Source organism: Pezoporus wallicus, unplaced genomic scaffold, assembly GCF_028554395.1.
Source record: "Pezoporus wallicus isolate ANWC-B61680 ecotype Strahan unplaced genomic scaffold, APGP_CSIRO_Pwel_v1 contig_6566, whole genome shotgun sequence".
Taxonomy (NCBI): Eukaryota; Metazoa; Chordata; class Aves; order Psittaciformes; family Psittacidae; genus Pezoporus; species Pezoporus wallicus.
The window spans coordinates 2447538-2691453 of record NW_026638763.1 but is presented as its reverse complement, the minus strand read 5'-3'; the positions used below and the strand labels follow the sequence as shown (position 1 = coordinate 2691453).

Genomic DNA, 243916 nt, shown 5'->3' with positions numbered 1-243916 from the left:
TAAGCTTTTTGTTTTGTCTTTGTGCTGCTGTGACAGCTTAGCCAAAATCCCCCTTTGGTCCACTGAACACTTACTGTCTAGTAACTGCATTTACTACCTGAATTTAATGGCAGGGAATCCTGTGCTATTAATTATTAGAATCCTTCTCCACAGACATAAAAATCTCTACGAGTCTTTTCAGATCAAAGCCCAACACACACACACGCACACATACAAATTAAGAAGGAAAAAGAACAGATCAAAAGCTTCCAACACACAACGTTAACCTAATACATGTATTGAGTATAGCTCAACTGACAGTGCAAAGTTTAGTTGAGAAATTTTAAAAGGAAAAGATTAAACAATCTGCAAGAATGTAAACTGGTCATTCCATATGTCTACTGTACATATATTACCAGCAGGTGGTTATCTGCTGATGCAGAATACTACCATATTACCTTCAGTGTTCTCTTAGTGTCCATAAGATAGTGTTGGAGTTCCCACAGGTAACTCCGCTGGATCACTTGTTTATGTATCTCTGCCTTCCATCTTTTATGCACACTTTTCCTTATACGTTTTATAGTCATTATGATCCCTCTTTGCTCAGGTTTTAAGATGCCCTATTTACTGATGAACCACTATGGCAACCCAGTCTAGGGGGCTCACTTTATTTATCTACATACTACAACTTACAGGCATTTCTGTTATGTTTATCACTGTTATCTGAGTGCCTGAGTGTATAAGTCATCACTAAAAGAGTGGAAAAAAAAATATTAATACTTCTTTTCTGCGTTTCAACTTTAGCAAAAGAAAAAAATAAATAAATCTAACATTCACTGTTACTACAGGAGTTAAAAAAAAACAAAATAACAAAACAAGACCAACCAACCAAAATAGAAAATAAGAAAGGAAAAAAAACCAAACAACCAACCCAGAACCAAACTATTGTGGTTTTTTTTTTTTTTATAATTCAGAATCCAAACTCAGCCATCTTTAGAGACCCTTTTACAAACATCCGGACCCCACAAAAATCATACCTTTGTGAAGAAAGGGAGAGAAGGGAAGAAGGAAGGAATCCTTTTTCTAGCATCACAGAAGAGACTTGCATCTGGCACTAAAACAGGGTCACGGCTTTTAGTTGTTACAGAAAGCAACTTCATGCTAAAATTTTCATCTTTTTTTTAAATGTATTCTTACGAATAGGGAAAAAAAACCCTGCTAACATCTACTTTTACATACCTAAAATTGCAACACCAAAGGGTGCAAGAGACACAGATACTGTGAATAAAGAAGTAGAATATTCAAGTATATGAGGAGGGTGTATCACAAATGGCCACAGAGAAATATATATATATCTATAATACTGTATCAAACAGATGGAAAGGATGTGAAACCGGTGGTGCATACACAAATCTAGCCGCTTAACCAACTTTCTAATCAGACACAAGTCTGTTGGGGTGGAAGTGCTGCTTTCAACAGCTTTATTACGGCACTTCCCCAAGCATGGTTTGAATGTTTTCAACTACTACTTTTAGTTATTAGTTAAATAATTTATTGGCTTTTCAGCTATACACTGACATAATTAACCAGGCCCCCAAAAAATGTTAATAATTTAATTCAACTTTTGTTCTACTCATTTATACAAAATAACACCTTTTTTTTTTTAATTAAACTTGAATTTCTCTACATGCCCTTCCTTCTGCTAAGCAAACTGTTCATTTGACCTGTCATAACTTACAATGGGCAATTTCTTTCATTTCCCCAGCTATCAACAGAACAGTGAAATGAGCAACTTGGGATATTAACAAGGCTCTTCAGAAAGAGGTGGATGGCCTTCAGGCACATGAAAGGTAAAAATGCATTTTATCATAGTACGGTACTCCATGCAAGACAGAGCAGAGCAACAATAATTGTCCAATGTAACATACTGCAGTTGTATTACCCATATAAAGCCAGTGTCTTCCTGTTGTAAATGGAGATCAGGCCAATTTCTGCATCTATTTAATTATATTTTTTTCTGTTTTTTTAACTGTATGGTAACTACAAGTCTTGGGATGTGACTTTGTTTTAGACATGATAAAGGATGAATGTAACACCTGCTCTGAGCCCATTCCTGCCAAGAGCTCATGCCTAGATATTATTACTTCATACAATGCGAAATGAGCAGATTCATAAGCCCTGCTTAGCAAGGGCTGCCGTGACATCTTCAGCAAGGGTAGCAAGCTGGGGCGACTCAAGCAGGTTGATGCTTCCAGAGGATGAGACGTTGCTGAGTCTGCGTGGTGAAGCCACGCTGGACCTGCCTGGTGACTGTGTGATGATCTCAGCCCCGTGATCGACACGGGCTTTAGCGTGCTCTCTGAAGTTTAGCTTCTGGCTGTCAATCTGCTCCAGGAAAGCAAAGAATTTAACACATTATATATTCACCAAATTATTTTGTTATAGATCATCATTTGGGTCTTATTTTGTTTACTTTTAAGAACTCTTACAATGATTGAAGCTTCTTCACTCCTTAGAATAATTGAAACTGAAGATTTTGCACCTTGCTTAATATATACTAGTTTACTATGTTACATTCTCTTACTATTTCTGTCTCGGATGGATGGATGCTTTAATGAGCAGTACCATTGTCCCTAGTTCTATGAATTTAATATACATTTTATGGGCATTATGATTTGTTTCTGAAATATGTATTTTCAAATGTCTGTGGGAGTAATCTTACTTTCAAGATGTTTTCCTCCTGTTTCACAAAGCAGCCCTGATACATACTACAAACTTACTAGATCATACTGTACAACAGTCCCAAACAAGGTTCATCTTTATGGGGAAAGCCAGTGCACAAACTACAAGATGTTGCACTTTAAGATTCACTCTCAGCTTAGATGTGAATGTGAGACTGGTCATTCCAAATTCCAAAGGGAACAAACATCATGTGAGTGCGCTTGAAGGAGAACAAACAGATGTTTCCTACTCAATTCAGAGCCATCACTGAATTCACAGCTCTGATCATTTCACTGGGTGAGGGGCACAGTGGTGGCCTTTTCTCTGATGGCTGTCCTCTTACCTTGACGTTACCACCACCAGGTACGTGGTGGGCATTTTCCAGTGAACCAACTTTAGCCTGAGCTTTTTCTTTGAAATCCAGTTTCACGCTCTCGATTTTCACACGCCCGCCTCCTGTGCCAGGAAATGAAATATTGAGTAAGAGGCTGGAACGTCTCAGAAAGTCTGACTTGATGCACATGGATGCTCTCACATTACTTCCCTTTTAGTTGAGTTCTAATGGTTTTAGAGAAGCACAGAATACCATGCTGCATGTTCGGTAAAACATAAAATCTTCAACACATATTCAAACTATAAGGATGTGCTGTAGCCCTACTGATTTTCATGGGATTTAAGCAGATGCTTGAGTATTTTGCTGACTTCAGTCTGCATTTCAATATCTTATCAGACTAACATTATGCCACAGCAGCATCCTTCTGCATTAATTTTATCTCCTCTCTAAAGCAGGTGGCCCCATACCTTTATGGCTTTATATATCTAGTCAATGAGAGGTAAGACTATTATTTTTATTTGCAAAGTGTATTTACTTTCTCTTAGACTATAAAAGAGAATGGTATCATCCATGATTTCTCTTTCACATAACAGGATTAGGTCTTTGCTTTGTCCCACATCCCAGAAATTCCTACTATACCTGGCTTGTGGTGGATATTCTTGAGCGAGCCACACTTGGAAGTCACATGACTCAAGTCAATCTTCTTGGTTACAATTTGTACCTGTCAAACGCACACACACACTAATTACAGGTATGAAGAGAGTCAAATAAATTAAAATCCAAGCCCTGCAGAGGAAGAGCCCAAGCCTCTACAAACCACTGAGAAAAGAGAGATGGTTAGTAGAAAACAGACAATGCCACAAAGGGGGAAACACCTGGATTAATACAGCAAGCTTCCTTCCCACGTATGGAATGACAGAGCTGGGTTAAGCTTTACTATCAGCAGAACAAAGAGAAGGACAAAGCAGATCAGCTTGTGAGTTCTTTCTGACATGTTTCTGAGCCTCCTCTTGGGGTGGATGCTGCAAAGCCATGCATGCAGCAGGACCCATCCGTTTGTTTCTGCTCTTGAATGTGCATTGTGGCAACCTTTTTTCCTCTCTACTATCTGTTTCATACTTTTCTGCATTCATATACGGTATGTATTCATGTCAGTCCACTATGGAAGGTCATGTGTGACTCCTGCAGCTGTACCTGAGCTGGTTGGTGTTCATCCAGCTGCTGGCTTGGTGGTGCTTACCCAAGAGCGGCAGCACTGCTACACTTAGTCCAGCAGCAGCACAGGCACCCTCCTTCCCCCTGCTGCTCGCTGCCTTACTGTTGGCTGCATTGCCATGATTGTGCTGAGCCCAGCTCAGGAACAGCCACAGAGCCACACTGCTGCCTTGCTACATTCCCAAACACCTTCCAGATGCAGCCTACAATCACAGTGACTGCGGTAGCAGGTGGCAGCCCCTCCAGGCCAGACAGGAGCTCCAGGGTAACTACAATGCCATTGGTTTGCTCACATCACCAGCAATGAGTTAAGCTAGCACTGGTGGCTGTACTGAATCTGTTTGGATCAGACATGTCCACACCATCAGCTCTTCCATCTCAGAGGAGATCATTTCCATCAGGAGGGTCATAGCTTCCTTAAGCTCTTCCTTAAGCTGTTCCAGTGAACTGAGAGGTGTCTGGTCAAACCCTGAGCAACCTCAATTTGTCACACTGGAATAATGCTGTGGCATTAGCACTCAGCATGCTGGCCCATCGCACCCTCTCTAAGCTTTCTTTATTCTTATGTTCTGTTTTCCTTCTTTCTCTCTGATGGATGCATATAACTGAACGGTTAGCTGAGGAAGGACTGAGGCACTGGAAGATGCCCAGCTGTGAGGCTGCAGTCTCACTGTGAGCTGTAGTCTCTGTTTGGAAATTACTTTCTTGGGCCACTCCCATAAAAGGCACTGAATCATTTCTGCTCACACTGGACTGTTACTGTCAGCACCCTTGGGCGTTCAGAGATCATTCTTCTATTCTCATTTCCATTGCTCATCCAAGTTCTGGGAATGTGTTGTGCTCTATGCAGAAAGATCAGGAGGCTGCCATTGCATACACAGGGCTCACAGGACTACCAGACCAGACTCACGTAAAACAGTAGCAAGAAGGAAAGTAGTGCTCAGAGGAAGGGAGACAGAGGGGTCTGGCTGTGCTAGGCAGGTCACCACAGTGGAGATGCCTGTTCACAGGGTGTCCATACTACTTACATTTCCTCCCCCTGCAGAATGTTTGATGTTATCTCTGGAACCACAGCGGGATTGAATATCACTAAAATCGATCTTCTTGTTTAAAATCCTAACCTAAAAGGAATTGGAGGTAACTTACTATATACCATACGTACACTCCATCAGGGTGCAGGACAAGGGAGCCAGGGTAATTTTGCCTCCTGCTGTGACTCCTTCCCACTTGTATTGAAGTGTAAGAAAGCAAACCATGCCAATCTCTATGCTTAGTACGCTAACACAGCATATGTAAATACACTATGCTGCTCTCTTTCTACTTTACAAAGTGGTGGTGAAATACAAAGGGGGAAGTTTTTATACTGGGAGATAAGAGAGGTGGCTTTTGCCTGAAAACCTCAAAGAACTCCTTGCTTGCCAGGACTGGATAGTCCTTGGACAGCCTGTCCTAGGCTGTTTTGAGTGATGTCCATATTTCTGCTGGACCAGCCACAAGGAAAAGATGGAAACCCTCCTTCCCACAGCTCAGTACTCTTAAGATTTCATGCAGAAATCCCAGATCCAGCCAGCTCAGGCACAGGTCAAAATCCTAAGGTATTTTGCCCCTCCTGCCATACAGTCATAACAGCAGCTCATAGAACAGATCATAGTGTGTCCTGTGAAAGGGGACTGACAAAATTAATTAAACTGAAGTTAGAGCTCTCTACTGCTCTCTGTCTTTAATGTCATCTACTAATGGGCAATGCAGAAAACAACATCTGGAAACTTACAGCTGCAATCACCACTTTCTGATTTCTGGTGCTTCTCCCCTGTGTTCCGTGTTTCTGGCAGAACAAGTACCCCACTGTCCCTTGATGGTGCGAGCCTCCTTTACAGACACTAGGAGCCTGCATTTTTTTTTGTCACCTTAGCTGCACCACAGGCATATGACCGTGCCTGGAGGTGAACTCCGCAAAGGCCTGGCCATGCTGTCCTCAGTGTTACCCCCATCTCGAACTTCATCTTGACCCCCACGTCAAAGCAGTTCCTCCACCTGGCAGAACTCAGGTTCCAGCACCAACTGCCCCCCCCCCAGGAATGATATGCTGCTGGCCAGCAGTTATGAGTAGGCAGGGACAGCTGGGTGCAAGGTGCACACATAAGTGACACCACTTCCAGACTTCTTCCTGCGCAGGAGCACAGGATTGTGCTCACCAGTATTAAGCTTTTCAGGTGCGTGAGAAGGTGTTTTTGGCCAAGGCTGCACCTGCTTTCATTGTACCAGGAGGTTTTAATTACTCAAAGAGTGCCACCCATGCAGCTTATTCTTTCTCTGGGTTAAATAAGTGTTAGGTTGGGTTTTATTTATCTCTATGTTATTAATATACAATATGAATTTACACTCTTTACAGAAAGCCACAGAATTCTGGGGGTTGTCTCTTCATTTTGCTAAATGGCACTTGTAGAGCCTTCACTGGCATACTGCTTAGCACAGTCCTGTTGGCTGCTATTGTAGGTAAACTTAAAGTGACTGATACTGAGATAAGAGAAAGGGAAGGATACATGGGGGTACCTTAGTGTGGCTTCTTCCACTCCAGAAACACAAAGCAGCTGCAAAGGAGCTAAAGTGGCCAGTCGGAGAACCCTGTGCAGTTTCTGCTGCCTGGCTTCAGGTTCCCAAACTGCTCCATGCTCCCTGATAAATCTGAGACGTATCACTCCCTCTGTGCCTCACCTCTCCATACTAGGACAAGACTATTTACCCCCTTAGAGGGATATCAGATTTTGCAGCTCCCAGCTCTTGCAGTGGGGACATCATGTTTTGATAATGAGTCAAATCCCTCTGGCACTAAGCACTTAAGCCCAGTAAGAAAGAAGAAATCTTCAGAGGGTCCAACTTTGCAGCTAATGTGAAGAATTTCTTCACAGCAAGCTGTTTTCATGGGTCCCCCTCATTACATATAAACACTAAATCAGTCAAACTATTAGGATGTTAAGTGTTCTCTGGCTTTAACTGGCAAAGATCTATGGTGATGGCATGCTTAGCAATAAGGGTGATGACAACACCAGAAAACACAACTGGTAGGTCACCTTCAGACGGGTGTCTTCAGTAGGCAAACAGATTTCTGTTTTCCTCCCTCCTATCTACTTAATCCATCCAAGTAAACCAATATATACTGAAACATGAAAGCAAATGCCTTTCGAGTTTTATTCTTGTGCTTTCTCTCAATAGCCTATTTGTTTAAAAATGTACCTCAGTACTATACAAGACAGGTGTCACATCATTTACAGAAACACACGTCTGATGTGGTGTCAGATCTGGCTCCCAGGGAGCTTCAGGCCAGACACAACTGGGCAAAACAGAAAGCCTTCCTAGCACTTTATGAGCACATACCTCAGCAATGGATCAGCACCACCTCTTTGCAATGGCCACAGGGGTGCCTTTGCTCTGAAAATGCTGATGTAGGGGACATGACAAGACCTTAGTGCTGCCTCAGCTCAGAGGCCTGTAGCTTAAAATGGACCCAAAGCAAGGTGGTAAGTTGAGATGGTGCCTTTGATCAAGTGCCTAAAGGCTGATTTGCACCCACAAGTCTGGAAGTTTATGAGTTTCCTGGCCCATGGACCTGGCTAGCAGATCTGTAAAGGACCAATCATCTCAATTATCCTGTGTCTCACTGGGTGAAATGTGCCCTTGTGTAGAAGGGCCAGCAGGAGACCTATGTGTCATTTATATCCTGTTCTTAGGGCTGAAGTGAGCTGCGTGATGTGTATGTGCTGTGCTGGTCCTCTGGCACAGGGAAGAACTGCACTGATCCAAGGTTTTCTCTGATGATCTGTTTCTTCCTTTCCTGGATTATATCAATATCCCTGCACATATTTAAATCATGACTACCTTCTATAACTAAAGAATTCCACAACTACTGGAACCTTGTTTACTGTAGATAGGCTTTAAACTGCTTAATCCCTCCATCCTATATTCTTCAGCAAGCCCTATTCTCTCTTGCCAACAGTATCTCCCAGATTTTTTCTCAGGTTTGATAGACAGGGCAAACAGACACCAGTACACAACCAGCTAGCTTTTTGTTGTCTCTGATTAAGGAGAAGGGCTGAGTTATCACTGCCTTTAACCCAACGACTGCATTATGCTGAATCTCTGTTTTGTACCCAGTCAACAACTATCACCCAACTTGGAGGGACTCCCTGTGTTTCTAACCACTGCTCCCTTGCCAGCACTGGTTGAAACTGGCTAACAGCTTACAAATGATTTGAGGATGGCTAAGATTGCCAGCCAGACAGCATGACTGCACAAACTTTGTTTCCTTTGAGAAATCAGACTGTAAACATAAGAGGGAAAGTACCAGAGAGGGACAGGAACTATTTAGGTTAAAGAGAAACTTTGTCTTGCAAACAAAGAATATAAAGTGACTGAATTATTTGAAGCTGGAATCTAGAGGGAAATTTGTAACTGTCAGAGAAGGGAAGCTCTGGAACTGCCTCCTAAAGGAACAGAGGTATGACAATAAAATGATAAACTTTTATGATGGCACTTGATGAAAGGAATTAGATTATGCAGCTCTCTGTGACAGAGGCAGCATGAACACCATGACTCACCAGGGAGGTCTCTGTGCTCCTGAATGTGTATGTACGTCTTCTGTGGGGGTGGAAGTGTGGTAGGGATGTACATACATGCACCTCAATTGTGCTGCACATTAAAAGAAAGATGAAGCCCGCTCATGCTCTCATTCAGGAAAGGGAACATCGTAGTCTGTGGCAGAAACAGGGATGTTTTCTATTCATGCTCACTAAACATTCCAACAAGATAATGTCCTGACAGGGTCCCTCACAGCTCTTGTACTAACCTGCCAGTCTGAAATGGGTACATTCTCTCCTGATCTGATGCTGGTTTGCCCAGATATGCCAGACAGGGCCTGGAAGTCAGGATTTTGATCTGGACCAAGATGAGGTTCCTCAGCATTTGTCATATCCATGTAAAGTTAAACCACAGTGGAAAAATTAAGCCTTACAGACAATGTGGGATTTATACCACAAAACCAGACTGACCAAGGAAAAATCAGCTTCTGTCTGAAGCTCTGAAAGTCTGACAGACTTTCTCGCCAACTCTGTCCTCTGATGACTCCTAAGCAATGGTCCAGTACTGAAGCCTAGGGCAGACTGTGTGCTGATGTTGCACATAGCATAGCCTCAGTGACTCACTACTTCTAGGAGTCCCTAGCAGGAATCAGATACCGTGCTTCAGCACCTTCTGTGCTGTTTGAATGCTATCTATACTGGGAGATGCAGGGCATGGGTAGGAAACCGAACATATACCAGTGCACATAGTATGGGAAATGGACAGGAAGAATTAGAAATCCATGTGCAGTCACTGGGCTTTGATCTGGCTGCAATTCCAGAGACATGGTGGCATAGCTGGCGTGACTGGAATGTTGTCATGAATGGCTACATGTGTTTTAGGAAAGACAGGCCAGGAAGGCGAGGTGGTGGAGTTGTCCTTTATGTGAGAGAACACCTGGAATGTTTGGAACTTTGTCTCAGGGTGGATGATGAGTGAGTCAAGGAGCAGCCTCACAATCACAGGCTCTGGTTCTCATGGGAGACTTCAATCACCCTGACATCTGCTGGAGGCAGACATCTGCTGGAGGAACAATCAATGTGGGAGATTCCTAGAAAGCACTGATAACTTTCTGATACAGGTGATGCAGGAACCAGCAAGGAAAGGTGTGCTGCTGGACCTTGTACTAATAAACAAGGAAGGACCGGCTGGTGATGTGAAAATTGGGGGAACCTGGGCTACAGCAACCATGAAATCTTGGAGTTCAGTATCATGCAAGGACGAAGCTGGGCAATAAGATCATAACCCTGGACTTCAGGAGAGCTAACTTTGGACTCTTCAGAGGCCTTCTTGGAGAATCCCATGGGAATGGGCCCTAAAAGGAAGAAGGGTCCTTGAGAGCTGGTTAATATTCAAGGATCACTTCCTCCAGGCTCAAGAACAGTACAACCCCACAAGCAAGAAACTGAGCAAAGGGGACAGGAGACCTGTATGGATAATGTGGAACTTCTGTGAAAACTCAAGAGACAAGCAGGAGACAGGAGATGGAAGCAGGGACAGGCAGCTTTGGAATATAGGGGCATTGTCAGAGTAGACACAAATGCAACTAGGATAGCCAAGGCCCATTTGGAATTATATCTGGCTAAGGATATCAAAGACAACAAGAAGGGCTTCTTCAAATACATTAATAATAGAAAAACTAGGGAAAATGTGGGCCCACTACTGAATGGAGCAGGGACCGTGGTGACAGAGGATGCAGAGAAGGCAGAGAAACTGAATGCCTTCTTAACTTGAGTCTTCAATGCCAATGCCAGCCCTCAGGAACCCGTGATCCAGGAGACCAGGGAGAAGGCCTGGAGAAAGGAAGTCTTTCCCTTGGTTTAGGAGGATTGGGTTAGAAATCATTTAGACAAACTTGACATCCACAAGTCCATGGGCCCTCAAGAGATGCATTTATGTTTTTCCTGCCTTGCAGTTATGGCCTCTGAGAAGCTCTATCACAAACACTGTGCCTAAAGCATTTACAAAAGCTCCAGTTGCTGTATGAACACGGTGTCAGGCTGTGATACTGGGAAAAGCTCCCAGACTCCTAAAAACTTATCAGAAAGGGCCAGGTTCCTCCTACTTACCACAGCATCACAGTAATTTGACATAACTAGACATTATTCAGTGTTTGGTCTCCTGGTTAATACAGGGATTGAGTGAGATAAGAATTGGTCTTGCATAGGAACCAAGGTTAAGGTTAAAATCTGATAAGCATCAAGAGGCAGTTCTCAGTGCTTCCAAATCTACATATTGCCGAGGACAGATGATACTACAGTTTTCATGCTTCTGGCAGAGGCTACAGGTAAAGGGAGAGGAAAGGCTGTTTATTTGGCCTAGCAAAGTTCTTGAAGAGAAAGACTGTGCCTCAGACTTTCCACATCTACAAACAGAGCTTGTGATCATGTTCAACCCTTGCACTCCTGAAATTACTGTATATATACAGTAGGGAAGCTGCCAGCCTACAAGCTAGTGAGATTCAAAAGAAAAGGCTGTACTGGACATAGCATAGGCAAAATAATATTCTATCCTCACTTTGCTTTTCCTAAAGGGTGAACAAGACAGGTTCATTTCTGACATTTCTCTAAGTACAGAGCAGACACTTAGCATGTAATATCTCAGCCTGAACAGTTAGACTGTGAAAAAAACAACTGAAAATAGATACTTCCAAAGGGAAGTATCAGTAAAATAAACAGATGTCTTGCAATCAGCCACATACATCTTCAATACTTGCATAGGACATCAGTAGCTGATTTACAAGCTGCTTTCTACCTATTTACAAATCACTGTAATTAATAAGGTGACCACACTGAACTAGGTACATTCCGTACATTCCCACCAATAAAGGGAGAAAAGGCCTATAGAGAAATGGTGACAGGTTTCGTATAATTGTGCAGGGAAATACAAAGAGTTTGCAGTCAAGAGACACCAGCTGAATTTAACAGACAACTCAAGGAAGTGCAGGATCCATGTTAGATGAAGCGTAACGTGTTCTGGAATCATACTCCTCGCTAAATCTGGGGAGCTGATGCAAAGAATGGCAAAAGAAATTGAAGGAGATTCACTCATGCCAAATAAAAAAGACCCTATAAGCTCCGTTAATTCAGCTAAACCATAGAATCCTTGCTTCAGTCCTCCCTTAAACAAAATAGATTTTACTAAACTACAGAGTTTGATACTTAAATTTTAGAGGCAACAGTCCCTACGTGTGGCAAGAGTACTAACAGCTTCAAATATCAAGTGTTGAGCATCAAGTATCAGTTTTCCAGTCATGTTCCTTATCTTTAAGAAGGAGTGACTTTGAGTTGTGTCTGGATTCTTTACTGCACCATAGTGGAGAAAATTCAGTTGCTCAGTTCAAGTTCAAAAAACTCTCTTGTGTTTCACTCTTCGTGCAAGCTGGCTTTCCCAGAGCTCAGCAGACACGTCCCTTAGCATCTCTTTTTATTCAAATCCATATTTCCAAGATAAAACCTAAGCCTTTTATCCTATTCTTTCCTGCCCTTTCCCATCGAGCAAAATAAACTCTTTTCCTCATCTTCCTGTGCAAGACAGAACACTATTATATGACCAAACAGCTCTGATGCAGATTATGTATTGCCTGAACATTTTTTCCCAAAAGAACAACCTTCCCTATTTTATTTCTCAAAATCTAGACTACTTCTTTCTTAGCTGAAAATACTTCCGCTGCTGAACCTGCTGCTGGCATGACTCAGACTTGCACAGAATTTATGTCCTGGGAATTTCAGTCTCCTCTAGAAAAAGAAATAAATTACAGCTTCTCCCCTCACTGTTACCAAGAGACCAGTAGCGTATGGTTCCTCATGGCCAGAATTTGTCTCCTCTGTCATTAGCTACCTAAAAGTTGTCACTGGTCACTTAAGCTGCCACTGTAGACACTGGAAAGATCCTCCAGAAAGTGATGCCTTCAACCCTAACTAGACAGACTGAATATACCAGATCTGACTGGCAGAAATCAGTGCACTCCTGCTAATGGCCTTCAAAAGAAGGAGAAACATCAGGTTATGGCTACTGTAGTCAGTGGAGGTTTTGTTAGAGGCTAGAGCCCCATCAGACAGCTTGTGACTGTATGACTGGCAACCAAGTACCATACTGCTGCCAGTGCACTGCCCCCCTACCCCAGTGGGATGGGGGAGAGAACTGAAAGAAAGGTAAAACAACTCATGGGTGTTAATAATAATAATAACTAATAATAATAACAATAATAACAATATGAGGACATAAAGAGAGAGCAAAAGAGGAATATAATGAACAAAAAAACCCATAGAAGTGACGCTCACCACCCACTGACTGATACCCAGCCCGATCTGAGCAGTGATTAGCCCCTCCGTCTAACTCCCCTCAGTTTCTATATTGAGCATGATGTGATATGGTATGGAATACCACTTTGACTAGTATCATAAACATAAAAGAGAATGTCAGATTGGGACAGGAAGTTCCAATTCCTTGCTCATTTCTACCAACCAAACACCTTTTCTCAAAGAAACTTTCTAAAACTTGCTAAAGCTTGGCACTGATTGCTTCATTTTTCTAAAATATGAGTCAGGAAGATCTTCCTTTTTATCCAGAATAATTCAGAGCTTAACTGTACAGACTGTTCTTGGGCAAGCCTTCCATTAAATGAGTGCAGTCTGAACACAGGAGCTGCAAGATGTTATTTCTGTATAATCTGTAATGATCAGCCAAAATTCTGACTTTCAAAACCTTAAAAATTATGGGTTTGAGCGGTGAGAACTTTGAAGGTGTGCCTGAAACTCCCCATGGCTCTTTGCATTCCATCTTCAATTAACAAGGGACGAATTCATTTCTGATTTTCAGTCCAGAACAAACTCCTTCAAATGTCTCGCAAATCCACAAATCTGGGAATCTATAAAGAAAACCAAACCAGACTGACACAGATTAATTTATCTCACAGTTGCGAACTGGTGACTTGGTAAATGCACAAACTTGTTCCAATGAATGCAGCTGCCCGTGTGGAAACAATTGCCTCCCAGCCTCTCATTAGCTAAGTACTTTCGCTGCTGCCGTGTCACATTGTCAGTCCACATCTCCCTATACAGCTGCCTCCTCTGGCTCTAGTTGGGGAAGCATCAAACCTTATAAGATGATTTATGTTCTTCACTGTCCTGAGCAGGCACATTCTCTTAACTCGGGCCAAAGTGACAGGACAAGGGGGAAAAGCTTTAACCTGCCAGAGGAGAGACTGAGATGAGCTCTTAGGCAGAAGTTCTTCCCTGTGAGGGTGCTGAGGCGCTGGCACAGGATGCCCAGAGAAGCTGTGGCTGCCCCATCCCTGGCAGTGTTCAAGGCCAGGTTGGAAGGGGCTTGAAGGAACCTGCTCCAGTGGAAGGTGTCCCTGCCCATGGCAGGGGGTTGGAGCTGGATAAGCTTTAAGGTCCCTTCCAACCCAAACCAGTCTGGGATTCTATGATTCTATAAAAGTGCTTTTAGATCACAGTGTATTGGAGAAACAGTGCATGATGTGCCAGAAGGAGATGAGAGACAGAATGGGACCCAGCAACAGCTCAGTCTGCACTTTAATTAGGCCTTTATTTTTCACTACCTTTTAGGACACTTTCCATCAACCAGTGCACCAATAGCATATAATCTAGATCTTCAGATTAATTTTGGGGCAGTCATCAGTGGTCATAACATGGTATAAAGACATGTGAAACCGAGGAAGAGAGTTAAAGATGCCATCCCAAGGGGAACTTACTGAATGCCCTTTTGACCTGCAGTTCTCCCAGGAGGTGCTCAGCTCTGGTGTGCACTGGATCTGTCTGTCTCTGTCTCTGCATCCTGGCAGCCTATACCTGACACAGGGAACACTTCAGGAGACTACTGCTCTCTGCAGGTGGGGTTGTAAATTGTGATGATGGAAGGGTGTGAGATGTGTTGTCATCTCGCCTGACAACCAAACTGATTCTGAAGCTAACAAAAAGATGACAGATATTCACACAAACCTCCTCCTCTGTGTAGCTCTGAGATGTCTTATACTTCCCTGTGCTGGTCTATTTTATCCTCTAATGCAGATGCCTATTCTCCTTGCCAGCATTCTTGTGGTTTCTGGACAGGTTCTGCTGAATAGTGTTGTCATCAATTTATTCAGACGTTCTGACCCATGAATAACTGCACTTTGTTTTCTACTGTTTAGTGAAGATGGTGAAGTTCTTCCTTAATCTTCCTAAAAACCTTTAAGGAACACTTGGTTCTTCAACATTTGTTCTTCAACAAAAACTCAGGGATTGAGTTTCTCTACATGTCACCTTACTTCTTACAAGATGCCTGGCTCTTACTGTAGTGATATTTAAACCTTGTGTATGGCATTCTAGTCTATACAGCTCCATTCACTTTGATGAAGCTCTGCTGATTCACATCCACTTAAATTCTTGCCCATGGCTCAGGGTTTAGGTATACATTTTAAGATTAAATTAAAACAAATCTAGGTTGGCTTTACCCTTGGTTGCTGGCCTATGCTGCTTTATGAATAGTCTGCGTGGTCAGTAATGGCAAGACTCAGTTAGTGCACTTTTGCACTCTGATATGGTACAAACTCCATTCATAGACAGAATTTCAAGAAGATCAAAAATCTGAAAAGAAAAACCCCAGTCTTGGCATCTGAAACAGAGTTCCAACCCCTTCCCTCAGTTCCTCCATGCTTCCCTTGGGCTGTCTGAGAAATAACAGATGCAAATGGGTTACATTTGAAAGCACAGCATTTCCTCCACAGCTGATACAGTGTGAAAACCCATCTGAAGCCCAGCAGACATACCCATGAGCTAGTCGCCTCTGAGCTTTGCCAAGAATGATACATTTCACCGTACTCTGCTATAAAGAGAAAACCAGACAACCACCTACTGGCTGCAGCACAGAGCTGAGAACCCCTTATTTCTCCAGCCTGCAGAATACCAGTTAAACACATCTCAAGCCATCTATTCCTAGTAGGACCTTAATGAAGGGCAAAGTTAACTTGCTTCTGCCCCTAGAAGCATGCTCCTTTTTTTTTCTCCTTCCTATCAGGTGAAGCTATTTCTCTTCTTTGTTTCTGAGGCTGCAAGCCAGAGCTGAAGTAAAATCAGTCTGCTGTCTGATGAGCTTTTGATGAAATTCAAGGCTCAAGTACTGTATTTCTTGATTTATTTAGCATTCAAACATCCCCTGCTTCTTCAGTTCTGCGCCTCAGCCTCTGGCAGTTTCAGAGTGGGGCTGCTTTCTCTAGAACAGCTGTAAGCTAAAAGACGACCTTCTGCTAGGTTCGGATATGCCTCTGGTAAAAGGATAGCCTGTCTCCAAATGACACTTCTGAGCTGCGTATCTGTATTCCTTTAGTGATTTACATGTCACGTGTATGTACTTAACATGCCCAGATATATGCTGGCTTTTTGTCTGCTTATTTTTCCTGTGGTTATTGCTATCAGCACTTCCAGCTCAGGTTATAAAACTCAAGCAGCTTTCGGTTTGTTTCATGTATCATCACTAAAAGCAGATAGCAGATAACAGCTTATTTCAGCCAGCACAGTATTTGCCACCAGACATTAAAGAAGTGAGCAGACACAAGGAAAAGAAATTAGCTTTCATGTGTTCCTCTCACAGCCCCTATGAAATTAAACTGCAGAAACTGGAAAAGAATTAATCCTAAAACCTCTTGTCTAGACTAAGCAACTATGGCATAAAGGAAAACTTCAGTGAGTCTCTCTCTGCTCAACCCAGCTCAGTGGCCACATATCACTGGGAACTGAAAAATGCTTTAGCCTCAGTGACATTATGTCCACCCAGCAGATTTCCCCTGTGATCCCTGGAAGAATGAAATGCCAATTGCTGTGCCATCCTTCACTACCCTGTAAAGACTGCAACTCTATGAAGTGTAGCTGTCTAGGCATGCCATTCACAAAGAAATACAATTGCTGTGCTCTCCCCTGGGCCTTGTATGGCTGTTAACAGTCCACAGAGAATACCAGAGAGGAGGAGGGCTGGCTAACATGGTGCTGGTTTTGAGCCGCAGGTCCAGCAGCTGGGCTTGTTATGAGGAATGCTAATCCAGATGCACAGGCTGAATTTGTGTTCCAAGCCTCCTGAAGCCCCTGCGCACTGCTACCATCTGCCATGCAATATGTCAAATGAGTGTTGAACTCCCCCACAAAATAGTTACACAGATACTTGTCAAAAGAAAGGCAGAAGAACCTTTGCTGAGGCATTATCTTGACTTTATCTGAGTAACTGGCTACTGTCCAAAGCCTGGAAAGCAATGGATGTGTTAATTTACCATGAAAACAGGATCAGCTTCTAAGAGATACCTTATTGTTTACAACATGAGCCTGGGTTTTTCCCCTGCAACACCTGCAGGAGGTTGCAATGTTAAGATTTGATCCAATTTAATATTTTTTTCTGAGACACCATTAGGCAAACCTCACTGCTGTGTATATTCCACTATGAATTCAAAATCTCACGTATATATAGAAGTATCTAATCTGCAAGCACTGTACAACCCAGCTTTCTGGAATGTGTGCTGCACCCCCAGAGCGTGAGGAGCAGGTCGAGGGAAGAGATTCTCCCTCTGCTGCACTCTGGGGAGACCAACCCTACAGTCCTGATCCAGCTCTGGGGAAACAGCACAACAGGGACGTGGAGCTGCTGGAGTGAATCCAGAGGAGGCCACGGAGATGCTGTGAGGGCTGCAGCAGCTCTGCTATGGAGCCAGGCTGAGAGAGTTGGGCTGCTTCAGCCTGGAGAAGAGAAGGCCCCTTAAGGGGAGGCCTTACAACAGCTTTAGTGCCTAAAGGGGCTACAGGAAAGCTGGAGAGGGGCTTTGGAAAAGGGCCTGTAGGGACAAGACAAGGGGAATGGCTTTAACCTGCCAGAGGGGAGAGCTCTTAGGCAGAAGTTCTTCCCTGTGAGGGTGCTGAGGTGCTGGCACAGGGTGCCCAGAGAAGCTGTGGCTGCCCCATCCCTGGCAGTGTTCAAGGCCAGGTTGGAATGGGGCTTGGAGCACCCTGCTCTAGTGGAAGGTGTCCCTGCCTGTGGCAGGGGGTTGGAACTGGATGAGCTTTAAGGTCCCTTCCAAGCCAAACCATTCTGTGATTTTACGACTTTGCTTAACACATGTTAAGTCTTCAGCCAAAAGTGATACTCATGACAATGTGCTTCACTGCATAACTCTGCAAGGTATGAAACTATGTCTTTTTAATTGCATCGTGTCCCTGAATTCTTGTTCTTTCAGACAGTAAGAAAAACATTATCTGCCTTATTACACATTCATCTTTTCTTATATTACATTCATTCTCCAGTTTATACAATTTAAGCCCTGTTCCTGCTTATTCAAACCCTGCAGCAAGAAAAACAGTTAAGTCTAATATCTGTCTCCTCCCTTCATCTTTAACTTGGGGTGGATTTGCCAGGTTGGAGTCTGCAACCCCCATTAACATCACCCAACACAATGCACATGCAATGCGGAATGACCCAAGAAAAGGTTAGTAGGATTGCACACGACATGACATCTATTTAGGTTGAATTTGAACTTGCTTGAATTAAAACAAACCTCTTCCATTTGTTGGTACTGATAAAGACTAGATAAGCAGCAACTGATGAGACTTCAGGCTGAAAGTTATCTATGGCATGGAGTGCAAACTCTTACTTTGAAGTTTTCCAACTGCTCTCAGTGAGGCACCATTAGTTTTCAGGGGACAAAATACTTTCTCAAGACTGTCCTGGCCCCTGCCTTTTATCATCACTGAAACAGTGCATATGGACAACAGAAGCAGCATTTGCAAGGCAACTCAAATGGATCCCATCCCACACCCATCCCAACATGAAAAGTGGAATCCTTACCTGCCCCCCTTTAGGCTGGTATTTGATATTATCTGTTGATCCAATTTTGGACCTGACGTTCTTGAGGTCAGGTAGAGGCTGATTAATAACCCGTAGCTGCTTTGGAGTGGCTGGAGATTTAGGAGGAGTGCGAATTATGGCAACCTTTTTCTCAGTAGGTACCAGTATGGCAGATTTGGGGGTGCCAGGAGTGTGTGGGGTCCTGGAGTAGCTGGGTGTCCCTGGAGTGCCTGGGGTACGGGAGGCATAGCTTGGTGGTGTCCCTGGAGTGATGGCAGTGGAGCCCGGAGTAGTGGGAGTCGAAGTTCCACTTTTTCCTGTTCTGCTACGAATTGGCTCTGATCCTACATCCAGGACAAAAACTAGCATTAGACCCACAGAAATACAGCTCTTCTTCCCTATGCTCCTCCCAGTGCTGCATCCCTGTGTGCCAGGAGAGATACAGTTCTAAGATGGTAGAATGGCACACTGGATGTCTATCTCTGTGTCTTACTTTGCCCATCAACCTGTCAGGAGTTACCTTGTCATGTATGGTTGAGCTGGTTAACTCCCCATATGGTGACTGAGTTCCCTGTTTTGTAACACAGCCATGCTTCCCACAAAGCTCACTAAATGAGGCACAATACCACACTGATTTCCATTTTGGGTAAAGGACGAGAAGCACCCTTGGAATCTAACCTGACATTGAGGGACTCAATCTGACAACCTGACTAGCCAGTAAGAATGCTGTCACCAATTTCAATGGATTTGAGCATTGAACTAGAGAGTGGGAAAAATTCTGATCGTAATACTGAAACTAAAGGCTCTAAGTGCCTGGCAGCTGCTAGTCACATACCACTGCTGGTTATCCAGTGTCTGCAGCTGTTCCCTGGGTCAGCATTCAGCTAATGAACAAGTCATAGCTCTGTTGTGTGGATAGGCAGATGTCCCTCACATTCAATTGCTATTTTTCACTAGTGCAGTGAAAGAAAGCAATTAGAGAAGTCAACCTAGCTGAAAAGTCACATTCTAGTTACATCTGCATGTGAGTTAGAAATAAATAAACATTGTAATGTTTTATAGCAGCTCCACTCAGTGCTTGTGGCATTGCCAGTCATCCTCACTGAGCACAAGAACAGTTTAGTATTGGCACTGTGTTTTCTGCAGCCAGCTCTGCTCGTAACTCTCAAACACAAATAAACAAGCTGAGGTACTTCCATATGCTGCTTTAAGTAAAGCTCCACTGAGAATACTCAGAGAGAGAAAGACCAAACCAACCCTCAAAGCCTGGAAACCCCAGTGCTGGATAGGTGCATGTACATTTTCACCTTTGAAATGTTCAGGAGTTATAAATCCAATGGGCCTCTCTAGAGCATCCAGTGGGGCTAATAAAAAAACTTATCTGAAGTATTTGTCAATCATTCTGTTTAAGTAACAGTGAGGGACCAAACCCAAGGCACTGCTGCCCCTGGGGTCCAGGAGAAACTCTTTGGTTTACATGACTCATCAGACAGATAGAGCATACTCCTCTCACTTCCAGTTTCCCTGAAGGGTTTATTTCCAAACCAACCCTAAACCTAAACCCAACCTTCTCACCATACCAGCTGAGACAGAAAGGGAGTATTATTTTGTTCCCCAGCTCCCTGCAGCTTTGGTATATTTATTTTTCATTCCTCAGCCCTTCACCACATTGGCAAATGCTCAATGGCCTCTCACTCCTCATCAGCAGAATGGGCTGCTATGCCAGCTGGGGGTCACTCTGCTTACAAAGGGTCTCTGTTTTACCCTTGGAGAATCATGCAAGAATTTCAAAGCACATTTTCTGTAGAATTTAATCATCTATTTCCCTGTAGCTCTCTTATAAAAGATTGGTTTCTAAAGAGAGAAACCAGAGGAATTCCTATTGGAAAGCAGGGAGCTATATCCAGGTTCTGAGGCCTGTGTTGAATGCACATCTAACTAAAAGTTCTGGGGTATTTGATAAAATTCTCTTTGTTCTGTGATTTCTTCTGGTTTGTGATTTGATAAGATTAGTCCTCCTAAAAGGACCTTGCTGTTTTACTATCCTAACCTACTCCCATGAGTCACTCCACTTGCCAACATCTCAATTCCCAGCAGAGAGTTTACCCTAGTATTATGGCACAGGGAGATCATCACTGTGAAACAGCAAATTAAAGACTATAACTACCAGTTTCCCTTTCCCAAGATCCATCAGAATATTTTATGTTGCTTACTTCAAGTTTGTCTCATTTTTTTACTTGTAATTTACTTTGTAAATGCCCTGTGTTAAATATCTTGCTGTTGTGGTTTAAGCCACCTGCCCAGCTCTGAACTCCCTGCAAAGTCACTTTCAGGTATCAGCAATCAGTCTGAACAGCAGTCCTAGGTCTGGGCATTGCAGAGGACAGAAAGGGTGCATCCTGTCCCTGTTTTCAAGCCCATGCTGCTCAGCACTTGGTATCTGGACAAAATGAGTTTGTGGGGCTTGATTTCCAAGAGCATACCCCAGACCTGCCCCCTGTGTAAAAGGCAAGGACACATGACGCTATGGCAATATGACACATCTAACACGGATGGGAGACACCCACAGCAGTAGGAGAAGGTTAATATGCAAAAAACATACGGGTGGTCCGTCGTACTGAAGAGAGAGAAGCTGTGAGGGAGAGAGAATTCTCCTCTCTGTCTCGGTCTCCTGATACACCTCTTCGAGCAGGAAGGATAGAGGAAGGTCGTGGTAGAGAGGAACGCTTTTCAGGACTCTTGCTTACTCCATCCTAGTAGTAGCAACATAAAAAAGGAAGGTTTAGTTTTCAAAACTCAAAGATCAATAGGCTGTGATTTCTCTTAACCTGTATAGAAGGGGAAACCTCATCCTATAGGCCCAACTTACCACTCACACAGGAACCTGTTGGGATCCAGCTAGCTCCCATGCTCTGCATAGCTCCCTAGTGCTTGTTTACTGCATCAAAACACCAGTAATCTGATGTACTTAACACAGATACTCTTAGATCTAAATGAATGGATTCCACATTTGTTTCTTAGTAAGAAACAAGGGGTTATTTTACTGCAAGTTGAAGTTAAAGAATTTACTCTCTGGAGCTCAGGTGTGGAATTCTTACATGAATTTACCTGCAAAGTAACTGCAGTACTGGTGCCCAGAATATACCCCACAGAGGTGTGATTTTTTGCATTCTTCAACTGTACCTTGCACTTTCTTTTGGAGAACAAATTTTAGCTACAGCTTATTTTTTCAATTCAGGATTATTAATCCTGGTGTCTTATTTCCTTCCATACTTCTTTTACTATGGTTAGAGCAGTGGACATGTATGTTAGAATATTTCTGAATCTATGGGACACATGGCCAAAGACAGTCTTGCATAAGCAGATAAACAAATATGATGATGGTGCCAAACAGTAAAAGACAGACCAAGCATACTGTTAGCACAGAAAAATGGAAATAAAGAGTGAAAACAGTTTTTCAATGGGGATAGTCATCAACTCAGCATCAAGCAGATGTGAAACACAAGTGAAATGTAAACATGAAGACGCTAGGATGGACTGCTGAACATCTCTTTCAACTGCAACTTCTTCAGCATGGTCCCATACATAGACCAGACTTGGATCCTAGAGCACTTGGCTTCTGCCCTTACTGCTGGTGATTAGAACTGTACCCTCCTACACTGGGGACTGAATTTGTTTTCAGGGAATATTAACTGATTGAAAGTTAAATTGTTTTAAACTGGGAGGGCACTTTAATACTGCTGTTCTTTGCCACTTACCCACATGCAAATGGGTGCCACTTCTCAGCAGAAGCAGATCCATATAATCAATAGAAAGAAGATATGTTCTTCTAGTTGTAATTTATTTCACTTATGTTTCCTCTGGAGAATCTCCTTCGGTTTTATCCATTTTGTAGCACAACTCTTGTAGCCTAATAATCAATTCTCGTGCCACTGGATGTAAGCTTTGCAGAGAATTACTCAAGATTCAGTAGGTAGAGAATGTGATCCATGGGGTTCATCTATACATCTCCAAGCTAACTCTCTCTACCAACTCTGCTACCTTACCTTAGTATCTGATTTTGAGTAGGGCAAGCAGTCTCTTGGGCCTGCTGAGGAAGGCCGTACATAACAACTGTCTGTATCAAGAAAAGTGGCCCTTTTAGTAGTTAAGGAGCAAGCTGAGCTGGGTCTTGGTGGGAGCAATGACTTTGCTCTAGACTTTGAGGCAGGAATCTTTGACAAAGAGGCAGTCTAGTCATGAGAAAACAAACAAAAGAAAACACAACATGAAGCTGGACAAAAAGAACATACATGCAACATGGAGCAAAAAAAAGAAAAACAAACCACCACCATAACCCAAGCTATGAATGCTTTCCTTGTGTCTGGTAATGGTGTCTATGCAGTTCTGACATGCATGCAACTTTCAGTTCTGTGTTGTTGGACTGAAATCCTCGGGGACTGTACAGTTACTGATTCTAGGAAGTACTTTTTTTCTTCAGATGCTGTATTTGTCTTGTCTTCCTAGGACAAAACTGGTGCCATATATGGCATTTCATTGGTACAGCTGCTGGTTGTCTGCATTAGAAACAAGTGCACAACTACAGGAGCACCAAGAGATCCTAGTCCTTTAAAACCCAGTTGCACTTTTGAAATATATCCCTCCAGGCTACAGTCAAGAATAAAATCGTGGGAATCTTAAAAGCAAAGTTACAGCAGTATTCCCACACTGGCAAAAGGACATGACAGCATTGCTTCTTATGTGTACACACAAAATCCCTAATGCACCCCTTGGCAATGTAGTCCTGATTCAATCTGTATTCACACTAGCATGAAGATACAAACAGGAGTGATCCCAACAGGTCTGTAATTACAGGATTTGGTACAGAACTTTAACCATGAAAAATCTGGCATTTGAGCAAAGTCAGTCACCTAGACCTTCTCAATGCTCAGAAAAGGTGTATGAGTTACTTCTCAAGTTGTCTGTATTAGAAAATGAGAAAAGAATGGGTTATCCAGCCCTCACAGGCATCTGGCTTAGGCTGCATACCCAGCCCACAGAAATCTGAAGCTGGTGTGCTCAATGTCATCTATGATATCATCAATATAATTAAAAGCTGCAGAACTGTGTAATAAACCATTCCTGTCCTTCAACAGCTGAGATGACTTCTGTTGGTTATCATCATCCATACCAAGTAGCAAGGCAAGAAATTACTTCAAAGGATGGAAGTGCTTCACTAGCAAGAATATATTCCTAGAATGACTTCTGCAACATATTTATGCCTCTTTCTGTTAATACTCGTTTCACTACCTGGGAATAAACAGAATAAAGTCATTAAAAATTATTTTACACAGAAACTGCACAATGTGTGTTTCTGTCACATCAAAGTCTTCTCCAGACTTTGATTTGTCACAGCTCAATTTATGGGTCCCATCCACTTGTGAAACTTGGGGCCATATTTACAAACCTACTAGGGTGGTTACTAATGCTGAATTTCTGGAAGCAGAGTTGGGTGGCCTCAGGAAGCAGACATTCTGCAAACACCTTTCTCCTGTTTTTCTGAACTTTAGCTATAATGAAGCACACACAGTTTTAGGCCCAAATGTTCACTCTGTGGTTTTTGCCTTGTGGGTCATGCAAATGTTTCCCCTAACAAGACTGGAAAGCTTTTACAGATTAATATCCTACGCATGATGTACAGACCTTGTCCTCTTCACTTAAACTGCACACAGTGACCTCCATGAATATGTGCATCTAATGTGGATGCTAAAGATGGACGAGACTGAGATCTTTCAATGGAACAGCTGGGGAAAAGGCATGATCTTGGGCTAACACACTGCTCGAAGGTTATCACAGTCTAGATGCCCTCAGTGTTATTTAGGAAGCAAGTCACTTCTTAGCATCAGCAACAGAAGCAGAATCTTGCCCAAACGGATTTCAGTGACATGCTGAAGGCTGGTAGAGCAAGTAAAGAAACCAAATGTCTCAATCCCTTCCTGTCCTTTACCCAGAAAACTGTTCTTACTCTCTTAGCAATGCATTACCTTTGATCTTTGTTACAATTCATGTTGCTGGAAGTGCTAGCTGTCCACAGGACACATCTATATAACTCTAAGACTCGGGAATTGCTCAAGTTGGGATGCAGAAACCTCACTTTATTTCAGAGGTGTTCCTAACATGACTGATGTTCTCAACATCTCGCTACCACAGGTACACAGCTCCTTCCAGCAGATGGAACTGCTCAGCCTTTCTGAACTTGTTCTGCAAAGCAATATGTAAACTTGTAGTTTGAAGATAGGTAACACAACTGACTGGGTTGGATGACCTAGCCTTAAGCAGTGGAGAGGACAAAGCTGCATTTGAAGGCCATAAAAGCTGAAAATCAGGAAGAAATACAACAAAAAGGAGAGGTCTTTATAAAAGCAGAGGTGAAGCCAAGGCACAGAATAGAAAATGTCTAAGGGTTGTGTAACTGTAGCAATCAGAGAAGCAAAGCAAGAGGAAGAGAAAGTAAGCAGGGAACATCGCTATAGCTGATCTTTTCTGTAAGTTAAGGGGACAGCAGATAATCTGTAGCAAGCAGATAATTTCAGAGAACGATCTTGCAACTTATACTTGGGGTACTCCATGAACACAGATGACTCTGAAAATGGGCTGGTATTGACTTCTTTTGTGAATTGATCATCCCTTAAGAAAAGACAGTAATAAACCATACTGTTGACTCAGACCAGAAACCTGTCTAGGTATTTCTTACTGTACTAGTAAAGAACCTCTAGCAATTTTCCCAGTTACGAGCTGAAATGAGTCAGACCTGAAAACCCACATGAAATCCCAGAATCCATGGCTGAATCCAGGTCTAAATTTCACAGCCTCCTCCAAAGCCTCCAATCAGTTATGCTGCTATCATCATTAAAAACTTTTTATGAGTCATAAACTATGTGTAGCACTTTATGAGGCTGATCTTTTTGTTCCTCAGAGAATTGACTATCTGGTTGAAATAAATCATCCATGGAATACATGAGGAAATTTAGAGGGATCCTAAGGAACTATTTAATTGTTAATGCTGGCTAACAATAGCACAGTGCTGTCAGTGCTATGGATGTGTATTAGCATGTGTCAGTGCCATGTAAAAACCAGTTGCATAGGGCACAGGGAAAGGAGGTTGGTTTCTTGGGGATTTTGGAGTGATGGGACAGGAGGAGGAGTGTAGGTTCAGCGTGGGAACAGAGTTTGAACACTGCAGTATTTACTGAAGGAAACAACAGAAGAAAGCCAGACAGAGGGAGCAGAACAGGCTGAAGAGCAGCTTAAGGCAGGACACGTAACTGTTAGGTTGAATCACCAGCAGAAATCAGCAGTCCAGGAGACGGCCATTCAAAAAGCATTTAATTGCATATAAAATGCTACCGGCCAGTACAGGCAAGAGCTCTGCAGAATGTATGGCTATGAAGCGGTGCATCATACACCCAGTGAGTCCTGGGGGAGGATTTCTGCCTATGTAGCAACTGAGCAAGGTGGCTGTATGAATCGGATGCTGCAGAAAGGGCCAAGGTACACAGTTCATCCCAGGATGACAACTGTGTGCAGCCTGTGTGCCCCTATGAATCTGCAAACTGTCATCACCTACCACTTGGAACTGTAATTCAGGTTATTCAGGAAAGGTGGTTTTAATTACTCTTTTAAATGAATAATGAATATGGCAAACAAATTCTAACTGGAACACAAGTTTTAAATGGAACACACGTTTTAAATGGAACACACAATTACTGAATTAACACAAAAAGATCTGAAATAAGGACAAAGGAGATTATAAAGATGAATGATGATTTTACTCACTGAGAGTTTTTCCTTTGCTTGTTTAAATACACCAGGAGCCTGGTTTGTTTCACCACCTGCTGCTGAGAGACCCAAAGAAAGACTTGAGAGTTAAAAACAATAATAATAAGCTTAATACACTTGTTAGAACAATTAAATGCCTTGGAACTACTGTGCAAATCAAGTACTTTGTGAATTACTTTCAGTGAACTGTATACAGAAATGTACCTGCCTTAAACATGTCCTATACTCGAGATAAAATGGTAGTCTGCACATTTCAAAGTTTTGTATCCATGTTTCTTGAAGTCTAGAAAATACAGTAAAATGTTCAAGAAATAACTGACAAGTACAAGAAGCTTTGGTTATGAAGGCACAGATGCCTTTGCAACCTGATTTTCAGGACTATCCTCTAAAAATCAGGCTCCTTTTAAGTAATCCACAAATGAAAATGTTGAGAGACCCTAAAATCACCAGTTTTCAAAATGTTAGGTAAAACTCCTCATGGGAAGAGAGAGCTGCACTGTTGAATTATCATCCTAGTTGCGTCAAAAAGGTCCGTTTGCCATGGGTCAATTAAGGCCCCAGACTTCAGCAATTCAAATTCTATCTGTGATTTCAAGTATGTTAATTTAGTGTTTTGTTTATTTGATAGAACATAGTTTGAGGTAAGACTGTGCTCTCTGACTTGGATTCCCTCCTTATGAAAAGTTTTGGAACAAAGCAGCTTTTTGGAAAGCAGGTTATTAGTTTCACCCCAACACTGCTGCTCAGGAAGTGATCTGCCACACAAAAACAGAAGTGAAATCTTTCGGCATCTGTGCCAGGATGTCCTTAGTAAATGTAGAGGCAGGACAGTCATCACAGGTGACAACCTTCTGACAGTAAACCCAACTGTCTTCCAACTGTAACCCAACCACAATGCATCATACAGGACAGAGCCAATTCATTTTCTCCTTTCCCTGTGCAGTTCCCAGGCATGGTGAGGAGACCATTGGTTTTCTGCAACACTTCCCACTCTAGTTCTGCCATCTTAATAAAATACTTATTTAATAAATTGAAGAAGTAGGGGAGAAAGCTTTTGAGGAGGAAAAGAATGTAACTGTGTACTTCAGTTCTGGATTCATAAGAGGGATGAGTACAGCACAGTCCTCCTGCATCACATTTTACCGCATCTGTTACTGCTGGGTTTGTTCTGGTTTGCATCTCTTCTAAATAATCACAAATAGCATCCTTCCTCCTTCTCTTGGCATGGAGCCCTAACCAGCCACCACCATGAAGTGGAAAGACTAGCTGTGCTGCTTGTGTGGACTTACCTTGAGAGCACCACAACTTCTCCATCTGAACAAAACATCTCTAAAGGCACTGCTGCCAGTTTAAATACACAACAAACGTGTTCTACCTCAGGGGGTAACCCCAGAATTGAAGACAAGGAACAGAAGTGTATCACTTAGTAACTCCTACTCATAGCCAGGTAATGGTCTGAGTCTTGCCACTGTAAACACCCCTCTGATGGCACAACTACAGTGGCATCTTACAGCCACTAACAAAACACCAGTCAAAACTGGGGTTTCATTCATGAACCTACACCAGCCAAGGCAAAGACTTTTACAAGCCTTTCCTCAGAGGTGCCCATGAAGTTTCTTTTTCAAATGGCCCAGGTGAGTCTCTTAAAAAGAATAGTGAAACACGAGATATTTTTCACATTGTTCACATTGTGGTGCAGTTCAAGCTCTCCTGCTTTAGAGCCCAAGCCTCAAAGTTCAGCCCTCATTACTGAAGATTTTATGATCAATCTGGCTCCATCATTTGTTGGTTGCTTTCTATCTCAGTATTTAAATGTACCAGGAATTCATTTTTCTATTACATTCTTCATTTTGACTAAAATATCTGCTGCACTATGTACTGGAGTGAGAGAAAAGCAGCTCTGACAGTTGCCAGGCAGCACACGTTTAAGGCACCAGGCAGATTCCTTATGCAAGTCTACTGGTGTGACTCAGGCCTCTGCAGGACACTATGGGCCAGAAGAGTTCAGAGGAGTTATTCGTAAAGTGAAGGCAAGACAGCACCAACCACATGGCTGCAGAAGGGTAGGCAAAGGTGGGAACACTACAGAGCCAACGCTTCCCCCCTCCTCCCATTTCCACAGCTTACTGAACTCCTTGGGTCTTTTGAAAGAATATGTGAATTATAGGTCATAACTTCTGAGCTGATCAAGCTGTCCTTCAGCAAACTGTAAAAGGGAGTTACAGGAGTTGTTCTAATGCTTTTTAAAGATTCCTCTCTCCTTGGTACTCTGGTCCAGGTGCAAGTTAGGACAGCCTAGAGACTGCAAACTGAGGAGGAGTCATCACAGCAGCACAGAAGGGTCTGGATCAGCCTTTCATTCCCAGGCTTCATTTCTCATGGGGGAAGCAAGAGGAAGTAAAAGGACCAGATTCCCCCAGAGGAGCAAGGCGATGGGACTGAATATTTAGTTCTGTTTTCCTAATGGAATACAATCAGCAGACAGTACAAACTTCATACAGTTGAGGCATGACATTAAAGGTACCCTTGTATAAGTATCTTGAGACTGATCTGAATTTGGAACAGGAGAGACTCACTGGTACAAAACTGAATAGGAGTGACTTCTTAGGAAGGACACTTTTGGTACTGCACTGTGTAACTATAGGATGGGTAATCCTGTTCTTCATTTCTAAGCTATGAGAAGAGGCTCATGTAGTTCTACATTGCTGTGCATGGTTCTTCTCTTAGTAGCCCTGGTTACACTCTTGAATAACTGCACTGCAGCATGCGGCTGTGTTACATGACAGAAAACCTCACCTCTTTTAACAATTTCTTTGTTTTAAGATCACCAACAAAGTAAAGATGTTCATCTTTCCACCCTGAACTCACAGTAAAAATGAATAATATGATGAAAGTGCTGAAAATATTCTTTTTGGTTTGCTAAATAATGATACACCTATCAAGCTGGAACAGGAATCATTTGTTTCATCCTTTCATCTTCCTCTACCAAATATTAAGATTTGTGCTTGGAATGCATTCGTAGTGTGAGCCCAGATTTCTTCTCTCTCAGCTTCACGCTGCGTGTGGCTGGATTCTCCCTGTGGATTTTGACTGTACAGCAGAAACATCAGTGACAGATTGGGAAGTGTCAATATAGATATCATCAATTAACAAAATATAACTCTGAAACACTTCTTATTATGCATGAGAGTAAAAAAGCAAAGTAATGGAAATGCATCCCATGGTTGAAGCTGTCAACATTTTCCCACCAGAAAAAAAAAAAGGCATAATTAAAAAAAAAGAACAAAAAAACCAAAATGATGAGTAGGGATTCCTACAACACCACACTATAAGCACGATGCCAAGTTACAACCACAGCACTTGGAGGTCCAAGCAATGACAAGCATACATGATCATGGCCTCCAGTAAAGAAATAAACCAAAACCAGGAAAGAAAGAAGAAAAATGATACAAGCCACAAAAAAAAAAAAAAAAAAGAAGCAATACTATTTGTGAAGACTGATATTCTTGGAGGAAGAAATAAAAAACAGAGAAGCTGCTATAGCCATGAGAGTTACAAAAAGAAAAATGTCTATGTTTGCCAGCCACATTGCATAACTGAACAGAACGCAGTCACCTGTCTGCTTCCGTTTAACACAGGAGAGATGAGTTGGTCTAGTATATTTGATAGCAGGTTTTAAAATGATTTTCCTGGAAGGAGAGTGGGTCTGAACCTCAGTTTTTTTAGCAAGTTCAGCTTTCTTATACACTGCTATGGACAAAAAACACAAAAACATAGAATCAGGAAAAGAACCCAGCAAACAATTTCATGACAATACATCAAGCAGCAGGCCCACTGCTCCACCACTTCAACCCAACGCATCGCTTCTACCAGGGTGAACAAAGCCTAAGTAGGAAAAGGGGGGACCACTGGTGCATTAATGTCAGGTGTGCCACCCAGTGGTCAGTGGGGATGCCTACAGTGAAATGGGGCCGGTGGAGCAGTGAGCCTTGCACATTGGCTTTTCATAAGAGTTGTACACTATCTCATGAGAAAGCACCACCGCTAATACGGTTACGGTGCACATCATCTACAACAGACTAACCAGATAGTACTGTACAACAGTAAAAAAGTAAATAAATAAAAATATATATATTGTAATAGGGAGTGTTAAATGAACCTTTTTTCCTTCTCACTTCATCTCTGGAGAGTGTGCTAGGTTCCTTTTTAGCTATTTTCCTTTCAGGAGTAGAAATCCTGCCTCTCCCAGTTTTAAAAGGTTTCTCTTTTTTATGCTTATCGAGAGATGATCTTCGCAATTCTCTCTCTGCCTTCTCCTCTTTAGGAACAGTCTCTAACTGTTCAGTCATGATGCTCCTATCATCATCTGTAGGATCAGAGGAAATTATAACAACAAACAAAAGATTAGTAAAAAATGTTAACAATACTGAGGTGGAGCAGGGAAAAATAGTTGAAGACAGAGTAGGCATTAATAGAAAAAGGCAGACTGTTTTACCATTTTTCTGAAACATGCTGAGATTACTGTTATAACTATAATAATCTTGCTCTTTGATCATTATGATTTGAAAGCAAAAGTATTTAACAGACAAAACAGAAAGGATAATGCACACCTTGAGTATCTGCCCAGAGACTGTCTGTGTCCATGACGGATTCATCGATTGTTGTTTCATCTTTGTAATCATCACACGTCTCTGTCTTGTAGTCAGTGAGTAGGATTTCTTCTCTCTGGGGTGAAGCAGGAGCTTCTGGGGAGCCCTCCTTGGGCTCAACTTGAATGTCTGCCATTTCCTCAACCTCCAGCTCCTCTTCAGCCTGGGAGTCCCCTGTTTCAATGTCTTCCTGCTGAGTAGCAGCAAAGCGCACACTGTGAGAAGCAGATTCACCCTCATCAACTGTTGTCTGGACCACTGTGATAAAGTCATCCTCTACTGTCACCACTGATTCAATAATGCCCTTCAGTTCAGGCAGTGCTTCTGGGCTGCCCTTGGCTAGCATTTCTTCAGTAGTAGGTTTCCCAAAGTCTGTTTCTGAGGGCATTTCTGATATGAGATGCTGTTTATCTTCTTTGATTTCTTCTAGCCCTACCTCTTCTTCCTCATGTTCTTCCTCTTTTGAGGCCCCAGCTGTCACTTCACATGGCAGCAGATTTTGGACTTCCATAGGTTTCACAGCTGTATCAGGAGTCTTTTCAGTTCCTTCTGCAGGCTGTGGTATACTCTCCATCTGAATCTCAGCAGGCTCTTCCTGGAGAGGCTCAGCTTTTGGAAGGAGGAGCTCCATAGAAGGCTCCTTTGCTGGTAACTGTGCAGGCAGCTCTTCATCAGACACAGGACGCTTTGCAGGTTCTGCTTTGATATCCTCTGGTTTCAAGGATTCTCCATTCAAACTTTCTTGGCCTTGGTCATGCTCTCCACTAGATTCATAAGACTCTTCTTTATCAACTGCCTCTTGATGTACCAGATCGGGCTTAGTTACTTTTTCTTTAATTTCTGTTTCTGACAGTTTGCTGCTGTCCTTCACGTAACTAGGCTCGATCTTGGAAAGTACATCTGCATCCTTTGCTTCTCTGGACAAGATGGTCTGATCTTTCTGTTGAGTATCTTTGGGTTCAGGCTCTGCTCTTTTAACAGAGGCTTTGTCCTTCCCTGACAGGAGAGAAGTAACCTCGCTAATCTTAGCTTCTAACTGACTCTGATATTCTTGGTCAGCTCTCATTGCAGCCACTTCCATATCATGCTTTATAGCATTGTAATCCGGTTTAATTGGAGCTTCTACCTCAGCTAACTCAGGAACAACACAAAGAGTCTTCTCCTCCTTCTCTATTGATGAAAAAACAGCACCTTTTTCTACTGCTGTCTCGGAAGCTGATATTCTGTCATACATGGTATCGCCAGTTACATGAACTTTATCAGCCACACTTTCCTCTTTCATTTCTAAGATTGCCTCAGGTCTTGTCTTCTCCGGCTCTGCACCTTTAATGAGACAGACCTCTCTAGAGTCAAGATGATCTTCATTTTTTTCTAGCACAGTATCCAGCTTATCTCTTTTTTCCTGCTCAAAGTCCCTTGCCAGAACAGACTCACCAGTGGCATGCTGACCTAAGTCTTTTTCACTGAGGAATTCTTTGGATTTTTCAGCTGCTGCCAGCTTCACTTCTATCAAAGACAGGTCAGGAGCTACGCCGCGTCTCAGTTTCTCATCTGTGCCTTCATAAAACGGACAGGTTTCACTCGTCAAATTCTCACTGTCCTGAACTGGAGAAGGGAGTGGGACTGTGTACTTATTAAAAACACAGTAGCCCAAGTCTTCTAGCTGACTTTCAGCTTTGAGAGTCACATGGTTTTCATCTGTCACAGGGGGCAGGGCTGTGCTGCTGTCTTCTACAATAGTGTCAGAAGAAACTGATTTCTTCTGTGCCACCTCAGCATCTGCACTCACAGAGGCTAACCTAGATCTTGTCCCTGCTAAGTCTAACATTTCAGGCAGGTCAGGAGCTAGGACAGCCCCATTTTTGTAATAATCTTTGGCCAGGAAAGGTGATTCGGCCACAGTCTCAGGCTGGACTTTTTCTTCTGCCATTGCTTTTTCTTCTTCAATATGTTCATCTTCCTCTCTACTATCAATAGGGAAACAGGGAGCCTTCTCCAGTGCTGGTGTGGTTGCTGGCAAGTAGTCATCACCTTCATCCATACTGCCACTAGTGTTAGTTAGAATATCTGAAGCAAGGGGAGAAAGATCATGTGCACGACCAAAGCTAAATCCTAAAGCTATGGAATCCAGGCAGGACATGGGCAAGTTAATAGACATACTTCTCTGTTCAATTGCGGATCTGCCCCCAAGTCCCAGGCTCCTACTCAGAGTTAGGTCATCTTTATTTTTACTGTGGAGTTCTCTCTTATCCCCATAGACTTTGGGGTCAATTGTGAACATTCGTTCTGTTGGGGAATTCGGCTCTTCTGACTTGTCTGGTGTAAAGCTCTGAGCCAGGGTACTGTACCCTATTTCATGAGCAGGTGCACTCTGCTGCTGATCCAATTCTGTCTGCAGTTCTTCCTCCTCTTCTTCTTTGTCTTCAGGTATTAGACGATCTGTCTGATAAGGCTCATAGACACTCTCTTTGGTGTCACTTAGCTCATAGTAATCACTGCCTTGTTTCAGAGCATCTGCTTTGAAGGCTTCCTCTTTCAAAGCAGAGGTTTCAAAGTACTTTGACATTCCTGATCGATCCTCCTCTTCTTTGGTTTGAGGAGCTGAAACACTTGTCTTATCTTTTTTAACATCTTTCTCTTGAGAAGCTTCCATAGTAAGAGTCTTGTCAGTGGTTAAACTTGGTGCCTCAGGGGCTCTCTCTGTTACTCTGGATAGCTGAGTGCTATCAGGGTGCTCTACTGTTTTCTCAAGGGTCAGTTCATGGCCTAACTTGGCTGGAAGTACCTGTGTGCTTGGCTGCGCTTCCTTTTTCATGTCTACTGTTGCTGGGAGTCCACTTTGGTCCATTTCTTTTTCTGCTGTGAAAATATCAGGTGACTTTTTAGCTTCACCAGCCTTTTGAAAGTCTGCTTTGTCTAGGAAAAGTGCCTTAATTTCAGGTTCTGTGGTCAGTTTACCACCATCTAATGCTTGAGCATCCCCTTTATCATAGAAGTCATACCTTTCTTCTTCATCACTCTCATCCTTGGTCATGTCCTTTTCCTCCCCCCATGCAGGGATTTTCTGGGTGCTTGGCGTTTTCAGGCCATCTACAGTTACTGCTGAGACTTCCTGCAGAGCTAGCGTCCTGTCTTTAGTGAGATCTTTGGCAAACAGTTGGTCTGTGGGTTCTTGTTTTGTTTTGGAATTGTCTTCAAGTGGAAGCTCCTGGGGGACAGCAGGAGACAGACCTGAAGGAAGTTCACTTTTGACTCCTTCTGCCTTGAATTCTGATAGCAATAGAGAACTTTCACCATGGCTGATGGGACGATCTCGGACATCTTTAAGATCATCTTTAAATGTCATAGACATAGCTTGGCTGGATGGTGGAGGCATATCTGCAGTCCTTTCTTCTGTTTTGCTCCCTTTAGGCAGTTCAAATGACAAGTCCTTTTGTTCTTGAGAAGCAGGAGGCTTGGCACCAGGTTCTGCAAAACTGGCTTCCCCTTTCTTTTGTGAATCGGTTTCCAAGATCTGTTCTGATAGAGGTGAAGGCATTTTTTCGGTGTCTTTGCTCTGTGAATCCTTTTTCTCTATAGCCTCTGTTTTTGATGGCTGTGGAACTAAGGCATCGTATTTAGGTTTCTCACCAGTCTTACTGTCTTTCCCAGATTCATGTTGCTTTGTGTCTAATGGTTCTGCTGCGAAAGGGCGTGCGCCCTCCTGGACACGGAATTCCATCTTCGTGGCTGCAAGTAAATCTGAAGTAGTTTGTTTGGGTTTTATAACAAGATTATTTAAAGCACTTACAGGCAGGCAGTCATGTGGCTTACAACAAACAACATCTTGGTATGAATGATGGAAAGCAAAGGGAGAAAGATGCAAACATGCAGCAAGGCCATCCACTTAGAAATCTGTTTTAAAGTGTAAAATCCTAGTTTCCTTTCAATATATGAGGTTTTATAGTGAAAATGTGAGTTGAACACATATAAATATGTGACCACTGAAATGAGATGATTTCATGTGATTTCTTCATTTCATGGTTTGTACACAACAGCAAAACCACAAGTAATCCTCACTTCCCTGGTATGCTTTGTTGGACTCTTGTAGCTTATGTTAGATTTGCAGTAGTCAAGTCTGCAAGATTAATTAAGTCCAATCAATGGTATCTTTGTATGGTGCTGACATTTAAAACATACACAGTTATACATTTTTATATCCTTTTTACATTTTTCTTCTACATGTAGCCTAAGACAAATAAATATTGCACACAAAAGGGTTTACAAGTGTCAGAAGAGGCTGGGGATTTAATCCTACCGATTTTTGACATTCAGTCTTTGGCAAATGACAAAAATCTCACTGCTGTCATGAAACCTGTATGTGCAAATCAGCAACTGAGCTTTTAATAGTCCCAGATCTTGGAGGTCTAGTCTTCAAAATGGACAGCTATTTTCAGCTCTAGCTGAAGTCAACGAATACATGGCTTGTTTCAATGACTGTACGTCAGGCCCTAATTAAATTAATTTGAAACAAAAAATGCTGCTCTTATTGTCTGCCACTATATTTTTAGGGAATAACATCTAGTTGTTGGGGTTTATTTTATCTGCATTCTGTTATCATTAATAGCTTGGGGTTTTTTTAATGTCTTATGGAAAATAATGATTTCCGTCCTACAGAAATCTTCCTATCATGGAAAATATGAAGCCAGACACTGCAAAATGTGGCAGAACTTTCTGCAGTGTGATCTGTAAAAAAAGTTTTATGAGTGGTTTTCCAAAGCTTGTTACAGCAAGCATTGGGCTGACTCTGAATCTCTTTGTCTCTGATTTCAAGTCTGCAGAGCCACCTTTTTACTTTGATGAATCAAAATTTTTTAGACCAATTAATACCAAAGCATTGGACATTCTTTAAATATTTCCATACATTAACATTTAATCAAAATGGCAACTGCCATTCAAAACTCTACAGGTAGAAAAAACAGAGGTCTGCTACAGTAATTTTGCTCCTTTATATTTTTACATTTGGTACATTTGACAGTCCCATGAAGTATAAAAATATGGCCAGTGAGCCCATGTTAGTCTTGTTTCACAGGAATTAAATAGCTAGATACTGGCTTTCTTTATGTATCCTACTGTGCCTCTTACTGTAGTGCAAATGAACAATACCAATGACATCAAAACATAGTCTCACTGCCAAGAGAATTTAATATTCTTTAGCTGGGCCAGCCAGAACACCAGCCTCCCAAATGCAGCATTTCTTAGCCAGGTAGTGAATGGGTACATTACTACTCCACACAGTGTGTCTTTACACTCTGTTGCGCTGGCTGCAGAGAAATACCATTAAAAAATAGCCTAGTTCTTACATACTGAAATATGACTTCAGTAAATATTTTGCTGAGTGAGCAGATCAGAACTTCACCCTACGACCCCAAGCTACTGAATTGCTTCACTATGAAGGCAAACATCCCAGTGGAAGTGATGGAGGTTTTGCCAAAGAAGGTCATTCCAGCAGGGTTAAAAATTTGTGATAAGGTAAGACACAAAAAATCAGAGTTCTGTCAATGACTGAGGAGAGGAAGGGTAGGCTTCGATGAATGGCAAGGATATGACATAAAAAGCAATAGCTTTAGGGAAGCTAAACCAGAATGCACTGAAGCACACACACAAAAACCCAAAACCAAACAAAAAACCTGCAGACTGCAAATGAAAACATTTCTAGAGTTTAAGCCTCTTTATGTCATAATCAAAGTCAATAAATCTACTTTTTGAAAGAAAAGCAGATGAATCTCTGCACCAAAAAGAAAAAAATGTACATAGATTAGCAATGTGACTGGCAAACACATCTGAGATGGGGGAAAAAGGCTTAGGCAGAGGAATCAGCTTAGCTGCAAAGCACATTTTGTCATGGCAAAGTAAAAAATCAGGAATCAGCCGCAGTGGTGGGAAACCATGTTGTCATACGACACCTATGCAATCATATTATCTGCTACACACTCTTCAAGCATAATAACAAGAGCAGTCATAAATGGGAAGAACAGGAAATGAAGCAGCCTTGGAAAGCACTGGAGAAAGCTGAAGGATTCACTGGCAGCAAACACATGCAAACCTAAGGAGGACACACCTTCCTCAGCTGAGGAAGGGGATGTGTCTTTTAGGAGTATTTCCGCCACAACAGTTACACTCTCCCTGCTGGATGCCACACTTGGCACTTTGTCTTCATGACACACTTTGGCCTCCAAACCAGAATCCGACTGACCCTTACAGAGGCCTTTTGTCTGGTCCGAAGGCTCAGTGGGCCCATGCTCTTTCCCCAATTGCTTCCCTGGAAGAGCAGCAGGTTTCGCTTCCACAGCCATCAGACTCTTTACTGGTTCTTCTTCTTGGGGATGGAAAAAGGAGGTGACATCAACACCAACAGTAAACACCAAGCACACAGCTTAACAGGACTGCTTTTACATAACACTTTCAGCTCTGAATATTTTGGATGTAATTGTGTCAAAGGACAGCTAGTATCCAGCCATTTTAGTCATTGTGGAACTGAATTTTCCTTAAGGTAAAAGCCAAACCAGAAACCCATCTCCCCCACAGAAACATGATTATGCTGTAAGATGAGAACTGAAAGTGTTTTACAGGTATACCTCTCCCAGAGATGACTGGGGGTCAAACAGTCATTGCAAATGGAGATGGTATTGAACGATGGATGGCTCTGAGAACACCAACGCATCAATGATCTCAAAGTACACTGGTATTTTTCTGCTAAATGCTCTGTTCAGTCCAGTACAAGACATTCAACTGAGGTGGAGGAAGGTATGAGGCATTAATTTCTTTCAACTGACCTTGGCAACACAGATTGCTAAATGCCAGCTAGTCAATCTACCATATGAATCCTGGATTTGGTAAAACATGAAGCCCCTTCCATAGGCTTAATAAGCCCTGTGCATAGCTGATAGCTAATGGTTTCACAAGAATTCAGCCCAGAGTCCTACACTGAGCAGGTTTATAAACAATTACACCCCTAGGCTGCCTGACATCTGAGCTCTATGTGTGAAAAATCAGTTTTAACACCAGGACTCTTCATTTCCCTTCCCGTTTCCCCACCAGCCCCTAGGCTCCTTGTCACCAATTAAATCAAAGAAACCCACGAATGCAATATAGCTACTTGTTCATCTGTATTTATGGTAGCATCAACTTTACTCATGCCATGTCAGAAGAATGATTAGAAAAGTCTCCATTCTGGACCGTACTCCTGCCATTGCTTCTCAGACAGAATACTACTGTGCTCTATAAGTGTCCCTTCCAATAAGAATTCAGGATTCAGTGTGAAAACTTTGATTCAGCAACATACTTAAGCAGCTGATCAGCAGCCATGCTGCAGTCAACCTGATGACCTCTTTGGGTTTAATGCAAGTCTTACGATTAAGGGCTTTACTGAATCAGACTTAAAACAAAGTGGCTTCAAAGCTGGCAGTGGCTGTATCCAGCCTCTTGGCATTGAAGTAAAACCTCTTTACTAGGGCTTGATTTTTCTCCTGAGTCTGGGCTGACAAAGAACACACCATTAACAATCCACTTCAGTTATGGCCTTTAAAAACTGATTTAGGGAACATAAACACTGAGGCTGAGAAAATATTACTATGTAAAGTACAACACATTATTAACAACATATAAAAATGTAATTAAGGTTAGATGCTATATCTTAAATGAACAGAAGACAGAAGATTCAGAATCAGAACTAGACTGTTACAAGGATATTGATGCATGGGCAGATTACAGAGGCAGCCTGGCAGAACAGGAGATGTCCAACTACAAGAGGCCCTGACTTGAATAACTTGCTTTACTTTTCTTTTTCTGATTTTATCAAGTTTTGTATGTGCATCTCTTTCAGTTAAACAGTCCTAAGGAAAGCCTCTCATTTTACTCTGAGCAATTTAATCTGTACACCTCCATTTCCTGAGACACTTCACACAATGTGCCATGATTAAAACTAATTACTCACCACAGCAGAAAGTTATCCCTGTCTTAACAAAGGAATCCTAGAGACTGACTTTGTACAGCAGACTCTTTAATGCCAAACAGGCTGCTAGCTTACAGGCAGCAAGTGAGGAGGGTTGTTTCATAATGTCCATCTTTTCACTGATGATCCACCTTATTTCCCAGTTTTTTCTCTCTATTCCTCATAGGTGTTCTGAGACTTTCCACTTTCACCAGAGATAGATGCATATGACTGAAAAGGAAGCTGACCAAGAGCTAACCAATCCAAGAGTGCTCCAAGTACAGCTACAGGCACCCAGACACCTTTTGCTGCCTCCCCTAGCTTCAGGCAGACGTGCTGACTTTAACAATCTTCAGTCATTAGCATTGATCTCTTTCTGGCTCTGTTGCATTATGAAGCTATATTAACCTGGTCTTGTGAGGGAATGGTGCACAATGGGCAGGGCTGCACTCGGTGCTCCGTGGTGGAGGTCCTCCTGCAGCAGGTGGCTGAGCTGCGGGATGCTGTTAATAGACTGCGAGATGTCAGGGAAGCTGAGAGTAAGCAGGAATGCTTGCTCCTGGCCCAAACTGTGCAGGGGCCTCGAGCTTCACCTCTAGCTCATGAAGGAAAGAAGGAGGCCGTTAACGTGGGAAGCTGGGAATTAGTGACAAAAAAAAAAAACAACAACAAAAAAAAAGAAGGAAAAGGACAACCAAAAGCAAGGCTAAATCCCCTGTCCCCACGCAGAACCCCTTTGCTGTCCTGCAGGGGGCTAATGAGTAAACGCACTCGAGCCAGAAACAGCCGGCTGATTCCCTGTAAAGATCTCTACTGGTGCTGCTAGAAAAAAGCGGTGGGTCATAGTAGTAGGGGACTCTACACTGAAAGGGACAGAAGCACTCGTCTGCCGGCCAGACCCCGTCTCAAGGGAAGTGTGTTGCCTACTGGGGGCACAGATCAGGGATGTGGCAGAGAGGCTGCCTGCTCTAGTAAGTCCCACGGACTATTACCCACTCCTGGTGATACATGTGGGTGCTAGGGATATAGATAGTAGTAGCCTGGGGAACATAAAGAAGGACTACAGAGCCCTGGGGGAGGTGGTTAGGGGCTCTGGAGCTCAGACAGTCTTTTCATAAATTCTCCAAGATACAGGGGAGGACCTAAAAAAAGCTAGAAGGATTAGCCAGGTTAATAAATGGTTAAAAGGGTGGTGTCCTAGTCAGGGGTTTGGGTGTCTTGAACACGGGACCCAAGTTTGGAGGCCAGGTCTAGTGGGGGCTGGTGGAGCAGGTCTGATAAAGAAGGGAAAGAGCAGTTTTGGTAGGAGGCTTGCCAGACTGGTCAAGGAAGCTTTAAACTAGATGTGTTTGGGGAGGGGGGCATCATTCCATTCCAACACAACCAGTCAGTTGCCAGAACCTATAATAAATGCTTGGAGCAATGTAGAGATATCCCAGCTGCTCCAGCCAATGAGCCAGCTTCATTTGGAGCTCAGCTCAGATGCCTCTATACAAATGCCCGTAGCATGGGGAACAAACAAGAAGAATTAGAGATGTGTGCACGTCTATGGGGGTATGATATAATAGGCATCACAGAAACATGGTAGGATAGCTCCTATGACTGGAGTGTTGGAATGGAAGGTTACAAGCTCTTTACAAAAGACAGGCCTGGCAGGTGAGGAGGGGGAGTTGCCCTTTATGTTAGGGATAGGCTGGAGAGTATGGAACTCTGTGCGGGGACAGGTGAGCGGTTAACAGAGAGTTTGTGGGTCAGGGTTAAAGGGAATATAGCTATGGGAGACATTACTGTGGGGATCTGTTACAGGCTGCCTGATCAAGGAGAACCTGCAGACGAAGCACTCCATAGACAGATAGGAAAAGCCTCACGCTCCGCAGGCCCTTGTTCTCATGAGTGACTTCAACCACGCTGACATCTGTTGGAAGGACGGTACGGCCCGGCACAAGCAATCCAGGAGGTTCCTCCATTGTGTGGAAGGCAACTTCCTTCTGCAAGTAACAGAGGATCTGACAAGGAGATGCATGACAAGGTGCCATGCTTGACCTCGTGCTCACCAACAGGGAAGGGCTCGTTGGACATGTGATGCTCCAGGGCAGCCTTGGTTGCAATGATCATGAGATGGTTGAATTTGAGATCCTCAGGACAGTGAGAAGAGCGTGCAGCAAGCTCACTGCCCTGGACTTCAAAAGAGTAGACTTTGGCCTCTTCAGGAACCTGCTTAGTAAGGTTCCATGGGATACAGCCCTAGAGGGCAGGGGAGCCCAGGACTGTTGGTTGATATTCAAGGATCACCTGCTACAAGCTCAGGAGTGTTGCATCCCAACCAGAAGGAAGTGCAGCAGGAGGGCCAGGAGACCTCCTTGGATGGGTAAGGGGCTCCTGAGGAAAATTCAATTGAAAAAAGAGGCTTATAATAAGTGGAAGCAAGGACAGGTGGCATGGGAAGAGTACAGGGATGTTGTCCGAGAAGCTAGGGACCAGGTTAGGAAAGCTAAGGCCCAGTTAGAATTAAACTTGGCTAGGGATGTTAAGGATAACAGGAAGGGATTCTACAGGTACATAGCAAATAAAAAACAGACTAGGGAGAACATAGGCCCCCTCAGGAAGCTCTCAGGAGAACTGGCTACACAGGATTTGGAGAAGGCTGAGGTTCTGAATGACTTCTTTGCCTCGGTCTTCACTGGCAAAGGCTCTGACAAAACCACCCAAGTCTTGGAAGGCAGATGCAGGGACTGTGAGAATGAAGACCTTGCGCCCACTGTAGGAGGGGAACTGGTTCGAGACCATCTTAGAAACCTGAATGTGCACAAGTCCATGGGTCCTGATGAGATCCATCCACAGGTCCTGAAGGAGCTGGGGAATGAAGTTGCTAAGCCACTGGCCATCATATTTGAGAAATCATGGCTGTCAGGTGAAGTTCCCGATGACTGGAAAAAGGGAAATATAACCCCCATTTTCAAGAAGGGGAAATTGGATCACCCATGGAACTACAGACCAGTCAGTCTCACCTCTGTGCCTGGCAAAATCTTGGAGCAGATTCTCCTGGAAGGCATGCTAAGCACATGAAAATCAACAAGGTGCTTGGTGACAGCCAGCATGGCTTCACTAAGGGGAAATCCTGCCTGACCAATTTGGTGGCCTTCTACGATGGGGCTACAGAAGTGATGGGCAGGGGTAGAGCAGTTGATGTCATCTACCTGGACTTGTGCAAAGCATTCGACACTGTCCCCCACAACATCCTTGTCTCTAAATGGGAGCGACATCAATTTGATAGGTGGATGGACCACTCGGTGGATAAAGAACTGGCTGGACGGCCGCACACAAAGAGCTGTGGTCAATGGCTCAATGTCCGGCTGGAGACCAGTAACGAGTGGTGTCCCTCAGGGATCGGTGTTGGGACTGGTCTTGTTCAACATCTTTGTCGCTGACATGGACAGTGGGATTGAGTGCGCCCTCAGCAAGTTTGCCGATGACACCAAGCTGTGTGGTTCAGTTGATACGCTGGAGGGAAGGAATGCCATCCGGAGGGACCTTGACACGCTTGTGAGGTGGGCTGATGCCAACCTCATGAAGTTTAACCATGCCAAGTGCAAGGTCCTACACCTGGGTCGGAGCAATCCCAGGCACAGCTACAGGCTGGGCAGGGAAGAGATTCAGAGCAGCCCTGCGGAGAAGGACTTGGGGGTGTTGGTCAAAGAGAAAATGAACATGAGCTGGCTTCAGTGTGCGCTCACAGCCCAGAAAGCCAACCGTATCCTGGGCTGCATCAAAAGGAGCGTGACCAGCAGGTCGAAGGAGGTGATCCTGCCCCTCTACTCTGCTCTTGTGAGACCTCACCTGGAGTATTGTGTGCAGTTCTGGTGTCCTCAACATAGAAAGGACATAGAACTGTTGGAACAAGTCCAGAGAAGGGCCACGAGGATGATCAAGGGACTGGAGCACCTCCCGTATGAAGACAGGCTGAGAAAGTTGGGGCTGTTCAGCCTGGAGAAGAGAAGGCTGCGTGGAGACCTCATAGCAGCCTTCCAGTATCTGAAGGGTGCCTATAGGGGTGCTAGAGAGGGACTCTTCATTAGAGACTGCAGTGAGAAGACAAGGGGTAATGGGTTAAAACTTAAACAGGGGAAGTTCAGATTGGATGTAAGAAGGAAATTCTTTCCTGTTAGGGTGGTGAGGCACTGGAATAGATTGCCCAGAGAGATTGTGAATGCTTCATACCTGGCAGTGTTCAAGACCAGGTTGGACGTGGCCTTGGGTGATATGATTTAGCGTAAGGTGTCCCTTCCCACAGCAGTGGGGTTGGAACTAGATTATCTTAAGGTCCTTTCCAACCCTAATTATTCTATGATTCTATGATCCTGTTAACTCTGAACAAATCTGGTTTTGATGCAATGACCCAGTGAGCAACTTCAGGTATACATCTCCACTTTCCTAAGACACAAACCTCTTAAGGATTCAGTATTGGTTTTAACTTCAAAATTGAGTTCGTCAAATGCTGCAAGATGAAATGTGATCTATTTTGCCTTGAAGGTATCAGCATTCCTGTAAGTCACCAAAATACATTCTCCCTTGATTCCTCAAAAGCCATTTCACTTTTATGTAACCCCCACTGATAAAATAAGACTTACAGATGTGCTCAGGCCATAGAAAAAGGGGGTACAGAAACAGTGATTTTTTTTTCCCCCCTCCTTGTTTCCAGCCAGCTGACACAGTGTTAACTGGATGTATCCACAAAAACAACTGGAGATCAAATATGACCCAATACTGCCTGAAGTCACCTGTGTATACTGGGATAAAATTGGCTTCCTTTGCCTACTGGAGAAGTAAAGACATTCCACTGCTATCTTTGGTGTAGATATGGGGCTTTTCCCCCAGTGTTAACAACCAACTCACCTCCAGTAACAATCTTTTGCCTATTTTGCAGTAATTCTTTGGCACAAAGAACACATTAGCTTACACTTCTTTTATTTAGCTGCTCCTTTCATTGCTCACACTTCAGCTTCACTTTGACATGGAGAGACTCTGGAGGGGCATCATTTCCATGTGAGGAGAAGGCACTACCAGGTTTCCCTCCCCAGAAGGCAGCAATCACAGGCTGTAATGTGATACATGGGATGGATGGCAGGCGGGTAGAGGGGGAGAGAACAAAATGGGACCATGCTCAGTTCACCTTCATCATGGCCCAACAAGACCGCTGTGCTCTTCACTGTGGCACTGGGACATGTACTAAAGCCAGTCCACTCTGAGCTGAACAAAGAGTGTTCATAGTACTCCTCATCTGAATTGCAGGGCTCATCATCGGGTAGAGACACTGAAATGGAGGGGGCCAGGTGTTTACCCCACTACCTGCTGGCAGCAGGCCCACAGCCTGGGCAGTGGTGCAGCAGTCCCACCTTATCCTCTGCCCCTTCATCTATAAACAGACATACAGACAAACACTGCAGGACAGACAAAGAAAAGACAAGACAGGATGGACACATGCACTAGCAACACCAGCCACTGGTTCATCCTGTCAGGTGGATGAAATCAGCCAGGCTACAGGTTAAGGCAGGATTGAGGAATGAGGTTGCTGTGCATTTTAATGCAGGGGTCATGTATACACAGGAGCCTTTCCTATAGTGCTTGTGGATGTGGGAAACCAACCCTCGGAACAAGTGAATTTCAAAATTATATACTCATTGTTTAGAGGAACACATACTGTATGCAAACCACATCTTACAACTTGCATTGCCACTCACAGGTACTATACACTTAACTGACTATTAAAAAGCTCTGAAGTATACAAGGGACTGTAGGGACAGCACAAGGGGGAAATGGATTTAAACTGACAGAGGGGAGATTGAGATGAACTCTTAGAAGTTCTTCCCTGTGAGGCGCTGGCACAGGGTGCCCAAAGAAGCTGTGGCTGCCCCATCCCTGGCAGTGTTCAAGGCCAGGTTGGACACAGGGGCTTGGAGCAACCTGCTCTAGTGGAAGATGCACCTGCCCATGGCAGGGGGTTGGAACTGGATGAGCTATAAGGTCCCTTCCAACCCAAACCAGTCTGGGATTCTATGATTCTATCCCAACACAGTTGTACCCTTCATAGTCATAAGGTAAAAGTACTTGAAAGTGTAAATGTTAAAAAGTCCCTTAATGAAAACACAAACTACCTTCCACTTTGCTTAATGGTGGTTTTTTTTCTCATTGCATCTATTTCAAAATTCATCACTTTCTTCTTTTCCCTATAAATTGGTAACATTTAAACAACTAAAAACCCCCTTCCCCATATAGCTAGCTACCTTTTTTCCCAATGAAGACCACATAAAGCTGCTCACAACAATCTCTGTTAGTCCTACATTTTATGCTGTCATGTTCTGTTTCTGTGGGTGAACTAGCTCCCACCTCAGTGCTTGCCAATGCTTTGGAATAACAGCTTTATTCACCCATCGTGGCAGCACTGCAGATAATCACATAAGCATCTCAGGCCCACACCATCTACTGACAGCTGCAGGGAGGGGAAGCTTGGACAGGTTTTTGCTAGACAAAGGAAAATAATAATGCCCAATAAACATGGCTGGCCTGTTACCTGATCCATCCAGACCTGAAGGTGAGACTTGAGAGCCCTCTCGCCATGTACAAAGCAATGAGAACCTAAACATCTAGTGTTAGAGAAAATACATTGAAGCCCATTCTGTGTGTATGACAACTAGCAGTTTGATGAACACTACTTTCATAGGGTGCCTTTAGCAGCTGCAGCTACCCCTTTGGATTTCCTACTAGCTTCAAGAACAGGTCTATGCCCAGTGTCTGTGGCTTTTCTCCAGGCAATAACAACTTATATTTTCCCCAGAGGCTCCAAAACTTTCCTCTCAGATCCAAAACACTGAGTCAGGAAGCAAGGCTTTAACACAGGCAGCTAAGAGATATTAACCAGATCTCTGTGTGTGAAAACAAGTTGGCTCATGAATGCTGCTGTAACCACCATTACCCAAGTCTTGGAAAACAACTTTTATCCAAACCAATTCAATTTATAAGAGCTCTAAGGTTCTTCCTGGCAAATAACAATAAGTTTTAAGTTTCTTTCTATAGCACATGCTTAAACCACAACACACACCATGACAAGACATTTGTGTCTTTAAAAAAAAGCACCTCTGCTTTCTACAGCAATATGGCAACAAATGTCCTGTAATGTAATGAAATGTATTTCTTCTGCCGGTGAAAAGAATGCCATGGTATCAACCCATCTAGGCTTGATCACCCACACGAAAAGGAAGGAAAATTACCAACTGATGGCAATACCAGTAGCTCAAATACGTATCACAGTGCTGCAAAAGAAAGATTATCCATGTTTAAGATTCCAGCTGGCCAGGACTGAAGGTATGCTATGTACAGCCATGAACAGACACAAATACCACCCATGCAACTTAGCTTAAGGGAATTGTCCTCACTATTTATTTCAGGGCACAAAAAATGCCTGAAGCACTGATAGTTTAGTTGCTTTGTGCTTGCAATGGAATCCAAACCCCTGATTGAGGGGTTTATGCATGCTTAAAAGAGGTGGGTGTGGAAAGAGAAGCCAGCAACCTGCAACTGCCAAGCAGGAAGCTCTGCAGAGCACTGCAGCAGGAAAGGCTGAACACAAGTCTGTACCTGACCTTCTCACCTTTCCCTGATGCTTAAGAGCCAGCAGCAAGGCTACAGGGAAGCATCTCGACCCACTTGCAATGCAGAACATGTGGATTTCTCCTCCACAGAAGCTTCTGCAAAATTCAGTGACAGATTTGAGAGGCTTGCAGTTTGCAAAAGGCTAGTCACAGGGAGTGAGGACACATCACACTGTGAGAGACCAGGGATCAACTCCCTCCTAAACCCAAGAAGACTGAAAGCAACAACTCCTTCTTTGCAGGGTGCTCTCACTGTAGTCCATGTGTTACTGTGGGCAAGAGTGGAAAGCACTTGCCACCCCTTCTGCTGGAACTGGCATATTGTGGAGAAAAGAACAGGAGATTGATAATGTCAGAAGCAGAACACAGAGAACCAGGATGTGCAAAAGAGGAGGTTCTCCTTCCAGCTGTGGGTCATATTTATCCAAGTGCCATTCAGAAGTAAAATGCAACAAGAGTGAAGATGAAACCCCATGACTTCTCTATACTGACACAAACAAGGCTGAAAATTCCTTTTTTATTGGCTCTGAATGGTTTATAGGCAAGAAAATACAGGCCCTGCCCCTGCTCCTGAAAATGACAGGAACTGACAACAGTAAAAATGCTTATACATATTATTGTGATGGTCCAAAAATCATTAGGCGTGCAAAGTCTAGTATTGCTTGGGGCTGTTATGTCTGTGGCTATTACAGATTTACGTTGGTCTTTTATCACTTTTAGTAAAGATATTTTTAAAATCACTGCAGATCATTTCATTAACAGGATAATGATGTCTTAAAATGAGGATATGCTTTTATTTCAGCAACAAGAAAAATCCTTTCTTTGTTATTTTAGTCCCTCCTAATAGTTCCTTTTCATCCTGAAGCATGGGGAAAATCCCCAATGTATTCTGAAGTTCAAGATTAAAATCACTTCTCACAAAGGCTAATTCTGCTTTAGCTTCCAGGTATCTTTTGAAAATGGCTTTCAAGAAACAATATCCACTGTAAATAGATCCATTTTTATAGGACACTTCATTCAGTTTGCAAAATATTCTTACTTGGTATATGAAGCCTAATCTGGAATGCCCATTTCAAAATGGAAGACAGTCCATCAAAGGCATCCTTCTAGCTTGCAACATTAAGAAACATTCCTATGTGAAGATGGTGTTGACCACTGTCGAAAGGCAGAAAGCACAAAAGAAATGCCAAGCTGGCTGGAGAATATCACATCAGCCCTTCATGACCAGATACAACTGTTACAAGGATTAGAAGGTGCCAGGGAAAATTGCATTTCCTGAGCACAATTATGGTACTGTCGTTGAAATAAATGGAATCATTTCAATAAGACAAATATAAGACAAATTAGTTATCTTACCTTCTGCAGCAGGCAAAAGGGACAGGCTCATTTGAATGTTTTTCTGCAGCCAAAGGAAAGAAACCTACATCCACTGACTCCTTTCTCTCCTGAAATACACTTGACCCACAAACCTCCCTGTCTTTGCTACCCTTTTTTTTCCCTTTTAATTTGTGTTTGCTGCATGGCTGGCCACATCCACCTTTGTCATGTCTACAACAGTGATTTCCTTCCTACTCTGACTGAAGGAAGTCTCTTTCATATTCAAAGCAATGCAACACACACTGACAAGTGCATTAGGAAAACGTTCCAAGAGAAGGGGGGGAAAGGAACTCTGAGGTAAATACACACACCAAGTGCTCACCTTTTTTTGTTCAACAACTCTAGAATTGGGTTAAATTAATAAACTGTATTCTACCAAACAGAAAGACAGACAATGTAAAGGTGCATGAGGATGGAGAGCCAGATGGTATAGGGAACTGAAGGTTTAAACATATACAGTAAAAATGGGTCAAACCCTACCGAGGCAAACTCTTCTGACTGGGAGCTTTGCCTGAATAAAAATGACAGGTCTGGCTCACTCAAGTCAGCAAAAGATCAATTTGCCCACAGAAAATAAGGACTACATCTTCTAACACAGAGCAGAACACAAGATTTCTACTACCATTAACTACACTGAATTGACAACATTGATATTTTGGGAAAAAGCAACATAATGTACTTGTGGTGAAATTATTTCTATAAGTTCCTTCTGTTCATCAACCAACTCTACTGTGAGTTCCAGTTTCAGAGCTGGACATAAACAAAAAGCTTCCAGCAGAGTGCATTAATGACTCAGCACATCATTTCTAACCATACTCCCCTTACAAACCTACACTTTTAGGATTTATAAAGGCAATCCACTCCGCAAACTGAAGAGCTGAATCAAAATGCTGTCATGGAAAAGTCTCTTTTGACTAACATTAAACGAAATTATGTGAACATTTTTAAACACTGTGGTATTGTGTAAATCATCTCCCAAACACTGACCTTTCAGTTCTTGTACTGTGGGGTAGCTAACGAAGTGCTATTACGTTAACTCAATTCTGCATGCAAGGAAAGACGGAATCAATGATGCTAAGTAACTTGCTGAGTCATATGCACAGCTGGGAACAGCACAGTCCAGTAGTTCATAATAACCTCGAGCTGTATACTGCTTTGCCACCTTCTAGGGTTAATGCAACTAGCAAAATGACTTCCAGTTGCTTAGGGGGCGATCTACAACTTCCAGTCAATTAATCCATATGAGTACTTTATAAAATCCTGAAATATGTGCAAGTAACACTGCAAATAGAAAGAGTCTGCAAAGCTCATCCTCAGCTACAGGTAATGGAAGAACCTTGACACTGGCCTGAAGCAGAAGAACAAGTCCTATATTGTGATCTGAAAAATCAAACAGCACACGCTGACCTAGTCAAGTGAATTATATATTTAAAAATAGTGGTAAAACTCTGGTAACAATTTAAAAGCCTCTGCTAATGCCCCACTTGCTTCCTTTTCAGTTAGTAGTTTTGATTGCCAGTACCTTGGGGTGATGAGTCCAGGATGTCTTGTACTGTTTTTTTTAAACACACAATGGGCAGATAGGCTTTGTAAAAAAAACCCCAACCAACGAAACCACTCAATGCATAAAGTCTTTATATTGGTTACTAACCACATCCAGCAGGGATTTCCAGATTTCCAGTACAGTGGACTGACAAATGTTGTTAACACAGCCTGTAATTGCATTAGCTCACAAATGACTGCAGGATGGAACCTGCCTAATTGCAGTGTCCTGACAAACTGCGAGTCAAGACTCTGTTAGCACATGAAACAGCAACCATCCAATTGCAACACGTATAGAGGCTCTGTGTTAAAATACCAACAAAGTTTGTGCAAGCAGATGATAAATCATTTTCATGCATGTACATAATAAACAAGACAGAAAAAGAATGCTAAAAAAAAATCAGAGAAGGAAAATGGAAACATAAAACTGCTATTGACATGGCAGAGTTCATCTGATGGCCCCTTGGAGATTCTGAACCCAGATCCTTCCCTCTTACCCACACGATACAGCTCAGCTTTAACATATTGCTGTCTCCTTGCCCTAATGGCCTTGATGCAGCAATCTGCTCCTGAACAAACCACTCACACACATGTTGACCACTGTGACAAGTTCACTGGGAGTTAGGCCTCCGTTTAAGATTAAGCCAATGCTGGAGTTCTTCACTAGAGGGGATTTTAGCAGAAGATTCAGGGACCATGGGCTAATGAAACTGAACATTTGCTGTGCAGAGCTGAGTAGAAAAATGTTTTGTGAAACTAGAATTTGACTCCTGCACTCTGTGTACAGAACCCCCAATACACATAGGCATTGAAGCACTAATTACTGATTGAAGACCAAAACCATGATCCAACTCTGAATCTCCTTAATTTCCATGCATGAAGATTGCAAAAACAAAGCTAAAAAAAAAAAGCAACCAAACAAATCCTAAGAAAAGAAGGATGACCCACACTGAATCACCTTTCTGGTGACAGCACACATCTTGGCTCATATTGTATATAACAGATAAAAAGGTGAGCAGCATCACCTTTTTTTCGTTAATATGGATGTGCTTAACACATCCTGTCAGTTACCTCTGTGCCTATATGTCTACCTCAACCATGCATTGCAATTGGTTTGCAGATGGGGAGTTACTACTGGAGAATGCCTTATCTTTTCACATGAAGGTGCTGAAAATATCTCCATTTTTTGATTCCCCCATCCTTTAGATTCATGTCTCATCCCTCTGCTGACAGCTGTGCACTGCAACGTCTAGGAGACCCTTACCTTCGTCCAGAGCTCCAGTCTTTTCGGAAGCTGGTGATGGAGGTGGGGAAGGAGGCAGGTTGGCTGACTCTTCGACTGCTGGAAACCGAACAGTGAAAATGAGATACAGCAATTAATTCCAGGGAGACTGATGCTTGACACAAGCCAGCCTGTTCTGCCCAGCTGAGAGAATTACTCAATGGGGACTTGTGCCTAGTGGATTTTCAAATAGACCCTTTCAGAATACAGGGATTATTAAAGTTATAATGAAAGGATTATATTTTTTTTTCAAATGGTATGAATGCTTTTTAAAATGATGGCCACAGAGTACAATACAAAAATCAAGTACAAAATCCTTTAAATTAGTACTGCCATTTAGAAAACCTTCAGCAACCCAAGGCAACAACAATAAAGCATCTGAGCATAAGAGATTTTATAAACTCTGGCTGACTATCAGAACCTGGCATCCCATCTCTTCAGTTTACCTGCAGTACAGGAACAAAAACATTCTGCAAGCCTTTTTTTTCTCTTTGCCTTCTGCTGAGTTCAATGTTAATCACAGAATACATGCAAAGACTGCTTGTCTACAGACAAGAGACATCAGCACAGGGAACTTGTGTCAGGCATGACATAATAGTGATTCATCTGAGCAAGGCACAGGGAAATCTTAAACGTACTCAGACTGGGTTTTAGACTCATTCCCCAACGTGAGACTAGATGCTGAAAACAAATGATGTTTTTTCAATTGTTTCAATTCAAGTACAATTAAATCCTCAATAAATTGCTTCTCAAGTGAACTCAGCATAGCCTCTGCATCTGATTTCATACCAGCCACTTTGAGGATTTGTTTCTGTTTGAAACCAGATCCACTACTGGGGCTTAATCAATGCTTTTTAAACAAAGAAAACAAACCAAACAACCAAAAGTGATTATAAACAGCATCTCTCAACAAGCAGATCTCACTCAGTCTGAGATTTAAGACTTCTTCCCAGGTATAGAAAGACCAGTTTCAAAGCCTCAGCAGAATTTGCCAGGCCTCCTTCTATTGATTTCAGTGTGGTTTGGAAGTGACACTTATGTGACTTGTCCTTAAGACATGCTGTCTAGGGACAGAGCATTTGTATCTTCATCACAATGCAATCCTACCTGCACTTTTTTAAGAGTCACTGACCACAGGAACACCAATGGTTGCTAACTGAAGACATGCTTTTCACAGTATTTTTAAATCTAACCAGATGGAACTGAATATCCATTGTACCTCACCCAGGCCCCAGCCAAGCAATCTGTGCTTACATGTGTATGAAGTGCTTTGCAGAATTGGGGTTTTCAAGTAAAACTGTGTCTCTGTAAAGACTGGAATTACCAAGCAACACACCTCCCTGCTGCAGTTCAGAATTAGTTCAGTGAAGTAAGAGACCCCGGGAACCAAATGTCCAATGACTATTCTAGATTACTCATTGACTTTAACTCACTCCCAGGCAGGGTCCATCCACTGTACCAAACAGACTGCCTGTGGAGAAAATACCACAAGGCATTATTTTGATTCAATCACAACATACGTGCACTCAGCAGAACTTGTTCTGGGGCAGGCTTGCAAGACTTGCCAAGACCTGACCTACCTCAGGATGGAGCGTGGCCTTTCTCTGGCCTTTGTTTTGATCTACTGTGGAAGTTTTCTGGCAGGGAGGAATCACTGTAAGTACAAATGGCAGTATACTTACTTTTTCATTTCTATCTATCCATCCATCCTTGTATTTCAGAAAGACAATTCACAAAGGAGCCAGCAGAAGGATGGGGGCACACCATGGACCAATGCAGTGGAACCATTCCCAGCCCGAATCACTGGCATTTGCTTCTACCATGTATAACTCCCTCCCCCACAATCTCCCTTCACCTTGCCCAGCTCCAGGTGCTGCTGGGTCCCACCAAACCTGATGACCAAACCACTACCACCAGTTCCCATTCATGGCTCTGCCACTCAGGAGTCAGAAACCAGGTGGACAGCTGCTGTTAGAGCAAAGAGTGAATGAGACAGTCATAAGGGCATGAAGAATTGAGGCAAGAAGGATACCGCTATCATTATGTGGTTCCAGCAATTATCCAGCGGTGCTGCAGTTTACCCGTGACCATAACCTATGGGTAGGTTCTGTAACTCTTTGTTTAATATACATACGTAGAACATTTGCAGACAGGAGGATACTTGGAACATCCTTTGTCTCCTTTTACCTAAAGGTAGTGGTCCAGGCTGGTCTTTGTGCTGGGCTTCTTTTTCCTGTTCTCCTTTCAGGACTGCTACAGCTTCAGCTGTTACCACTTGTACTATCCTCGCAGACACTTCCTCTGTGGCAGCAGCAAAGTCAGAAAAAAAAACAAAGGAAAACATTGTCATGAGAACAATGTTTTACAATTATAAAGATTAGCTTAAACAAAACATGGAAACTGCCTTAAGCCATTTTTAAAAGGTAATTTTTTTTTCTGACATACAAGCAAATCATTAAAAATGAAATAGAAGGACCAGGTATTCCAAAGACCTCAGTGGAAAATGCTGAGTATTTGTAAAAAAAACAGGACTTCAGCCTTTACAGTAACATGCACAGGGCATCATTAAGTTCTTTCTGTTAGGGACAATGTGCAGCAACTGCAAAGTTTTAAGATGACCGTTTATTAAATGTCTAGAATTGTTTTTGCAGGTACTGTTTTGCAAAAAAGGGTGAAATGGCCAGCTGAGTAATGGGATTTCTTGATATTTAATACATGGAGTTAGCTGCATTCTTACATGTACTTCAGATGATATTTTCTCCCCATCAGTACACAGTATGAATTGAAGGCACTTCCCCAACAGGTATCTATGCAGATGAGGGGCTTGGGGAAAAAAAAGGGTCAAATAACATTTCTGTATGATTCAAATGTGTACTTTGTCCACCTCATCCCTTTTAAGACTGCAACACAAAGCTTTATTTAAATAGTAGGTCTCAATATCATGCAGAGGGATTGCAGAGGATAACAACAGTTTGGTGGGATGGGCTCTCAGGCCCTGGTCTCTGCATGCTTGACCCAGGTGCCACAGGACTTGTGCTTTGCTCTTCCCCACTGCCCTCAATGTGTGGCATGCCCCACAGGTGCTGAGTAACCAGATGCTCTGCTCTGGTGGGCAGATGATGGAGATGGGACCACTCTGGAGTTAATACTTCCAAACTGAGAAATGGTATCCCAACTCTAGACCTGCTCAAAGGTGCAGTGTAATACCATCAGGTACACTGCCATATCTGGAAGTCACTGGAGGTTTCAGTTCAGGCAACTTTGATCTAGCAAATCAGGGACTTAAGGGTTGGTCCAACAGAACCATCTACAAAAGAATTCAGAGAAAATGGGTTTTGTTTTATTATCTGTGCATTAGCCCACTCTCCCTTACTCATTAATCAACATATTCCTCCCTCTCATAGCCAAATTCAGTGGAAATAACCTGCTTCATACTCCAGCTATTTCTGGGTGCTAGCTGACAGTTGTTTCAAGGGCAGAGTGCTGGGACCTGGCACAGTGCTGAGCTCTGGGGAAGGCAACAGGCTGCCCGGCTGGGCACACACCTCAGAATAGAGCTAGGACTGGAGAGCTGCTGCACCCCTCATATGGAGACAGAGGGTACTAATGGCAGACAGCAACACTCCCTGCTCCTGCAGAGGAGACACTCACCAAGCCCCCATCAATCATCATCCCAAGGGCACAAATAAAAGCTCTCTGCTCACCCATTACTGCATCCTTCAGGCAAGGACCAGCTGGGAAGGGAAGTATATTTAAATCAGTGCCCTACATGTAACCTTACAGCAACCACCCTAATAGAGGATGCTGCCTATTAGATTTGTAACGATGATTTCGTCTCATAATTAGTACAGGATTCCTTTGTACTTTTAATGTAAAGTTACTTCTCTTCATTTGTCATTTAGAAAAGCTGACTTTTTTCCTCCCCAAAAGCACAGACATGCGTTATTTGGCTTTCAGAATCATAGAATCATAGAATCATTAGGGTTGGAAAGGACCTTAAGATCATCTAGTTCCAAACCCCACTGCCGTGGGCAGGGACACCTAACGGTAAATCATATCACCCAAGGCCTCGTCCAACCTGGCCTTGAACACTGCCAGGGATGGAGCATTCACAACATCCCTGGGCAACCCATTCCAGTGCCTCACCACCCTAACTGGAAAGAACTTCCTTCTTATATCCAATCTAAACTTCCCCTATGTAAGTTTTAACCCATTACCCCTTGTCCTGTCACTACAGTCCCTAATGAAGAGTCCCTCTCCAGCATCCCTGGCTGATCCCTGAAGGCCCTCTTCAGATACTGGAAGGCTGCTATGAGGTCTCCACGCAGCCTTCTCTTCTCCAGGCTGAACAGCTCCAACTTCCTCAGCCTGTCTTCATGCGGGAGGTGCTCCAGTCCCTTGATCATCCTCGTGGCCCTTCTCTGGACTTGTTCCAACAGTTCCATGTCCTTTCTATGTTGAGGACACCAGAACTGCACACAATACTCCAGGTGAGGTCTCACAAGAGCAGAGTAGAGGGGCAGGATCACCTCCTTCGACCTGCTGGTCACGCTCCTTTTGATGCAGCCCAGGATATGGTTGGCTTTCTGGGCTGCAAGTGCACACTGCCGGCTCATGTTCATTTTCACATCAACCAGCACCCCCAAGTCCTTCTCCGCGGGGCTGCTCTGAATCTCTTCTCTGCCCAACCTGTAGCTGTGCCTGGGATTGCTCCGACCCAGGTGTAGGACCTTGCACTTGGCATGGTTAAACCTCATGAGGTTGGTATCAGCCCACCTCACAAGCGTGTCAAGGTCCCTCTGGATGGCATTCCTTCCCTCCAGCGTATCAATCGAACCACACAGCTTGGTGTCATCAGCAAACTTGCTGAGGGCACACTCTATCCCACTGTCCACGTCAGTGACGAAGATGTTAAACAAGACCAGTCCCAACACCGATCCCTGAGGGACACCACTCGTTACTGGTCTCCAGCCGGACATTGAGCCATTGACCACATCTCTTTGTGTGTGGCCATCCAGCCAGTTCTTTATCCACCGAGTGGTCCATCCATCAAATTGATGTCGCTCCAATTTAGAGACAAGGATGTCATGTGGGACAGTGTTGAACGCTTTGCACAAGTCCAGGTAGATGGCATCAACTGCTCTACCCCTGCCCATCACTTCTGTAGCCCCATCATAGAAGGCCACCAAATTGGTCAGGCAGGATTTCCCCTTAGTGAAGCCATGCTGACTGTCACCAAGCACCTTGTTGATTTTCATGTGCCTTAGCATGCCTTCCAGGAGAATCTGCTCCAAGATTTTGCCAGGCACAAAGTTGAGACTGACTGGTCTGTAATTCCCCGGGTCATCCATTTTTCCTTCTTGAAAATGGGGGTTATATTTCCCTTTTTCCAGTCATTGGAAACTTCACCTGACTGCCATGATTTCTCAAATATGACGGCCAGTGGCTTAGCAACTTCATTCCCCAGCTCCTTCAGGACCTGTGGATGGATCTCATCAGGACCCATGGACTTGTGCACATTCAGGTTTTTAAGATGGTCTCGAACCAGTTCCCCTCCTACAGTGGGCGCAAGGTCTTCATTCTCACAGTCCCTGCATCTGCCTTCCAAGACTTGGGTGGTTTTGTCAGAGCCTTTGCCAGTGAAGACCGAGGCAAAGAAGTCATTCAGAACCTCAGCCTTCTCCAAATCCTGTGTAGCCAGTTCTCTTGAGAGCTTCCTGAGGGGGCCCACGTTCTCCCTAGTCTGTTTTTTATTTGCTATGTACCTGTAGAATCCCTTCCTGTTATCCTTAACATCTGTAGCCAAGTTTAATTCTAACTGGGCCTTAGCTTTCCTAACCTGGTCCCTAGCTTCCCGGACAACATCCCTGTACTCTTCCCATGCCACCTGTCCTTGCTTCCACTTATTATAAGCCTCTTTTTTCAACTGAATTTTCCTCAGGAGCTCCTTATCCATCCAAGGCGGTCTCCTGGCCCTCCTGCTGCACTTCCTTCTGGTTGGGATGCAACACTCCTGAGCTTGCAGCACGTGATCCTTGATCCTTGAGTATCAACCAAATCATGTTTGTCTAAAACCAAAATGATAGGTTAATCTTTCTTTTGCACAAACAGTGTAATGAGATATTTAAAAAACTCATCCACTGGCAAAGAACTGTCATAACTCTTGGTATTTATATCTTACAATTCACTTCCCTCCTGACTCGTCACCAGGAAGGCAGGGACTGCAATAGTGTTACAGGCTGTGGCCAATAGTAAGAGTAGATGGATGAATATGTCAGAATAACTACCAAGGAACAGCAACAACAAAAAGCTGATTTAAAAACCTGCTAGCCCAAGAATCCGTAAGTACAAACTTGCTCAGGATAAATGCAGACTAGAAAGCTGAAGACGCTGCTTTCCTGCTGTTAGGGGTGTGAAGTTCTGGCAGTCTTCCACATTGCAGGAAACAACTTAACTGGTTTTGAGATGGAGCTCGATATATTTACAAAAGGAGCTATATACAACATAGAAACCTGTATTAGCAGGAGACTGTGAGTGGCACCTGTAGTTCTCTGTCCCTCTATTCAACAACATGCCCCTAGTATGAGGTGAAACTCCACTTTGTGCTTAAGTAGATCGAATTGAGCACCATAACCCCATAAATTAAGTCATGCACGTAGCTAGTCCTACGGACCAAAGAACAGGGATATTGATTCAAAGCCCATCAATCTTCCCCGCTGCTGCTCACAGGCCTGCACCTTCTTTTGGGGCAGATGGTGGCTTGTCACACCAGCCCACACAGCTGGCATGCTGTGGCACCTTGAACAGGTAGGACATGGGGTAGGACACAAACTGCTCTTCCATAAACCATACTTTGATACTTGCTATATCCCTGTTCACATTCTGCTTTCAGAAGGAATTAATATTGCCCAGACAGCTTTGATGAGCACAGAGCTTCAGAGGACCATGGCTCCAGCAGACCCCTCACCAACTGCCACCAACACTCGATGCCTGGAGGATGTGACGTGGCTCTCAAACTTCCATTAATCTACTGATCACAGCACTACTGACAAAAGTAACATCATCCGGTCTGTACTGTTAGCTCAGATGAACAGATCAAGACTCAATTAGGAAGACAGGAGAATCAATTTGGTAAGCTTATTTTCACAGGAAAATTTTAAGAAAAGGCTTCAATTAATTTTTCAGATATAGAACATGCAAATCCATACCAGATTTAGTACCCTGGAGCATATCCAAAGGAAACCCACTCAGTCACCTGTTCCCCATCACCCCAGCTACTGCAAGCCACCCCCCTCCCCCAGCAAGGTGAAACAACTCCCTACTAAAACTGGCCTCCTTTGTTACAGAATTTATACTTGTGCACATCCAGCCTGGTGCCCTAGTGCAAATGGACTCTCCAAGGCTGGGAGACGGTTCAGACCCTCTCAGCTCCCTTCCTGATGTAATTTGCTTGGGACAAAGATTATGTTCCACAGGGAGGTATGGCTGGGGGTGAAAGGTTGCCTTATGAAAAATGGAAATTTCAGTTTCAGGCTATGCAAAACAAGTAAATAAAAATACAAATGGCCTCTGGGGCTTGGGTGTCTTTTTGGTTTGTTGGGTTTTCTCCCTGGATTTTTTTCTCTTTGTTTTAATCAAGAAAGGTTCACTTCTGAACACTCTTTTGATGGATATTTTGGGTGACATAGGAGGTACAGGCAGCTCGCCAGAAGAGGAGTGCTTTTGCTATACGTGACTGTTGTAAAAGGGCAGACATTTTTGTACTAATGGACACTATAAATAGCAGATCCAACGGGTAAGTCAAATCCTCACAGGGCAGCTATTGAGACTTTTCATAGTTTCCTTATGGTTCAGTTAAAGTTCAAGGAAGCCTAATGATAAAGAACAAAAAAAGAAAAAGCAGAGTTAGCCAGCCTGGATACTGCAAATTCTTCATGGCCTAAATGCTCTGGATTCAGTAGATAGTTTTGCTTGTAGAGATCTATTTTCTCTCTCTTTAAGCAGGTAGACATTCTCTGACTGTACTTTGTGCCACAAAAATGGCACTAACAAATGAGAAACAACATCAGATACACGTTTCTTAAAGGCAACAGGATCTTGGCTTCATGTAAGACAATGTGGAATGGTAATGTGGTTTTCCTTTGCATTTTGCAGTGAGTAAAATGCTGCTCCTTTTTTACCAAGATGTCAACTGCTCATGATACAGGACACACACTGAGTGTCCCAGTTTGATTTTAGGGAATGCAGTACCCAAAAGTACAGGTGGCCTTCAAACAGGATGTCCATAAGGAGAAGAGACGTTGTGAAAGATCTTCAAGATCTTCAGCAGGAGCTTTCAAAAGCCCCTGACCAGAAGCAGGCTGAGCCAAGAGGCCAGGAGATCACATGCAGGGACAGTGATTCTGCTGCTCCCTTAAAGGTTCTCTCTTCAAACCAAGCTCTGACGGGGCACTCAGGTCAAGTCTGCCCAGTTGCTATGGATGCCATGGCTGCTGTGTGGCAGAAACAGAGGACTGTGCCCTGCTGAGGGCAGGTCCCTGTCCTGGCCACTATGCTAATTTAAACCAAAGTTAAAACACCAATGAGGAAGCATTCTCTGCTTCTTGTTTTGGAAGTCGGCCCAATTCTCCTACAAACCCCAGCCTGCAGCATATCAAATCAGGGCATCAGGAATCTCCCTGCCCCACAGGTAACTCAGAGAGGTAAACCCTTTCAGAGCACTGGGATGCACAGGGGATGCTGAACTAGCTGCTGATTATATGGGGAGCTACAGCCTTTCCTGCCTGTTTGGTTTGGAAGGCCTGGTATCCCCAAAATTTGCTGCCTTCCTCATAAGCACACCCAAGGGCACAACAGCTGCCCAGTCCCCAGCCCAGCTCTGGCACTGGTCTGAACTGCAGCAGGCATGATCCAGACACCTGATCACCCACAGAGACTCAACTGGGGACTGTTCAACCAAAGCATGGCTACAGCAGAGGCAAGGATCTGGGATCAAATCCTAAGCAAGGCCCAGATGTCATTGCAAAGCCCTCCTTCATTTTTTATTGATGCTGCTGCAGTTTTCAATGGACTGCAGATGTCTCCACTGGCACCTGAGTGCATTACCTACAGTACTTTAATTTCCCACGAAGCCTTTCCAGTCCATTAAGTTTTCTAACAGACAGGTTTACCCACCCCAGAGACAGATGTACAGATGGTGGCAAAAGACATCTGAGCTTTCACCAAATATTTCTAGAAAATTGTTAGAAATAATTGGCAACTATAAAGGCAAGAGCAAAAATTAGATCTGTGACACATCTCTGCAGTCATGTGTGGTGTCTACTTCTTTTGTGCCCTTTCAAATGGTTTTCCTTCAGCCTCGGGCACTTTTTCTCTCCCAACCTACCATGGCCTCAGGCTCAATCCATGGAGGTGAACCTGCTCAGGCTCAGATATTTGCCTCTGACAACTTTTGTTCAGCAGCACCTTTTATCTTCTTCCCTCTCTCCCCACCCCTCTATGCAACACTTGTACTATTATTCTGAGGATTGTTTTTGACAGGAGAAGCGTCCTGTGAGCCTCACTCACAGCATCTCCCCGCCTGACAGGGACGTGACCCAGCACTGCCGCCAGAGGAACAGGCTGGCACAGCTCGCCCTGGGGAACAGACGGCTCATCAACTCGCATGACAGTGTCAGTCATGGCTCAGGCTGGAGTTGCCCCGGTCAGACAGAGTGTGTCCCCAGCTCTTCTCCTTCCCTGCCTGTAGCTGCCTGTGTTTCATTACTACCATTCAGCCAGTTCACTTGGGTCACCTATACTATTGCTTCTTCCCACTTGCAAACCCATTTCACAGCAACAGGGAAAGCTCCTCCTGAAAAGAAAAAGCATTTCACATCCCCACAATTTCACAAGGACACTCTTCCCATACCGGGGCAGCATCATCCCTCTCTCCTCCTAGCAACCACTCTATCTGGTACCACTACAATGGCAGCAGATCTTCCATTTGCTGTAGCCATGGAAGATGCCATCTGGTCTCTGCAGAGCAGAACTTGTTTTAAGGCATAAACAAAGTTTACAGTGCGCAGCATAGCAAATGCTCCAGGAGAAAACCAAAGGAAAAGGATGATAGGAAGAAGAGACAGAGAAGAAGAGACTAAAAACTCCATCAAAACATCACACACATTCACAGCGTCACCTCAGACATCTACCAAGAAAATGAACAGTGAGCTTGGTTAAAGCAGAAAGTACTTAATGCTCCTGAAGCACTGAGGCTAAAACAGGGATAAAGAAAGATACAAACACATGGAAAGGATAAAATAATATGTTTCATTAATTTTGCTGCATTTTAGGGAAGAAACACAAGCAGAGCACAGAAAAAAGCTTGCAGAACTGGGAAAACAAAGCAATTTCAGTCAAAATGCGCCTGTCAAAGTCCTCTGTGGGGTGCAGAGCAGTTTCCAAGGTAACCAGCACTAATTGTTGGCACAGTGGAATCCAGTCAACAACAAAAGCACACAGCAACCTGCACTGCTTAGTGAGGCAACACACCCAAATACAGTCCTGCACAAAGAAACAAAGCAGCTACTTGTGATCTTTGCCAATTTGAAAAGCAAACAGGACCTACAGATTTCCCCCCACCAAGCAACTGCAAGGGCAGGAGGGCTCCAAACCCAACAGCTATTCCATTTGTTCAGAGACATTAGCCAGACCCCTAAGGACAGGTCCTGAAGTCATACTCAGCTTTCCTGGAAGCGGGTGGACGACTCTTGCTGCAGTGAACACTGCTGAAATGCTGGGGAAAAAAGACCTGGGCTTCATCCAGTGACATTTCTAATGGAAATACCAAAGACACATCTTGGACTTTACTGCCGGGATCATGGCAACTGTAAATACTGCCTTTTGCACTTAGATTAAAAGAGAAATTCACAGCAGCAATCAAAGCAGTATGAAGAAGTTACATAAAACCCAAATAATGCCAACAGATTAGTGCTTACAACTGAAGAAAAGCAGTAGCACAGCTTTACAGAATTCAAATATTTGCTCTCAAATGGCTTTCGTGAGTGTAAATATTTTGTTGTAAGTAGGTCCTTGATCTGGATGCTGGCAACATCAACAGTAATTGGCAGGGGGTATGAAGGCAAATAATGGGAACATCAGCTTTTAAATTAAATGAAACCACAGCTGACAACTATCATTTCCCTAATAAACTCATTGACTTAAACTACTGTAGCATCAACGAGGATAGTGACAGATTAATTTAATCACCAGGATTTACCAGCTAACCTACTGAACAGGTCAGATTGCGTTTGGAAAAACAGCATTGGTTGTTTGATGCACTGAACCCCACAGGTATGACCATTCAGACTACCTATGGGGAAAGATGCACTGCAGTAACTGAGAAGAGCATGTACATGGGAGCTACAGCTGGATACCTGACAGCAGCCCCTGGTGAGCCCCCAGCAGACAGTTTACACCTGTGTTTTGGGGTACTTCAGGTATTCAACAGACCCTCCTACATTCTCCTTAAACTCTGGATCACCATTATCCAGCCCCTTAACATATCTGCTTTACAGCAGCATAAATCTGGCACACAACTGGTGTCCTGGCTGCAGCTGAGCTGTGTCTCACCAGCTGTGCTCTAGTACAAAGTAGAGGCTGGTAGGTGCCTTTCCTTGCTCCACTGCAGCACTCGGGGAAGCAGCAGCTCTGGCTGCCTGTCCTTGAACAGCCTGCACGTGTTCTGCTCTGCCTGTACTCCAGCTCTGCTGCCCTGCCTGCATTTTCCTGATCACCTTCTTCAGTGAGAGAACTGAACAAGTTAAGTCCAAATCTCCCAGGCATACAAAGTGGCAAAATCCAGGGGTACTCGTGCTAAGAGGCAGGTGCAATTCTGGAAGCTGGAGTGAGCCCCCTGCTCCAGCTCCCAGAGCACATTCATCAGGCAGAGGCCTCTGCCATGCTGTCTGGCAGCTGTAAAACAACCAACCAAGGGATCAGTCCCCACCCTTGAAATATGAAAGTCTGTTAAAAAGGAGTCATACAGATGTCAGTACAATAAAGCAATGCTTTAAAAATGAGTCCTCATTACTGCAAATACTTGCTCCCTGTGCAACCCCTGAGTCACATCTTCTTAAGTCTACTGCCTGGAACAAAATATTTACTACCGTCAGCATTTCCCAGGCAAGTCAGAGGTGGGAAAAGCTAGTAAGTTCTGCCTGATGCATTGGCAACACTGAAGCAGACACCGTAAGACCCTCAGCCAGATCAGTTAAAAACATCACTTGCACATATGAAGCAGCTCTATCTTTCATTAAGACATGAGCAGCTCAGTACTGATGCAGAAGAAACAACTTCAGCTTCAAAGCAAAGAACCGGCTATTTAATCCTTTAAAGTGTGAGTAAATATATGTAACAGGTAACTCACTTTTAAATCAATTTTTGTTTTGAACTTCAGTACAAGCTAGAATTTTAAGCAAACAGACTTTTAAGAACACCCATAGAAGTCCATGGAGCTTCAGCCACCTACAGCAGGAGATGACATATTCCTTAAACTTCACTTTTAGCTCCTTTTGAGCTGATACTGAACACTTCTTACAGTGTTTTCTGTGATCTTTTAAAACAAGAATTCAAAGTATGCTATACAAACTGCTGAATGTAAGTTTAAAATTAACCTGTGCACGCACTGTGTGGCATTTCTAGTCGTGCCTGGTCAGAAGGACTGAAGATCATGCTGTCAACGCAACACAGTGTTGGTTTATCCCATCAGGGGATACAGTAACACCTAAAATGCAGCAGTACCGTGCCCTGTTCACCTCAGGACTCATGCTGCCAGTCCAGAACTGCTTCTCCAGCTAGCTCTGCAATGCAGCAAGAGCTGCAGGGCTCTTCTCACCCCCCCTCTGCTTCCCAGCCTAGCCCCATACCTGTACCAAGCCAGATATCCTTCTGTTGACTGTGAGGAACAGTGTTGTGTACTCGGTGATGTGGGTATGCAAGTGTTCCCGCAGACAGGCGTCACATACATACCAAGTTCCGCAGAGCTGGTGGTGGGGATGGATTTCCAGAGCAGTCCTCAGCTCTGCTATCTCTCCCCCTCTTCCAGCACCACTTGCTCCCATCCATGGACTGCCCACCCTTGGAGACTACAGACTCACACCTCCCAGTGTACAAAGTAATTAGGAAAGGAAGATGTGAGAGATGGATATAGAAGCCCTCAGTGCATCTTCTGAACTACCTCTGACAGAGCTGCCTTCTCCAGGCACTAAAACACCTACAAGCTTCTGCAGCCACAGTACTGGGGACATCTGGGTACTGTGGGGAGAGCCGAGACCAGGGCTTGGGTCACTGCAGCCAGTGGGAGAGGTCTGCACCTGCATCCAGAGGGAGAGCTCTCAAGCATACTGAAAGTGAGAAGCAGCAGCAAAGGTCAAGGTTGCAGAGGAGGTACGCTGGGTGGTCAAGATAAAAGCTGGGAGTACACAGAACAAGGAGGGTAGAGGAGCTAAAAGCAACCTAAGTGAGAAAAGAGGAAAAGAAGGAAGAGCTGACAGAACAATTGTTGAGAAGGATAATATATGCTTCATCCCTGGAAGTGATCAAGGCTAGTCAGGGCTTTGAGCAACGTCATCTTGTGGAAGTTGTCCCTGTCTGTGGCAGGGTTTGGAACTGGATGAGCTTTAAAATCCCTTCCAACACAAACTGGTCTGTGATACTGTATTCTTAAACAGAGAGAAAAGATGACAGCAAAAGGAAAGAGAAAGGAACTCATAGACATTAACAGCTAAGGATTAGTTCCTTTTACGGCTCATCAACAACCTGTACAGGCTGTATTACCCTGGATTTGGCACATACCCTAAATCTGAGGTAAAAAGCAACAGTCACAGCTGAAGCCTTTTCCTTCTCTCATATGTGGTATAAGGCTATGGATGAAAACAGTTTGGGTATGTCAGCAAGACTGCCACATCTATGCAGCACTGGCAGCTCATACATTAATAAAGAAGAGCAGAAGTATCTGTCTCGCCAGATGCACAGGCTTCATGGATGGAGGACCAGACTGTACCTTATTTTATCATAACTGCCACAATCTCTATGAGTTGCTGAGAGCTGTACCAAACTGATCATATATCACTATAAATTAATCCCAAGGAAAGAAATAGGAACAAAAAAAGTGAAATACCTGAGGTTCATTTTCCCCTCTCAAAATATACAGTGCCTCCAACTGAAACTGATTTCCATGAAGTATTCAATCAACTCAGTCCTGAGTGAAAATGACTCTCTGGGAAGCAACTAACAGGTTTTCCTGCCTTGGAGTTAATAATACCTCACAGTTCTTTTCCACATACTGCTTGCAAACTAAAATTCAAGTACTAAAGCTTTGACCAGCTATTTTCCATATGCAGGGGAAAGGCTCACTTGCATGATTTAATGTACACAGCTGGGGGGATCCTTGTGTTTCCTGCACTTTCTGTATATCACGAAGAATGCCCAGTAAAAAAAAAAAACCAAAACAACAACCCAAAACCCAACCAAGACTGCATTTCTAAACCATTACCTCAGAATGGGTTTTCCAAGCACCACTGCCTCTGTTTGGCAATTGCTCTGTGAAATAGCACAGAAAAGAGGGATGTTTTGCTCAGCACCCTCCAAGGAATGAATGGCAGAGTCCACACCAGCAGGCAGCCCCCTCACTTTGAGTCTTGCCTTTGAGTTTCCAGATCAGCCTTCTCACAGTGGGTACAGACAAGCACTGGATCATCAGTGCTCATCTGCCAGCTAATGCCGGTTGCTTTATGCTGATCTCCATCCTTCAGCTGGCAAAGGCAAGCAACCCTGTATTAATTATCATTATAAGGATTTCACTTAGAGTGAGCAGTTAATCTTCCAGTAGCAACTCCACAAAACATAAAAACCCAAAACAAAACCCCATGTTTTGCTGTCCTTACTCAGGATATGAATATAGCATGAGAATAGATGTTTTCCTGCCCTATAGTGTATCCTCAGAGACTAAACCAGCAGGAAAGACAAAGACAGGGGTTTGTCCATGCCTTCTAATCTTTTCTTGGAGTTCCTCACTCAAATTGAAACCCAGATTGCCTTTGCTTTCCAATTTTAATACAGAGTAGCTCATCAGGGTTAGCTGAACCAAGAAATTTGCATATATATAATACACATGTACTGTGCACCATAAATATACCCCAAAGTAGTATTCCCTTTTCATTTCCACTAAAGTTGTGTCCTGATGAGGACAGCAAAGCGCTCCCAGTCTCTCTCCCCACCAACCCTGCCTCCCTTAACCTTGAGAAACAAATGTTAGAGGAAAGGAGAAAGAAAAATGAAATCCTCCTTTCCTTTGTCAGACAGGCTGTCTGCTGCGCAGGACCACTACGGAGAGGCTGTGCACTCTGAATGCTAACTAAGCTTGCAGGCTACATACGTTCTCTCAGCAGAGCTTATGAAGAGATCTTGCTCCTTGCAGGGATGTGTTGGCATGGCAACAGGGAAAAAGGAGTCAGCAATGCCTGGCACCCCTCGCAAAAAACAGCAGACGGGTTTTGTAAGTGATCTGATGGTACCTTCCCTCCTCTCCACCACAGGTTAACCTGCACCCGGTGGTGGGTGGAAGGGCACATGTCCAGCTGAACACCCTAGGGGACAGCAGCAGGGAGCTGTGCCTTGTGCTGCGCTGACCGGTTAGCCATGGCTGGCAAGTGCACCAAGCCACACATGTGGACTTCTACATGGAAAAGGGCAGGAAGAGATCTGTGAAGCACAAGGGTGAGCAGGTGAATGACTGCACCTCCACGCTCCTCTGCTCCACAGTGTGTCAGCTCCATCCCTGGGAGCTGACAATTGCCTATGCATAGGGCGAGGTGCCAGATGACGCAAGCCATGCCCACCAGCACATCCTGGGCTGCCACCTTATAACTTGCTGCTTCCCTCTCAAGGTGACTTTGGAAGAGAAGTTGCCATTTCAGCTCTGCCTGAAACAAGAGCAGCTGTGTGTCTGCAAAACAAGGCTCTGTTGTTTGGTAATGAACCTTCCTTCAAATCCTCCTGCCCTCAGGTCAAAACTGGAATTGAAGATTATATGCTGGCACAATCCTCAGGAGTACCACCTTCCAGCTGCAATCACAAAGACCTCTTCCTGTTGCCAAATACTGCCCAGTGCTCCTGCATGTCCTTCATGTTGCTATTCTGGGGATGAAGACATGATGGCATCCCTTCAGACATAAGACGGAATCGCTGCTGAAGCCATCTATCTACACCTCTCAGCATGGGGCAAAGCTGAGCCAAGCCTAGAGGGCAGCAGCCTGCAGAGAGGCATCACACAACTGTGCACAGGCCAGGAACCACCCAGGTTCTTTCTGGCTTTTAAAAGCCTTCTATACTTTGCGTATTTCATAAATGTACAAGTTGTCTCCTACCATACACTGAAAATGACTCCAGCACAACAGGCCACAATTTAGAACGTGGCCTCTGAACACAACTGCCCCACCAGCCACTGAGCTAACTCCAGTACTGGAGGGTCAAGATCTGGCCCACGGAAACAGCAGCCTGCACTGACAGACCCCATCAGGCAGGCAGCCAAACACGGATGATGGGGAAGATGGGCAGAGGTGAACAGACAAAGAGCAAATTTTTCTCCACAAAAAGGGGAGCCAAAAAGCAAACCTTTAACTGCCAGATGTGTTCTGTATTTGACAGGATATTCATCCTTTAGCAGCAACAGCTATCCTGGCTACAGCAGCCCCCCAGAAAGGCTGCAGATGTTTTCAAAAGGCAACGTCCATGGCGTACACTCTGAAGTACCAGCGTGGCTGGAACAACATATTATGAAAGATACTTCCTCCATCTCCTGGCCTTATTGCTCCTTGTTGCATCTCCAAGGCTTGTGATTGATTATGTTTTCTGGGAATGCTGACGGCACCAAGTGAGCACTGGTTGCCAGGCCAACACACTCATAAGGTGTTTTGCTCTTACTCGTTAAGGAAGCACAGCTGCTTATGCAATTCCCTCTTATGATGCTCATACTGTAACAAAAAAAAACACCAAAGTGAATCAAAACACCAACAGGGAGCCCAAAGGAAATGGCTGGTTGATGCTTTGTCTTGGCCAGATTCAATGCTGATACGTCACAATGCAACAGTTGACTCTAAGGGTGTTACTGCACCTGGTTTGAGATAGCACTTTCAAAAGCATATCTGAGCAACACACTGAGGAGGAGCTTTAGGGATAAAAGAGACTGGTGGCTGAGCTTCTCTGGGTGTCTGGCTCTGAGCCAGGGCAGTTAGCACCTGCACACTGGGTTACCTCACCCCACTCCCTTTCAGGCAGTAACTTTTCAGGCACTGCCCAAAACTGTGTCAAACCCTCCAGCTCTGACCAATACACGTCAATCAGGAACTGATTTCTGAAGTCCCAAGAGGAGGTAGGACAGCAGAGCCAGCCCCTTACAGAGGTTACAGTCAGACAAAACGGGATGCGTTACTGGATTTAGTGACCCATAGTGCTAGACACAGAAAAACCTGCAGAGCCTGGTCTCTACAGCAGTTACTGAATATTGAGTCAGGGAGAGGGCAGCTGGGAGCTGGGGACATGTGGGAAAGATGGGATTTCTGTGGCTTCACTCCTGGTCCTCTGCAGATGAGCAACAGAGAAGGACCTCTACAGCAAGATTAGCAGAGAACGGTAAAAAAGACATTTTCTACAAGTGCTGTTGTCAGCAACGTAATTTGAACATGTCTAAAATATCCCAATTATGTGTCCCAGAAATGACACTTGTATTACTCTTAACACGGAGAAGGAAAGTGAGCAGTAATTACTGTCACATTTCCTGGGCAAAGGCAGCGAGATCAAAATGCCCAATTACCAGCTTCTTTCCCATGGGAGCCATCAATGACATGGTAAGATGCATTCTTCCAGCTTTGTAAAACAAACAACTGAATCAGGGCAAACCCAGTGATCAAATTCACCTTTGACTGTCATCAAGTTTGCATCCTTCTGTGAACTTTGTTGGTGGTGCTCGAAACATGCGGCTTGTTGGAAATGCACCTCTGAGAACAAGACTGGGAGGCTCCTTTGGGAAAGGGGCGTTCAGAGAGTCTGGGGGTTACTTTGGTAACTCCAGGAAGCCTTGGGCAGCAGCAGGACAGCCAGTGCAAACAGCCAAATGAAAAGGAAAGCTCTGACAAGGCAGTCTTGTTGGAAAGAAAGACTAAAAAGGGCTCTGTACAAAGAAGGCCTGTTTGCATGTTTACTGGCAGTGCCATCGGGTTATTATCACTTGTATAGCAAGAAAGAGGAAAAAAGGAAAAGATCAAATGAGATGTGTGCCCAGAGAATGACTCAGTGCAGTTTCAGCCTGAAGAGGCTGCAACCCTGTCCCAGCACAACCCACCATCGTGGCTCCAGCCCTACCCCTCATGGCCTGAGGGCCCTGAGCCGGCACAACTGAGTGCCACAGTGACTTGCCAACAGTGCAGAGGTAGTGAGGGCTCTGAATAAGGTCCTCTTGGAGACTGGTTACTACAAGGCAAGGCTAGGGAAGGTAATGGGATACAGACTGCTTCCTTGACACACTGCCAGGCAGCTAAAACAAGCACAATCCCTGTGTTCCATGTTTAGCTTTGTTTTTGCCAACCTAAAGGGACTCCCCACCTCTGTTCAAGTATTACTGGCTAAGCCAGGGCAGTCTTTCAGCCTGGCATTCCCTGTAGCTTATTGAAATGCACTTATTTAAAGAGTAGTTGGTCACAGGAATAGATATTATGCAGATGCTCATGCATCCAATGAATGAAGCCTAAAACAAATGGCTGAATCAGGATAAACTACATTCAAGGCTGTAAGGTGATTTGCCCCTTCCCACTTTCTCTTTGGCTGTTTCCTGCAGACTGCGCTATTCCTACTGCCTGAATCCCCTCCTCTCCGAGGTAGTATCTGCCATCATGCAAAAGCTGAGAACCTCTGGATGAACAGATAAAACTGAACCTCTTTCTATTGTCCTTCAATATCTCCTTTTTTTCCCTTCCACTTCCTGACCCATCTTTGCCCCCGCACCGTTTTCATCTCACCAGCTCTTGGCCCTTTGCGTCTCCCAAGTTCTCCTACTGCTGGATCTGTTGCCCACCATTCCCTCAGCCTGTTACTCCTCCCTCAGTTTTATACTGCCACTTTCTCATTCAGCTGCCACAGGCCCCCCTCCTCACCCACCTTTCCTGTGCCTCAAGAGCTCTGAAGGCACGGTAGGAGCACTCAGCCTGCAGCCGGTCCAGCATGCGGTGTCAGGAAGTCTGCTATGATTCTCTGGCAGCCTCTTTGCATCCCACATGGTTTGGGTGCCCTGCCAGTTAATGAAGGGCTCTGCGTGTCACTGGCAGGACATGTTACTGTCCTTAACACTGAGTGACACAAGGACAGTCGCTGTCCTGAGGCTCCACTAATAGGATTTCAGGAAATGCTTTCCCTTCGTCTGTCACAAAAATAATTCATCGAGTAACTGTGCGGGTAACCCAAGCCCCCTCTGATTATAAACCTGAATTTGGCATATAATGAAGAAAGCAATCAGTTGAGTCACTGTACATAACAACATAGTATAGAAGATGCTTCACAATGCATCTAGCCACTTTTACCCTGTTCATATAAATTTGACAGGTTAGTCATTATATTATAGGAAAAAATGAAAGGAAAAAGTAGCTGAATTTTAAATGTAAAAAAAAACAAACCTTTGCAGCTTGATGTTCTTTGCAAGTCAAACAAGCTGGACTGTGCTGAATTGCTGGTTCCCAGAGAACACTGCAGCACATCTGTACTGCTCCTCAGCGCTTCCTCCCTGCTCCCAGTGAGCCGACCACAGCTTTTCAGTAAGCTTCATTCTGCCACTCTCATCCTTCATTACAACACATCCTTCATCAAACACATCCTGAGCTCTACCACAGGCTCCAATGGGAAGCTTCCCACATCAGCCCGCTTCAGAGAGAGTTTCTGAAGGTTACTCTATCAACGCCTACTTTGCAGCAAGTGTCTCACATGACGTAAAAATGTTTGGTTTGAAAAGAGCTACAGATCTCATCCTCCACTCCTAATACTTCCAAAATCCTCACCAGGGATGTGGTGCGTGTGTGCAAGTGAGAAAGGACATGGACAGGCACGGATTAGGAAGAACATATTGAAGCTCAGTGGATCTCAGGCTGTGGGATGCTGAGCACTGTGCCAAAGGCAAGGAGACCACATGAGCTCCTCGGAAGCAGTGTGGGACTTGTGGCTGGCAGAGGGGTGAGGATGGAGAGGGCCTAAACCCAAGTATATACACAAACACATACACAAATACATATGAAAAAGAAATAGCTGCTTCAGTGCCCTTACATCACATCCAGAGCAGGCTTTTTTGCCTTCTGCCAAAAAACCAGCCTATTCTCTCACACGTGTTTGCCTTTGACTTCAGTGGATGCTAGATCAGGCCCTGAGGCTGCCCTGTCCACAGCCTGTGCACTCTCCCACGTTCCCATCAGTCCATTTGAAAGAAAGGCATTGATGCATCTCCATAATGCAGCCATTACCAGCACGATACCGAGACAGATCAATCAAAGGCAACACAACAGCCAGATTCAGAGGATTCCAAAATTGAGGTCAGGCTCAATAACTCTTAGACACATGCCAAGAGAGAAACACACACACATATACAGGAAGGCATATTTTAACTGTGCAAACCTAAAAATGTCACTGGCAGCGATGGACTGAATGCATTTTGGCAAGAACTGTTATTTCCTCCCCCATCACCACCCCTTGCCTCTGCACCAGTGTTCCATAAGGTGCCTTTGTCCTGGTGGCCTGACACTAACCTTCCCCTTAACACACAGCCCACAGATTTTACATCACAAGCCCTGCAGATGGGTGCCCTGCTGCTTTGCTGTGCCCTGAAGGGACTATTACACTGCTGCAGAACACCTTGCCCTAGGAGAGGCCCATTTCATGACTAAATCCCAGCCCCTGGGTCAGTCAGCTGCTGGGGAGCATCCTTAGTGAAATGCCTCAAATTGTAACTGAGCTCCCATCAGCAGGGGCTGGGGAATGTCCTGGTTGTACGACTGTTCTGCTGTACATGAGCTTCTTGTTGCAGTTGCTGCGGATCTACGGACCCCAATGCAAAAGCTGAGAAGCAAGATATTTTCCCAGGTTATGGTTCTGGACTTGTACCAGGGAAAATAAAATCCCTGCAAATCCACTCAAACCCACAGTTCAGCTTAATTATCCCAGTCGACCTTGGCTTCCTGTGCACTTTCTCCTCGGCTGTTTGGAGTCAGTGAATTAAACGATTCCCATTATTGGCAATCATGTGTATCAGAGTGGCATTTAAACCCTACCTGACACAACACCTCATGGCAGTTGACATTTACAGACTAACACAGCAAAGATGATTGAGTTTAGCAGTGAATGGCAATCCTGATTTTAAGATCAAAATCTGAATCAAACACCAAGCTCCAACTCTAAATTTCCTGCTTCACAACACATTCAGCACATCCAGCTAGTAGATCCTAGTGTAAAATGGCAACAGACTCCAGGATCTTCTTCTACCTCTACAGGAAGTTTTTGAAGGTTTCTCCTTTAAGAAGTAAAAATTATTAAAAACATATCGTAAGTATCCTAAGATGACTTACACTGCATTAATCAAATATGGGGTTAGCCAGTGTGTATCTGCAGGGCATGAGTTTCCAGAGAGCAAGGAATTCACGCATGAAGGCAAGCAGTTTTAGGGACTTCTGTGGCATTCAAGGACAATGATGCCACAAGGTATGCTATATTAAGACTCCCAAACAAAAACTATATGTATCAACAGTAAGTCCCCACACCAGAGATTCTGCACTCTAAGCGGTGAGAAAAAAGCAGGGGAGGAGGAAATGAGGCCACAAAGTGGTGATGGAAGTGAATGTCACTACAAGAGTAGTCTTGCTCCCTTGGCACATGCGTGTCCCCAGTCCTGCTGCGTCATTTGCTCTTGTTCTGCTGTTTAATCCCTCAAAAAGCAACATGAAAATACACTACTACAATGCCCATGGATGGGCAGCAGTGGGTTCCTGCCTTCTCTCACCCATCAGCTGTAAACTCCTCAATTAAATGCTGTGGAGAGCACCACTCAGAACCTGAGCTTGACAGAGCCCAGAAAAGCATTTCTCCACCCTTATTCTAAGGAGAATTATTGCCACTTTTCCATGTGTATGGGTGAGACTGGTCCAGCCTGTGTGAAAAACATGCAGCAAAGATGAGAAACACACTCAGTCTCCCCATAGCCCATGTCAGCCCCTAAGAACTGCAGTATCTTAGCTCTGTGAGTCCTGCATGCCTGTTCCTGCTTATTTGCTGGCTAAGCATAGCACTATGTTGGGTTACAGCAAAGAGACATGACTTTGCCTTCATCCCCCCTTAAACAATCATCAGCAGCATGGTCACCTGAATGCTTACACAGGATTTCTTTTACCTTTGGCTTTTATATTTTGGCTATCCCCAAGAGAAGACTCTTCAACTCTAAACCCATTTACTTTTAGCAGAGAGATCCATTTCCAGCACAATTGCTTATGAAATGGCTGTAGGGTCCAAGAGCCTTAAAATTCTTCAGCTGCTGAGAAATTATGGATAGCATCTCCAAATGGTGTCAACAGCCAGCAAACATTGCTAGAAAGATCTCTTTAGCATGCATGGATGGATGCATCAAGGGCAGTTGTGTCTGTACAAGAGAAATTCCTCTTGCACTGTGCATTTGGGATTTAAAGTGGGAACTCGGCACAGAGAAAATTAGCATTTACTTCTAAACCAGGAGCCTGCTTTGCATATTTCATTTTGACACAGTCACACTTTTTTTTTTTGTGTCTCCCAAATAACAAGCTGAATCCTAAAATCCTGACACAGTTTACAAATAGACCCAGTGAGCATCCAGTGAAATATGCCTGGGCAAGGGTGAATAGATGCTGACACCGAACTGTGGTATTCCCGGTCAGATTGAGCAACACATTCCTATGCACATAGTTGGTGGTTTCAAGGTGGTGTTTCTCGCAAGCCACAACAGGAGAATCCATCCTTCACACGCAGAGAAATGCACACAAGAGCAACGTGAGCCATCCATGCACAGCAGCAGGGTGGTTTCCTACCCGAGCCCAGAGGAGCTGAGCAGCTGCTCTGCACCAGCCTGTCCTCTTGCCCCCAGGGAGATGACCCTGTCCCATCTATTAAGAGGCACCAATGCACCGTCATGCCTCTCCTGAAGGCTTCTCAGAGCACTGCCCAGGATTCTGGGTAAGGATGCAAGCTGTGCAAACCTGGATGAAGATGCAGCCCTTGCTGTGGAGAGATAGTGCCCTTCTAAAGCACTACTCCCTCATGTTAGCTCCCCAGAGCACTCTTGGTTCCACCTAACGTTTTCCCATGGAGGACCATTATCCAGTAGTCTGCAGAGTTCCATGGTGGGGTATGGAGGTGCGTTACCTGCAGTCTCCCTGTCTCCTGCTGACAGCTCCCCGTTGATCCCACTTTCTTTGGTCCGAGCATATGTCCCTGGCTGCTCGTGGCTGCCCAGCCCTGGCTCCTCATCCTCTCGGTAGGGAAATCCATTGGCACTTCTGACCAGTCCAGCACCTGCGCCGCCCTGTTCCTTAATTTCAGGTGAATGTGGGTGTGCAGAGGCCTCTGTTAGCTGACCTGCAGTCCAGTGAGGTGCCTTGGCTTCGTCCTTCCTATCCTCCGCCATGGCCTCTTGCCTTCACTGCTTGGCCTGTAACGACATGAGCAGGAAAGGTCAGCTGCAAGCAGGCGACTGTGCCCCTCACCATGGGTCAGTCCTGCCAGAGAAACTCAGGTCCAGCAGATGAGAGAGGGTTTACATGCAAAAGCGTCTCTGATCGTCTGTCCTGGGGGTGAGGGAACTGCTTTAAAACTAAACCAAACCACAAGCAGTAAAAATTATGGGTCAAGTCCTCCCTGACTCTCATATTGCCTTGCAGTTATTAGCAGGAGTTTCTTGAGAGCTGCCCTTTTGTTAATCTGCTTTTAACTCATTAATTACAGTTAAATGCTGACCCACTTAATGAGAAATGAATCAGTCGTCAGCATGCCATGACTGCGGAAAGAGGTGAAACTGATGCTGTTATTTTCAATGCAGTTACAAAGAGCAGGTGCTCTTCAGGCACAGAACCACAAGGCAATGGATGGGTCCTCTGCAGCATGAGCAATCTGCTGCTAGCCACGTCTGAGAACATTCACTGATGGACTCCTGAACATATGTGCTATCTGACCCTGTTTATATTCCCTCACACTTGCTGTTTTGTGAACATTCACACTCATTCCCTTTTGTCCAGAAAAGCCCATGGGGAACAGTTGCTTCCCACACAAGCAGTTGCATTCTCTTATGATTCTCTTGTGTATTTACACATAAACAAAACTAATCATTAGTTGAAATTCATACTTATTTCACTCCCGCTAATCAGCTCTCATTAGTCCAAGCCAGGAATAGAAGGAATTGCACAAGTCATAAGCTTTGGCTACTCCTCACAGAAAAACATAGGAGTAGCAGTTCCTCACTAGCAAACCTAGGAAGACAACACATCGTAACCGTGTTTCCATGATCAGGTAACCCTGGGGAGGAGAGCAAGGCTTGACCTGAGCTAGCTACTTCAAAGCGAGAGCCAGCAGGCCTTTCCCAACAGCACTGACCACATTTATTTCTCCTGGGAGAAGAAACTAACATGTAAAAGAAATCAGTAGTACGCGGTTACTCAGCCACGTACCATAGAGGCTGAGCAGCCAGGGAATGCAGTGCAAAACTAGATGGTGCATATTATTCATCAGGGACTGTAGCAATAGGACAAGGGGTGATGGGTTTAAACTGAAACAGTCAGGTTAGATATAAAGAAGTTCTTTACTGTGAGGGTGCTGAGGCGCTGGCACAGGGTGCCCCGAGAAGCTGTGGCTGCCCCATCCCTGGCAGTGTTCAAGGCCAAGTTGGACACAGGGGCTTGGAGCAACCTGCTCTAGTGCAAGGTGTCCCTGCCCGTGGCAGGGGTTGGGACTGGATGAGCTTTACGGTCTCCTCCAACCCAAACCAGTCTGGGATTCTATATATTCTGTAGGCATTTAACAAAATCAGCCAACTAAACCAGCAAAACCCCCAGTTCCCACAAAGTCGTTAGCTCACAGAAAACCTCTAAACATTGGGAAAAGCTGTGGTTATTTGTGAGATAATCATTCCCAATTTGCAACTGAACCCCTTTCTCACTGGATATCATCACTGAATAATAATGGCTTTCAGAGGTACTTTAAATTAAAAAGAACAATGTTGAACCATGAAAATCAGATTTCACTCATGATAAGTAAGTGACGCAAAGTGTGGTTCCACCCCAAAAAGGATTCATCGCTTTTGTGCAGCTCTGCTCTTGCCCTCACCCAGCACCATTCCCTGGGTATGACGAACTGCATAAGAGACTCCAGAAGCAGGTAAAACTTCAAGCACAGAATTTCCTCTGAGCTGCAATGAAAACAGTCGCTGAGCAGGCTCACAGAGCTCGGTGGCAACGAGAATTGCCTTGATCAAGCACAGAAACAGTAAACACGATCCGCAACCCTCTGCCTTTGCCACCTCCTTTACCCTGATGGGACACTCATCAGTGAGCCATTCTGCATACAGCACAAGAGCCTCAATGCGGCCACCTCAAACCTTACCGGGAAAGCAGATGCAGTAATAATGAAGGACAGAGCCTCAGCTGAGCAGAGCATCCCCTGTGTAGCCAAGAGACAACTCTCTACCTCCAGGTCTGTTTGCTGCATGACACGACACAACAATTTATGATGACCGCCTTTCCAAAACACAAGGCCACGGCACAAATGCCTCCCTCTCTGCAGGAGTGAGAAGCAGTGTTTGGGGTCCAAGCACAGAACAGAGCCTGTTCTAGGAAAAAAGGGCACATTCTCATCTCTGAGATGAGAATGCTCAGCTACAAATGTAACTGTTACATCCTACCGCCGCAGTCTGGAGGCTATTATCCCTCAAGTGCCCTTCCTGGCTCCAGGCAGACACTCCCTGCTTCACTCGAAACTCCTGAGGAAGGGTATTCACATCCTTACAATGGACTGTGTCAGAGTCCCCTGTGAAAGTAACAGAAGTGCTTTTATCTTTAAAAAATAAATACAGCGGGCAGGCTCCAATGAGGGCTGCGTGTATCTGGAGGCAGAATTTGGCTCAGTATTTATAATAGATGGTTACAGAGTGAAACATGGATGAATTCATTCTTGACTCTGTTATTCATCAAGTACTCTCGGAGTTTATAATGGTAGTAGAAACACAGCGAGTGAGTCACACAATGCATCTTTATACTCAGCACTTTAGCGCTGACTCTCTGCTGGGTGGCGTGATTCATCCACAGCTCAGGTTCACATCCAGACTCCACAGGTGCGCCTTTCACCATCAGGTTAGGTTTTTTCCTGCCATTTCAATACATACCATGAAATTCAATTAATCAGGTAATTGAAATATTGACACAGAAATACCAAGAGTGGACAAATATTATGGCAGAACTTACACAGTGTTAGGTATATAGAAAGAAGAAACTTGGAAGTGTTTGGACAATCTTAAGGAAACACAGCATTTGAGAAGCAAAAGGTTCCTCTTTCCACCATGATTGTCTTATTCTCGTATAAACAGCAACAAAGGCTTTCAAAAGACATCTGAAAAGCAGCACAGCCAGTCTTCTGGAATGTCATGTTGCCTTGGTTAAAATTTATTTGGGTATTTGAGCCTCCTCACCCAGGGCAGCAGAACCACATTACCAAGGAACACGCAGCACTGATCTTACTGGGAGGTTTTCTCTCTTCTCCTCCACCAGCTGACGTTAGTGGTGGTGAGAGATGACCAAGGCAGGCACTGGACTGTGGCAGGGAGGGCAGCGCAACCCCATACCAGCCTCAGCTTCATCAACACCCGGCACACCAAAGCCACACTGGTGACACCATGCCAACATCCCATGGGAACAAGTACGAGCCTCAGTGCAGGCTGGGTTAGCTACATGACACGGGATCATGGAAATACTCCTCCATCAGTGTGTTCCTCACTTTGAAGCCTGATCAAAGCCAGCCATGCAAACCATGGCATGGGAATCGGGTGGAAATGACCGCTGTTGTGCACCACAGAAACCACCTCAGTGGTACTGACCTACATGTGGACAATGCATAACCCTCCCTAAACTGTCTTCCTTGTCCACACTAACATGAAGGATGCTACCGAGACTCTGTCAGAGAGATCATGCTCCATGGGCAGCCGCTGGCAGTAGCAAAGCAGCAGTGAAGAGACACTTCACAAACCCTGAATTTGTATCCTTGTAACTCAGGCAGTGCCCTAGGGACAGCATTATGGATCTGAACTGGACATCCTGCCTTCTAAACTAATAACCTGTAGCAGAAACGATGGTAAAAAAAAAATCCCCCATTCTTTCCAGCCATTTGGGAACTGTGTAGAGACAGAAAATACTTCAATAACTTTGAATTAACACAGAGGGACAAACCTTGTGGGACATGTGGAACACCTTTGCCGTTACCTCCTCCCTTCACAAGCACTGTAAATATGTCTCCTAACCCATATGCTCTTTTATGTGACACCAGCTCCTGCTGCCATGGCTGGGTTGAACCAAGCCCAAGTGCTTTGAACTCCAGAAACAACAAATCACCCACAGTAATACAGCACAAGACCATGATATGCAAAACCCAAGATAATGTTGATTTAAACATCCTGTCATTCTAGCTATCCTTGTATGTATTACCCGGGTACATCCTGCAGAATCACCTTAGCACTGTATTAACATTGCCTTTGCAGGTAAGCAGATGAATTTTCTACAAATTCCACTTTTTAGGAGTACTTTTTAAGAGAACAGAATTAAACCAGTATAAAGAATTTTGCAAATACCCTGCTTGAAGCCATGCTTTTACCTACTCCTGCATCTATTGTCTCTTCACAGTGCGATGGGGCTATTTGGTTTCAGGGAAGCTAATTCATTAGCTAAGAGAAACAGCCACCTGGATACATGGATGAAGAGCTACAGTTACAGTTCAGGGCAGTAAAAACAACACCAGAGTTCCTGAAAGGAGAGACAACATGCTCTTCCAGAAAGGAAAACAATCCCTGGCAGGGTCATGACCAAACCCTGAGCTCGGTGGGAGGGAGGGGGAATGAGAAGGAATATGCTCCATGTATGGCTCCAGGGCCAAATCCTGCTTCCCAGGGGACTATCTAGCTCAGATGTCCCAATAGCACTGACTCAAGCTACCGTGCTCCATGAAGGCAGGCTGGGGCAGGTAGGCATGGGCAGCATGGCCTCAGGTACCCAGGGCTGCCAGAACTCCTGAAGGAGACTCAAGCCTAAGAGATTTTTTTAAATGAAACTTAAGAAATTCAGAAAGTGTCTTTCAGAGAAGATGAATTTATGAGATGAGGTGGCCATACATATTTGAAGAGAGCACCAAGAACTAGAGGAGAACGCAGTTAAGATGCCTTCAAATTAGTTATAGTAAAACCAAAGCCAACACAACGAAACCAACCAACCAAACAACACATATTAAAAGAATTTCTTCCTTAATGTAAAAGCCTCAAACCATGTATAGGGTGCAGCCTAACTAACACTGGTGAATAACACAACCAAGAAAACCTTTAATTCATGTCCACTTATCAACTGGCCGACTGGGATGATGTGTCTGAATATTAAGTACCGGGCAATGTGGATTAAAAGGTCCCAAGGGAATTTGCCAGGAAATTTAACTTACCAATAACTTCTGTCTAGAAGAGCCAAGGAAAGCAGGCAGGGATCAGGAGGCCAGAACAGAATCAACAAGAGACAGAAGGTAGGGAATCTGGACAAACAAATTCCAATCACTTCCTGCCACCATCAAAAACCTGAGCCTGTGGTATGTGGTACCCAAACCCTGTTGGTGCTGTTGTCTTCGCGGGCCCTTCCGCTATTTACAGAAAAGGAGGGCTAATTTTGGATGTCATGAATACATGGAGAGCTTTGCACCTGCATTTCACTCCTCCATTTTAGCTAACATGCACCTTCTCTCAAATTAATGTGACTATTTACAGATGTGAGCAGCGTGCTTCACACTGATCAAAAAGAATCACAGCAAACAGCAGGGATGGGGAGGTCTCGTGGCATCTGACAGGGACCATGTCAGCTTCCCTCTTACTTAAAATGCTCAGTCACGGTCCAGAAGCCGCAGAACCATTAACAGAAGTCACCAGTAGATGTTAAAGGTCTAAATGCTGTAATTCCAGTAATATGGTATATTATTAGACAGAATTATACATTCTAGCAATTGAAGTCACTCTACCTCTCAAGCCTAATAAAGGCTGGACAAGTTTCTCTACTAATTATAACAAGTATAGTTTATTTCTTGCCCACTGTTTGAGTTACTAGCCTGCAGCTAGATCCCTCTTTCTAGGCAATACAAGCAAGACTATCCTCCCAAACACCACACTGCATCAGTTAAAATGCAGGCACTGTTCATTCCCTCACACTTGTATTAGTGTTTGGTGGTTTTTAAAGGGTTTTCCATCCCTACACTGCACACAGTCAATAGTCACTTATTATTTGCAGAAAATCCTTTTGATTGTACCTTGGATTACAGAACGGGACGAAAACAACGGACGGCGCCTGGACCAGGGGCTGAACAAAGGAGGCTCACTGTGGAAGCAAAATTCACCGCAATCTGCATCCTTACCGGAGCTGAGGAGGAGGGACGGCTGGAGCCTCTGAAGCACTCAGTCAGACCTGCAGCGCTGCACAGCAGGGAGCGAGCGGAGAGCCGCAGGAGCGGCTGCTCACATCGCATTCCCGCTGCTCCGAGCCCTCTCCCGTCTCCCGCGGTTGGGCTGAGCACCAGCAGGCAGGTGGGGAGGGTGCCTCACCCCGCTCCTGATAGAAGGGAAATGCTGTCAACTCGAGAAACATGAACCTGGTAAAGCGCCCCCGCTCCGCTCCAGGTCACAAACCCTGCTCGGCCAGGAGGCTCGCCCTGGGCTGGGATGCAGCACCGGCTGCATTTCCATCGGGAGCAAGCAGGTCTATCCTGCTGCAGAGCACACGCACAGGTAACTGCATGAGAACGAGCCTTTGAGCTGCCACTCCTGACCCACAGAGCTCTTTCCCCCTGGGGCAGGTATTCGTTTCTGCTGTACAGCAGAGCTGTTGGGTGCTCCCCTCTGCAACCACATGCAGGGCTGCCCTCGCTCCCACACCAAGGGATTCATCAACTTGCTCATACTCCAGGGACCTAAAACCAGGTGTCCTTCTCTATCGCAACTGTAAAACCATGGTACTAGCAGCTTCAGCCTGCAGAAAAAGAAACAGCTACCACAGAGCTCGCTTCTAGCTAAAAAGCCAGAAGAATCCCTGTACACCCCTCCCCGCTCTAACCCCAGCCCTTCCTGACAACCCATTTCTATCCACGATGCTGCATTTTTACACCATTTACCATTCAAACACCCTCACACCCCCCCCATCTATCACTAATGATAATTGTTTCCTGCAGGAGAGAAGAAAGGCATTTTAGCTGGTGAAGGAGATGGTAACCATAACAACAGCACTATGACAACTGCGATATCTGAAACAAGAATTAAGGGAAAAAAACTTATTGCCAATAAACTGGGTCCATGATAAGGATGGTGAAGGCATGAAATAGGCAATACCAGTCAGCAAAGGTGCCAACACAAAGAGACACAAGTCTCTGGATGAAACTTCACGTAACTCCCCTGCAAATTTCAGGATGAGGCACCATGATAGCCTTGTCTTCTCTTGATCAGTAAAGAGAAGGTGGTCCCTGCTCAATCCTACCTAAGATCTCTCCTGCCTCGGGGAGCCAGAGGGGGTGAAGGATGGAAGGAGCGCTGCCAGGAAGCTGGGATGTTTCCCGGCAGGCACAGGACTCCCGGCTTTCTCAGTGGAGTCTTTTGTTTCCAGGAAACTGGTTGAAACGACCCCTGAAAAAGGACGGGATTGCTCCCAGGGCAGCACCTCAGCCAGACACGCTGCATTGATTTTTCCAGCAAGCACCGTTTGAAATGGGCACCGTAAGGCCTCGCTGTGCACTCTAGAGAAGCCACTGCGGTTGGCAGGCTTGTCTGGAACATGAGGCTCCACAGTCCTTAGCCAGCAGCCGCCTCAGCAACCCGTGCCAAGGCCCTGATTTACAACCCTGGCAGAGAACACAACCCAACGCTTGTGGCCACATTGGCTTTTTCACCCTTGGTGCAGGAGGCACAGGAGAACCACCACAAAGAACCAGCATGAGCTCCAAGGGCTGGGTGCAGATGAAGTGATCTGGGGTGGATAGAAAGGCAAGGAAATATCCCAGGAAGCAGCTGCACAACCTGCCCTTCCTGGGGCCTTACAGGGGGGGATTCAATGCACCAGTTTACAATACAGGACTGCTCAGGGTGGGCACACTGAAGTCTTTCCCCATTGAAACACTCTGGTGGGCACAGCTTCTCTTTCATAAGCTCCCTGCTTTTCAAAGTACCACAGTAATCTAACTGGAAATCAGACCTTTCTGCATGGTACACTTTGCTTCTTCCACAATATGAATAAATGGAGATTTTCAACTCTACATTTTAAGCCTTACTGAAATAAACACTCAGCCATTATTTGTATTTTTGCAGTCTGCTTTTCACTACCAAAATAATTATGAAAAATTTCATAGAATCATAGAATACTTAGGGTTGGAAAGGACCATAAGATCATCTTGTTCCAACCCCCCTGCCATGGGCAGGGACACCTCACACTAAACCATATCACCCAAGGCCCCGTCCAACCTGGCCTTGAACATCGCCAGGGATGGAACATTGACAACTTCCCTAGGCAACCCATTCCAGTGCCTCACCACCCTAACAGGAAAGAATTTCCTCCTTGTATCTAATCTAAACTTCCCCTCTTTAAGTTTTAACCTGTTACCCCTTGTCCTATCACTACAGTCCCTAATGAAGAGTCCCTCCCCACCATCCTTACATCCCCCCTTCAGATACTGGAAGGCTGCTATGAGGTCTCCACTCAGCTTCTCTTCTCCAGGCTGAAGAGTCCCAACTTTCTGAGCCTGTCTTCATATGGGAGGTGCTCCAGTCCCCTGATCATCCTCGTGGCCTCCTCTGGACCTGTTCCAACAGTTCCATGTCCTTTTTATGTTGAGGACACCAGAACTGCACACAATGCTTCAAGTGAGGTCTCATGAGAGCAGAGCAGAGGGGCACGATCACCTCCTTTGCCCCACTTTTCACAAATATATTTTCAAAAAGCTAAGAAGAGAGGAAACCTTTGATTTAAGGAAATGTTTTTGAAGGGGAAGAAGATTCAGACAGCATCCAGAAAACACATCTCCAATAGAGGAAACAGCTTTTCTGTGTTTCATATTTCCTTCTTACCACAGTAGTCACTTCAAACCTTAGCAAGAAGACATTGAAGTTCCATCCCAACAACGCAGCCAAGCTGGAGGATGCACTACAGAAAACAAGGGCTTCCCTCCCCATTGCCACCTCCGCTTTAATGTTCAGTGCTTATAAATGGCTGAAACAAAGTCATCTTCTGCTTATTTAGCTCATGGGTACAGAAGGTGAGGGCAGCGCACAGTACTCTGCTCATTGAAGGGGTTTGGACTAGATGACCTTTGAAGGTCCCTTCCAAACCCAACCATTCTGTGATTCTATGACTCTACCCAGTTCACTACCTTTGCATTCCTTCTCTCCACAGACTCCATGACGGATGACTGCTCGGATTAGGGAGTGAGGAATTAATTAACTATGCTAATGTGTTACTTGCAGATTCTCCATGTAGGACAGGCCTATGCTCTTGCCAAGTTTCAGGGGAGCTGTTCTGCAGGCAGGTGAGACAAAGTGGACCATTTAGCAGAGATGCTACCAACTCCACTGCTAAGCAAGAACACCCACAAGAAGATCTCACGTATCCAGCATAAGCACTTTAACTACCCTGGGGTGTCTTTTCCTTCTCTGCACACTTGACTTGCTTTCACATCCCTTCTTGCTTCCAGTTTCACTGAGATCTCATCAAACATGACACAATTTCACACAATCTTAACTTTACTCACTGAGCTTTTAATGAGAAAACAATGATAAATGTTGCCTCTACAAACACGTCAGCATTTTGTGTCTTTTCAAAGACTTTACCTAACTTTTCAAACTAATTCCACCCCTGCTACAACACCCAGACACTATCTTTGGGAACATCATCGCGTCAGCTACTACAAATGGTAAAAAGCATGTCCTGGGCTAATTTCTGGCAGATTCTTTCCCATAAAATACATGGGGGGGACGGACCAGTTCACAGTAGAAATCTGGGATGCAGCATCTGCACCACTCTCCAGCTCTCTGCAGCCTTTCCAGGGCCATGGATCCTCAGAAAAGGGGTTCTTCAGTAACTCCAGGGGTAGACTCCCTGCTGCAGCTGCCACCCCAGCTTAATTCTGTCCTTCCATATGCTAAAGTGAAGGGACACAGTCAGTTATTCCATAAGCAACACAAAGATGCTGGTGTGAAAAGTATGGAGGTGATGACAGGAGTGGATGCTCAAGGCCACGTGCTGCTCCAGTTTGGGTAAAATTTGTTGCTCACATGAAAAGTTCCTCCCCAGGTCAAGGGCAGCAGATTATTCCTTTGCTGAGAGTGCTTTTAGCTTCACTTCATCATACTCAGACACGCCAGGCAACCATGCCATGCACACAGCGGAAACAGAAGCATCTTATTGTCTAGCAGAGGCATTGCCTATTCATGCTGAAAAAGAGCATTAGATAGAAGAAAGCTTGTTCCAAGGTCACTCCATCCAGACTCACTTAAGCAGCTTTGACTCCCAGTTTCACAGTCAGAAAACCTTAGAGGCAGGGACCCAGGAACCTATTACAGCCAAGAGAAGCCAATGCTTTCAGCTGTAGCACAAAACACCTAACTGCAAACAAACAAATAGAAACAAGGAGACAAAGGGTTGGGAAACTGGTTGTGAAAGGGGTTACTTGCAACGTCTGCTTGCTTCTATATTCACAGCAAACTTGGCATGGATTAGCGAGTGCTAGAATTTTCTCTCCCAGGAAGTGTCTGAGCAGTGACTGTTGTGCTGCAAACCCTTGGTCCTGCAGAAGTGGCAGGATTCTTTCATCTCTTCATATTATTTTCTAACCAACAATGTTACAGACAAATGACTTCTTTTAACTTAAATATACCCTTATGCTTGCATGACTTAGAAATACGCTGTCCACCCACATTCAGCCACCCACTCCTGTGACCCATGCCTGTTGTACCCAGGCAAATAAAATAATCTCTCCCTACCTGGAAATGAGAATACCCAGAAATCTTTTGTGCTCTTAAACGCTCTAAACAGCAAAATCACAATATTTGGGATATAATTTTATCATGTGGTAGCTTTTCTCTGCCAAATCTTTACTCAACCAAGCCTGCTGCCTTCAAAAGAAAAGAAAGCAACAGCCACTCCTCCAGCCTGTTCCGGCACAGGGGGAGAAGGGCAAGGAGGACTGAGACATAAGTGAAGGAACCTGAAGCCACAGTGATTATTTTGCAGCCCTTGCATCCAGAGCTTTTTGAACGAAGAAAATGAAGGTATCTGAAATGTGAGGAGGAACAAACTCACTGAGTCATTTAGCCCAACATCTGAACTGCAGGACTTGCTGTCACAGCAAATACCTGCTTTAAGGTTCTGCTTCCTCCCCAGGCTTACCCGATTCTTGCCACTGCTTGGGTTCTGCTCTTCCCACCCTGTGCCAAGGGGCTGACTTATGCCTATGAAGTCAGCAGTATTCTTCTGGGCTAAGATGAAGAATAAATGAGTTTTGCGGGAGGAGAGGAACAAGCCCAGGGCCAAGGAATAGGGAAGGGTAAGAAAGTTGCGTTGGATGAAGCAAGTGCCTGTCAAGAATGATAAGAAGTGACTGATGAACAAATTCAGTAAGTGAGGAAAAAGTCTGGAAAAACCCAAGCCATAGGGGTGAATGGATGTTGTTTTAATATAAAGAGACAGCCAGGGGGCCAGAGGAAAGCTAGGATTTGCCACGTCCAATCAACCCATCCAGTCTAGACTCATGCCTCAAGCAGTGGCCAGCACGAGATACTCCACATGAAGAGATAAGAAGCTCTACAGAGCTCCAGTCTCACATCAGCATGTTCTCAATGCACAGACTCCAGGCAGTGACACAGACCTGCTGATACCCATCAGAGCCAGGTGCCTACATGTCTATGATCACCATGGTCTTTCCAATGCAAGCAATGTACATAGAGCATACCCTCACACTGACCTCCAGGACAAACCCTGTCCTCCCATCGACTGCCCATCAGAGATTTCCATTAAGAAGGCAATGAGATACAAAAAGTACAATGGGATCTAGGACATGCAGAGCATTGATGGAGACAGAAAATTCACACATGTATTTTTGCGTTCAGGTGCTTCTGATGCCTTTTTGACTAGAACCCAGGATCCAACATATGATTAATCTTGAATTGCTCTGTATGTTTTCTTCTGCAAAGTCTTTCAGCAGCACTAATGCTGACGTTGGTTTAGGAGGCCTGAAAGCATTAAGTATTAATCACAGACGAAATAAAGTAGGCCTGGAAAAGGTACAGAACTCAATGAGGATGACAAAAGATCTGGAGAAGCTTCTGTGTAAGGAATGACTAGACAGACCGTGACCCTTCATGCTGGGAAAGAGAGGAATGGGGCAGACGTTTATAACAACATGTGCAGCACAGAGAAGATAAGCAGAGAAGAGAAAAGAATCCATCAGTCTCTCCAAAGAGAGCTGTGGTGCATCAAACAGAACTCACTGGTAGCAGGCTCCCTGCAAGTGAATGGTGATTCTTCTCACTGTAGGGAATTATACCGTGCAGGAGGTGGTGCATAATAAAAGTTTATACAGTTATACAATTGCTGAATTTTTCTTCCATTAATTTGCCCATGGTTTCTCAATTGGATAGCCTCTTCTGGGAAGGGAATGTTTTTACATGTAAATAATATCTAGATCTAGAGGATTTGCTATTTTAATATTGACTTTAAATAATTGTGTGGTTTCCCATCATTGATTTTTAAAGGCGTCCCTTCCCCACTGAGTGCGATGGAATGTCGCAGCCCCTCGCTGAGCATCACAGTGTTTAACAAACTCAAAATGAAAATACACTGCAGACGACATAGACTGTATTGCACTGTAAATGAAAAGCACTTATTGCACTGCCAGGCTCTAGCAAATGAACAGCTTTGTCGGTCTGATAAGTTTGTAACTGAAACACGATGTTACATCCCAGACACGTGTTTTTCCATATCCCTCTGCTGATGGAGAAAACAAACAGCCTCTTGGACTTCCCCTTGCCATTCATGTGGGGTTGGCTCCCCAGATGAAAAAAAGAGGTGCTCATTTTCAACCTGTTCCAGAGAATCAACCCGACCACCTCATACTAAAAACCTACAGACAGCACACAGTGACACTAATCTAGTAACTAGGCTGGGGACATCAACAAGAAGATCAGCTGAGAAGAGAGCTCTGGGGCAGGGGTGATGCTGAAGAGAAAAAGCACATGAGCAGCTAGGAAGACAGATGGCCCTTCCAGAAGGACCTGGTTATGCCTCCAGAGCTGCCACTTGTAAGAGCTCTTATGAGGTACTGTATGTAAATGTTTTATAGATGAGATGCTCAAAGCTGCAACAGCGTAAGCAAAATCTTGCATGTTTTCTTTTCCATTAAGGACAAGCAGTATGAAACACATGCCCCACCACTGACCTCAATGCTGACCCAGAGGGGCTGTCTGCTTGAAAAGATGATTCACTCTGCTAGAAGGGCTGAATGAATAGGCAGTATTCAGACTGTACAACGCCTATCACTTGGGATTCCCTCAAAATTTAGGTCTGACATGAGTGGGTCAGTAACCACACGCTTTTGTTCCTAGCTCCTTGAACAGAAATGTCTCTTTGCATCCTTCAGCGGTTCCCACAAATCAGGTCGATTTTTATGGCTTGCTAATTATTATTGCTAGACTTCTGCAGGGCTTTAGGATGAAAAGAAGTGTGCTTCTGAAAGCTCAGGGCACAAAACTTACAGAATAAATCACTGTCTATCTGCCAGCAACAAAATCCAGCCGTGGCAGCCACTTAAATATACACATCTGGACAGTGCTGAACTTTATTTGTTCAGGGATGGAAAGTTTTGTTCTGCCTTCGTTGACAGAGCATATTAGCGACTACCAAAAATGCAGCAGAAAGAAGTGACTGTCACAAAGTGGATTTTGTCTAGAGGTGTATCAACACATATCACACTTATAAAGCTGTCTGAAATGACATTAAGGTTGCAAGGTCACACCTCAAAAGTTCGGCTGTGAAAGAAATGGGAGACGACTGCCTAACTGTAACTGGGGTCCCTTTCTGCACATGTACCAAGCTACTGCCTAGGTCAATAAACATATTTTATTCTTCTCATTCTGTCTGCCTAGATTATCCCAGTCTTCACTGCATCAGCTTCCCATCCCAGTTCAAGCATTGCCCTGCTGGCCTCCAGTTCCTCACCCAGGGCCTGTCCATGTTTGCTGTCCAGACTACAGCTTTCACCACTGCAAACTCCAAAATCTTTATCCTCTTCATACCAAGGTCCATTTTCGTATCCCCTCTTGCAAGTTTCATCCCAAGCAGCAGTCTCCTCATTCCCATTTCTTTATTAACTTCCAGTTTTCCTTCCTTTCCTCCCAGTCCTTCTTACAACTTGCCTCCATCTCGCTGCTTACTCATCCTCACCTTTCCCCATGCACCCTCTATCAGAGCTGTCTCTTCTCCTTACTTCTACGAGTCCTTGGCCATGTTTTCCAATATCGGTTGCCTCTGCATTTGAAACTGTGGACTTTCTCCTCTCCCAGAGACTACAAACAAAGGTGAGGCAGGTTATTGTTTTATTCCCACTCGCAGAGATACTATATGACATGACATAAATTGGGATGGTTGGGCTCAGGGAGGCTTGAAGTAGCAGAGGCTCTAGGAAGTCTCTCCTGACAGTCAGCAAGGTGTCCCCTCCTCAACGAGGAAGATGCTAAGGAACTTCACAGGCAAGATGCTGGGTTGAAACAGCAAACCTGGGCCAACCCAGCCCGGAAAGGCAGCCTGGCTCCAGGAAAGGGCAGCTTGAGCCAAAACATGTGGATAAGAGAGCAAGGTGAGCCTGGCTGCCGAAGAGGAAAACTGCAGCCTCAAACACAAAGAGTTTGCCAAAGTGATGGAAACAGGGTCTTATAATGGAAAGTAGCAAGGCACCTTAGCTGGCAGGCTCACCTGTAACATCACAATCAACAAATGGACCATGTGTGAAGGGATGTACATGTTATCTACTAGTGCATGTCTGAGCATAAGATCGCCGTATCCATAGTGACGGCAATCGATATGCTAGCAGTACAGCAGGATAGAGTCTGACAGTCTGATTTGAAGCATAGGGTGTAAAAAGACCTGGAAAGACTTTTCCGAAGAGGCAGACAACCCTTCTTCGTATCTCCTGGAAGAAAGTATAGGTTCCATCAGGAGAAAGTGTAACAGCTCCCAACAAAAGCATCTTGAAGGCTTTGCTATACCCTCTTCATTGGCAGAGAGATGGTGGCCATTTAGATCTGGGCTCTATTCCTGACCAAACTCCTCCTGCTGCTGGAGCGGCTCTGGGGAAGAGCCAGCTTGGATGATGGAACTGCAAAGGCTTCGGACTCTCTGGGCCCCTCTTGCTGACTGCAATGCAGTGTTCATGCCTCCTGTTGTGGTTCCCATAATGTTTTGTCCTTTTCTCTGGTGCAGCCACCACTATGTGTGTGACCTCCTCAGGCCATCCAAAGGGGCAGACCATGCTGGGGCCTCCCACTAATTTCTTCTTTCAGCAAGTCAGTGCTGAGGAACAGGCAGCAAGATACTTGTTCCAGTTCCTGTCTCAAAGGTGCAAAAGGACCCCAATTTACTCAGCCTGGGCCTTGAACTGAGGTTTGCTGTGGCCAGAACCCAGGCTGTAGGCCAAAGAAGTTATACTTGGGTTCTCTGCAGTCTGCAGGATGGACACATACAAAGCAGAAGAGTACCTTGTTCTGACACCCAGACAACTCTTCACCTAAATGTTCTGAAGTGATAAACAACCATCAGCTTCTCTGCATTGAGACTTACACCATCTGGAAACAAAAGAGCCCCCACATCAGATGCTGAGCATCCCTACAGAACCTTGAAACATGTACCCATGAAGAAACAGGCACTAAATTCAGTCAGATACAAACTAACTGCGCCAGCACCAGCACCATGGCATCCCTTGTCAGTCTATTCCCCTCTTACCCCTCCTCTGGCACAAAACAAGACGTGCCTTAGTGTACAGCCTATGTCTAGCCTCACGCCACCCTATGGCCAGTGCTAAATCCTCACAGATGAATATCCTGGTTCAGACAGTGAGATCCTGATCAATTACAGATCATGGAAGTCTCGTCCATCCCACACCTGATTTCTGCACTGTATGAGGCTGAGCTGGTATTTGGGGTGTTTCTCCAGTACAGAGGTATCTTCCAGCATCACTGGGTACCCATACACATGCTCTGTCAAGAACAAAGAACTGATGAAAACCGCTATTTTTTTTAAATACAATACTTAAATGTTCTAAAAAGAAGGGCTCTGCTGCTGCCCTTTTAAGACCAGTTTGAAACACTTTACATGACTGAGGCTGCAGCACAGACTAGAAGAATAAACCCCTACAGCTCCCTTTCCTGAAGCAGCGCCAGGATCCCACTCTCCTGTGTGCGTGCCAGTCAGCAGGGATTTTCAGCAGAGGTTTCCTCTGGTGCTCTGTCAGTGTTCTTTGGGAATGTGACAAAAATCAGGAGGTTTTCCTGAAGCAAATTTTTACTTGTCCTTCAAAGAGGCGCCTTACTTGATCCAGAAGGATTTGGTGTGAGAGGATACCCCGAAACTGCAGCACTCAACACATCTCAATGTCTTTTAAATTCCTGAACATTTTAGAGGGTCTTGGTGATGTGGGAATTGTGAACATGAGGCTAATAAAGACTTCCGCATCTACATCATTATATTTGACATCAGGCCCATGATCAAGTGCAACAAATTACCATTTAAAAGATAACAGTTGATATTTCAAACACCAACCCTTCAAGTGATATGCTGCTTTGAAGACTACATTGCGCTTTGCTTTGTAGTACTGCTTCCAAGGAGTGGGGCTCATAATCATGTGCAGCTTCTGAAATGAGGCATGGTATTCTTCACAGTATCACAGTATGCTAGAGATTGGAAGGGACCTCGAAAGATCATCTAGTCCAATCCCCCTGCCGGAGCAGGAACACCTAGATAATGTTACACAGGAATGTGTCCAGGCGGGTTTTGAATGGCTCCAGGGAAGGAGACTCCACAACCTCCCTGGGCAGCCTGTTCCAGTGTTCCGTCACCCTCACTGAGAAGAAGTTTCTTCTCAAGTTTAAGTGGAACCTCTTGTGTTCCAGTTTGTACCCATTACCCCTTGTCCTATCATTGTTTGCCACAGAGTAGAGCCTGGCTCCATCCTCGTGACACTCCCCCTTTATATATTTATAGACACTTATAAGGTCACCCCTCAGTCTCCTCTTCTCCAAACTATAGAGACCCAGCTCCCTCAGTCTTTCCTCATAAGGGAGATGCTCCACTCCCTTAATCATCTTTGTTGCCCTGCACTGGACTCTCTCCAGCAGCTCCCTGCCCTTCTTGAACTGAGGGGCCCAGAACTGGACACAATATTCCAGATGCGGTCTCACCAGGGCAGAGTGAATTTCTTCCACAGCAAGAAATGACTACTGAGACAACATGTTTTAAAAGAGAAGGCTTCTTTCAATCAATACTAAAGGAACACAAAGGTGGTGGGAAGTTACTGTATAATCAGTTCTCTCCATATAGTTTAATATTACATAGCACTCTTTGTTTCCTAGTATAAAAATCCATGTGGCTCTATTTTATTTGGCTTTTGACCCTTTATTGCCTTCTTACTGGTTTACCTGGTCAGAATCCGAGCTCTTAACAGGAAAGATTCCCAAAATCAACGATGAGGTGTATGAACATTAAGCAGTGTTCTCCTAACCATGCCAGAACGGCAAGAAGGGCACAGAAGTAGCTCATGCTAGGAAGGATGAGTACAGCATTCACAGTCTGCTGCTCAAATTCCCAGCCCAACTCTCTGCCAGTGGTATGGAAAATGGTCTGGGAAAACACCCTGAAGCCTGGTCATCAAGATAATTCTTCAAAATCTAGATTAAAAATCCATTGTGACTTCATTCCTAACAGTCATTTTCCTATTTCACCAATTGCTGAATGAGGAAGTTAGAAGATCTAAAAACTGGAAGCAGCAGCAAAACCCAGTGTCGTAGCCATGCTAGAAAACACATTAAGGTTCCTGGGCTGTCCCACCTCTGCAAATCACTGTGAAGTGTTTATGCAAGGCCAGATTAGAGAGGAAAGGGCACAATTGGACTTTCATACACTAAAATGAGGAACCAGCCCCTTTGCAGCAAAAAGTCTAAGCATTCAATGTGCTCTTGAGGAGGAGGATGAGGAGAGCAGTCCGACCTTGCTGCAAAGCAGATCAATACCTGTGTGGAAGACCAGGGAGACAAGGAGAGCTTTCTTCCCCCACAGCGGGGATGTTCCTGCCCTTTCCAACCCCTAACTGCAGCACTCTGTCTTACCGGCAATCCTGGTATTCCTGAAATTCCAACATTCAATACTTTCTGAAGATGTGGGCTTAGTCTCACTGACAGAGCCAGGCATGTCTATACTGGGAGATCCCCAATGTGCATTAACCATTCCTGACACACGGCTTCAGGGACAAGGCTTCTGCAGGTAAGCAGGAATGTATTAAAGAGCAGGGCATAGAAAGCACATTTTCTCATTGTAAATAAACTGCCTTCTCAGCAGCTACGAGTGAGCTGTATCTTACATTTTAGGACAGGATTATTGACTTGTATTCCCTTGAAAGCTGCATACCTGCAGGACAGCAAATACACTGCAGTAGAAATACATTAAGTGCAACACAGACAGGATCAAATGCAATTGAGCACCTTTACACTGCACATAGCAAAGCAGCAGGCCATCTAACGATGAGACGTGACTGCCTGACTTCAGTAAGTTTCCATGTTTTAGCCATGTGGTGCTTTCAAGACCAATTCATTAACCGGAAGTGAAGCGCTCAATTTAGATCCTCCCCAGTTTCATTTTAACCCCTTCTTGCTCCTTTTCTCAGCATCAATTCATACGTAGGGAAATAAATGACGACTCCATACAGCATTCCACAGTTTCTCATGCATTTTCATCTCTGTTTTGATGGGCACTCAGGTTCACGACAGTGAATCGGAACATCTGTCAGGAAAGCTGCCTTTCTCAGGAATTACAAACATGACACAACTGTGACGCCAGAATATGCCTGAAACAGTGAAAAAGCAACATAAGGAGTACATTACACATTACTTCAGTTGCACCCTCTTCACAGGAAAGACAACAATAGAACCTGGTAAGAAGATGACGAAGATTTTCTGCATTGAGCAACACCCCCTTCCATTTTACTTCCCTTGTCATCTCTGCACCAGAAACACTGAAATAACCAGCCCAGCATCACTGCAGTTGTAATGACTTAACACCCACCTTAAGCACATCCAGAAAAAAGCCCTAATGTTGTAGGCTTCAGTGCTTTTAAATTATGTTTGTTACCATGAGAACTTGATTAAAATGCCACCCACAAGCTTGCAGAAGGGTAGGGGGGGAAACAACAACAACAACAACAACAATATACTTTTAATCAGTGGTAGTACACTTGCTGCATTGCAGCATTTTCCTCAGCTCCACACCACTCTGCAGGAAGAGGCAGCAGAGATGCTCAGACAGATCTGGTTTGCTGAATACTTTACCTTGGGAGAAAAATCCAGCTGACAGTTGTCATCCAGCGCTGTTACACAATGTTCCATTCAAGGGAGAACGTACATACATGTTCTGCACCCTGTCACAAGGCTTGATATGAATACTAAATCACTACATGTATGTGCTAGGTGGAGGCAACTCTGACAGCCACTCAGGACAGACGTTTATCTCATCCGAGATAAATCAAAGCTATAAACACTCTGGTTTTCCCTCCACCTTACCCATGTGCTAGCTGTATAAATTTAGGCTGATTTTGATGTACACATATATCTGGAAATACAAATGATAGTGCCGTATCATCCAGGCTTTTTTCTTTCTGCTTAATTTACACTTTTGGATGAACGGCTGTGGGCACTGCATCACTGCAGCCTGACTTGGAGCCAGAACTGGCAGAACAGGCACCCCAAACCTGCAGGCCCTTCAAAGCACATAATTAGCAGCGTGGCTGAACCAAGAGCCAGTAAGAAACCACATAAAGTAGCTTGTTCAGCAGTATACGTGTTAAATGCCACAGCTGATGCAGGCTATAGGAACAGCATGTAGCCAGTGAGGGGTAGAAAGGGAGAAGGGTTTCACAACTCTGATCAGAATAACTTACTAGCTACTTACTCAAGGAGTCATCATACAGCTCTCTCTTAAAAAGGAGATGTATCTGCTCACCCACAGGAGGAAAACTGCCCCTATTGTAATGAAGAGAGCAGCCAGACTGTATTCCATTTAAGGTGCGAACACAGTGAGCTTCCCCATGGAAGATCAATCGCCCTCTCAAGGACATTGTCCCTGCCAGAGCATTAGGCATCCTTTAGACTTCAAACAAATCCAAGAGGAACAACCTATCGGACACAGACAGATAGCATGCACCATGCCAGAAACCCTGGCTGCCATCTTCTCGTGAGAGAAGTGTAAAGTGAGTTGAAAGAGAGGGAAAAATAGACCTCTGATGTAAGTTCAGTGGAGCAGGCAGCTCTCCCAGTTCTCCATGCGCATCTGCACACAACATTAGGAGCAGGTCTACAGGTTTTGATATTTGCAGCTACACTTTGACCTGTTATGAATTAAGCATCACCAATCATCAAGTGTTCTTCCCCAAAGGGAGTAATGGATCCAGGAACTGGCGGCAGGGGACACCCTAAAAGATGGTGATGTCCCACCTGAACTGCTCAGGCTGCACAGGGTGATTGTACCAGCTGGGGTGGGGAGGCACAAACAGCAGTGACACCGGAGGCTCTCAGCCGTGAAGCTGAATACAAGTGTACTTGCTTGCACTCAGAAGGTCAGGCAGGGAGCTTGTCATAACCCCTCTAGGTGAGATCCTAAAGGAAATGTTTTTTAAGCACTGTCAATCAATATTTTGGGGAAAAACTGCACGTGGCACTGATCACCAGTGACTTCAGTGAAGTCACGAGAACCACCCTGACCTACCCCAGCTCGAAATCTGGTACCCACTGACTGCCTGGAGCTCTCACCTCAACCCCTTCCTGCTCCCACACACATAGAGGACTGACTCCCACCAACTTCCATGGGATATAGAATCAACCAGGTTGGAAAAGACCTTTAAGATGAAGTCCAACCATTCCTCAGGACTGCCAAGACTAAACCATGTCACTGAGGGCCTCAACACCATGCAGGCAAAACACGAGCAAAGCTTGACCTTATATACGCAGAAGACAATGGGCATATCATACCTGAGGGTGGAACACGGCACAAAGAAGAATGCTACAATCATCCAAACCTCCCAGTGATGAAAAACAAAACTTCTCTGCTTTGTGTTCAAGCAAAAGCTTGTTATTTTCCATAGAAATGGATTTTCCTGGAGATTAATAACATAAGCAATTATAAGGTACTTTAAATAAAAAGATTGCCCTTTCATTATCTAGAGACTGCTGAGACTATGATTGTCTCACCTCTTCTTTGGATTATTGTTAATTTATTATTTGCTGGCAATTTATCTTTTTCCATTAGGCATTAGCTGCATAGAACTTGCTAAAGGATGAAAAAATCCATGCACTATTTAAATGCCTTCAGGATTATCTCACTCAAATACAGGTTTTCCTCCTCCTTCCGCTCTGGTGTAATATAGATACTCCTAAAAGAGTACCACAGGATCTTTCACAAGGCAGAACAGTTTATGGTTAAGGCACCAAGATACAAGCTCAGAGTTCAGCCCAGGGCTCTGCCATTCACCTGCTCCATGACCCTGAACTTATGAATAAACAAGCCTGTGCCTCAGCTCTCCTAGATGTAAAACACGGATTATAACATTCACGCTGTCTGTAACTTGCCTATTTATGCTGCAAACCCTTCAGGGCAAGGGCTGTCTCTTCCCATATGTGTGAGGATGCTCTGGCTCTCAACCAAAGCCTTTGGATCCAGATCCCAGAAAGTTTTGCTCCAGACGCAGCATTTATCAGACACAGCATCTGCCTGAAGGCAGCAAATCAAACTTGCAGCCACAAAAAGGAGACCCAAAAGGACAGGACTGCAACACTGGGACTGACAGCAGAGCCCGAGTTGCTCCTTGAGCATGCTGGGGAAGCAGAGGAATCTGGGACTCTGTGTCCCTGCTTGGCAGCGCTGGGGACAGAGGCAGCCCTGGGCTTTGACTGTCTCACAGCTCCAGTCTGTGGGAGCCAGGAGCTCAGTTCAGGTCCTCAGCACTGCTGAATAGGACCCTGATCTCTTACACCTCTTGACAACCAGGCAGAAGCATCAAGAATAGCCACAGTTTAAAACACGTATGTGAAGTCCCCGAGGGAGGTTGCAGCCTGCAGCCCACGTTGAGGAGCCCCTGCTGTTGGTGTTAGCATGAAAACAAACAAAAATGCAGATTCTTATTCCAACTGCTGGCCTGACCAACTGGGGTGTCTCCGAATGACTTCATCCTTTCACAGCATCTCCACAACACTTCCCCACTCTTTCCTCCAGGGATCTATATAAAGCTTTCTACATTTCCTCTTCTGATGGTTGCTCACTTCTAAAAATACTTCTACAAAGAACTGCCTTTGGTAGCAATTAAAATGTGACACAACCTAGTGCCAGAACCCATTTCAGAAAACACAGATCACAAGGTACGCATCACGCCCCTGACACCAGCCTGCCTCCACAACCACATACCAGGTCCTTAAAATTCCTCTGTGACATTAAACCGCTGTTGCCAATCCCCTGCTTGATTCTGCTCGTTAAGTCAGCTGAAGATACCTAAATGTACAAGCAATCCAAAAATACTTGCTCCCTAATTCTCTCATTATGTTTGTGCCCAGGTTTCCCGTCTCTGCCTGTCTGCTGTGTCTATCCATACCCATAACTGTGAATCACACTGGACATCCTTGTCACGTTTGGCAGAAGATACTAAGCTCCTACCTACCACCTTAGGGAATCCACACATTCGTACAGCAGCGAGAAAATATTAATGCCTCTGTGAAGGGAAATACAAGGAGAAGAGCACAGCCCTTAGTCCTTCTGCTTGACAGTGTCCTGGTGGTCTAACCAGGAGATGTGGAGCTCACATGCAGCCATAGCATATGCTCTTTCTGGCCCAATTACCTGTCTAAGCAAAGACAGGTAGAGGATGAAACAGATGTTGCTTAACCTACAGTGGGAAGTCATTGCAGAGAAGACATTGAAAGTTGCTACGTGGAACTCAAATGAAGGCAGGAGACCCCCAAAGGAGTAAGTGGAGATAATCTGGTGAGGAATCAGCAAAAACATGGGGGAAGAGAGCAGGGGATGCAGGGAAGAACCAAGTGCTGTGGGTCTGACGGATCACAGGAGGGAGCGTGAATCCTTCATAGGAAACCAAGAGGATGAGAAAACTTGTGGTACCTGCTACCACAGGAAGGGAATACAGGGGCCGGAGAGGTGGGGGTAGGCTGCAGGTGGTGCAGCAGTGCAAGCTGTGAGTAGAGCCCTGCCACTGGCTACCACTGCACACTGGCAAATTACCACAAAGTGTTTTCATTTATGAGGCAGTTTAATTGGCACAACCATCACCAGCAGTGAGCTGAACTCAAACCAAGAAGAAGACTTGACTCCAGGCATCTCAAAGTACAGGTCTGCTCTGAAGATACATTTCAGATTGTGAGACAAGGCATTTTCATGACTTTGTAAGATCCTACTCACTCAGACCAGAAAATAATAGCTTTTCTTATTTTAATTTGGCAGTTCTATTGCTAGCTGAAGCCAGATACCTAAACATGCAGAACCTGGGGGGGGGGGGGGGGGGGAAGGGACAGGGTGGATCTAATTCCATTTTAAGGCCAAGGTTTAAATTAGTTTTTCATGGAGCTGAACTATTTTGTCCATTTCTGTTACTTGGTACACTGGCCAACATGCAGAAATACCGAGCTGTGTTAGTAACCAGACTTATGCTATATTAGGGAGAAAAATATTCCCAATGGAAGCATTCTAGAACAACAGAGACAGGCTAGAGATGAAGCTGACCTCATGTATTTTACAACTCATAATACATTGGATCTTAAGTAAAAAAAAAAAAACCCTAAGTAAAATAGGATTAGATCCCTTGTTAGCTGCACAATGTATGTGCTTTCACGTTGATGTGTCCCAGGTGAACTGCATCACGTTAAGTATGGTTTTCCAACTACAATTTCCCAGCATGAGCTACACAGTCTCTAAGCTACTAATTACACTGACAAAGAGCATCTCGCCAGCATGGTGGCTGCTTACACCTCCATGCCTCTTTGTAGACTCGACTGTAAGCTCCTACGGGTCTGGAACAACCCTGCTGTTTCAGCACGCAGCATTTAACACAACAGTGATCTAACCCAGACTTGGACACCTAGTTATTACTATTATGGCAGCTACAGCAATGAATCACGGAGCATTAGCAAGAATCACAGCAAAAGCTATTGCAGACAGTAGTAGTTGCCAGGCATGCTGCCATTAACCCCAGACTTAACCCTCTTGTGTCTAATTCTGCTTTCATTAAACTCATAAAATGAAATAGAATTTGCCTGCGTTCTTAAGATTTTTAGCAGCAAAACTGAAGGAAGAATAATTCTGCAAGCAAGCAAATTAAATGTTTTTGCACAAAAGAAGTTGTAACTAAAATAAGGATACCAAGGAGTTGTTATTAAGAAAAATCTTACAGCTGTAGGTACAGGTAACATTATGAATTAATAGCTGAGAAAGGACCAGTGCCTTGCAGCCTACCCCAGCTATCCCACACAGACATGGCAACAGGCAATCTTACCATTTTACTACAAAAGCACCCTGAAGCCTCTTGATTTAGAACTCGAGGATGGTTTGGAAAGCAATGGAGAACAGGATCTCCCTTTTCACGTGAAGACTTCACTTGTACATGAATTGCACAGCCTATGATATCCCTCTCCCTGCATAATTACTGCAGCTGCCAATGTGTCATGGCCAGAGAGCAGGCTGAATTATAACTTCCTGCTTCGGAAGGGACCAAAGCCTCAGAGGGTTTAGAAACGAGGGGAAAAAAATGACTCATTTCAAGGATGACAACTAGAGTGCTTTCTGGTCACGATTATGAAGAGTTTTCTTTCATCAACTATGCTGGAAAGAACATTATGATTCAAACATCTGTTCTTCTCATAAGCCTCACTCCTCAAGACAAATGCATCTGTGCCTCTCCCAAACTCCCCCCCCCGAGAATGTTCAGAGCAGTCCCATTACTCCCACTATCTCTTTCAAAACCGTGTTTACTAACACAACTGCTTAAGCACACACACCTCAGGCTTAAGTCTTAGCCCGAGTCTCCTAGCACATGCTTAGGCATTTGGTGGCACTACAAAGCCATTTACAGTTATCAAGCGAGAACGGGTTCCTTTTATTCACAAGGGCTTTGCCATGCAGCACTCTCAGTGCTGACAGGTGACAGCACATCCCTGTATGCTGCATCCAAGTCCTGACACCACCCAGAACCACATTTCCAAGGGAAGTTCAGTAGAACTCAGTAGTAGAAAGACAAAGGTGGCTTTAGGCAGCAGCAGGGCTTGCTGTGGAGATAAATGGGGTGTGTGGTAGGGCAGGTCACTGGAGGAGGCTTTTTGAGCAGGTTCACCTTCATCTTGCATTAATTCCTTCCTTCTATAAAGACACTTCAACACTGCCCAGGAATGGAAAAGCTCAGCACTGGGGTTGGCTCTTGAGCCTGACAAAGGCAACACACAGAACAGTCCAGTTCCCCTTACTTACCAATCTCTTCCTCAAAAACTAAGCTCCTTTGTTCATTACTGCAGAGAGGAAAGGAAGAGTGACATTTCCCTCTAGGTCACCTCTTGCGTCCAAGGGGTTGGAGAGATGCTTACTTAAAAGCTGCAGCATGTCATATAACGTCTGCCTGTCAATTCCTGCCTGAACAGTGTTCCTTCTTGGCTGTAAACAAGTGGCAAGCATCTACCAGTGACTCAGCCTGCTAGGTAGGATTATTACTAACACCACCACTACCATCATCATGATTTACTAGTGACAGGACATTCTCCTTCCTTTCCGCTGCTTGACAACCCTGCCTGAATCCTTTCAAAATGCGGCAAATACCACCTTTGATAGTTGATAAAAACAAGTAACACAGTGCTTTGCCTTTATGGCTTATGTTCAAAACAGGTGTTTTCAAACGGAAGAAGTTGCAGATAATGGTTATTAAGATAATCATAAGAAAGGAGTAAAGAGACAGGTTGATTATAAATCAATGAGCTTTTGACTCTCCAGAAATCAAGACATCTCACCTGCAGGTACTACAAGAAATCCTTCTAGCGAGTATGAGTTCACATCCCTTCCCCTAAAAACTGTTGTAACCATTGCTCACTGACACCTTTCTGTACAATGTTAACTTTCAACCAACAGCGAGGGAAATCTCTAAGTCTGAAATACAAGCTAAAGTGTATTTAAACTGTAGTCATTTAAAGTACACTCATCTCTCCTCAGAACTCATACAAGATGTGCTCCTAGTGAAGAGGTTCCGACCTAACTGAACAAAATATTGATGCACCCATGCTCTCCCTGAGTACACTGCATGTCCTCCTTGGCCTCCTGCTGTCTTCAAGCCTGTGCTCAGTATGGCTGCTGCCAAGCACTAACCCCATGTATGTGCTCTCCTTCTGAGCATCCCTAGGTTGACAGTAGAAAAAGCAGCATAAGTAACACTTACGCGTTACTCAACACTATTGGGAATCTCAATGTGACAGAGCCTTTAGAGGGCGAGTCCCTCCTCCTGCATAGAAAACATCCCCACACTAGGCCTAGGCTGTGCCCAGGTGAGCAAATTGTCTTGGGACCTTGCTTTTGTAGAGGGCCTTAATAAAACCAGCCCAGTGAAAAGGTCGTGTCAGAAGGAGATACTGATTTTGTTCACAGTGTGCAGGGCATCACAGGGCTCAGTGACCAGCATGAAAAGTCACTGCATCAGCCCCAGAAGCATTGGCACTAAACCCACACCATCAGAGAATGCCATAACACTTCCAAAGCCGAGCCCTCAGCTCCAAACAGGCTGTACTAGCACCCCAGCTGAGAGGCATGTGAGCCCTCTGTGCCACCTTGCTGGTTCTGGTACTCCTCCTCCACATGCAACAGTCCAGCCTTGGGGGATGCTCTCACACAGGAGGCAACGTGACATCCTCCTTCTCCTGAGTCCCTACCTCATTTATCACAACTTTCCCATCACTCACCTGCAGTACATTATTTCCACTGCTAGTTTCCACTGTTACTTTTAGTCACTACAGAGACAACGGGACACAGAACAGACAGCAATGCTTACAAGACACTGTAACCTGTTTTTATCTCCTAGCCACTGATGCAGTGACTCTGTGCAGAAAATTCTAGTTCTGATTTCCATATTTTCATAGAGTCATAGAATAGTTAGGGTTGGAAAGGACCTTAAGATCATCAAGTTCCAACCCCCCTGCCGTGGGCAGGGACACCTCACACTAAACCATGCCACACAAGGCTCTGTCCAGCGTGGCCTTGAACACCACCAGGGATGGAGGATTCACAACCTCCCTGGGCAACCCATTCCAGTGCCTCACCACCCTAACTGGAAAGAACTTCCTTCTTATATCCAATCTAAACTTCCCCTCTTTAAGTTTTAACCCATTACCCCTTGTCCTGTCCCTACAGTCTCTAATAAATAGTCCCTCCCCAGCATCCCTATAGGCCCCCTTCAGATACTGGAAGGCTGCTATGAGGTCTCCACTCAGCCTTCTCTTCTCCAGGCTGAACAGCCCCAACTTCCTCAGCCTGTCTTCATGCGGGAGGTGCTCCAGTCCCCTGATCATCCTCGTGGCCTCCTCTGGACTTGTTCCAATAGTTCCATGTCCTTCTTATGCTGAGGACACCAGAACTGCACACAATGCTTCAAACGAGGTCTCATGAGAGCAGAGTAGAGGGGCAGGATCACCTCCTTCGACCTGCTGGTCACGCTCCTTTTGATGCAGGATACTGCAAGCACACACTGAAGCCAGCTCATGTTCATTTTCTCATTGTCCAACACCCCCAAGTCCTTCTCCGCAGGGCTGCTCTGAATCTCTTCCCTGCCCAACCTGTAGCTGTGCCTGGGATTGCTCTGACCCAGGTGTAGGACCTTGCACTTGGCATGGTTAAACTTCATGAGGTTGGCATCAGCCCACCTCACAAGCGTGTCAAGGTCCCTCCGGATGGCATTCCTTCCCTCCAGGGTATCAACCGAACCACACAGCTTGGTGTCATCGGCAAACTTGCTGAGGGCACACTCAATCCCACTGTCCATGTCAGTGACGAAGATGTTGAACAAGACCGGTCCCAACACCGATCCCTGAGGGACACCACTCATTACTGGTCTCCAGCCGGACATTGAGCCATTGACCACAGCTCTTTGTGTGCAGCCATCCAGCCAGTTCTTTATCCACCGAGTGGTCCATCCACCTATCAAATTGATGTCTCTCCAATTTAAAGACAAGGATGTCGTGTGGGACAGTGTCGAACGCTTTGCACAAGTCCAGGTAGATGACATCAACTGCTCTACCCCTGCCCATCACTTCTGTAGCCCCATCGTAGAAGGCCACCAAACTGATCAGGCAGGATTTCCCCTTAGTGAAGCCATGCTGGCTGCTTCCATTTCAGACTTGCCCACTTTAACTGCCCGTGGCATCCCAGCAGCACCACAGGGCACTCCACAGTCAATACTTTTTTATTTCAAGAGCAATGTCAGTTAGAGATGGGACCTGCAGAGACAATTTAAGCTTTGCACAGTGGATGTCTGAAAATTCACTTTATTGCCAGCTGAGTATTACCAGTGGAGAAGAGGTGACTGCAGTAAAACTGCCCGTTACTTGAAGTATTACAGGCTAATTTAATCCCTCATTTAGTACAAGGGTTTTTTGGGGCCATGGGAAAATTCCTGAAGTGTGCAGGATCACTGCAGGGAGCCAGCCTGTGGGCACACTGAGATGGTGCTCAATGGGACGGCTGCCTCTAGAGCAGCTCCTGCCCTCCTGCATTCCTTCCCACACTGCTGGGCTGCTTGTGCTATGCTTCCCAAGAGAAGTAGTACTGAAACTCAGTGCCACAACAAAAGGCACCTTAAACCTCAGGAATGCCAGCAGCACGTGTCTCAGGGATAGGACAGGCTTACACACACAGTATTTATCTTGACTCCCACAGCCACAGCAAGCCATGGCTTGTGAGAGAGAGAAGAGTTCAGAGGTGAAAATTGTACTTGTGTGTGTGCTTTATACAGCCTAAAAACTTAGAGGGCCAAATCTGATTCTTGATCTCCATTTCCCTCAGAATCACAGAGATTCACAGAGCCAGGAGAGACTGTGTGCAGAAGTAAACTAGGAGCTGGCCAGGAAACAGATTTATGGGCTTATAAAAGCTCAGGAAGTATAAAACCAGCCTTTGTACCCGATACGTACGCACACAAGTGCATCCATGCATGTACACACAGATCCCAGATCACACACTATTATGTTGGTTTCATTCTGCAGTACCACCCTGCCTCCCTTTACGGCTGTGCTTCATCTTTCCATTCTTTCCTCATAAAGCATCTCAGCAGCCTCCGAAGCATGGCACAGACTACTTGAATAATTAATTGTGTGTGTGTGTGTGTGCGCGTGTGTTCATGGTGCTCATGAAGTGTCTGAACCTCCTCTAGCTTGCTGAGTTGAGAGGAGATCCTGGGAAGGGGACCACCATCCCATTATGCCCTACATCTCACTCTCCATGAGCTTCTACAGGCATCTTCTGAGCTCACTGAAACCTTTTTGTTTCGCCTTTGTTGTAAGGCCAGAGCAAACACATTTCACCCCAAAAGAACGGCAGTATTTAACCCGACCCTAAGTAAAGTTACAACAGCAGGAACTCGGGCAGTTTTTCACCTTACACTGCCCTCCTCTATTTCTTCCTTATGCTTCATATATTGTCTGCCAATAAAACTCCATTCCTATTTGCTGAAGTTCAGTATTCTGTCTTTAGCATTTCAAACTGATGCTTGTGAGAACAAGCTATGTTCACTTGTAAATCAAACTGAAATGAATACCCATGCATACAGAAACACTGGCAAAACAAATGACGCAGGCAGCACGTGATCTCTCTAACTCTTGTTTTCAGCCTGCTGAGACAGGGGTCTCCTGAAAGTTTTTCCTCTTCCAAAGCAGAGAAAAAGTGAATTTCTTTGATCTAATCCAATCAATTCCAGTTCTGCAGCTGAGGCAGTATTGTGCTTGCCCGTACTCTGCCACTGTTCTTACTTTTTCTGTGGTGCAACTCACTGCAGTGGCAGGACAAGACACATCAGAGCACTGCGCAGCAACACCATCACCAATCTCAGCTGCTCTGTCCTTGTGTCAACACCATCTTAGGCCCTTTCCACCTGGAGTTGTAAGCAAGTTCTTGCTAAGCCAAAAGCAAGAAGACAGCTGCTTTTGCAATGGGTACAGTGGCTACAAAAGCAGGAACCAACCCCAGAAGAATAAAGTGCTCCAGGAGCCAGAGGAATTTTCTTTTTGCTCTTTTCTCAAGCCTCCTTGGTCTGTTGAAGCAGCCTCCTTGTGAAACTATGCCAACAAGTAAAAAGGTCATACCTGGTTAAGCAGATGATAGGATGCTGTGTCTGGTTCTTAAACAAGGGAAACTCTCTGTTCCTATAAAGAAATAGAGAAAAAACATGCTCTATTTAGTCTCTGTTCAGTGAATTTCGCATAAACTCAATACTATGAGGACTACAAGATGCTGTAAATGTGTACACTTACGTTCCAGCCTTTTCCTCTTAGTTTTGCTTCCCAAGGCTCACTAGAGATGCATTAATTCAGATCCCTGTTATGTCCAGCCTGCTTCGGGACCACCAAGGAGCTGCTAAATCCTTAGGCTTTCCCTAAGAAAAGCTGGCAATGGCTTCAAAACGCCACCTTCCCTGGATTCAGGGAAGGCAAATGGAGCACACCCCCAAGCCAGCCTCTCTCCACTGGGAGACCTGGCAGGCTGCTACATTTACAGCTTCTGCTGCAGGAGCATCTCAGGCAGGAACAAGGAAAGCGTCTGCCAAGATGCCCAGAAAGTAATGGAATAAGATCAGGAGTCCCTCACTGACTTCCCAGCACCCAAAAATATCAATGCAGGGAACTCCTCCATTTTCTTCTTAAAGCTGTTTCTCTTGCCTCACTTGTAGAGCAGAGGGCCTTTTTGCCACATGTATCTTTGAGTATCCCCTAAGTACCCTCTCAGACGCTTGTAACTGTGCTGCTTTTAATCGTGCAGAACTTAATTCCCCGTATATGATACCTGACTCAAGCTAATGCTTCTCTTTGGGAGTTATTTCTTTTAAAGGTTCAGCAAGAACAGGCCAGGCATTTCCAAGAACCAGATTAGTGAGGAATACATGACTAAAACCAAGTTAAAAACAAGGATAGGATTAAGGTAGTGAGGAAAAATAAGATAGAAGTATGGAATTAAAGAGAATCATAATGCATATACACAAAGGGAAGCAACCTTAAGCGGGAGTTCACACCTTTCCTATTTCCAAGCTTGGACTCTCATCCTTCGACACCGAGTTACTCTCCTTGCCTACACCATGTCATTGGCATGGGGCTGTGCTAACTACAGCTTTCCACCAGTTTGCCCAGTTAACAACCAGCAGGAATGGAAAGATTTTGCTGCGTTGAAGGAGGAAGGTTTCAGATGGTTCTGACAGCAAATAAACAGGGAGCGACTGCTCCACCTTACTGCAGAGGCTGTTATCAGAGTGCACTGTTCACTTACAGGCAATAATTAGTTACACTAAGTGAGCTATGTGGAGATGAGGCTCCAGTCAGCATCAATGCTACCCCCCTGCAGGGTGAAGAGGAATGTTAAAATAAGCTAATTAAATTTGCTCTGGCTCAGCAAAAAGATCGATGCTCTCGACAGCTGAGTGCTGAGCACTCGGCATCCCAACAGCCCTCTGATGTGTCACTGGTGCAAAGCAATGCCATGGAGCCAGAAACAGGGGAGGCGGATGCTCGCCTCTTGGCAGAGGTAATAGCAGGAGACAGAAGCATTCAACAGGAACACTAACAGAAAGATAGACACACCTGCAGCATGCGTGCCCGATGATCAGATGGCATTTTGACATCAAAAATTCTGCTTTGTGCTTTCGCACTGTCTACTGCCATTGAACATAGAACCACAGAATGGTTTGTGCTGGAAAGGACCTTAAACATGCACTCTAATAGGCTGAACTGAAACCCCTCTGCTAAAGGTTTGCTGCAATAAATGTGACTTTAGCCAGTAGCAGAATACCAAAAATACCAGACAAACAAAACAGAGAAGCCAGAAGCGAGAGGCGGTTTTGATGCCCCAGGAATTTGCTGGGGACAGGCTGTAATCAGCATTTCCACCTCTTGCTGACCAGGAAGAAAATGAGATGGTTCAAAGAATCTTCCCCTGGAAAACAGATTAGAGACCCCCACACACCAAGGAGCCAACAGCTCCATGCTTGGGGCAGTTGTCTAGGAAGCAAGAAGTTAACATTCAAGTGCCTGGTCAGAACCTGGCACCACATGCATGAATGGGGTTTTTGACTTCTTGTGAGCATCTTCCAATAACTGCAGTACAGAATGTGTTAGGAAGGGCTTCTTCTTGTTTGCTTTACTCCCCAACCCTCTTTCTTCAGAGAGAAGCTGCTGAAGAACCTACCCCAGTAAGAAAGTCATTGAAATTGGCACAGTCTTTAGAAAAGCTTCAAGCTTTGATGAAGGAAAATGCTGGCTTGCTGATGCACCAGAGCCAGGAGCAGCACCAGGGCTGCTCCAAGCGTTGCCCTTCCCAGGGACAGGGCACACTACGGACAAGCTGATTGTCACTCCTAATCGGAAGCTGCCATCAGAAGACCCTTCAATCTTGGATATGGAAACCTTTATCAAGATCATGCAAGCTTATCACAATGCAGAAACCTTGCTGAAGTCTCATTCACAGACTCAGAATGCTAAGTGTACTCAGCATGCATTTTCTTTCACTGAAGAACATGTACAGGTTTCTGCTGATGCAGACTTACGCAGGTCTAGACAGCTCTAGGCCGGATGCACTGTGACCTAGCATCAAATGGATACAGGTACCTGTTTATTCTGCCTCTTCCTGTGGGTAGAGCATGTCACTGACTGCATCCTACTTACCCTGTTGTGTATATCAGGGATTACATTTCCTTCTTTTTGTTAAACACTTTGACATCTACCTATAAAAACTGATAGAAAAAAAACCACAAAGTGCATATATATACACACACAACAGAGGACTAAGTCTTGCTTTTATGCACAAGGTATTTGCAACTATTCTTCACTAACGTACACCTACTCCTGTTTCTCCTCTATTAAACTTTAAAAACCACCCTGGCTTGATAAATTTATACATTTTATTCAAATAAAGAATATATCTGTATTTTACAGGAACTGTTTCCCTTTCTTTCCTTTTGGGGGACTTTTCCAAAGACTCCTGGATCACCCATCCAACAACACACCCATTCTGCACAGTTATCTGTGATGAAAATAGTAAGGACCAAGTGCAGACTCTTCCTAAGCTGTTCCACTTCTTCCCCTCAGAAAAGAGCTGTGCTGTTACCCTGAGGGGTCAGCCCATCCACCTGAGGCCCTGACCCTGCCTTGCACAGTTCCATTGGCTTCACCAAGCCCCTGCCCAACTGCATAGTTAAGAGAAACTCTCCCAAGCGGGAGCCTGTTTTTTGCTACGTATTCCCTCAGAGCGGTGTGCAAGCAACAGTTAAAACCTAAATTGCCACAAATTACTTTTAAGCATTTAGTGCTCTGCCCAACAATGCATTTTACACACATTAGTCTGCAAATACTAAGGCTGCAAATGGATCTGATCCATTAGCACCAAAGCTTTCCACATAGCTTTTCCTTTTAGAGTACACTCTCCTCCTCCTTCCTACTTTCTATGCCCTCCATGCTTTCCCAGCTGGTGTTGATGTGGAGAGCAAAGGTCTTCCAAGCACTGCAGCTAAAGGAGGTCATCCAGAGGCCAGGTTCTGCTGGTGTAAACCGCTGACCATGAGCAGAAGTCAGTAGCTTACCCTGCCTGCAGACACGGCCCAAAAATTGCCGAAAGACTGCAGTAGGATGCTGCCTTAACTCCAGAATCAAGAGTCCACTGCCACTCTCAGCATTGATGCCAGCTCACTGGATGAGCAGTCCCACTGCTCACCCAGTGACTACAGCAATCTCCTCTCACTGTAATATTCACTTCAAAGGTTTCAGTAGTTTAAAACAAAGCCTCACAAGTTGAGAAAATCTATTAATGGGGAAAAGCATCTTGGGGATGCTAACTGGTAGTCTGAGCAGCTCACAGCCATGAAGGCAGAGGAGACAAGAGGCAGGGTGGGTACAACCCTGAGGAGGAGATGGGGAAAATGAAATGCTCTCTCAGCATCCAAGAAACATGGTAATTGGAGCCTGAAATACTCTGCAGGCAGGAGACACTGCTCAATCATTTATGGGAAGTTGAGGTAAGCAGTGTCAGCATAGTTGGCTTGGGACGAAACAGTTTTCTCATCCTCTTGACACAGAAGTAACTCGGCTACATTAGTGGCTGCCAGTAAGTAAGGAATAAAGAAAGGAAACAGAGAAGGAAAGCAAAAGATAAAATAAGTACATCAATATTTTCACAGCTTGCATAGAGCAGCCCAGCTAGGACCCTAAGGGGGTTTGTTTCAGGAACCTCAGAGATGGAAACAATCGGTACATTTGATGAAAATACATGGTGTCTGGGCTTTATAAATGGTGTCTCTAATAGTGTATCTGATTTTATAAATAGCAGGGAAAGAAATGGCTCCGATGACAATTACTGCCGAGGCATTTTGCCGTGACTACTGGCACAGTCCTGTCATTAACACTCCATTTCTCTTCACCACAACTTACTTCCTTTGTAGTTGCTCAGTGAAGACAGGTCTGGGGGCTGTTTTCCTGGTCTTGTCAAGATGATTTTTACTGCGTACTGTTTGAAAGATGTGCCACCTGCTATTTTATATCTATAATTTATTGTATAATGAGTGCTTATAAATCCTTATGATAGTTTAAGAGACTTGCAAAATGAATTGCTGGCCTAGTTGTTTCTCAGATCGTCAGCAAAGCAGGACTGGCTCAGGTCACTTTGAGTTCCTTCACACACCCCCCTCTGGCTGCAGCTCTGGCTGGCTTCATCCACAGAAGAATGTGGCCTCCAGGAGAAGGACCACGGTAAGGCTCTCACTGCTGCCATAGCAATGATAGCTTTTGGCATTTGCTTTAAGAAGTCTCATCTCTTTCAGATACCCATCAAACCGCTATATGGGCACAAGCTGTACCTTCACATGCTGGAGAGGAAAAGCTTACTCAAGAATCCTTTCTGGACAAGGACTGCATGCTACAGTCATTTAGTGAAACAGAAACCAGCAACCCAGCCAGCACGTTGGTAGGCAGGAGAAAGTCCTTAGCTAAGACGTGGGACTGTGAAATCTTCCACCGATGAGGGGCACACTGTCCTCACCTCAGTATCACACAGCACAAGACATGTTTCCACACTTCAGTCTAGCACCACACACCCAGAGCTTCCATAGGGAGCTGAAGACTTATCCATTTGGGACATTACTTTGCATTCCCCCTACCTCTCAGGGCCAAGGACCTTGTCAAACACTGAACGGGGCGGGGGGGGGGACACGGACACAACACACCCAACCCTTCTTCAGAATAAGGGTACTGCATGCATCTCATTAAACACTGCATTTAATCTGGTTTTGGACTAACAATACTTTCTAAGACAAGCCATAGCCTTCAGTGAGCTCATGGATGCACAACCAAAAGTGCATGTTGAAATGAGACTGTTCCCAAGCAAATAAAGCCATGATGTGCCAAGACTGCAGAGGGCTTTCTGTCTCAGTCATGAATGGCAGACACTATCAACAGAGAAAATCAGGCACTGCCTTTCATCTCTGTACAAAAGCCCTGAGAGCCAAGTTGCTGCACACTGGCAGTATAGAAGTCCTTCCCTCAGACAGTACCTTAATCTGGAGGGAGGGAAAGGAGAGGAAGGGAGGAAGGAAGAAGAGGGCCTGAGGAGCTGAGGCAAAGTGTCGGGACGAAGAGTCATGGCTGCGCAGAGCCATTTCAGCTTTGCTAAGCATGGATTTAGGGAAGCTGGAGATGCACTGCCCAGACAGGAGCCTGAACATCTGGCTGAGCCTGGCGTGGGCACACAGCACAGACCAGCCATGGGTCCACACTGTCAACACTGCTGCTCCAGGGACCGCTCCAACCCGGCAGCAATGAGGGCATCTTCTCAGCTGCTGGTGTTGAGTCCCTGCATCATCCAGGACTGTAATACAGGTATAGCCCATGTGTGGTGTGGATTTAGGTGGACACACAAGGCAGCTGCAGCAACTGCCTTCCACAGGACAGCACAGGCGTCTTTCACCATTACTGGTGGTCTTAAGGGGTGGGAAGGGGGCTTTCTGCAGCTGAGAAATTAGGGATGCAAGAGAAGGGGTTAAAAAGCATGAGCTACTGCATTGGCTTGGCTCCATCCTCTTGCTTGAGGATCTTGCTTGGATGGGGTTTGAACTAGATGATCTCTAAGGTCCCTTCCAACCCAAACCATTCTGTGATTCTAAGATCCTTTTCAAACACATCAGTTCTGTTGATCCTGCAGATTCTCCTGTGATGTACTAGGCAGACAGAAAATTCCCTCAGTACCTCCTATACCCAAGAGCCAACTTGGTATTTCAGGTGTGATGGAAATGCAAGCATGACACAATTAAAATGTCATTTATTTTGCTTGGGTTTACATTTTTGTCGGTGTGGTGTTATTGTAAGCGGCAAACTTTAAATGATTCTGATGAAAAGGTGATAAAATCCCATTTTACAGGTTTGTAGACTGAAATTTACTGTGGGTAAGAGTGGGTTACTGCCCAAGACAGGGAGAAAACCAGCTCTTGCCTCTAGTAATAAGGTCAAACATACACTCCCAGCATTGCCCCTGATGCAACACAGGGTGTAACTCCACAACCTTGCAGTAACCCAGCACAGCCTTCTCCCAATGTGCCTGCTAACACAAATTACACGATTCAGGGTTCAAGGCTGCTCTGGGATTGCATGGGAAAGCCACGTTAGCCTACAACTAGTCCACAGGTTTCTGTGACCCGCTGGCTGTTTTAAAGGCTCCAAAGTTAACTTTGAGGAGCAGAAAGCAGTTGTGTGGTACCCACAGTAACAGTTTAAGCTGCGGTTTTATACTGAGATGGATATATTTGAGACAGTAAGGCCTAAAGCACCAGATTAAATAAGGAAGGGGCACTGAAGACATTGGCTAGATCACATCTTCCAAGGCACGGCTCCGGTGTTGTGGCATATGTGCTACCAGAGATGCCCAAGACAAATACAAATGGCAAAAAAACATTGCCTGAAGACCTCCACCTGGGAATAAACATGGCAGGGGATGCAGCACAGGCCAGCAGGTATTCCCAGCCTATTTCTGCAGAAATAGCACTACCATACTTTTTATTTCTGCTCCTTCCTTCTCCCTAGTTTACAGTATCCCAGCCAAGCAGCAGTCTGGGAGGACTGACCACATCCCATGGCTCCTTATGGAAGTTTTACTGGCACTGTTTTGGTACAAGCCGCATTGCTGTGCTCATGATCACACTACAGACCCATTTCACACATGTTCCAGTAATACATGCACTTCCCATGCACAATACGTCTGCAGAGCAAAAGCTCCAGAGGCTTTAGACCTTTTATCTTTTAAATCACCTCTAAACTGCTTATCTCCATTAGCAATCTGGAATGCACAAGTCACCTGTCACAGACTGAAGGGGAATTAAGTAAACCAAAGTCCTTCGGTAGTTGACAAATGGAAGCTTTTTGCTTGCTTTTCTGGGGATTTTCCAGACACCCTCTCCTGCTGTCATTGCCTCCACATCTGCCCCTCTGGAGCCCAGGGAAAGACCCTCCATCACCCCCTGCACATCCCAGCCAGGCACCCCAGGAACAGTATCTACAAACTGTTATCAGCCAAATGAGACCACAGCACACAGTCCACCAAACACCTCCTTTGTGCAGCTGCAGAGGTTCTGGGGAAGCCTCTCAGGTACTTTCACCAAAAGATACCTACAGACTGGACTTCTGCCCTGGCAAGCACCAGCCTCCCTTCTATGCCAGGCAGAGCTCACCAAAGACCCCAGCCGAGACCTCACCATGGCCTGCAGCAAGAACCCAAAGTGAGAGATGGCTTAGAAGGAGACAGGGGATGAGAGCAGCCCAGCAGCCCTTGAGGACAGGATCAGCACCATCTCCATACTCTGGATAGACACAATCTAACCAAGGCAACATAGATAGCATCTTATAGAATCACAGAATCGTTAGGGTTGGAAAGGACCTTAAGATCCTCTAGTTCCAACCCCCCTTCCGTGGGCAGGGACACCTCACACTAAACCATATCACCCAAGGCTTTGTCCAACCTGGCCTTGAACACTGCCAGGGATGGAGCATTCACAACCTCCCTGGGCAACCCATTCCAGTGCCTCACCACTCTAACAGGAAAGAATTTCCTTCTTATATCCAACCTAAACTTCCTCTGTGTAAGTTTTAACCCGTTACCCCTTGTCCTATCACTGCAGTCTCTAATGAAGAGTCCCTCTCCAGCATCCTTATAGGCCCCCTTCAGATACTGGAAGGCTGCTAGGAGGTCTCTACGCAGCCTTCTCTTCTCCAGGCTGATCTATGGTTAAGACACAGTTGTCCCAGGCCAAGTCCCTGACTGCTGCAGGAGGTGCCCTGCCTGGTAGCCAGAGTGATGGGGGAAATAGCTGCATGTGCCTTGGCTGTTCAACTCTGTCATTCCTCTTGCATCTCAGCTCACCCTCACCATGTCACTGGGTCACTTCACATGCTGAGCTGTGACCCGAGTCCCCTGCAGCCCTGTGACATGGTCTGTCTCACTGCCCTTTCCGGGGGGGGACCACCACAGAGAAATGGGCGATGACATCGTGTGAGGAACATCTAAAGTCATGACAGTGACTGCTGACGGGTTTTATCTATCGGGAATGAAGACCGGGCACGGGAGAAGCACTGCTCAAACAGCCAGACATAACCACCAGGGAGCGCACACTCCGTGATGCCACTTGTAGTGGCAGCAGACAGAGACTTGCGTATGTGCATGCCTTGCTGTAATTCATCTTTGAAAAATCTCAGCTTTTTCTCACTTCAACTACATCTATCCCTAAACCTGAAATACAGCTGCATCACTTCGTTCCCTGCTTGGCCACAGTCAACGCTCCTGAAGTGGACTGTCCGTCCTAGGCTGGCTACTGCTGAAGCAACCACATGTGCCATAAAATTCCTTTTAGCATGCATCTGCTTCCTGCTTTGGGGAAGGAGCAGTAACCTGGTGATGAATAAAGTAAATGAGCAGTGCCCCATGCCAGAGAGACTCCGATACCAGACCCAGCCAGGAAGACATATTTTCCACCGTGAAACAAAACTCACCCACAGTCACATTTTCAGTCCCAGAACACAGGCTGGCTGGCAGCAGCACACCCGTACCCAGCCTTGCCCTTTCTCCTGTTTTCCCATCATTCGGCTGTCCACCTACCTTTTCCTTCCTCTTTGTTAAACTCTTAAGAGCAGCAAACTCAAATGAGATTTTCCAAACATCAGGCATTTGGTAAGAAAAGCCAATTCCATGAAAAGATCAGTGATGCTTGTGGGACATGGGTCCTGCAAGTGCCACAGTCACTCGGTCCTCAGAGGTACCACAGTAGGAAAGTTGACTGAAGAAACTGAAGCACGATAGTTCTCTAGTCCTTAAAAGCCTCAGTCCCTGGATTCCATAAACCCCAAAGGTGTTACTTTTGTATCTAATAAAGGAATCTTAAAAACATTGGCAAAATCTCTTCTGTGCTCCTGGTTACATGAAAGCCTTTGTTTGCAGTAGAGTACAGACCAGTTCAGTGATAAGAATTCAGACACAGAGCTGTCTCACTGCGTGAAGGAGGCTTATAAGGATGCTGGGGAGGGACTCTTCATTAGGGACTGTAGTGACAGGACAAGGGGTAATGGGTTCAGACTGAAACAGGGGAAGTTCAGGCTGGATATAAGGAAGAAGTTCATTACTGTAAGGGTGGTGAGGTACTGGAACGGGTTGCCCGGGGAAGCTGTGAATGCTCCATCCCTGGCAGTGTTCAAAGCCAGTTGGACAGAGCCTTGGGTGACATGGTTCAGTGTGAGGTGTCCCTGCCCATGGCAGGGGATTGGAACTGGATGAACTTAAGGTCCTTTCCAACCCTAATGATTCTATGATTCTATGCAGGTAAAACCTGTAAATACAGTTTTGAGACTGGGCAGAGAGCTGTCATAAAGCCAAATTTCAAGCTGGGGTAGAGGTTCCAAAACAGCCTGTGAGTGCTTCCCGAGAGGCTGTCAGGATCAGGCTCCAATCTTCTCTCCAGAACGGATGTGTAAACCATTTCCAGACACAGAATTTAGATCATTTCACCCAGGCAGTGTGTCACCCTCCATCTACACATTACATAAATCCTCCAGAGCCCAACTTGCAGCAGAAACCTCTGAGCTCATTCCCCTGGGGCCCAGGCACCCACTCCCCAGCTCATTCACCCTGCACAGTCTCTAGGGGATGCAGTCCCACTCCACAGCCTCCACAGCCAGGCTCAGTGCTCAGCAGCATCAACAACAAGCAGGCACAAAGGGCCAGCCTCAGCTGGGAGCATCCATTGCAATCCCCAGCTGTGTTTGGGTTCGTGGGCACTTGCATCTTGTCATTAATCCACTCTGCCTGTCTGCTCTGGAGAGAAATCCCACTTCATTTTCAGGGCTCTTTCTGCTCAGGATACAGACAGCAGGTCTGGAGTGAAATAATGTGCCCACAAACAAAGCTAGTGACAAAAGTCTTGCTGCTACCCATTTGACCAATACATTTTCCCTTTCCTTTTCCTCTCCCTTTCCTTCCCTTTCACTTTCCCTTTCCTTTCCCTTTCATTTCCTTTCCCTTTCTTCTATTCTTATTTCAATTTGCTGATTCTTTTGCTTTGAAAGAAACCATTGCATGGCGTTCTCCACATCTGATAAAAGAGCAGCTATTGGAGTGGTCCCCTCACACTCTGGGTACCCTCAGGCTGATTCAGCACCCAGCACCCTGAGCCAATGAGCCTTGCTCAAACAGGAATGTTTTCAGCTGGGCTGAGGTGCTGGGCAAAACAGCCATGCTTTGAAATAGGAGTTGGTGTTTCCTTACTGGGCTGCACTGAACCAGGTGGGAATTCCTGGGCGTAGATCAGCACTGCCTGGTGTGGTGCTGCACTGACCATCAATGGCCAGAGCTGGCAGAGACCCTGAAATGTCTTCTCAATCCAAGCTCAAGATACCAAGAGGCCCCCATCACTGCATGTTTCAGACTTGGTCAACCCAAATGTTTCAGCTGGGTTTTACTTGTTTTTAGAGTTCTCCCTCAGAAATTTGAGCTATTCCAAACAGAATGACCTTTTTCTCTCATTTTCATCATGCCTTAAAAAGGCATTCTAAAATCAGAATTAAGGGGGAGGAATTTTTCTCAGGAATGGGCAGTTTTTGAAACTAATCCTTTCCCAAGAACAGTTTTCATTTTATGAACAGCTTTTTTCTGATTAAAAAATGGGATTTGATTAGAACAAAAAATCCCTTGAGCTCAACTCGCTACTACCTTCAACATCAACTCCAAACCTAACTGTGGGAAACAAGTCCTCTGTTACTTCCCCCAAAGATAAGACAGGAAAACCAGACCTGCTCACATCTGGGAGAGGAGTTGGCTGTGAGGACTCTTTCCTGTAACATAGATCTTCCAAGCACTTGTTTATTTGAAAACCATGTAGTTCCTGTGAAACCAAATGTTCTGTGTTTAATAGCTTAAGCTATAACTCATAAAAGCCAAATTCAGCAGGCGATACGTTATTAAGAAATAGGGATCCAGATGGCTAGCTGAGGTCACCCTGAGGCCAGCAAGCCTATAAAGAATACACACTTGTGTGTCCTTATTAAAGTTGAGGGGCTTCATAAACCCAGAAGTGTTTTCCTTTTAGAGCACTCATCTCAGATAACTTAGTTTCCTTGAATAAAATACCCCACATCTTTCACAACATCTAACCTAATAGAAGCAGCCGGCAGCGGGAGGCCACTGTACTGCCTGCTCACAAGGAACTGCTGCACATTTTTATCCACATAATCAAGAAATAATGCTAAACCCACCTTTGTTAGAAGTCAGAAGCTCCTGAGCTTTGGGAAAACTTCCCATGGATGGGCTAGAAATCCTACAGACATCAGTACTGCCTCCTCTGTTACAGGCATCTGCTCTGCTAAGATAAGCCTGTGATTGTGACTGCCCTTAGCTGCAAATTATGGAGGTTTTGAGCATCACCTGAGATCACGTTAACAGCAAAGCCCTTGGTTCCAGCACTGAGTTTGGGATGGGCTGGTCAGCATTCATCCATGGAGGCTTCACTGCTTCCAGGGTGAAGCCCTGCACCTCACCATAGGCTTCACCCACGGCGACAAGGGAAGGCAGGGGTCTCAGATCCTGTTGGATAGCGATGCTTCCCAGCAACTGATTGACAGCTAATAACACTGTGATATGAGGCTAGAGCAAAACAGAGCAGTGAAACACAAACTGGAGGAAGTTCAAAGGGTCCTGGTGTATCCATTCCCTTCCCTCCTCGTGTGGGTGACCACACAAAATGAGACAAACTCACCAAGAACATTACTAACGCTGCAGGAGGCACAGATTATACTGCTGGCCACAATGCCCACAGTTCCCCCTTCCTCTGATAATTCCCTTTATTTATGAGCAGTTCAAAAGAGTGTTCCGTTATTATACTTTAATTGGCTTATGATTAAGCAAGCAGGCGGTGCTAAGGAGATGAGAAACCATGATGCAACACAGTAGAAAGCATTAGATGGCTTATTTCTCCCCTCAAAAAGAACTGTATGGCGCATCTGAAAACACTTAGCAAGTGGCAAGCCAACAAGAAAAGCAGGGCAAATACAGACTTCTACCCTCTTGAAACTAAATCCCTGCAAAGAAAATTATTATTCTCTCTCAGCACCACATGCTCCTGAACGTATCAAAATGCATTCAAGGAATAATACTATTTCCTAAGCTGACCAATCTCAGGAAATGATTTACAGGCTGAAAGCTGTACTTCACTTGTTGGAGACTTACCTAAGTGCCAGGCTGCACCGGTTCTTCACAGCGCCATGCCTTCTCCAACAAAAGACTACACTGATTGCAATACTTTCATGAAGACAAAAATAGTGTTTTGACCTTAAGATTATGGACTTTATGAGTCATAGCAAAGCCATTAACACTAAACTTCTGTTGGAACAATTTTAAAACCAACTATTTTATTACCTAATTTACCGAGCAAACTCGCCTCTTTTGTAGAGCTTGCATGTAAAACTTGGGCAACTTTCAAAACAGCAGCTCATTACTCAGAAGTGTGTAATAGCTTCCTTATAACACTATGCTGTGTAACATAAATACCTTAAAAAGATTAAAGTGACTGAAACCCAAAGGTTACGGACTCATTTGACCACAGGGGCTGCAGCCTTCTATAACAGAGGCTTTAAGGTACTTCAGCACAATTTAGACCTCATGTCAAATGAGTCATACACAGTATGGGAAGTTCTAAAGAAAATTCAATTACACAGACCAGCACTTCTGCCCCCCAACAGATACTTTTCTTTACATTCCCAATCCACTTTCAATTCACACATTTGAAAATGGATTCACAGATCTGGAAACAATATTACAGAGCAATAGGAAGCTGTTCTAAAACACTCATGGAGAGCAACAAGCAATAAGGAGAATCTCAATTTCTGCACTGATGCGTTTGCTAACAGCATTTATACTTTCTATTTTGGGGATATTACGATTTTATAAACCACCCCCTAGCTCAGAAACTATTTCCATAAATGTGAAGAGATACTGAATCTCCTTAAAAGAAGAGGATGAACCGCACTGCTCAGGGATACAACACGATGCCACAAGTAAAGGCCTTGCTTTCAACTCCAGAATCATGTTCTGCCCACCACATCACGTGCAAGAGGATGTAGTGACACGTACAGTCTTTGGACCAAAGTTCAGGGATTGCTCTTGGTTGAGCACCTCTCAGTCTACGAGTTCTACTGAGGGCAAACCTGCACTAGAAAAGCATAAGCAAGGTGAGTTGGTCTTCCATAACCTGTCCCCTATTTCCCAGCTGTTGCTCTATTGCCTCTGATTTTTGAGGATTATCTGTGGATTCATCTTGAAGGAAAACAGTTTTAAGAACTGTGTTATGTTATTATTATAATTATTATTGTAGGTTTTTTATTTTTAAGACTATGAATTGAGGCCAAGGAAGACAAAATGCCTCGCCTGGAAACACGCACAGGCTCTACAGCACAAAAGGGAAGCGTCAATCTGGGTCGCAACAACAGAATCACTGCTTCTGCTTAGCTAAGGGCTGCAGTAAACAGATCATATGAGCTACAGGCCTGAAGTTTATCTTAAGCTCCTTTAAAAGCACTGCTCATTATTCAAAGGAAAACGTGTGATGTTTTGTGACATCTCTCTGGAAGAAGCTTTCATGTCTGTTGCTCTGAGATGATTAGAAGGCATGGCATTTTGAATGCAAACTTCAAAATCCCAGTGCTTTACTGCTGCTCATTCTCAGGCATTAAGAAACAGTCTTTGCTGGGTTTTGCAGGAATGGGGGGAATACATGAAAGCAGGAAATGAGCAGGGAGCTTTGTCTGGCCCCTCACGATCAGATAACCAACTGCACCTTATCAATACAATTGCACCTAACTTAAGCACACCTACACTTCCCAATGCCTACCTGGCCAGAACTGTATCTCTGCCTAAAGAAGTGTACTGTTACCTGACCCGAGTCAAACCAGCCACAGTGACCTAAATGGTACAAGTCTAGATTGTGCCAGCCAAGGATATGGCCTCAGAGCAGAAGCTAGTTTAGGGAGACATCTAAGTTTGCTCACCAGTACAATACCTGGTCATGGCAGTAGAACTGTCAGTACTCCTGGAAACTACAAGGCACCCACACTGAGCCTCTGTGAGGTGATTCAGGTAGTATCACCCTTTATTGAGGCTCCATCCTCCAAGCCCCTTGCATTCACATATGTAGTGCCAATTTTCTGGTGGCTTATTAGAGAGCTGGCCCATTTCCCTGAAAACATATGCCATGGGAAGTAGCTCACCCCAAATTACTCCAAACCAATTAAAATGGTTTTCAAAATGAATTGCCATTTGGCTGAGCACATTTTCAAGAAGATGTAGCTTGCTTTCCTTATTGACTGTCATGGTCTTTTACGCCCTTGCTATACGTCAGTCATGGGGGCATCAGCCCCAAATTACTTGAAGGTAACTATAGTCTTCCCTTCTATGTCAAGAGCCCATAGGTGAGTGCTGCAGGCTGTGCTGCACGGCACCTTGATGATGGTATAGTGAAGACCTTAATTCCTAAAGCTGAGACAAGGAAGTTCAAAGGCCTCCTGCCAACAACAGAGTCCAGTCTGACTTACAAAGGCAGAACTACAACATGGTGCTCTTCACTCAGGACAAGCAAGGGCATGAGGGGAGGAGAAGCTGCCACCAAAATAACAGTACCAAGAATGTGTGTCTGAATTCTGTAGACACATAAGGTGTCCCAATAACAGGTTCCACTAGAAGTAAATATGGACAGGACAGAACTTATCCTGAATATGTATGACAGGAGGGCAACGATGTCTGAGAAGTAGAAGACAGAATGAATCTTCTGTAACCCAGTACATGTGCTCAGTGTCACAAGATAAATAATCAATTTGCCTCAATCAAGCTACATCCTTCTGCTGCCACCAACCTCTACTTTGCAACTGCACAGCTACAGAAACCCAACCACTTCCTTATCACTGATTACTGGATAAAATCATTCTTCTATATTCTCATACCTCAGTGGCTCACTCAGCAAAGTTAGCCATGGTATTTTCAATTCAATGGCCATAGGAGATAGCATCACTTAGTCCCAGCTTCACAAGTAACAGCTTGAACAGGTGAAGAGGATTTAATCAACCAGCACAAACTCCAAGGAAAGCAAAACAAAGAAATGCTGAAACAAAGACAAGCATTCTCTTGGTGCGAAGGTAACTGTTTCAAGCAAGAAAACACTTCTGCAAAACTATTTCCTGTATTTATGTGTGCACTTATAATCAGTTTGCTTCAGTGATCTTCCACTGTTGATTAACAATCAATGAAGAACCAGTCTAACACTACTCCACGTCCACATGGCTGGTTTAACGCTAAGAGTCTAACGGGTGCTTACACGCCTCAAGAGGTTGGAAGAGGGACTTACTCTTTGGATAAATTTCATGCTGTGAATTACTCGTTCCAATCTTATTATTCCCAAGAAAAATAAATTAACTTGTTAAAAGAAACAAACAATCCATCCCAATCTTGCTGCCTGCAGAAAAAATCTTGCAAAAGGTATTTTATCATTGGAAACAATAATTGAACTACACTGAACGTGAAGCAATCCCTTGCATGGTGAGGACTAGTGCATGACTTGTTTCCACAAGAAACTGAGAGCTACAAGGGCATAAAAGGCTTCTTTTGTTCTACACACAACTGCCTTTGTGGCTTCATGGACCCCTCTGAGAGCCAGACCTGCCTCCCTACATCACAGCATAGGGAAGTCCCCACTCCCCTCCTGCTACCCACAGGTGAAAGCACACCAGCAGAAAGATGCATCTCCATGTGCCTCCCAAGCTGCTTGCAGTCACAAGCACAATACACATCCAACACTGTCACACCAGTTGCAAAGAGCTTATTGGTTATAACTGATCCAAAAGGACATCCTGATACAAGTTGCTTCCATAACATTACTTTTTACTACTGATTAATAGAACCAACTGATGGAAAAAAACTTCCAGAAGTGAGGTAGTTTAACAGGAAGCCAGAATCCACTGGCAACAGTTAAAGGAAGCCACAAGGGAGCAAAAGGGGATATTCACTGTGGCCCGCCTGCCTTATGAATGCCATGAGTTCAAAGCTCACGTCCAGCTTTCAGTGATCTCCAACAGCTAAGAAGGTGCTCAACTGGGAACCAGTCATTTCTAACATGTTCTGAAACCCAGAAATATGTACAAGAAAGCTAAAAGCCACCTCGAAAGGCTGCACTATTTTCACACTGTTAATGAGCCCCATTCTTTGTAACACACACCCATCCTTGGTGGGTTTATGGAGAACATATGCAGGAACTTCTGCGACAGGGATTTCTGTAGATGGAAAGAGTAAATAATACACAGAAAGGAACTACACTGTGGGAAACAGCGCCCTAATTTTGACAGCATATGCTTTACTGCACTGTTTGCAACCTATCAATAAAACCACACAAATCTGTTTGAATCTGGAAATCAAAGCATTTCAATGTGAGTTTCAGTTTTAAGGTTGAGCCCACACAGACAAGTGTGTTGCTATTAAACCACCTGGAAGAAATAGAGTTTATTTTAAGCAACCTTTTTGGTATTTCCCCCCATCATTCTGACCCTTAAACATTCAGCTAAGTCCATAACAACTGCTGCCTAGGTGTTCATTATAACTATATAGATACGTGAATTAAAAAATCTTTGTCTGTTTAAGCATAGCATATACCTGAACACCTCCACATTTACACCACAGCTACACCTTCACCAGCAATATATGGGTTTCATTACATCACTTTACTGAAGGTGATCAACCAAGAAATAGACACCACCAGCAAAATGCAGATGTTTGGAGTTTCTTGGATGTAAGAGTTGTAATACAAGTGTGCCATGACTATTTTCAAGGAAATGGCAATTTGGGAACCAAAGGAGGCCAAAGCTCTACCACTTCAACATGAGTGAGTAACTCGAAGATGAATTTTAGTAGTTAATATTAAATAATAAATTGTCCCACCCTACCAACACCATTAACATCACTTTTCAGCATAATGACAGCCTCTGGCAAGAGGCTCTGTGGTGACAATTCCAATTAACTTTCCTCATCTTTATCTCACAGGTCACCTGTTAAAAAAAAACGCACATTTACTCCATCTTCTCTCAGAACAAGACTGACTGCAGTGGAAGCGAAGTGCTCTTCTAAGTCATATAGGTCACACCACCTCAGCTCCAGTTTGTACAACACTCTGCAGGTTGTGCAAGCCATTATCTGACATGCCTTCCTGTCCAGCTGCTGGGCTGAGATGCCTCTGCTTCCCTTGGTAGCAGAATGCAACCCAAAGAACCACTAACTTAATCCTATGGACCTTACCAAAACAAAGGACCCACTAGCAAGAGCAGCCCTTCTGTGCCATTATCTAAACTGGCCGAGTGTGCTCTCTTCACTGATGAAAGCAGCTCCTTAGGGGTCCAATCCAAGCTGATCAGTTTTTACTTGGGTTTCAGTAGGCTTTGAACCAAGTTCTGTTGATACCATCATACCCTTCCCACAAGATACATAAGGAGAAGAGAGAGAGAATCTGTTTTAACCTAATTCTGTGTTCTCTTCACCTTCAGAAAAGAGTGGTCAGAAGGATCATTCTGTTACACCAGCAGTACTTAGGACCTAAGAGATGATTTCAGGAATCCATCACAAGCTGATTTCATAGCTGTGGTGCACAGTGCGCTGACAACTACCAGCTGAAGAGACCCAGTGGCAATGTGGGGTATATCCTCAGAGGAAGCAAATCTGCTTCCCTCTTGGATGTAGATATGCAGAGAGACTATTTACAGGAGCCGAGTATTTGCCCCTGTGGACATCACCTCCTGTCCCTAACCCTCTCCCAGGGAGAGAGCTCTCTCCCAGATGGGAACTCGCATATCAAGGCTGAAACCACATAGACCATTGTACTCAAGTGACACAACACCAAACAACATCTCACATAACATCAGAATCTCTCCAGATCTAAGATCCAGATGGACTGAAAAGAAGAAGCGGGACATGGCCCCAGAATCGAAGAAACTTCAGAGTTTCTTGGACCCCAGAAACAAAGAAAATGCATGTTTCTTTAATTATCCATCGCCCCTTAATGCATGTCTGGGTCAAACAGTAGAGGTTTTGAATGCAGACAAGCCTACAAGAACTGACTGCATGCATATACACACACACACACACACACACACACAAAAACTCACTCCATGCCATGGCATGGTGAGATGATTCAAGAAAGAGGACAATCACCAGGAAGGTGAAACTGCATGTTAAACTGCTAACATCACTTGTTAGATCCCAACTCTCTGACCGAGTGCAGAAAGATCTAGTACGGAGCTCTTTGCCTTGAGTCCAGGAGCATTTATCTTGTTTCCGGCCTTCAGTTTCAACAACTGGGTTTTTCTTAGGCCAGGAAACAACTAAACACAGGCTCTTTGAAAGCTCTGCCTCGACACAATCCAACAGGATTCACCCTTGAAGTGGCTCTCCTAGCAGTTTCAAGACCCGAGAGTGCCTACAGGAGTTTCATATAACATATGCTGTGCAATACACCTTTGGCCCCAATAGCAATTTTTACATACAGTGATTTTTAGGCAGTCAAAATGTTCAGTTCTGGTATTTTAAAGATAACAGGAAAAGCATTTGCCATTTGTGCTTATACAAGCGATTGCTGGGCTAGTGCCCTTCCATGCTACAGACTGCAGTGTTTGCTTGCTGCAAAAATCAAAGCACTGTCACTCAGCTCGTTGCACTCACCCCATCAACACACATCAACCACATTCTCACAGCAATGCCTCCAACCTGCAAACCTCCTGGGAGGACTGCAAGCCTTCTGCAAGATCTAGGCCCAATCTTGGCAAGTGACCCTTCAGCAGTCACATTCTTACAAGGGACCCCTGACACACTGTAGCTGTGATCAGGAGGATCAGGAGGAAAAAATTTCTTGGTCACCCTATTCAGCTTGTTCTGACTCACCAGCACAGGCAAGCACTCTGTAACATCATACCCTTTAGGATGGATTAAGAATGGATTTATGTGGTGCTTACTGGGGTGCTTCAAACCTTCTGTAGCAGTTCAATAGATATCTATGAGCCAAGGGCTGAAAACTGCCAAAAAAGGATCAATACATAACAGCAAAGACCTCAAAATTTAGCTGGTTATTAACCCAGTCATGCACCAACCAATTCCCAACTTTCACAGCTGGTGAAGGAAGGAAGGTCCTGGGAGTGTTGCTGCATTTCACACACTGGAGGAGTCACCCCTTCCCAAAAGCCTGTCAGCACAGGAACCTGCACATGATTTTGCTATGGAGTGAGCTAATTTTTCATGCATGGACGTGCACTGCCAAGCAACAGGCTTTGTTAAGCACCCAAGGACAGTTCGATAGTCTCCAGCTTCCGTAAAACCATGGGGCTACCCTGCAGCTCAGGGGCCCTGATCATAAACACCTTCAGAAATCTTCTAGAATGTTCCCGCTTTCTTGCTCTTCCTCAAAGCCTCAGGACTTGGACAGTTTGTCAAAGGGAAGAACTTCACTTGGGCGTGTCAATGCTTGCAGCCCTTTGAAGAAGTTTTCATTGCTGATACTGATAACACCTGGGTAGAACAGATCAATAAAACATGAACTGCAGACTGATTCCTATTCCCAGTCGCATGCAGTGCTGCAGACCTTCTGCAGATGCTGCACGTAACCGGGTTTGGACTCTGCCCAGGGATGCAAAGACTCAGTCTGCTCAACCCTGCTGCACAGACAGCAGAACCACCACTGGTGTATGCATCGGTACCATCTCCTGAGAGCAGATGAGCAGACCGATTTCGACATGAACTGGCACAACAAACAGTGTCTGCAATACGTTACGCATTTGCCATGGTGTTTTTATTAATGTTAGCCCAAGTTAAAACTCCAAACATTTCAGCTCTTGCTAGCAAGATCTTTACAGAGAGTTCCCTGAAGCACCTTCCATGTCCAATGCTTGTTCTTCTCTAAGACTTGCATTTCCCTCCTAATGTATTAAATCATAAAATGTATTTTGGCTTTCAACGCTTAATGCCTCAGCTAGTGTTTATATGGCTACTGGCTTCTGTTTAAAGGAGGGACTAATCAAGATGATAAATGCTCTAGAAAGGCTCCTGTTATCAATCACATTTCTTAAGCAGAAAGGTACTCCTGCTAAAAAAGCAAGAGAAAGGCTCATTTACCACTATTGTAGTAAGATTACCCTCTGTTAAGCAAAGTGGCAGCTCCTTTATCCAACACTGAATGCAGACTGACCAGCAGTTTAGAGACCTAGCGAGATATGCTTAAAGATAACAATCAAGGGAAGTTATCCTGTGTGAAAGAGGACAGATGGCAGGCACACAATAGCCATCAAGTCTATTTAAACAGATAAGTAGCCTCCCTACGCCCACCCCAGCTCTCCACATGTGCTAATTCAAAGACAGGTTCTGATCGCATGGAGCCCTCCAACCTGAAACAGGCACAGGGGTCACGGCTTTTCCTTCCATGCTCTCATCTACAAATCTGCCCATTCTCTCCATCGAGTACAAAAAAAGCAGAGCCCAGGACAGATGCTCCTGCCCAGCAGCGATAAGCTACACCTCTGCGCCTTGCTCCAGAGCCCAGGACAAAGCAGCACAGCAGCACTGGATTGCGAATGCAGGGCTTAGCCTGGCAAGCCCAGTGTTTCATCAGGTTTCTGAGCCCCAGCAGAGACAAGCTGCCACGGATGGCAGAGGGCTGGACAAGTGATGCCCGTACCACTTCAGAGATGCAGGACATGCCCCGGCAGACGTTCAGTGACAAAATCAGTGACAGGCAGGGAAAAGGGCCCAGAAAGCTGACAGTGTCAGCCAGGGTGGCCAGTGGGCAGGCTGCAGTGAATTTTGAATGGCTCAGTGAACGATTGAATGGCACCAAGAGCCAAGGGCCTCGGATCCAAGGCCAGTTTCTGCTATAGGGAGCATTCTACCAAAAGCAAAGGTGCTGTTGAGCCTGAGAAACCAGCAGCTAAAAACAAGTGGAAAAGCCAGAGGGGAGGCATCAGAGGGATGGTGAGAAAGACCATCTCAGCCAATTTCTGTCAAGTCACATGGACCTTTCCTCCTCAGACACTGCATGACTGGGGCTTCTAAGTTTGTAAGGATTACCTCCATCCATAGGCTTAACCTTCCTACAGCCAACCTGCACAAGACAGAGCGCCACTCTCTGCCTGTTGCCCCAGCCTGGCCAGTCAAGTGTTTCAAGCATGGCCAGAGCAGCTACGGCTTCTTGCAGGGGCCGAGTGCCCTGCTTGCCACCTGACTGACATCCTGCACTACTTCATCTTTATATAGGTCCGTCTCCTGATGATCTCTGCAAGCAGCATTGCTGGGAAATGAAAATGCTCTGGGTTCAGTTCTCATAAACACTCCCAGCTGTAAATCCTCAAAAGTCTTTTTAAGCTTTGTCATAACATGACTTTCTTTCCCATGACACTGTTTATTATACAACTCTTTCTTCCCCTGGTCTTAAAAGAAAGGGTGCATAATGGCAAGGAGGTGTACTAGCACTGTAGCACAAATTGAATCCAAAGGTGATAACATCTTTTTGGCAGGATGCTTATGAGCAATTTGGGCCCCTTATCACATTAGTGAACTATACAAACAGAATGCAGGTGGAAAGGAGATGCTCGCATCTGGGACTACCCTTCACTACAAGCCTAGGCTAAGGCTTTTCAAGTCAACAGTCAACTCCATAGATGTTATAGGCCCAGTAAAGGTATTTTTTATCAATTTTAATTCAGTAACAGTATTCAAAACCACCCAAATAATCTTTTTGACAGACAAGAAAGAAATAAGCATCTCCCCTTTGACAGAGGTAGAAAGCTAGAAGAAAGCCCCACTGTTTCTTCATAAACTGAGTGAAATTCTGGCTGAGTGAATCCTTTCCCCCACTCCCCCAATATTATGGACTTAAATTCTACTTTTCTGTATTCTATTATGATTACACACACATATATATACAAAAGCCAAATTCACATCTGATTACAGAGAAAAGCTGATTTGTTCCAGTAATTGCTTTGTCCACAGTACTTCATTCCAACAGACCTCCCAAAAATACTTTTAACTCCAGCACTTCTTCATTGACATTAGGAAGAAACATTTGTTTTGTTATCTCTCCTGCCCATTTGGATATTGCAAGAAAGGATCCCAGACTGGTCTGTGGTGGAAGGGACCTTAAAGCTCATCCAGTTCCAACCCCTTGCCATGGGCAGGGACACCTTCCACTAGAGCAGGTTGCTCCAAGCCCCTGTGTCCAACCTGGCCTTGAACACTGCCAGGGATGGGGCATCCACAGCTTCTCTGGGCACCCTGTGCCAGCGCCTCAGCACCCTCACAGGGAAGAACTTCTCCTTATCTCCAACCTAAATCTCCCCTGTTTTGGTTTGAATCCATCACCCCTTGTCCTATCACTCCAGTCCCTGATGAAGAGTCCCTCCCCAGCATCTTTGTAGTCCCCTTCAGACACTGGAAGCTGCTCTGAGGTCTCCAAGCAACTTCTCTTCCCCAGGCTGAACAGGCCCAACTTTGTCAGCCTGTGTTTGTATGGGAGGTGCTCCAGTCCCTTGATCATCCTCGTGGCCTCCTCTGGACTTGCTCCAACAGCTCCATGTGCTTCTTACATTGGGCACAGCAGAACTGTACACAGTGCTCCAAGCTGGGTCATCTCTGACTACCCTGCTCTTATGCCCCCCTCAGCAAACACAACACTAAGGGCACACAGCAGGCAGAATGAGGACCAGCTGAGTAGTACAACAGCTCACAATTGAAGTCTCCTAGTTTCCTTTTGTCTATGATAAAGCTACAGAGTTGGAGGTTATTTTAATTCCATTATTGTTTAGTGAGTTCTTTCAGGGAATAATTCTTGGTTTGCAAACCGTAAGTCACATGAATGCATTACTTGTATCATGGAGCATGGTCTCCATCCCTTCTGTTCTGTAATTAATCACTGAAGTGCTGAGGTTTCCTGCTTGTGAGTAATGCACACGTTCGTATTTAAAGTTTTCACACACACTGGCTAGTTCTACAATCGAAAAAGTACTTTTAGTACCTGTATACATCTGTCTTCAATTTACCTGTTCATAATCACTTCCACAAGTGTTTGCTGAAAGACATTTTCACTAATGGACACTAAATACAACAAACCTAAGAATAATCACATTCATTGGAATACTCAAGGGCATTTTGTGTATCCTGCAAGAAAGGCTGCTGCAGTGAGCAATTCTGTCCATGTCTCAGGGCTGCCATTACAAACCCTGCTGTTCTTATTACCATTACATACCACCACTACAAATAGCCCCAATACTTATTCTGATGATCAGTAATATACTTAGTTGTACTGCAGTGGCAACTTTCCAAGGAAGATTCAATTCTCCTAGGTACTGCACATCCATCCAAGGAGAACACAAGCTCAGGGGGATGTTAACCGCAGCTCTGAGTACAGCAAGCCCACAGCACCAGGAGCTGAGAGCACAAGCCTCTGAGAATGCCAGTGGGTTTTGAAAAGAGGCAGAGGCCCCTTTGGCACATATGTGTGAGTGTGTGTATATATATATATATATATATATATATATATATATATATACACGTATATGACTATGGGGTGAGGGGGAGAGTTTTATATCCCAGATTCCTGTCTTCCCTGTGGGCACTCGGCACATTACTGAGCATCCCAATTTGTTGCTTGAGCTTCTATCTTACCATGACTGAAAAAGAAACAATTACCAGTGCAATCTTGACTCATCCTTTGGCACCTAATGTTCCTTGAGCTTTATCATCATGTCGCTAAATCCAAGAAAAGATTACTCAACTGTTGTCTTGTCCTTTAGAGATTCAGAGCATACAGTGTAGGAGCCACATGCTGGCTCTAGCAGAGCACATGAGTGAGGAGCTCCCTGCACAGCACATTCAGAGAGACACGTGGATCTGAAGTCAAGACTACACTCAACTTGGTCAGGAGCAGGCAGAGCACGTCCATGGCTGGCCAGGATTACACCCTGCTGTAGCACCAGATGAGACCTTGCAACACAGACTTGCGGGCAAACACTGAAACTGCAGCAGTAACAAAGCCCTGACTTAACATCAGGTTATCAATACAGGTATCAGCCATCCTGAATCATTATAAACATCGTTTATACTGCATTAAGTCGTTATGGAGGACCCTACTGCCAACCATCAGCCAGGCGACCATGACCACATGAAGCAGTGCTGCAAAGGGGTTTAGATGCGTACAAAGCAAATCCACCCTTACAACAGATTTCTGTCGAACTACTGAGACTATAGAAATCCTGAAGAAGGTAGTTCTGCCCTAAATCATTAAATGTTACTGGGTTTGTCCCTTCTCTGAGCACTTCAGGTGGGCTGTGACTGCAGACAGCGTTTTGGTGCCTTTGCTTCCAGATAGAAACAGAAGCAAACTGGAGCTGTCAGTGACAGACTCCTCTGTGTGCTCAGGGACCAAAGACTCAGCAGTGCTGAGTCCTGGACAGGGCAGCCTGGTTTAAAGTCCTAGTGCCTAAAGGCAGAACTTGATCCATCTCCTGATCCTTACAACCCCATGTTTTCCACTCCTGCCCTTTCTCCACAGTATCTCAGTCACAAATGGTTAGAAAAATAGCAGGGGAATTTGGAGAAGTCTACAGTGGCAAGAGAGGCTTCCAACCCTGCGACACTTCAAATCAATTCTATTGACACCTTAGCTTGGAAATTCTCAGCACAGAAATGCCAATAATACCCTAACAGTCTTCCTGACACTTGGAGAGGATGTAAAACAGCAAGCGAGTAGCACTCAGTAGGCTGTGCCCTGCTGTTAGAAGGACATGGAGGGGCCTGATTAGTGTGCTGACCAACACTACTGATGAACCAAGTGGTGAACAGTGCTCCCTGCTACAGAGCAGAGCTAGGGGCTTTCCCCAGTGCAAAAATGAGGTGTCAGTTTAGCATGACTGGTACCTCATTAGTGCAGTGCTCAGGTCCCTTTGGGCACATGGATGGAAGTGACTCAGGAACCAGAAAGACGCGGAACTGAATGATATGGGGAGTTTAATACTGACATTTTAATACACAGCTCTGTGATCACTCCCCCCCCACTGCACTCTATTCCTGTCTCTAGCAGTCATGAACCTCTTCCCCTTGATGATTAAAAGGCTAAAGACAGGCACTTCCTTAAATCCGAGTCACTTCCTTTCAGCCAATTAGGGCATACATTTGCATTTTTAAGAGCAAATATGTACACCAAGGAGGAAAAAGGAAAGATGAACCCAATTTACTAACTACACATACTGAAAAATCACCTTATTGCAGGAACCAGGATGACTCAGAAAACAAATGTAAATAGCTCCTGTGATTTAGCACTGACTGACACCCATTGCATTAAAAGAAATTGGCCATTATTTCTCGCAAGCTCCATGCTAATTCCTTCCATAAAACGTCAGCAGGGCATAACCATCCAGAGGCTTCACTTGGTGGCAAATAATTCCCTGATCAGTCTAGGGAAAAGAAGCTAATCTGCATCTCCAGCTTTTTGGGGAATGTTCCAGGGTTGTAAAGCATGAGTCAGCAGCACTGCTGCTATAGAGGTTTTTCCCTACCAGATGCTGCTGGCATTTCCCAGCTTTGGTATGGTAGCACAAGTGTCCATAGGGAAATAGATACCCTTTGTATCAAATGGGACAGGTGTATTGATTGCCATCTGTTCATTATCATATTAAAAGTCATTGCAGACCTGTATGTTTACGATGCAATTCTTCACAGCAAAGAGCTTCACTTCCACAGGAAGAAAGAGTCAAGTTGATGGTGAATGTGGGAGAAATCAAGTCTTTTCATTCTCACTGGTCCTGCTACTACAGTAATACCACAGCCACCTTTGCTACTGCACTCACAACAAAAAACACCGTAACACATCTCATGATGCAATTTTGCACACATGCAGCTTCCTCTCACCAAGGATCTCAATCATTTTGTAAAGCCGATGAATACCCCTAATGATGGGTACATTGGCATTGCTTTGCTTTACACACAAAGAAAAGAAGACACAAACTTGCAGAAATGAACATGGCAGCCTACACAGCCTTCAACTATAGGCCTGCACTTCATCACCCCATCCTCCAGCTGAGACTATGTCAACTGAACTCCTGATCCACTTCACCTTTCAGTGGATTTCTGCACTTTAATGGTCATTATTTTCTTGACAGGTTATAAAGGGTCCTTCCTAAAGTTACTAAACCCAACTTCTGCTGTCTAACTGTCCCTCACTCACTATTTAAACATAGCTTGACAGAGAGCAAAGGACAATCGTATTTTCTTCCTAGAAATGAAAACCTAAGCTGTAATGAGTGCTCCCTTCCCTGAAATGAAGAAAGCATTGACGTAACCTCACCACCTGATGCCTTTGATCTTCCAAGCTGGCAGTACATGCACATGATAGGCAGCCAGCACCCCAGAGCAGCTATAGCACATGCCGTGTCCTGCCCAGCTGACAGAAGGGCCACAGAGAAACTGGGGTACTCTGGTGCCAAAGTAAGGGAAAAAGTGGTAGGGGAGGACACAAGACATAAACCCATGGGAAAACAAATTTTCATCAGGACCATTAGCTCCAGTCTTACTCACAGAAAACCGGTTTTATGTGGATTATGTTCTCCCCAGCTATAATTTTTTAGTCCATTAACAATTTCAGCCTGCTTTGATGCAGAAGCAGAGATAACTGTCTTCCTACAAGTCATATGAAAACATACATCCAAGGAGAAAAGACAGACCCTGCAAGTGACCCTCCCCTCATGTCGCAACTGGAAGGAAAGCCATAACATAGGACCCCTATTTGCCACTGAAAAATCCGCCAAGAAGACAGACTTTGTAATCAACAGAGCAGCAGGAAAATCTTCACTAAGAAGTTTTCTTCAAGCACAAGACACAGATCTTAATTTCAACTGAATTAACTTAAATTCAACTTAATTTCAAACTGAAACAGGAGAAGTTCAGGATGGATTTAAGGCAGAAGCTCTTCCCTGTGAGGGTGCTGAGGCGCTGGCACAGGGTGCCCAGAGAAGCTGTGGCTGCCCCATCCCTGGCAGTGTTCAAGGCCAGGTTGGACACAGGGGCTTGGAGCAACCTGCTCTAGTGGAAGGTGTCCCTGCCCACAGCAGGGATTGGAACTGGATGAGCTTTAAGGTCCCTTCCAACCGAAGCCCTTCTATGATTCTAAATCGACAGGAAAGCCAAAACCATTTATTCTGGTGCTCAGAAAAAATACTTGTTTCATGTAAGCACAGGACAAGACAACGTTAATACTGGTAACCTAACCTTAACCTTAGTAAAACTGAGAATGTTGAGACCCAGCCTAGAACAGCTGCAAAACAAACTCCCTGCTTACCTCCATGGCACATGCTCTAACAGGGCTGTCTAACACGTGGCGTTAAAGAAGGGGCGATGATCTCGGGCCAGAGCTAGACAGAGTCCCAGGCTCGCTCCCTGCTGCTGCTTCCTGGTGATGAACTGATGCCACACAGCGCTTCTTAATGTCTCCTGCATGTGTGGTCACCATGTGATTGTTTAAATGAAGGCCAGTGCCAAACATCACGTCATTCTGGGTGCATGCCCTAGAGTCCACAGACTGTAACCCAACACACCTCCCTGCCACTGTACGCTCTGGCTCCTGTTGCCTTTCTGTATCAGCTAACACAGTGTTTTTCTTTTGGTATTCCAAGCCATAGTCTGCTACCCCTGAGGCCACAGGATCTTTAAGTCCTGCCAAGATGGAATTATTTCTCTTCTTACAGCATAAGTACCCCTTACCTCTACTTCAAGAAAATTACATTGCTTGAAATCATTTCCATTTTTGCCAGCATAACATCTCATTTTCTTCTTTGCAGCCTGAAGGAATGATTTGTAATGTGAATCTTAAAAGCCCAGATCAGAGGAGGAAGTTAAAATGACTGATAAATCACAGGTGTAAAATATAGAGGTATTGTTTATTAAAAATACAAACCTCCTCGCCACCTCTGATCTCTTAACAAATAGCTAACACCCTTTCTTTGGTTTCAGGAGACCAGAGAGGACTGGTAAGATGCTGTGCACAGGAGACAGCCCCATAGGAGATGAAAAGCATTCATCTGAGGGGATCACATAGTCAACAAATCTGACTCATTACCCACTGATACTGTAAAACCCAGGCAGTTCTACTTGCCTGCTCACAATGCCATCACTTCTATCTGGGAGAGCTCCTTGCTTTCCCCTTCCCTGTGCTGCAGCAAAATCTCGGATCCTGACAGCAAGCCCAGCAAGCAGTGCTAGTCCTTGAGACAGAGTTTGCAAAACATTAATGAAATCAGACTGCAGCTTGGCTTGCTGCCCTTGGATAATGGAAGTGAAATTAGAAGTAGAGGGAAGAATGGTTGTTCGTAGCTAGAAACAGATCGCTGAATGTGTTTCTCAAGAATTAAAGCATTTTATATGCTATTTACTTCAGGTTTTCACTTCACTTTAGTGGTAACTGATACCAGGAGGAAATTAAAAGCAGCTAATTAAAACTAACAGGTAAAGTATTCCTTTGAAGTATTTTATTTAGCCAGGAAAACCTATCAGGTAAGAAGCCTTCTGCCAAGGACAGAAAAAATACAAGGACTGAGAAAACAAAGATGTGTAGAAGAGGAAAACAAGGAATAGAATCGTATGTAAAAACAGGAGAGAGCATAGCCTGAAAATACCACAAATGCTTTCCCGCAGGAACAGCATCTATCAATCAGCCCTAGTAATTTATTGCCATAAAATTGATTACTCGTCATATTCCAGAGGGATGCATTACTGCTAGCAGTGACCCATGTCCTTGCCAGTGCTGCTGTTCTGGTTTGGGGTTCCTGCTTGCCTGGGGATCCAGACTGGCTCTTCCAGGAGAGCAGGCTTTCTCACAGGGTGATCATTACTCCTGGTTTACCAGGTTTCCAAGAGGCACCCTGGAACTCCAGACTAAAACACACAAAGATTTTGACTGCTGCCCTACAAACACACATATTCCCTCCAGGTCTACATGTAGAGCTAAGGACTACAATCACCTGTAGGACACCGGGGAAGAACACACACAGTTTGGAAGCTATTGGGTGAGAATTGGCACCTCAGAAGTTAATATATGATGGATACACCTTTCCTTCTCTCCAGAGAGGTGCAGGGACCAGATTTTCATTCCTGACATTGGGGTGTGTTTATATATTTTTAAGGGCACAGTCCCCATTGCAAACCAATGAGACAAGCATTACCCAACCGCTTCACACATCTCAAAGTTTAATACCAAAAAATGAATGTGTTTTTATTCTGCAGGGTTTTATCTCACAGTTTCCTTTACAGCAAGGAACCAAACCCAGAAGATATTGGGGGAAAGAGGATAACAAACTGCTTCTCCCAGGAACTAGCAATGACACTGTCAAAACTCCCCAGTCTGTTTGCTTCATTGTGACAGAGAGAAATCACTTCTGCAGCGCCGGTGATATGTCAAGAAGCCGTCAGTGGCTCTTCCAGCCCTGCCTGGCTGTTGAAATGCTGTGCATTAAACCCTGAGCTGACACACATGTGGGTTTGGGGCAGCAATGAAGGGGTTAAAAGAAGTTTCCCTCCTCCGGGAAAGAGATCCAGTATGAAACCTCCACTATGCTTTCTGCTGTGTGCCGATAGATCCTATCTGCTCTGAGACAAGCAGTGATTTTAACCCTGCTCTTGCCAATGCTAAACTCAATACTGAAACAACCCACATCTGATATAACCAAAGGCAGTTTTGCACCCTCACTATACTGACCCAAGACAACTGACAAGCACCCAGGTCTGTATCTCACCCTTCGGTAGCTGCAGCTGAAAGGACTAATTAAACAGCAAGAGCATACACGTACACAGCAAAAATAACTTCACAGAGCCTGCCAAAGCTATTTGAAAACCTATGCAAAGCTGCAACAAAACACAGCTTGACAAAATGCAGGAAAAACAACACAGAATAACAGGTATTGTTTAAATAGAAGTAAAAACTAAACACCAAAAAATCCAGCCCAAACCCTGTATCATGCTCATTCCCCCATTCCCAAAATCACATTCAAACACAGAGGTGTCCTACCTTTTTGATCTGTGAACAAGCAGATTCCAATCAGTGAGTCACGACCGAGACTATATACCAGAGAATCTGTTAATATAAAACAAACATGAGCAAAAAAACCCCTGAAAATACTTATTTTTTCTGGCAAACAGTTTTCAGCTATAAGAAGGGGTTTGTCTATTATACAAAGACACAGATGCATAAAGATAGCCAGACAAGAAGGTGTTTATGAAGGTATATGCATATAATGTATGCATCAAATAGATTTATAAACAGAGCTACAGAAGTTTATTACCTATACATTTTAATTCATTCAGTGTGCACCGCTATAGAATTCAACCTACAAGCAGACCAAACCCAGAAAGCTACAGCATAAAGGGATAAACTCTTTCAAATCAATCCTCAACAAGCAAACAAAGCTGACAATTCTAAAGGAAAATCATTACCAGCTCACACGCTGCCATACCCCAAAAGCCTATCCTTAAATAACTGCTGCATAATCATTCTCATGGAGTGTTGTTATCCATCGGCTCGCTGCCTATGCCCAGACAGACGCAGTCTGCAAGCCACCAGCTTGTCTCTACCATGTGTACGTCAGGAAAAGGAAAACTGCAAATTAGAAGAAGTCCCCGCAGTGGTGAAAAGGAAAAGAGGGTGAGTGGGAGAGGAAGAGGGAGTTCACTGGCCACAGAAATTTCCAGAATGATGACAAACCAGCCAGCTCCGCCATCATCCACTTACAATAGGATGCTGCACCTCACGGCTGCTGAAGCAGTTTGTCAAGGGGGTGCTGGTATTGAATGCCCGACAGGCATTTTAATTGCATCCAACCAAGTGTGTCCCCAGGAACTGGGCCTTTAATCCTGCAGATATCATCAACTGGTTTCTTTTGTGCTGCTGCCAAGCACACACAGGCAGGCACTGCACACAGGCAGCAGCACACCCGGTCTCCGCTGCGATGCCGATCCAAATCCTAAACAGGTTTTAGGGATGGTACACGCTGAAAAGGAGGTCTTGAGGGATTTAGCATTTTCTGCATTATGGATTAGGAGGGCAATTCTCTCTCCCCCTTTATTTTTCTATCTAGCACTTCTGTTCACATGTTGAAATCAGCTCGGGTATGCTGTTATTTAAGCCACCAACAGGGAAATAAAACCAGGGAAAATGCAGAAGTGCTGCAGGACTGCAGGGATCCTTTAGGACCAATACATGAGAGGAGCAGAGCTCACTGCACAGTTCAGCTTGCAAAGGGGCTGCTGTGAGGGGTGCAGTTTTACTGCCACTATTCAGCCATCATCTGCCTCGATCTCATCTCTTTCTGAGGCTTTCTCCAGACCAACGTTAATCTGAGCAGGAGAAGGGACCTGTGCATTGGGAAATCAGGCAGTGTTTTGGGAGAAGACCCAGCATGGCTGGAGAGGGGCAGCAGAGAAGGGATGGAGGAACATGAAGCCAACTAGATCCAGTTTCCAGCAGCAAGCTGGTGTTTCTCAGTCCCTGTGACAGCAGAGTCCTTGAGATGGAAGGATGTCAACAAGGGAAGGAAACATCTCTCTGTCACAAAGTCTGGGAGAGGGCAACAAGCCCTATTCACCTTTGAGAGGGACAAGGGGATGGCAGGAAGGAGTAACAAACCTCCCACGGATCTCCAGGGCTTCTCTCCCTGTCAGGGTGGAAGGCTGCAAAGGGAATAGATTCCCTTTTGCTTCCCCCTCCAACCACGAGAAGATGACTTTTCACAGACCCATCAAACTTTGCATCAACCACAAGTTCCACCCTCATTGCTATAAACAGATCCTACTGTCTTAAAAGCATCTGTCCTGACCAGATATTTTTCCCCACACTCTCTAAACCACCACAACAGTGAAGAGGACAACAAAATGGAGGAATATAGCCCCTAAATCCAGCCTGCATGGGACAGGGCTGGTGGTGGAGAAGGTAACGTGTGGTGGCAAAAGGCCTTCAGAAGGAAGGGAAAAAATGAGCAAGAGCAGCACTAGTGCAAATCTTGGACCTCTCCTCTGAGAAAGCCTCCCATGACTCATCAGAAGGGTGCCTGCTGCTGCCAAACCTCCCACTGCAGAGCTCTTCCTCTGCAGAAACCAAGGAAACTCTAAGCCTGCCCTCGTCTTCCCCAGCTCCACCATTTAACAGTTGGTGCTTGTTCACAGCACTGCTGCCATCCCCTCCTCACTTCCACAGCTCCCCTCCACCAGCCACCCTTGCCCCAGAGCAACCAGGAGCTCTGGGAGGTCCAGAATGAGCACCACGTTGCTGGGGTGGTAAAAGGGTATCATGAAGTGCTGAAAACTGTCCTCTAGTTTCTCTCAGATGCTCCTAACGGACCTCAAGTGGTTCCCAAGGGATTGATACATATTACCATACTGGAGCCCTTGGTTGAATCTTCATCCAACCATCCATACCGCCTTCACTCTGCCCATGCAAGCATTTCCAGGCACCCAATCTGCCAAAACAGCCCATGACAAATGGTTTCATCATAAGATAATGCAAAAAGGAAACAATCTTAATGATCGAGTTTGTTCTGGCTGCCCTACAATTTGTATTTTCATACTTCTATAAAAGAATTTTTGACAAGACAAAAGGCACAGGAGGAGACAGGGATGAAGGGCCTAATCCAGGTAAATGCTGGAACACAGAGAACTCTCATCCTTAGAGATCTAACCGCATGCTTTCCTGGCTCAGACAGGAAAGCAGCATCAGCTACAAAGCAAACTCATCACACACAATTAATGCAGTCCGACACAGTGAAACAGGAATACTTGTGAGCAAAAAGAAAACACAAACATCAGGAAGTTGACAAGGCAATGTCCTGCAAACTTTTAAATGATGAACTCATGCTCTGCAGCATTGTTTTCAGTGCCATAGCTCTCAAAGAGGCATAAAGACATCTACAGTCTCAGCAAAGGATGTGGGAAGACTGTGACTTCAAAAACCTGGTCTAAACTCTAAAAACCCTTGCAGCAGTTTCAGGTGGGCTTTTCTCTTTAATTCTGACATTCACGCATGACAGTGCACTTAGTTTCATTACTGCATTGTAGGAGAGCTTAGAAAATCTGGCTGCATACTGGGCCCCTCTGTGCAAAGTGCTGGGCAGAACAGGAGACAGCTTCTGTTATAACGGGTCACTTAAAAGAGCCAAACCACAAAAGGGGGTAGCGGCAGCATCCTCCTTGTTGTCATGATGAAACACGGAGCCTCAGTTGCCAAGCCAAGCTGGAAGACCCTCCTAGAACCTCAGATGTTTCCACCCAAGCCACTGCCAAAACCCTGATAACCTTTAACAAAGGACTTGGAGGCTGGTTGCTTCTTTTTAAGCAAAGAATGGGGGAACATTTTATGCACTGCCTTAAATAGCAACCGGTATCATCAGTGATGTAGATTATAAAGAGTAAGTCTACTGAACAGAAACTGCACCACTCTGGTAAAAATAGCCCTGGAACAGGGAATTTACTTCTTTATTCACTATTGTCTTACCACTCAGAACCGTGCTGGGGATGGATGGCTCTGGAGAGCTTGAGAGGAGACAGATGCTTCACCAGACTCTGTAAGTGTTGCCTATTCTTCTGCAACAGTAATCAACATCAGACTATCCTACTTTATTAGCCATCTGAGGGACAACCTGGCCTTCCCCACCTCCACTTACTTGAGAGGCAAAAACCAGGATATCAGGGCATTAATGAATCCTGGAGACACACACAGTACAGCAGACTGGCTCTTTCACTGGGGCTACACAGTGAGGAAAGCTGAGACTGGAGTCACCATCTGTATCTATGGTTACTGATAACAGAGGATTTGGGAAAAGCCACAGGCTGAGTGAGCAGCTCTTGTGGGTAACAAGGTGCAAAGGACTTCAAGGCAGGTTAGAAGCTTTCAGGATGCAGGGGCTGGCCTGACCCCCACAAAACAAGCGTGCACTACCTGATGTATCCACCTCACGCAACAGCCCCTCCAGAGCCTGTTCAACTGCATCATTTCTTTCACACCAGTGGTGCCCCCATCTTTGTTTCCACAGCAGATTTCAACATCTCCTTCCTCCCAGCCACCAATAAAACAGGCCTGTACTGGTGACACTGTCCTTTCCCAGCATCCATGCAAATGCATCCCTCCATGCCAAGTACCACAGCAACCATTAAACCAGAAACTGACACAACACAGGCTTTTGTGTAGCACGGTTCTAGAAACAACCCTTCTAAACTCAGGCAAATGATGTCTTCCTTCTCCTATCTTAGCTTATTTGTTTGAAACCTTTCAGACTGATGTTTTTAGGCATGATCTCTCTTTTAGGAATCCAAGCTGTCTCTCCTTAACTAAATAATAGATATGAGGAATACCAAGAAAGGATCTCCTATTTCCATTTCGTCCTCTGCCAGCATGTCACCGAAATCAAGCTGGAAGATGTAGGATATTCAAATCCTCCCAGGCCTGCATTTCAGAACAACCAATTCTGCACAGAACCCTTTGAAGCTACCAGATAAGCACATTCTTGGGTTTCCTTGGGAAATCCTTGGTTTCCAGATCGGAGACCCAGTGAGACCAAAAGAACAAGAAAGCAAAATTCATGAAAGGTGTTTGTTAGTCCCTTGTATGCATTTGGTGTTGTTACTGTTAAAAGCTGCAATGCAATCTTCTGCATAAAACCCCCATAATAAGCCATCACCTCTGCACTGGGTACTGCAGGTGGAGGGGAACAGCCTCTCCGCTTGTTCAGCCCACTGCTTCTGGGGGGCCAGTGTCAGTTGGGTAAAACACCCCAAGCTCAAAATGCATCCACAGAGGGAAAACAAGAAGTAAAGACAAAAATAAGTGGTTACATTCCATATTCTGACACAGCAGAATAAAACCTCCATCTCTTGAGAAATACTGAAACATCACGAAACTCATCTGATGCGTCCTCATCATCTCAGCCTGCAAGTGCCTTGCCACCAACACACTGGTCCCAGTGATTTCCCAACTGGTTCTGGAAGACAATTTCCATTTTCAGGTGGTTCCTGGAGCCTGCAATATTGGAAGTAATCAATAGCACCAACACTCTTGCAGAAACCAGTGACACCTGAGAGTGCCATGACTTCCCCCAAAATCACTGCACTGCACACACCCATGAGCACAACATCGTGAGGCTGCGAGACAGACAGTCAACATTGTAGTGTTAGGTGCCTCAAAGATGACACGAGCTAACACAAAGCTCCTCTCTGACATTCTCAAGTGTCAACAATGGATTCATTATTAGTTTAAACTTGTAAGTGAAAGATGTGGGCTTATTCTTCTTTTTAATGTTTGTTTCATCTTTAATTCTGCTTCCTGAAGGGAGCTAATCTGCATGAGTTTGCATTACCACACGAAGTAGTAGCTGTAGCGTTATAGCCACAGCAAGCAACAGAGGGCACGCTTTCAGGGAATAGTACAAATCCTCCCTCACACACCAATAAGAGATAGACAGACTCTGTCAGAGTCAACAAAAGATAGAGGCAGGTAGCTGGCAGTTTCCAGTTCCTGCTTCATCCTCACTCTTCCTGTTCTGTGTTTCCTGCTCTTCCCCTTTCGCTTCCATCACTGCCTTCTCTTCTTCACTCATCCTTCTTCCATCTCCCTCTTTCTGATACCTCCCTACAACAACCCTTGCCTCTTCCCAACAGGTAAAGGACACAGAGATGTGTGCTGCATGACATCCATTGAGCACTGTGTTACTTACTCATCTGCGTTAGTCCTTCCTCCACAGCTTCATCCTGCTTTGAGGGGCAATACTGCCCTTCACTCTCTGCTTGCAGACAGAAGGAAACCGATTGCTCAACACACAAATTCATGCTATTGAGAGATGTTTAAACCAAGCTCCTAAAGCTGAGGGATGCAAACCCACCAGCTAATGCCGAAAACCATGGTCAACTTCCCCATTACACTTCTGCCTAGAATGTCTCCTGAGAGACTGAACTCCTGAGAGAGTTGGTACCACTCTCTTTAACCCCAGCCTTAACCTCAACTTAGCCACAGTGCTCTGGTAGCCCTTGAGTACACACAGCCCTTGTCCACGTGAAAGCCTGGCATGACATGTGCAGCTTAGAGACACACTGAGTGTTTCTCTGTCCTATCACATGGCTTATGACTAAGAAAATAATGCAGATACAAACCCTACCGCTTCTTCTCATCTCTTCTCTCTCCTCACCTACCAGTGGGGTGATGAATCAAGACAAAAACTTGCTTCCAGTAAAATATCACAGCTACTGTGGCAGGAGTTATTCAAATGTCAGCATGTACTTCATTTAACCATGTAACCTAATGTTTTAAATTAGCTGCCATGTCATACCTCACAGCAGAAGTTTTACTTATTATTCTGTATTAAATTTATAAGTAAAATATTTTAAATTCATGAATCATTTGTTGATTCAGATTTGGCATGACACGTAATTTGAAGATGAACTCTGAGCTGGCATGGCCCTGACCATCTATAAAGCAGTGACTGCAATGTAGAATGCACAAATTCCTCTGTTTTGTCTAATCATAGGTTTTGGATAGTATTTTGATTTAAATCCCGTTCACATTTAGGACAATGTGGGACGTTGGCAAGTAGTGAAATGCAGTATGGAAAAGAGAGGTTTTCCTGAAATGGGTCTGTATCTGTGATTCCTTTCAGAGAAAAGGTATTTGCTCCTTCGCTTTTGTAAGTCAATCTAAAGATCAATCATTTCCTAGAGATACCTTCCCTAGCAGCTGAGTGCCGCCTTCCTAGAAGCCCCCAGTTAGTTACTTCCTCCCGTGTTCACACTTTCCTTCAGGAAATTGGTTTAAAAATCGGTCAGCCCTAACAACTCGCTGCTTTTCCTCGACAGCAAAACCAGACAAGCAATAGTGATTGCAGTAACATGTAGTAACATGGAGCAGAATTGGTTTGAACAGCTTCTCACTTAGCAGACTTTATGTAAGGAAGGCAGTCAGGCAGAAACCTGCGGTAGAGCTGCCAGCCCCTGAGCCACGTGGAGGGGAAGCAGCTCTGTCCTCGCTCCAAAGAGGAGACAACAAAAGCTGCCTTATGAGGATGCTCCCGACAGTCAGCTTGAACCACGTGGACACCATGCTAACATTATACCACAGCTTACTCCCTCATCGTATGGCCATCCAGGTCCTTTGCATGCATATGTGCTGTCCAACAGCTTCCAGTAAAACCAATAACTGATGGCCACTTTAACCTCTGTGAAGAAGCCCAGCTAAACCCACCAGAAGCCCTTCCTTGACTTCAGTGCATTTGGATCAGATCTTGTATTTCGCACGCACTCTTGAAAAGCTTCAGCTAAAGGCGAGGACGCCTGTCAGTGCATGCACTGCATGTTACAGACCCTGTCTATGCAGAAGACTCCTCTGCAAAAGGCTCCTTAATGGAGTCTGTTGCATTTACAGAGAAATGAACTTAGCAGATATATTGCAGGCTAATTCATTAGCTTCTTGCGATTGATTCTTGTTTCATCACCATAAAAACAGATTTCCTGTGGTTAACATAATGATGCGAATCCCTCTTTGCTTACACACATTTAAGTTAGCCACCGCTCCACTGAATCCACAGCATTTGCTGCATCAAGACTGGATCAACAACTGGAGACTTGGATTGGGTAACTTAAATGCAGGTTTCATTGACCCTGGTCTCACAGCACTGTCCAAAATGATTTTTAACCTCTTTGTACAGGAGAATTACATCTCCACCAGGTAGTTGCCTTGAGGATGAAAAGCAGGAGGAGCTGTTTAACAGCACTCAGTTACACTGCCCATGAGCTCAGGGGATGAAGTGAACAGTGCCACATCCAATCGCCATCACCAGGGAGATTTTTGGGAGGTGTAATGTGATTATAGTCAAATCTGGTTTACCAGAATGGGATGGAAAACAAGAAAGTCATTAGGAAAAATGGAGTTTCAGATAAATGAAGGACCTTGGAACTTATCTGATATACCTTAAGGGATGTGACCTTCTTTTAGGTGAAGTAGTACATCAATGGTATTTCAGATGATGGGCCCAAACAACAGCAATGCCGGTAAGTCAGGCAATTTGTCCTGCCATTTCAACAACTGACACAGGAATTCTTGCTACTGTAAGTCATCCAGACATTGGTTTAGGCTGTATTCAATGGTTGGTACTGTTCAGCAACATTAGGGCACCAATGCAAATATGATGTGGAGCTAAAAGTGAGAGAAGGCAGAGGTGAGAACAGTGAAAGAAACTGCCAGTCTCAGCTTCTCTACCATCCTGCCTGTGTTTATTTGGACTATTTCACATTGGCAGACAACAGAAGAAAGCATGGGCAGCTCGAAAGATGAGGGTTTATGCTCTGTGCAAGGCTCCTGAGAAACACAGAACCAGAAAGGAGAGACAGATATAGGAGAGTTAAGCAGCTTTAACAACAAACTCTACCAGCACAGAGGAAGAATACACTAAGCTTTTTAAGAGCCTGAATACTCAAATAAAAATCATACAAAAAACAGAGGCAAACATCATGTAACTAAGAGACAGCGAAAGCACAGGAATATGATCAGAAAGCTAAGGACCAAAATGAATTACAATTAGAAAGGAACAGAAAAGGCAACCAAAAAAGATTAAATACGATGTGAAAAGCAGATGGGGCAAGTCATGGTTCAGCAGCGAGGCCCAGCAAAGATGATGCTCAGAAGGGCATGACTTGACATACCCAACATCTGCCTCAATTTTCACAAGTAAGATCAGCAGTCAGCAGCACTGCATGCAATTAGTTTTAAGGAGCTGCAGAACCTCGGGTCAGGATAGGAAAGAGCAGCTTAAGAAACACTCAATACAAGATAGATGCAGCTCAGAATATTCTGTGAATCCTCCTTGACTCAAGAGGAGCATTTAAGGTTTCAGCACAGACCCTAGAGACGATCAAACATGGCCTGCTCTCTTGAAGCCGTGGGAAATGATAAACCAGTCAGTTAAACCTCATCCTTGCAAAGACTTTGAAGAACTAAACAAGTAGTTTACAAGCACCTACAGGACAAGAGCACAACTGAAAACATACTGCTGGCAATACACAATGGTGAGTAATGAGTCCCAGCATTTCACGTCATTCTCTCCTGATTTTGCACCTACAAAACTGGGGTCTGAGCCCAAGTTGGGATGAGCTCGTCACACTTAGGTAAGCATCTTCAACAACTGAGTTCATGGCAGCATGCTGCAAAGCACCTTCCTGATCTGAAATCATGAAACCAAGAAAGTGAAAGACTGAATATCACTGAGAGCTGAGGCCTCAAATACGTAACTAGACAAATCAGGAGTAAGTAGCTAGGCAGTTGCTTGGCAGGAAAGGCTTACTGTGGGCAAAAAAAAAGAGACAAATCATGGTTTTATTTATCCTAATGGGCATGCTGTCCCGAAAACACTGGGATAATTATTCCATTTTCTTTGTTGGTGGTGATGTCTCAGCAGGAGAAGTGCCAGAATTTGGGATTTGCACAGTAAGAAAGATATTGGCAAACTGGGGAGAGCCCAGCTATGAGAAAAAGGGAGAGTGTGGGAAAACATTCTTCTAACCTTTCCCTGTAAAGCACATATTCCAAATAGGTTTCTTCAAACACAGAAAAACAAACAGTAATAAGAATTTTCCAGATTATATCATTTGTGAGATAAAGCAAGCAAGCAAGCAATGACATTCTAAATCAAGGCGGTGTATAGGGGAGAGAACAAATGAGGAATTCACTGGACTAATTGAAAACAAAGATAAGGTTTTGGTGTGGTGTTAAACCCAACAACAACAAACAACCTGCTCCTGAGGAAGGTCAAACCATTTAAACCATTTATTTATGGGTTTGTTTTTAAAAGAGCCTCAAGGACAGTGCCTAGACTTGCTGGCATCTTCCTCGGAGTAAATGAGGATCCCATTGTCCTACCCTACAGTCACTCTAGCACTTATCCTGATCAAGGACTTTTCAGTCTCATGCTCTGCCAGTGAGGAGGGACACAGGAAGCTGGGAGGAAGCAGAGACAGGACACCTGACCCAAACTAGCCAAAAGGGTATTCCATACCATAGAACGTCATGCCCAGTATAGAAACCGGGGGCAGTTAGCTGGGAGGGTCTGATCACTGCTGGGGTCAGATTGAGTGTTCAGTCAACGGGTGGTGAGCAATTGTATTGTGCATCACTTCTGGAGAAGGCAAGAAGGAGGTGTGTGTGGTTATTTCTCTGTTTCCTAGTACTATTATTGTATTTTACTTTTAGGTCAATTATTAAGCAGGGCTTAAAGGCTTAAACGACAATCACTTCCCTCTATCCTTCAGAAGCTTCCCATGAAGCCAAGTGCAGAATGTGGCACTGCACCAACACTGCTCCCTCCACACTTTTCTCATGTGGGCCAGCCATGGTGCCGGGGACTTCAGCTTCAGCCCCAGTCTGCCTTTAAGGTTCAGAGAGCCACAATAGCTACAGCTCTAGGGACACTGGGGCTTGAAAAGGCACATGAAGGGGAGCACAGTACTGCACCAACACTGCTCCAAGTGCAGTAACACAGTCTCTCAGAGGACAAGGCAGGTGTGATAAGCCATGTAGCTCTTCCATGAGAATCCCACCCACTGCTCCCCTCTTTGCTGCTGGAGCATCTCAGAGGGATGGGGAGGGCAGTAAGACTGCCATTGAGGTCATTCTTTAGGGTCTGGGAGCAAAGTTTCACTGGGTTTGTGACCTGCCATCCCCCAGACTTCCAGCTGGTCCACAGAATGGGACTGGTTCAGATGAAGATGTCTGTCCACTTATTAACATCAAAGTAGAGACTGAGGAACAGAGATGCTCCTAGCATTTAAACAAAGGTTCCCTACCTCTTTGTAAAGTGTTTCATAATCAAAGTCAGCCTTTGGGGCACAATGGCTCGTGTATTTGAGCCAAAAAAACCACAAGCAACAACGTGGAACTTGCAAGTGAAGAACCAGGAGAGCAATATGATTAAAAGAAGAAGAAAAAACCCCAAAACACACAGAAAGAATGCTGAGGAGAGAATAAATGGAATAACTAATGCACATTAGCTCCAAGGTTTGCTCTGCACCAATTGGCAAAAAGAATACATCTGAATCATTAATAAGTGAAGAAACTTGAAGACAATGGCATTTTCAGCCAACATGAGATAAAGGGATGAAAGAGGACTGTAATGAGAATTCTGATGATGGTATCATTTGAGGACTAGGAAGGAGGGGGTCATAGTTAAAAGAAATGGTTCCTCTGTAAAATGAGAGCAAGCATTCTCATTACTAACACAGGCGCATCTGAAAGACCTTATTCAGCTGACGGTGTCACTGAACACCCTTTTGGACACAAGCTCTCCACTAACAGTATTAAACAAGGATAGGAGGCTGCTGTAGCAAAATATAGTGTCACTTATTTATACTTTTTAGCCTCGCAAATCATTAAAGGATGAAAAACAGCTTTCTAGTACCTAATGGGGGCCTACAAAAAAGCTGGAGAGGGACTTTTTACAAGGACTTGTAGGGATGGGACAAGGGGGAATAGTTTTAAACTGACAGAGGGGAGATTTGGGTTAGCTATTGGGCAGAAGCTCTTCCCTGTGAGGGTGCTGAGGCGCTGGCACAGGGTACCCAGAGAAGCTGTGGCTGCCCCATCCCTGGCAGTGTTCAAGGCCAGGTTGGACACAGGGGCTTGGAGCACCCTGCTCTAGTGGAAGGTGTCCCTGCCCGTGGCAGGGGTTGGAACTGGATGAGCTTTAAGGCCCCTTCCAACTCAAAGGAGCATCCAACCTCCTGAGCTTTTCTTAACTCTGATGATTCTCTGCATGTAGTTGATGGGAGGTTAAGCTTTCGTTGCTTATGGAAGTTGGCCCTGCAGACCACATTACTAGTAAAAGAGATTGGGAGGTCATTGTAGGAATCAAATCTTGGACATAGGAATCTCCACCAATACCTTTTGAAGGCCATTAGCAGTGGAGTCAGGCACACTCACGTCTGCCTCTGGTTCAAATCCTTGAGAGTTTTGCACAAGATAGTTACTGCGCAATGAGACAAACAAAGGGCATGTTAATTTTACAGGCTCACTGTCATAGCTGGGGGGAAAGATGTTAATGAAAACTCAGTAAGACTGAAATGCATTGTTTTCATCAGAGAGAATGAAAGGCTGCAATTTCAAGAACAGTACAGAAAAGATCAGATTAGGTACATCTCATAGGATGGAGGGAAGGGGGGCAAAAGCCAAACAAACAAAAACACATCAAAAAACCACTCCACAACTCTGCACCATCTGCAGAAAGAACTATTAGCAACTGGTCATAAACCAAAAGCTCTGTCACAGTAACCAATTCCAACTTAATAGCTGATACATTCGCTCAAAAAGCTATTCTTGCAAACCCTTCCAAGCCCCAGGAACAAGGCAGCATAAACCCCAAAGGCATTTTCACAATTCCACTACAACAACATCACTCACCACAGCTAAGTCAATGGGAAACAACTGAGCCACTACACTATAGGGAACTAAGGCAGAAAACGCAAGAGAGCATCACAACGCAGCACAACCTGTCTGCAGCTCCACCTGAACCTAAATCATAGACAGAAGGAGGGTGGGCCCTCCTGCAACTCTTCACACCCATAGGACTTCATCCCACTGGCAGAGACTGCATTTTCTGCTCTGACAGTTTTGCACAAGTCACCTTCTGCTGTCCTCTGAATACCCCCACTGCAATCAGCAGGACTGGAGCTGGAACAGTGACTGGCTGAGGGAAGTGTGGCAGGACAGACAACGCAAGAGCTGCACTTAGAATCACAGAATAGAATCATAGAATAGTTAGGGTTGGAAAGGACCTTAAGATCATCCAGTTCCAACCCCCCTGCCATGGGCAGGGACACCTCACACTAAACCATGCCACCCAAGGCTCTGTCCAGCCTGGCCTTGAACACCACCAGGGATGGAGCATTCACACCTTCCTTGGGCACCCCATTCCAGTGCCTCACCACCCTTACAATAAAGAATTTCTTCCTTATATCCAATCTAAACTTCCCCTGTTTAAGTTTTAACCCGTTACCCCTTGTCCTCTAACTACAGTCCCTAATGAAGAGTCCATCCCCAGTATCTCTATAGCCCCCCTTCAGATACTTGCCAGGCACATGCACGGAGCCGCAGAAGTGGAAAAGAGGGAGCTCCAGAGACCATTCACACATTTACTCACTGACTGAACCTCAGTTCAATCAGAACAAGTCTCCACAGAGACACACACTCAGAACAGAGCCTTGACTTTAGCTTAGACTAGAAACTAAACTCCAAGACAGCCCTTTCTTACAGGACTTGCAAATAGCCTAATACTTTGTATGCCTTCATCAATCATTTCTGCTTTCCAGTCAATGCAAACCAAAAACCTCTGAACTTGGACAACTGGCAACCTCATCCTTCAATGTTCCATTGCTTACACGCAGATATAAATCTTCTTCCTGACAGAGCTTTCATGGGACAAGAGATTAGTGGAAAAGAAATGGGTTTTCATTATAGGATTTATTCTCTATTTGTTGCATATGTGAGGTTTCTAAGGGATAAAATCAGCCTGTGTGTTCATTTGGAAACTACCGATTCTCCCTTCAACTGAATTCCTTATTCTGCCCTATTAATAGACCAAAGTTTGAAGAGAAATAAATATTTACTGCATTCCTTAATAAAAGGAAACCATGAAAGTCATTAATAAATCATGAACAGCTTTACTAATAAAAACCCAGAGAGCCATGCCAAAACAACCAGCTTTCACACATAAAAAACCCAGCACACAAACAAGACACAAGAAGCCTACACCTGCTGCAGGGAGTTGCAGGTCAGCAGTCAGAACCTTCACATCTGGAAACGCTGCCTGAGCCTTTGTTAGCTTAGGATATTTTTCCAGGCTATTTCGACTCTTTGCCACAAGACATCACCTGTTAAAGCCATCAAGAGACTGGGAGCTCCAGAAAAAAATCACACCAAGTATTTCTCCAACAGCATCCCCTGGTTACACCTGTGTGCTGAAATCATCTGAGCTTTAACCACTGCAGTGCTGGCGAAGACACTTTTCCTCCAGCCCTTTTTGTTCCCCCAGCAGATTGTATTTGCTCATCCTTCTTGCTGGATTTAGGCCGCTTCCAGTTGCTGAGCCCTGTTAGTCCATCAGGAAGGAGCCCTAATGCAATCAGCTTCCTCAGAACAGATTTTCTTCCTGCCCTGGTCCCCACTCTTAACGCTTGCAGATCTCTTCTCTGTTCTCTTCTTCAGCCACTCTGGAGGGCAGGGTTCAACATTACAGAGGCAAGTCATGGAAGGAGCACATCCAGCCACAGATACTGGCAGCATGGAAGGGCTTTCTTTCCCTTGCACCTTTTGGAGACACTTGGAGTATCTTCTTAGTAGAAACATCTCTCTGCACATGTCCCATCTACTGACTGTCAAACAGTCAGCTGATTCCTGCCTCCCACCTTTCCCAAATTCCAAAATACTCTGTCGCTCTAGAGTTTAACAGCATCTGCCAACCACTGAACACAGTTAAAAGCTGTGAATACTTACAATAGTCAAACCTTCCTTTTAGAAAGGTAAACCCATGAGCTTATCCTCTGATTCCTGCTCCCTGAGTCACCCAGGGGTCACACCTCAAGCTTTCAGGCAAAGGAAACACTGGCTTCTCCCAAAACATACAGTATAATTCTGAAATGCTTCCGTGTTAGACATGTAACAGCGAATGTAAATAAATCTAAACGGAGCTCAAGGTGCAATATACTGTTACAATACTGGCACTCCGTTTCTTCCATCTGTTCTCTCGTTCTTCAACCTTTTCTGTAATATTTAACAACCCTCTGATTCTTTGTCTTCCATCCATCTCTTTCCCCTTCCTGCTGCTTCTTTGCATCTCTGTATTATCTTCCATTCAATTTCCCATCTTTTTCCATCACCCATGCCCTAGAGGTCTGCATCAGCTCTGCCAGGGCACCTTGCCTATTTCATCACTGTGGTTGTGCCTGCCCTCTGCCCAGGCCCCCACTAAAGGCCTGCAATCTCCCAGTCCTCCCAAGAACAAGGCTTCCACAGCCACAATACATGCTGCAGCTCCTTGGGTGCATACTACACACATGCCCACAGCCAGGTCATCCTCCATGGGGAAAAAATGCTCACACCCCACCATGCCCCAAACCCACCCATTGCCCTGGTGCATCATTCACTGCACTCCTCCACCCTCTGATTCTCATTCCTCCTCATCCCCGGCCTCACTTCCTCCTAAGCAGACCAAATGCTGCTTAATCATCTCACAGTGGTGTCATGTCAGGAGGCCCAAATCCTTACTCTTTTGCAGTGCATACCTCAATCCTCAAGTGAAAGCTTTAGTACATGTGCTGGACCCCGTTGTCAAACTGCTCTCAAAATTCAATGAGTGTGCCAGTGGGGCAAGCAAAACGGAGCAGTGTCTTCTCTCTACCTTTCCCATCTAACCTTTTTCCTTGTCTGTCTCCATTCCCTTTAACAAGGGAGAAATCAAGTGCAGGAGCCTTCTCTTTATAAAGCTATATATTATTAATAAGTATACACACACACACTGGTTCAGACTGACTCCAGCACATAGCCAAGACAGAAATAACTGAACACTTATTTTTTATGCCTTGGCAGAAATGATTTTACAGTTCAGTAACTTGAAAATCAAGTCACCTGTGACCAGCAAACACCTTCCACCCTGCAACATGCAATCTGATGAGCAAAAGGCAGAGTGCAGAGGCAGGTATCACTTGAAGTTAAGTCTCCAAACAGCATGTCCCTAATATCCACAACACTAAGCAGGTACCTGCCGTTTGACAGACGGCTTGGAGAAAAAGATAACCTGAAAAGCTTAAGGCTTTTTCACTTTATTTAACTACAACCCCACATGTTGCTGTTTAATTTCTGTGGCTCAACATTTTGCCCCTTTTAAGAGACCAAAAGACACTCTCATCCCAAATTAATCTTTCATTCCTGAAAGGCACTGGACTGAATCTCCTTATCTCCCCCAGTCACACCAAGGGCAGTGGCAGCTGATCCTTGCCTGCACTGCCCAGTCCATTATTACTATTTTCCCTCTGAAGTCCACACAGGCACTTCAGGAGTGGGAGCTTTCTCAGCTGCACAAGCACCTCCCAACCCACATGGAGGGAAAGCAGGAATGAAAGCAGAGAGAATACAGCTTGAAAACAAGCAGCAAGTGCTGTTTGGACTGGGAACAGGAATAACACACAGAAAAACCCCACCCAAACAAAATCCCTCTAAGCAGAAAGCAGTCAGGTCTAAACCTCTTACAGCTCATGCTGACCTTGGCCAAGCAAATGTAATGTCTCTACCAGTGAAAGTGAAAGACAGCCAAACTCCTGATGTAGCCAGGTCCCTTCAAGCTATTAGAACCTGAAGACTAGAACACAGAATACTTTAAGGTAAGAAAAATAGAAAAGCAAAAGGAATAAGAAAGAAAAACTCCGTCTTACCTAAAGATTCAGCAAAATGACCTTGCACCAACTGAAGGCCAACCCTACATCAATGTCCTGCTGAAAGCCTGTCTGCTCTCAGGGAATAGCTGATTCTGACCAAGCTGGACCAGAGGTTTTGGAGGAGATGGGATGGGCCCTTCCAGGCAAACCTCTGCCGAGTGAGCAAACAGCAGGAGTAGATGCTCCAGCAGAAAGGCCCAGCACTTGCCCACAAGGAATAGATGGTGCAGAGCAAAGCCTAAGCTGACACAGGCTTCTTCATTTGCTCGCTGTTTATTATGTATGAGCTCAGCACCATCTGCTTCACTTTACCCTTCAAAAGGCTGTAGCAGGGAGGAGGCAGGCAGCCTGTTTGCCATCCTCCTGCTCTGCAGCAGGGGTGAGCAGGCTGCTCTGTGCCGAGGGGAGGCTGCCCCATCCACAAGAGCACCCACACGGAAGGGGCTAAGGTGTGGGGCAGGCAGGAGGAACAGCACTGGGGAAATGGCTGCAAAGAGTAGAGCACTGTCATCTCATACGGCCATGACTCGGGTTCACAGCAGGCTGAATGCCTTCAATGCAGAGAGGGGAGCGGGGAGACAGCAGAGATGGGGTCAGTGGGATTTCATCCATACTCAGGGGAACATCCCTTATCCTGGCTGTAACCAGAGCATTGCCAGAGCTGGACGGCGCTTGCTGCTGCTCCAGCAGTCTTGGCCAGGGGAGGGAACCCACAGTCCGGCCAGCTCCACAGCACACAAAATTGCTGCTTCCAGGGCAAACTCTCTTCTAAGGATGAAGGATGCTGAAGAATGAAGGATGCTGCCCTGGTGTCCAAGCACTAAGCAAGATTGAGGTGCAGGTCCCTGAAGACATTTGTTTACTGCTTTCAGAGCTGGGTGGGTTTCAACAAGGAGATCCAACAACCTCAGAAAGGGTGCCTTGAGGTTGCCAGCACATGCAACACAGCTGCAATCGATGGCCCATTCACTGAACACGCGCACATCTGACACCATTTTGGGGATCCCAATGTTAGATCAATCACTCAACATATTCTACGACCCATTACTGGCATCCTCTTCCTCGTACACGCCCAACCTGACTGGTTGATAAAGCTTCAATGCAGCTCTGAGGAATGAAGTGCTAGAGAACTTCATATATATATGTGTATATACACATACACAGACCACGTAACTGTGAAACACCCCATCTGCTCACGTTACAACACTTTAAACGCATGCAATTAACTGAACTGAAATGGCATAAGGATCTGGATCAGTCAGTGTCTTTTTCCCCCCACTCCCACTATTTCCACCTTCCTCTCACCCTAACATATGGAATGCCATATGAATTACTGAATGGATCATGCTAAAACCAGAGCCTGTAAAATCTATTTTTAACACAGATTATGGGGGATATTGTCAGTCCATGGTGCAGCATTGTTTGCCTTCTGAGCCTGGTCTGTCACTACTTCTGGCAAGCCCCACTTCCAGCACTGACAACTCATCTCCAAACCCTTCAATAGCTTTCAGTGCTCTGAAATAAAGCTCAGTTTCCCTCTGAGCTCCTTGGTGGGAGCTGCAGGAATAGCAGGTCAGGCAGCAGATAATGCACTGCAGTTTTTCCAGCCTCCTGCTGTCCTCCTGAAGTAGCTGTGAGATGTCTAACAAGGATGCCCAGTTTTCACTGTCAAAGCTACCATGGTATTTATTAGTCTGAGCTTCATGAAACACCATCAAGACACATGAATTGTGTGCTGCCCCAAGAAACAGCTAAAGAAGAGTCCACACTGATTTTTGCCCTCTGGTATAAGCCAGGGTTTTTTCACCCCCCAACCCTTAGGAGCCTCAACAACACAGTCAAAGTCTTGGCAGGAAGAGTAATTGGAGCAACCTGGTTTGTTTGTATGCTGATAATTAAATCCTGAAGCAAAGCTAGGGAGACTCACAGCAGGGATCCATCAGCAGACAGACAGGAAGATGAAAGATCTCTTTACAAGGCCACAGCAAGCTCTACCAGGCATTTTAAAGCCAAGGCAGGTCAGGTCAGCCAGGTTATTATCGGCTTTGAGCAGCCCATACAGCAGCAAGAGCATATATATTACCTGAAACTGCAATGGTTATCAAGAACTGCACTTTCTCCTACCCTTGAAAAATCAATAAAACCATTACCAACCTCATCTTTCCAGCCAAATGCACCATCAGCAATGCAGACTTCATCCAAAACCAATGTCAGATAAAAGGCTTCAGGTGAGGTCACAGAAAATTACAGGGAACATGTGCCAAAGGAAAATGATTTCTGGACAATAACTCCTTCCCTTTTAACCTTTAGGGGCTCATCGGAATCAGGCATCACTGGGTGCATTTTCTTCCACAACGAACTGAACAATTGAAGGAAAAGCAGCTCACACACACATACACAGATGACCACATGAATACAGTTTCTAACTGATTGCAGAAATGATGCTCACATTTGCATATTAGATTTTACCTGAGGAAATGCAGGTGCTGCCTAGGCAAAATGGGAGGCTGGGACCAATCCAGCATTTCCAGCTCTGGGTCGAGACAAGCTAGTGGTTATCAGAGTTCCTAGCAGTTAGGGAAGGGAAGCTGGGTGCACTGAAGCAGCTTTAAAAGTGTTTAACCGAGCAGAAACTGGAATTGATGTGTCATAAACCACTATCAATTACCATGAAACTGTTACTTCATTTTAATGTACACAAATCTTTGCCTGCCTCTTTCAGGGTACCGCTATTTCGCAAGCAGAGGCAGCTTCGAGCCTCATATATTTCCTTTTCCCTCAATGACAAAGGAATTCCCAGTCATTCCTTCCTGGTTACTCTCTGTAGGACTCAGACTTCAGAAACACTCTCCCATCTTCCCATACAACACCGGAATGTGTTGGCAAGGCTGTGCCTTCCTGTTGCATATCTGCAGCAGGTCAGGCTTTCATCCTTCACATACGAAGTCTCTTTCCACCACTGCAGACATTTCACTAGCCCTGATGCAGCCACAGATCAAGGGATCTGAAGCATCTTAAAGGAGGTCTATGATCTGACACGGATCAGGCATCCACATAAAGGAATAGAGACCTGGTACTGCCACAAAAGCTGTCTTCTCATTAGACTAGCACGAATAAAGGTTTCTACTCCTACTACTGAGGAGGTAGGGAAGAAATAGTGGGCACCTATCTCTATGGCCATTGTGGCCAAACTCAACTGGGAGAACCAAACTGAGACACAACCACTAGGAAAAGCCAGCAAGGAATTAAACCCTCAAGAAGCAACAGAACTCGGCACAGGCAGCATGCCTGAGATGGAGCCCAAGGAGAAAGACCCCCCCCAGCCTCTGCAGCCAAGGTACTGCCCTTGCTTAGAGTAGCTCACAGCCAAGCCCTCAATCTGGTCAGCTGAAGCTCCCCCAGCCCATATGTTCCTCTGGCTCATAGGCTGTGATATGCTATGCCTTTGTTTCAGTGGGGGCAGGAGGGGGAGGAAGAAGAAGGGGGCAAATTAATTCAGAAGCTCTTGGCAGGCATACAAGTAACAAACTCAAGGCAGAAGTTATGTAGAATGGGCCTGTGCTGCCAAATGAAGTCACGAGGGGCTTCATTCAGATTTGAGCCTTTTTTGTTATTATTTTTATTATTGTTGTTATTAGTAGTAGTAGTATTAGTATTTGGCAAAAGGAGCCAGGAAATACCTTGCTGGTGATGTCTGCTTCTCCCAGCACAAGCCAGTATGGAACACTGAGCAGCTTACCCTGAAAAAGGGAGAACCATGATCTTTCTGAGCCCTTGAATTCTACTGCCGTTTATTTAAGTAGCATTGCAGTAATTCTGTTCTTGTTTTTATTCCATAAGAAATTACTGCACAATGAGAACGAGCCTTCCCAAGAATGTTCACTTTTCTCCTCCTCTATTAAACTGGACATGGGCTAAGGGAGAGGGGGGAAATTTCCAAACATACTCACTGATGAAAGTTGAGCTCCATGAGGAAAAAGCCTCTGTTCACTTAAAATCCTGATAAAGAAAAGAATCCGGTCTTTCAGATATGTAAGCATAAAACCAGAATTCACTGGTTCATCTGAAAAGTGAAATACATGGTCCCACTTCAGGGTATAAATAACTCCTAGTTAAGACAACATGAATGAGTCGCTCCCTGCAGCCACAGAAAGTATGGTCTAACAGGACACCTCATTTTGCAGGAACCTGTTTTTAACTTCTGGGCAAAGAAGTTTAAACTTCAAGAGACTGAAGATGTATGTTAATTGCATATGTTAATTGCATATGTTAATTGCATATGTTAATTGCATATGTTAATTGCATGACTGAAGATGTATGTTAATTGCAGAAAAAAGGCCCAGTTTCACAATATATAGAGCATCGAATTCAAAGAACAGTAAGCAAGCCACCTACGAACCTCTTGCTTGAAGTGAAAGCCAAAAATACAGCTCTCTGACAGAATATACCTCTCTACCTGTTTGCTGCTTCAGGTCAGATTAAATACCGCAGCTTCCCAAATAAACCTTATCTAAAGGGATCCACAAAACACTGACATGTGACTCTGGTTGGCTTTCTTCCTCCTCTCCAGAGTTTTAGCCACAAGAGTCCCTTGCCACTGCAGAGAGACTTGCCACACCCCCCAAAGCAGTGCTTCCTCATACCAGACTCTTGTGCCAAATGCTGTATCTTCACGATGTTATCTAGAAGCGGTTGGATGCTTCTCCTGTGTGGACTGAGGGAACAGATTTCTCCATTTCAGCTGCGGGTAGAAGTAAGCTCGATGCTTGTGTTTTACCCATAATGTATAATGCAACAGGGTCCCATTTGCACAATCACACAAAGAGACATTTTGTTCTCTCGTGAGCACAAACAGTTTCTAGGGTCAAGCAATCTTTAATTCAGCAGCCTGATGCCCATGTCATGAATCAACATAACAAATATTCAGATAAATATAACTACTGCAAATGTTTCGCTCACATGCTGTTGGAAAATGAGGACTCCAAGTCCTTTGCTTGAAAGCACAGGACTTCTGCCACCCCAAATGATGGAGAGCATCTAGAGATGCTTGTAGCGGGTATCATCTACCCAGCCTGGATGGGACACCAGGACTCTCCACCCAGCACACTGCACTCCTCACTTCCAATAAGCCAGGATTCCATTTCATTCGTCTATGCCTGTCCTAATGTGCAAAGGCACATGTTACATCTCCTTTCTAACTACTGCTAAAAGCTGTTTACATCACTGCACAGAAGACTATTTAACATATTGGATTACCAAAGGAACAAGCTCCTCCTTCAAGAACAGCATCAGCATAATACCTGTGACTTTAAATGTGAAGCTAGTCGTACTGAAAACTCTTAATTAAAGCTAGAGCATATGCAAGCAAAAGAATCTGGTGGTAAGAAACATGAAATACACTTCCTGAGTTAGATACCTGAAACAGTTTCTTAAACATCCTGTATAAATCGCTGCTTTAACAGCGACTCTTACGCACATGTGTTTAAGAACCCACCATTATTTCAGAGATGGGGTTATGTGGTTTATGAGGCTACATGCCCAAATTGGTTTTGTTCTAAAGGTTCATGGACTGCACAAAATTCATTGCTGTTCATTCTTATACCACCATAAACTCTTGATAGAAACAGCTCTGGTAAACCAACCATTTATAGATTGCTATTTCTCAGCTTGCCCTCACCTACCCATTTTCTTTCTGGCTGATAAACCACAGGTGTAGCCTCTATATGGAAGCAGGAGCTGCTAGATTTATAGGCATTACTAAACCAAATGAGAATCCAGTGAACGGACCAAGGGAACCCGATGCATAATAATATGTACCATGTCATGTGTATCTCCTGGGTTAGGAGAAAGGTAAAACTTGAATTACAACACCTATCCAAGTTTCTCAATGAGAAATAGGGCAAGAGAAGCCACAAAAAAAGCAGCAGCAGAGCACAAGGCAATACCCTTCATCGTGCATTGTCGCAAAATGGTGTCCAGCCCACCAATTTACTCAGGAGCACTTGCTAAATAACGTGGATTATGTTGTTGTAGCAGTTTTTTTCACCCTACACTTACCACGTGCAGCTGCACCATCATGAGATATCTCCCCCAGCTTGCTCTCCCAGGACACACACTCTTCCTCCCACTTACAGCGGATAACGCTTGCTCTTGAAGACCAGACTCTCACAAGCACAAATGCTCACATTGATGCTGCCGCAGCCATATACACATGCAGCAGTGAAGCCTTTAGCTCAGAAGAGACACCTCCATAAGCAGCACACTGAAGTGGCCCTGTGATCCCCTCTGCTATCTCCACAGAGCCCTGCACAGGACCACCAGAGGTCTGCCAGAAATTCCCATGTGAACAGGAAACTAACACAGAGCACAAAGTATCTTGCTCGCTTAAGTAGTTACTACATTGTCACACAGCCTTCTTACTGTTAAATCACTGTTCTGTTAGCTCTACAGTAAAGTGAGGTATGTCTACACGTATAAAGAAACCCTAAATATCTACAGGATTGTAGCCTTTCATGGTGCAAACCTCCTAATGACTGACTCTAGGTAGGCTTGCTGTATGGCAGAAGTGCTGCACTTGTGTCTTAGAAAGACAAGTCGCTCAATGTCAATAGGGTGTTCATTCATTCACATGTTCAGCAGAGCCGGTGCCAGGCAGCCACTGTACACAGCAGGCCACGATGGTGCAAAGTACCACATTTCTTCCTGAATCGAATGCAGTTCTGCCTTTTTCAACTCTTCTCTTTCCACCTCTCGCTGTCCCTCTGAGCTGAAACATAAGAACTCCAGTTTGACAGAACCGCAGGGGAACGCAAGGACACAAACATGTTATTCACAATCGAGAAAATCTGTCTTCTGAATTAGAAGCAGCCAAAGGCTGAATTCTCCAAGGCAGCTTGCTCTGAGCACTTGATGTGGCCAAGGATAAAGCTGACAGGGCAGGAAAAAAAAAAAGCTCAGATTTAAGCAATCACTTGCTGAGCCACTGAACCAAATACAACTGCAGATAGAACTTTGGAACATTACAAGACATACTCTGGTTTCATCTGTGCGTCAGCTGCATCCCCCTCCTTACCTGCGTCATAGATCTGCAGCTCAGGACAGCAGAGCTGTCACAGACAGTGCAGCCCCTCCATCAACACCACAGACTGATCACCATTCCTGCGAGGATTATTTGGAGTTCAGTCCCCTTGACTACCCAGCCTACTGCAGCAATAAAAGTAACTCTATTTCAATAAAGCAAGATTTATACAGAAAGACTGAATTAACAGGAGTAAAGCTCAGACACCCCCAAAAAGAGATATGATAAAAGCATCATATCCAAACATGTACAAGACTGCTGTGCACAACAGAGAATGGGTGCACTGAGTATGAAAAATAGGACTATCGAAGTACTCAAAATCTGCATAGTTACTGAGAGAAGTTTTCTATCAATGAGGACAGTGAATCAGAAGTAAAGCAGCGCTAGCACCAGTGTATATGCTACATCCCTGAACTACAGTGGGTGAACTGGGGAACAAGCTCTAACTTCTGGCTGACCAACTTCCCTCACGCACCCAAATATTTTTGTTTGCAGCTTTGGCAGCACTCCCTACAGCTGCTTCTCCTCTCCATTACTGTGATTTTCAATTTAATACACCATCATTTCATCCTGCTCCATTCCCTCAGAGCTAATATCCTGCTGCTAGGGGCAAGAAAGGGCCTTTCTGCTAGATTTTAGCTTTCCATTTTCTGCGATGCACCACAGGGTGCATACTGCTACACTGCACAAAGTTTTTAATTCAGAAGCAATTCCAGGAACACTTTCTAGGCACTAGCTGGATCATTTGGTGAGAAAAAGCAGCTAGGAAAGCATAAGAAAAGTGCTATATATTGCCATAAAAAGACCAATCATTCCTTCAAGCACCAGGGTGCCATTAGATGACAAAGTCTTGTCTCCTTTGCAATGCCTGTCTGTAGTAAAAGGGCTGGAGGCAGCTCTGTGCCCATTTCACCCCAGCAGGCAGCCACAGGGCTATGCCAACACATAGCTTCTACCTGGCACAGCACAGAGGCGTTTTGGCTGGTGGGGAAGTACCACCACGTTGTTCCTCCAGGGCCACCCCAGGGCTGCAAAATCTCTATATGGGATCCCAGTTCCTGTCACGTTCCATGGTGCTGTCTGCCCCCATGCCCTCGTCTCTGCCCTGGTGAGACTGTTCCTTAAGCTAAGGTGCTCCCTAAACCAGACAGAGAAGCCCTTTAATGCGCTGGTGGTGTCCCATCCAATCCTACTATCAGCAAGGAGTTTAACAAGGGCTGTTTTCAAGCTAGGTTAGGAGGAAAACAATTATCTTCTTTAGTTGCATGAACACAGGATGTAATTGAGCAGGGTATGGAGGCATGGGCACAAGCAAAAGAGAATGCTTGGCTGCCTTCCTCCTCTTGCATAGAGCTCTGAGCCTTACAAGTAAAGGGTTTTTACTGGGGCAAATACCTAAGTTCAAGGGAAACACAGTATCTGAACTGGAAAAATATGGAAGTGCAAGAGTAAAAATAGCCACAAAATCCTCCAGCCTTTTTCCTTGCCTCCTTAGGGGGTTTATTTCAATTTTGCCACTCCAGCCCTCCCCATCAAAGCAGAAGAACTGCAATGAAGCTGAAACGTTTTGTCTAATCACAAGATTTTTCCTTCCTGAAATGTTTCACACTGAACTGATCAGGCCAATGTGAAAACCAGCCCTATAGGGGTTGTGGAGTTAAGCTCAATGGAGGATTTGATTTGCCTCCTTCACATCAAGGCTTGGCACAGCTTACACATTTCACCACCAGTACCAAAAACCCCAACCTTACAACCAGCAAGACACTTGTAATGGTGCTCAATTGCTCTGCAGAGGTGATGGTCTCTTAGAGTTTTTTGTTCTGGTGCTCAGCCAGGACCAGGTGGCTGCTCCACTTCATGGAGATGAAGTCCTCTCCTCATGTTTTGCTCACTCGTCGCAAGGCCAGACACAATGCTGTGCTCATGCTTCCCTTCAGCAGCTCCCTTTCCCCATCAGTGACTGCCATGACTTCAGCAAGGCAAAGCAGACTCCTTTCTAAAAGGGATACATGTCTCAGCACCAACTTGGCCCAGTAAGCAGAAACCAACAGATACTACAGCTGACATCCTGCTCTGCGCCCAGCAAGGGCTGTGGCAGCACGCAATGCTGCAGGTCTGCCCTCTCTGTACATGCTTGGACTCAAAGCCCACCTAGCAGGCACCACACTGAAAAGCTCCTCTTAGATGTTCTCTTTTCCCACAATATGCTCCCTCCCATCTACACTCAGATTGCTGCCTCCGCACAAAGGTATTCCTGAGCACTTCTGTGAGCAAGTTTATAGTAGCTTACACCTATTAAGCCAAAGATTATTACTGCTTCTTTTGATTGCAGCAGTGTTTAGGAAACAGCTGAGAATGGGCTGGCATTGTACCAGGTACAAACACACTACAAGACTATTCATACATATGTATGATATGTAGATGTTGTATGGCATATGGGTTGTTGTGGATAATGAGCAGGAAAAGTGTATCACAAACAGACCTTCTAGCAACTCCAGGACCTCTTCTTCTGTGCAATAAAGTTGCATGAAGTTATATGCACCTATTTTCACTTGTTGGGAACTTGTAGAGAGTTGGCATTTTATTGGCATTTGGTTTTAAAGTGCCTCCCTTGTTTTAAACCATAGTAAAACAAAGAGCACAGTTCCACTAACCCTGATCTGTAACACTGAAATACAAGTCACCCAGTGTATTCAACATCAGTTTGAATACTGTTGCAAGGGAAGGATCATAAACATTAAACACGATTTTGAATGACAAAATTTCCTTCCTATTTTAACAAGTTATTTAAGTGTTTATGGAAACGAAAAGGTATCCTTGCAACCTTGGCGGGATGGACTGGGGAATTTTGCCCTGTTCCCCGCCTATACTGGTTTTATACTCAAAGTAGGTTTTAATACTAAATGATCCAAACTCTTATCACACTGTACATGCACACCAAAAAAAAAGCCACCATCCCAAGCCCAGAAATCTGCCTTTTAGTGTTTTTTTGATCATCTAAAACATGCAAGAGTCAATGCCCTCTCACACAATCCTTGTAGCTGCTGAGCACGGCAGGAGGTCCCCTTCATCCTAACTTACTTCAGCAGAAGTTCCTACAGCATCCTTTGGGATACAGTCCTTAAACACCGAGTTTACAAAGCATTTAAGCATCTGTATAACTTCAGCCACTTGGGCAATCCAGCCTCACTTAGCAGAGCACTTAAGTACTTACAGTAAATCATGTGCTCGGTGGCTTCACTGACTCAAGGCTTTAATGTTATGCCTTTACAGGCATATAGGACTATCCAGCTTCCATAGTGCAACTGAAAAGCAGAGCCAACAGCTTCAGAAGTTACAGACCAAAACTGGCTTCGCTTTTTGAAGACAGTATGGTTAACAGAATACGTGTATTGTAAGCCTGTTGCATGCAGTACGTAAAAAGCTCTGACTGGGATCAGATGTCGGCAGGTGTCATAGAATCATAGAATCGTTAGGGTTGGAAAGGACCTTAAGACCATCTAGTTCCAACCCCCCTGCCGTGGGCAAGGACACCTTACGCTAAATCATATCACCCAAGGCCTCGTCCAACCTGGTCTTGAACACTGCCAGGGATGGAGCATTCACAACCTCCCTGGGGAACCTATTCCAGTGCCTCACCACCCTAACAGGAAAGAATTTCCTTCTTATATCCAACCTAAACTTCCCCTGTTTAAGTTTTAACCCATTACCCCTCGTCCTATCACTACAGTCTCTAATGAAGAGTCCCTCCTCAGCATCCCTATAGCCCCCCTTCAGATACTGGAAGGCTGCTATGAGGTCTCCACGTAGCCTTCTCTTCTCCAGGCTGAACAGCCCCAACAGTGTCATTAATGTGCTGTTAACAGAAAGAAATGTCCATGGTTTCAGCGACAAGAAACCTTTGGAAACCAGCAGTAAATAACAGTATTTTTCAGGATGAGGGCAGGACTGAGCACTATGGCAGTGAACCTGCTTCACATCCATGTACCCAAGTCTCTGCAAACAGCAACGCCACTTTGCGGCTACGACACTTCTCAATTATGGACTAGTCCTGGTTTTGCTCTAGTTTATTGGCTCTTATCACCATGGCAACACATATGAAACTACCACATCCTTATCCCTCTCCCTTCCCCTCCTTCAGCCAATTTGGAACAGGCTGGGAGTTGTTTATGTGTTTTTTATTTAGATGTCTTCCCACCATGCAAATCTCCAAACACTGAGTTACTCCAGGTTCTCCAAACAAGGCTCTGGATTTTGCCCTCTGCAGGTTCCAAGTTTAATGGTCTATATGATTTACTTCTGGCACTGATTTCTGCACACAGTTTGAGCTGTGGGTCAACTACCGACCAGTTTTCATCACAAGCCCACCAAAGTCATTGGCAAGCTTGCTGTTAATTCAGCTACTTTTGTTACCATTCATCAAATAAAGTAATCCTCAATCAAAAAAACATTGGCTCTGAACTCCCAGCCATCAATCTTTGGTGTACTGACCCTTTATCACCAAGGTCTGGACATCGCAATAGAGTCCTAAATGACGATGACTTATCTTCACCAGTTACAATACATTATGTTCCCCCAGATGAGATCTGTATTTATTAACCTAGAAATGCTGTAGACAGGAGAGCAAGACGTTTCTTCTTCAGAGCCACCCACTTTCTGTGTACATGGAAGAAAAAGCTAACTAGGACACCATCGAGCATTGGCTGAAGAGAAACCTGAGCCAGCAAGATGTTCAGGCAGGACCAAGCTGTCCTCTAAAAGCCTCAGAGGAACAGAAAACACTAAGCACATGTCTACACCATCATTTAAGCACCTGCTGTCAGATCAGACTCACCCACCGCCCATATTGTAAATTCCTGGCTCATGCTAAGAGGACGCTTCAACCCAAGCTCTCTGGACAAAGAGATTAGTCACACTCAGCATCTTAGCTCAGGCCCAGACTATTAGTGTGATCTGGATGGCTTTGGCATGGGAAAGGCAAAGCAACTATTGACAGCCCACCAGCAGACTAGAGAAGATGACTCCACCTAAGCACTCTTCAGATGCTTTGACCAAGACAGAAAGCCAGGCTCTGGCCATCTGCTGTGAGTTCTGATGTGCTGGAGCCTACTTCTTATTTCACACTGCAAAAACCACCCAAAGCTAAGAGACATACAAGAACTACCATAAAAAGGCAACTTTTTCCTTGACCACCATGATGAAACATCAACATCTGAATCGGCACCCAGTGGAGCAAAGGAGAAGGCAAGGAGGAATTTGAGATGAGGTAAATCATAGACTGGAAACATCCCAAATGAAACACACAAGCAGAAAACTAAGGAGAACATAAAGCAAACTACTTTACCAACAGCAAAAGTCCTTGTGCGTCCCTGGAACAGAACCACAGACTCGTTGAGGTTGGCAGGGACTTCTGGAGACTGGCTAGTTCCATCCTCCTCTTCACAAGCAGGGTTGCATTTGTTCGTATCAGCAACTCTTTGTCCAGAAGCAGCCCATTTAAAATCACCCTTTGGTCCAGTTTAATTAGAAATGCAATCAATCAATAAATAAATCACAGTTAATTGCTCAGGTCAGTGACTGTTGGTTTGAAAACACCCATTTTTCACCTTCATTACAAATGAATCTCACAATCTCCTGGCTTTACATAGCCCTCAGCTAAGCATGTACCTCACCTTGAACTTGGTATCCGAGACACTACTTTGCTACATTCCCCAGGAGTACCCTAAAAGCATTTTCTGCTACACATAAGATTATGAGCAGATGAGTCAGCACATACTGGGTGTGAACTTGTGCTGCTCTTTACTACTCCCTGTTCGTTTATTGAGGTGTGAGGCAGGAACAACCCCACTGCTGTCAACCCAATTACATCAAAGAATGAAAGTGCACACAGTCTTTTAAATGGAAGATGCATGTATCATGGTTCATAGCTTGCACAAAACACTGCACACCATTATAGGCTCACAAAAACATGAGAGGGTCATGTGCTATTTATTAAACAAAACTTGCTGTCCTAAGATGAGCAACACAAAAAAGAGGATAAAAGTCTCCCATACAAATGCCAATCTGCCTGTTTTCTGACCTAGTAAAGCTTATACAACATGCACCCCGTTATAGGGATTATGAGAGAAAGAAGCTGAAAGAAAAACTAGGAAAAAAAAAATGGAAATGGATCCAAGTCAGAACTCTCAGATGCACTGCAGGTAAAGAAACAAATAGCACACATCCAGGCTTGTAATGTTTAGAAACCCAGGGATCAGTTATCAGTCCCAAGCTTCATGCCTGGGCAATCCAATGGGGGCACAGAGCACCTGCTTTAGCAGAGAAGTCTCCTGCCAGCAAAGCTCCCCCTTTGCCAACTGCCCCATGCACACCAGGAAAGCAGTGCTGAGAAACTTGGCCTTTCACATAGATGTCATCACTGCAGTCCTTGCTATGAGACTGTGCATCAAGCTGGAGCAGCTCCTTCCTGACACTCAGTGAGCATCACAGAGGATTTCCCCACTCTCCTGCCTGGAAAGCATCTTGAATCCTCTCTTGGTTTGCATAAGTAGAGGACAAGAGAGATGTGTCTGTGACTTGAAGGGTAGAAATGGAAGGTAGGACTCAGTGTCATTAAACTGAAAAGGCAGCTGGCCAAAGGCCAGAAACTGGGTAGATAAAACAACCCATCTGGGCGAGTCATCACTTTGATAATGATCTTCCACTTCTGAAAGGCACCAGGAGCTTTGAAGAACACAACCAGTCCAGGCCTTTGATGTTTTTCAGTTAGATGAACCAACGCTAGGACAGCCCTGAAAGTACTGGCACAAACTGGTTTCCACCCACAGAAGCACAAAACCTCCTCTGTTAATTTTCAAGCTCCTGAACTTGCCTGCCTCAACTCCTCTGCCTCAACTGCCTGATCTACACCCGCATCCATAGATACCTCCTGTATGCTTCACCTAAAGCACTCATTTCCTTGCCTCATGGTAAACATTCAAAATCAGAGCAGGGAGGGGGCAAAATTCTACAGCCTGAATCAGTCTAAAGTCAAACAAGAAATCTGTGCGATCCCAAAGATGGGGCAATAGTGAGCAATTTAATTTTGCCAAGGAAAACAAAGTCATTCAGATGAAGGTGGATGCACACACCCCAAGCCTGGACCATCCAAAGCTTCAAGGATTTCAGCTGCAATGGGGAAGGAATTGTCTTTCATCTGGTATGCTGTTAAACAGCTGGAGAGTCCTTCCTCTGGTAGCATAAACACACTCTTTTCTTGGAAAGGTGGAACCTGGGTAACCTGACCGTGACACTGATTCTTAGGATAGGAGTGGAGCTCAGTAACAACCCTTCTGCACAACCAGAAGCCCGGAGCAGAAGGACACTTAAGCAGACAACAAACAGCAACATTCGTAACTAAGAATTCTGGCTCCAGACTTGACAAAAAAAGGCCTTATGTAGGTCTTGTAACTTGAATCATGCACGTAATCCCCTAGAGTCTATTTATGGGCTTGAAAATTAAGACTACTTGGATTATTTTCCTGGAGGGCGAAAGCCTATGATTTACTAAAGCAATAGGAAATAACAACCTTCCAAGGCAAATTTATTTGCTTTATTATTTAATGTTCACAGTTTAGAACTTCAGAAATCTTCAAAGACTTCACCTGCAGCACAAGCTATACGACTGATTCATTGTTTTCCAGTCATTCATGGTTACTTCAGTGCAAAAGGAAAGCAGAACAAACACACAACAGAAGCAAACACCTTTGGAGTTCAGCAATAACAAACAGCACCTCCTGTTCCTTAAGATACTTTGCACTCATACCTAAGTATTTCTTGCTAGAATGGAAGTGACTGAGGCGATGGTCCAAAGCAATGATGGCAACGTTGTCAGGAGGGCAGAAGTCACACTTCTCAAATCTGCCACCCTGATGATTGTCATTGTAGCACAAAAATTTGCCAACATTTCACATGGGAAAAGGGGAATTTCAGCACAAACTTTTCTGAATATTGAAAACTAACAAGTATCTTAGTGCCTTGAAGGACCGGTACCCAGAAACCACAGAGAAAACCTGAAGGCTGTTTGACAAATGCTTCCCCTTTCTAATATCACAGGACCAGATGTGCTCATTCCAGAGCAGCCACGTTAATAAACACTTCAAACCTAATCATTCAAACACTCAAGAAATTAACGTAATGGGAAGAAAATGCAATTGATGGTAGATCTGACTTGTACAAACTGTGCTTCGGATGCCAGATGACTCCTGGGGCTAAGTTCTCAGCACCTTTTGTCAACTGTTACTATCTGTGAGAAAGCAGAGATATCCATCTTCCAAATCAGCTAACTAACTACTGTGGACATAAAGCAGGGCAACTGTTTGCAAGTGCCAAAATCCACATTCACTGTCCATTAGTTAGAAAATGCACTCTTTGCCGTATGCATTTGCTGCATTCTTGTGATATTTTGCTTGCAGAATGGGCAACTTTCTTGATCCAGTCCAAAGCTGTGATTTGCAAAGGGGCAGGGGGAGAAATATGCCTGAAGAAGGGCCAAATCTTCCCCAAGTAAGGTCAAAACACTCCAAAGCCGACAGTAACACCTGTGAAAGTGGCATTACCTTGCTTTCTTCCTTTTGTATTTCTAGGAATCCAGCTATCAGAATGCCTTTCAAGCACAGTTTCAAACATCATAAAGCTATAACTCCAACCCGCTCTCCTGCATGATATTTGCTGCTTTTTCCAAGGTTCCCAGATTCCTGAAGTCTTGGGAAAAAAGTTCAAACAGACTAAGACTGGTTTTAAGTACACACAGGCCGTGCAGCATGACATTTCTGTAACTTCAGCCAAGATTTCCATTTACTTTAATGGAAAGTGACTGTTCTAAATGAGTTCCCTCTCACATCTCTACCCTCCTGTGCTTCTACTTGGATCTTCTTTCGTTTCCTCACTCCACTCAAACATTCAGTCCTTCTACACTGACATCAGATTTCAGAGCGCTGGATTCTTCTTGCACACTCAACGTAAGTCTCCCCAGCTTTACTCACCACGGTTAGGTCAAATATCAGGTCTGCTACAGCAACTCCTTATGTGCCCAGAGATTCTTATTCATGTAAGTAGCATGGTATATCAATCCAAGTGTTTGCAGGGTCAGGAACAACACAATTTTGACTACAATAATATGGAATTACCTAGACCTGGCTTTAGCTCAGCAGTGATTTACCAGCACAGTAAAGACTTGACTTGCATCTGCTCCCATCAGCTGATGCTGACTTTATGATGCGGCTCAAAAGCTTAGAGTTCATCAGGATACACATTACCTTCATGGCTTTTGCTGGTGCTTTTTAAGACTGTAGCCTGCCTGGGTATAAGAACCACCATAGTAACAGACTGTCAAACAGAAACAGCTTTTTTGTTTAATAAAAAGAGAAAGAAACTAGGGGGGAAGGGAGAAAAAAAAATTAGAAGAAAAAGGCAGTAAAAATAGAACTGGCTGGAAACCAGAGACCACAAAAGGAACCAGCTTACAGGAAATTGCCCTCATCAGTTACTAGATGGGAAATTTTTTCCCCTATGTATTACATGGATCATGCAGAGACAGGATGGTTTTACACACACTGAAAAAAGCACATTACCACAGGACAACCTACCTTCCAATCCGGTATGGCTAGGAAGAAAGGGAATGGAGAAACTGCTCCCTCTCAATCCATACCAGCAAAGCAAAAAGCATCCCCAAAGATGCTTTGCACAGTGAATTAGCAAGTTTGTTACAGAGTTTTCAAATAAACATTAAAATGTTTCAGCCAACATAACACATCAAAACAAAGTTAACAGAACAGGGCCCCCGACTGCAATGGTTCTACTCACATGAGGGAGCATTACTCATAGTAACAATGTCTCATTTGTTCAGATCTTTACGGGCTGTGTAATACTCATTTCAGGAGTATTACACCTACTTTCCCCATGCCACTCTAATTGAGCTTAATAGTATATTTCTTAACCAGGTCTACAGCTACAGGCAAAGCTTACCCATTGCCTTTTAATACGAAAATGCTACACTTTCCTAACCTGCCAATATGAGTGGGTTTGTCACAGAATGAGCCAATGTTTGCAGAAACGTGGCTGCTGCTGCATGGTGGGGTCTAAGCCATGAATGAACAAATAGCTCCATCTCCTCCAAACAGACAGCTTCTGTGATGGGCAATCACAATCACAATTTGGCTCTGTGGTCTGGCTAGGACTTCAAGCAGCTTTCACTAGTTACTCCTCAGCACTGCAGGCAGGCTTCTCTCAAAAAAAGCCAAACCATTCACTCACAATTCATTCAAGTACTGTGCTACAGCAATGGATAGGCATGCCAAAATGTAGAGAATAAGAAAAGACCGGCCTGGGGAAGAAGTTATATGAAACAGCAAGGTTTAAATACGTAATGCATAAAACATCTGGCCTAGGAAGTCTAGAGAAGCTGTTGGATTCCCTACCCGAAGGCACAGGCCAGATGTGGCATTACTGTTGCCTCCCAGCACTTGCTCTCAGAACTATGACATGGCCAGAAATACCAGGAATTTAGAAGTTAGGTTTTAAGGCCACTGTGATGCCTATTTTAGATCCTTCATAATACAACCAGGCACAAACTGCTCCTACATTTCTCTAACAAGTATATTTTCCTATTTGTATTTTGAAAGAAAAATACTGCAAAGAAGCATCCTATAATATAGAGATATGTGCTTTTCCCCAATACTCTCCAAGGAATTGAAACTGATGGCTCAGGAGACATACTTAGGTCATGTTAGATAACAGAAGTTATCTTCTAGCAGCTAGCAAACAGAAAAGGGGGATCTGAAAGCTACTCTTATTAAAAGGCAATTTAAAGTTCTTGATGTTTAAGACACCCCCTTTCCCTTTATTCTGCACCAGCATTAACATCTGAAACCAGCAGCATTCCCACAGAGATGAAAACATGCTTTTACATAAGATGGGGCTGAAACACAGGGCCTCTCTCTCCAAGGAGCCTTTGCACCCTGCCCATCAGGAGGAGGCTGAAGGCTCTTTCCAGCCCCTTGCAAAACTCAGGTTTGCTAGGCTCCTCTTCACTCCAAGGGGCAAGCTGTCTCTCCTCCTACATCATATGTGACTACAGAAAAACCACAAGGTACTGTAAAGTATGAAAGCTGTTAAAAATGAAGGTCTGCCCTGCATTCAGCAGTAGCACTCATTTTTCTCCTTCTTGGTACAGAATCCTGAAATTTTCCCCTTGTTCCTTACACGCAGGCCAAGCTGCACCACCTTTATCACAGCAATTTCCACATTAACTCAAACAAGTACATAAGGAATAGCCAGTCACTGTCAGCCCTGTTCTCCTTGTCAAGGACGACACCAGAATATGTCACTTCTGGAATCACATCTCCAGGGAGCTCTGGCACTGCCCCTGTCCTGTCCTACAGCATGGCTCATTTACCTGGCTCTGAGCACTGACCTTATGGTCACTTTTATTTCCTAGCTGCTGCACTCCCTGCAGCTCACACTATCCCCAGTCTAACCTCACGACGGTAAATAGTCACAGCCTGTGCTCAGGCAAAATTCATCTGCACTGCTTGATTTGGCGTATTTTTCCTATATTTTGTTATTCCTGCCTGAATAAGCTATTTTCACATCTCTGCATGACTGGCTTTTTTTAGGTTCTTGTCTCTACTTCATGTCTTTTCCACCCCACCTCCTTCAGCACCTCAGAAGCCCATGGACACCTCAGCAGCTAACCTGTTATAGATTAAGAACATCCGTGCTATTTACCGATTGGTTTCAAAGCAGAGTGCTACAGAAATCTCTGCTCTGCCCTAAGGAGCAGAATAAAGGTCATGCCTTCTACTGTGTTCCTGTTGATAATCCAAGCAATCTTTCCTGTTCAGTTTCCAATCAGCACTCAGACGTCCTGCAGTTTAAAAGCGTGATCTAGCACAATGCAGCACAACCGTGCTGCACAAGACTGAGCCAAGACATGCTATCGCAGGGGTACATCAAACAGAGACTGGTCTCTGCAGAGGGGACAAGGGCAGCACCCATCTCCCAACAACGCATCAATACACCCCCATCAACTGCTCACTGGTGGAGAAGGGGGTCTACAGCATACTTTTCAATCCAGTGGAATCAGAAGGGCAAGGATTAAACAGGAGATTCGGTTTTAAATCAAAGTGGTAAACGTGACAGTCCACTGGCACACAACGTCCACATAAGCCTACAAAACTTTGCCGAGGGTATTTGCAGGGGCTGTCAATTGGAGCTGAAGAAAGTAGCCTTTATAGCAATGCAAGCACTGACATTTCACAGGCTGCTTCTCAGGAACACAGATTTACTTCACTGTTAAAACATTTTATTCAATCTGCCTGGAGAACAAGCCAGGAGCAATCTGACCAGACCAGGTCCCAAGCCCTTTCCAGGTCCCTGCCTGCACAGCAGCAGCACCTTTGCTTATCCCCTGCTCAAAGGAGACATTTCCAGTTGTCTCCCAAGGTAGATGACAGTCTCCCGAGATCTGCAGCTCTTGTGAAAGTTGATATGAAAAACATACTGCAGGCCAATATCTCTGAGAATCTCCATTATGAAGATAGGTCGAGAAAGCTGGGGCTGTTCAGCCTGGAGAAGAGAAGGCTGCGTGGAGACATCATAGCAGCCTTCCAGTATCTGAAGGGGGGCTATAGGGATGCTGGGGACAGACTATTCGTTAGGGACTGTAGTGACAGGACAAGGGGTAACAGGTTCAAACTTAAACAGGGGAAGTTTAGATTGGATATAAGGAAGAAGTTCTTTATTGTAAGGGTGGTGAGGCACTGGAATGGGTTGCCCAGGGAGGTTGTGAATGCTCCATCCCTGGTGATGTTCAAGGCCAGGTTGGACAGAGCCTTGGGTGAGGTGTCCCTGCCCATGGCAGGGCAGGGGGGTTGAAACTAGATGATCTTGAGGTTCTTTCCCATCCTAACTATTCTATGATTCTATGATTATGACTGCACCTGCAACTGCAGACTTCCCCCTGCTTTCCCACCTCTCCCAATTCCACACATGCTGCTGCGAACCTATACCCAAACCCCAACTTCCAACTGCTGTATAAAGCTAATTAGGAAGCTAATACTGCTTCCTGATGGAGGCAGACACAACCTAAGAGGTAGGGCAATGTCTATCCGCACCATTCCAGAGAAGGGCGTTCTGACCATCCTCAGCCCTACAGCAAAGGTTCAACCACACTGACCTGGCTGCAGGCCTGAGTCACACTGCCCTCACTGGTACAAAGTTCTACAAGATGCCACTCCCTGCTCCTGCTCCACAGGGTTCTGGCAAGAAGAAAACAGGATCTGCAAACAGGCCAAAAGCATTTCCAGACCTGTAGGGCTGAGATTGGGTTTTCCTGCTCAAAGGCTCTGAACTGATGGTTAAAACACAGAAAAACACCCCTTTGCTGTTTGAGGATTTCTGGAGCAGCTCTCAGTCACTCCACTTTGGCCAAACGCCCCTCTCTCTTTCCCACTTCTTTTCCCCACCCTTTTCCCCTCTCCATCCCACAAGAGCAAGTTTTATCCACAAAGTCATGCACTTCAAAAATGCCCTGAAACCACAAATCACAGTTGCTGTGCCCAGACACATGTTTCATAACCACAATAAAGTTGTCTGAGGCTTGCCTGCTCTCTTCTGCACTGACACTAATTCTGAAGATTAAAAATGAGATGCAGATTGCTTCTGCCATAAATACACTCCATAGCCTTCATGAGAGACTGGTAACCTTCAGCCTCAGCTGCATCTTACCTGCAAAACATGTGCCATACAGGCAAGTTACTACCCTTAGCATCTCCCATGCCTTTCTTCTCTCCATAGCTAAGCTGAATAACAGGAAAAAACCCATACACACTCAGAGACGAGCTCTAAGATCCCACATCTTAGAAACATCAGCATCGCCAGATACAGGCTGCAGAAAGCAGCTTCTGGAAACCCTGTACAAAACAGGAGTCTTAAGGCAGCCCTTAACCTGTTGCTTCTGGGCAAATAATCATTCAGGTTGCATGGCAGCAAAAGCAGCATTCTAAAAGCCATTTACAATGAGGAGGTGACACGACCGCCTGACATGCTTCAGCTAAAGCTGCAGACAGCATGACGTTCTCATCGGAATATGCCCAAAGAGATGACAGCTTTAAAATGACTGCATCAACGACGTCAGTGCGCAGTGCCTGTGATGCATCAAACAAATGCTGCTCCCAAAAAGGGCTGCTTGCATCTTCAGAATTCATCTTTTCAACCGGGAATACAGCAGACGCTTCCACACACGAGAGCAGCACTCCTGTGCCAGTCACAGCTTTCACGCTCTTCACAGCCCCAAGTGCTCACAGAGGAAGGGTGAGTGAAGCCAGCACGAAGGAAACAGACACCCTGGCTCCTGGATCAGGGTTTGCAACTACCCCAGATGAACTCACCTGGCACACAGCTTGTCCAGGCAACCCGTGGGGTCTACATCCTGCATGAGACACACAGGTCTCCAACCAGGCAGCATCTCCATGCACTGCCCTGCTGAATTCTAACCTTCTTGGCTCAGCAAACAGGCTACAAGGCCCACCCAGCTCCAAACCTGCTGCTGTCATTGCAACCACACAATACAAAACACCGTCTGGGGCTTCCCAACAGTAGTGTCTTCCCACCAGCAGCAGCTGGCTCTGCCTGAATCCCCCATTCTTCTTTGATCCTTCTATGGCCTTTCCAGCCAGGACTGACATAGCACTTGGGCATTGCAAGACCAGAAAACCATCCAAAAAACGGAGAGAATTGCCCATGATAGGCAAGCTCTGTGCTATTGGACTTCTGTGAGACTTGCTCCTTCCATCTCACACGGTGACAGATGAACACCGAAAGCAATTTTACATCTCATTCTGTCAGCATGGGACACCTAATAAATCCCAGGGGGGCAGAAAACACCCAGAAGGCTTTTCTCCCCTGTTTCTTTTGGCTGCATAATTACAGGCAGTAGTTACAACACTCACATTACCTCCCCCTCTGCCCTTGCAGAAATAATAGGCAAACAATGTGAAAACCACAAGAGGTGCCAGGGGAAAACCTAATTGCTACATGTTGTGTAAATACAGGACATCTTTCAGGTGTCTGCTTGGCTGGTACAGGAGCTGGTGCTATTCATTTCAGCTTGATCCAAGTAATTCATTTTCTTAAATGGTTTATTTGCCTAAGACTGTGAGACACCTGACAGCAGGCAAGAAGCAGCAGCAGCAGGTGCTGCACTGATCTCAGGCCTCGGCGCTGATTAACACTGGCAGAGATGCTGATCCTGAGGAACACATAATCCCTGCTCATGGCCCATGGCTGTTTTCCCAGCCGAGGCACCTCCTTCTCTACCATGCACAAAACTCATTTCCTTTTCATCCCCAGGCACAGCAAAACCAAAGATCCCGCCATGAGAACACAGACTGGGGCTTCTGCTGCCCACACAGCCTGCGACAGCACTCCAGACAGCCTGAAAGGGGAAAACAGAGATGCCAGACCCTGCTGGCAAAGTTCCTGATGGATTCAGGAAGGTCACACTTCACACAGGGGAAGCGTTAATCCCACCAAAAGCAAGAAGAAACCATGGAGACATGCTGCTGTGTGATGTCTTCCCAAGCCTTTGCTCTGAACCAAAGCTGAGGCCCCTCAAAGCTGGGTCCTTGCACCACCACCATAACTGACTATTGTTTTAAATTCAGTAGGCATTCCATTCTCCACCATATGCTTACCATTTCCACCAACCTCCTGGACCAGCAGTGACAAGAACAGCATAAAGACTTCCCTGTTGCTATGTTACAGATGTTGCTCGGCATCTTCATGGTGCATTTCTGAGATTCAAGAGCCTGTTTGCTGGCTGTTACAAGCGCATGTGGGCGCAGGTCTGCTGAAATCAATGGAGCTTCAGCAATTTTAGAGATAAATAAGCATCTGCTTCTGATGCTTCAAGTTTTCTAGCACAAACACAATTGCATTCTGACACGAAGAGCTTAAACACACCCATCCTTAGTTTCAGCTCCTGCTTATTATGAAAACACATAATTGTAAATTCAAAACTACTGGCAGAATCAGTCCAAGCTTTCCAAGTCAGCTCCCACAGCTCACATACAAAACTTGCCTTTGCATTTGCTTGAGAAAACCAAGAGCTTTCCATCCAAAGCAACAGTTTCCCACTTGATGGGTAGGGGTCCATATTTTCTCCTTCTGAGTATATTACGCCTCAGATGCACGCACCCATGATGGGATTACAAACAAAATGCAGGCTTATGCACCTATCTGTCCATGCTGTTATTCTTTGCACTGAATAGCTATTGCTTATTTGTTAGATCAGGGTAAGTTGTTTAGTTAAGACATACAGTGGAAACAGGCACTTTGACAGCAAAGACAACAAAGTCCTGCATGGGACCCAGCAGACTGGAGTCTGATCCCAGCTGGGACACAGACTTGCCTACTGTCTGCAGATAGTATTAATGTCTTCAGAAGTGTCTCATCTTCTCACGTGCGAACTGGAGGTACTAATGCTCCCTTCAGGACTGGATCTCCAAGGAGGCTCCTCCTTCACTCTCCGTCTGCCTCACCTCTGGAACTAAGCACAGTAACATGGCATTTTTCTGGCTCCTAGCCTTAGTCCCCTAAGTCACAGGATGAGTTGTACACTGCTGGGGAACACGGGCTTTCCTCTACCCACAGTCCTGTATGAGTTCAAACTCATTTATGACTCAGTACAGGTTTGGGTTTGGAAACAGGCACCTTTCCATTCACCTCCCATCCCACCTCCATAGCAAGGATTCCTGGGCAGGCACTATCCCCGGACTAGTGTTTTTCCAAACCAGCCCCAGATCCAAAAGCCTTTCTCTAGTGTCCCACACCTGGCTCCTATCCCCCTTGCATTGTAACTTCCCTAGCTCTGAGCTTTTGATTCAAACAGTTGAAAAGAGCAGGCCGAGTGCAACAGCTCAGCTAAGAGCACACAGATCAGTTCAATTCTTGCCTTCAGTCCTGTGCCACAGCCAAATCTCTCTTAGGACTGCACTTAAAAACTAAGGATTGAGGTTTTCACATTTTCAGCTGCACAGTTCCCCTCCACTCATGTTGAGATGTGTCTTTGGAAGCCTTAGCTCAAAGCAACTGCCACTGCAGCATTACAACATCTAGCAATGCATAGCACCATGCTGTACAGCATTTGGATTATAAACCTATCTGATGGAGAAAAACAGGAAAGCATAAACAGCTCCTTGTGTAACAGTGGTTAAATAAGGTTGATACTGTCATGGATCTCTAACCAAGTATTTTCCTCTTTTCTGGTCAGGATCAAAATGTTATAAGGTCCTACTCATGCCCAACTCTCTCAACTCCCAGGCTAACATTCCCCATACTGAATCAGACCACACTGCCTAGAATAATAAGGCTGACTTGATTTCATCAGGATTTGAGACACCAGTCCTAAACAGACAAGGAATTATAAGCCAGATGACAAAATTATTTCAAGCTACACACAAATATTCAGAAGACAGGTACCAGAAGATGTAAGATTTGTCTGTCCTCAGAAGTGTTATGCGTTTCATTTACACAGTAAAATAACCAGATAATTTTAACAGTAAAAAGGCAAATCAGTTCCAAGCAAAACCAAAGGGGTTTCGTATGAAAGTGTTAAACTGAAGTAACTGTTGTCTTTATACATTGTTTAGACAAATGAACTGAATTATACGATCCACCTACAGAGTCTGAAAATTAAGAATTTGGTGAATGGCTGCCATTAATCCCATATGATTCCAAGGTGAGAAGCAACACTAAAAGAGATACTGTAATGTCTTTAGACAATGAGGCATGTTTATGCCAACAGCAGTTAAGAGCTGTAAGAAACATAACCAATTCTTCCTATGACTGTAATCTCTTTCCCCTCAGGATGCCCCTCCTCCCTTTTCTCTAACAGACCTGGCCACGGACCTGAAACTCCCTTTAGGCAGACCTGCACTGAGACCCTTCATGCTGCCCTACCAGATCAAAGAGCTTCCACCCTGGTTCTGTTGTTGCTGGTACCAATGCAAAATCCCCCAAGTGACCTTACAGGAGAAAGGACAGGCTCTTGACATCACATGTTGAGTGGTAATGGCTCCAGAAACACGTGAGGGGGGATAAAAATCTATGAACAGGATATGAGTCGGGACTGTAAGTAACAGAAAAGCTTCTATTTCTGAATGCTATACACTGAAATGCTTTCTCCCCACCAATAACAAAAGATACTCAAGTCATAAAGGCATTACAGCCACTATCTCAAAAGCTGGAAGCAAAGCAAACCTTGTAGTGATAGCATCTCCTACAGCTAGGGGGGGGGGGAAATGAACAAAACACTAAGAAAAGCTTTTGGGAATAGAAACTTTTATCCAGGTCTTTACCATTCACCTGCAAACTTGCCTAGTTCCCCTGCTGTATCACTTAGGAGGAGCAAACGTCTCATAAAAGATGCTTTCTCCTTTCAAAGAGACTTGTCTTGCTTAATTTAAGCTTTTCAGATTAAAGGGCATAACACCTCTTCTTTAATACTGTCTCGGAAGACGTCACTGCTGCACTACAAAGAAAAGGCCTGGCTCCTACTCCCACTGAAGTCAGGAGCAAAACTCCCACTCATAGCTATGGAAAAGGATTTAATCAGAATTGTTGTTCTCCTTGGTGCCTTCCAGCCTCCTGATATGGCATGCAGGAGGTCACAAGGGAGGTGTTTTTACCCCACTGAATCACTAAAATAAGGAGTTTTTAAAATATGAAGGTATTGTATAGGCCTGCCGGCTGGTCTAGTCATTTATTCCACAGAAATGAACCGCCTCACAGAGCATTTGAAGATTGAGCATTAAGTAGAAGCAGACGCTTGCAGTTCTACAATATGTTGTTTCCTGTTAAAGAAGTCGTGTCCCACCTGTTCCTTCCATTTGCTGTTTTATCCTGAAGACATTGCTAGCAATAGAATTAGTCATTACAAAACAACCCACAAACACTTACTTGGTTAACTCACCAGCACTCAAGAGCTGCTGGTGTCAATAGGAACAGCTTCCTCAGATGATACTCCCTCAATAAATATTTTTCTGGCCCTGCCTTCGGGTTTCACATCTGGTGTTTGGTAGAACGTTAACTCAAGCATTTGCTAGCACTCAGAAAAGTGCTGGGGTTTAAACTCTGCATCTTTAGGCATTATATGTAGTGTCAGACAATGAAAAACAAAGTGGCCCTCAAAAAGAGCACCTATTTCTGTATATTCATAATCACAGAATCCTAGACTGGTTTGGGTTGGAAGGGACCTTAAAGCTCATCCAGTTCCAATCACTGCCACAGGCAGGGATACCTTCCACTAGAGCAGGTTGCTCCAAGCCCCTGTGTCCAACCTGGCCTTGAACACTGCCAGGGATGGGGCAGCCACAGCTTCTCTGGGCACCCTGTGCCAGCGCCTCAGCACCCTCACAGGGAAGAGCTTCTGCCTAACATTTAATCTACATCCACCCTCCTTCAGTTGAAAACCCTTACCCTGTCACTACATCTCAGACTGAATTACTTGAGCGACTGACAGGTACTCAGAATGCCCAGACACATGTGAAAGACAATACAAACAAGAAGCCAGTTCTGCTGCTGTGCCATACTGACATGCTTGTGCTGACTTCAACACCAAAATCTAGCACATCGGACTTAACATTGCAGGTCTAGCTGGTGCAGGGTCCTGTGGGTGCCAGCTGGTTTGCTTGCACTACTGGAGAAGAAACTGTACAGCCACAACCCTCATTCAACACCTCCCCCTTCACTTCCTCCCTGGCACAGGGCAGATGGGCTCCTAGATCCTCATCCTACACACAGGCTTCTGGGGAGGAAGGCATGATGCCAGTACCCTTCCTACTTTTCCATATAGCACAGGTCTGCAAGACCCACATGCTGGAGGGCTCCTCCTTACAAGAGGAGCATTTGGAACAACAATACAACAAGCACTTCCAAACAACTTGATTTTTTCTTGCAGGGTGTAAGTTCAAGTTTCTTGTGACTTCAACATGAACGGCCAAGGTTCAGTCTATCTAGCTTCCGCCTCACATGACACTCTGTGGTATTTAACAGCCCTTAGCATCAAACCAAAGGATGCTGGATGTGATGTCAAGGCCTTCAACAGGGAAGTGGGTCTGGCTTTCTCTGGTTTTATTTTAGCACAAAGAGAATATCACAGAGGAAATCTGTAACAGAGAAAGGAGTGGGCCTAAGGATAACATCCATGTTTCTTGGCAGTGCAGACTGCTCTCACTCTCTGTACCATACACGTGGCATCACCCTCCTCAGGAACCGCTGCTGTGGCAGCTCTTCGCATTCCTGAATCCTTTCACACTTTCCATTCCTAGCAGCGGGATAGGAGAAAGTGGTAATGGTGAGTATATGTGAGCAGCTTCAGAAAACAGCTTGAGGTGCATCATCTTACACTGCGAATCAGACAACCAGTACACCCTGGTGGAACGACAGATTTCTTCAAGAGATCAGGTGCCTTACTATAATCATTTATTTGCTGTGCTGTACCAGACCACTTTTGCAAGAGAATCAGCCCAAAAGATCAGCACTGTTAAAGACAGAAGTACAAAAGACTCCATGGGATAAGTTGTGATCACAGTTCTCGTATCACTCTTCTAACAGTGTACAGGTAAACGCTCAACAAGCTCTGTTTATAGAGCTTGTAAGAACATGAGCTCATGCAGCTCCTTTATACCTCACATTGAGCAGAACAGAGGTATCCAAACACCAAAAGCTTTTTCTAGACTCAGTGGAAACAGATGTTTTCCAGAAAGACCCTGCTCTCTGCAAAAGCAGGGTGAGCATGCTTCTTGCTAGCAGTAGCCATGCACAAGAGCCTAACGTTAAGGTAGGCAATGCAGGTCTTCAAGTTGTTGACAAAATTACCTAATTCTCACAATTTTTTTTTTGTTCGTACCACATGGAAATTCACCATGAATTAGTACAGGTCTGGGAACCATTTCCTACATGCACTTATGTTCTTCATCTGCAACCTGCTCTAGTGGAAGGTGTCACTGCCCATGGCAGCGGGTCAGAACTGGTCCCTTCCAAGCCAAACCAGTTTGGGATTCCATGTTTTTGTTTTGTTTTGGGTTGGGATTTTTTTCCCAGATTCGCAGTAAAACACAACTGTTCCACTTACATTTCATGTTTTGTTTTGAGGATTTGGGTTTTATGCCATGCGTGATTCAGTATGTGCCCGAGCTTGCAGGGACAGGTACGAGACAAACGACCTTGCATTCATTCCTTTGTGCAAGATACACAACTGCTATGTGATGAGCAAGAAAGAGAGGGAAGGTCCTTTGGGGCAGTTCAGAAAGTGATGCAACAGAGACCAAGAAACGGGTGTAAATTTCTTCTTTGCCCTTAAGCAGGTTGTGTGCAAGGTTAAGAGAGGGTTATAAGGAAGGTTATCAAGACAAAAGGGAGAGCTGAACATTTACCGTGCTGTGAAAACGTAGCATCATCTGAATGTGCCTTAGATTCACAAAGGAGAAGAGGGAAAGAACACTATCAGAGAGAACAAGAGCTAATAAAGTTCAGAAGTTTCAAGTGTTGATTCAGCCTTGGTCCAGGGCTGCTCCTACAGCCTGCGCTCACTGTCAAAAGTAAGATTTAGGAAAGAAAGTAAGATTTAGGAAACTGATTATTTTAACATCATAAGTTTTTTTACTCTCCACTTCTCTGTATGATAAATCTTTATATGATAAAATTTAGCTCAAACACAGCTGAAAATACCCATAGTTTGGGTACTGAGAGAACTGGATTACTACTCACTTCTAAAAGCAGACAGCTTACCTATCCCTTTCAGCTGACAGCTCAGCTGCCTGCGCTGACTTTCCTGGTTACACACATTGCTGTTCATGATGAGCTCTCAATAAGAGCCAACAGCCCATTCAACACCTGTCATCAAGGCTTTTGAAGCTCAAATTAGCGCAAGTGAATTCAACTGCAGAGTGAACTCTCCCCAACTTCACTGTTGCTCTTTGCAAAGTGCATCCACCAAACAGCTCTGTCTACACTTTAAGCTCAGATCCTCAAATAGCTCCCTCCCATTGGAGTTATTGGACTGGCCTCAGTACCATTTTGAAAGGCCCAGCTCCTCCCAGACATCTGACCTTTTGCCTAATGAATCTTGTCTAATGGCATGCAGAGGAGCAGCGAAAAGAAGCATCCTGACCTCACTGAAATCAAAGCCAGACCTTTTCACACTGAACAAGGATTACTACCATGAGCTACTATTAATGCCAATGACACTGGCCATTTCATTTCAAGTATGTTGACAACTGGAGCCTGGCTGACAAATTTTCACACCTTACCTGTTTCTCTCACTGCCTTCCACAAACACACAAGACAAAGCTTACATGACTGTGGCAATTCATTTAGCTTCTTAAAAACGCAAGCAGTACATCTGCACTGTAGCCCCTCACAGTCACAGCACAGTGCTCCAGAGCTGGCAACTAAAGCCACACTCAAATACTCAACAGAGAGACTATTGCTCTGCACTGAAATACTGCTGCTGCTCGCCCTCCTGCTGTGGACATGTACTGCAGGAAGACTCATACCTTCAGACATAGGAAAAAGAATTATGACCTCCAAGAGAGAAATGAGGGGTGGCTGGAAAGGCAGCAAGAAGAAACTGTCCCCAGCACACAGATGTGAGCAACACACATCCCAGTTTCTACTCCATTCCGCATCCTATAAAGAAGGGCAAGAACTAGCTCCGGGAAAGAAAAAACAAACCAAACCAAACCCAAACCTATGACTTCATCATGGTTGTGCAGTGTCACCACATAAACCTGGTGCTTGAAAACTTCAAGTACAGCTGAGATGAGCGCTTTCATTGCTGAAGAGGAATGATCAAATACTTGTTCTTGCAACAACCACTGAATAAAACCAACGTGGTATTTACCAGCTGGTTTTCACCTGAGCTGTTCAAATAAGCAAAAGCTGTCTGCACCCATTACACAAACCTTTCTCTGGCCAGCTAATGCCAGGCTGCAGTGGGAAACCCAGGGATCAGCATTTCTGTGCACCTGGGCTGCATTGCAGATTTCCATATTCCATTAACAACCACAATAAAACACTGCAGCAAAGCCGAGCAACAAAACCCCCAACACGGTGAGCATGTGGCGACTGACAAACAAGTACTGAGCACATCACATAAAACATTCTTGGCAACCACAAAGCCTAAATCTGAAGTGTGAGAGGAGAAAAATGCCCCGTCACAGATTCGCTTGTACTCAGCAGCACAGCTTCTGGATAGCTCAACTCCTACTGCCAACGCACATTCCCTACAGGAAACAGACACCTGAACAAAATGGTTGGCAAAACCCCAACACATTCTTATTTTCACTTGAGTTTCCACCTCCATCCCATAAACACCTCTCACTGTGCAGCCCAGGAAATGGACACGTTCTGTTTGTTTAGAACTCAACACGTGCACACACATGGGAGGAGTCCTGTCAAACTCTGGTCTTGTTTGAACAAGCCACAGAGATTCATCAGGCAATCAATCCTAGTAAAGTCAAGATGTACAGCATATCCAGTGCTCTGGAATGGCTGATAAGAGATGAACAGACACAGAAAACCCACCTCTTGGTGTTGTCACGTTGTCAGTCACAGGATAGTTTAGTTCTGGTTTCCACACCTGAAACAAAGCAAAAGCTCTGTTAGTGACAGCTGCTAAAGGGAAAAGGCTCTCATTTTATTGAATGCTTTAAAGGCTCGTGAATTGCCGTGTGTGATTAACAAAATACCCTCCTTCTCTGCTCCTGGTAATATGTGCAAAGTTACACTAAACTCTCCTTTCCAGTGACCTAGAACCTCCCCTGCCATCACAGCTTAAACACCTTCTTAACCATCAGACCATGTCTCACCAACCAGCCTGGGCCTTCAAAACGCCTGCTCCCACACAAAGCATATATCCACAGAAAAGCAGATTCCACAGAAACCCAGCCTACACCGATGGTTTCTGTCAGGACCAGAGTTTCACAGAGACAAGTAAGCCCCTTCTTCCTTTACAGAAACAAGACGATGCACAGGTAGAAGACCTTTTATGTATCTAGATTCATTGGGGATGATTCACCTCAAATTCCAAAAGACGGTAACAGCAACAACTGACAATACAAGGAGTCAGCAAACAAAGAACGGAGATTATGTGGCTTCAGTTACCAAAAGTTTTGTTTCCTGGAATCCCACAGTTTCACTGCACAGTAAAAAAATTACATGCTTACAAGCTGCAGCCCAGGCCTATGGGACCTATAAATTGAATATCATGTAATTGAGTATCATGTACCACAGAAAAGCTGCAGTAGGGATGTTCTGCGGAGCACTCACAGAGGAGAATTCTTTCTGGTGCTACAGCTGTTTATTGCATGACCTTAGGCACATCTTTAACTACTCTGTGCTCTAGTTACTACCAGATCTTACAATGAGTTTAGTATCATCGCAACAGCATAAATGAGAATTAATTACCACTTTGCAAATCCTGGGAAAGGCTGGGCAGGGGAAAAGCTCCTATAAAGTGCAAATGGTTGGTATTTATGAATTGCCCAAGAAGGAAGAAGAACAGACGGACTTCCCAGTTTCAGGCCAACAGCCAGCAAAAGGACCTGTAAATCACTCTTCATCAGCATGCACCCTACCTGCAACATTAACTTCTGCCAGAACGTGGGTTAAAAAAAAAAAAAAAAAAAAAAAATCACAGCTGAACAAGGCTGTATAAAATATTCACTGCTTGAAAGAAGAAAGGTTGGGAGAAGATACACACTATCAGGAACAAAAGTACTTTGTACTTTGCATCAATTTTGTTACGTCTCACTGTACCCATGAGCATAGCGGTTGTCACTGAAAGCAAGAGGGGTCTTGCCTTTGACTTAGAACTTGGTAATGAAGCATTTCATTACACTGAAAGGTAGTGAAGGGCACATCTAGTATCTTGTCAAAGTTAACGTGTCAGTAGCTGAATCAGGAGCAGAAAGCCAGGAAAACATCCCTACCTCCTGCTTTTAAGGGACAACTTTCTAAAAGCAAAAAAAGACGACTAACTCTGTGCTGCACATTGCTGCCATAACTGAGGAGAAAGATCCAAGTGCAACCAGGGGAAAAGTGGAAAACACCTCAAGCTCAGCTGTTTCTTCTTTCCTCCCAGTACCAGAAAATTAAAAGTCACTTCTTACAATACACTACCCAGGCGCGGTCCCCATTATCTCTGCTTAATTCCATATGTCTGAGAAGGAAAACAACTCTAAGCCGGTTAGACTTGCTAAATGAGATTTGTTTACAGCCCCACCCCCAGGTGCAGTGTCATGCACCAAAGATTCAGCATTCCTTGGGAAGATGCTACTCATCCAGACACTGTCAATAATGGTCAGCAAAACACAATCGTCTCACAACTCCTACATAATATTCCCCTCTTGAGCAAAACCCCATTCAGCACCTCCTAATCTCCGAGGAGCTCCCAATCCATATCCAAAGCAAGAGATGAGGAGGGATGGTACAAGGAGGATCTCTTTTATAATACTTCTGACCAGCACGTAACCCTGGCACCTCTGCCAGCTTCCAGTATCTTTAAGGCCCAGCCCACAGTGTTTACTCCCTGAGAGACTCCAGACTCATCCTAGTATCTTAGGTCATGATAAAAAGGAAACAGACTTGTTGCTAGCAAGATAATATGGCTCTGAAACATCAGTCAGACACATATTTACTTTTCTGCTACAGTTATAGACTCATAGAATGGTTTGGGTTGAAAAGGACCTTAAGATCATCCAGTTCCAACCCCCTGCTATGGCCAGGGACACCTCACACTAGACCAGGTTTCCCAGGGCTCTGTCCAAACTGGCCTTGAACACTACCAGGGATGGAGCATTCACCACTTCTTTTTGCTTTAGGAACCTGAGGATTTTCAGAGCCACAACCCCGACTCATGAAGCCTGTGGTGAACACCCAGGTCACACATAGGAAAAGACTACTAATAATTAAGTACCAGGCCTACTGTTTGACTCAGGGAAAACACAATTAGCACTGCTACATCTTGGCATTTTGCCTTGTGAATACTTGCTGGGTAAAAACAAATCAGGAGTTGGTTTTAAAGAACACATCTATACTGAACAATCTACCTACCCCTTGCCTGTAACTACAGCAGCATTTGCTAATGCTATCAGCTTTAACGTGAAGTTGGTGCTCCTGCAAGGGGTCACACCAGCAGATCTGGTTAGCAAAGTCCTTCACTAACAGCTTAGCAGTAACATGCAATAGGAAGAGAAAGCTGTCCAGCATTTCCCATCTTTCAGCCTATTCCAGCTCCGCAAGAGAAGCACATGTTATGAAGACAGCTGTTTATCCTAAATACCCATTGGCACAGCTGGACACATCCAGATCTTCCAACACCCTAGGTATGTTTCATTTCAGAAGACTGAGTTGGTTTGGCTAGAAGGTGAAGCTGTTTGAAACTGAAGGCAGGAGATGCATTGGGTAACAGTGAGCCTGAACTAACACTACCATTCAAACAGAAGGAAGGAACAAGTGCAGCAGATTAAGGTCAGTGAATCTCAGAATAAGACAAGACAGATTCCAAGCAACTCTGCACAGGTCAGCAGGGATTGCACAGGTCAGCAGGGATCCATGGGAGGCCAAGAGAGTGCAGGGAAGCTCCATGGGGATGGAATAAAGATACGGAGGTAAACTAATCTGTGGCAAGAGTAAGCTAGGACATAAGTAACTACAGTGCTGACCAAAAGAGACAGAGATGTCTAAAGAGTATTAAGCAGACTCATGTAGGTAAATCAGATGAAACAGATTAAAGTACAGTTCTTTTATTAACTACAATGTCTTTTAAATGCAAAACAATGTCCACAAAACACCAACCAACCACACATCAATGGATGAACCCACTGACACTGCAAGCTCACGGAAGAGGAGGGAAGCCCTAAAACACTGCCCAAGGGCAAGCACAGGGCTGTGGTAAAAAGGAAGATGGTGACCACACAGGCAACCAGAGATCTGTCAGTGTAACTCAGACTGCTGAAATAAATTAGTAATTAATTATTAATACCCCAAAAATGGTTAGAGGATCAAAATCAGCAAATTTGCTCCTGTAAAGAACCAACACAAACTGCTCTAACCTAGTTTGCTGTTACAGTAAAGCACATTTAGTGGAAAAACAGCAACCCGTATGTGCTCTGCTCTTCAGGGGGTTGAGTGAGCTCTTGGAGGGGTCAGTCTGAGGCTCACTTCTTTGCAATACATTATGTGACATTATGAAGAGAGCACTGAGACGAGTTTACAAGCATTTCATGAGGTCCAAAATCATCCAGGAACCAATGCTATGACCCTCAATGATTTAAAGTGCTGTGGTAGTGCTGCAGCAGAGGCAGAAAAAGTAAATGTTTCAGCACATAGCTTCTTGCACCAACATCTTAGCTGAGGCCCAACAGGCTGAGCCCAGGTACATCAGTTTGCACTGGAGGAGTTGGTGTGCAAGCCCACATCACTCTGCTATGGTGACTCCTAAGTGGAGGCAAGTCACACCCCACAGGAAAGCAAAGTGAACTGGATATTCTGCTTCCACAATCAGATTTTCCAGAGCTCTTTTATCATCGCTGTCAACCTAGTACTGTTAACTGTTGTCTGCACACAGACGTGCCTTAACACAGGAGATAAACCTCTGAAGTATAAAACCAGCAGTTGTTCAACATGTCTGAAAGACTTGCAAAAGAGATTTAGGCTAATCTAAGTAAATTAGGAACTTACTGAAGCTGTACACCACCTTTTCTGGACAGTCAAAAGGAACCAGGTAAACAGGACAGGGTTATCCTGGGGTTCCTGCCTCTTCAACCAAGGTCTGCATCACATCTCCTGCAATTCCTTCCAGCCTTGGACATCTACCTTTCTTTGATATGTTCACTGCCGATGAGAGACAGTCCAAGAGTTTTGGTTGTTTGCCTGCCTACATGTGATGAAACTGAGCAGCAGGAGCTGTGCATGTACTATGAAGGCCTCATCCTTGACAATACACAAGTGAAGTGAGGTTCACACACAAAGCCTACTGCTGCAGTCCGCCCACAGCCATCACTATGAAATAAGAACAAATTCATCTTCTGTTTCTTTAAAAAGCCAGGAATTTCAAACCCTGCTTTCTCTCTAATTGGAGAGAGACTGCTCCTCAGCTGCTATGGTACCTTTGTTAGCCCCTCTTGCTATGTCAATTGAAATTTATAGTGTAATGAGTTCTAAAAACCCCAGAATATTTTAGACTGTTTATATATGAAAAGTGATCTGTGGCTCAGAGCTGAAGAGGGAGTAATAGAACAGATCTGTGAGGCATGTTCCCTGCTGTGCAAAAAAGCAGCAGATAACACACTGGATTATCACTAATGGAAGCTGAGAGCCCAGCTTCCCAGGAGTTCTATGGACCACATACCCTTTCAAGTTGAATCTCCCCGTTTCAGGGATGGGAATTCACACCAAAAGTACATTGTCTGCTGTCAGGACTTCTGCAGCAAAAGGACTTCAAAGCTTCTGTTTGGTTCTTTGGCTGATCCCGTTATCCTTTTGCCATTTTTCAATGTTTAAACACATTTTCGAAGAAGCAACTCAACACCCTGCAAGGGTGCCAACAGTGCAAGAAAATAAGTAACAACAAAAGAATTCCTTTAGAGAGCAATCAGTGTGGCTCTAGCACTGCTCCTATTCCAGGAAATTCGTTATCTGCTCATGACAAGGCACTTCTGCCAGTATGAACCTGTAAATTCTGAATTGCTTTCTATTCTCATTCATAGGTAATGTCTTCCTTGTAGCAATTCTGATTTCCAGGAAGTTTACCCAAGTTCTTTGGAGTTGCAAGTGAAACTAAACCAAACCACATCTTTTTATTACCTGCTTAGACAACTTTCAATTTATTAGCACCAACAATGTAAAAGATGTTGGAAGATTTGCAGGAGGAAAGAATTGCCTCAAACTTCTTTATTCTTCAATGAGATTCCATACTCAACAGCCTGAGTCCTAAGAAGGGCAGACCAGCACAGTTCTACCAAAATGCCAGGGAACACCACTGATTCGTAGTAGTTAAGGATTCATCTTGGATATGTGCCTTGGGTAACCACAATGTGAGCTGTTTCTTTCTCTGCAGTGATGAAAAGATGCTTGGAAAGTATCTTCGTTTGCTTCTGCTGCCTGAGAACCTACATGTTCCCACTCTCTCCCTAAAACACATCCTTGAGTGCTTCTCATCTTACTCTCTCCTGAGCCCATAAAGTCAATCAGAGCTTCACCACTGCCCACTGCCTGCAAACCACATTACCAGACTCAGCCCTGCCAATCATAGCTTTGCAAGAGGAAGCATTAAATGAACAGCCTCCCTCTGTCTTACAGGCTCCTACTATTTTTATGTCCAAATGCCTCTCAGTCTACAGTTGGGGGGGGGACGGACACAGCAACCAAATGATGCTCATTTCTGAAAATCAAGTTCAATTTAAGGTATTCACATCAGAAATCAGTGAGAGCCCTTCTGGAGTTTTAAAGTGTCACAGCATGAAGGATTAATTTGGGGAAGCATACTTTTTCATTAGATAACAGATCAATTCAGTTTGTGGTGACCTTAAAGATCTGAAACACTCAGATGGGCTATTTTGGTAAATATGAATCCAGGATAAGATGACTCTGCCACTCTAGACTAAAAATAATTTAAAAAAAAAAAGTAAGAAATTAAAGAATTCACTTTTCTGAGCAGTTTAAACTCCAGTTTCCTGATGGACAGGTTTCAATTCTAAAATCACAGTGGCTTTCCACAAGACCTGCTCCTCACTCTTCCAGAAATTAAAGGTACTCCAGGGACGAAGCACAGGAGATATCTGTAGGACAGCTCTCCCTGACACCACAACTCAAAGGCACATAATAAACCAAGGACTGGGAATGAGGAAAGGAGTGTGCAGGTATGAGGATGTCTGCCTCAAAGTCAAAGCAGGGTGTCCTACACAGCTGTTTCATTCCCAGTCTGGTGTCATACATGCACCTCTATGCCCAGACAGCTCACACAGGGTCAGAGCAGAAGGTGGGTGACTCCACCTGAGCAGCTTCCACTGGACACTTACAAGTAGGGTTAGAATCACGGAATGGTTTGGGTTAGAAAGAATCTCAAGGGTCATCTAATTCCAGCCCCCTGCAATGGGCCTTACACTAGGCCATGTTCACCTAAGCCTGGCCTTCAACACTGCCAGGGATGGAGCATTTAAGACTTATCTGGGCACCCTGTGTCAGCACCTCAGCACCTTCACAGTAAAAAACTTCTTCCTTATATTTAACCTGAACTTTCCCTTTTTCAGTTTGAACCCGTCATCCCAGTCCCTGATGAAGAGTCCCTCTCCAGCATCCTTGCAGCCCCCTTCAGATACTGGAAGGCTGCTCTGAGGTCTCCACGCAGCCTTCTCTTCTCCAGGCTGAACAGCCCCAATGTTCTTAGCCTGTCTCCATACAGGAGGTGCTCCAGCCCCTGATCATCCTCATGGCCTCCTCTGGACTTGCTCCAACAGCTCCATGTCCTTCTTACACTGGGAACACCAGAACTGCACACAGTGCTGCAGGTGTGTCTCACTGGGACTTTACGTACTTGGACTTTTAAAGTTTGTTCACTTCTACGATGTGAATGCACCTCCATTTCACTGCAGGGTTCTGAACTATAAACTCCTAAGCATATGACACAGTCAAGATAATGTCAGAATGACTGATCGAGTATTTTCAGAACAGTAAGAAATAAAAAGAATGAAGGCTTGCACTAAAAATATGAGAGAAAACCCCAAAACACTGAGTGACTCTTCCCAAATGGAGCAACATCCATACCATGCACTTAAGGAAGCAGGAGTAATAATATGATCTCATAATTAAAGACTGCTTTATAACACGTATGCAGAAGGCTGCCACAAAGCCTGCACAAACACCCTTTATTCCAGTATTTCCTGAAATGAGCCATTTGGCTCGCTGATGTTAAAAGGTTCCTTTAACAGCCTTTCCCAGTCTGTGATACATCATCTAGATGTAACTGAGGTCAAGTGCATTAAGAATCTGAGTAACATTTTGTGCTGCAACATGACAAAAGGGGCACTGTCTGAGCTACATGGGCTGACTAGCACTCAATCTATTTCTACAGTTATACTAGAAACATGTCTGGAAGTGCACACAACTTGGAATTCATTAAAGCAACCTTTAAAATAAGCTTTTTGTTATTATTATGAATAAAAAAATACAAATACTAGGGGTTTGGTGGCCTCCTAGTCTCTGCATGAATGACAGTGGCAGCACATTAACAACACTATGCAGTCTAAAAGTTAACTGAGGAAGAAAAGGGCATATAGCAGGGCTTTCTGAGCACCTCACCCAGAGAGCATAGTCACAAGTAACAGTGGCAAATGCATTCAAATATGGCGGCTTAGAAATTCCATTTTTTACATGTTTATTAACTTTCAATTAGTGGGCACAAGCATCATTCCAGTCGGAAATAATCCGTCCTTGGGAAGTAACATTATCTCTATTTCAGCCAAGGAAGAATGCAATTTTTTCCTTTATTAAAAGGGCTGACACTGAGTAACATAATTAATGAGCAGCTTTGAACGTGATCTTTTAAAGCCCTCTATTCAGGATCAGAACACTGGTTGTAATTATAGGTGCTGAGCAAAGAGTTTGTCTTGGTACACTTCAGACAGCTACATATATAATTCATCTCCAGCTTTTTGCATGGTAGAGATTTTCAGATGCTCAGGGGCTTTTCAGTGGGCTCTGATTTAAGAGTGGGCTGGTCACTCAAAGCAGACACCCAGTAAGGTGCTCCAGCAGACCTATGGTGACCACTGTGGCAACTATTCCAATGAGCAAAAGATGAGACTGGGCTCTGACGCAGCAAGCTATGGTTCTTGAAAGGAGTCCTGAATCATGCAAGCAGCCCTACTAACCTCAGTTGGTCCTACCACAAAGCCATTTGTAAAACCAAGACATACCCAGCACAGGGCCCAAGGGATCCCATGCAACCTTTCCACTGACACATTTTTGTTCTGGATGTTTTATTCCAAAAGATACAAGGAAAACACTTGGGAGCAAGCAAGTACAGCTGCAGCATTAAATAAATTAGAATACACTTGTCAAATCTCTAGACCATGTGTTGATTTGAGATAGAGCTGTCTGACGGGGCATGCAATGTTAACCTAACCACACAGGCAGAGGCCACTTAGAGTAATTACATTCAGGACCCACATCAAAGAGAACAAAGGCTTTATGTTCCTATCCTTAATATTTCAGCGCACAAGTATGGATGTGCCTGTATGTGCAATTTTTAATTGCACTAACTTCTTATTGTCTTTAAAGAAGAGCCAGGAAAGGAAAGCACATGGAAAAGGAAAGGCTGCCATGACACAAACGTCTGAAGAGCAAAGAATGACTACTTCCACTTTGTAAGGCAAAATCAAGAGCACACCTGATTTGAGCCTTCATGTCACGTCAATTTATACCTGCAACACATGCAAGCCATGGATCCACTTTTAAAGAGGTTTGTCTTGTTGCTGGGGGTTTTCTTAATCCTGTATCGCACTAAATCTGACCCTAAGTCCTTCTGCAGGAGCTGAAGTGCACACTACGTCAGGATAATGCCTTGTGCTGGCTGCCAAAGCCTGAATCAGGCTAATCAGCCGTTTGCTGTTGCATGCCGATGTTGACACTTCAAGGAATCACCAAATATTCAGTTCAACTCATTAATCCTTTAATGCTGCTTCCCATCCATCACAGAGCTCACTGTAATTGCAGGCTTCAAAAAGCACCAATCACATCATTAACAGAGCAATGCAGAGGACAGCACAAGAAGAAAAGGACTTCAGAGGCCACATCACTTCTATGCAAAGCCTGTACTAATGGCTGCAATCTCCTCATATGCATCAATGCCAAACCATAGGCAGAATTACCTGTATGTGATCCACAGAGGTATAGTAAGATCATGAGCTGCAAGAGCACACTGCAAGCAAAAATGATTTCCTAAGTGCAATACCAGTCCCTAAATTCAGGTACAGGCACTTTAAATGACAAAAGTTGAGTTCAGGAACTCCCCTGCTGACCACTTGGTCACTGGACACATGAGTCAAAGACCCAGTTCTGCTGCTCATCTCTGGTGAGACTCTGCCTCCAATAAGCCCACTGAACCCTGCTGAACAAACCCCGGACCTTATGGGAGTTGCAGGAAACTTGACTTAATGACTGCAGTCTCACTGCACCCTTCCACACTTGTAGCTGTACAGCGCCCTTCCGCGCTTGTAGCTACAGAGCACTCTTCCACTATATAGCAGTTTTTCTCTGTTATATACAATTCTTTATACAAGAATCTGTTGTCTCTTACTGGTAAGGCAGATCATCCAATTTCAGTTTCTGGCTGCACTATACTGGCTTTATGTTTTAGGCATTCTCTCCTGTCCATCCCTCCCAATTTGCTGTACAGCATTTTGTGATCTCTCAGTAATGCAGTCAAATCACTTCCTACACTCATCCTTCTATCACTCTTCTTAAATAACATTAGTGAGACATGTACCAGCTTTGGGTAGCTGGATACCTTTCACCAAGACAAATAGAGGCAGACTCTGCCTAGTACACTCAGGCAAGAACCTTTAGGGTGAAAATTTATTTGAAAAAAAAGAATATATCTATAAAAGTGTGTACTTTTCTGTCCAGGTTTTGGGATTTTTCCCATCTTCTCTCCCTAATTGTTAAGAATGCGATCTTACATGCCCTTGAGAGGCAAACCTTTTTTTTTTGCTAAAACCCTGCGGATAACACTGCATAGCCATAATGACCTCAGATAGGACTCTTCTGCAATTGACCATGGAAGAAAGAGCATTCAGTAGAGCAAATTACCAGCAAACAGCACTCAAGTCAAATGCAATCATGGTTACATACATGGGTACATTGAGTTGATGATGTCTTTAAGGCTAGAACCTACTTTGTGCTGCCCCCAGCTGAAAGGCAAATATGCCAGCAGTAACGGTAATTGAACCAAAGAACTGGATAATTCTGCCCTACGGACAGAACATTTGGTAAAGGTTGACTTGAAAGCCAAAACAACCCCAGCAATAGAAAGCTTCGGCACCTGCTTTTACCTGCAGGTCACTCAAGCATTAGGAATAGATCTTGTTCAGGAGAGCTGACACAGGCAGGCACAGCAGAGGAAGCCATCACCACAGCATGGCAGGACCAAGTGCTACAGCAGTACTGCAGGCAAGCACAGCTATTAAGCACACATTCAGCACACAACGCTTGGTCCTGTGCTCACAGCCTGTGTGTTTTCTGTCGCTCACATTTGCTCAGCAAGTCCTAACCCCAAGACAAGGCACAGAACCAAAGCACAAACCCCCAATGGAGGCTATAAATCAAACATTAAATAAATGAGGCAAGCAAAGGGAACACACCTCACCACCCTCATCATGGAACACTGTTTGCATTTTTCCTTGTCTTGAAGGATAGGAAAGGGGTAAATGTAGAATCAGTGGTTGCTGAGGGGTTTATTCATTTCCACATGCTTTATCTTCACAGGAAAATCATTCTAATCATCTTACCCAGTGTTAACTCTGACGATATGCACTGTCAGCTTTGCTTTCACCATTCCTACCTGGCCAGGATAGCAGTTCTGATTCCTATCCAGCGTCTAAAATATTAACCTGTACATTCTAACCCTATCTGTCTCTGAATCATCTGTATTATTCAGTAATCTGCTACAAGAAGGATTTCCTTGGAGAAGATACGCTAAACATGGTATAGATGGAATCCATTTCAGTAAAGGAGTTATTATTTTCTCAGATTAGAAAATAAGTTCATAAAATTCCTCTTGCTTTCCAAGACAATGGATATGTTGCCCTGATTCTTTAGACTTCTTAGCTTTATGGTATAAAGTTTTAGAAACATGGTAGCAACTAAGACCACAGAACGCAAATTCCTGATCCCCTTTCAATAAAAGCACACGTTAAAGTATTCAGTTCCTTTTGAAGAGGGTAACAGGACCCACAGTACTAGCTATACCCAAACTAAGATCTAGTACTGGGGATTATAAACCATATTTTTTGACCACTCTTCATTCATCAAGCCAAATCTAAGAGATTTCTGCAATCAAGAAAGAAAAAGCTACATCTTGCTGCACAGAGCTTGCGTGGATACTTTGCCACTGATCTGGCAAAAGCCAGAGGGGAAAAGAAAACCAAGGATCTCGGTAATTCCTATGTCACTGTTATGCTGTAACCAAGAAGTCTCATTAAGTTGTCAACAATATTACTTATCTATTGCTCTTCGGACGTGCTGCACTTCTGCCCATTAAAAACTTTCAAGCAAACAGAAGATGATGATTTTGGGGGTTTCTTAAATCTACTTTTCTAGAGATAAAAAAAGTCCCCATGGGAATACCACTTTTCCAATGATGTCCTGGCTGCAGATTGCAACAGGTAAAATCTTGGGAAATTTTATTACCTGGATAAAACCAGCAAAAATCTTTCCAGTTTGACTCGAGTCTCTTTAACATTCAGGATTGCTCGCTTTGCTTTGACTACCAATAAAGGAATCATAGAATGGTTTGGGTTGGAAAGGACTTTAAGCTCTTCTAGTTCTGACCCACTGCAATGGGCAGGGATGCCTCACATTAAACCATGTCACCCAAGGCTCTGTCCAGCCTGGCCTTGGGCACCACCAGGGATGGAGCATTCACAACTTCCTTGGGCAACCCATTCCAGAGCCCCACCAGCCTCACAGTAAAGAATTTCTTCCTTGTATCTGATGCAAACTTCCCCTGTTCCAGTTTAAACCCATCACCCCTTGTCCTATCACTGCAGTTCCTGATGAAGAGTCCCTCTCCAACACCCTTATAGGCCCCCTCCAGACACTGGAAGCTGCTCTGAGGTCTCCACACAGGTTCCCTTCTCCAGGCTGAACAGCCCCAACTTCCTCAGCCTGTCTTCATACAGGAGGTACTCCAGTCCCCTGATCATCCTCGTGGCCTCCTCTGGTCTTGTTCCAACAACTACATGCCCTTCTTACGTTGAGGACACCAGAACAGCACACAGTGTTCCACGTGGGGTGTCACAAGAGAAGAGTAAAGGGGCAGAATCCCCTCCTTCAACCTGCTGCTCATGCTTTATTTGTTCAGTTTCTGGGACCGGGATTTTCCGAATTCTAACTGATTGCAAACAATGTGCAAGTATAGTTTAGGTGAAAGACAGACAAATTTGCAAAGATAAACAATAAATAACTTCCCTTAACCTTCGCTGGTGAAAATTTGCCATCCTTTTCAACCCACCAAGCCATAAAATCCATTACAGCAACAATGGTGTATTGGATGTTTTCATTAAGATCATTATTAGTAATTACAAGATCCTGCTGCTACTGAAAGAAGAATTTAGTTCAGTAGATAAATTTGAAAATGCTGGGTTTGAAACTTGTTTATCAGACACAAATGTTTGGGATTCTTTTCTAAATTAGCTCTTATGATAACATGACAAATGGTGAAAACATTCTCAATCATTTTTAGTGTTGCGTACATCAGATGTAGCAAAGAATGCTCTCTGAAGGCTCTCCTTCAGCCTGCTTTTTGCATACAGAAGTCAAACATATAGTTTTGGGGATCTTTGTGTTCTATTTTATATGCTGTTCCTTTCGCTTCTTCCTTAGATCTCAAGTTTTCCCAGTGGAAATCCCTCAATTTCTTTATCAAACTGATCCAAGTTTTACAAAGAGATTCTACATTCAGACCATTAAAGGAGTTTCCTCTGTACACAGCAACCTTCTGGGGAAAATGTGCTTTATTCACTCCTTCTGCTCTTCTCACTTTGCTGTTGGTGCTCCTTAATTCACCACAAACAGATGCTTGATGTCTTGCCCTCTACTCCAAATAAACATTTTGAAACTAGAAAAGACATCAGTACTTTGGTGTTGGGTTTTTTTCCTATGAAGATATGCAGTATATTATACAGTAGCAAATCTCAAGAAAAAGGTCTCCATGCAGTACAATGGCTATTGGCTTCACACCTCCATTAATATCCTCACTTCAGTGTCTTGGACTACATCAGGGATCTCTGCATCATACAGCATGCATGCCACTTCACTAGCTACACGTGATCACCTAAGTGTAGTTTGTACACAAAAAAAGGACTAAACCTGGCTTTCCAGAGTCCACATGCAACTAAGTGTCCTGTTTCTTAAAGCAGAATTCCTTAGCTTTTGTTCTTTTTCAGAACTTCAGTGTAGCAGAAATACTGTTAAAGAACACAGACTGTTAAATAGCACTTGTCCTCATTCAACTTCATTTGCCTGAATCCAGTTTTACAGCTGATTTTAAATGCCTGTCATCCAGTGGGCAACATCTGTTGCACATCGCTAAGACCTGCTCCAGCTGCACAAGAAGGGAGTCTGTTCCTGCTGCTCCAGCTGGGTTGGTTTGCAGTTAGAATGTGGTCTTAACCAACACACAACCACGTAGCGTGTGCACAAGTAAAACAAGTGTCAGTGCAAAGCAAAGCCAAGCAAAGAACTTCTTAGTGCAAATGTGACTCCTCATCTAGCTCTCACTGCCAGAAAAACAGCTAGAGGGGGATTAAAGCACAGATGTCTCATTGCCTTCCTCTCCCCACCCTTTACATCTATCAGGCTAGCCTGACTTACACAAAATAAATACTCCTTGTTTGCCAGCATATACTACCTGGTGATGTCAAGAGCTTCAGAAAAGTCTGTGATTCCAAGATTGTGGAAAAGAGCTAAATGCATTTGGAGGGGAAAATTCCTCTCCCTTTTAAATGCAGATATAAGACAAACTGATTTAAACTAATATAAACTTAATCACACCCTGTAATAGTTAAAACATTTTGAGCATCCTCTTTGGGTATCCAGGGCTGTCCGGCATATTTAGGTTAATTCATGTTATTTATTACTCTGATGTCTCTTTTCAAGAGTACCCAGCCATGTGCTATACTTCTCAGCCTGTAGGAGTCAAAGGATTCAGGGCAGTTCAACAGGATGGGACTACAGAACCAATGCTGTGGGAAAGTGGGGACTGGAGTAGGGAGAGAGTATGGCACAAGACCAAGAAACTTAACAATTCCTAAAGGAAAAGGTGAAATATCTTGACACAGGAGGGAAACAACTCCTGCATGTCCTCTGATAAGAAATCATTTCAGCAGCAACCACAAGTATTAACTTGAGAGAATGCCTGGGTCTGGTACAGTGTGGCGAGCAGCTGGTACAACATCATACCTCATTACCCACCAACACTAATGTAAGCACCTCACACCTGGTTCTCAGTCATTCTGGAGCTCAGTTCGCAGCTGTGCTTTTGAACAGGAGCTGCTGTAACCCACATATGAAGTACCATTAGCCAAAGATGCATATTTTCAGCCCCTCTGAATGCAAGACCCTTAAGGAACAGCTCTAACCAGCTCAGGGAAGAAAACTACCTTCTACAGCCCTTCAAATGCAGCTATTCCCCTTCTTAGAACCACAGACTGGCTTGGGCTGGAAGGGACCTTAAAGCTCATCCAGTTCCAACCCCTGCCACGGGCAGGGACACCTTCCACTAGAGCAGGTTGCTCCAAGCCCCTGTGTCCAACCTGGCCTTGAACACTGCCAGGGATGGGGCAGCCACAGCTTCTCTGGGCACCCTGTGCCAGCGCCTCAGCACCCTCACATGCAGTTTGGGGACCACAGACAAAGCAAACATTTCCCTGGTGTGTGGGGATAGGCAGGGATGGCACTCAGCAGGTCAGACTCCTACACATTTCTCACACACCCCACCTCCCCGCTCTCCCCCAAATAACTGTGGGTGAATCAGTGCCCAGCACCCCTCCATCTTTGCCCCACTTTGATATCAGTTGTCCAGAACAGCAATGCACATCTTGCCACCAGTCTTTATGCTGTCTAGCCTAGGCAGACTTCCCTGCAGCAGGTAGATGCTGCTACAGCACAGTTTTATAGCATCAATGAAATTGGGACTTAAGTCTTCATGTAGCTTACAAGAGTTGCTTAAGCATTTCTCAGCCTTGCTGCAACTCACCAGGCTTCACTTCTCTACTGGCTGAATAAAAGAAGGGAAAGCTCTGCTTTAGGAGCTAAACAACATCTCCAAGCCCAGCAAGAAAAATAATAAATAGCTACCCTGGGACATATTAGCACATACTCTAAATACTGATAAAGGTTGGGTTTTGCTGCCCTCAGTGACCTTCTGTCCTAAATTAGCTGCTGAAATCAAACTGATTTTCTCCTCTGTTCCTTTAGTTTTCCGGCAGTTCCGACCCTCCCATTCCCATAGCCTTGTTTATCTCCTCCTCATGGCTTCTCATCTAGACAAATATTTTGGTTTTGGTTCTTCTTAATTGTGTACGCAGTTTTCATTACAACCAGGAGGCCCTTCAGAAGGATGAATAGTGATTTCTGTACTCATTTGATGGACACACTGTTTTCTACTCTATTTAGGAAGGGAAAGCAAGTCTTGATTAACAATCAACTGTTGTTCAGCTTCTCTCCCAGGAATTTTATTACTGGCTCATCTACAATAACATTTATGCCCTCAAGCCCAATTCAGAATTAGCTTCATGGATTATAGCTCCAAATTCAGAGTATCAGAGGCCCACAGGAAATGACTTATCTTCTTGGACAATAAATCCCGAGATGCACATCTGGCAGAGTCTTGTTGGTCAAGAACGTCAAAATCTATACTGAGTGGAATTCATTGGTCATTATATACAGGAACCTGACCCATAGTAAAAAGGCAGTCAAAAAAAGCTACTCTATTTGAACTAAAATCAATCATTAATAGCAGGAAAATAGCAGCAAATCAGGAAGAGCAATACAGAAAATGAAAAATTATTTGATGCAAATGCAATTCATTTAGTATCATGACACTTAAAAATGATGTTGCATTTCCCATTCACAGAAGGCCATTTTTACTGCCTGCAGTACATCTATTTCTTTATCTTACTATAATTAGTAGCAGCAGAAATAAACTTATCCTGTTAAGGAAAGGTCAACGATATGCAACAACTTACCAAGTGTGAAAATAAAATGCTATTTTCTTTATACCAAATGTGTCATGGAGCCACAGATGGAATCAGGACCTCACTTGAGTCATGTGCTGCATCATAAGTACTCTAAGGACTTCTGTTCGGAACAGTTTCTCATTTAAGGACACTAAACACAGCCCCACGGGGAGCAGCACAGCTCCTGCAGCACCTGCCTAAGCAGGGAGGACAGGGAGAGGTGAAGGCAGAGATCCTGGTACTCAAGCATCCTCCAGCTCCACCTCCACACACCACAACTACTGCCTGGGGCAATACCCAAATACTACACGTTTGGGAAACACTAACACATACGTTTTTAATATTAACCCCAGCAATGTTAGAAGGGTAAGAAAGAGACCACATAGGAGAATTAATAAACATCTCTACCCAGACACAGTTGTTTTGATCACTTTCTTGTTGGTTTGGCTGGTTTGGGTTTGCTTCTTCAACATTTACTTTTATGTGCGACCCATCTATTCAAATACAACTGCAAAGGATAGATCAATCTTTTTTGGGTAGTAATAATACTGGGACAGCAAAAACAAACATTTTACTTCCAAAGAATGTACTAATACTGAGAAAAGTCCTGGCTGATTTCCAGTAGCTTAAGCAAACAGACCCTTAGTAATTAAACAATACACTGCCTATAGGTAATGTTGCTTGTGAGAAGCCCTTTAAAGCAAAGTTTAGGTCTCCTACTCCAGCTCCCCTTCTCATTCACCAAGACAGATGGGAAACAAATGTTTCTAGAGGATTATCATTGCTTCTCTGTCCTGGGGAAGTATCACAGTGTGATTTGTTCAGGAAATACACCCTGGCAGATCTTCTAAAACCCCATTTTGCAATGCACATGAAGCTTGCTTTCAATTCGGGCCGCATGGTGTCTGCTTTGATACGAGTCTCCAAGGTTCACACCAGTGGGGCTGAACCCCACTGAGAGCCCCTGTGAATAGGGTGATTCTACCTACAATGTTTGCTAGTTTCAAGTCTTCTTCAGAAGACATAAATCAACTCAAGGACATGGACAGCTGTAGCTTTATGGTGCCTGATAACAGCCTATAGACATGTCTCAAACTGCAGAAGCTAAAAGCACAGAACAGCATAGAGAAATGACGCAGACTTCAGAAAAAGATATTTTGTAGTCTAAGCATTCCCATAGCAGATTGCCAAGGAAGTACTGAGACAAACCAGAAGCCAGTCTCGCTCTCCTCTGTTTTTCTCCCAGGCTCATGCGCTTTTCATATCCCACCTTACAAAAGTCAGCTTTAACCAAGCAGAAGAGATTTAATCTTGGCACAAGCTACAACAACAGCCAGCAGCTTGATCTTGGTAAAAACATTTGTCACTCACGGACTGGCCAGAGGAGGATAAAGTAATCTGTGATCAGTGGACACGCTCTGCTGCTGAGAGAGAATAGCTTCCATGCAGAAACAGCTATTTTGGTCATGAATCACACACAGACACTGTGGTTGTCCAGCAGCTGAGTGTCAGTTCCCATTTAAGAGGCCATGGTCCTTATACAAAACAAAACAGGTTGGAAGGGCCTCTGGAGGTCTCTAGTCCAAATGCCTCTCCCAAGAAGGTGACCAAGATCTCATCCAGTTCAGCTTCAAAATCCCTCTGGGACTGAAGAGTCTACAACCCCTCACAGTCTCTGTTCCAGCACTTGACCAACATTCCTGTATCTACCTGCCGTTTCCCTTGTAACTTGCATGCTTTGCCCTGGCCCTTTCATTATGCACTTCCAAGAACAGTTTGGCAATAACCTACCTACCCACAGGGTAGCTAAAGGCAGCAGTGAGATTCCCCCAGAGTGTCCCTTCTTCCAGATGGGAGAAAAACATTTCTGTCTCTCTTCATACCTCTTTATCCCCTTATCACCCTAGTGGCCCTCCACTGTACTCATTCCAGTACATATTGGGGATTCCACTGTTTCCTGTCTTGAAATCCCACCTGCACGCACCCTGATGCGGTGTATTACATCCCAACAAAAGCATGTATTTTACAGGTACAAGCTCCAGTTCAGAGCTAAATCTTACTGGCAAACAGCACAGTTAACTCCCAATGACACATTATATCACTGTTCTGGAAGTTCCTGCAGCTGCAATGGGATATGTGGAGGTCAGGTCTATGCACGCTGCCTGCTGGGACAGAGGTACTTCTCACACAAAAGACAGCAACGGTTTGAGATCCCAGCAGAGGGACTGTCTACCAAGAAGAGAACATAAAGCTTCCCTAAGTGACTCAGAAAGCTGAGCACGAGTGAAAGGTTCTTCACCAGGTTGTGAAAACAAACTTCAGTCTCTGTGCAGCAAGAACATCTGAATGGCTGGACAGGTTGGTCTAGTGCCGCATGATCCATTCAGCTAAACAAAACTCTGCAAGAGGAACTCATCCCACATGTTTCTGACCCCCACTTTCAGTGACTGCAACCCTCTAAAGCATGAAGTAGGGTGTTCAGCAGCCACAGCACCGTTAAGAAACTGTCGGCATCATTCAGTCAGACATTCCATCCCATCCAGCTGTGAGATACCACTGGTTCATTCCCAGCAAGTCCAAGGCCTTCAAAGTGTCCTGTTCTACAATACAGGTGAACATATCTCTCAACAATTACAGATTAGACCAATCCAATTTGTTTTCAACTCATCCATACCAGTCTTCCAAGTCTTTCAACCTTCCTTCCCAAACTGCCATAGAACTGAAGGGGGACTATCTACTAGCTGAGGTGTCAGTCTGCAGATGCTGCCAGCAGTTCCATAGGCTAAAATGCAAACCCCTGCTCTAAATAGAGAGCTGGACTTCAATTGCAAGAAAGTTTTCAAAACAGAAATTAAATGCAAAACTGGCCTTCCTATATTGCCTGTGAAAGAAAACACATCAGTAGCTCTCCCAGTCATTGCTCCCTAGGCACCATTAACACAAGCTGTCAACCCAGCCACTCGCATGAATTCATTGTACCAAGCTAAATTAGCAGAGTTACCACTGCACAGTGACTCAGCTCAAACTGGGAGCTGGAGCCTACAGACACAGGTAGCTTAGCCAGGAATGGACATCAGTGGCTGTAGCATTAACCTCTGCCACAAGCACAGGTGCTCTAAGAAGAGAACAAGCAAGAATTTCTTATTCCAGAGGGTACCATGACATTGCCTGTCTGCACTGCTCTTCCCCAGGCCTCACACTGCTGCTCCATCCACCCAACCTCCATGCAAACAGCCTGGCTGGAATTCCTTGATGGTGCAATCCAGCTGCTCACAAACAGAAATCCAGGTCACAAGATCCATTATCCATGCAGCTGGCCCATTCAGTGCCAGCACCAGCAAAGAGGCCAAGGACTGAGTGGTTGCACACCTCAAACGGAAGAGGATGTCTCACCTTCCTGTGATTTAGTCAGTCATTGATGGAAAACTATTAGTGCACAAATTCATTGTATGTTATTTCTCTATCTCTGGAACTGGATAAATAATGAAAATAATGAGTCACAAATAGCTTATTGCAAAAACAGCAAAACAAACACTCAAACCTGGTATTTACAGAGGCTTGTTTCAGCAGCTCCACCTCAAAGGGCCAGGGTGGAGTTGCCAGGTCTGCTTCTGCACAGGAGGACAGCATCTCAAATACTGCACTCACGTTGCAGGTTTGCTATTCCTGTTTCTGGAATGCTTCCGGGACACTTCCATCCAGCTTCCAGAACAGTGCAAAAATTCATTTCCAAAACAGAAACACATAAATTAACTCTTGATATTAAAGAATGTTTGTTTTTCTTTCATTAAGCCATGCACTCTATACCAGACACTATTGCTCATTTACCAAACAAACCACTTGAAGAGAGAATCATTGTAAAGCAGGCTGGAATGAGTTCCTGGAGATCATGGGAGTTTTGTGCAAGGCATCAGGTCTCCTGGAGGTACAAGGGCAATGGAAAGCTGTGCCAGGAGCCTCAGCTTCACAGAGCAAAGTGCTCCTTTTCAGAGGACCCCAGTGGAACCAGAATGGCTCTACAGCAGGCACAGGATCTGCATCCAACAAAAGGGCATCCACATGGAACTGTCATAGCATGACTAAGAAGCCAGCTCCCACTGAAAGCCAGTGGCATGCAGGGACACAACCTTAAATGTCTTTAGAGGAGCACAGAGGAACATGCTGGGATTTACCACCCAGGCACTTCACCTCCCAGCACTTCCAGTAAAAGCTGGGATCTGTAGACAGCAGGATTGTTTGCAACTACAGGAAGGTTGAGCGCTCTTTAAAACAAACCCAGCTGGAAATCACCAGTGCATTTTATAAAGCTCAATCCAAACCAGTAAGATTTCAAGTGGCAACAGCAAAACTGCATTTTTCCTTTCGAGGTGGCTGTTCTCCACACAGAGACACAGCCCCACATGACAAGCTGCTAGGAACCGTTTTAATCTGATATAATCTAAATAGAACAGTATTTTTTTTTTTATGATGCCATTAAAGCAATCCCCTCAGGAGAACTCATCAGGAGCCAACTTCCAATGCCAAATATTTTATTTTACTTGCTAAATGATTATCCTGTAATCCCTACAGATATTGGAAGTCCTTATGATGGAAACCCAGCCTTAACTACAGAAAAATGATACTCTGATATCTGAGCACACTCAGTTCTTCGGTCGGTATCAGATGTTAACGTAGTTACAATTCCCCATTTCCTAAAGCTTCTTTGTCAGAAGAATGTTTTTCCCCAAGAACAAAACACTCCTGTGACGGGTGGGCTTCAGGTAACCACCTGATCCAGGAGACAAGCCAGGGCTTTTCTATTTTTAGACACCAAATTAACTTCTATTAAACAGAACTCCCTTCTTTCTGAGCAGCAAAACCGATTGCTATAGAATGCTTACTCTCATGGTGATGGAAGAGAGAATAAAAGAGTAATTGCAAGCTGATTTGCATTGTGCTCACATTATCTAATGCACTGAAATTTAAGGAGCACTAGGAAAAGTAAACTGAGTGACAAGTTCACATCTTCAGTCCCTCTCTATATCCATAAAAACTAGATATGACCACTAAAGCTTTTATCCTCATTCCATCTCATGAGCTGAAATAGTGGCACACTTCTGAGTAGAAATGCTGTCCTTGCACTCAAGACCAAAAGGCCCTGATCTCCTTTGGTCTTGCACTGCATGGAAGGAATTAGGCCACCAACATCAATGGCATGCCCATCAACATAGCCTCCAAGACTTACCCTCAAGTCCTCTGGGACAACTGGGAGCCAGCAGTAGAGACAGGAAATGCCAAGCACACACAGCTCCATGCTGTCACCCACCCAGACACTGAGCTTCTCGGAAGGGAAACATTTTACTTCACGTTACATGCAAGGGAACACATTACACATGCAGCCACAAGCACCCAGGATCTGCATGTGATTTAATGGCACTGTGTACAACCAAATTCAGGATTGGTGTGCACCCTGATCCTCACTGCAGCTCACTCCTTAGATCCTTTTGAAAACGCCAGACTTCAAGGTTTGGCCCCAAGGTCCATACCTGCAAGCTTGTAAATGACAACAGATCAAGTACAGAAGAAACAAACATTTGCATTCATTTTCTCCGAGGACCTTTTTCAGTCTGTCAGGAAAGATCCTATGCTATGTTCTACAATCCAAACTACACAAACCGTAAACACCGTGGATGGAACGGAGCTGTAGACACATCACTTCACTGCAAAACAGCAGAAATGCTTGTTTTGGAAGAGAAGTAGCATTAACCAAAATATATGTTGCAGCATTAACTACAGTGGGAAGAAAGAGGAACACATTGAAAACTGGGAGCAAACCACATTACTTACAAGGTATGGTGTCAGCTCAGTTATTCTGACCCACGTGCATTTCTGTGTCATGTCATCATTTGCCAAGACTTTTGGGAAAGAACCTGAAGCTAATCTTTTTCCTTTCCTCCATACTGAAAGCTGAGGGGGTTTGGTCCTATCTGCCCGTTACAGAGGTTCAATGTAAAATCCTCACATAAAGTACATCACAGAGAGCAGACAAAGAAACACATCAAAGGAGCTTGCTCCTCTGAGCAGGATCTGGGAGTCCCAGCTGCACCTCAGTTCCAATTAGCAGCTTCAGGAACTTTTCTCACAAGAGAGTGGCTTCTGAAAACTAAGTACTCACTCTGATGGAGTAAATGGTGAGGAGTTAATTTGTAATTCCACAATCCCCAAGGGACTCCAACACCAATCTCGCCAGTAATTTAATAGTTTACATTGTAAGACCTATAGCCTACAATAAAGATACCAGCACAAACCTTGAGTACATTATTCACCCAAGCCGCACTGATTCAAAGGCTCTACTAGGCCAATTAAAGCAAACAAGATTTAGCAGTCTGCTACCTGCCCCAATGATTAGTAGAGCAAGCTGTTTTCCCTGCTGGGATCAACAGCTCCACAGCTAACAGCTTCCACCTGCAAGCACATTCAGGTTAGCTATGCAAAATGAGGCAAACCCAAATGCGGTCCTCCATTCACCTTCCCAAGGTCTTCAGAGAAAATGAATACTTTCCTGAAGACACTACACAATTCCCTACTCCCGCAAACAGCAATATGCAACATAGAATCGTAGAATGGTTTGGGTTGGAAATGACCATAAGATCATCCTTAAGAACTTCCCTTATTTTAGTTTGAACCCATCACCCCTTATCCTATCACTACAGACCCTGATGAAGAGCCCCTCTCCACATAAGGTGGGCCTTTCAGATTCACACATCCAAACCACTCTTAGCTATGCTAAACACTGTGTCCTCTGCTCCATGTGGGACAGAGTTTTTAATCTGTCTTATTCCCACATCCCCCTTCTTCATTTGCCAGAAACCAAGCTGATCATCATTATTTCCAGTAACATTGCTCCAGCCCTGCAGCATCTTAGAGCTCTGAATCAGCAAAGCACCCTTTTATGTAGAGTGCACTTGATAACAAGATTAATAAGACCTAGAGAGAATCTTTAAAGAGCCATCTTGTACCAGCGTAGCAAGAACACAGGATCTTAACAATGGATAAAAGCAGCTCTGGTCAAACAGCGTTAGGAGTCCAGGAAGTTCTCAGTCTCTTCTACTACGAATCAATCTAACTGAATAGCCTGTCAGAGCCTTTGCTTCCACCGTGAACTGCCAAACACTCAAAAAGTGACCGTCCAAGCTCTTTTAAGGAACAAACAATGGCCTGAACACCATTTCCACAAGCGTTGTAATTCATTTCCTATACAGAGAACATCAGAATGAAAAGCATCTTCTTGAGATTTAGCTACATAAATAAAACACTCTATTGGGCTGATCAATATATTGTTGTACAGTATACGATTTGCGTAAACTGGCGACAAGCATCCCTCCCATGCTGCACACCATAAAAGGTGTAAATATAAGCGTGAAAATCAATTTCTCTCCAAGCACTAAGAGAAATGAAGCTTTATCAAGGATGAGTTTAGCTCAACAATCCTCCCTCTGTAAGAGAGCAGTTTAAGTGCTAAAAACTTCTGAGGTTCCTTCCTAAGGAAAATGATGGATAGTCATGCTCAGTTTCAGGTTTTGCAACCTAAATATCATCAGATACAAGACAAAAAATATTTAGTTGGCAGGTGAAAGGATGCAGCACCAATGCTTTGATGCAGAGCACCTGAACATTCAATTTCAGAGCAACTGTATGAGTAATTCTGCTGGAAGTTGTGAGGAGGTGATAAATGACAAGAGTTCTCCAACTGGTTTTCTACGCATATGCTCCAGTTGATAAAACACAACTTATGTAACTAGGACAAGAGCATCGAGCAGTGAAGACAGCACAGGAAATGCCATTCCTGCCATTAGCCAAAACACTCATGTGCCATTTACGTTCTCAGAAGATCATTTGGGAAAGTTTGTTCCTTTTTTCTTCCTTGAGAATAGAAGCACAAGTGTTTATAAAAATCAAGAACACCTCCTTTCTTCTCCACCCACATGGAACTTGGCAGTGTGTCCAGTATTTTGTGATGTCAGCTTTGAAAAACCTGCATTACATTGCTTCAGGGCCTCTGAGAAAACAAAAGCAATTGAACTGATTTAGGAGTTGCCCTTTTCTCCTCTTGTGTGCCTGGCTTCAAAGAGACACTTGTTGGTTCCCCTAATAAGTCTGGCCCAAATTCAGCTGCTGATTGGAGCTGGCCCATGGGATTCACATGGATGACACAAACTGATGAACATTTGTGCATCTGGAGGTCTGTATGGTCACCTGGGCAGTGCACAGTGCTATCAGCAGTGCAGCTGGAAAGACCATTAGGGCTTTAAGAACTTACCCCAGAGGTAATGTTCTTGAGCTCAAAACCATGCAGGAGATGACAAAATCGCCCAGAGATCCCTGCAGAGCAGAGGAACTGTGAAGTGCTGTCTCACAGAAGGCAGCACTCTCCCCTCTGCCCATACTAGTAGTTCAGGAGGTAGGGCAAAGAAGGTGACTGCCATTTCCATAAGCATTCACTGACAATCATCGGTTCAACCTAACAGCCAAACACAAGCACCTACCTCAGGAGTAACACTGGAGTCCTGTACCAGAGAAGCAACAATGCAGACAAAACACTCAGGTCAAACTTGCCTTTCCTCCCTGAATCCCCTGGCATCAACATGGTTCTCCCTGCATATTTAGGAGCATCCCTTGCCAAGTGCACTTGCCTTAGTGCACCATGACAACCGCCAAACCTGCAAAGGCAGATTGAAACCTGCCTTTTTGTTAATACACTTACAAGGGTCAAATTTATGCCTGCAGATTCTCTCCTGACATAGGCTGTTCTGAGCATAGGATAAATTTTGCCTCAAAGGTCTGCAAGGTCTAAGGACAGTGCCTCCACAGGGTGTGCACTATTCAAAGGGCAGTAAAGGGAATAATCAAGCTGGTAAGCACATAATCATGCTTTAGGTACTAATCCTGCAACATAGCTTACAAGCACAGACTCCTCTTTATCCCTAATGCAGAGGCTGGGACCTCACATGCATGCATTGGTGCCACAGATACCTGTTTTTTGCTAGAGGACTAGGGCCTGGAAAAACCACCCAAAACCAGGTTTTGGCCCCATTTGGAAAATGTTAAACTCTGATACAATAACTAAAAATTAACTAATGGCCAACAAGTAATTCAGATTTCACTTATACCTAAACAACAAATCCTGTTGGGCAGTGTTTTAACAGGTGACTTTCCATTGACACAAGATTTATAAAGCCCACTACCTTTTTTACTGGAACATAACTCTCTCACACTCATAACAAGATCTCCAGAGATTACAGACTGGGCTAACAGTCATTGCACTATCAAGTCTGTAGAATACCATATAGAGAAAGAGTAAATAGAAACGTCAATTACCTTTGAAACAATGCAGTTAAGATTCTGACCCAGCACAAACCAATCTCTCTCTCCCTGATACTACAGTGAAGTAAAGAAGCATGAATGCCCAACTCTGTTATTTTTACATGTATTTGCCTGCTTATATTTATGGCCCAAGCAGGCAGGAAACCTCCCTCCTCCCCAAAAGTTACAATGCAGTAATTGCCAAGTGACATTGAAACGTGCACCATCTCCCTTTGTTGAAAGATGATGTTCTAGAGCTTGACAGGCCACTGATTTTGCTACACACTGCCCTCAGTCCCCAAGGAATCCCTTCATAAATCCCCACACATCAGCAATTAAGCCTCAGTCTTTAGCAAGGTCTATATGCTGCTCACTTGTAAGGCAGTCTAGAAAATTATGGTTAATTTACTATTTCTGATAGGTGTAATGAATAAAACCAAACCAAATATAACTGAAAATCATTAGCAATCTCATTCAAGTTATTACTGGCCTTCCCACAGGCTTTATAGAGAATCAGTGAAAGCTGTAGGCTTGTTACAATATGGGTGCTGTACTAACTTTACCAACTGAAAACAAAACATTCTTTAACTCTTCTAGTAATTCTAGGTAAAGAATGTCTCAGTAGGAGATTGTATTAGTGATGATTATGGGGTTTCCGACAACATACAATCTGCCTTTTGAAACTCTTTCAATAGAATATGCTAATTAATAATACATGGTTCTTTTCATTGAATCAAACAGGATGTAGATCACATATCACCACTTTTCTATCCTTTATTCCTGCTCTCCTATTGAGTTCACACTGAAATTCCCAAGCCTGAGCTGCTATCCTGGTAAAGTCCTCCATGACTACTACCTTCCTTAAGGACAACAAGGCTGTCAGTCAAGAAGCTGAGGCTCACAACTGATGATGACACCAGTCTCTTGACAACCAGCTCACAACTGCTTAACATCTCCCACTGCAATAGGAAACACGTGACAGAACCTCCCTCTTCACGCAGCACCAAAGAAAACCTGTTTCTTTCCTACGAGGTCCTCACAGTTACAATTTATACAAACAGAAATGCTACTGAGCCACTGACAGAAGAGTAATGAGGGGCAAAGTTATCAATAAACACCGTAGAAGTCCTTCAGGTGTCAGCAAAGCAAGTAGGGCAAAACAGGAAATGAATACAATGATTTAATAGCTCTTTTCTTATCAGTTGATTATAAAGATGGCTACAAGATGAATGTTCGTATTTCAACACACATGCACAGGTTATTCTGTCATTCTTTGTATTTCAGAGTTTTTCACTGAACTGACAGAGACCCCATATACATTACTGCACACCACGTTCGGGAGACTATCCAAAGACATACTTTACAACAATTTCTTTCCTTTGGTACAGTACCACATTATTCTTGTTGCAGAAGTCATTACTGTCATAGGAAAAGCTTCCTGTTTATAGAGTCCTTCCATACATAGAAGAGCTATTGCTTTAGCACATGAACTTAGCATGCAGAAGGAGTCACAGTCATTCATGTGCAGCAATGCAGAACTGAAGGAAGTTAACGCTGACTGCAGGTAAAACATTTCACTTGGAAACCATCCAGGTGACAGCTCTCCTGCACTGACAGCAATGGTCCTACTGTTGACACTATTTCTGCTTAACATAGTCCAAGTATAAGAAGGTCCATTCAGCTCAGCGGAGTTATATATGCACATCTATATGTACAGGCACATATGCTTTTAAGAGTAAGAATGCACAATGGAAAGCTCACTAAAAATTATTACAAGGCACCTACACTGATCAGTATGGAAAAAGCCTTGGGGAACTTCACAGAGATGTAACTCAGTTCTGCAAGCAACTCTGATATCCTCAGCACTTCAGAAAAATTATATATATATACATATATATATTTATATATACTCTTCTCCCCAAGAATTTTTAGTAACTGACAGATGGCATTATGAAACAGGGATAATTCTCTAGTAAATGACAGGGCTTGGTTTAAAACTTTGACAGAAATGCAGTAATTCTCTTACAAAATTCTGTAAGATTCAGGATCAGGCTCGTGTGGAAAGTCACCTCTATTCCAGTCCCTCCCCAAGTGAGAAAAAAACCCAAAGCACTGAGCCATAGCTCACGATTCATGAATACAGGATTTAAAGTAGACCATTACATGACTCCAGGAGAGCACAGAAAGTATCAGAGCTATTTGCTTAGAATAAGTGACATTATTAGCCCAGCCAGGCATTTTCCAGTATCACAAATCCAGTGTATAAAAACATGGGTTTCCATCTGACAAACAGCATGGTTTCACCAGTTGCCACCATAAAAATCCAAATGGCAAAACCAAAACAGAACTACACCCTTTTTTAGTATGGAAAAAGGAAAACAAGCATCTGTTCTGATTTCTGCCTCACTAGTTTTGGGGGTTTTAACGTGTTAAGCTTGGCAATGTGAAAAAACTAAACTACAAACCAAAACAGTATTTTAAGCACTCGTCTAAGATTAATCTTGATGGCTCAGATACATGAAAGAAAATTGATGTACAGGACCATGAGTAAATCAAATACAACACCCCTTTATAACACTGTCAAAAAAGCCAGGCTGAAAGGGTCCTTAGCAATAAACTCAAGAACTTTTAAGATCTCTTTAGATCATGAATGCCTGCATCTAACTTACCCCCAATAAGGCAAAGTACTGCATTGCATTCCCTAGGAAAATTAATATTAGAAACAATAATTACTACTATTAAGTGGGCACAAGTTTGGAGTGTTGAAACTATTCTGTCATTAACATCCCCTACGTAATTATACTACAAGTCTTCCTAGGAAAAAGAACTAAATACCGCCTATCAGGCAAATATGTTGATGTTGTCAGACACACACAGACAGCTCTAAGCACCTGTACATAGATAGATCACATTCCCAACAGATGATTTCGTGTGAAAGCAGATGCCAAAACAGAAGAAAAACAACCATCACAGCCACTCAGTTCTCGGCTGGGAACAAGTCCCAGCCTGCTTCTCCAGGCTTATTCCAACCAAAATCTAACTCTGACTCTCCCTACTGCTTCATACATGCTCAGGTCTCCAGTAAGCTCCACACAGTGTTACAACTAACCCGAATTCCCTGACAAAATTAGGTTCTTGAGCCTGGTTTTCTGCTTTCAGTGTTTCTGCAAGATATGCTTCTTTGAGGGACTAATCCAAGTCCATCAGAACCAAAACAAAGGTTCCTCTTAACGACAAGCCCAATTCAGAGGTCTTTAGCACTTCAGCAGGACCACGGCAGCCCCCGCTAAAATACGCACCCCAGGAGCTCTCCATCCTGACTCTGCAAAATGACACGTAAAATTCCAACAGGACCCAGTCCAGCACCTTCTGCTCATTTTAGTCCCAACATGTTACAGTAACTCTGTATGTACATTCCGAAGTCTTCATCAGGTTTACACACCGTAGCAGGACTGGTGTGGAAAAAAGAACTAGTTGCTCTGTTCTCTTACAACTTTCCCAAACTGGAGAGCACCACCACAGTGTGTAGTTGCTAATCATCCTTCCCTCATTCACTGCTCAAACACTTCTCCACTGAAAAAAGAAACACATCGCCCAAAACTGAAACTGCTTGCTCCAGACATTGTCTAAAGGAAGTACCCTAATTATGATTATTTTCGGATTTGCATTTTAATTTCAGCTTCAAGACAGCTGGGCTCCTCTTGGGGGAAAACCAACAGCAGCACAGTCAATCCTTCAGGCACGTTTCCCCCATTTTGCTTTCCAAGTTACTGCTGTGCAGTTTTCCACTGGTTGAAGACACCATCAACACACAACAAAAGGATATTCCAGCCTCTCGGGGTAATGAACTGTTAATGTAAGGACTACCTAACCTGGGGCAGTAGCTTTCAAGAACTGAGATTTCTTTTTCTCTCCTGAGGGTAAAATAAGGAATACCATATAGCCTTACAGACGCAGAGAGATTAGAAAATGAAAAGACCTACCGAGCAATTTGATCCACCCTTTCAAGACAGAGCTGCTCCATATTGATGTGGCTGCCCCAAATCATGTGGTAGGGTGCCACTGGCTTGTCTTTAATAAGATACAAGTACTTACACACTGCATAACGCAAGTTAGCTCATCTTCAACAAGGATCTCAGCTGCAGAACCAACCCCACAGGTAGCAGTAGCCTTAGAAACTGAAGTGATATTTAAAACAAGTTTTTTGAGGTGGATTCCTCAGAACTCACCACATGAAATTCAAAATAGGCTTTGAAATCAACACTACCTAGCAATTACATAGATGTTTCAATAAGTGTTTTGAAGTTGTGCTTATCAATATTTTAACATTAAAGTGACAAAAGATATACTGCCCACATATAGGGTAAAAGCTAGCAATGCTCTTACTATTCCACCAACGTCACCAGAACGGAAGCAGTGAACAACCCGTTCAAGCTTCCTGCGGATGCTCCAAAGCATCTGTAAGGAAGGCAATCAGAGTTTACATAGCCCCTGGACTAGCAAAGTTTCTTCTGTGTTATTCCTCTCACATACCTAAAGAGCTTTCAAAGCAGAGCAGAGAGCAGGTTAACAGCGCAAGATGGTATCAATCGGTCCCAGATACAGCAAGAGCCACCGATTCACAGAAACAACTCCCTGAAAACAAGGCATCTCCCATCTTCCAGTGCAGCAGCGAGCCAGCCAAAACTTCCCCACGCATCTCAGTACTACCATGCCTCTTTTACCTGCCAGAGTAGAGAGGCGAGTACAAGGAATGTAGGAGTGAGAGCAGCTTCCTCATTGCTCCCTTCTGTGCACCCACACAGGGCTAGCCTGGATTCCTGACCACATTACCAACCGCTGTTACTGACTGGCCACCAACACTGAAAGGGTTTGTGTGCCAACACAGTTCTTCCCAAATCTCTGTTTTCCTACTGGCATTCTCATAATTCACCTGAAACCTTCAAGTTTGCCCTTTCTGGATTGCAGGCTCACTGAAAGGGAAATTGAAAGCAATATTAAATGCAAGTAAAACATTAGTGGAAGATACCAAGTCAGGCTCATATAAATCAGTGCAAACAACACAGTCCTGTCCTACTAAGGGTCTGAGCAAGCCTTATCTGTTGCACACATAAATATTCAGAGAGAAGTACACACCACTAGCTGCCCTGGGGAAGAAGAATAATGCCAGTCCCATGGTACTGCTGCTGCTCACAGCTTTGCTGTCTCCAGCCCACCTGCCACCACCCTGGGTTGCTTTGTGCCTCTGACTCAAGTGCATGGGCTCTTTTGTTGGTCACTTAGAAAATAGGACTCAATTGAGCCCTAACATTTCAAGTAGCTCTAATTCAGCTTTCGGCTCAGTTCTTTGTTTTCTAAAAATAACTTACGTTTAATTGTGACTGGTCACAATTTTCTAACTCCTTGTGACCCCAAACTTCTAAATCTATTACCCAGAGACAGCCACAATAATCCTTAATGAAGATGTGGGTATGATGCAGCATGCTAGGGGCCATCTGGTTGCCAGGTGTTCCTTGGCTTAGCTTTTCCTCTCAACATACATCCCTCCTCCTCCTCCTCTAATTCCAGGGAAGGCAATTTCTACCTCAGGACAGTCCCTCATTAAAGGCACAGACAGGGGCTTTATTGCAAACAAGTTAGCTGCAGCACAGCAACGTTCAGAGCCAGCAGCAGAAAGCCTAGAAGGGCTGTTTATTACCATACATATCTCCCCTTGACCACCAGCAAAAGACTCTGCCAAGTGTATTTCTGACTGTTCATGGGAAGGGAGCCAAGTACAACATTTTTCCTGTAACCCTATGCCTTGTGCCCTTCAAATCACCACCAAAATTAAAATAATTAAAAAAGATATATAAAAATTAAACTTTCTTTTCAAAATGGAGCAATAATTTCATTCAAATCCCTGTCTTTCAGACAGGTAAATGCCTTCCAGCTCTCAGATTCAGACACATTCCTGCCCCTCCCTGTCCCCAGTGGTCTCAAGCATTGCAGAGACTTGGACTGGTAGAAAGTCATTTTTGCCCAGCACTGGCATTGCCCCGGCTCCACTTCCTGAGCTGCCTTCCCACGCGGTCAGGGAAGGACTACGCACCGTGGGAGCAAAGAGGTGCAGGGCACCCACAGCACCAGCTGAGATAAGCCTTGGCTGCAGAGCAACCACATCCCAGGCTAACAAACTGGAAGGCTTCTCCCGGTTTCCGCTACTGCACTAAGATTTAGTTTGCTTAAAGCATCTCACGTTTCAGGCTAAACCCAACAAACCTTTACTTGGGCACTTGCAGCAGTCAGTTCTCGGGAACAGTTTCAGACTGGTGATATACAAGTACCAGGGTCGGTGGACATGATGGAGCAAATTGTCTCGGTATTTCTCAAACAGGGTGGGGAAAACTGTGTTTTGCTACAGAAAAAGTAAAAGCCTTGTGACTCCACCCAGTGTACGGAAAGGGCCTGTGCTGGGGAGCTCCAGAACGTCAGGCTTGATGCTCCCACTGGAATTGGTAGGACAAGAAACAGTAATTGCTGCTGCTCAGCAGATACACAGGGCAAAAATGCCTCTTCTGCCCTGGCAGCCAGGAACCTGCCTTTGCAGGCTTGGGCATAAACAAAGGACCCAGAAGAGCCACGTTAATGGTGTATACAGAGAGGATGATTTGGGGGCTGAAACGTGCCCAGAAAATCCCTACAGGAACAACTTCCAAGCCAAGAAGAGCTTCTCCAGTTCTGCTGTGGATCAGGACCTAAGCAAATGGAACAAGCTAAACCCAAAACCAACAGTGCACCTGTGATGGACATGCCAGAGGCTCTCACCACTAGCCCAGAGCCTCACCACACACTGCCCACCTCATGATCTAAGGCTCCCCTAAACTCCTCAGAAGAGGAGCAACTCCACAATTCCAAACATCCAGCAGAAGGACAGCACAGGTTCTTTTTCCATGGTTTCATCTATGCAGTAGGTTTCTTATTTAGGCGGAGCTCTGCCCAGAGCTATGTTTCAATATGAAATGAATGATTAAACTCAAAAGCAACAAATGAAAAGACAGAAACACTTGAATGCAGCCAGACCTACAGTGGAAGGGGAAACTGCCCAGTACCACTACCAGCTTTGAAGGACTTTCATGCTGTGAAATAAATCCATTATGGAAAGGGAAACATTAATAAGCGACTAGAGACACAGCACCTTTCTTCTTGAGGCACATTTGCTTGCTCATTTGACTATTTGCATCTTGTAAGAGGAAAGTTTCTGCTAGATGTTACTCCTGCAAGGCTCAAAACATTATTCAAAGTGCTACTCATCTGCTCAGTGACACAGGCATGGGGCAGGGCTTGTTTACCAATCCACCAGGATTATACTTAAATCTAGATCATGCCTTGCCTGCAGGTAAAGGCACTGGAACAAATAATAAATACACCAGTCTTTCCAACTGCAAAGGCATGAGGGGAACAGAATCCAGAAGTTATGCTTATATCATGTTTGGATGAGGAAAAGAAGTGAACACAGGGAGATAGCTCAACAGTCTCCAGAAATCATGGACACGCAAATCCTATTCATACTGTTGTGTCACCTCGGAAACCCACCAATTACAGCTGACACAAGTCTCCACAGCTGGTTCTTCAAATAAAAGCATGACTAATGCTTCTGACCTCTCTTTTTACCTTCTTGATTGATGCAGAGATCACACACACACACACACACCCCCCCATGGAGGAAAACTTATTTTTCACTCACCTTCCCTTTCCCTTAGGCAAGCGAGGGAAAACCACCAAAACATTGCCAGAGAAAACACAAACCCACACTACAGCTAAAACACTCATTCCCTCACCCATCCTAGGGCACAGCTCAGTTACTCCATTGCATGCTGGAATAAGCAATGTCACTGCGGCTGATCCTGCAACAAATTCACATGCAGAAGAAAATTTCACCTTCTTCAGAAATAAATTACTACTTCTATCAGTATAGAAAAGGAATTAGAAACAAAATACCTCCCATCTTCCGAGTGACTAAAACCTCAGAACTGAAATCCACCTGAGAATGTCAAGGCAGTAAGGGCAAAGCAGATCACCTGGTGCTGACTATTGCTATTTCAGGGCAATGACCCATAATGCCAACTCTGCACTACCGTGTCTTCATAGAAATAGTTCTTTCTGATCCTAGTATTAAATATAGCTTCGTGTTCTGAAGCATGGAAAAAATTAGGGTTGCCCAATATTTTTTTTCAACTACTTCTTCCCTCCTCCTGCTTGTAACAGGCTTGGGGGGTCGGGGGCTGGTGCAAATCAGTCTTAAAACACTTAAAGTGTAAACGAGTTAGTTACTCAAAGTACAGCTTGCACCACCACCATGCTGCTCTGTCCCCATCACTGGAACAGAAAATTCATGACCCCACCCAAGAAAGGAGTATCTGCCTGAAAACAACCAGCAGCATTTGTATGTGCTGGCTCAGGAAGGTACCCATCTTCCACCATTGTCAGTAGCTTTAAAATAGCAAGGGCTACTCTCTCCATAAGTGGCAGTGTACATACCCATTTGTGCTGCAAGACAGCAAGAAGAATCAAGTTCATAAAGAGATTTCAAAGCAAGCCATAAGACATTGCTTCAGCAGCTACTACTTGACTTACTACCAGTGTGTCAAAGCCTGCATGCTGATGAACCGAAGAACAGAAAACCCTCTTAGTTCAGCTGCTTGGTGCACATCAAGCAGCACCAGCAGCATCTGCGCAAGTCAGCACTCACCGAAAAGTCAGTGTTGCCGGACTCAAGGGCTGCTGGGGCAGTTGATAGGAAAGCTTTGACTGACTCTGTGCCTGTTGGTAATTACAGGTGATGAGGCAGGGCTGTGCTGGCATCCTGATAGCAGCATTACCACCGAAACACCACCTAGCCATTCAGGCAGGTAGAACCAATATCATAAATATGGTAAAATGAGAAAATTTGTTGCTAACCTCCAAGCGCCTGTAATTATCTAATAAACTTTGCCAATATATGATTAATTCCACTCACTGCTAATAGTGATGCTGAAAGCATACAGTGGGCCAAAACAAGTCAAAAAGTGAATGCAATTTAACTACATTTTTCAAATGCATTCCACAAAAAGATCATAACCATTCATACTGAAAGGCACATTTAAGAGTATTTCTGATCTTGCATTCAAAACACTGACAGTGTTTTAAGCAACACTAGTAGCATGCCATTTAAAATGATCTAACCGAAAGGACTGTAAGTATTACCTATAAATCACTGCTGCTAATTTTGGCGAACTATGTGGAATATAAAATTATAGATATTAATTTGTCATATTACCAAATACGTTTCAGTCAAAGTCTCACACATAAATTTATTATATGCTGTAACAGATAGCACTGGATAATACAAAATGCTTAAATTCAATATTTTGCTAAGTCTTATTCAGAAGTATAACCAGCTCTTTATAGCCAGAAAAGAAACAACATGGAATGAAAGCTGTTATTTACCACACTCTATCCCTTGCTCTTTGGCATGAATCAAGTTATTAACTGTTCATTCACACGCACAGTGGTTTGTTTGGTTTTCTTTTGCTTTTCTTTTAATGACGCTCTCACATATTGTTTGCCAACTTTCCCTTCACTACTTCAGGAAATAGACGTATTTTATCTCCCTAATCCAAAATAAATACACAGTTTCCTTGCTCCTGACTTATGCATTTCTTCATCACTTTCCTGGGGAAGATTTTCTTTATAGGACATCAAATCAATCATATTAGGAAAGACAGGGATGGGGACAAAAAGCTACCTTGCCCCTTTCCTTCCAGCCACACTTAAGTGACAATCCTAAATGCCAAGACTGCTCTGGACTCGTAGCGACATCAACACTAACTCCCAGGTGTATTATGAGCATGCTGACAGCTTGTGAAGAGCAGCCTTTGGGCCAAACTCTGCACTGACTGAATCAGTGCAGATCAGAACCAACATGTATCTGGAGGAGCTGACTCTGTTAATTCAGAAAAGTCTCTCCTATTCTTGTGGCTATGTCCCTGCACCATGTATTTTCTAACACAGGTAGGGGGGAGTGCTAAAGATAATCCTGCAGGCCAGGAAGCAGCTTAGGGCCAGCACACCCAGCTTAATCTCCAGCCCTCACCCTAAACTGCAGGTTGACAAGCAGGATGGGATGTGAGCAACCAAACAGCCAGACCAACCCTTGAGCAAGCTCTACTCTCCTTTTCCTTTGAAAAATCATTCAGCTTCACCCCTGCATCTCTCCTTTTTGAGCCCTTGGATTTCTTCCTCAAGCCTTCCTGAACATTTTCTAATTACTGAGGGAAATAAAAGCTAGTATTGATTTCAGCGTGACTCAAAGGAAGCAGGCAAACACCTAACTGCATGAACACGGTCTTGCTGCAAGCAAGAACAGCTGTGTGCCTGCCTGCCTGCCTACCTACCACACCCTGCGACACAACCATCACCAGCAGCTTGAGACACCCAAAAATCACATCAGGCACCAGCAGACAGGGATTTGCCAGCAAGGGGCACCCTGCATGTGACCATACAGCTCCTGCTGATCAAGCCACAGTCACAGTAGCTCAAACAAAGGTAGCAGCTCTGCTTTCCGAGTGATACCACATGGCCAGAACAGGAGTGGGTGCCCAAGCATACCTTACTAGGTCATGGGGAAGCAGCTGCAAAAACAGAACAGGGGCTTTAAAAGGCTGTGGGGTCTCTGTCCCACAGTCGGTTGGGGGACAGTGGAATCACATTAACATGAGCAAATGTTAGATGTTGGGATGGGAGTCATCACACTGCAGCATACAGCCTTAATTCTCCATGAGGAGAAACAATCTGCTCAGACCTGGCAGTCAGAGAAAGGCTACTGCAGGAAACAGAGTAACTTGGCACAAAAGAGCTGGTGAGGTAAAACACGCTAACCAGATTTCCAGCTAAGCAGAATTCAGATCTAGACCTGAACCCTCCTTAAAGTCAAAGCATTTCAGCCCTTTTCACAGCAACAGTCTTTCCTCAGTCTCTGAGCTTTCCCAGAGGCTAAGGGGGTCCCTGAACTTAAGATCTGGCACCTTGCAAATGCCTGCACTGGATTAACAAGGTATACAGATACCTTCTTACAGCAAGGGAGGAGAACAGAAGACAGCAAGAGACTTCGCTCTTCCCTGTGTAGGGAAGCAGGCCAATCACTGCAGATCTGCACTCAAAGCCAGCAAACCTGGTTTTCTGGCCCAGGAGTGAAGCACCCAGGTCACTTTTGAAGGTCCACAGCCTTCTTCTGTTCACCTCTGGATCACAGCTGCAGTTTTCAAAAGCATAACCCTAACCATGTCCTAAACCTCTATAATATTCCTACAATATGTTCTCATTTGAGAAACTTTCTTTGTTCATCCAAGATCAGAGCCTTAGTAAAAATGGCAAGTTTTGCATGGCAAAGCAGCTCTGCTAACAGATAATGTATGTGCCTCAAAACAGAACTGACAGCTCATGGTTTTAAACCAGAAACCAGCCCCTATCGCTCCCTCCAGAAAATAAAGTGAAACCACGGGGTTAATTGAATCAATAGGTCTTATAATTAAATGCTGCCAAGTTAGCTGACAGGATTGGCCTCCTGGTTTTGGTTTGGGGTCTTTTGTGCATGTTGTTTATCCAGAGGCTGGATACACTTTAAATACAGCTAATCTTGCAAACAGCTATTGAAAGTTAGTTTAAACCTCCCTCAGGGGACAAAATGACAAGTTTCACAAACAGAAAAGTAAGCTTTCATAGCCTCAGCTCACTGGAAGCTACCGTAACCTAACTGCATTACAGCTGCAGAAGTACCAACAGAACAATCTTCCTACTTCTTGCCGGGGGCTTGACCAACACAAGACAAGAAGTATTTCTCAGATGCCTGTACCCATGAGTGCTGATTGCAAATGAAGGAGCAAAATCTGCCAGAGGGGCTGAATTTTCCCTACAAATCCATAATTTAGGAATACACAGGTATAAAGAGATTATTCCCCTTAAGGGGAAAAGTATGCCAGATTTTCAATAGTGAGAAAGCAAAGCTGAAAGGGGCATCGTCTTTTTCCAGATGGTGCAAGTCAGGTGTAGATTCGATTAAGTCAACGCAGTTACATTGATTTTCTCCACTTCACACTCCTGCTTGTAATAGGGCTACTGTCTCCCTTATGCTACATGAACAGACACATGTGTACACTTTATATGGAAGATGGACACTATGGACTAAAAAAACCCAAATATTTATTATACCACAGAAAGTTTAAAAAACAACGTGCTTTAAAGCAGAAACAGTGCATTGTAACACTGTTCAAACCTCTCAAGCAACACTAACCTGTCTCACAGATTACAGCAAACAAAGGAGTTTAATAAATCTTTGTATTTCAGACACTGCCCAAGCCTCCCCTTTTCATCACAATTCCTTTCCAATTAGCAGCCTAACAAAGATGCAAGATACTGAGTACAAACACTGAAACCCCTTCTTTATCATTCTGAATGAGTGTGACAGGCTCCCAGCCACCTCCCCCGTCAAGACAAAAGAACAAAGATCAATTTCATCTGCAAGACTGCTCTAAGGAAAACCAGCAATGAGTGTAAAACCATAAGGAGCAACAGCATTAGCTCATCTTTTCTCCTTACTACAGCAGCAAACAATTAGTGTTAAAATAAAATGGGTCAATCAAGACCTCAAATCTTCTTAACAGCTAGCATAGTCAATCCATGTGGCCACAGCAATCCAAATTAACCCCATGGATACATCAGCCTTTTCCTCCAATACCTAGAAAGCAATTACAAATATTACACTGAATCACCTTCTAAAACACCCTCATCTAGTTTAGTAGCATAACCTGCGATTAAACCTACCCACGAAATAGAAGCTTTGTCCTCTGCTGAGGCAGGTGGCTTAAGAAACCACCTCTGTTTGCAGTACCAATCCTCTAATGTCAGCTCCACCCTATGGAAATCAGTGTCATGCTGTTTCTCTCTTATTAGCTGAGATGCTGCTAATGACCACACCTGTACATGATGCAGAAGAATGGAAGAAAAAGCACCACCCTTAAACATGTTAAGACCAACCCCTCTCCCTTAGTGTGTGCATGTGTGTTTGGGGAGGGATAAGCTACATAGTGATTTCATAGAACGTTGTTCATTTTCCTGCTTTCTCTGGAGGCACTTGGCACCACCAAATATCACTGAGGGTTTTCCACCACTGAGCCTACACACCCTGAATTTACACTCTTTCCCTTTGCAATAAAAATATTCCCTTTTCTCTTAAAAACATGCTTAACTTTTAAGCATGCATAAGGCTCACTTTCATGGGCAATTAAGCTTGCATTTTAAACAACTGAATAAACCCAGATGGACCAAAACAAGCATCCTGGAGTATTAGGGAACAATTCTACTTATAAGCTCATAGATAATATTATTTCTTCATCAAGTATACACATGGACTTTAAGGTAGCACACAAACAAAATAACCAGATCATCAGATAATTCAGTTTAGAAGGGACCCTGGGAAGTCACCTACTCCTAAGACCCCAGGATATTACACCTTTCCGAATTTCACAGAAACATCATAGAATGGTTTGTGTTGGAAGGGACCTTAAGGCTCATCCAGTTCCAATCCCCTGCCACAGGCAGGGACACCTCACACTAGAGCAGGTTGCTCCAAGCCCCTGTGTCCAACCTGGCCTTGAACACTGCCAGGGATGGGGCAGCCACAGCTTCTCTGGGCACCCTGTGCCAGTGCCTCAGCACCCTCACAGGGAAGAGCTTCTGCCTAAGAGCTCATCTCGGTCTCCCCTGTTCTGGCAGGTTAAAGCCATTCCCCTTGTCCTGTCCCTACAGGCCCTTGTCCAAAGCCCCTCTCCAGGTTTCCTGCAGCCCCTTTAGGCACTGGAGCTGCTCTGAGGTCTCCCCTTAAGGAGCCTTCTCTTCTCCAGGCTGAACCAGCCCAGCTTTCTCAGCCTGTTTCTGGCTGTCACTCATTCATGTGCATGTTAACTGTTGACACTCCCCGATCCCTTTCTGCATCTGGCTTCACTTCAGTTACCAATGTCCTGCAGGCAGCAGTGCCTCTTTGGGGAACCCCAATAAAGCCAAGAGGTGGCTTTGTTTTCCTTTTGCTGTGTGCCAGAGATAATACCAGATCAGTTCTCAGCACAATCACTGCTTGTGCAGTGATCTACGGAACAGTTGTAAGGAACCCAGGCCCAGTGATCTACAGAAGAGTTGTAAGGAACCCGGGCCTTTGGACTGACCCACAATTTATAGAGTAACACTACCATCAGAGTGGGGATTTTTCCCCCTTTTTTAAGCTAATTGTTATTTGTCCACCATGGCAGATCAGATCTCAGATCCCACAAACACTGTAGCTGTATTACAAGTTCTGTCAGTACCTTGAGACTTCATAGAGCTTGTAGTAACAAAGAAGTAAACATTCTGAAAGCCATCATCATCAGGTCCTTGCAACCTAATTGGTTTTTCCTACCTCCCCTTTTTCCTACCCCTTTAAGAAAACAAATCTGTCTCGAACACATGTATGAAATAATGCCACATTTGGGGGTGATAGCTCAAATAGTCCATCAGAACCTGCAATGGGCCTCACCCACACATTTCTGTGTTTAGATATTTCTAGTAATTTCCACAGCTCAGACAACTGCTAAGTGAGCATGGGGTCAGAACTACGGGGACCAGAGCCTGCTCTGGCATCAGCGCACATAGCAAATGTTTCCTCTCATGAATGCAGGTATATGGTTTAGCAAACGGTAACTAATACAGAAAGCAGCATGACAGAGGCTGAAAGGAAAGGTACTCTGGAAAAACATCTATAAACAAGGGAATTCTTAAGCCACAGACTGCAGAGATTCATTTAGGGACTGCTGTGATCAGATCCTTCCTGCCGAGGCACAGCACCTCAGGGATCATTAAATTACGACTTCTTTATTGTCAGAACATACTTAAAGAGCACAGCTAAGTGGGCACTGACATAACATACCATAACAATTACATCAGACCTCTAAATCAAGGCAGCAAATGCCACTTTCTGTAATGAACTGTGTTAGCGTTAGGAGCACAATGAACTGCCCTCCATCCTCAAAGAGGGCTACAACTCCCCACAGAACAGCGACTTCTTATTCTCAGGATGACAGCTCTTTGGCTCCTTTCAAACGCCCCCAGGCAATGCACAATATGGGTGCAACAAACTGTTAAGTTACATTAACCAAATCCTGTCCCTTGGGTAAACGATGTGGAGGAGAGACAGAGTTTATGCCACTGCACCTCACTGCTGAAATCACCCCTCTTCCCAGAGCCCTGCTGCACAAGGGCTTACTTGCACCTTTCACACTGAATGGTCTAAGCCTCTGGGGTTGTTTTCAGTGTGTTAGCAAATGCCTGAGCTCCAGGAGCCTGGTAAAACATTACCTGAGGACCTGCCCATTGCTGAATGCAGCACAGGTGTTTTGCAAATGGGTGCAATGAAATACACAGTGAGGAATTCAGCCATTCCTAGACCTGGGCACTACAAGGGGCACAATGGCCTCCATTTTACATCTCACACTTTCAGAACATTAGCAGCAGAAACATAACAGCCATCCACAAACTTAACTGCACTGTCTCTGTGCTAACCGAAGGAAGTTTCCAGCACATACTGGGAAGGTGCCCATCCTGTCAATGCTGGTGAATCACTTCTTAGTGATCTATGAAGTAATGGCAGGGGTAACTTCAGCAGGTAATGCTTTCTCAGCACATTCTCTCCCCAGCAGGCACTGAGACGCTGTGATCACGTCATCCAGTCAGGAGCTATAGAAAATACATTCTGCTGCTGAGCTGCTTCTTGGGTGCATATGAGATCTCGAGTCTAGACATCCCTGCAAGTCTAAACCAGCACAGGTGAAAAGAAACAGGTTCTTCACAGACAGAAAACAAAGGTTTGGGGAGGAAATGGGGAGAAACAGAAGGGAATGGATATGTGCTTCAATCTTGCAAAGAAGAGCCCTTGGAAAAACAAAAGAGGCAGGTTTTCTGAACCACAAGCAGCACAAATGCTGGACAGCAAATGATTTTCTGAGAAAGGATGGAGTAAGATTTATTGACACAAAGACATGACTCATGAAACGGAATGGTAGAGACCTAGAATAAGTAAAACTGACAAAATACATCCCATTCTACTGCATGGTTTTATGTTAATGACGACTTATACATGAAACCCTGTTACTTTATGTCAGGAAGAAACCTACATCGAAACCCACCAACAAAGTAGAAAATACCTTTATTCAGAGGAAAACTGAGAGCTCCTGCTTAGCATGGGGAAACAAACAACGTTGGTAACTCACATACAGAAAGCAACTCTTCCGGCATGCGGCACACCCCCTTCTTTCCCAAAGGTGTTTCATAAAGCACATCTCATTCAAACGGCAGGTCATAATTGGCATCCCAAACATACATGCAACGAATTGGGGCGAGCCAGCCTTTATTTGGAGCATCACATAGGGCGCAGAGTTAGGGCACCGCAGAGCTGAATATGCTCGCGGCTCGTACCTGCAGCAGCTCAAGCGAGGCACATTCTGCATAATTCTCGCTTACATAAAAAGGCTTTGTTCTCCACTGCCTCACTGCGGTTACCGCCTCCCCAAAGGCACGGGTCCTCTCCGCAGCTCACCCATTCAATACACGGAATGAGTCTTTCTTTAATATATGTCTCTTTCCCCCCTCTCCCCGATGCAAACTAAAAGCGCTTACAACCACCGCACCCCCTTGTCTCGCACAACGTTCTTTGTTCAGCCTCACAGATCCCTTTAGAGGAGCTTAGCAGGGGCGGGGGCAGGAGAGGACATCAGGTTACATCCTTTAAAGGGTTTTACCGTCTAGAGATGCTCAAAACCCTTCAAGGCAAAAGTCGGCTGCCCCTTTATGGAGGTAAACCGGGCGCTACCGGGGAGCCGCCCGCTCGCTTTACCTCGGGCCACCGCTCCGACCCGCCGCCAACTTCGGCCCGGGTCCGCCTACGGAAGCGAGCGCGATCCCCGACGGCTCCCAACGGTTCCCGATGGCCGCGAACTCCCCCCCCCGCCCCAAACACCCAACTACCCCCAACGGCTTTCGGTCTTTTCCTTCTCTTCTTCCACCAGGCACCCGCCGCACCCCGCCCGCCCGGTACCGGCCCGCCCGCAGCGGGGCGGCAGCGCAGGGTCCCGGGAAGGGTCTTTACCTGAGCGCCGCGGCGGCTGCCGGCACCGGGACGCGCCGAGGGACAGAGGGAGGACGCGCGACCGCTGTAAACGCCTCAGCCCGCCCCGCCGCTCTCGGGGCTGTCGCCGGGACGCGGCCGCCTGCGCGCCGCGAGCTCCCGGGACCCGCCCCGCTCCTCCGCCCCCCGGCCCCGCCCCGGCGCCGCTCCCGCAGGGCCCCCGCGGCGGCGGCGGTAGCGGCGGGTCCGGCCCCTCGGCACCGCCCCGCCCCGCAGCGGCCCCTGCATTGCGGAGGGGGCCCGCGGCCGGAGCCGTTTGGGTGGCGGTGGGCGCGCGTCGCCGCCGCTGTGCTCCGGTACCCAGCGCCCAGCCGAGCGGGGGTCGTCCTGCTCTGCCCTGCCCTGCCCTGCCCTGCCCTGCCCGTGGGCAGTCACAGAATCACAGCCTGGTCTGGGTTGGAAAGCACCTTAAGGTCATCGGGGTCCAACCCCCTGCCACGAGCAGGGACACCTCACACTAAACCATGTCAACCAAGGCTCTGTCCAACCTGGCCTTGAACATCGCCAGGGATGGAGCATTCACAACTTCCTTGGGCAACCCGTTCCAGCACCTCACCGCCCTCACAGTAAAGAACTTCTTCCTTATATCTAACCTGAACTTCCCCTGTTTAAGTTCGAACTCATCACCCCTTGTCCTAGCACTGCAGTCCCTGATGAAGAGTCCCTCTCTGGCATTCAATCATCCCAGCCGTCATGAAGAAGCATCCTGAGGGTCCCTCACCTGATTCCATCAGAATTTTCCAACAATGGAAGTCTCAGCTCAATATAATTTCTCCTTTATCCTCTACAGGAAGAAGACACATAATGGTGAGATAGATTAAAAACCACTTTCGCAGCACCTAACTTACAAACTGTGATCTTGCAGGGCCAAGGTCTCCAGCCATTTTCTAAAATCTGGCAATTAAAGATCTATTACTTTGTCATTTACCAGCTTCTCCAAGTGAATCCTCCTCAGCCCCTCAGGAAACCACTGTTTCCACATTCCCTACAGCAGGCAAGGGCAAAGCCATCCATCAAGCAGTGCCTCTGGTGTGGTGGAGCTACAGCACTGGCTCATCTCACACTTTCTAGTCAGAATCACTTCATTTCAGTTCCCTTTGCTGGAGATGAAAGAGTGAAATGGTACTCTCTCACCTTTCCTATTTCCTAAACAAATTAGTCCAAATGGTTTGTTAAAAATGAAGGTGCAAAATCCAGTCTGTCAGAATCTTAACCAGCCATTCTGAGCATGTCACTTATGTATTAGCCTAACAAATGCAGTTAAAACACAGGTTCAGGAAGCTTCAGCTGCAACACAGAGATGGCCATCACTCAATTGCATCAGGTTGTATTCCAGTCCCATGTTAACGTCAGTAAAGGGACTTGGGGATGCCAAATGATCCTGTTACATATGTTTATGTATTTGTAAATCAGAACACTTGCTTTTCCTTCAAAGGTCTGAGTTTGTGAGTCAAGGCTACAAGCATCACTTCCAGTCCCTTTCCTGAGCCCTTCTCAAGCTGTCTGGGAGAACTTCCCACCACTGCTGCTTTCCTCTTTGAGCATTTCATCTGTAAATCAGTGGCATGCAAAGGGAGCAGGAGCTTGCCAAGAGAACAAATCCATCACATTCCCCTCTGGTTACTCACTCTCAGTGATGTATATCCATCCAGAGGAGATGCTTCCAGAGGAAATGGATTTGCTGCAGACAGTCTTTCTTCCAGAATTTGTTCTTCCAGGAGCACCAGGAATGTGCACCAGCATCCCCAGCACCCTAGGGATCCTTAAAGTGCCTTTCCCCTGCTCTCTTCTTCTGTGCCTTCCCTTGGAAGCTTATGTGGCCTTGCAAAGACCTTGATGGAGCTTTCCCCTCAAGCACGGGGACTTTGCCCTTCCTTTCACCATCTAGATAACATGAATGTAGGCTTACGTAAAGCCTAATCAGAAGGAGCCCTGAAAGGGAATGAGCAGTTGACTTGATCAAGGAGAAACAGTTACACTTCATCCAAATGGAAATTAGATTTATTTAAAGCTTACAATATGAAAACAATTAAAAAGGGAACCGAGAGCTTACACTTTTGCTGGAAACAAATACTGCATACAAATACCAGGTATCCTTGAAGAGATGCCTTAACAGAAAGACACCATGGACAATAAATCAACTGCGCATTGTCCATAAACATTCCTAGAGATCAGAGGAATGATATAACTATCCGGAGAAACACTCAGAATATCCCATGTGCCATGGAGGAACCAAGGCCTCTAGCTCAGATGCAGTACAGTAGCAGCCTGTCTCTGTTCAGCAGCAGCCAGTGGATTCTGGAAGTTAGTCATTCAGCTGCTGCTCTGCTTTAAACAATCATCAAAGCTGATGAAATAGGAACACAGAAAAAAAACAACGTGGCATTCGCCATTTTCCTCGAGATAATTATGTAGTCAAATTACATTATACTTTACATTAAATATTCAGCAGCAGTGTTGGCACTAGACATTAAGACGGGGAAAAATTCCCTTAATTTCTGTTGGAGATTAAAATGCATGCACATATTGTCATTAGAAACATTCATGCAGAGATCAAAAAGCATCGTCGCACTAAGAGATAGTGGGGAAAGATCTTTTGGGTACAAAGGAAAAATGGATTTTTACATAACTTCACAAGCCGTGAGCTTTGTAGTAAAGCTTTTACATGCTGATCCATCCAGTGATGGATCTCTGTGTGGAGGTCTTGTAAGTCAAACACAGAGGATTTTTTTTGGCCTGCTAAAAGAAAAAAGAATGGCATTGTCTGTATCTCTATTTAGAACAGATTTGTTTGAAGCTGTGGCTGGGAAATGCTGTTTGAAAAGGGACTTGTGTCAATATATGTTCTTCTCTTGCTATATAGCTATAATAACAAGCCACTGCTGCTCCTATGACAGTTTATTGAGATGCAGTTGTTGGCAACTTCGGTATTTGGCTCCCCTTCAGACTGAGGAAGGAAACTTTTAATTTCTCAAAAGCACAGTGTGACTCAAGCCTTGGTGCCAAAGTCACAACATCATCCAAATGAACAGAGTAGTCAAGGCAAAGCCAGCTCTGATTTATTTGTGACGGGAAGAGCTGTGAGGACCAACGAGAGGATGAAACAAGGGCAAGTATGGCTATGGCCTCACACTTTCCCCAGTGGCATGTTTGCAGTCTCATGGCACTTTCAGCAACCGGTTGAGCAGTATTTTTGTCACCTTTCCCCTTAGATGCACCTTGGCTAAGGTGATCGGGAAATGCAGTGCTCCTGCCTCCGTATTGCTGCTGCTTCTATCGGTTGGAAAACTCTAGGGTCCCTCTAGTGCCCAACGGAGGCAGTGGGGAAGAAAGGTGGAAGGTAGTCAACCACTAAGCAAAATAAAAACTTCCGCTGAAAATAGTATGTACTTATCACTGGTGTTGAATAACAAACTATGTTCAGTTTGTTTCTGTTTTGGACAAGAAACTCAACTGTATCTCATCAGCTCATATTACCATATAAAAGCCTTCATGCCTGTCTCCCATTGATAACATTTACCTTTTAAAGATTATTTGGAGATATTACCTGTTTGTAAATGTATGCCTCAGGTTGCTACAGGAAAGCTTTCAGCAAAGGTGAGATCTAGCCAGAGTGGAAGGGCTTGTACCAGAGCAGTGCTGTCTTTGTAGATCTTAGTTATCTTTGGTGTTTTTATCCAAGGGATGGTAGGTACCCATGTGAATTATGATGGAAGAATTAGCTTCAGGGAGCTACACTGTAATTTACTAAATGGCTTTAGTGTCAAAAGCCAGTCTGTGCATGAGAAGTAGAATAATTTGAAAGCAGAGAGAGGATACAAACTCCTGGTGCCACCTGCTTTGGGGGATGCAAGGACACAAGACTTACAGTAGAGAATACATTCCAGTGGACATCTCCATTTCTCACCGCTGTGATTGAAAGCAAAGGTTCCCCATGTAACATGCCAATGGGAAAAAGGGACAGCTAGAGGTCCCTTACAGAGTATGTGGTTATGTGCAGAGCTTCCTCCTTCCCCTGTCATTTACCTAAAGCCAGCTGCTTTCTCCTCTCAGCTCTTGATGCTTTGTGACATCTTGGTTATGGGGCTGGCTCCTCTGCTGAAGAGGGAAAAGCTGGATGTCAGACATGTCATGTTAGAGACATCTCACGGGAGGTTTTGTAAACACATTCAAAAGGAAGCGGGGGGATTACTGATCCCTGCAGGATTCGGCTGCAGAAAGTTCTAAACCTAAACCAATTTTCACTGCTTTAACCCATTTTCTCAGGTACAGAGAAACAGTTCAGCTATTAGTGTTCTTTCCCCACAAGAAGAAAAACAACCCAAACTCTCTAGGAAAATAAGATTTGTTGCACTTAGCATTTTCTAGTTATAACAGGGAATGATGATTGCTATGAAGTAATAAATGCAAGCTTGAGCTTGGGTTGTTTGTTTTGCCATCTCTACCTTCTCACTAGTACAAGCACTGCCTTCTTTATCTGTCCCGAAAGCTGTGGGAATAAAACTACTGCACCATTCAGTCTTACTAGGCCTTCTAATGAAATTAAAAAATCCCAAACATCCACTGCTTACCTACAAGATCAAACTGAACATGAACAGAACATACATTAATTATGTAATTAGTGAAATCTCTTTACCTATTGCAACTGTAGCAAAACTGTATGATATGAAAAGGTTGCTTTTCAAAATAAGTATGATGTACAAGTTAGCAGTCAAGCTGAACAGGAAGGGTATACTAATTCTGAGATTTAATTTCCTGTTCTAGTGAAAACCCTGAGGCTTTCCAACAGTATCTACTGAAGACTAAAAACCTTAGAAGGAATCTGTTACTATGCTTGCTCACGGAAGTTCTTCAGTTCTCTGATGCACTGATAGCTTGTTTTATTAATATGGGATTTTGGTAAGGCTTTTTAATAGGCTTCTCTTGTTATATTCAAACATGCAAATGTTACTGCATTTTCCAAGCCTAAAGCTTAAGTTATCATCTGAAAACAGATTAGCCTAATCAAGTTAACACCACAATATGGGGCAACGTAGTTCATGTTGGGTTTGGGCTCTGGTTTTGCCTTTCCATGAATAAAACACAGATGTTACTTCTTAAGAGACGGGAAACATTGCAGACAAAATGAAGGGCCATTTTCTCACCAAAACTGTGGCTTTAAGTTGAGCATTAATGTAGTTCAGCTCTTTCCCATGACCAAGCTTTAAATTCAGCCTCTTGTGCAAACAACAAATAGGTCCAGCCTAGTTTTGAGAATGGCCTCAGCCTGATCAATGAACAGTCTTAATGTGGTAGAACATGGTCCTGAACCTCTGAAGACTACCTGTTGGTTTGCTGTGTTATAAAACTGCCCCTCACTCAGGGTTGTTATCAGCACGTGCCTCTAACAGCCTGCTTTGTACATGAAAGATGATGGGTGGGGTCCTGAGGAGCAGTACATACATCCCATGCTAACCTGTGCCTATACATTTGCCCAGTTATCCAGCTGCACAAATCAGTACTCTCTGTGTCATTACCTAATCTGAATTACAAGTGGTTTTGCATGTAAGTGCCTGTGCTAATGAACTGATGCAGTTACTGCAAACAGCTTCAGAAATGCAGCCTGAGCACCTGGATGATATGTCCTGAAAGCAGAGCTGAAGGACCCAGAGGATCAATGAAGACTATGGGCTGTAAACACAGTAGCATGTCTGCCATGCCAATGGGTGAATAAACTTACATAAAAGTATTACCCCAAAATGGTTGATTGGATCTTATTAAATCTATGACCTCAGAGCAGCCTTCCAATATCTGAAGGGGACTACAAGGATGCCAGAGAGGGACTTTTCATCAGGGACTGCAGTGATAGGACAAGGGGTAATGGGTTCAAACTGAAATAAGGGAGATTCAGGTTAGATATAAGAAAGAAGTTCTTCCCTGTGAGGGTGCTGAGGAGCTGGCACAGGGTGCCCAGAGAAGCTGTGGCTGCCCCATCCCTGGCAGTGTTCAAGGCCAGGATGGACACAGGGGCTTGGAGCAACCTGCTCTAGTGAAGGTGTCCCTGCCCGTGGCAGGGGGTTGGAACTGGATGAGCTTTAAGGTCCCTTCCAACCCAAACCATTCCATGATTCTGCGATTCTATTGTCACTCTAGGAAAATAGTAGTTCATGCAATACGATGAGGTGAATCACCACTCAGCCTCGCAGTCACACAACTTCATCTGTTAGTTTGGTTGACATAGGCCACTTCAATTATGACTTCAGATTTTACCATTTGAAGAAACTGCACTGTTCAAAAAAGGACGTCAGCAGTGGAACTTGGGGTGCTCATTCCCAGGAGGCAACTCTGCTGATGATCTAAATCTAAAAGAATATAACATCAAAACAAGGATTAACTCTCCCTGGAATCTTGTATCCTGACAAAGGAGCAAGGCAGTAAAGCAGATTATAATCAAGGAGCCGACGGGTGGAGAGGGAAGCATTTCAGGTGGTTGTGACACCTATAAACATCCATTCTCTGAAGCGACTCCTTGTCATCACCCGGCATTTCGGATTTTGAGGCGCCTGCAGATGCTTGTGCAGGCTGGCGCGTTGCCATGGATACCGTGGTGTCGGTGCTGAGGCTGGTAGCAAACAGGCTGATCTGTTTGTGTACAGAAAGATAGACAAATCCCGTCATTGGTGTGGCTGCCAGCAAGGGGAGCCTGACGGTGGAGCTGAATGACTTCACGACACGGCTTTCAAAACCTCCTCCTCTTGGAAATGATGGGGTGGTAAAGAAAAGGAAGCAAAGGAGTGAGGAGAGCTGTCAAACCATTCTAGTTCAAAGCAAGGGTCCCTGCATAATAACGTCAGCTATATGGTAAAGAAAAATCAATACGAAGGTTGAATAATTCAATTTCCTAATTGCCTGGCATCACTTTCTGCAAGAGCCAGGATTAAAACAACAAGAACAAGGGTGAAAAGTGAAACAGAGTGATCAATAGACAACATAACACCGCAGAATAACTTGCTTTGAGCGAACAAGCAACTTGCTTGGGAACAAACAATGAATATGTGCTATAAGACTAATATATAGCTAGTACACATGTAATGCCTTTACGCATGTGCAACTCCACTGCTAAGTGAGAGACAAAACAGGTTTGGAAGTGACAGGCAAGTGAATATACAGGAAACCAAGTAAAAAAAAAGCCTGGGCAGTGATCCAGGCTATATTCAAACCTTGGCTTTTTTGTTGGTGTTAGAACCACCCCCTAAATTACACACACCTATGGCACAAATCCCCATGAGCTGAGTTCACAGAATCATTGAATGGTTTGGATTGGAAGGGACTTTAAAGTTCATCCAGTTCCAACCCCCTGCCATGGACAGGGACACCTTCCACTAGAGCAGGTTGCTCCAAGCCCGTGTCCAACCCGGCCTAGAACACTGCCAGGGATGGAGCAGCCACAGCTTCTCTGGGCACCCTGTGCCAGCGTCTCAGCACCCTCACAGTGAAGAGCTTCTTCCTTATCTCCAACCTGATCTTCCCTTGTTGAAGTTTGAGCCCATCACCTCTTGTCCTATCACTACAGTCCCCAATGAGGAGTCCCTCTCCGGCATCCTTGTAGCCCCCCTCAGACACTGGAAGCTGCTCTGAGGTCTCCACACAGCTTCTCTTCTCCACACTGAACAGCCCTAACTTTCTTAACCTGTTTTTGTATGGGAGGTGCTCCAGCCCCTCTTCATCCTCGTGGTCTCCTCTGTGTTTCTTATGTTGAAGACACCAGACCTGTACACAATACTCCAAGTGAGGTAAAGGAGCAGGATCACCTCCTTCAACTTGCTGGTCATGCTCCTTTTGATGCAGCCCAGGATACGGTTGGTTTCTGGGCTGCAAGCACACACTGAGGCTCATGTTTAGTTTCCCATGCAATAATGCAGTATCCTATTAGGCAACAACACAAAGCTGTCCCCCTTGGTTATCAGTTGTGGGGTTTTACTCTCTTGTTCTAGAGGGAGTTCTACAAAAATAAGGCACAACCCCACGAGTTTCACTGAGAGCTTCTCCAGGGTTTGAGTTTGGGGGCCAAAAAGCACTAACACTTTCACAGGGGAGGTTTGTTCCTCACTGCTTACATAGATGTTTAAGTTAAATAGGTGTCAATAACAAGAAATAACGACAATATGAGATTGCCTTTGCTGTGACTTTTCTCAACAGGGCTGTATTACTGTATATGAACCAGAAATCCAGTGTACAATATTTCCTAGTGGACTTTCTTCTTAAAAAATCAGGTTACCTGTCATTTTTCTGCCAGAAAACAGAGTTGACCCATTCCGAAGTTAACCCTGGGCTCACATCTGTGACACAAACAGCAAGAGCAATCTTTGGAGACAGAGAAGACAAACAGAATGTCAAAATTGCAATATTTGCCCTTCCAATAGCTTCCTTTGGTCATGCCAGAGGTGTGGACACAGACTCAGTTTCTTTCCATCCATGGACCAACATGGCCAGTTACTCCAAGCATGCTCTTTAAAAACAAAGCTAGTCCAGCCTCTCTTTGTGGCCTCACTCTGAGGATGGTCCAGCACTTTCAAGCTGCTTGCTCTTATCTTTAGTTCCTGTTGCTGACTCACACTGGAGGCAGCTGAACCTCAGGAAAAGCTTTCCCCAGGCTACCTTTTGACACAAATCCCTGCCCCAGTCACCACACAGGTGTTGTGAGTCCTACCCCATTCTCCTGAAGGGTCAGAGTAACCTTCTGCTTTCAGATGAACTGCTATTGAATTCAGCTGAGCACTCACTTCCAGACTATTAATTAATGTTGTTGGAAGCACAGCATTAACGTCTTTCATGTGTAGCTTCTGTGAGAACCAAAGATGTGTCATGGGCAATCAGTGGCATTCAAAAATGCATTCCTAATTTATGGAGATATAAAACAAGTCACCTATGTGGACTGGCAGAAAAAAGCTGAAAGACATCACTGTTGCTGACAGAGATCAATATTTACACAGCACGTGTGACCTGTTCTGCAGTTCACATTGACAAGGCATCCCCTAACAAAGCCCAGTAACCAGTGCTTAGCTCTGGCTATCAGTTTTTCCTTGCAGAAAACGCCAAGTAACTCCTCTCCTACCCCATTGTCCTCTTTTAAGGCCCTTCATTCAATAATTTCCCCCCAAAACACCCACATTCCTAAAATCAGTGTCTCTGGCCACAGACTGCAAACAACCAAGCTCCAGTAAAAGCTGAGCTAGTAACAACCAGAGCTCTGTTAGCTAAAAGCTAACAGTCATGGTTGCTAAAACCTCCACATTTGGGACCTGTAATATTCCTGCACATACACTGATGAGCATCCTTTGGGTCTTGTCGTATTTGAAATGCTTCAGTGCATGCTCTGCTATGGTTCGAGCTCTTATTATAGAGTCTTGTAGCTAAGCAACAGTAACCTCAGCCGGGCAGTCCAAATGATGTGGCAAGGGCAAGTTATCCTGCAGGAATACGCAGTGGCAATTCAGGAAGAAGGTAACACTTTGAAGTTTTGTGTTAACTATGCTGAGAAAACTTCTATGGCCTTCAGTGGACTTAAGGTCAACCCCAAAAGAACTCAGAAACAGCACTGGAAAACAGGTCTAGCACTTGCTGTGACACAGATGTGAATCCAGAAAAGCGATCCGCAGGGCTGGGAATTCATGGCCTTCCATTTGCCAGGGAAAGTGGAAGAGCATTGGTAAGGGTAAAGAAATACAGACGGGAAAGGTTTTCTAACACTCAAAAGAGGAGAAAATCCCAATCCAGCCACAGCTTGTCCTTGAACTGCCACACCTTGTCCTTGAACTGCCACACCTGATGTAGAGGCTAAAGAGGAATCATGACAGAGTTATACCCATCAACCCACTTCACATAAACATTTAAGAGAAAGCTGCCCCTTCCTGAAGCCTTGGGGTGGGGGTCAGACTGTGATCTTGTCATTTAGTCCTAGGGAAGCACCACTTCCACCTTCACCCTTTTCAGAGACACTTGATAAAGCCCCAACTGAGCACGAACAGATTAGCCCCAACAGGCCTTGATCCCAGCCTGGTCAAGCTGTATAAAGACCTGCAGGCAGGGAAATTCAGATTTTTCCTCTGCATAGAGCTCTGAGGTAGGAATAAAACACCATTTGGCAGCATTCCTGATCAAAGTACACGCATCATCAAATAAACCTGCAGCATTGAGGTATTCCAGTTGCTGCTGTCCAACAGGCGGTTGCATTTCTAACATCACTTTCACTCTGTGCTTCGTCAAACACAGGTATTCAAGAGTTAAGGCTCATGCGACGCTGGTGCTGTAGAAAAAACTGGCCCAAGAGGCACAGCTCAGTAACCATGTCATTTTTAGATCCACAGTAACGTTTCTACCTCCTTTTCAGGCGGAGACGGGTGGGCACATTAGGGTTGCACAGAAACTTGGTAGCAGATACAGAACATAGAGGTTTCGAACCTGATGCTGTGAGATTACGTCTTTTACCACTCACTAGCATTGATATTTGTTCCTTGCACCTTCTCAGCTGTGAAATTTGTAGTTAATTCTTGCAGTGGAAATCACAAAAGATGCCCATTACAGGTGCCTAAAGATAGAATCTTAAGCCCAGATTTAGGAACTGGCACTATCACCAATGACTGGGCAGTTCTTCCTGCTTTCAATCAGGATTTACACAGGTTCTACCAGGGACGTTAGCCTCAGGCTATTCTCTGCTTAGCAAGAGACATCTTTATGGGAACAGACATGGCTGATTTGCAGAACTCACTGACAAAGGACTCCAGGAAGGTGAAAAACCTACATGGGCTCAAAGGTAGAGACAAAGTCATGGGCATTGGCAGCTACTGAAGGCAGGGGGGTCAGACAGCTCCCTCCCAGGCAGCAAGGGGGTACCATGAGCAGGACCTCTATAAGCTCTCTTTTCTTCTCATACCCCATCCCTAAGCATTCAGTGCTTACTATACTGTCTGTCTGTTGCTCTGAAACAGGTATGGCAATTCTCTTGCTAGAAGGGATGCCATTAAAAACCTGTCATTTAAACAATGCATCAAGTTTAGCCGTTTATCAAAAAGTCTTCAACTAATGACCTCAGAGCAGAAATAAAAGGGCATTTATGCAGTAAATGTGTGAGGCTCTTGACTCATCTCACAAAGTGAACTGAGGTGTGGCGTGATCTAATTTTACAATTGTCATAGAAGACTCCAAATTCATTTTATTGAAGGGACCCATAACTAAATTTTGATGCCATTAGACTATACAATTGAATATTGGCTTGCTTACAGGTCTTTGTATTTTGCCCCACAGAAAAAGGACAGTATGTACAAATGGCTGTCTTCTGAGATTTTCTCCCACAGGATGCTTAAGAGCAACTGACAGATAAAATAATTCCTTAAAAGCTAAACAATAGAAATCTGTGATCTATAGAATTGAATTGAAGAAAGTTGTGGCTTCATATGGGGACCTACGAAATGTTTGCTACTTAACGAACTCCACATAAACCCTTCCAAGTAAGTGAAAACTCTAGTTTTCTTCCCTTTCCAGATGAGACGATAAATAAAACTCTCTGGGTTTTTCTTAGGAAATGAAAAGATTGCAGAAGAGGAAATAGATTAAGCATTGCCATATTATCATTTCAATCACATTAATATGGCCTGTCCAACTAAAAACCACTTAGTCTCAGTAGTCTGATTATTTCTGGATCTCAGAAGTCATAGCTGAGCCAATAGACAGGCAGAGTTTGAGGCTGTGGGCTCAGGAACCATGAGAGGTTCAGTATTTGATAGCCACAATTTGAATATTACTTTTATTTTCCTAACAGACAAGAAACTATCCCAATAGAACCTGGTTCTTACAGCAGAAAATGCAATCAGTTCCTAAACTTTTATACTGCAGATAAGGTTAGGGCTCTCAGTTTGCTGCAAAAACATCTTGTGGAAGCAAAGCACAGCAATATTAAAGATGCATTAGAGGTGATGCCTTTTACCCAGAATGGCTCCCTATTTGTATTCATATTAATGTGTGAGCCAACACACGCACTGGGCTATGAATGCTGTATTTTAAAAAGAAACAAAGCCTCAAACAGCTTGCTGTTAATAAATAATGGTAATAATAAAGTGATAAAACACAGGGTATTTAACTTACTTTGGTAAGAGCCAGTTCATATAGGATGCTTTCAGAGGGAAACATTAACCATTATTACTACTCATCCACAAGAAAGCTGAAGAGTGCAGACGTCTGGTAGTTTCTTAATATTTAAAGATAAAAGCACCAGTTTTGCCTATGTCCTGAAGAGAGATGGGAAAAAAGGGCAAGACAGGAAAAGGTGATCTAGTGGGACTCAGTTCATTGGGCTTTTAGGTTACCCCTGTTTGGTCCTTCCCTACTCAAAGGAACAGGCTTCTGTGCACAACAGGCAAGAACAAGCCGTGTCTTCCCTGCAAGCAGCACATGGCCATGTGATGCCTCCTTGCCTGTGCTGAGGGCTTTGTACAGAGCAGCAGCCTCCTGCAGCCTGGCCTTTATGTTTTCCTATAGATTATGATATTGCTGTAGCCATGTTCTCCATTGTGAAATTTGGGTATGTCCTGGGGAAGAAACACAAGGGTCAAAGCAGAGTCACAGCTGTTGTGACCTAGTTTTTATTCTACAAAACCAAGAAAATAAGGTATGTGCTAATGTTTGTATGGCAGATTCATTCTAGAAAGTACAGCTTAGATGAACTATTTAATGCGACTGCTTCCTTGATCAGATTTATTGATCCTTTCTGACCTCTCCACTAAAGACATAAATGTATCCCAACAGTTGTCTTAGAGAAGGCAAAGCATGTAGTCAAAGTCTGCAGATTAAGAAAAATGCCTAAAATGTAGGCTGTTACAGTGTTTGAGCTGATTTACTAACAGTGTGAACATCTGTGCAGGGAAACAGCTGGAAATCCTAATCTTACCAGGTGGTCCAGGCTAAGCCACCCTCCCTGTTCAGTCAGAGGCTGGGAAGTTTAAGTCCCTGTGTCACGGAAATGCTTTCAAACATTTTGACCTATAAAACCTTCTTTTCCCCACACCTTGCAGACAAGATATGGGGGAATAATACAAATATAATGAAATACAATTTCTTTAGGTAAAAATGAGATCCTGTTCCCCAAAGGATGCTGCCTCACTCGTGCAGGCAGGATGAGTGTTCAGCCTTCAGCATGACACGTCCTGGGCATTAGAGGAATGAACAATTGGGTGCCGGTGGCATTTTGAGATAGCTTGCTTTAATTTTTCAGATTGCTGCTGAAATCCATGACGACACAAGGTGACTGCAGGCACAGTCTCACTTGGTGGAGCTCTGCCTTTGATTTTCTTCATTAAAAATATATATGTGTACACACATATATTAAAAAATGGATCCTATTCCAAGAGCCTGGTAAAATTGATTAGATGTCTCCCGTTGGCTTCCTTGGGCGCTGGCTCAAAATATTAATCTGATTATCATTATGGCTCCAATTCAGCAAGGTTGTTAAGTAGATATCAAGTGATACATAGCACCTGAACAGTCCCATTATGATGATTCGTGGATTTAAAAATAGAAATAAGTTTAAATGCTCTCTCGAACTGGGGTCTAAATGAAATCTATACATGTCATGCCTCTTATTCATGAAATAGTAAGGAAAGTTACATAATTTATTGTGCTGCGTATATGCATATATACTTAGCACTGATTATTCTGTAATAGATCTATACATAATTTAAATTGCATAGCATCCACTTCATGGGGGAAACAAGCACAAGAAATCTTCATTAAACCCCAAAGAGCACACTTTTTGGTGACATGGGGATTTGTTTTATTATTTAAGCTGCGGATGCCTGGATAACAGTTCTCTTCAAATCCCTTTTCCAGAGTGAAAGAAATCACAGCCTCTTGTCTGAGAGGAGAGCCTGAAGCCAGTGAGTGGCTGCAGGCTGGTGGCCAAGCAACAGAGGTCTGTGCTGACCTCTGCTGACAGGCAGGACTGCAGTGGGCACTCAAAGCAGGGCACGCAAATCACTGCGAGAGCCTCCAGCCACCCATCAGGAACATACCTCAGCAGCAAAGCTAAGAAATCCCTTGTTGAATTTAATGTTGCAGTCAGCTGGATGGGGAAAAAAAGGAGCCCGTGGTAATAAAGCCCGTATTATTTATTCACTACCGAGCATAACTGTTGTTATTATTGGTTTATAAGCCTTTTTTGCTGTTGTTCTGGTTCTTGTATAACAATGACATCATGTTATCTGTGGGCCTTCCAGTAATACAGACCTCACTAAGAGAATCACTTAAAGGTAGACAACTATACTTATGCACGGAAGGGCATTTATACTTTGCCATGGACATCAAGGAGCAGTGTTAACCTGTGTGTGTTTAAAAGCATTGCTTGGCTGGCAGATGTGTGACATGTTTAGCACCTACCTCAGATGGATGGGTTTCAAAAGCTTTGCTGCTGAGCAACCTGATCTGGTTGAAGATATCCCTGCTCACTGTAGGGGGGGTTGTACTAGATGAGCTTTGAAGATCCCTTCCAACCCAAACCATTCTATGATTCTATGATGACTTCTCCTTGCCCATACCTGGGACAGGCTTTGCCTCTGATGGAGAAGACTGTCCACAGCAATTCAGACACCTCTGTGCCCTGCACAGGCAAAGCAGGCAGCTCTGCCTGTGGCTGCCCACCTCCTAGCTCCAAGGAGGTCCACTGAAGTGGGAAACAGGAGGAAAGAAACAGCTGGGCTTTGTGCAGCAGAGCATAGAGATCCCACTGAGGCAGGTTCCCCACCTCTGGAGCCACAGCTGGATCCTTGGAGGAGCTGCATCAGGCAGATCACATGTGCTCTTGTGCTTCCTTAAGCACCCTAGCAGAGGGAATGAGCTCTGATGATGATGTAAGGGACCATCTTCATTCAGTGCAACCAGATCTACCAGAGGGGATCTGCACTACAACAAGAAACCCCTGCTGCTTCTCCATCTCATTCCATATTTCATTTGCTGCAAGGACCTAAGTAATACAACCACCATCAGGTAACAGCAGGGAATACTCTGAAACCGCGCTGCCTCACAGGCTGTGCATGTGCATAAGTGAATGCACACAGTTTTTGGTAACTGAATAGCTGTTAAGCAAATATCAATGCCCTTTTCGTCGCCTTCGACAAGTACTCAAACATTCAAAATACGTTTCTTAAGGTCAGGTTTACCTTACCAATTTCCTCATAGGCAAAGCTGACAGCTTGGAAGTCTCCAGCAGGATAAAAGTTGCATGGTGCAGCTCTTCCAGGCATGGTCTGTCCTGCCACACAGCTGCTCTGCTCTCCCATCCCTGGGGCTTCACTGCAGGACAAGAGCAGAAAATGCTCTCAGTGATGTTAAGGTCTCAGCAAGCACATACATGTGAGTTAAGTTGTGCTCCCACCCTCGAACAGCTCCTGCCACCCATATTTTACCTCTGAGTGTGAATGGGGGTTTCAATCCACTTTGCTTAAATTAATCTATTTTCTTTATGTCTTTAAGTGTGAGGGAAGCAAGACAAAAGAAACTTACCAATTGTGGTCCAGTGTTGAATCCAAGCCAACGCAACTGCAACTTTACATGACTTCCTGCAGATAATGAAGAAGTATGCAAGCTTTACTTGAAGAGTTTGGAAACAAAACCCAAACAAAGCGGGAATAAAGATTTACATTGCAGAGGGTTTGATAAAAATATTCCAGGATATAAGTATCTGACCCTGGTAGTTGTATTCACCAAATTGTTAACACTGGAGAGTTAATAAGTTACCCTTGACTTCTCCATGCCAATAACTTACTAAGCATGCAATGAACACCTAGACTAGAACAAGCCTCCCAGGTAGATGCTGGAGAATCTCCTCTGGAAAGCCATCAGGAATTAGTGTGAGCCTCCTGAAATGCAGGAGGCACATACCCAGCAGTCAACTGCGATAGAAATTTGGGGGGAAAAGAAACCCCAAACCCGAGTCTGGGACTAAACATGTAGGTTAGAAAGGTACAAGGAGCAGGAAACTCTTTGCTGCACTCATACCAAAATGTCTTCTTTTAATTCTGTGGATACAGGGGTCAATGGTGCTGAACTGAAGCTATGATCATAGCTCAGTATGTTGTCCACCTCCATCCACCCCTAGCCTTAGATTGGTAAGGAAAAAGGGAGAGTTTCCACTCCCTGAGCAAGCCAAAATAAGTTTCTGATTTCTTCACCAGAAGAAATAGACCAGTTTGAGTCCGGTCTCCACGTACACGCACAGATAAGCTTCACTGCAATCACTGACTTGCTCTGTGTGCAGATGGATGCAGTATTACCAAGCACCCTGCAAAATAAGAGCTACGAAACCTTTTTCTTTTCCTAAAGAAGCACTCTTTAAGCACTGCCAAGAGTTATGTTGCTCCTGCAATAACAAATCGCTCTATTATCACCCGCAGGTACAACGGCTTGGGGATAGATGGCGCTGCCTGAACATAGAATCACAGAATGCGTTAGGTTGGGAAGGACCTCAAGATCATCCAGTTCCAACCCCCTTGCAATTTGGTTTGCAAATAACGGAATAAAGTATTTATTATTACACTTGTTCACACACGATGTGCACCTGAGCAGTGCCGGTGCTGTAATTATTTCTTACACTTGCATAAATAAGACACTGGAAATAAAAATCAGGAAGAAAATGCACTGAGCTGTCACAAGACATGCGATTCAGCTCCCAGCAAAACACTTGGGTGCAGTTACAAGTGTCGTCTCTTAGCCAAGAGCTGAAGGGTGGGAGGAAAAGGAGGTGGCTGCAGGTAACACACTGAAGTCAGTTAATTCCTCACTTTCTGCATCCCAAAACACCACCGGCAGGGAATGCTGTTCCTAATGGTAAAGCTGCTAGAATGAAGTATTTAGACAGCACTGGCAAGTACAGTAACAGCAGAGGTGAATTCCCATTTGCCCTACACTGCTCTCATGAGACCTCACTTGGAGTATTGTGCACAGCTCTGGTGTCCTCAACAAAAAAAGGACATGGAACTGTTGGAACAAGTCCAGAGGAGGCCACGAGGATGATCAGGGGACTGGAGCACCTCCTGTGTGAAGACAGGCTCAGAAAGTTGGGGCTGTTCAGCCTGGAGAAGAGAAGGCTGCGTGGAGACCTCAGAGCAGCCTTCCAGTATCTGAAGGGGGCCTCTTAGGGAGAGGGACTCTTCATTAAGAACTGTAGTGATATGACAAGGGGTGATGGGTTCAAACTTAAACAGGGGAAGTTCAGGTTGGAGATAAGGAGGAAGTTTTTTACTGTGAGGGCGGTGAGGTGCTGGAATGGGTTGCCCAAGGAAGTTGTGAATGCTCCATCCCTGGTGGTGCCCAAAGCTAGGTTGGACAGAGCCTTGGTTGACATGGCTCAGTGTGAGGTGTCCCTGCCCACGGCAGGGGGGTGGAACTAGATGATCTTAAGGTCCTTTCCAACCCTAACGATTCTATGATTCTACACGATGCTCTGGTGCTCAGCTGGCAAGGCAGCCTGCTGCAGGAAGAGATGTTCTCAAACAGCAGGGAGAAGGGGGAGAGCCACATAAAGAGAGCATAGACTGAAAAAGGCATCCGAAGCACACAAGCTGGAGCCACGATGACCAGGAGCTGAAGCTATCTATAAGCTGGACCTGAACGCAGAGCAGAAATCAACAGGAGCTGTAAATGAGCTGGAGCCAAAACTGAACTGGAGATGTCCAGGAGCTGTGGCTGAAAGAAACAGGAACCTGAACCAATGCACAAAAACCAAATCAAACCCAAAATCCAAACCCAAAATCAAACAAGCAAACCCAAACGAAATCCAAACCCAAACCCAAACCAACCTAAACACAACCTCAAAACAACCCCTTCAAGAAAGAGGGGCCCAAACCCCCAACCTGGAGCTGCATCCAAGCTGATGCTGCACCTGCCCGCAGTGCTGTGAGGAGTGAGTCTTGGGGCTTCACGCCCCACATGCTGTGGCTGGGACTCCTCTGTCCATCCCTGCGCAGGGTCAGACATGGCACAGTCAGCTCCTGGCCGTGACTGGGAGCTCAAACTGGTCAGAGCTGTCTGTGAGCTGGAGCTGAACCCAGAGGAGAAACCAGCAGGAGCTGCAAACGAACAGGAGCTGGGCCTGAAAGATATGGGGACGTGAACCAAGACACAAACCAACCCAAACCCAAATCAAAACCCAAACCAAGAAGAACAAGCAACATCAAAACAAACAAACAAAACAAGAACCAAACCATCCAAACCCAACCCAAAAACAAATCCAAAAGCAAAACGGGACCCTAACCTGCA

The 243916-nt window shown here is 44.6% G+C and overlaps 1 protein-coding gene across 37 annotated transcripts; it reads right to left on the bottom strand.

The window, feature by feature from the left end:
* Positions 1-898: 898 nt before the first annotated feature.
* MAP2 (microtubule associated protein 2) lies at positions 899-225728 on the bottom strand. 37 transcript variants are annotated; one of them, XM_057412248.1, is made up of 18 exons: positions 225596-225724; positions 182630-182684; positions 135488-135553; positions 104955-105014; positions 74432-74717; positions 53165-53278; positions 50960-51037; positions 37259-37516; positions 31120-34899; positions 30669-30875; positions 30125-30259; positions 26507-26568; positions 21294-21444; positions 18692-19035; positions 5278-5370; positions 3674-3755; positions 3044-3156; positions 899-2364 (listed from the first exon to the last, which is right to left on the bottom strand). In XM_057412248.1, exons 5-18 carry the CDS (start codon positions 74691-74693, stop codon positions 2149-2151), a joined length of 5895 nt encoding a protein of 1964 aa, XP_057268231.1. In that variant the 5' UTR covers positions 74694-74717; positions 104955-105014; positions 135488-135553; positions 182630-182684; positions 225596-225724; the 3' UTR covers positions 899-2148. The 37 variants fall into 37 exon arrangements, with proteins under 37 accessions (XP_057268231.1, XP_057268239.1, XP_057268236.1 ...); XM_057412256.1 differs by having other exon boundaries at positions 30125-30256; XM_057412253.1 differs by having other exon boundaries at positions 37259-37513.
* Between the last annotated feature and the right edge of the window lie 18188 nt (positions 225729-243916).

Excerpts from the sequence above, each read along its gene's own strand:
- MAP2 (XM_057412248.1), bottom strand. The coding sequence starts at position 74,693 with ATGGCGGAGGATAGGAAGGACGAAGCCAAGGCACCTCACTGGACTGCA. Across the intron at positions 30,260-30,668 it reads TGAAGTGAGAAGGAAAAAAG|CAGTGTATAAGAAAGCTGAA; the intron begins GTTCATTTAACA and ends TTTTGTCCATAG. Across the intron at positions 2,365-3,043 it reads CTGGTGGTGGTAACGTCAAG|ATTGACAGCCAGAAGCTAAA; the intron begins GTAAGAGGACAG and ends TTCCTGGAGCAG.